The sequence below is a fragment of the Artemia franciscana genome, chromosome 2, assembly GCF_032884065.1.
Source record: "Artemia franciscana chromosome 2, ASM3288406v1, whole genome shotgun sequence".
Taxonomy (NCBI): Eukaryota; Metazoa; Arthropoda; class Branchiopoda; order Anostraca; family Artemiidae; genus Artemia; species Artemia franciscana.
Window position 1 is genome coordinate 55612655 of NC_088864.1, and position 284200 is coordinate 55896854.

Genomic DNA, 284200 nt, shown 5'->3' on the forward strand with positions numbered 1-284200 from the left:
AACTACCGTGCAAGTGAACCACTGTTGAGCTGAACCCTCGTGTAACATAATCTTCGAACAACTGAACTCAGTTTTTCAGTATTCTAACAATTGGAGGAAATATCAGTTAGTAAAACACAAGTTAGGATTTTCACATGTTCAACCTTGTTGGAATTGTTTGCTTCTTAAAGTCATGACATAAATGCCTGTCAAGATCATTCATAAGAAAGATTTGTTTTATATTTGCAGAAAAAAAGAAGATCGAATGTCAGAAACCATTAAAGCTGACTTATTTCTCCTTTTTTATGTCTGTTAATGGTGGTTCCTTTTGCCTTGTCAGTCAACAGATGGCAGCAGTAGGGATTCTAATATGAACCTGTTAATAATTCCCTTCACGACTGAATTTTGATAAATTTCTCACTTTATATGTCTCTACCTCTAAACACTTGAGATGTAGAAAATGTATCGTCACCTATGGCTGAAAATGAATGGATGGCAGTAGTAGGAATGTGACCGTACGAAATATTTGAAAATTCTGTAATTCACGCTTGTGTCAGGCTTTAAAAAAATTTAAAGGAGCAACAGTTCAAAAGATTATTTCTTGATTTTTTCTGCTTGATTCACTTTGAATTGGCTCTCACACTGCTGATTACAAACGAACTAACACACAAAAATAACCTGTTCACCTTTAACAAAGAAGAAAATAATGACCAGCACACATATACCACTTTCATTTTCTCATGCCAAAACAAACAACAAAATACTGTTTGCTAACTTAAAAATCAATTATATTTTGAATAAATGCAGAACAGAAGTTGAACAGTTCTCTTCTTTGAAAAATTCAGAACTGAAGTGTAACTTTTTTTTCTCTTCTTTGGAAGAATCCTGAACAGAAATTGATGGCTGCACTTGGGGTAATAAAAAAAGATTTCCATCTATGACTGTAAATGAATAGATGGTAGCAGTAGAAATTTTAATATGAGCCAGTTAATAATCCCTTCAGGTCTGTATCTTAGTAAATTCCCACTTAATATGTCTCTAACTCTAAACACTTGAGTTAATCAAGACGTGTCATTATCTATGACTAAAAATGAATTGATAACAGCAGTGGGAATGTGACCGAATGAATTATTTGGAAATCCTGTTATTGACGCTCACGTGTCTCTGACTTAAAAAAAAATCTAAAGTAGCTAGACTTCACAAGATTCTTTTATTCACTATGAATTGACTCTCATACTGTTGATTACAGATAAACTAGCACACAAAAAATATTCTCTTCGCCTTTAACGAAAAAAAAAGAAATGACCAGCGTACACATACTACTTCCATTTCTTATTCTAAAAATATCAGTGGAATGTCGTTAAGAAGAAAAATGTGTTCCATTGTCTAAAAAAAAGAAACAACGTGATGTAAAGGAAAATTTTTTATTGCAATAATGATACATAAAATATAACGCCTTATTGATATCTTTGAATAAAATTGTCCTTAGTCTAACGTCCTCTCGTTTAAGAGCAGTACGTTCTTCTTGTGACACTATAGGTTTGGAGGTATATCTTAGTGGTCGCAGACGATAGCTATAGTTTGACTATAGCTTCTTAATCCCATGTATCGGTAACAAACGTCATACCCTAAAGTGAAAGCAGATGGTTTCACTTGAAGGTTTCCCATATCAACTCCTTGAACAAAAGGACACGTTTCGAAATGTGTTCTGCGTTCATCCATAGCCACATCACCCTCTTCGGAGTTTCTAACCACACAAGCACAAGAAGCACATTGAACCTGGTCACTGTGACCAAAGAAAGTATCCTACTTTTGTATCCTTAGTCTAACATCCTCTCGCTTAAGACCAGTACATTTTTCTTGTGACAGTAAGGGTCAGGAGATATATCTTGGTGGTTGCAAAAGAAAATTAATATAGTTTTGACTATAGCTTATTGATCCGATGTATCAGTCACAAATGTAAGAGCTTCCAGTTAAAGCAGAAGGTTTCACTAGAATGTTTCCCACGTGAACTCCTTGAACAAAAGGAGATGTTTCTATTGTCTTCTATGTTCATTTACAGCCTCATTCCTCTCTTCCTAGTTTCCAGCCACACCTGTACAAAAAGCACAATGAACCTGGTCACTGCAACCAACAAAAATGAATCCAACTTTTGCAATTTCTTTCGTATAAATTAAGTCCTTTGACCACCTTCCATTAAACGTCCTTAGTCTAACATCCTCTCTTTTAAGAGCAGTACGTTCTTCTTGTTACAATAAAGGTTGTGAGGCATGTCTTGGCGGTTGCAGAAGAAATTTAATATCGTTTTGACTATAGCTTTTTAACCCCATGTATCCTTCACAAATGTCATAGCCTCCAGTTAAAGCAGGAGTTTTCACTGGAATGTTTTCCCCATAGACTTTTTGAACAAAAGGACATGTTTCAAAGTATCTTATGTGTTCATCTATAGGTACATCACCCTCCTTCCAGTGTCCAACCACACTTGCACAAAAATCACACTGAACCTGGTCACTCTGGCCAACAAAAAAGAATCCACCTCAAGTACACCCCTTGTGAGTCTGGTAGTAGTATCTGTGTCTGAAACTTCCTGCTCTTGCATCTCTGACTTTTGAATAGATATTCTAAATGGTGGAGCGGCTAGTGGGCCCTAAAAATAGAAAATATAAAAAAGTAATTTAATGAAATAGTTTCATTGAAAGAATCGCACGTATAATTTTACATGCTATTAACCTCACCATAAAAAATTAAATATATCCAATCCGCTCCAAATATAATTCATCCTGTTTTATCTTGACTTGGCACTTATTTCATTTCGGGGTCATACACGACTGTTAACCTGATTATACCTAAGAGCTAATCACATATTTCATTTATTGCTATTATTCTGTTCAATGATTGTATCTGTTGGTAAACTACCTATGATACTCTTATGGTCACTAATGCTTTGCTTTTCGTTGAATTGTCTTTAATTTCATTAGCGATAGTATATACTAATGCCATTTTTATTTAACTGGCGATTTCATTGTCTATTACAATACTATTTTTACACGGATAAAAGTTTTGATACGTACACAGGATGTGGCTTATAATATTGGGCGAGCAGTTGACCCTTCTTTTTCTTCTTTTCGGTTGAATGCTAATACCAGAAATATAGCGATAGAATCCATCAACAGATAATGTGTTACCAGAACCATAAGCCAGAGGTTTCCCCTCGTCATCAACTATTAGTTTCCAGCTTGCATTCTTTTTGAGCGCTATCATTTCTAGAAATGTTCCTGTAGCGTATCCATCGTCATAAGTATTGAATTTTCGGTAGTCCAAAGGAATCTAATCTCTCATTGTCATGACAATGCACATACATTTTCAATAGTATTACTACTAGTACTTGTTTCACAGTTCAAACATTTTTCCTTGTCAACATTCAATGCTACGACAACTTTATAATGAACAATCACTTTTCTGGAAATATTTGATCTTCTATTTTTTAAAGTAAGATGCAACTGTTTATCCTTGGGTGTTCGCAAAAAAGGATAAACCAAGTGCTATCGGTAACCAACCACAAAGTACCACGGGGGCAGCCACATAGAAAAAAAATCATGTTAAAGAAAAATTACGTAATGATGTATGTCAAACTTTAATACATTGCGCCAGCGATATCTCAATTGAATAATTTTATAAGACATTCCTGAGGATCAATGTACTCTTGAAATACATGATAAGATTATGAAAATATTTGAAAATAAGTATTTTTTATTTTCAAATTTTTAACTTTTTTTATTTGAAGTTTTTAGTCACCATACCTACGTTGATAGACCTGGTGAAGCTTTGAACACTTTATGTTATTAATATTATCATAAAAAATTTGAATGTTTTGAATCCACTACAAAAAAAAAATTCATCATGTTTTATCTCGACATGGCACCTATTTCATTTCGAGGTCTTACACAACTTTTAGCATGGTTGTACCTACAAGCAAATTACACATATTGTCATTGTTGTTATTCGGTTCAATGATGGTATCTTTTGGTAAACTACCAATGATACTATTAACGGTCACTAATGTTTTGCTTTTCATTGAATCGTCTCTAATTTTCTTTGTGATACTATCAGCCACTGCCCTTTTTATTTTGCCTAGAATTTATTGTCTATTACCACATTATTATTACACTGGTAACAGTTCCAGTGCGTGGACAAGATATGGCATAGGATACTGGTAGAAAAGTGTGCTTCTCTTCTTTTTACCTTCTGTTGAATGACAATACCAGAAAAGTGGCGATATGAGGTTATCAATGGCTAAAGTGTTACAACAAGCACTATCAAGGAGCTGTCCCACGACATCAACTATTATTTTTATGTTTGCATTCTCTTTGAGCGGTTTTCTCTTCTTTGGGAAAATATTATATGTGTGACTTATGAGAAATTCCCCCTCACCTGCCTCCGAAACCTGATAAATTCCCACTTACCTACCTCTGAATCTTGATAAATTCCCGCTTCATATGTCTTTAACACTAAAAAGATCCGATTCATCTCTCTCAGACTATATTAAAAAATCTTTTTCGCCTGTTTCACACTCTAGTACATCACTTGAGAAAGTGGCAGTAGTGTCTGTGTCTGGCTTAATCTTGATAAATCTCCCTCTTCATTTCTTCCAGACTTGCAGGCACTTGGTCAAGCTAATAGTTTTCCAAATGTTCAGTTAAATGACACGGGTCAACGGTTGAAATAAGTATTACTCTCTTATTAGACAAATAATTGTGTTCTAGCTTTTAGAAAGGCTCGTCCACGTAAAAAAACCTTACTCCCTTATTTCAGACTCCTCTATTTCAGTACATTAATATTTCATTACTCGGCTATTTGAGTACACCGCTTGTGAAACTGGTAGTAGTACCTATGTATGACTGAATCTTGGTAAATTTCCCACTTCATGTTTCTAACTCTAAAAAGAGTCCAATTCACCTCTCTCTGACCTTAAAAAAATTCGATGTTCAAAAAAAATTCATCCCAAAAAATTATGTCCCAAAGAAAAGCAAAATATCACTACAAACATTATTTTTCTTATAGAAAAATCACAAGTGACATATTTATATCATATTTATTTTGTGTTTTTAAAATATCCCATGCTTTTTTATAAGTATATTTAGTTTGATTTTAAGAAATGAAAAAAGTTAAAAAATTCGAAAGTTCAAAAAACGAAGTAAAATAACGGCACTGCAGGCATTATTTTTCAACTAGAAAAATCTAGACTGAGATATTTATATCATCTTCATTTTTGTATTTTTAAAATATCACAAGTGAATTTTATAAGTATATGTGATTTAAGACATGGATTAAATGGATTAGATGTGTCCGAAAGAAAAAAATGTCAATGCAAACATTATTTTTCTAATAGAAAAATCGTAAATGAAATGTTTGTATCATCTTCATTTTATATGTTTAAAATACCAAGCGATTTGTTCTAATTATATTTAGTTTTATTTTAAGAAGTGGAAATAATTGAAAAAATTAAAAGTTAAAAAAACTAAGTGAAAAACAGCACTACAACATTATTTTCTACTAGAAAATCTAGACTGACACATTAATATCAACTTCATTTTATATTTTTAAAATACCAGTTGATTTTTTTTAAGTATATTTAGTTTTATTTTAAGACATGAAAATACTTGAAAAAATTTAAAAAGTTCAAAAAAACTAAGTAAAGAAACAGCTCTACAACATTCTTTTTCTACAAAAAAAAAATCTTGACTGACACATTGATATCATCTTCATTTTATGTTTTTAAAATACAACGTGATTTTTTTGAAGTATATTTAGTTTTATTTTAAGACATGAAAATTGTTAAAAATTACACAATTTCAAAAAAGTCAAAAAACAGTAATACAACATTCATTTTCTACTAGAAAAAGTTAAAAAAAGTAAAAAAACAGTACTACAACATTCTTTTTCTACTAGAAAAAGTCTAGACTGACACATTAATATCATATTTATTTTTTTGTTTTTAAAATATCACAAGTGAATTTTATTTTTTTGTAAGTAAATTTAATTTGAATTAGGATTGATAAAAAGTTATAAAATTTCAGTTAAAAAGGTCTGTCCCAAAGAAAAATATGCCACTACAAACATTATTTTTCTAATATAAAAATCACAACTGACATATATATCATCTTCATTTTGTATTTTTGAAATCTCAAGTGATTTTTTGCTATATGTATATTTAGTTTGATTTTGAAACGTGAAACAAAAATGTAAAAATTTGAAAGTTACAAAAACTGATTAAAAAAACGGTACTACAAATATTATTTTTCTAATAGAAAAAATCACCACTGACAAACTTATATCATCTTCATTTTATACTTTTTAAATATCACAGATGAATTTTCTTTTGTTTTAAGTTGATTTAATATGGTTTTAAGCTATAGAAAAAAGTTGACAGAAATTTCAGTTAAAAAAAAATCTAGGTCCAAAAAATGTTCGTAATCAAAAATAATAAAGATTCGCCTTAAGGGCTAAGATCGCAAACTACCCGAAGGCAGTTTTTATGCACTCTATATTTTCATAATGCTCTTTACCGTCCCATGAAGGTGCAAGTTCAAGGCATTTCATGGGTTTAATTCAGAAGTTCAAGAATGGCTAGTAGGGAGGAGCATTTTCTAAACTAAAGTTGATATAGGATATACAAGCACATTCAACATATTTTTAATATAAATTCAATTGGGTGTGGTCTAATAATTTCAATTGTGTGAACGTATTAATAAGATACTACTCATTCACTTAATCGGCCTATAAAAAGGCCGTTGAGCAGGGATGGGGGAACGAGAGAGTTAAAACATCTACTCCATATCACCACTCATTATCCACTTGTTCACTTCATTATCCACCGATCTGGATGATGGAGCTAGACGGCATAATAGTAAAATATTGCACTGACATGCCAATAAATTGAAGGAGAGCAGTCAATCTGGACTTGTCCCGGTTAAAGATAGGTATGGGGGCACAATTATTGATAATGAAAATGTTAAAGAGATAAGGAGAGAGCACTTTGTGAATGCCCTAAGCCGGGATAGAGTTACAAGAAAAGATATAGAGGAAAATGGAAAAGTTTGTGAAACTTTTTTTTGTGAATATTAATAAAATGATTTATGATTGATTGATAAGGTGATATGTGAGAGATTTTTTTGTCAAACACAGAAAAGGCTCATAAAACCCAGATTAAGAAGTGTTTATAGATTTGGTGGCCTATAAAAAGGTCGTTGTGTAGGGATTGGGGAATAAGAGAGTTTAAAAATCTGCTCATTATCACCAATCATTATCCACTTGGTGTGGTCCCGATTTGTACCACTGATTTCGCTCTTCTTCTTCTTCCGGGAATGTCTTATAAACAAGTTCCGAGAAGGAATTTGTCTAGGAACCCATGCGTTAGAAAGTCAGATCTTGTGCTCGGGGTTATTTATTCTATATGGATATGTGGGACAGCTGAAATCTTCCAAATTGAATATGGGAATGTTTGACATGCACTTGTCAATTGAAAGTTTATCAGTGGGTGCATTTCCCTTAGATATAGGGCTACCACTCCAAGAAACTTATTTATTTCTTTGACTTCCTCTTGAACAGTATTTAGCACCTTCCTACCTTAACTGAAGGGGGGAATCACTCGCTTATAAAGCCCCAGTCTGCTCATATGGCGTAAATTTGTACTCCACAAGTCTCTGTTGTAAGCATGCATAATATGTTTGACATACTATTGATAGCAGGACATCTTACTATAGTCCGTATTCAGTAATAAAAATGCACACTCGAAAATTACCCCACACAAGGAATTCTTTAAACCACTGTATTCACAATAAAAAAACAAACATCTTTGAAACTTCTCTTATACCTTGAGTCAACTGATAAATTGTCTGTAGTTACAATCTTATATACGGACTTGAGCTTCATATTAAAACCAAAATCAAAAGTAATTAAATTCTCACCCAATCAGATAAGCAATTACAGAGGGCAACCATTTCCAATCAGAAGCAATCAGCACACTCATTTGAAAGTAATTAGGCCACAAGCAAATCCATGCGACACTGCGAGGGGATACTCACTCTGTTTGAAAGGTGCCTTAGAGGTAGTGGCTATAAGCAGCACGCAAAAGATTAAAATGGCTAGGACGCAGTCTGTGGACGAAGGATGACAAATAGCCGAGGACTGTCCTTTTCGGCCAACCTTCTTGGCCTAAACAGAGAGCAGGCTGTCCTCTGTTGGGGTGGGAGGATGTCGTAAGGAAACAAAAGGGAAATATGAACTTCCTGGGAGGGTGTAAAGAGGGAAGACTTGAATAGACTGGGATCTATGAGGAACGTGCTTAGCTGTGTTGGCTTCAGGTTGCTTGATACCACCGAGAGTTTTTAGTAGTAGTAGTAAATTGATTCCTTTGAAGCTTGATAAAGTTGTACCATGAGGCGCATATAATTGCACCTCAGGTACTATGGATGAGGTTCAATGGACCTTTCTGAAGAGAGGGAGGAGTTTAATCGCAGCTTCAAGAAGAGCGCTTTTATACGCAAATATTCCAACTCTCTATGAGTCCCTAAATAAATATGAGAGAAGATTTAGATAGATGGTGCGGGATGTACAGATCAATCTCTAATCTCCTTTCATTCCTGAAAAGTTTTCCAGCTGTAGCTTCCATATTATTACAGCGATATATGGTAAGGTCAAAGATTACATTCATATGCATACCATTACAAAAGAGGCTTGCACCGACATTTCAATAGAAATATTTGTCTTTTCATCATTTATATAATTTTTTTTTTACCCGGTGGCACAACCTCTGGTCCCCGCACCATCGTCCATATGGTATTTCTATTCAAAAAAGATGTGTTCAAAAAACTCACCTTGAAAAACAGGGGAATGGAACTGATGACCCAGTAGTTCAAATTTTGGATATCTGATATCTTCCTCCTAATATTCGTTAAAAATATAGTAGACTCCCTTTAATTTAATAGATGCTTGAATCAAACAGTTTGTAGTAACAAACTGTAAGTAAAGACGAATTTTTGTCGATAAAAACCCAAACTTTAAAGAACAGAGCTTTAATTACAATATATGGACAAACAAATGTATTCTTTATGCTAATTTGAATAGGTATTGATTTTAATCATATCTCATCATCGCTATTTGTATATTAAAATGTACGTTATTTTAAGGTAAGATTACGTAAAAAAATGTACATATTGTTGTACAAATATATATATATATATGGATAGGCAATAGGGCTTGCTTTTACTGAATGGTCACAAGCTGACCTCTTTTTCATTAAGTTGAAAATGAAATATTTTGGACAATTAGACTATTTCAAAGACCAAATGCACAAAACGAGCTTCTTTTTGGAGCACTGCTCTATAGAGAGAGAGAGAGAGAAGGATTTATTTATTAAACAGATAATAAACAAAAAATGTTTATTACCTCCCCTAAAAAGCAAAGTTCGTCCGAGGGGGAGATAGAGAAAACGAAATACATAAAATAAGAGAACACTAGGCCACCGACAACACTAATACCACCACACTCAACTATAAATATGAAAAAAAAAACATCATTACTTTACTTTTCCTCTGGGAACTACATATCTGGTAGCTACCCCCACAATAAATAAAATAAATGAATCAATCAAAACTAATAAGCTACAAAAAGCAGTTCCTTGATGGTTTTCCAAAATATGACGGGTCCTCCAATACTCTTTACATTACTCGCCAAACTATTTCATTTCCGTGTACCTCAATATAAAATTGAAAAATGTGAACGGGAAGAAATGCCTCTAGGTACACTTAAATCAACACTACCCCTTGTATCGTATGAATGAACAAAATACCTAACACATAATAAATCACTAATACAGCTAAGACTTCACTATAAAATTTAAACTTCAGATAAAGAGGCTTGTTTGCAAGGGCATTATCCTCGTCAGATTTAGGGTAACTCTAGGTGTGGCATTAAAAACGTAGAGAAATAAAGAAAACGTACTGAAATAAACGTGAAAAATGATGTGAAATAAACGCTCAAATGAAAATGAAGAGGAATATTAAACCTTGAACTGAAGAGAAATTATTCTGTATATTAGGGGAACTGCCACCTTCTTAAGACCCTATTCTTCACTCTAAAGTTTTGCTCTTTTTCCCCAACGTTATAAGAACCACTGTTCAAGCACAAGGGCGATTGGAATGGGTTAAAAGTATTTTTCCTATCACTTCAAGGACGGAAAATCCCCTTAATAATGGGCATTTTCTTCAAACAATAAAGTTCTTAGTTCGAAATAAAGTTCAAAATCAATTCAATAAAGTTTTCTCGCAAATGATAATAAATAATTGCTATCACCTGTTAACTATGCGATAAGACCAATTATATTTTAGCTCCAAAAAAGACCATGTACACAAAAAAGCAAAATAATGTTAATAAAATATAATACACCAATTACATCTACATCATCATCATCAATTACATCATCAACTACATTATCGCAACATCAACTATATTAATACAGCATCAACTACATCATCGATTACATCATTACAGGTACATCAATCACCTCTACTCTTCAAAATTCCAATTGCAAAGAAAACACATACATTAATAACATAAATGAAACATTTCAATAAATCAGTAAGCCAAGACTTCCTTTTAATAAACACATTTTTACAAATAAATTTTGGGAAAGTACTTTTTAAGACATCTGGAAGTATCAATACAAATTTCCCAAACATATCTTCCCTTATTGCTCAAAGCATCTGGCACCAAATCCAGCAATACACCAAATCACCATCTTATCTCCGCAAAGTGGGTATTTTGCTTCTTTTGTAAACCTGTTAATTTTCCTCAAATTGAAAGATGGTTAGCCATAAGTAGCATCTAAAAAGTGAGATATCTAAGCGGTGTATGTGCCTTAAGGTAGAACTCATACCCATAAACTATACTAAAATCCTTAAAAAATTTTAATTTTTCGAGTTCTTTACCCTCTTACTCCATTTCTGGATCATTTGAATTTCTCGCACAATCTTAATCTGCTTTTCCAAATTTATATATATATATATATTTGTTGCACTCGTAAATGCTTACAGCCTAGGCTATAGCTTAAAGATCGAGGAGGGGACAGGCCACCCAATATACGGACTGATTTATGTTGGTTTTAAGCTTTAATGTCGTTTTTTACTTTCATTTGTGATAACTTTATTCATTTAATTTAACCGCAGAGGAAAAGCCAACGTCTGTCTGTCATTTTCAATCACAAAGGAATCGTTTTCTTGAGTCAAGTCTTAAGAATGTGCGAAGGTAGATGATCGACCTTCAAAAGTGAATATCAGTTTCCATCTAGGTTTCAAACAAGATTTCCAAAACTCTCCAAGGGTTTCAGATATATTCCTGAAACGAGTTGCGAACCTAGTATCTGAATGCCTGAGTATGTCAAAAGGCCTGTGGCAGAATTTTGAAAAGCAAAATCAGTCATAGCTCGGGAATGGCTTGGGGGATCAAGATGGAACTTTCATGTAATATTAGGGGGAAGTCGAGAAGACTTAATGTTATTTTGGGGGATAGAAGAAGGGCTGAAAAATGGCATTTTTCTTCTTAAAGATTTTGTTTTGTTCTTTGCTAGGATACAGCAGTAAAACAGTTTTTTTTGCTCCTTGCTTAGAAGGTCTTATGTGAATAACAATTCTTTTCAACCATTTTATTTTCATGACTTTTTCTGTAGCTGTCTTTGCTTCGATATGTATATGCTATGCTTTACATTCTTCTCAAACTTAAAGGCTGTCAGAGTCAAAAAACATAATTCAATCAATTTCAGGGAATCGGAAATCGATGCAGCCAACATTCATTTCAACTTGGTTTCTGTATTTGGGTCCACCTGGCTCATGGTGAAGCTCATGGCCCTACCATAGGAAGTCAAAAGTCTTTAGTCTCTGGTTTAACCATTGATAGTAACAAACATTCATAGTCCATTAATTCCTTTTGCTCTAGGCTGATTTACCCTACTGAACCAGGGACTCATGGTAAATATCTACTGTTATAAATTTTAGGCTCCATAAACTGCGCATCAGTCATTTTGTTCGTTTTAAGTTTCATCTGTCCGAAAAAAAACTTTTTTTTTTTCGTTCATAGAAATCATGATAATGGAAGTATTTAATTAAAAAAAAAATAACAAAACATAACAAAAAATAAAAATAACACTTTGTTTTTAAACAAAAAGCAACACGGTCTAAGAAATGATAAAACTGCAAATTGAAAACTTAAAGGTTTAGGGTCCTTTTATGTTGAAGCGAAAAAAAACATTGAATAAGTACGAAAGTAATGATAAAAAGCTAAATATACTGAAGTGCTCACAAGGGCTTCTTAGCGAGATATTTGAAGTGTTTTTTACTTTCAGGAAGTTTTGAAAATAAGCAAGATTTGAAATGTTTTTCCATAATAATAGATGGCACTACTATTCAATTATCTGCCTGCTGCATTAAAATTGTTTCAGTGAGAAAAATTACAAATTAAAAATCGTAAAACGTTGAAGTTTAATGCCTTTATATATTAAAGCAAAAGATTTCAGAACACCTGCAATTACCATTTAACCATTTTATGCCTAATTTCCGTTTATTGAGCTTTGTGGAAAATATAACCCTTTGATCAGCATTCCTAATCTCTTAGTTTCTATAAGAAAATAAACTTCCCCCTGAATATATTTATTTGTTGGAATAGTCCTGAACATCTTTGTCACAAACGAGGAAGTACAAAAGATGTTGGATAAAAGTCAAATGCTCTGGGGCTGTACGGCAAAAGAAAATAATGTCTACAGCATACAATTAATACAACATAATTCGGTTTACCACCATCAAATAAACTACCATTAATGAAACAATTTAAACTTCTAGAGAAAAAGAATAGAAAAAGGAGAAAAAAGACGATTCAGGAAAAAATAATTGAGAAGAATGCTGACAGAGCAGACCAGGAAATAACGACCCAACCTGGCCCTGACTAGGAAACGGGACTCTACAGTGAAAGAAGAACATGGGATGAAAAAAAAAACACTCGGTTAAAAAAAAAATCAAGACTATGTAAAAAAAAATTAAGAAACCAAAAAATAAGGGTTCAACTGACTGAAAATCACCTCGTTACTTGGTTTCTTAATTATTTTTTTCTATTTTTAAAAACATACAATTGCCATTTGTCAGTTTATTTTTTTACATAAGAAATTTAAAAAAATTGAAAATCAACCTCATTTGTAGGCTCCTTAAGTATTTGTATCTTTTCTTCTTTGGATAATTCGAATAGCAGTGAATAATTAGGTGGTGATTTTATTTTTTGTCAGTCACTGCACAGTGCATAACAACCACATATGTTGGCCACATGACAAAAGTTGTACATTTTGAAAAAAATTTGCATGTGCTTTTTATTTTGATTAATTAAAGATACTTTTTGAAAAAATAGTTTTCAAAGAAAATAAAAGAGCTATATTAAGCATAAGAACAGCAGAACCAATTTACTATAATAATTCAAAATCAAAACGACCAAAAATTACTATTAAAGAATAAATGAAACCCAAAACGAACATAATTTAAATAAGCAATCATAGCAAACAAACATACAACAGGTACAAATATAAAAGAATAAATGAATCTTAAAACTTACACCCCACAATAATCCCTATAAATAACAGTTAGGCTACTGCCCCCTCCAGGGGAAACCAGCGATTAACTTCTGAAGATATGCATTGAGGGGCGGTAGTACTGGTTAAAAAAGATAATGGAATATAAGGTACATTCTTTGTTGAGACAACACTGTACATATGTAATTATGAAATAAAATCAAGCCACCTTTGTTACTGTCGGCTAGATTATCCAAAACACCTTCCGCATTGACTGAAACATCCCTGTGCACTTGGGGCACTCCTGGCATAAGATGTTACTCTTCTCAGCGTAGAAAAAGAACGCCTGTGCGTAGCCGAAGTGATGGAAATATGTACCAATCTTTACAAATCGATGTACAATGGGGAAAATTTTATGGGGAATCACATTCTTTTAAGCATATTATGAACTATTTTGGTGCCAGATTTCTTGAATGTATCCATATTCTTCTCCACAGAGCTAACTCAACTTGCAAGCTTCCCCTAGCCGTCAACATCAAGATACCAAACATCAGTCAGAATATCCTATATATCCTTTGTTTTTTCTTCGTCAAGGGAATATAGTGCTGAGGAAGTAAGTATTGCTGTGATTCCAGCAGTTTCCACTGTTGCGTAATTATCCCTATAAGTTTGTTTTGGAGCTCATTTGGGCACTCTAATGCTGATTCTAACATCTTGACACAGTGCAGCTACTTCAGCAAAAAATTGCATGAAACTTAGCTTCACTCGTCTCTCTCATGTCTCTAACTTCGCTCTTGAAATCGTCAGCGTGTTTGAGAAAGTATACGAGACCTATAGCTTCTGATTGCTAAGATGTCAAAAAATTGTGAGACAGACTAAAAACTTACCATAGCTGCAACAAAACTGCATCTCTATAACAGATTGCAAAGAATAAGCTTTGCTCTAAGATTCAGAATCTGAATAAGGACGCTCTTGAATGTCCCTCATAGCCTTACAGATAATAATGAACGTCTCTATAAGCAAAATGTTTCCTTTTAAGTACTCCAATCATCTAGTCTCTCAAAATGTGTTCAATCTTATTCTTTTTGTCCCTATGATAGAATACTTTCTCGAACAATTTGTTTGAAAGTTGCGAAGCGTTAGGTAAAGAGATTAATGATTTCTTTCAAAGATCCTAGACAAGCTCTTGTAACAGATAAGTTTTGCGAATCACACAAGGTTAAATTTAAGGAGTATCTTGCACAGTGAGCATAGGTTGCATGGGGAAAACATTCACGGACTATAGCAGCAAAACCTTGAAACTGGCCGCTCATAGATGAAGCTATATCATAATCTTGCCCCCTTAAGTATTTCAAATTGATTACCATTTCACCAAAGGCTTGTATCAACCAATTAAGACCTGCTATCAACCAACAGTTTCTCTTTGGAAAAGTCTATAACTGTTGATTTCCGTTTTGACGTGATAAGCGATTAACTAACAGACAGGGGCGTAGGGTTCTATTTAAATACTAGCACGAGGTTATATCAGCACCTGGCTTACTTGACGGCAGCCTGGCATCGTTCTCAATTGCATTTTCATGAAGCACAAATTTTCGTGTGGAGAATGTCACACATTACCTACTTTTTTCGCATATATTACTTTATTTCAATTGGCTTAAAACCCACAATGAATTTGATTAGTTTTTAAGACAGTATTGTTTAAGCTTTATTTTATAAAATAAATAAATCATTCATTGTTTTTATCCTCGTTAAAATAAGATTTGTAGCGTACATTATCCTTTCGTATTAGTCAAAATGTATAAGAATGTCGACCCTACGGGAAAAAGTTTCCGAATTTCGGGGGGGGGATGTATTCCCACTACCCCACTCCCCTTGTGTTCTCCCCTGGGCTCTTTTTCTAACTCTAAAAGCCTACAGCCTACTGTGTCATTTGCGTCTTGTTGGAAACTAAATGTATCTTTCAAGACTGTTTAACTCTTTTAATGATTTATCGATTCATTTATGCTAGTACCTATAGTATTTTTTTTGCTATATTTACTTTTCTTTGAAAAAATTCTTTTTTGTAAAGTTTTTAAACGAATTTTATTTTGTTGTGCCTGGTTTCAGTCACACAAGTTTCATTTGGAGCCGCAATAGCAGCAGTAGTTGTAGTGTCCCTGAAATTTACAAGTTAATACCCTTACTTCTTCTTAAGATATTTCAGATAAGACTTTTTAATTACTTGGATTCGTATGGTTTCTTTTGATATCAACCTGCTCCCTAATATTTCCAAAATTTTGCCTCAATATCTTTAGCGTTTTTGGACGCATCCAGGATCGAACATTCCCCCTTTCCTAATGAAAAATCCTGCGTGTAAAAAAATTGACAAATTGCATTGTCTACATTCTTTACCCCGGGGGCTGCGGGGGCATGGTGACCCCAGAGGCTTACCCTTTGGACGTAGTGACTATTTCGAATAAAATTTCTGTTTAAGGTATCTATCAGTGTTAAAAAAAAAAGTTAAAGGGCAAGAATGGTGAGGGACGGCTACCCTTCGTTCCTTTTTCAACATGCCTTTAAAGTTTCAACTTATTACCCTTAGCCGTTCCTTAGATATTCCTGCTGTGTCCTTTTGAAAATCTTCCCGCATATTGTCAGTTTCGATTTTGTTTTACATCACCTTCATTATTTTCTAAAAGTTTTACCTTGACATTCCAATCCTTTTGTGAGTTTGGGGATCAAACTTGCCACAATTCCACAATAACCAACCTAGTGTTTAAATGATGGCCCAATTATATAACTTACAATGCTTTCTCCAGGGGCTGTGGGGGTTAAGTCGTCCTCGGAGGTTAGTTATTTGACGTTTTCAACTAGCCTGAACAAAATGGCCATTCCAAAATTTGGATCAGATGTCTGTGGAGGGAGGGCAGCTAAAAAGAGAATGGGAGGGAGATTGGTTGTACTCAGACAACTTTTTAAAATCTTGTTCAACGCACTCTGAAAGTTCAAACTTAATATCCTCAGCTGTTTCTGTGATATTGTACATACACCATTTTGATGAACAAGATATACATAGTATCTTTTGATTTAGTTTAGCATATCCTTCAATATTCACAATGTTTCACCTTAGTATTCTTAGCCTATTCGACACACCTAGTATAAAAAATTCTTCCTTTTTCATAATGATAAATCTTGCATGTAAGAAAGGGAAAATTGCACGATTTAGAATACTTAAAGGGGCTTTTGGGGGTATTATATCCATGGAGGCATAGTTACTAGATTTTGACAGTTTTGAAAATAGAAATCGCTTTTGCAAAATTGTCATCAATGATGAGGGGAAGTAGCATCTAAAACGGTCAAGGGGGCTGGCTACTTTCCAATAGCTCTTCAACATCCCCTGAAATTTTCAACTTTATACCCTCAGCCGTTTCTTAGATATTGATGATAGGTCCTTCTGACGATCAGCATACGCACAGTGTATCTTACCTATTTGAGCTTTTGACAATTTTGAAAAATATTGGAAATTTTGATCGAATACTTTTTGAGAAATTGCAACTAAAAAGGCAGGGAAGGAAGCTGATGGTCTTCCAGCCACTTTTCAATAGCCTCCCACCTCCCTAGTATGTCCTAAAGGTCTTAAATTTATATCCTCTGCCATTCTTAAAATATTGCATACCTGCTTTTTGATAAACTGGATGCTCATGGTATATTTTGATTTAGTATAACACATGCTTCAATATTCTCCAAGGTGTCACCTAAATGCCCTTAGCCTTTTCAAATACACCCAGAATAATATATTGCTTTTTTTCCTAATTATAAATCCTGAGCGTAAACAATGTGTAAAATCATAATTTACATTCCTTGCAACGGGGCTATTGGGCATGGCATTCCTGGAAGTTCACCTTTTGCCTAGATTAAACAAAATAACAATTCTATAATTTTGACGTGTTGAGCTGAGAGTGCACCTAAAAATAGCAAGGAGGAGGAGGCACTCGTTACCCCAGAATCTCTCTTCAACGTCTCATCAACATATCTTGAAATTTTCAACTTAATACCCTCAGTCGTTCTTTAGATACTGATGATGTTCCCATGCCTCAACCAGTAAGCACATAGAGTGTTTTGATTGTGTTCCGCATCCCTTTCCACATTTTTTAAAATTTCAACTCAATTCCCTGAGACATTTTGAAGACACTCGATCAAACATGCCCTTCTTTTGATAAAAATCCTTTTATGTTAATAATGGGTAAATTGTTTAACTTAAAGCCTTTGTCCGGAGGCTAAGCAGGGGGGGGGGGGTGTTTTAACCATGGAGGCATCGTTAATTGACCTTTGAACTATGTTGGACAAAATTATTGTCTAAAAGTTCTGATTTGAGGGATTTGTGGAAAAATAACGTGGTGAGGGAGGGGAGCTGGATGCCCTTTGATCGATTTTGACTCTTAACAAGGACACTAATTTACGACCAACCCTTCCATAGGAACCTTATATACAAAAAATATGCAACTTGAATACCTTACAGCCACTGCCCCGGGGTGTGAGGGGGCTCAACCCCAGAAGCATACTAATTTGATTCTTAGACTATGTTTAATGAAATAGCTATCTCAGAATTGTGACCGTCTACATTTGATGAAAAAAGGGGGGTTCCCCTTTCATCACTTTTGACTTTTAAAAAGGAACTAGAACTTTCAATTTCTAATTGAATGAGCCTCATCTGAAGTTTAATTGGCCACCCCTTCCACCAAAACATTATATATCAACAATGGGCAATTTGTATAAGTTACAGCCCTTGCCCCGGAGGTTGTGGGGGATTTATTAATTCCTGAGTCATAGATATTTTACTTTTAATCTATTTCGAACAAATTGGCTTTCTCAAAATTGTCAGCAATCTTTTAATATTCAGTTATTGTATATGGGGTTTGTACGAATATCTCCTGTATCACGCAAAGTTTCTAATCATGTGTTTTTAGGCAACTTTAATATCCACAGCAAATGGTTTTACCACAATCTCTTAGGGCGGGAATTAGAATTTAAAAATACATAAAAAGAGACCTTGCTTTAAATAGAGATACTGAAATATTATTAAAAGCCCAATTTACAATAATTTAATATTAAAAGATCAAACAGCAGTTTAAATTAAGAGCATCTGACTGCACTTTTAATAAAAATCGAAATGGTGGGCAAGTTAAGTTAATGGTTAAGCAGAGAATTCTTGCTTAATCTAATTGGAGAATGGTCTTTCATTTATTCTGACTTAGTTTGTTTAATTATGTTTCTTCTTCTCTCTTCGAGTTTACTTAAAAGGTTAGTTTTCTTTCTTTTTAGCACTTAAGACGGCTTGGCGGAGGTCCTTGCCGAAAAATTTGTTTTGTCCTTTCCGCTTCTTGTCTGTCCACTGGCTGATTTTACCTTTCTAGCACCTTCAATATTCAATAGAGTAAAAGCATCCACTACTAGAAAATAATATCCTTGATGTTGACACAGTGAACTCTTTTTCAATACTGAAGCAAATCTAGCAAGTCAGGCACGATTACGTCACCCTCACCTGTAAATATTGGACCAGGATCAATTTTTTTTATAACCGGGGCTTCCCTGCTTGACTAGCTGACTCAAAAAACCCTATTATGTAACACCCAAACCCAGATGATATAACAATCAAGGAACTCATGATTTGGCGGACCCCAAGGGTTTCCCCCTATACCCTTAGGTTTTTAAACGCTCAAAGAAGTATGACATAACAATCAAGGAAATCCCGGTTTAGCAGGGCCCCAGGAGGATTTTCTCTACACCATTATGTTTTTAATCATAATGGTGTTTTCTTAGGGTGTAGAGAAAAGAAGGCTTTTCTCTACACCCTAAGGTTTATTCAACACTTTCTATTATGTAACAATCAAACCCTATGATGTAACATCCAAAGAAATCCTGATTTGTTGGACCCTGAAGGTTTCTGCCTACACCCTTTGGTTTTTTAAACACTCTCTATTAGGTAACAGCCAAAGCCCTATTACATAACAATCAAAAGTAAACAAAATCCATTACGTAACAATGTGGGGGGTATGGGTAAAAAGAATTTTTGATGGGAGGTTTTACAAAAAAATTACTTTAAAAAGGCATTAAAAATTCGTTTTAAATTATTTTTTTTCCTTTTTTTTACGAGTCGCACAACATTTCGGAAGGGGAGGGGATCAAAACTCCCTCCAATGGATACGGACTTGGAGCAACATTAAAACTTGAAATGAACAGAAATTATTCCGTATATGAAGGGGTTGTCTATCCTCAATGCATTGCTCTCGGTGGGGTCTTTTTTTTGGGGGGAGGGAAGCTGGAGTGCAGTTGCCCCCCAATAAATCGGGAAAAATAATCATATAGCTTATGCCCCTTGACTCTCCGGATGGAGACCCCTACGCCCCCCCAGCAATAAAATGCTGGAGCTACGCTCCTGCTTGCTCTTAACATTAAAATTTGACTGTCCCAATTTTGGGAACGACTCCTGAAACACAGGGACCGTTTAATCAGAATAGGAAACTTTTTAAAAGTGCTAAAAACTTCACCAAGGTATTGAGGATGGGGCAATTCCTTCATATACGGAATAATTTCTGTTTGCTTTGAGTTTTAATGTTTCTTCTTACTTTTAGTTGAAAATTTTGTTTTATTTATTCAATTTCTACTAGCAGCTACTTAATTAGACTAGGAAGCTTTTTAAAAATGCTTGAACTTTAGCTTGAAGCGTAACGTATTGAGGAGGGGGACAATCCCTTCGTATGCGGAATAATATCTGTTTGTTTTGAGATTTAGTGTTTCTCCTTACTTTCACTTGAAAAAACTTGTTTTTAAATTTTATTTCTACTAACAGCTACTTAATTAGAATAGGAAGCTTTTTTAAAAGTGCCAAAACCTTTAGCGTGAAAAGCAAAGTATCGAGGAGGAGGTTAATCCCTTCATATACGGAATAATTTCTGTTTGTTTTGAGTTTTAATTTTTCTCCTTACTTTCAGTTGAAAAAACTTGTTTTTTTTTAATTCCTACAAGCAGCTACTTAATTAGAATAGGAATTTTTTTTACAAGTGGTAAAAACTTTAGCGTGAAGATCAAGGTATTAAGGAGGGGGCAATCCCTTCATATGCGAAATAATTTCTTTTTGTTTTGTGTTTTATTGTTTCTTCTTCCTTTCAGTCGAAATAAGTTGTTTTTTCTTATTTAATTTCTACTAGCAGCCACTCAATTAGAATAGGAAGCTTTTTTAGAAGTGCTAAAAACTTTAGCGTGAAGAGGAAGGTATTGAGGAGCGGTTCAATCTCTTCATATACGGAATATTTTCTGTTTTTTTTAGTTTTAATGTTTTTCCTGACTTTCAGTTGAAAAAGCTTATTTTTGATAAATTTAATTTCTAGTAGCAGGTACTTAATTACAATAGGAAGCTTTTTAAAAGTGCTAAAAGCTTTAGCGTGAAAAGCAAATTATTAAGGAGGGAGGCGATCCCTTCATATGCGGAATAATTTCTGTTTGTTTTGAGTTTTAATGTTTCTCCTTACTTTCAGTTAAAAAAACATGTTTTTATTTATTTTTTACTAGCAGCTACTTAATGCGTTTTGGGCTTGGGGAGTTGTTGGATGGAAAGTTAGAGGATATTATAGTTTGCAGTGATTTGGATTGGAATCTAATTTATCACCAAATTCAAGATTAAAGTGAGAATTTCGCAACAGACCTTGCAGAAAAAAAAGTAGTGGTTTCATAATTTTCAAAATTGCCTCAAACTCTGCAAAATCTACTTTTTTTGTGGTCTCAACAAACCTTCCCCTCCCCCTACCAAAATAAGTTCTTAGGCCTACGTACCTTTCAGGCCATGGCAAGATATGCTAATGCGGGTAAAATCAAATAATAACATGTCATCAAATTTAAGCTGAAATAGCCGCTTTTGGAATTTATTAATGATTCTGGTTGCCTTTCGAAAGACAATTATTATTAATTATAGTTAGTTATTAAATTAGCGATACATTATTTTTATATACTCTAGTTATGGATTTCCCGAGTAGTTCTGCTGCAATGCAATTCTGGATACCGGCAGAAGCTCATTGGAATTTTTAACAAATTTAAGATGAAACAATCGCTTTCGCAAGGGACCCTAAAGACTTCAAAAAATTAAAATGACAAAAAAAGCCTATAAAACAGTAAAGGTTAGTAACTTTAGGTTATGACGTAGTAGAGTTATAAAACAAGCTTTTGGGTTCCACCTTTTATCTCAAGGCCGGGAAGGCCTGTTTGGTACGCATGATTGAAGCACCCTGAAGGCAATGGCAGAACAAGCAGCACCAGTTTCAATACAAATGAGAAACTAAAGAAAGAAGTGAATAAGAAATCTTGTGTGAATATTGTGCTTGGATAAAATGAGCCTCGTCGATGCGGTAACAATTGTTTTTATTTGCATAGGCCATTTGTTTTTTTGTGATAATGATATATATGTTTTTTTAGTAAAAAGTATGTTTTTTAGTAAAAAAGTATGTTTTTTTATGCGCTTTACGAATAAAATAATCGCTTCTATTGCAGGGGTAAAATTCTAGTTAATAGACTTCTTTCTATCTCAGAAAGGGTTTAAGTTAGGAAAATGAAACGGCAAAATTCTAGTGAATTGACTTCTTGCTATCTCGGAAAGAGTTTAGGTTAAGAAAATGAAACTTTCATGGATGAATCTACAGACTAAAGTATGTCCCGGGAAGGTATATTAAAGTACCCACCTCCACTCCTTCTCCGTCTAGAGGGCCCTGAAACTTGCCTACATGACAGGTCTATACCTATTGAAATTATGACAAAACAACATTTTACCTTAATTTTCAGTTACTAGTTGCTTTTTCTCTGCCTTTAGTTCTGAAAATGCAATTCCTGTTATTTTAGTAGAATTTTGAGCCATATCAATGCTTTTTTTTTTCAAAATCTAGGAAATGTATTTGCATATCTTTAAAATCTTATGAAATGGAATTGAGCGAAACTTTCAGGGATGAATCTACAGACTAAAGTAGGCTATGTCCTGGGAAGGTATTTTGAGGCAACTACCTCCACTCCTTCTCCCTCTACAGGGCCCTGACCTTTGATGACCTTCAAAAATATGTGTGTTATAAAAGTGAAACCTTTTAAAATAGATCTTCTGCTTAATTGAATTACAACAAAATTGTTTTCAGCTTCATAACTTTGCTAAATTCCACTTTATAAGGTTTTAAAGATATACAAATTCATTTCCTAAATTTTGAAAAAAAAACCATTGGTAGGGCTCAACATTCTACTCGAATAACAGGAATTTCATTTTCAGAACTAAAGGCAGAGAAAAAGCAACTAGTAACTGAAAATTGAGGCAAAATGTTGTTTTGTCAAAATTTCAGTAGATACAGACCTGTCATGTAGGCAAATTTCAGGGCCCTCTAGAGGGAGAAGGAGTAGAGGTGGGTACTTTAATATATCTTCCTGGGACATTTAGCCTGTAGACCCATCCCTGAAAGTTTCATTTTCCTAACCTAAACCCTTTTCAAAAGCAAAAAGTCAATTAACTAGAATCTTACCCAAAATTAATATTTAAACACTTTTGAGCTCTTAAAAATGACAAATTTTTAATTAAAGTATGAGTTATCGGTCGTTTTCTGACAAAATAATAGCCTACTACGTTTTCTCAGCGCCGTTTTCTTCGTCGTCTTCAACATAATAATACTACATTTTCTCAGTGGCAAAATTATTAATACTAAGGTTAGGTTAGGGTAAAATTAAGTTGAAATCGCATAATTTAATTGAAAATTTAGCGTCAAGGAGGAAGAATTTAAGGGTTCAAAAAGTGCTTAAATTTGAATTTGTGAATAGAAGTAATTGTTGTATTCGTAAAGATTATAAAAAAGGCATCGAGTGCTATATTCCAAATTTTGAGGCCAATGTTTTAAGTCTTTTTCATACCCAATATTTTGGTCATTTTTAAAAGCTCAAAAAGCGCTTAAATTCGAATTTGCGATAGAACCGATTATAGTATTCGTAAAGAACATAAAAAAAAGTCATCGAGTGGTATGTTCACTTTATTGGTAAAACAATTATATGAACTGCGAAATATTTACCTTATACTCTTTCTAAATGTAATTGTCGCTTTCTATCAATGCACCTCATCCCACCTCGCCCCAATGAATAAAATGGTACTTTTGTGTTATAGGGACCACACTCAAGAACTGAAGGTAGGTTAACCCTGATGAAACGTACCGAAATATGATGAAAATATAGCCAAATATTTTAGTAGGCCTATCAAAATTTTGGAAGCTACAATAGAGAGTTAATGAAAGTTGAGCGCTCAGAACGCTTTATATTAAATACCTAACCTAATCAACTATATATTATTATCTCTGAATGCAGAGGGAGAAACCAGTTTATTAGTTTAAACCCAGTTTTAGGTCACTAAAAAACAGCCTAATAACCAGTAAACTTTCAGACGCGAATTAATTTTATTTGGATTCGGGATGAAATTCTGATTCTAAATATGTGTTTATTTTTTAGCATCCCTTTAATGAGTCAACCAGAAAACTCACCGTACCGTCTGATTAGGCTAGCATTGATATCCAGATAAATTGAATTTTAATTTTCTATCAAAGTTTGTTTTTTAAGAAAGGATTTCTTTTTAAAGGATTTTTTCGTTTTTTAAGAAATGATTCTTTACAATAGAAATTTGTATGGCAGCTAAATTTAAAAAATCAAACGACAGTAAGGTCCCATTAAAAGGGTCCCAGGCCAAATGTACAATTTAGAAAATGACCAAAATTTGGCCAAGATTAGATTTTATTGTGAATTTTTTATTAATCAAGTTCTAAAAATATTGAAATCACATATAGTATTGTGAAAATCAGCCTAATAGACGTGGTACACATCTTCAAACCCCTGAGGTTATGCAAGGAGGTTTCCAGACGAAGGAGTAGGATTCCTGAAACTTCCTAAAATCGTATTTTTAGTTCCAAATGTGTAAATTTTCCTGTAGGGGTGTTCATTCAACAAATTAAATTGAACGAATCCTCCATTTTCTTCCTTCTTCTCGGTTCAATTGTTTGAAACGGCAGGCCAGGCGAGGCCAGACTAAACTTTCCTATAGGCTGATCTTCTATTGTTGTAAATTATTCATCAAGGTTCAATATTCAAGGTTTTATTATTAATACTATATTTACACCACATATTAAATTCCCGATAGAGAGAAAACTCAAAAACAATTCATTCAAATAACAATGGTACATTTAAACATGTCAAAATTGTTGTGTGTAAATCACACTTGATCAAATCAGCCAAAGTGGCAGAGAGAGGCGAAAAAGCGGCTCAGAAAGCACCAAAATGAGGGGATTATCCGAAGCAAGTATCCTTGTCTGGATAGAAAGAGAAGATGTTCTACGCAGCTCAGGAAAAGATGGGGGGCCACCACCAACAAACATTCTCGATGCACTAGAATTCAAAGGAAGATTAAGAAGCCACCGTAAAGAATCAAACAGTTCGTGGTAACGAACTGTAGTAAGCAGCTCAATAGTAAACGAAACTCTAAAAAACAGAATTTTGATGCTAAAAGATAAATCAAAAGAATCGGATTTTCATGCTGATTTTAAATATATAAGTTTCATCAAATTTAGTCCTTGTCATCAAAAATTATGAGCCTGAGAAAATTTGCCTTATTTTGGAAAATAGGGGGAAACACCCCCTAAAAGTCATAGAATCTTAAAGAAAATCACACCATAGCATTCAACGTATCAGAGAACCCTACAGCGAAAATTTCAAGCACCTATCTACAAAAATGTGGAATTTCGTATTTTTTGCCAGAAGACAGATCACGGGTGCGTGTTTATTTGTTTTTATGGCACTTGGTATTAACCAAGTGACATATAGCAATCGCAAATTCTGACGGTCTGTCGGTCTGTCTGTCGGTCCCAGTTTTGCTACTTTAGGCACTTCCAGGTAAGCTAGGACGATGAAATTTGACAAGCATATCAGGGACCGGACCAGATTAAATTAGAAATAGTCGTTTTCCCGATTTGGCCATCTGGGGGGGGGAGTGGGGGGCCGGTTGATTCGGAAAAAATAGATAAAATGAAGTATTTTTAACTTATGAGCGGGTGATGGGATCTTAATGAAATTTGATGTTCGGAATGATATTGTGTCTCAGAGCTCTTATCTTAAATCCCGACCGGATCTGATGACATTGGAGGGAATTGGAGGGGGGAAACCTAAAATCTTGGAAAACACTTAGAGTGGAGGGTTTGGGATGAAACTTGATGGGAAAAATAAGAACAAGTCTCAGATACATGATTGACATAATCGGAACGGATCCGCTCTCTTTGGGGTAGTTGGGGGGGGGGGGGTAATTCTAAAAAATTTGAAAAAATGAGGTATTTTTAACTTACGAACGGGTGATCGGATCTAATGAAATTTGATATTTAGAAGGATATCGTGTCTTAGAGCTCTTATTTTAAATCCCGACCGGATTTGGTGACATTGGGGGGATTTGGGAGGGGGAAACCTAAAACTTGGAAAACACTTAGAGGGGAGGGATCGGGATGAAACTTGGTGGAAAAAATAAACACAAGTCCTAGATACGTGATTGACGTAACCGGAACGGATCCGCTCTCGTTGGGGTAGTTGGGGGAGGGGTTAATTCTGAAAAATTAGAAATATGAGGTATTTTTAACTTACGAACGGGTGATCGGATCTCAATGAAATTTGATATTTAGAAGGATATCATGTCCCAAAGCTCTTATTTTAAATCCTGACCGGATCTGGTGACATTGGGAGGAGTTTGGAGTGGGGGAACCTAAAATCATGGAAAACGCTTAGATTGGAGGGATCGGGATGAAACTTGGTTGGCAAAATAAGTTGATGTCTTACGTACGTGATTTACATAATTGGAACGGATCTGATCTATTGGGGGAGGGGTTCTTTCTGAAAAATACGAAAAAATTACGTATTTTTAACTTACGAAGGAGTGATCGAATCTTCATGAAACTTCATATTTAGAAGGGCCTCGTAACTCAGATCTCTTATTTTAAATCTCAACCGGATCAAGCGTAATTGGGGGGGCAGTTGGGGGGACCGGAAATCTTAGAAGATACTTAAAGCGGTGAGATCAGGATGAAACTGGATGGGAAGAATAGAAACCTGTCTAAGATACGTGACTGACATAACCGGACCGGATCTGCTCTTTTTGATGGAATTGGGGGGGGGGTAATTTTGAATATTGAGTTATTTGTAATTTACGAAAGGGTGTAACAGTTAAGTGTCTTAGACAGGTTTTTATTCTTCCCATCCAGTTTCATCCTGATATCACCGCTTTAAGTATTTTCTGATTTCCGGTTCCCCTCAACTGCCCCCCCCCCAATTACGCCTGATCCCTTTGATATTTAAAATAAGACATCTGAGTCACTTCTAAATATGAAGTTTCATGAAGATCCGATCACTCCTTCGTATGTTAAAAATACGTCATTTTTTCTAATTTTTCAGAATTAACCTCCCCCCCCAATAGAGCTGATCCGTTCCAATTATGTAAATTACATATCTAAGAATTCTGCTTATTTTTCCCACCAAGTTTCATCCCGATCCCTCCAATCTAAGTGTTTTCCATGATTTTAGGTTCCCCCACTCCAAACTCCTCCCAATGTCACCAGATCCGGTCAGGACTTAAAAAAAGAGCTTTGAGACACGATATCCTTCTAAATATCAAATTTCATTGAGATCCGATCACCCGTTCGTAAGTTAAAAATACCTCATTTTTCCTAATTTTTCAGAATTACCCCCCCCCCCCCAACTACCCTAAAGAGAGCGGATCCGTTCCGGTTATGTCAATCATGTATCTAGGAATTGTGCTTATTTTTCCCACCAAGTTTCATCCCGATCCCTCCACTCTAAGTGTTTACCAAGTTTTAGGTTTCCCCCTTCTAGCTCCCCCCCCCCCCATGTCACCAGATCCTGTCGGGATTTAAAATAAGAGCTCCGAGACAGGATATCCTTCTAAATATGAAATTTCATTGAAATCCGATAACCCGTTCGTAAGTTAAAAATACTTCATTTTTTCTAATTCCTCAGAATTAACCCCCCCCCCCCTACTACCCTAAAGAGAGGGGATCCGTTACGGTTATGTCAACCATGTATCTAGGACTTGTGCTTATTTTTCCCACCAAGTTTCATCCCGATCCCCCCACTCTAAGTGTTTTCCAAGTTTTAGGTTTCCCCCTCCCAGCTCCCCCCACAATGTCACCAGATCTGTTCAGGATTTAAAACAAGAGCTCTGAGACACGATATCTTTCTAAATAGCAAATTTCTTTGAGATCCGATCACCCGTTCGTCAGTTAAAAATAACTCATTTTTTTCTAATTTTTCAGAATTACCCCCCCCCCCCCCAACTACCCCAAAGAGAGCGGATCCGTTCCGGTTATGTCAATCATGTATCTAGGACTTGTGCTTATGTTTCCCACCAAGTTTCATCCCGATCCCTCCACTCTAAGTGTTCTCTAAGATTTTAGGTTTTCCCCTTCCAACTCACTCCCCCCCCCCAATGTCACCAGATCCGGTCGGGATTTAAAATAAGAGCTCTGAGACACGATATACTTCTAAATATCAAATTTCATTGAGATTCGATCACCCGTTCGTAAGTTAAAAATACCTCTTTTTTTCTAATTTTTCCGAATTAACCCCCCCCCCCCAGCTACCCCAAAGAGAGTGGATCCGTTCCGGTTATGTCAATCATATATCTAGGAGTTGTGCTTATTTTTACCACCAAGTTTCATCCCGATCTCTCCACTCTAAGTGTTTTCCAAGTTTTAGGTTTCCCCCTCCCAACTCCCCCCCAATGTCACCAGATCCGGTCGGGATTTCAAATAACAGCTCTGAGACACGATATCCTTCTAAATATCAAATTTCATTGAGATCTGACCACCCGCTCGTAAGTTAAAAATACCTCATTTTTTCTAATTTTTCAGAATAACCCCCCCCCCCCCAACTACCCCAAAGAGAGCAGATCCGTTCCGGTTATGTCAATCATGTATCTAAGGCTTGTGCTTATTTTTCCCACCAAGTTTCATCCCGATCCCTCTTACCTTGAAGTGCCTAAAGTAGCAAAACCGGGACCGACAGACAGACAGACCGACAGACAGACAGACCGACAGAATTTGCGATTGCTATATGTCACTTGGTTAATACCAAGTGCCATAAAACTAGTTTTTTAACTGAAAGTAAGGAGCGACATTAAAACTTAAAACGAAGAGAAATTACTCCGTATGTGAAATGGGTTGACCCCTCCGCAATCCCTCGCTCTTTGCGCTAAAGTTTGACTCTTTGCCACAATTCTACATTTTAAAACAAATAAATTACTCCGTATATAAAAGGAGCTCTTCCTCCTCAACGCCCCGCTCTTTACGCTAAGGTTTCTTACTGTTTTAAAATGTAGAGTTAAGAGAAAGAGTCAAACTTTAGCGTAAAGAGCGAGGGATTGCGGAGGGGACAACCGATTTCACATACGGAGTAATTCCTGTTCGTTTAAGTTTTAATGTCGCTCCTTACTTTCAGTTAAAAAAAACTAGTTTTTTTTATTTAATTATTATAAAGAACCCGAAGAGAATTCTCACACATAACAGGCAGAGATTGTACAAAATCTAGACCGTATAACGGAGTGCAGTAAGCTATGAAAAAAAAAGCATCTTACAGAAGGGTCGCAACTCCCGAACTTACGAATGAGTAAGTTAGCCGTGCAGCACAGCGAACGTGAAAGTGCCTTAACATGAAGCTCGTCACTCAGAGTTGGAGCCACCGTGAATCCAAGATATTTGTAGGATCCAATAAAAGATAATGACACTCCAGAAAGCCAAGCCATAGGGATATGTTTCAAAGGAGTTCCCCGGGGAATAAACACCATACACTGGGTCTTAGCCGTGTTGAGCAAGATATCATTGGCTGACGCAAACTCATTACATATTGAAAGTAAATGGTTAAGTGCAGCCACTGTAGGAGCTAAAATAACCAGGTCATCAGCATAACTCAGGTTATCGAAGCAAAAACCACCAATGAAACAGCCAACCCCAGTTTGTGCCAAATGCAGGTTAAGATCATCCACATAAAGGTTATACAGCAACGGCGAGAGGACCCCACCTTGCCGCATACCATTCAAAACAAGGAAAGACTCACTGAAATAACCACTCCATTTGATTTGAAACGCTGCACTTCAAACCAGTGTTGAAGAATTCCAATGATACGACAGTCAACTCCTTTAGTGACTATTTTGTCAAGGAGCTTCTCAAGGTTCACTCGGTCGAAAGCCACCTTTGCATTAACGAAGCATGCAAACACAGGACTAGAAAAAAAACCAAAAGTACTGCACTACAGATTTAAGGATAAACACACAGAACTCCGTCGAAGATCCTTCTTTGAACCCAAATTGATAATGCGATGAATCAATCTGGGGTGATATCAAAGAGTATAGACATTTTTCAAAAAGTTTTAAGATGGCAGCCGCTAGAGTAATCGTGTAATATGAACTAAGCACTCCGCAGTTTCCGGGATAATCGGCTTCAGCAAATTTGTACTAGATCTATCCGGCCCTTCTGACTTTCCGTTCTTCAGAAGCCTATAAATTACCAATAATTCTGAAGCAAATACAGAAAAAAGAAATATTGTTAGGTCATTCGATAGAGATAAATACTTCTTGAAATCAGTATCTTCAGCTGACTGCAATACAGCTGCTGGTGCAGAATCCTTAAATTAATTAAAAATTGACAGGGATGCCAATTGGAAGGGAAAATTGACAAAAAAAGTTTGAAAATCACATTCCCTTTTGTATCATTGTTTAGAAAACGGATTCTATAAAAAAATACACAAAAGTTTTTCCTGTGTAAATCAGGGTATAGAGGGCGTACATTTCCGGAGGGATGGGGCTGTACTGAATATCGTTTTTACGTCTGTAATTCCCTTCACAAGCAAAGCTCGGTCTTCTAGTACTGTACTATAAAAACAATAGAAAAAGAGAATGGGCTGGTATCGCTTATACGTGCCCACAAAATTTCTAAATTGTGAGAATATTATTTTGTTTAAATTTACTGTATTCTATTCTCATCAGACATTTCGTACAGCATACTTATGCAGAGATAAATGTACCACAAGTAGCAATGGCGTTGTATGAAATGCGACTAATTCCACTCGTAATTCTTAGCACATTTATGGCAATTCTTTTTTAGGAACTGGTTAAAAGAATTATTTCGAAAAGCGTATATAGTTAGATGTCAGCATAGTATTATGCATAGAGGCAAATTTATATATATGGGTTAGAATGTGAATCGGAAATGTAAGGAATAGCAAGTTATCAGCGCTTATTAGGCGTTTCAAGAAACGGTGTTTCAATTAAATACTGGAAGTAAAAGCTAAAACAATTAAATGATTCATAGAGTTGATCTCCCTCTACTAAATCCCATGACCAAACTATAACCAATTTCACCTATCTAGTTATAGTACGAATATCATTGTAAAAAGTTTTATTTTCTTTTTCATGATTTCTTTTTTATTCAGGAAGTGATATTCACTGTATATATACCTTCTTATTCTTCAATAATTCCATTTATATCCTTTTTTCAGATGTAGAGGGTGTATTCATTTCCATTTCTGATGGATATAAAACAAGAGAATGTAATCTTGAACTGATAGGTTTTATGAATTAAAAACACATTAAATATCAGTGCGGGAAACTGACCAGAGTAAATGTGGTGAAACGGAAAGCCTAAAACACATTCCAATTTTGCCAATAATTAGGCTCACATTCTTACTTGGTGATAAGGCTTCAAAGGCTGTATGTTTAGAAAAATATTAATGTGGAATATATTATGAAGTGTAATAAACCCCTATTTTTCTTGTTTTCCTTGTGTTAAAAACAAGCATGGATTAATTAAGTAGAAATTATCTACTCAAAGATCATTCGAGCAACAGTTTTAAAGCTACTTAATAAATTGTAGTTCTTTTCTAAATTGTTGGGGGGGGGGCAACTGCCTTCCTCGCTTAACCCCCCCCCCCCCCACCCTCACCCTCAACATTGCCAATGTTTAACCCATTGATGCAGGTTAATCATCTTAATTGGCCGACTATAGTCAGCAGTTTTTTTAACCTCTGCTTTTAATCTAAAATCTAGACTAGCAATAAACACGAACTAATCAACTAAAAAAGGATACTTAAATTGCTGTTTTCGAGGGAAGCAATCTGTACTTTGAGTCATTTGAGTCAGAATGAGGCGCAGTAATGGACCTCATCTAGTTTTCAAAACGTGCCAGAAAAACCTTCGAAAAGGTTTACTCAAGAAGAATTTTATGGCCAAGGTAGATTACTTGCTCCTCTCCACTTCGTGATGAATTGACAATCCTGTTCCTACGTTATTCTGTTCAATGAGATGAAATTCCCATAGCCCTCATTTAAGATTTCTATTCAGCTTATGTGGGTTTCACATTGTGGAGCTTCTGTATGCAAACGTGATTTTTTTTTTGCTTACAGTAGCTGAGCTGAAAAATATTTAGTTTTAGAAAAAGAATTGGTACTTGTTGGTTATATAATAGACAATCGGTAAGTGAAGTTGGATTAATGCTAATGAAATGAAACAAAATATGACGAATATATAATAGTCTAGAAGCAAATTTGGGCTATATATTTGCACATTAGGAGGAGGGAGGGGGGTAAAGCATAGCATAGCAGATATTAAATACGTAAACTAATCATTGCTGTATTTAATATATGCTATGCTTTACCCCACCCCTCCTAATGTGCAAATATAGCCCAAATTTGTTTGCATAAACCAAACCAAAATACAAACTGAATACTTAAATAAAATATAGCTACAATTTATTTTGCAACCAAACCAAAGCTAATTGTGTGGTATAAATAAGTTGCCTGACCAGTTTCTTGTGTCATGCTCATTCACGATCGATGTCTATTATATGACCGATAAGTACCAAAGAATTTATATTAACAAACAAACGAAACCTAAATTCTTACGGAAAGCTTAAGAAGTAAAAAAAAAAAGATTGTCCGAGGAATGACAGAATACACTAGAACAAGAAGAAAAATAAATAGTTCACAACACACTACTCGGCACCATAAACCTAATAACAGAACAAAATTCACAGCACACTTGCTAATCGGCACCATAAACCTCATAATAAAACCAATTGAATTCTTTTGAATTCGTTTGGTTCAAGTTGGACCACCTCAGTTTTTCATATTTTGTGTATCTCAGATTAGTAAGATAAATACGAATCAACTGAGGTTCAAATCTCAACATTGATCCGTGCAATTTTCCTGTGCTGAGCGGCAATTTCTCTGTTACCAATGTTTTTCTGCATGGAGTTGCCCACTTAATTAGAAGCTTCTGTCCTTCGCACACAGAGCTTTCTAATCACAAAGATTTGCCTCAACCCCCTTCCCAAAGTTAAATTTCAAAGTCACTTGTCCCCCTCCTCCTAAAAACCTAAAATATTCGATTCAATTTCCCAAACCTCTGCTGAGATATTCTAGATACGTATTTTTTACTTACCTTAGTACTCCTGGTTCTGGGTGCACAGTGTACTCAAAGTCTACACTGGGTACACATAGGTACACAGGCTGGGCTAATTCATATTGAGCATGACTTCATATTCGTCTTTTGCATTTTACAGCCAGAAACAGCAAAGCTCTTTCGGAGGCTCAGCCCCTTCAAATCCGTGCTGTTTTCTGTACTAGTAGCAACTTGTATATTGCAACATTTCCCTATACAAAGTGGTCCATTTAATTGTTACGCTTCTTTCCTTAGTGTATGAAGCTTATATAAAAAATTATTTGGCCACTGTCAGGGACATATCCAGGATTTTTTTCTGGGGGGGGGCTTACAAGAAACTTTAAAAACACATCAAAAATTTGTTTATTTTAATTGTTGTTGCGTTTTACGAGTTGGACAAACATTACGGGGGGAGATTCCAACCCCCTTACCCCCTCGATACGGCCTTGTTCACGCTTTATCTTTTCCTTGGGCTCAAAAACAAACAGTTAAAACAAACAATGCCTAATTTTGCTTATTATTATGTTGCCTCTTGTTTTTATGGTTACCGTACTATATTTTGCATGTCGTGTTTTTTTCCTTTTATTTAGCGTTTTCTCTTCTTGTTACACTGCAACAACAAGCTACAGCTTACTGTTTCTGCTTTGATTTAATAAGTTAACAAAAATACTGTCATAATATTTTCTACCGTATATATGAATATAGGCTAATATCCTCATTTTCTACAGTTACTTAATTTTTTATAATTACTATTTTTTATGTGAAATTTATCAGCATATTTTTAGGATTTTTTCTTTTACGTTATTGTCGTTAGTATACTTTGCCGTTAGCAATATAATTTAACTACCATCCTTTTTTTTAGCAATATATAGCAGTTCGTTCAAACAGTTTGTGGTAATGAACTCTGAGTAAGAACCGACTCGGCCCTATAGTAACTGAAATTGTAGAAAAAAGAAATTCTCATGACAATTAATACTTTTTCTTGTTCCAAATATGTTCAATAAGTTTAACGTTGCCAATCAAAAGCTACAGGCCGGAAAAAAATTGCCCGATTTTCAAAAATGGCGGCAACACCCCCACAAAAGTCAAGCGTTCTTAATGAAAATCACACCATCAGATTCAGCATGTAGGATAAACCTGATGTAGATATTTCCAGTTTCTAGCTAAAAAATGAGGAATTTTGTGTTTTTTAAGGAGGAAAGGTCACGCATGCATGTTTTTTTTTGCTTTCTTTCAACAGGGGTGATCATATTGACCCATTGTTCCCAAAAGGTTGGAAGAGGGTTGATTCAAACGAATATTAAAAGTTCTGGTGCCCTTTGTAAATCACCAAAAAGATTGAAGGGAAACTAGTCCCCTTCCCACGTCCCTTTTTCACCAAAAACATTCGAACCAAATTGATATTTGGTTCCGAGATAGCCATTTGGTTCAGCATAGTTGGAAGGTTCAATAACTATGCCTCTGGGGATGACATTGCCTTCCCCCAGCCCATGGGGAGAGGGCTGTAAGCCATGACATTTGCCCACTGTTTACATATAGTCTTTGTTGTTGGGAAATGCACGGAACTCTTTCGCAGCGAATTTTTTCCGGGGGTAATTTTTCACGGAGGGGAGAGGGAGGTTTCCCGGCATGATTTGAAAAACTGTAAGAATTTAAAAAAATACAAGGTTTTTCAGCTGAAAATAAGAAGCAACATTAAGACTTGAATGGACAGAAGTTATTCTGTATATGAGGAAGTTGTTCCTTCCTTAATCCTTTGGTCTTTATAATGAAGTTTGACCTTTTCGTCCGAGTTCTTCCAGAACGACAGCTGAAACGCAAGAGCCGTTGAACAGTAGTTTCAGGGTGTGATATAAGCAACTTTGCAACATAGTACTAGAAAGGAAAGGATGATTTGGAAGACATATAGTGGCGCGGAGCCAATTCTGACTGCAAATTTGGATTCAGCACAAAATTTCGCACAGTATAGACCACTATTCACAGTATAGACCACTAAACTCACTGCGAAAGGATAGTATCAATCGGTGTGTATTTGGAGGTAGGATAGTTTCATTCCAGTGCAGCAAAATATATCCTACGCAGGAAATCCACAACCACTATTTGCAGGATTTGCGTCTCTCCCTAACCCTTTAGTAAGAAGCAACTAGTCAAATTTATTTTTAGTTGTCGAAGATGTTAATTGGTTATTATTGTTCTGCTGTACCCTCCTGTTTAATTATCGATTTTATTATATTTAGATCATCAGTTTCTGCTCTTTGTTTCTTACATCTGTTCTTTTTCGACACATTTTCCGTCGGACGGCCTTTGATTCAAGCCTAGGGTAGGGTTGAAGTTCCGCTATTTGTTGTTTTCAAATTTTTTGTTTGATACAAAACAGAACCCGTCATTTTATACATTTATATATCAGTTCTACAAGTTGACGTTCTAAAATTGCATTTTGTTTGACACGAAACAGAACCTGTCATTTGGGCGCTTTTTTATGTCAAAGTGATACGATAAAATGAGTGATTCGATCAGATCTTTAGGGATTTGATCAAATATGTAAGAGTATATTAAGTAATTTTATCAAACCCGTTCAGATCACTAATTGTGTGATATGTCTGCTACATAGTATATACAATTTGGGCCCCTAACGAAGTACTGAGCCTTGTCACGTGAACATTGAGAGAATTTGTTTTGCTTTGGATTTTTTTTTAACTACTTAGCTCTTACATGAATTTGTTGAATTTACACTATCGCAGACCAACTTAAGCAGCATCCATTGGCTCAAGCGCATTGTGTGATACCTCAGGGGTCTAAATATTATTGACAGTAAGCCAGTTTTTAGTTCGGCTTTTGGTCGATTTTTTGTCTCCAAGCAGGTACGGTATCCAGGCCCTGGATACGGCCCGAGTTGCCTATATGGCTGCCTAAGTTTCCACTTCACCTGTTTAAAGACACTCTATTCCCACTTGAGGAGTGGCGCCCCTCGAAGAAATTATAGCCTAGAAAACGACACAGCATTCGCACAGGATCTTGATTAATGGATATTTCTTCTGCGTTTGGTTTGTTTTGGTGGGCGTTTTCAAGGCTGAAAAACCTTTTCCTAGCTAATTTATCTACTACGGGCTGCCTCCTCGTAGTAGCATAATATTTGTAGGCATTAATATATAACGAGTCAGAGGCAATAACATTGAGGCTGTCAGTGCAGGATTTCGACTCTAGTTGATAGAAGAGCATCGCCAAGTGCTGAAAATCATGTTGTGACCAAGATGGGCCCTGGAATGCACAAAGCCTCTTTTCTACTGGAGGTCCCAGAGACTGTTTGCTGTCCTGTTCTGAGCTGGCTTAAGCGCTTCGGTGTAGATTTGGGAAGATATGTTGGTTCCATCCTGCACTGGTATCCGGGACTATTTTCTATTCCTGAGCCCAAAATAATTTTAATGATTTAAAGAATTAGAAAATTGGAACTTGGAATGTTACAGCGCTAAAAAATTACTATCGTATCGACATTATGACTGACGAATTCTGACGATTCGAGCTGAGCTTATTAGTAGTTTCCGAAACTCATATCCCAGGGGGTAGCTAGCATTAAATTAGGTGATATAGAATTTGTTAACTCAGGCAGGAAGGATGGGTACATAGACATGGAATCTCTTGATGAACAAGGAAGCTTCTAAGTCTTGTTTAGGCTAGGAGGGCATTAATAATGGAATACTCATCGCTCATTTTATGACTAGAGTTTAGGGTATAAGTTATAGTAGTATATGCCCCTGTAAAACCTACTGATAGAGATACTAGTGATTCAGATGAGTTTTACTTACAGTTACAGGAGCAAATATCACCCAGGTAGAAATATGATGTTTTTACTAGGAGATTTTAACGGCCAGGTCGGTAGAAATAGGGATAGGTGGTATCCTAACCTAGGTAAATTTGGCGTAGGAAAATAAAACAGCAATGGCTATAGATTTATGCAATTGTGTAGGTATAACAATCTTGTTGTAACCAATATGCTGTTTGGTCATAAAATGGTCCATAAGTTTAACATGGTATTCATTTGATGGTAAGACAGCAAACCTTATTGATTATGATATTTTAAACCGAAGACTGGCGGGATTAATCCAAGATACTAGGGTATATAGGAGTACTGTTATTGGTGTTAAAAGTGAAGATCACCATTTGATATTGTCTAGGGTAAATTTAAAGCTAAAGTTTCGGAAAGGCAACTACCTTTCAAGGATGAGAATTTGAGATGAACTTTCTAAGAACAGTTGAAAACTAAACTGGAGAGTTTAAAATTTGACAATGTGGAAGATGGATGGAATAACTTTAGGAAAACAATTTTTGAAGTTTCTGATGGTGTCTTGGGGAAAACAGTTAGGACTACAGCTAGGAATATCAGTGAAAAAGCATTATGTTTAATTGAGAGGAGAAGGGGCTTGTACGGGAATTATCTGAGTGATAGATCATATGAAAACAAATGTAATATAAAGAAAGTGGAGAAAGCTTTAAAATGTCAATTACGGAGCTTTAAAGTGGAAGCCGAAGGAGTGGAGCTTTAAAGTGGAGCTTTAAAGTGGATAAAATTGCCGAAGGTAGGAAGATGCAGCGAGACGGCATACTAGTAAAATATTAAACTGGCATTTTAATAAATTGGAAGGGAGCAGTCAATCTGGACTTGTCGTCCCAGTTAAAGATACGAACGGGACCATAATTAGTGATAAAGAAAGGATTAGAGAAATATGGGCAGAATATTTTGAGAATATGCTAAACCGAGATAAAGTTGCAGGAAAAGATGTACAGGAAAATGAAAAAGGTTGTGATACCTTTGATGTGAAGGAAGATTTGTTTTGTGAGGAAGAATTAGCGACATTACTAAAAGAATTAAAGAGTAATAAGGCTCAAGGTACTGATAGTGTGGTAAACAAGTTTCTTAGATACGGCGGCTCTAATGTTAGAAATAAGTTGCTGAAGAAAATGAATATGATTTTTAAAAAAGAGGAAGTACCTAACGATTTTAGGATAAACTTTAATTAAACCACTATATAAGGAAGGTGATAAGAGTGAGTGTGGTAATTATCGAGGCATTAGTCTGGTGTCTATAGTTAGGAAATTACTTAGTAATATGGTACTTTTTAGACTGAGAGATTCTGTAGACTAAGTTTTAAGAGAAGAACAGTGCGGTTTTAGAAAAGGGAGAGGATGTGTCGACCAGATTTTCATTATCAGGGTAATAATTGAGAAGTGCCTGAGTTATCAAACACCTTTGGTCCTCAGTTTTATTGATCATGAGCAAGCGTTCGGTTCTGTTGATAGAAGAGCTTTAGCAAAGTTTTTATCCTTGTATGGTATACCAGATAATGCGGGAATAACATTGCTGCGGTTAAGGTAGCAAATGAGGTCAGCAGCTGGTTTCCTGTTAAACCAGGACTTGATCAGGCTTGTGTTCTATCCCTCTTTCTATGGACCATTTTGATGGACTTTGGCTTAAGAAACGCAAGAAAACCAATGGGAACGAGATCACGGAATCTAATGGGAAGAAAAACTCCCCTGGACTTAGATAATGCTGACGATTTAAGCACTCCAGATGAAAGGGTTATCAAAATGAATGATCTTTTAGAGGTTTTGCGAGTTCAGGGTGCTAGATTAGGTTTGAAAATAAATGCTAAGAAGATTAACTCACTAAGACTAGGAATCAGTGAAGATGAAAAGGTGACGCGACAACGAAATGATTGATCAGGTGGACAGCTTCACTTACCTTGGTAGTATTTTTAGTTAAGACGGTGGGAGCAATGAAGATGTTAAAAGTAGAATAGGCAGGGCTCAGGGTGTTTTCCCACGGTTAAAAAAAAGTTTGGAAGAATAGGAAGATAAGTGTGAAAACTAAGATTAGAATATTGGAAGCTACAGTGATGACAGTAGCGAGTATGGCTCTGAAGCAAGGGCGCTCCGAAAAGCAGATGAAGATTTGCTAGATGTTTTCCAGAGAAATTGCCTACGGATTGTTCTTTGTACCCGGCTAACTGACCCTGTTGACCCTGCTGCTATACAAGTTGACACGGCTGACTGAACCAGTAGGGTGTAAGAAAATGCAGTTAAATCCCGCTTTCTAAGCCTATAATGAGGGAAAGGTTGCGATGGCTAGGGCACGTTTTGTGGATGAAAGATGATGCCTAAGATTGTCCTTATCGGCGAACCGTCTAAGGCTAAACGGGAAGCAGGTCGTCCGCGGTTGGGGTGGGAGAATGTCAAAAAGAAAGATTTGATGGAAATGGGAACTTCCTGGGAGGGTGTGAAGAGGGAGGCTTTGAATAGTGCGGGATGGAGAAGGAGCGTGAGTAGCTGTGTTGGCCTCAGGCGGCTTGGTGCTGTGGTGAGTTATTAGTAGTGGTAGTAGTAGTAGTTGTAGTTTAAAGAATTATATTTCACTTTCGTAGTTCATGGTACTTTGGGATTTTAACTTTCCGATGTTTCCTGGCGATTACGAATTCCTTTCTCCCCCAATTTCAGAATCTAAAATGACAAGTTTAATAAAAGTATAATCAAAATCCTTCGCAGCGTCTCAATTACTGTTGGATGGATATGCTAACCTAGTTTCTTTTCTAAATGATTGGCATCATTGAACTTGTCTAAGTTGTTTCTATACAAGGTGAACTCTGACTTTTGCTGTGTGATTTTTGTTTTTTGGTCTCTTTTCACATTCAGATTTTAGATCTAAGATTTGGATGAAGATGAGTTAAACCAGAGATCAAGGGCCTGAGGAAAACCTGAGATCAAGGCCACATCCAGGATGGAATATAAACAAATTAAGATGATCCGTATAGATCCATATAAACAAATTAAGATGCGTTAAAAATAGTAATCCCCTTCCCGTAAAAAAATTCATGATACGCTCTTGCCAAAGTTTTTAAGCAATTTTATTAGAGAATTAACACTTTAGAAATTTGATGTTTTTTTTTTTATTTAATTATGGTGAAACCAAGAGAATTAGAGTACACAAGGAGAAGAAGAAGAAAACAGATTGCGCATAACAGAACTATAAACGAGGGCAAAAAAGGGTTGCTAAACTAAAAAAAAAATTTCGTTAAAACAAGGCTATTGTTCATAGCGTAAGTTTTAAAGTTATTCCCCAGTTTATGTTAAACCCCAGTTTATGTATTTTTTTTTTGGATTTGAAATTCATCCAAAATGTATTTCTGCCACATTGAAGAAGAAGCCGTGGATTCGTCTTTATCGAAGTCGATAAGTCCAAGTTATCGACTTTAACCAAGCAGAACCCAAACTTTACTGTGTTTTCGTTTTATTGTGAAATAAGTCAACGGCTAATGATCTGAAGTAATATTACTTGGAGTAGCAAGCTACTGCTTCAGTAATCCTCTGGTTGCGTTTACCCCTTCCTAAAAACATCTAAGTGTTTTATTTCGAAAACTGAATTTGTTGATTCAACATGGATTATTATGAAATCTGATCGGCAATTTGGTGTCTTGGATGAGCACCCCTCCCCACCACCCTGTTGTAGATTTTAGCCAAGATCTTGACTCAGAGATGGCTTGCCGAAAGTGATTAATGTAGTAAAGTATGTGACAACATACAATAACGACGAATAACAAAAAGGGTCATTTTATTAAATTTTTCTTTTTCTAGTTGCTGAGTTGTTAATGTAAACTAAATGTATTCTTTTCTTAACATTTAAGGTCCAAACTAATCTTTAATGTTTTCAATTTAATCTTTTAGGTCCACACTGTTCCTTCGCTTTCATCACCAACCAACTATAAAATGAATGACTGCATAACATATTCACCATTTGGGCTGGTGCCCTGCACCACGGACGTCTTCAGCTGGGAAGCCGGCTCTCCATTTTTCCATGGTGAAGTGAAGTGGGAGGTTCAACCAATTTTTGAAGCTGCATCTCCACATTCTCTACATTCGCCATCACCACTGCCAATACCTTTGCCATCGCCAAGCCCAGAAATCAAGGAAAGTAACGAGGGTTTTGATATACTAAAGGAAACAATTGAAGAATTTATTTCGTCCACAAAAAGGTAAGAAGAAGTATTTTGTATATTTCAGTCGCCCAATATCAAAACATTTTGGAAGTTGTATCCAAAGATTAGAATTTTGGAAGCTACAGTGATGAGTGGTTAAATACGGCTCTGAAGCATGGGCTCTCCGAAAAGTGGATGAAGATTTGCTAGATGTTTTCCAGAGAAATTGGCTACGGATTGTTCTGGGTATCCGACTGACTGATCGTATTTTAAACAGTAATAGACGGCTCAGACGGCGTTCGTAAAGTCGTTTGCAAAGTTCGTAAACTTGCTTCATCAACCTTCCGTAAACCTTTACGTGAGCAAGCATTAAAGTTAAACAGTTAACTTTTTTCGTAAAGTTCATAAAGTCGGCCAATAGGGAAAGAGTTCCAGAACAAACTTTTTAAACAGATTTGGAAATATGGAATCAGGAAACTGAAGATATGCTGATTTCAAGTGTAGTAGACATCAGTGGTTTGGAATTTAGTTTCAATATTTTGCACTATATATCTAGGGTGCTATGGGACTGAATTCTTGCCAGGATTTTTGGCACCACTGTCAACTTCACAAGAAAATAGGAAAAACCTGGGAATCTTGATATGCGTGATCCTCAAAACAGAATATGTAACAAGCCTTTATGCCTCATTGAACTATACTCACACCCCAAGCTCCTTATTTCTTCAAGACTTTTTCTCCGAAATATGAAATGCTTCAAAAATTTGAATAGTTTGCTGCTCAAAACGCACATAAAGTACAAGGCTCATATGAGCGGTGAAAACTTTACGGAAACACACTTTGTGAACGCCTTACGAACTTTACGAACGTCGTCTGAGCCGTCCATAAGCTGTATGAAAAGTGTGGTTCAATCCCGCTTTCTAGGGTCATAATGAAAAAAAGGTTGATATGGCTATGACGCGTTTTGCGGATGACAGATTGCCAAAGATTGACCTTTTCGGCCAACCGTCTAGGGTTAAACGGAAAGCAGGTCGTCTGCGGTTGGGTTGGGGCGGGAGGATGTCATAAAGAAAAACTTAAAGGAAATGGCAACTTCCTGGGAATGTGTAAAGAGGGAAGCTTTGAATTGATTAGGACGGAGGAGGAGCGTGCGTAGCTGTGTTGGCCTCAGGTAGCTTGGTGCTGCGGTGAGTTGTTAGTAGTAGTAATAATGTCAAGACACACAGTTTGCATTTGTACCGTTTTTTGTCCATGACTGAGTCGATGTACTTGTTGTAAAGGACGAAGGGGTGCCCACTTTCTGCCACCTGGTGTGGGCACATCTCAAGACTCCACATGTGCCACACATTTCTACCAGGCTTGGCATGCGCCACCTAGTATACGTGATTTCCGCAAGTGAGCGCTCCTCGGTAAAGGCTGTCTGTCAAAGCTGTTATTGAGCCGTCAAGCAAAGCTGTTATATAAAAAAAAAATGCTATTATTGAGCATATTTTATAAATTTTCAATTTCTGAGAAAGCTTTTTGATTTTCCTTCTCGATTCAAAGTCACTGCGTATTAGCATTAGTGCAAACAGGGTACACTCAATGAGGAGGGTTCTGAGGAACTTCTTATGGGTAGGGGTTAAGTTAGCCAAAATAGTCTTTTTAGGTCATAACTTTTCTGCAGTCAAACCGTACAAGAGGATTCCTTTTATCTCCCCTATGCGTAAGCATTTGTTTTATCATTTTTCTTACAACCGAAAAGCTTCACCTAAATACTTCATAGTGTAATTGCCCAAAATTTTTGCATGTGTTTTGATTATAGTCGCTCATAGTACGATGTCACGTTTTGGAATATGCTTAACATACTTTTTTTTTGTTATCATGTGCTAGAGATTTGAACATATTGCTTAACTTACAAGATCGACGCCAATGGTGCTCAAATTGTCTGAGAGTAAAATATTGGTGATATCATTTGGTATATTTTTCGGAAGTACTCCGTCATTTCGAAGCTAATTCATTTAAGTTTACCTTATATATGTAAATTAATATACTTTGGAAGTTAGTATGGTTTTTATTCTCAGGTTAATAGTATTTAAGAATTATAATTTTATTAATCTTATAGTGAACCAGTTTTATTCTTTTCTTATGGACTTGAGATTCAAATGCATTTAAACAAAAGTGAGCATTTATTGGCTTTTTGGAGTTTTTATGGCAATTGGTATTAACCAAGTGACATATAGTAATCGTAAATTCTGTCGGTCTGTCTGTCGGTCCCGTTTTTGCTACTTTAGGCACTTTCAGGTAAGCTAGGACGATAAAATTTGGCAAGCGTATCAGGGACCGGACCAGATTAATTAGAAACAGTCGTTTTCCCGATTTGACCATCTGGGGGGAGTGGGGGCCGGTTAATTCGGAAAAAAATAGAAAAAATGAAGTATTTTTAACTTATTATGAGTGGGTGATGGGATCTTAATGAAATTTGATGTTTGGAATGATATTGTGTCTCAGAGCTCTTATTTTAAATTCCCACCTGATCTGATGACATTGGGGGGAGTTGGAGGGGGGAAACCTAAAATCTTGGAAAACATTTAGAGTGGAGGGATCGGGATGAGACTTGATGGGAAAAATAAGCACAAGTCCCAGATACATGATTGACTTAATCGGAATGGATCCGCTCTCTTTGGGGTCGTTGGGGGGGGGGGGTAATTCTGAAAAATTAGAAAAAATGAGGTATTTTTAACTTACGAATAAAATTTGATGTTTAGAAGGATATCGTGTTTCAGAGCTCTTATTTTAAACCCGACCGGATCTGGTGACATTGAGGGGGACTTGAGAGGGGGAAACCTAAAACTTGGAAAACACTCAGAGTGGAGGGATCGGGATGAAACTTGGTGGGAAAAATAAGCACAAGTCCTAGATACATGATTGACATAACCGGAACGGATCCGCTCTCTTTGGGGTAGTTGGGGGAGGGGTTAATTCTGAAAAATTAGAAAAAAATTGGGTATTTTTAACTTACGAACGGGTGATCGGATCTCAATGAAATTTGATATTTAGAAGGATATCGTGTCTCAAAGCTCTTATTTTAAATCCTGACTGGATCTGGTGACATTGGGGGAAGTTTGGGATGGGGGGACCTAAAATCATGGAAAACGCTTAGATTGGAGGGATCGGGATGAAACTTGGTGGGAAAAATAAGCAGAAGTCTTACATACGTGATTTACATAATTGGAACGGATCCGCTCTATTGGGGGAGGGGGTAATTCTGAAAAATAAGAAAAAATTACGTATTTTTAACTTACGAAGGAGTGATCGGATCTTCATGAAACTTCATATTTAGAAGGACCTCGTAACTCAGATCTTTTATTTTAAATCTCAACCGGATCAAGCGTAATTGGGGGGGGGGCAGTTGGGAGGTACCGGAAATCATTGAAAATACTTAAAGCGGTGAGATCAGGATGAAACTGGATGGGAAGAATAGAAACCGGTCTAAGATACGTAACTGACATAACCGGACCGGATCTGCTCTCTTTGGTGGAATTGGGGGGGGGGGGGGTAATTTTGAAAATTGAAGTATTTTTAACTTACGAAAGGGTGACCAGATCTTAATGAGATTTGATATTTAGAAGGATCTTGTGCTTTAAAGTTCTAATTTTAAATTCCGACCAGGTCCTGTGACATTGGGGGGAGTTGGAGGGGGAAACCGGAATTCTTGTAAAACGTGAAAATTTGGGTATTTTTATCTTACGAATAGATGATCGGATCTTAATGAAATTTGATTTTTAGAAGGAATTCATGTCTCAGAGCTCTTATTTCAAATCCTGACCAAATCTTTTGACATTGGGGGAGTTGGAGGGGGAAATTTTTGAAAAACACTTGGAGTGGAGGAATCGGGATGAAGCTTGGTGGATAGAATAAACAAATGTCCTTGATACGTGATGGACAGAGTCGTACTGGATTCACTCTCTTTTGGGGAGTTGGGGGGAGGGGTTCAGTGATTTGGCTAGTTTGGTGCTTCTGGACGTGCTAGGACGATTAAAATTGGTAGGCGTGTCAGGGAGCTGCACAATTTGACTTGATAAAGTCGTTTTCACAGATTCGACCATCTGGGGGGCTAAAGGGAGAGGAAAAATTAGAAAAAAATAGGTATTTATAACTTGCGAGTGGGTGATCGGATCTTAATGAATTTTGATATTTAGAAGGACATCGTAACTCAGAGCTCTTATTTTAAATCCTGACCGGCATTAAGCCTCTTATTTTCCTTTTTAAATCAATCTATTGATTCATAGAATTTTGTTAGAGCTCATACCATATGATCTCTTGGCTCTTAGCTCTTCTCGCCTCGTCACAAGTGCCATATGAGCTCTTAAGTCTTGTTCAAGCTTAAAATGAGAGACATGAGCCTAGAGCTGTAGAGAAGGGGGAAAAACGGGTGAAACCCCTGGCGCTCAAACCTTGAAGTCCCTAGCGCTCGAACCTCAAAGTCCCTGGCGCTCAAAGCTCAAGCTTGATTTGACCCCCACAGTCCCGGGAGAAGGGCTGCAAGCTATAAACTTTTCCCATTGTTTACATTTAGCATTGCTTATTGGGAAGCATGCAGATATTTTTCGGAGAATTTTTTATAGGGTAAAGGAGTTTTACATGAAAGAGGGGCAGGATTTCCCGGCATTATTTAAAAAATGATAAGAAATTAAATAAGAAAAACAAGCTTTTTCACCTGAGCGTAAGGATCAACGTTAAAACCAAAAACGAACAGAAATTGCTACGAATGTGAGGTTGTTGCCTCCCTCCTCAATACCACGCTCTTTACGCTAAAGTTTTCTTAGAATTTTTAAAATAGCTTAGTGTTCTAATTAAACAACCCTTGTGTTTCAGGAGTCATTCTTAAGTGACTGGAACAAAAAGTCAAACTTGAGTGTAAAGAGCGAAGTACTGGGGAAGGGCTACTCCCTCATATATGTAATAATTTGTATTCGTTTTAATTTTTGATGTTGTTCCTTACTTTCAATTGAAAAAAAACTTGTATTTTTGTTGAATCTACGCTAAAACACAACCCGAATATATAATTGCAGTTGAGGGCTAGTGGAATATTGTGTGCAGTTCTTCACATACAATCCCCATAACTTCTACTAAGAACTGTCAGTTAATTTGTATTGATACCTTGTTGCAAAAATCAGAGGGGATGGGTATCTCCGGGGCTAAGCTTATCTTTCAACAGTCCTGACTGAGCCCTCTAAAATCATTATGAGAGTGGCCCTGAGTGCCCGGAAGCTTAACATATGCCTACGATTGTAATATTACTTCTTTCGAGTATGACAGTGGAAAAAAACTGTTCTAAGGGGATTGTCAAGCTCGCCCCCCCTCCCCGCCATGTATGTGGAAAAAATCATAAAAATGTATATTCTTCGTCTATGAAAATAAAATAGTCTTTAAATCGATTTTTTTTTTAGTCCACACTACTACGTGAGCGTGAGAACTTTTTATTCTTATTTATTGGAACAAATATGATTTATACATTAATAGATGCTTTTAGTACTAAACTAATTCAGTATAGATTCTGTTAAGGAAAAATAGAGATATTGCTTACAAGTTGGTGAAGGTCATTAAAACGATTCTGAATTTCGACAGGTTGACGCTGTTGATCCGGCCATGGATAACGCCAGACCTAGACATTTTAAAAAGATGAATCATTTTGCTTTGTCATCAAGAGGTCAAACTTAATGATAATATTATAATCAGATTTCTTCAATCAGTGAAAATTAAGGCGGAGACCACCAAATTGGTGTAGATTTTACAATCTACACGTTAAGAAGGACATTTGGCTCTTTTTATAACCCACCTTAGGAATTTACTTAGGAGTGAGGCAGGGGAAATATTTATCAAAATGAAAATAGGGCGGGTTTTGCGAAAAAAGCCTATATAGGAAAGTGGGGTAATTAGTTAACATCTAGACATTTCAATGGGAAAAGGGGCTTGGAGGCCCACATGTTTTTGTGGGTGCCTGGGGACATAACTCGAGGAATCAGTTGTCAAACTATGGATTTCAATGTATGCACGTAGCTACGGTTTGATTCGGCAGGCAAGGTGTGATTAGTATTCGTCTTCTTTCCCTTTTCTAAATATAGTCTTTTTTTTATTGATTTAAAGTATTGTATTGGGTTAGTGTGTGGTTTGATTTCTTTTGCCGGGCAAGTGCCACAATTTCAATATTCTTTCTTGATTTTATCAGTTATATCTCTATTTAAGGAATGTTTAGAGGCTTTTAGTTTAATCCGAGTTGAATACAGTTTAATCGACTATAGTATATACGTCTTGGAAATATAGTCGATTCAGAAGAATGAAGGGGAAAGGGGCAAAATATATTTTTCATAATCTAGGGAGGGGGTAATTTGTTTCAATTTCGCAATTAAGATACCTAATTTTTTAATAAAATACAAAAAAGGGTATTTTCTAAGAAAATGCCCCAAAAAGGTGCTATTCAAAATCTAGGGAGCTAAGAACTCCATTTGAGTCTTCTTTTCTTGGACTTCTGGTTTTGGAAGCACAGCTCCATTGATAGGAGCAGTAATTTAAGCCATATTTAGTTGTTTGTTTTTTATGTGTTTTAATTAGTTTGTTAGCCTATCTACTCCTAGCCTAAGGGCAAAGTCATGATTTCTGATGAACAACATATCTGAAATAAAGCCAATATTTCTTTGATTAATTGATAGACCTCATGTAAATAGTGCTATGTAAACAAACTGAATAGTTTTTCTTTACTGAAAGTAAATTTAGAATTTTTTACTGGAAAGTTAATGAAGTTAGAAAGTTTTACTGGATCATTTTACTAGAAATAAAGTTACAATAGTTTTTATTACAGTAGTTAGCTCACACATTGAAATCCAACTACAAGATAACTCTGATCTTTACATATTTTGCAATTCCAAAAAAAGGGTGTAATTAAACCCTAGGCGAAGCATGTAATGCCATTGAATATTTAATCCAAAGCAACTCTATGTTTACCAAATTTTACTTTTGTATTTTTATCTTTCTTGGCGTTTGGTGTATTTAATCTTTAGCTTTGATTTTTATTTTATTTTAAAAGTTAGTACGTTACATCTGGCTAGACTTGAATCTAGCCGAAATAAAACTAAACACACATCCTAGTTTCTCGTAATACATTATCCTCTTAGAGGATGATTAAAGACGATAAAGGAAGCAAGACGTATAAAATCTGTAAATTAAGCATCTCAGATTAAAATTCATCTCAGCCTCATGTAAATAGATTATGATAAGAGTTTTTCCCTGTCTTATAAATTGTTTCAATGGTACATTTCGAAGTTGCGAAATTTTTTATACTTTGTAGAGCTCCATAATTTTTTCGTTTTATTTTTTTATTTTTAATTTATTTTTTCGTTTATTTTCTGCTGATTTCACACATGTTCCTCATTTTCAAACTTGGCTCCCGCCAAGGTTTAGACCAGGCAAATTCTGGGGGTGGATAGAAAAAGTAGGAGCCAATTTTCCAAAATCAAGAGAATGACAGCGAAAAATGAAAAATGAGCCAGGCACACATAAAACTTTGTAGATCTCCATAATTTTTTTGTTTTATTATTTTCATTTTTGATTTATTTTTTCGTTTATTTTCTGCTGATTTTTCACACACGTTCCTCATTTTCAAACTTGGCTCCCGCTAAGGTTTAAAACAGGAAAATTCTGGGGGTGGGTAGAAAAGATAGGAGCCAATTTTCCAAAATCAAGTGAAAATGACAGCGAAAAATGAAAAATGAGCCAGGCAAAAATAAAACTTTGTAGATCTCCATAATTTTTTCGGTTTATTTTTTTATTTTTCGATTTATGTTTTCGTTTATTCTCTGCTGATTTTTCACACACGTTCCCCATTTTCAAACTTGGCTCGCGCTAAGGTTTAAGACAGGCAAATTCTGGGGGTGAGTAGAAAAAGCAGGAGCCAATTTTCCAAAATCAAATGAAAATGACAGCGAAAAATGAAAAATGAGCCAGGAAAAAATAAAACTGTGTAGAGCTCCATAATTTTTTCGATTTATTTTTTATTTTTTTATTTATTTTTTCATTTTGATTTTTCACACACGTTCCTCATTTTCAGACTTGGCTCCCGCTAAGGTTTAAAACAGGCAAGTTCTGGGGGTAGGTAGAAAATTACGAGCCAATTTTCCAAAATCAAGTGGAAATGACAGCGAAAAAAGAAAAATGAGCCAGGCAAAAATAAAACTGTGTAAGAGCTCCATAATTTTTTTGTTTTTTTTTTATTTTTGGATTTATTTTTTCGTTTATTTTCTGCTGATTTTTCACACACGTTCCTCATTTTCAAACTTGGCTCCCGCTAATGTTTAAAACTACATAGGTGCATATACAGTTCTTTTACATCCAAAATTGACTCCTGATTTTCTACGATTTTAAGACGCAACTTGTTATGTAAGTATCCACTTAACCAATATAAAGAATAAGATTTCATTTTTATGGTCTTGGTACTTAAGTAAAAAATACAACGGAGTTTAAAAAAAAATCGGCTGATATCCTTGATATAGAATGAATGGCTTTGACTGGCTTGGGGTCAAGGCTGTATCCTGGGGATTGGGGTTTTGAACCCTCTCCTCCTCCCGAAATGTTTGCCTGACTCGTAAAAGCGTAACAAAACTTAATATAAACGAATTTTTGACGCGTTTTTAAAGATTTTTGTACCCCCCCCCCTCGAACAAAAATTCTCTTGTAACCCCCTCCCCCTCCCGAACACAAATCATGGATACAACCCTGCTTGTTGTAGTGACATCATGCAGCTTCGTGCTGCAATTAGTGGCTAATTCTAGTATTAGGACTGTACAATCTTGTAATGACACATTTTGTAGGTATATATATTTTGGATTTGCGTGGATAATAGTGCTTTGTGTAATTGATGAATGTCCATAACTCATCACCAATCTCGCAAGGCCATACTACAGGTACACCCCGGTGCCGCGCCGATAAAAGAAGGCCAACGGTGGCAGAATGAGACATGAGGTTCTTCTAAATATCATATTCCATTAAGATCTGATCACCCGTTCGTAAGTTGAAAATGCCTGATTTTTCTAATTTTTCCTAATTAGCCCCCCTCCAACTCCCCCAAAGAGAGTGGATCCGGTCCGGTTATTTCAATCACGTATCTAGGACTTGTGCTTATTCTTCCCACCAAGTTTCATCCCGATCTCTCTATTCCGAGCGTTTTCCAAGATTTTTGCCCCCCCCCCCCAAACTCCTCCCCAATGACTTTGGATTCGGTCGGGATTTAAAATAAAAGGTTTGAGTTACGAGGTACTTCTAAATAACAAATTTCATTAAGATCCGATTACTCGTTCGTAAGTTAAAAATACCTCATTTTTTCTAATCTTTCAGAATTAACGACTATTAGAGGAAACGACTATTTCTAATTTAATCTGGTCTGCTCCCTGATACGCCTGCCAAATTTCATCGTCCTAGCTTATCTGGAAATGCCCAAACTAGCAAAATCGGGACAGACAGACAGACCGACAGAATTTGCGATCGTTATATCACTTGGTAAACAGCAAGTGCCATGAAAACAAAACAAACAAGAGTTTAAGGTACTTACGTATTATTGCGACCCCACTCAAGAACTTTGATCTGATCTGTATGTGTAAAACCGGTTTGTTTTGCATTCAGAAACAAATAGCTTAGGTACAGTGAGATAAACTACTATATAGGTACATTTTGGTGAAATATATAGGTACATTTATAATATATAGTATAATAAATAATAAATATAGTATTATAATAAATATATAGGAAATATATAGGTATATAGGTACATTTTGGCCTGCTTTCCATAATTCTTTCTGTAGTTTCCATAATTTTGTTAATAAATTACTATGTTTTCATGATGTTTAGGTTTATTTCATTAGGATTAACCTAACTTCACTTCTTGAGTGTGGTCGCTATAAGACATAATCACCGGATTTAATGTCCTCAAAATTTACAAAATGATTTTTAAAATGAACTTATCATGATTGAAATACAGGAAATCAACGACCCCTCCTTTAGTTGCAAATCTTGTTTTTGAGAGTAAAAGCGAACAATGATTTTTCACCATTAACGGAGGTATCTCTTTAGACACCTCCATTTTTCGAATTTAATGTACTGAGAATTAGTCTTTGTTTTAGAGCTACGCAGAGAACACATCCATATCAGCGACCTTCAAATTATAAATCACCGACCCCTGAAAATTCAATTTTGCTCAGCGTTTTAAGCAATAAATGTTCTCCCAAGCCAAGCTATTCCAATCACGAATCAAATCACCAGGAAGCGGAATTTAAGCTGGACATACAGTCTCTGCCGTCACTGTTGCCGATACAATGTTCTAATACAAGTTTAACTGTTAAAGATGCCATGAGTGATCTTGATACTCTTGTTTGGTCCATGGCGGATGCAGAGATTGAGCAAGTGAGTCAGCGATTAAATATACCCCGAAGTAAGTATTTTGCTTAAAATTTTTCTAAATTTGTGGACCGTGTTTCTTAATCTGTTCACATGTTTATTAGATTCAGGACGAGTTTGGGTAGATAGGACGCATTTGCGCCATTTGCGTATTTTTTGTTTTGTCCAAAAAATCGGCATATTTTTTAAAAAGTGAATTGTCTGGATAATTTTCACATTCGGCATGCTTTTTTAACGTAAATTCTTTTTATTAGATTTTCACACTTTTATTAGATTCAGGACGAGTTTGGGTAGATAGGGCGCATTTGCGCCATTTGGGCATTTTTGTTTTGTCCATAAAATCGGTATATTTTTTTAAAAAGTGAATCGTCTGGATAATTTTCACATTCACATTTTCAAACAACTGTTGTTTGTAGTGCATTTTTACTTTTTTGACTATACTGTTTTATACCGTAACCGTACACCTTGGTAACAATGTTCAGGGTTGCGTATATGAAGTTGGTCGAGAATTAACCTTGTTTCAACGGTTTTTTTCTCATTACGGTCTTATTCGATTCTGAAATACATATTGCTACATCTTTTCGATTTTAATATAGGATCTTGAGGGGTGTATATGTTTTAGGTCTTAGGGTATGGCTTCTCACGATGAAACCATGTAATTGTGTGTATTCTAATTTTCCCTTTTTATTCAGTAAAAAAGGGGGGAATCTGGGAAGCCGATTTTTAAAATGGGAAGAGCCAGCTAGAATTGGTACTTATAATGCTCTCACAATACGTCACAGAACCTTCTTCACTAGCATAAATTTATACCTTGCGTTGCGTTATGTAATCTTCTGGAGCAAATTTTATAAGCTGTACCAAGAAAATTCGTGCACTACGTAGGAGTTTACGTTACGTAAATTTGTGTTACGCTTCGAAAAAGTCAACACCTAACAACAAAATGGAATTTCTGGAAGTGCGATTATGAAATAAATTAGTATACTTTCCCTAGAAAGCTTTTAACGCTTAATCAGAGCTTGAATCCCCATCTCCATTCCACATTTTAATTTTTGAATAATTTGCTTATGATGATTGTGATGTTCATAGACAATGATTAGTATTATTTAAAGGTTTTAAGTGTTAAAGGCTAAACTTAACCACTTAACATAGAAAATTACGTACGTCGTGTGAAAGTCACTTTACTCTTTTCTATGAGCTGCTGCGAAGAGATTTGTTTGTAACGGTTGTTAGAATATTTTATGACAGTGACAGGTCATTATTGACTTATCAGATCAGATGCTCTTAAAAAGAAGTTTGTCTTTATTGCTGCCCCAGTATCCAACGGGCAAAATCGGATTCGTGACTTAGGTATAACTTAAACGGGTTTTTATTGGATTATTGCCACCCACTGCAACTTTTTAAGATGACCATAACTATCTGCCCAACTGTAATCCGTTTGGTAAATTAATCAGCCGAATAAAAAATGAATTACCAGATGACGCCAATGCAGACAGTTGAAGTAGGCCTAAATTGTTGGTGGACCTAGAGAGAAAAAGAAAGTTTAATCTCAGAACATCAGTAAACTCGGTTTTTAAAAGGCTCCCTTTTTTAAAGTAGTATTAAAAATAATATGTAGACAATATTTCCATAAATTAGAAGATTTCCTGCCCTATGCTTGTTTTTTAAATTTAATAAATAGGATTAGTTTTTTTTGTCTGTGTTTTGTTTTGTTTTTTTATAATTTATCCTGGAAAGGTTTTGTGTTTTTTGGAGAAATCGACCCTTGTGCCTCTCATGTACACATTTTCTTTCTTTTTATATTCTTTATTCCCAAAAGTAACCAATTATTAATTATTTTATTCAGAATTGACATATTTTAAAAGGGTAAGGGATTAGAAAACAAACAAACTAGAAGTGATAGAACAACACTGTTAACCTATTCCAGTTCAGCAAAAGAAAATAGGCAATAATAGTTCACATTCTATTCTTTTCCTTTTCTCAACCTTCTTAGTTGATTTATTTTCATCCTCAAGAATACCCAAGTCCAAGGTGAAAGGTAATACTCCACATTTAAGCCTTATTTTCATATGACATTCCAATGAAATCGCGAAGAGACTCTTTCTTAGTACTGCATAATCAAATTGGTATCTCGAACGGGTGGTGACCCTTTGCGTTTCGGCTGAAGTTTTGGCTGTAAAATACTGACAGAAACGGGACTTTACCCATCTCAAAAATTGGATTTGAGCCAGATCACTAGTCTTGTTGTCAGAAACAAACCAACAGATTAATTGTTGATAGTTGATATCATGATAAATAGAAGACCAGATGGACAAGTTTACTGATTTCGCTGAAAATTTGGGCGATGGATACTTATCTATGAAAATATTTGAAAACCGAATTTCGATTTGTTCCAGAAATAAGACTACCACTACTTAGAATATGCCCCAGTATCTTGGGATTCAAGTCCTGATTCCGGGATCTTTTGAAAATTGTATACAACCCACATTATCCAGTAGTATGTAGTGCAAACATTTTAATACTAGGCTATTCAATGTCTTGGAATTTTTTTTTCGAACCTTGAGACTCTTGGAAGGAAACTTGGGATATTGTTGATTTCTCAGTAGCAGGTCTGATTGCCCAATGGGACAAAAGTTAGTAAACCAAGCACATTATTCCTTATTTCCAGTGGCGTAGCCAGAGGGGTCAAGGAGGCAGGCTGTCCGCTGGCGCAGCCTTTGAAGGGACACTAAACTGAGTATTTCTTGATGTAGTAATGGTTGAGAATTGAAATTTTCCCTGGCTGCTGAAAGCTATCTACGCTTCTGCTTACTCCGGGAGGCAATTACACCCACTTTTTCAGCTTAAAGTTTGCCAGGGGCAAAGGCAGTGGCGTCAAACCATGAAAATTTAGGGGATAGTGCAAAACTTTTTTTTTCGAAATCCAATGAGGCAATTTTGCTGTTTTCTTTTAATTTTCAATGAAAATGCCCAAAAAAGGAATTTCAATATGAATACCAAAAAAGTTCTTTTCAAAATCTAAAGTAGGGGACAAACAAATACAGAGGAACAAGAGCGTTGGAAATTGATAATAATAGAGAAGTTGGTTATAAAAAAAGCATTAGCGCCATCCAGTGAAACCCAAAAGCTATCAACGTTTTAAATTTAGTTCTGTACCGATAGCAGCAGTCGGCAGTATGACTGCTGGTTGTTGAGCTTTCATTGCCTGAGTAAACTTGAGGTTTTTGAGCATTACCTGACCGTACTTTATATTTGAGTGATTTATTTTTCTTATCTCTTATTGTACCAAAGGCGCTCTGGTAAATTTTTGAACTTGAACATTTTCATTTTTCTTTCAGCCTTCTTGTTTACATTTGTTTTATTGATTCCACTGTGTAAGGTGTTAGTAGTTTGCATTAAAGTGTGTAGTTCGCTAGCAGTTTCAACGAACAATTTCTATTACGCACTCGTAGAATGGCTATTTTTGTTGTTTTAAAACCGCAGAAATCTGTTTCTATTCAGTTTTGTAGTAGCTTTTGTCTAGGGTGTGAAAACTGGGGTGCCAATTTTTTGCAAGGTGTACTAGAATTTTAAAAGTTTTTTTGCACTTCGATAAGAAAATTATTACAATTTATAGTTCTGAATAATTTTTTGCAAATTTATATACATTCAATAATTTTTTTTATCAAGGTTGTTTTGGCAAATTTCCAATGTGAATATTTGCATTTTTTTTCAGCCTTCTTATGATGTAAATACATATGAAAAAAAAATGTAATTTTGAAATCATAAGGTCAATTTTCTTGGCTGGTGCGGGGAATGGACAGCCCACTAGAGACCATGAATAGTAGTATAGTATATTTGACACAAACAATCCCGCAGGGCCTTGGCAAAAAAACAACATACAAATGCAATTAACAACATACAAATACAATTACAGGATTCAATTTAAACATTTGATCAAAACGATGAAAGCACAGAAAACCATTCAAAAACGCTAATACAAACGAACAAAGACATCATATAACACTCTCACGATGGGTTATACCCCCAAGGAGAAACCGAGCCAGATCCTTGACACAAATAAAACATCCATTTCCAGCAATTTTCCACCCAAGGCTCGTCCCCTTCCTCCACTTTAAAAATTCTCTTTCTCAAGACCCTTAACCCTTCACTATTCCCCAGAAAATCAAAAATAACTCAAGAGTCTTCTTTTGCTGTTAGTGTCTATGAATGACATAGATACTAACTTATATAGTGTCCAGATACTTGTATCGGAAGAAAGGTAGTAATATCGGAAGAAAGGGAGTAAAGAGAGTAAAAAAGAAATGTAGTGAACTAACATATATTGTGCCCCGATACGTGTGTCGGAAGAAAGGGATTAAAATCGGAAGAAAAGGGAGTAAAAGAAAAGGAGTGAACTGACAAATGGTCCCGATACATGTATCGGAAGAAAAAGATTAAAATTGGAAGAAAGGGAGTAAAATTGAAGAAAGAAAGTAAAAGGGAGCGAATAAACATATATAGTGTCCCGATACTTGCATCGGATCAAAGGGAGTCAAATTCGATAAAACTTCAAAACTGACGAATTGGAAAATGCGAGGAATTATAGTAATTAAAAGAAACCTTTAGCTTTGTGGGGAGGGAAAATCCCCCACCCCCTATGCAATTTCCTTTAAGAGCAACTTTTCCATGGAAAAATGACAAATTGTCACTCGGGATGCGCATTTGTTCGCGCATGTATATCAAAGTCTATTGAGATTAAACCGCAATTATACTAGTAATTGCATTCACATCATAGTCAAATAGGGTTCATTACCCATCACGATCAACAAAGGAGGCTGTGACCCTTAGACTTGATTGCTGACTACCGATTTACTAGTGGTATATAGTAATAACCCCAATAAATATTCGACCTGTGATATCTGAGAATTGTATATGAATAAACCTTCATTCGCCTTTAGGTATCTCATATGCCTTTTTGATTATTTTAACTGATAAAATGTCGCTATCGTGACTGCACCTACAGTGATAAAACAAAAATCAGAACTTCATGCCTCGTGACTTTTTTTTATATTTACTACCTTATTATGAAAAAATTACTGACGTAGCTTGTTGGAAAATTTATTTTTGACAAGATCTTTTTCCCCTCGTTACTTTTATTGTTGTTTCTATTTTATGAGTCTTCTTTTGAATATATGAAGCTTATGAAAAACCCATACCTTTTATCCGTTATTTCAAGTTCGTGAGCACAGAACTTAAAAGAAGCCTAGAGTTTAATGACTAAAGACTCATAATAGTAGGAGAAAAATAAGTTTTGACCAGGAAAAAATTGGTACAGAAATGGTTTCTTCACCATCCGGACCGGAAAAAAATGCTTAACAACATATCAAAAATCTAAATCTCTAGCTCGATGCGAAATTGTTTTTTTTTAAATTTTTTTTTATTTATTTTCTCAAAAACCGGGAAAAAAATTAAAAATGTAAACTATAATGTTTTACACATCTTTTTAGATCAGCTTTTGGCTCTGAATTCATTTCTGATACTCATTTCGTTACCTGACCATAAGAAAAATATTTATCAGCAAAAAAAAAAAATGGGGAAAAAAACTCTTACCAGCGTTGTAGTCTATTTCGCTATGTAAACGAAAGGCTTAGAAAAAAAAAAGACTAAACAACAATAAACAGGAATGACGAAACACATCAGCGCCAAACACCATGAGACAAGGTAGGTTCTAACATAATGTGTTCAGAGAAAAGCTTTTATCTTATTTTTCAAATATATAAAAATTGCACATCATCAAAATATAGGAATTAGATTTTTCATCATCACAGTTAACTGTTATTTTTCTTCACTAAGTTCTTCTTCTTGAAACTTCGAATTGTTGCACGAGCTTCCCTTACAGGTACGGCAGGCTATAGTACACTCAAGTCCATTTTTCTTACAGGTACACTTTTCACTATCACAGCCGTCAATACGACACGAGCATTTGATAATTTTTAGCAACTGAGACGGAGCGGCAGGGAGATCTGTTTTTATTGGCGCAAAAACTTCGTTATCCTGCAGTTTCCATCCCAGGCGTAAAGGGTCTACTGGGTTCACGAGCCAGATTCGAACTTGGCAGTAGACACGTAGCGAGTGATACTTCGCTGCTGCCTGAGTCAGTGGCAGTTCTTGTGGATGCACGAAAGTGGTGGCAGTGCTCACTTTTCTGTGAAAGATTAGCTTTCTGCCAGTGTCCAGGTTCGAAACATCAGGACAACCGTACAGTATCAACAATGCTCGCTCTCCTGCTGCCACAATATCGTCAAGCGATGCGAGCTTGTCGCCAAATATAGCAGCGCTGTCCCTGAAACTCTTGTTGGAAAGTAGCAGCTGAACGGCTTTTCCCTTTCCTATTCCGCAAAGGTGAGAGGTTGTGTCACAACCCAGCACGGCATGACAGAACGGTATCAGATTGCTGACATCTGTTCCTAGCTTCTGCTTCATCTCACTAATATTGCAAGCTGAACTAGTACCGCCAAACTTAGCTTCAGGTGAGAAATATAAACGCCCGGAACGCGAATCTGATCGACTGATCAGAAGAACCAAGATGTCAGTATCATCAGCAACCACGATTGTGTCTGTAAGACTAGCAGCTTCTACGGCTTTTTCTACAATCAGAACGTCGGCGTCTCCTTCCAAGTGGAAAATTCGGAAACCAACGGCTTCCAAATGGTTGCCGAGCAGCTTCAGGAAACGTCCTTTGTTTGTCTTACATGAAAGAAACTCTTCTTTCTTCATGCAGAGGGTCACCTCTTCTGTGAAAAAGACTTGGCCGCCAACCATTCTTGCTCGACGTAAATGGGTAGCATCTTTGATTGCTGGACCACCTTCATATCCGTCAAACACAACGATCGCACTAAGGTACCTTGCTTGTACGTAATGGACGTATGAAGCAAAGATGACCTTGAAGGTTGACCCTACCTTCCATGGAACTCGATGTAGACATTCGTCGTGTCGGACTTGAGGATCTTCATAGACTTCCACCAGAGCGGCTGGTCAAATGTGAGAACGGGTGTGAATCCGTAGGTTCTGCCTTGCGAAGCTACAAAGCGCAAGGTTGAGTAAAGGCAGGATTCGTTGCTAGACGGGAGGTCAATCATGGGCAAAAACAAGACGCTTGCCTTGCTGCGAAGGTTTCCCGTTTGATGATGTATTTGGTTAGAGAAAACTGACTGCATGAATCCATTCCAGCTCGGCCTTGGGACATTCAGGAACCCGGTAGCTAACCAGAGCTAATCGAGTGAGGCATACGGGTCGTTGACATTTTTGCCAGGGATCTTCTCATATTGCACCTTTGAAAGCACTGTCTCACTTGAGCGGTAATGGTAGATGGGAATTTTTCCTTTTTGGGCTACTTCATCTAATGAAACTTCAACTCTCGGAATGGGCGATCGGGTGTTAATGAGAGGAGGCGTGACTGTTGCTAGCAGAGCCATCCCATGGAAAGTGTTTCTTCCGTCCATCGTGCAAACATCGTAATCTGCATTATCAGCTACATGCTGCACAGCATGTGCGGAGGTAACTCCTGCAAGGCTAGATTCATCATGGACTGATGCACAGCGTTTAAATTTCTGGACTTCAGCATAGGAGGAGCAGAATCCATGGCTGTGTAGAGTGTCAATAAGAAATCTGGACTTGAAATGGTGATCCAGTTGCACTGCTAAGCCTAGTTGCAGTGGACAAATGAGGGCATGCGGGCGAGCTGCTTGAACGATGGAATTGCCAATGGCAAGCACTTTGAAGGAAATATCGGTTCCAAGGAATATTTCATCTAAGAACACCATTAGGCTATCAGGTAGAGAGCCTTCCAGCTGTTCTCCAGAAGAAATCTGCTTTGCGGTCATATATGATTCCTTCTGTGCTGGCAGTCCTTTGATATCACTTTTGATAATCTTTGCTGCTGCTCTAATAAGCTTGATTTTCTCACTCTATTCGTTATCGGTTTTGTCCAAGTAATAAAAATTCTAGAGTATCGCTGATGCTTTTTCTTTGAATGTCACCACGTCAGCCTTACCGTCTATAGTTGCAAATACTAGCTGGTCACTGAAATATTCCAGAAGCTTGCTCTTTAAGTACTTGTTACATTACGGTTCAAGGTCTGTCCCATTCAAAAGCTCTATCATTTTAACAACAAGTTCACTGACTGTATACTGTTCTTCGTCATTTTCTTCGAAAAAAGTAGCCAGCTTCAAAAACGCCTGATATCTTTCATCGTGACCTGGCCTCCCCCTTTTTGGACGTTTTTTATCTGGCTCAGTATCTTCGAGTATTCCAAAAAGTTCTTGCGTCGCAAATCTGGCTGGAAGGCTCTTATTTAATCGAAACATAGAAGAACAGGCTGCGTGATCAATGGCGTCAACTGCGTGCAGGTCTGACACTGCACATATTCGGCGGAAAACGTTATTTGACCGATCATCATCACGGCTTTTGCACACTGCCTTCACACTCTCTTCAAAGTCTTTAGTCTGAACCTTGTACCACTCGTGTCCTTTTCTGTGGGTAGTGTGGAGATTTATCCTTGTAGTGCAGAAAAAGCAACACTCTTGGAAGTTGAAACTTGGGGTCCGTGATCGGAGTACCACTTTTTTTGCTTCCGTCTTTTCTTGCAAGGTTCGTCGTCTCTCATTCTCAATTTTCGACAGGTATATTTTGTTTGTGAAAGTCTTTCTGCAAGCAAGATGGACTTGGTTCCCTGCCTCGACAGAGATGCTGGTACCTCTCGTTTTGCTAGCTTCATTGATCGCCATAGCTCCTTTTTCTGCAAGTACCGACGATTCTGAGGTGTCTATTGAACGTTCACAAAGGGGACATAAAACTGCGGTCTCAGCCATCTAAAAAAGAGAACTGGGAATAAGTGAGCTGTCGGTGAATGTTACAACGAAAACCCTCATTCTGAACCGAAAAATTCGTGCTCCTCTTCGAAAAATACCCCGTGATCGTGTGTCGCTTGATTTTTTTTTTTTTTTTTTACTTCATACAAAAACAAAAACAAAACATAAAAAAGAATTAAATGATTAAACGTGATGTTTCTGTCTAATAAAAGAGCACAAAAACAATCGTTTCTTAAAAGGCAAACCATCAATAAACTATTTTTCTTTTCACGGTTCCTCATTCTCGGGATTCTGGAAATATCTAAACAATAGGCGCAAAAAACGTGAAAAAAGGGAATTTCGCAACGGGATGGAGATTTAGATTTTTGATATGTTGTAGAGCTCTCTTTTCTGAACACAGTGGTGCAAAAATAATTTCTGTACCAATTTTTTCCTGGTTCGACCATTTTTTTCCGTATCTTTCCCCTACTATAATGCTTGTTCAGCTTCCACAACCTGTATAACATCATAGTAAAATATCTAAGGACAATGTCTAGCACATTCTGAGATGCAATAGGACACTTGGTAATGCTTCATTTAATCGAATAACGTTTTTCGTCCGTATCTATAATTTGAGCCCCCCCCCTCGGGATTTTGGAAATTCTTTTTTGTTGTTTTCATTAACAAAAATAAAAAATGCCCCCACCTATCAAAATTTTGAAAAACAGCTTTTTGTATCTTTATTGAAAAAAATCGATAAAAATTTGATAAGCGAAATATCGATGAAATTGCAACAACTGAATTGTGGGTGGTTTAAGTTTGCCATTTGAGAATAGGTTTGGAAGCCCATTTTAAGAAGACTATGTCACTTATAAAGCCTAAATTTACCTGTGAACATGAAATATGCCATCGTAGTAATCTGCTAAGACAGATGGACCGAGTGAATGGATAGAGGCAGCAAAAAGTCGAGGAAGTGGGCTTTTTGCTAGCCAAAAGACTCCCAAAGCTGAATAATGAGGATTAAGTGATGGGTGACAAAAGATTCACCAAGTGGATAGTTTCTCCGACCTAGCCTACATTTAAAGTAAGGATGGTGGATATAGTGAAGATCTAAAATTTAGAATAGCCAAGGCATTGTGTGTTCTTTCACAGTAAAAAAAGGCCTGAAAAACTTGAAATATAAGTTTACGAACTTAAATTATGACACTGAAGATGATGATAATGAGAGTGATTATGTATGCTTCTGAAATGCTGATGCGCTGAAAGGTTGAGGAAGGTTTTTTTATATGTTTCCCAGAAGAATTGCTGAAGGATGATTTTAGGTATTCGTATAGGATCCCTATATGACTATAACTGCTTTTATATGGTTTTCTAGGGCTATAATGGAAGAAATCTTAACCAGGTTAGGTCACAATTCAAGGATGAAGTATGATGGATTGCCGAAAACTGTGCTACATAATAGCCTTTCTGGAGCCCAAAAAGTAAGACCTCTTTGAAGAGGATTAAAAGAGCTCTTAAGAGGTAGAGGTAAGGGGTAGTAAAGAGTGAAGCTTGGAACAGATTGGGGAAGAGGAGGAGGAGGATGCACGGTTGTGTAGGCCCAATGCGTATTGGTGATGCGTTGAGCTTTAAAACTAGTAGTAGGCTAACTGATTGATTACCCCAGGTAGTCAGAGTTCAAGTAATCACCATCCCCCTTCCATCGAAGGACAAAAGGTTGTAACGTCCTGCAAAATATTGTCTTTATCTTGAGCAAAAAGTTTTACTATCACTTCCATGAATTTTCGCACGTCATTGCAGGTAATTTGTCTGTTATTACAGGTTCGTGAGCGCTGTACTCAAAAGCAACCTCCAGTCTTTTGACTACTCATAATGTTTGTTAGTATTTACCACCAAAATGAGATCATAATGGTTGTTCAGCCTAAAATCCTACATGACATCACAGTAAAATATCTAAAGGCGTTAAGTTTAGCTGGTTCTAGAATGCAATATCATGCTTATGTATCATATATGCCGTTGCTGGTGGAAACTAAATTTGTTTACCAGATTTTTTGGGGGAGTATAAGGGGTTTCTTCAATTTAAAACAAGAGAAACTATTTCCCATTATTTACTTCAACTCAGTTCCTCCTACGTCGAATAGCGCATAAGGCGACAACGCTGCCTTTCCATAACGACCTCTGAAGAACTTGCGGTCACAGGTTTACCAGAGATGCACCCGCCAGTGAAGCTTTCCTCTCTAGTCATCGGTCAAGCGACGCTTTTTACCCTCCGCGCCTTCTAACGCCAGGGAGAACCCACCATCAAACACCATGGGGGAGCCTGCCATCACCCATACGGACCACATTGCCTTCACCGTATCTACTGGTACTTCACATTTTATTAACTACCAATATTTGCTTTGCTTTTTTCGCGTATGAAGGTGTTCGCAATTCTATCAGACCAGTGAATACCCAGAATGCGCCGGAAGCAACTGTTTTTGAAACCCTTTATTTGTTTACATAAGTGCATCCATTCATAAGTACTGAGAGGACATTGTTATTAGGCAGTCGGAGTTTGGGATTTAGAGAGTTTATACAGTTTTTCCATACTTTACTTAGTTTGGTCAAAGCATTGCCTGCCACCCAATTCGTATAGTGATTTCGCGCTCCAGGCCTCCGTCAGAATGTTTGAGGATCCCAAGATTTGAATTCTGCAACCTTCTCTTGCTCATCAGTGGCCTGATGAGCCATCACCAGACGTTGAATTAACGTTCTTACGCATGACTTATGTTTTGGTTATTCCAAACACAACCACAAGGGATGGCAGGGGTAAAGTTGTGGCCATTCCCAAGACCAAAAGTTTACAAAATATCCAATTCAGGAAAGATATGGCACCTTTCTCGTAAGCAAAATTCTTTCTTCTAACTCTTGACCCCGCTTTAAAAGCAATTTTGTAGAATTGCCTACCATTACAAAGGTTTATGAGGGAACCCGTCTACGGGGTCAATGGAAATCATAGAAATCGATGTGGCAGTAATTTTAATAAAGCAGTTGAAACCTTGAAGATGTTTTTTTCCTAGAAATGGTTTTCTAGCCTAGAAATGGGATCCTAAAAAATGGTTTTCTTAGAACCAAATATCAGATTTTATATTCTAGCTCACAAGTATTAAAAAACGTTTTCCGGGGAGGGAGGCGTCTCATCAGAAAGCTATTAGGGAACAAATTCTCTCCCATCCCTCCCTTCCCTGTCTGTAGATATGCCTATTAGCGTTGTAATAAAACTACTAGATTAAAGATATATTATTTAAGTGAGCAGATAGCCAGTAGCGGGGAACCCAGATGACCAATATCTGTTCTGGTTAAGTTAACCACAGGATGATGGCTAGAATTCTTTCATTGTAAAGATTTGAAGTTTGTTTGAAATAATGCTAAACCTGTGTTATAAAAGTGGCTATTCTTCTTAGTAATTAGACAATAAATAAATTCGAAATTAATTTAACATTTAAAGACTTGACCAGAAGTTTGAAAGGTTTTAAACAAGCCCAGGACAAAAATTAAAGATCAGAGAAGGAGGGGCTGAATTCCAGGTGTCACGGGTGTGGTCACTTCGTAAATTTATGTAATTGGCAACTACACGTCGCTGTTTTAAGAAGTCCTGTTTGACCATACTATAACATAGGGTCATTGTCTTTGAAATATATAATTTTTCTGACACGTTGCATAAACCATTAATGCATAGAAAAGGATCCCAAAAAGGCAATATGTTTTTGTATTGATGAATTATAAAAACAGCAAAGGGTTTCGGCCAGTTTTCGTTGGGCTTCTATTTGTTGGAGTGGGGTCTCAGATTTCAGGAATCCGGCCAATTGCAGCAAAATTAAGTGGGTTTAATCATTATTGATTGGTTGAGTAACACATATTTAATCAAAATGATTGATAATCAGAACTTGATTAGTTATTAAAAGAACTGCTATTTTTTGTTTCTAGACTTATTTTTTCGGAAGGGGGATCCTAGACATCGGTTATTCAGTAAGTCGTAGTCAAAATCAAATTCATTAATTACCATTGGCTGAGTGATTCACCAATAATCAAATTAATTAACTATCAAAAGATATATATATATATATATATATATATATATATATATATATATATATATATATATATATATATATGTATATATATATAGGTGTGTGTGTGTGGTGAGTTCATCTGGATCATGAATTTTTTTTTCAAATATGGAAATATAGGCAAGAATATCTTAGAGTAGCCAAATTTCAAAAAAATATTAAAAAGGTTAATTACAAAAAAAGAAGCGATTCTGCGAATCTAGATGTTTTTAGTGGTGTCTGGTCCGATAGTACTTCTCTGTGAATGTTGCCACCCATAACCTTCACCTCGGTGTAGAAAAATACTCATTACTGAACATTTTTTTCTATTGGAAGATCTCGTGTAGAGAGTTTACTGTTTCAACCTCTTCCCCCTAAAGTCTGGCTTGTCGAAGGACTCATCAAAATAATTTATCCAGATTAGATTATGCAACTCTAGGCAGAAAATAAATTCTAGGCAGGAAATTGATTTGATGAATCTACCATTATTTTCTAATATCTATTCATTGTATGATATATAATTAAGATAAGATTCTACTAGTACTACAAAACACCACACGTTCGGAAACAATCATCAAATCCCCTCCCCCCCCCGCATAGGTCTATGGCCGGGAGAAAAATAAAAAACCAGAACAAACCAAAGGCAAATGTTACAAAAGAAAAAAATAAAACATTTTCACACAATTATACACTAAAAATGAAAATAAATCAGTCACTCACCATTGATTACGCGCAGAAAACAAAACCAGAGCAAAGTGCCGTCACGAATAAAATCAAACCTCCATTTTTCAGATCCCTATACTTGGAATCGTACAGACGTGATACGATGGGTAAGTCATGTCCAAGAGGAACTGAAGCTGGATCCTGTTCTCCTCTTATCATTCGATATGACAGGGGAAGAATTGGCCAAAATGAACGAGGAAAATTTCAGATCACGCTTCCCTAAGGTAACGGACTTTAATCATTCTTGGTTCGTCACTGTTAAATATCGTAATTGTCAAACAGTTCGTGGTAACGAACCGTAAGTAAAGAGCGACCCGGCTCCATAGTAACCGAAATTCTAAAAATCGGAATTTTGATACCAATAGGTATATCAAAAGAATCGGCTTTTTTTATGTTGATTTCAAATATATAAATTTCATTAAGTTTAGTCTTACTCATCAAAGGCTACGAGCCTGAGAAAATTTGCCTGATTTTCGAAAAAAGGGGGAAACAACCCCTAAAAGTTTAGTATACTTAATGAAAATCACACCCAATAGATTCAGTGTATCAGAGAATCCTACTATTTAGGTTTTCAGGCTCCTATCTGCAAAAATGTAGAATTTTGTATTTTTGCCAGAAGAAAGATCACGGATGTGTGTTTATTTGTTTTTTGTTCTGTTTAATTTTTTCCAGGGTGTCCATATAGGCCCAGTGGTTCTAGAATATCGGGATAGGGTTCGTTCGAAAAGAAATTAAAAGTTTTAGTGCGCTTTTTAAGTGATCGAAAAAATTGGAGGCAACTAAGCCTCCTCCCACGCCCTTTTTTCAAAATCGTCCGATCAAAATTTTTAGATAGCCATTTTGTTCAGCATAGTTGAAAGGCAGAATACCTGTGCCTTAAGTTTTTTCAACTGAAAGTAAGGAGTAATAATAAAACTTAAAACAAACAGAAATTGTTACGAATATGAGGGGGGGGTGCTCCTCCTCAACAACTTGCTCTATACGCTAAAGTTTGAATCCTGTCCCAATTCTTTGAACGACTCCTGAAACACTCTGTTCGTTTAATTAGAACTATAAGAAGTTTTTTTTTAAAGTTCTAAAATACTTTAGCGTAAAGATTGAGGGGTTTGGGAGAAACAATTCCCTCATATACGTAATGATTTCTGTTGTTTTTAAGCTTGTTGCTCCTTATTTTCAGTTAATAAAACGTGTTTTTTTTTATTTCACGCTTAAAGCTCGTATCTGACTTCATCCTTTGGAGGCAATTGCTAAATGCCTTTGCTAAGCTGTTCTCAAAGGGAGCATCAGCACAGCAATGTATGTTCAGTCCCATTTTGGTTTTCCTGATCAGCATTGTCACCTACCTTATCCAATCCAAAATTCAATACCGATTAAGTTTTTTCAGTGTAGTCAGGGTCTTATCCAGGATTATGATTATTTGGGGGGGGGGGGGTTACAAAAATATTTTTTGACTTTTTTACGGGTTCAAAAGTATTTTACGCATCAAAACTTGTTTATATTCATTTTGTTAAGTTTTTACGAGTCGGACAAACATTTCGGGAGGGGAGGGGTTTAAACCCCCTACCCTGCCCCTGGATACGGCCTTGCCTGTAGTACAAAAATTTACAAAGAATTACATCCTCTATGTAGATTTACAATTGGTATTTACTATCAAATTTAGCTGGAGTTTTAACAAGACCAAATCTACCCTCTCGTATATGTTTTGTGTCTTATATTATGTCTTTTACATAATATTTATATTGCAGTAGGACCTATTATAACATGACTATAAAATATACTGTAAATTTTAAATATTTCTCTTTGAGCTTATTTAAATGTTATATCTTTTTTAAATGATTACCATGATTAAAGATTGAAATTAAGGCAAAAACAATGTGAGAACAGTGGAATCATGTTCTATTTACTAGATAAAACTATGAATATTATTCAAATTGAATTACACAACACTATAAACAGGACTTATACGTACAAACTAAGTACTAGAAAACATTTACTTTCTGCTATTAATCAAAACTAAATTATAATTTGCGGCGCAAAGAGTTTGTTATATGTGCATAAAACTGAAATGCTGTTGTTTGATTCACGTATATTTTCTACCTCAAATATAAGTCTGTTGTTATTAATGTATACAAAAAAAAAAAAAAAAAAAAAAAAAAAAAAAAAAAAAAAAAAAAAAAAAAAAAAAAAAAAAACGCTTATAAATTTGAACACTGTCGTCATGAGTTTTCCTTGTTTTGAAGAAAATTACTACTTATCATGAAATACTAAATAAAAGACAAATAGGAGGGATTAGAGCATTTTCTAACTCTCTACCAAGAGGGCTATAGGACATAGTCAGGTTAACTAGAACCGTGGGGCTGAGGGCGAGGGCCCCCTAAAGTGTCATTATTCCGATGCTGCAAGTATGGAGTAACATTAAAAATCAAAACGGACAGAAATTATTCTCTAGATGAAGGGGTTATCCCCCTCCTCAATACCTTGCTCTTTACGCTAAAGTTTCTAACACTTTTAAAAAAACTTTCTATTCTAATAAACTGCCCTTGTGTTTCAGGATTTGATCTTAAAATATTGGGACCATCAAGCAAACTTTAGCGCAAAGACCAAGGTATTGATGAGGGGGCAACCCCTTCATATACAGAATAATTTCTGTTCGGTTCGAGTTTTAATTTTACTCCTTACTGTCAGTTTCTCCTTACAAGTTAAAAAACTTGTTTTTTTTTAGTTTAATTTCTGATCGTTTAGCAAAGAATGCCGGGAAATATGGCTTGCCCTACTGGCTTACTCTTCCCGTGTAAAATTCACCCCCTTAAAACTTCCTCCTGGACAATTTCGACCTCACTGAAAATCCCCCCCCCCCCCTCTTCGTAAAATTTCTTGTGGACGAATGAGCCTGAAAAATTCTTTTTGGCATACTTTCATTTCAAAAATACTTTTAATTTCTAATCATTTTTACGATCACTCCGGAAATTCCCCGTTCTATGGAATTTTTTTCTGGAAATCCAAACACACTGAAAATTTCCTCTTATACTTCCACCGGAACATCTCTACATGCATAGTTTGATTGGAAAAGAGGGAGTACGAAAAAAAAAATCGTATAGGAATTTTGTCAAATCCCTCCAGTGTCAAATTCCCCCTGGAAATATCCTTCCCCAGAAAAAATTCCCCCATGGCAACCCACCCAAGCACAAAATCCCCCCCGGAAAAGGTCTGTATACTTCCCAATAACAAATACTATACACAAACAATAGATAACTTTCACAACTTACAGGCCGTTCCCCACGAGCTGTGGGGGGGGGTCATGTTGCCCCTAAAGTCATAGCTACTGGATCTTTAAACTATGCTGAACAAAATGGCTATCTCAAAATTTTGATCAGACGACTTTATGGAAGAAGGAGTTTGGAGGGGGGCTAGTTGCCCTCTGATCTTTTTGGTTAAAGGACACTAGAACTTTTAAATTTACGTTCAAATGCAACCCCTCTCGATGTTCTAGGACCATTAGTTTGATACAATCACCCATGAAAAAAAAACAAACAACAAAACAAAAACTAAACCAATAAACACACATCCGTGATCTTTCTTGTGGCAAAAAGAAAATGAAAAATTCCACATTTTTGTACAGTGGAATTGGAAGCTTCTACATTAGGGTTCTCTGATACGAAGAATCTGATAGTGTGATTTTCACCCAGATCCCTCGACTTTTAGGGGATGTCTTCCTCCTTTTTTGGAAATCAGGTAAGTTTTTTTTGGCTTGTAGATTTGATGGGGAACACTAAATTTGATGAGACATATATTTGGAATCAGCATAATAACCCAATTCTTTTGAATTATCTATTGACAACAGAATGCCGTTTTTTAGAGTTTGGGTTACTATTGAGAGTTGCTTCTTACTTACAGTTCGTTACCGCGAATTGTTTGATATTCGTTGGAATTTATTTATAAAGGGTAGGCATTTTGGGAGTTCCGACTCGTCAAAACAGTAAAAAAAAAAAAAAAACAGATAAGAAAAAAAGTTAATTTTCTGAAATATTCGGTAAAGTATGGAGGAATGAAAAAAATTTGGTTTATAAGGGGGGGGAGCTGTCTCAGAAACCTATTCAGATGCATATTTGTTACAGAATATAGGTAACATAATAAGACGTATTCAATTATTTTCTTTTATCACTTAGCGAACAAACTTCAGCTTGTTGAAGTTAGAATTCTGAAAACGGCAAATTTCTTGCGAATGAAACCCAAATGAATCATGGGTTTCTGAGTGAAATGCTTTTAAATATTACAATTAGCAAGTTAAAATCTTTCGAAAATTTTAGAGCCATTTAACGTTAGAAATTATAATGCCTACAGTTTTTTTCTCCTTCAAACTTATTCTTGGCAAACAGCTGGAAAAGATTTGACATTTTAAGTGATATTTAACTAGAAGAAATTGATTAGCAAGTGTGTGCCAACATTTTCGTTCGGAAAGAAAATCACCTATTTTTATGTTCCTATGTTTATCTTTTCGAGCCAAACAGGTGATTCAATTCAAAACATGAAATTGTGAAGAAGAGAGAAAACGAGGACAATAACAACCAGTGAAAAAAAGTAAAATATATTTTGATAAAAAAATATATTTTATTAAAATTTATTTTATATATTTGATATATTAATATTAATATTTAATATATTTTAATAAAAAAATATTTGGGTCAAGACCTCCGCTTGACCATCCTCAGTGCAGAATAAAACTGATAAAAAAAACAAACCTTAAAACAAACCATAAAATTAAAGTAAGATGATCCTTCCAGAGTAACGGTTTAGTTTTGTGTTTTGTTTTAAGGTTTGGTGTTCATATTTTATCAGTTTTATTCTGCACTGAGGACGGTCAAGTAGAGGTCTTGACCCAAATATTTGCATAACTTTTTTATTTTCTTCGCTAGCTGTCATTGTCCCTGTTTTCTCTCTTCCTCGCAAACTTATGTTTTGTCATGATTAGCCAGTGTTGTCTCGGAAATTATTTTTGATTCAATTCGAAAAGTAATGTCTCGCCGAAAAACATTTTCTGTTTACTATGATTATCTATGCATTGACTATAGATGCCGTGGATATAATACCTGAATATAAAAATCAGCCTGGTCGAGATGTTTTTTTTTTTAATAAATATTTTGGTAAACACTTTATTTGTCGCGATAAATGTATTTTATAATGAAAAATCACTTCAGAATGAAGTTTAAAAGACAATATTGGAAGGTAATTGAAAAGGTTTATGAATTTTCCTCTTTTTTTTTTTTGTTCAGAAAAGTTTCACCTTCAGATTTCTTTTTTTTACTGAAATATTAACTTCAAAGCAGTTTTTTTCATCCCCTCCCCTAGCTGGAGTGCAGTTTAGTTGTGTGCAGTTTTTACTAATTTAAGTAAAAACTAAACCCGTCGAACCCATCGACACGACCAACCGTTGACAAAATAATATCTGGGCTGAAGGTGTAGAAACTAACGAGAAAATATTGGTTCTTAACTTACCCAGATACTGCTCCTACATTATAAGTAATAGTATAGTAATAAGTAATAGTATTTCCTCTGTTTTCTATTCAGAAAAGTTTCACCATCAAATCTCTTTTTTTACTGAAATATTAACTTTAAAGCAGTTTTTTTCATCCCCTCATCTAGCTTGAGTGCAGTTTAATTGTATGTAGCATTTACTAATTTAAGTAAAAACTAAACCCGTCGAACCCATCGACATGACCAACCGTTGACGAAATAATATCAGGGCTGAAGGTGTAGAAACTAACAAGAAAATATTGGTCCTTAACTTACCCTCACGCTGATCCTACACTTTAAGTAATTTCTAAGACCACACTGACTAAGCATGACAAGATTAGAGAATGTTCAAGCAGAAGAAAAAACAAGGATATATGCAGCCTGTGAAAATGTAATGCTGATATTTCGGCCGAAACACGTTAGGTTTTTCATATATGCTCTTTACACTAAAGTTTTTTATTGTTTTAAATATTAGATTTGTGAGAAAGAGTCAAACTTTTGCGCAACGAGTGCGGCGTCGAGGAGGGGACAACTCCTTTCATATACGGAATAATTTCTGTTCGTTTTAAGGTTTAATGTCGCTCCTTACTTTCAGTTGAAAAAACTTGTTTTTTTTTATTTAATAAGAAATAGACTTACCTAAGAAATAAGCCTTCAGTTTCCCGGCGTTTTACACTTGAGTTTTAGCAATAATCTTGGTAGTCCAAGCCATGTCCAGGATTTTTTTTTTTTTGGGGGGGGGGGTTGTTTTACACAATAATTTTTTCATGGGCAGGGGTATAAAAGAAGACACTCAAAAAGCGCATAAAAAGATTTTTTCATATCCATTTTTGTTACGTTTTTACGTGTTAGATAAACATTTGTGGGGGGAGGGGGCGGTCAAACCCCCTAACGTCCTTGTTGGCAGCATAGTCATACCTCTCGCTTTCTTTTTTGAGTACCAAGGACATTGAAAATGAAATCTGATCGTTTCAGTGGGTTAAGTGGAACAGGTCCTGCAACCATATATGTCTCAACAATAAAAATGGACAGAATTCAATTTAAAAAAAAAAGACTTCCATATTCATTTTTATAGTTTCTGTTAGTAAAGGGTATAAGTAAAAAAAAGAAACGCTGTTGAAATATCAGCCAAAAAAAGCTAAAAACATGGAGTACTAGGCAGCTTAAAAAAGCGTAGCTTACGTTTGAATGTATAGTTTCGTTTGGAATTTTAAGGCTTGGGCTATTTTTGACTTGAAGTGTCGTTGAAGTTCAGCAATTAATTACGTCAATTCATTTTCACCGTTCTGCGTGGCAACACTGACGAAAATATGGCACCGTCCTAAAAACTTCGTAATTTAGATACAACTAAGATAAATCTTTAGATTGGTGTTTCCAGGTATGAATAGACCCAAGATTGGTTCAGGGGACAAAAATGTTTTCATTTCAATGTCCTTGGTACTGAAGGATAATCCTTAATTTTGTGTACCAAAATTTTGACAAATCACGTTCTGTGATAATGCTGTGAAAGTAAGGATCCTAAAACTGACTAGAATTCTGCGTTAGCATAGCAAAAGCCTTAGGATGACAATCGTGTTATATTAGTAAAAAAAAAAAAAAAAAAAAAAAAAAAAAAATACTGAAATGTGAGTATTAGGTATTTAATCATTATTTCCTTTTTAAGGGAGGATCAACTTTATATGCAAAATTTTACATTTGGCTTATGGCTTGGGAGCAACAGACATTAAAACCTGCCCAAATCCCGGTAATTGATGTAGAGGCAGAAGACACGACAGTACCTGAAAACCCATTTGGACTGGAATCTCCTGATAGCTATTTACCATTATCCGTTACAAGCCCCAGAATATCAAATTCTTATTTATCTCCAGGTTCTGATTTTTCGGTACTCAGTCCCTGTACGAGTACTGTAGGAAGCGAACCAACGCCTTCACCTTCATATTACGGTGAACTAAAAGATGGTAAGTAATTTAGACCTGTCAAAAGTATTCTCTTGTGGACAGAATGACATGCAAAAATCTTTTAAAGAACGCGATAAATACTGGAATTATATTGAAAATATAAATGATTATAGAAAAAACGTTAAACTCTTGTTTTTCTTGGTGGTGGGACCAATTTCTATTGTAGGCTATTCGTAGAGTTCCTACTTAATGGGCTAGGAGCCTAAAAACCCGAGGCTGGAGATAAATACCGCAATGACGACCTAGCAATGACACCCGCTTTTTTTGCAAAGTTATCTTATTGAATGCTGTTTAGGAAATCTTCGCTGGTTTTGCAGGAGTTTTATTTGGGTACCACGGTGCTATCTATATCCCGCTTTCGGATTTTTGGGCTCTCATTCTGTGCACGGGAACTGAAGGAAAGGTATCAACACACCCTCTCCGGTCTATTATGGCCAAATATATTTTTACTAGTTAACAGTTAAGGGGTTTAACATGACCAGTATTTGCAGTATTCCGAATTATGTGTTTTCCACTAATTTTCCCAAAAGAAAATTAGGTTTTCCGCAATCTCCTGAAAATTAATGCGAATTGTTAACTCTTCTTGAAGTTAGTTTTCGTGGATATTTCTAAGAATTCAATTTTCTTATGAAGAAATTTGGGGGAAGCCTGAAAAATTTGGACATAGTGGGAGCACTAAATATGTTGTGACGTTAAATAGTAAAATAATGATGAAATTTTTTTTATCATATCTCTAGTAAAGAACACGCTGATTTTGGCTACAGAAACTAAAAAGGTGTTGTGTTCCATTTCGTGTGAAACGAAATGGAACTGAAATGTTTGAGCTGAAATGTTCTGCTCTACCCAACTCCTTAAAACTACAACCCCAATCGATTCATCAGTATTCTTTTAAATATGTTTTTTTAGGTGTTCAATCTTTTTTTATTTTTGAAAGTGCGAAATTTATCTTCTTATTAAATTATTTTTTAAATTAATTTATTTGCATGCCAAATTTGTCAAAAATTGTTGCTTTTAATATCGAAATTGTCTTGTTCGTGCCAATAAGACCCTAAAAAATTATTTTTTTGAAAAAAACTCTAAACAACAGTTTCCACTTTGGACTGGTAATTATCCTTTATAAAATTTTCTTTTTTTCGTACAGAAGACAATTCCAAATCGGTGGAGCTTAGCGAGTCGTTTTTTCCAAGAAAAATTGCAAAGAAAAACAATAAGAAAAGCTAACGAATGTATAATCAATGAAATTCACAGAAAAAAAATATACTGATAATTTGCCTGTATAATTAACAAGATGACAGGACGTAAATGGAAAAATAGGACAGCCAGAAACGAAAAACAACGCAGAACTCCTAGGAAAAAAATAATCAAAAAATAGACTCCTATAAATTAAAAGCAAGATTAAAATCAACGTAAAAAAAGTAAAAGATAGTAAAGCCAAAAAGCAAAATATAAAATAGATATAATCGTGTAAAATCGAAAAAGTAACCGAAATAAAGGATGTTTTATTCTCAAGATTAATTTTATCACCCGAAGGGGATAAGAAAAAAGATGGACGTTCCAAACAAAGCTGGGTTGACATAGACAAAAACCCAAACATTTTGAAGTTTCGTGGTATATTGTCAAATAACAAATTATCAACAAAAACATTAATGCAGTAGAGGGGCTAGTTGTCACAAGACGTGTCTTAAGAGTAAAAAAAAGTACCTGTTGCAAATATTCAATGAAAAAAAAAACGCTGATATAAAAGACTGACTGTTGAAAATTATCGTGATTATCGCATTGGAACAACAATAGATTTAAAAAGTGACCATGCCTTCATTGTCTTAAATAGTTTGTTAATAAGCTAGAATTGATAATCGAATCATGGTCCCGATTCTTTACAGGGGCGTCATTTTTTCGGGGGGGGGCCTTTCTCCCCTATAATGTGGGAGGAAAATTATTATCTACCCCATGCCCCTTGACTACCCGGATATGGACCCCTCTTGCCCCTCCCCCCATAAAAATGTTAGAGATTTGCCCCTGATTCTACAAGGTTGTCTTAAAAAAAAATCATTTCTTGAAGTTATGAAATTAAAAAAAAACAAGTTTTTTAACTGCAAGTAAGGAGTGACATATGAACTTAAAAGCAACAGAAATTATTCCGTATATGAAAGGGGTTGTCCCCTCCTCAGCGCCTCGCTGTTTACGCTAAAATGACTCTTTCTTACACCTCTACTTTTTAAAACAATAAAAACTTTAGTGTAAAGAGCAAGACGGTGAGGATGGGACAACCCCTTTCATATACAGAATAATTTCTGCTCGTTTTGAGTTTCAATGTCACTCCTTACTTGCAGTTCAAAACTTGTTTTTTTTTATTTACTTTCTGAATGTTTTTTAGTTAATGCATGTTTTGATTTTGGCTCACCGCACATGAATAATCAAAACGAAATTTGTATATTAAATTTTTTTTGGCTAAATGGCTTTCTCATAGTTTTGATCGGACGATTTTTGTAAAAAAAAAGAGGTGGGGGAGGAGGCCTAGTTGTACTCCAATTTTTGGCTACTTAAAAAGGCAACTAGAACTTTTTTTACGAACGGTTTATTAGTAATAAATATACGTAACTTTCGAATTAACTTACGTAACGAAATTCTATATTTGTATATTTTATTATGTATATGAGGGGGTTCTCCCCCTTGTCAATACCTTGCTCTTTACACTAAAGCTTCAATTTGGTCCTAATTCTTTAAGAATGACCCCTGAATCACAAAGACCGTAGAATAAATAGTTGAAATTACTAAAATACTTTAGCGTAAAGAGTGAGGTATTGCGGAGGAGACGAACCCCCTTATGTAATTAATAATTTCTGTTAGGTTTAGGTTCTAATGTTGCTCCTTACTTCCACCTGAAAAAACCCTTTTTTATTTATTTTCTCGTTGTTTTTTTTTAAATATTGCTAGAAAATCCTGGGGCCCCTTCATGGAAATTTTCTTCCCTCGAGATAAACTCCTCCATGGAAAGATCCTCCCACGTAACCCCTTCCCCCGACCCCCCCTTTAACGTGGAAAAGTCCCCCTGAAAGCGTCTGTACACGTCCCAATAACCATTACTATATGTAAACAATGGTCAAAGTTTGTAACTGGCAGCCCCTCCCCCGGGGACTGTGGGGAATTAAGTCGTCCCGAAAGACATAATTATTAGGTTTTTCGACTACTTTGCACAAAACGGCTATCTCAAAATGTTGATCCAGTGTTTTTTGGGAAAAGAGCGTGGGAGGGGGCCTAGGTGCCCTCCAATTTTTTGGTCACTTAAAAAGGGCACTAGAACTTTTAGTTTCCGCTAGAATGAGCCCTCTCGCAACATTCTAGGACCACTGGGTTGATACGATCACCCCTGAAAAAAAACACGCATCCGTAATCTGTCTACAAAATTCAACATTTTTGTAGATAGGAGCTTGACACTTTTACAGTAGGGTCCTCTATTACGCTGAATCTGATGGTGTGATTAACGGTTAAGATTCATTGACTTTTAAAAAGTGTTTCCCACTATTTTCTAAAATAAGGCAAATTTTCTCAGGCTCGTAACTTTTGATGGGTAAAACTAAACTTGATGAAACTGATATATTGAGAATCAGCGTAAAAATGCGATTCTGTTGATCTAACTATAGATATCAAAATTTCGTTTTTTAGAGTTTCGGTTACTATTGAGCCGGGCCACTCCTTACTTACCACGAACTGTTTGGTAAACCAAAGATATTGTATGCCTTTGGCTTGCAATTGTTATTAAATAAATAAAAAACTAGCTTTTTACAACTCAAAGTAAGGAATAACTTTAAAATTTAAAACAAACATAATTTTTTACGTTTATCTTTTAAAGATCTTTTCTATCATTCATTTCAGTCATTTAAAAATTGCTCAACTTGTGAATTTCATTTTCATAAAAATAGTTTTGACCTCTTTGATCGTTTTGTTACTATGCCTTACAAAATTAGTTCCGCAAATATCGCTATTTTAAGTTGCGTAAGTTGCGTTCTTTTGATGTAACTATTGGTATCAAAATTCCATTTTTTAGAGTTTCGGTTACTATTGAGCCGCGTCGCTCCTTACTACAGTTCGTTACCACGAACCGTTTGATTAACTTCTCATTTGCAGAAACATTCATTTCTTGAAGTTATTGGTTTTTCAAATAAAGAAACTACCCAAAATTACAATTTTCAAAACCCTGAGTGTCATATATGTATATATATATATATATATATATTATATATATATATATATATATATATATATATATATATATATATATATATATATATATATATATATATATATATATATATATATATATATATATATATATATATATATATATATATATATATATATATATATATATATATATATATATATATATATATATATATATATATATATATATATATATATATATATATATATATATATATATATATATATATATATATATATATATATATATATATATATATATATATATATATATATATATATATATATATATAAATAAAATATATGACCTTGTTTTTATGGCACTTGGTATTAACCAAGTGACATGTATCAATCGCAAATTCTGTCAGTCTGTCTGTCGGTCCCGGTTTTGCTACTTTAGGCACTTCCATGTAAGCTAGGGCGATGAAATTTGGCATTGGGGGGAGCTGGGAGGGGGAAACCTAAAATCTTGGAAAACACTTAGAGTGGCGGGATTGGGATGAAACGTGATGGGAAAAATAAGCACAAGTCCTAGATACATGATTGACATAACAGGAATGGGTCCACTCTCTTTGGAGTAGTTGGGGGGGGGGGTTAATTCTGAAAAATTAGAAAAAATGAGGTATTTTTAACTTACGAACGGGTGATCGGATCTCTATGAAATTCGATATTTAGAAGTATATCGTGTCTTAGAGCTCTTATTTGAAATCCCGACCGGATCTGGTAACATTGGGGGGGGAGTTGGGAGGGGGAAATCTAAAACTTGGAAAACACATAGAGTGGAGGGATCGGTATGAAATATGGTGGGAAAAATAAACATAAGTCCTAGATACATGATTGACATAACCGGAACGGATCCGCTGTCTTTGGGGTAGTTTGGGGGAGGGGGTTAATTCTGAAAAATTAGAAAAAATGAGGTATTTTTAACTTACGAACAGGTGATCGGATCTCAATGAAATTTGATATTTAGAAGGATATCGTGTATCTGAGCTCTTATTTTAAATCCCGACCGGATCTGGTGACATTGGGGGGGGAGTTAGGAGGGGGAAACCTAATACTTGGAAAACACTTGAGTGGAGGGGTCGGGATGAAACTTGGTGAAAAAATAAGCACAAGTCCTAGATACATGATTGACATAACCGGAACGGATCCGCTCTCTTTGGGATAGTTGGGAGGGGGGGGGGGGGGGTTAATTCTGAAAAATTAGAAGAAATGAGGTATTTTTAACTTACGAACGGGTGATCGGATCTCAATGAAATTTGATATTTAGAAGGATATCGTGTCTCAGAGCTCTTAATTTAAATCCCGACCGGATCTGGTGACATGGGGGTGGGGGAGTTGGGAGGGGGAAACCTAAGCAGAAAAATAAGCAGAAGTCTTACATACGTGATTTACATAATTGGAACGGATCCGCTCTATTGGAGGGGGGGTTAGTTCTGAAAAATAAGAAAAAAATGGCGTATTTTTAGCTTACGAAGGAGTGATCAGATCTTCATAAAACTTCATATTTAGAAGGACCTCGTAACCCAGAGCTCTTATTTTAAATCTCAACCGGATCAAGCGTAATTGGGGGGGGGGGCAGTTGGGGGGGGGGGGACCGGAAATCGTAGAAAATACTTAAAGCGGTGAGATCAGGATGAAACTGGATTGGAAGAATAGAAACCTGTTTAAGATACGTGACTGACATAACCGGAGCGGATCTGCTCTCTTTGGTGGAGTTTTTTTTTTTTGGGGGGGGGGTTAATTTTGAAAATTGAGGTATTTGTAACTTACGAAAGGGTGACCAGATCTTAATAAAATTTGATATTTAGAAGGAGCTTGTGCTTTAAAGCTCTACTTTTAGATTCCGACCAGATCCTGTGACATTAGGGGGAGTTGGAGGGGGAAACCCCCTCCAACTTATCTTACGAATAGGTTTTATCTTACGAATAGGTGATCGGATCTTAATGAAATTTAATATTTAGAATGAATTCATGCCTCAGAGCTCTTATTTCAAATCCCTACCAGATCTTTTGACATTGGGGGAGTTGGCGGGGGAAATCTTGGAAAACACTTGGAGTTGAGGAATCGGGATGAAGCTTGGTGGATAGAATAAGCAAATGTCCTTGATGCGCGATTGACAGAATCGTACTGGATTTGCTCTCTTTGGGGGAGTTGGGGGCAGGGGTTCAGTGATTTGGCGAGTTTGGTGCTTCTGGGCGTGCTAGGACGATGAAAATTGGTAGGCGTGTTAGGGAGCTGCACAATTTGACTTGATAAAGTCGTTTTCCCAGATTCGACTATCTGGGGGGCTAAAGGAAGAAGAAAAATTAGAAAAAGTTAGGTATTTATAACTTACGAGTGGGTGATGGGATCTTAATGAATTTTGATATTTAGAAGGACATCGTGACTCAGAGCTCTTATTTTAAATCCTGACCGGCATTAAGCCTCTTATTTTCCTTTTTAAATCAATCTATTGATTCATAGAATTTTGTTAGAGCTCATACCATATGAGCTCTTGGCTCTTAGCTCTTCTTTCCTCGTCACAAGTGCCATATGAGCTCTTAGCTCTTGTTATTTGTAAGAACATTATATCTGGTTTGACTTTCAATTGAAGTAATAAAAAAAACTATACATACAACCCGTAGTCAACCTGCGTGTGTTCCCCAGCGAGAACCTCCAACAGGTATGACTCTAGTTCGGCATTTGTGAAGGGATGCGCATGCACGGAGAGGTTTAGCATAAATGGGAGACAGTAACAACGGCAATCAAAGGGGTAAAATTAACCTTGACTGGGCTGCCCACTTAATTGAACAATCTGTCTTGGATTTTTTCTACAATTGGCCATGACTTTGACTTTTCCCACAACTATTCCCTTTGTTTAAATTCAATCGGATTTTATTTATCTTGTTTTCGTCGTTATTTTTTTTTCTTCTGCCTTTTAGTATGTTTCAAATCTCCGTTTTGTGGTAGAATAACACCTAATACTAAAGAACCGTGTGATCGGAAAAAAATTCAGATTAGTTTGCGTCATCATTAAAAAAATATATTGAAGATTTGTCTTGGGAAATTGCGCAATTGATGACGTAGTAAAAATAGCTTAAAGGCAATGAGACAAGCTAGATGCGATGGAATGCCGCACTGACCGTCAAAAAATGCCCTTGACAAAAGCTGTAGCGCAAATTTACAAAATAACGGGTGCACGTCACACATATTTTTTCTTGATAAATTATTATGCATTACTCATCATCATTGCTATTGTTAATAATCCGCAATTAAAAGGGGGAAGGAAGGGGGTCTAAAATAAAGGACTCTAGTATCTGCAATTTTTTTTTCAGATAATCGGGAACGCATATTGACTTCAGTTTAAATTTACGGTAGAAATGCCACCAACTTCGCTTTGAACATAGATCTTGTATATGAGGAGGGAAATGGTAGATTTATCATATAATCCTGTTTAGAAAAGGACTTTTAGTGCGTGGAACGAAGTGACGGAGGTGTAGTACACGCTGTCTAAAACAGAACTTGTAAGGCTCATCAGGGGTATTTTGGGTCTTATCAAAGTAAGATGCTATACCATCAGCACCACCAGGAAGTATCCGAGGGGGGGAGTGCTTCCAGGAGCTTTGTTTTATCCAACATGTAAATGGGAATATTTTTGCTTTCCCATTTTCAAACATTATTTTAGCGTCTACTTTTTTTCAGATATGAGGAGGGTTTTCGGAAGATTAGTGTTATATCCGAGAAACATCATAGAAAAAAAAAGCAGTTTTATGAATGATACTTTTTCGCTTGATTTTAATGTCAGACTTGTACCACAAAAGTAAAAATTTGCAGCGGCAAGAAGTTAGTCTAAAAAGCCGGAATTTACATTAATTTGTTCGTGATAAAATTACCTTCTAATATAATATCTTTGTGTCTTGCCGAAGCTATCATACAGAGAGGAAAAGTGCTGTGTCGAGCTTCCATCTTTACCAATTAAAAAAAAAATATACGACAAATATTCATTCCGGTTTGTTAATTATAACCAACTGGAATGAAACTTGAACAGCCCAGCTCTTAAAATTACCTATGGTATTCATTATTGCGGCTATGGTCCTGGCATTAATATAGCGTAATTTATTCCTACCAGTGCATAAAATGGAAACTTTTATTTATTTCAAAAACAGTTTTGCTGGCCGGAAAAAGGGGTTTTTCTACCCTTGTACGAATCAGAAACAAACCGAATTTTGGGTAGAACCTAGCTTAGTGGCAGTAATGACCCGCGACTACAGTGCGGCTAATACTGCCTCCATTTAGTTTATAATGGATAAAAATGTGGTTTTTATCATTGCACATAATAGTTGTGCCTTGAAAGCTGAACAGACTTCAGCCGCTTCACAGACTTCAATCCGATTACGTTTTGATTTTGGTGATGATGAACAAATCAAAGGTGCCGAATTTTAGTAGAAGCTGTTCGTCTGCTGAGAGATGAATTGTCATAGGCGTTTTTTTTATCTTTCTTTGCTGTCCCACCTCCAGATGAATTCTCATAGGCGTTTTTTATCTTTTTTTGCTGTCCCACCTCCACTCCTTAATGGTAACAATTTCAAAAACAAATTTAACTTTAAACGTTAGATGTCACTTATTTTTTTTTATGTTATTAGTTATTTTTTTTTTTTACCAGCAGTCGAAGGAACACACTTTAAACAAGCACATACTACGGAAACCAATTCCATACAAAAAAAAAAAAAAAAAAAAAAAAAAAAAAAAAAAAAAAAAAAAAAAAAAAAAAAAAAAAAAAAAAATTCATAGTAAGAGGCTTCCTACCACAGGAAGCCTTTCTTACGGTGGATGTTCTTACCATATGACACTTTCCAAATTGCGGTCCGTCATGTCTCCCACGCAAAAAGGAGAAATAATTTATTCTCACAAAGGAGAATAGTAACAAAAATAATTATTATTTCTCTAGAACAAACCGGTTTTTTCGTTAGTTTCTTCGTTACTTTAGAAACAAATTTGGACTATAGATTTGCACACTAGGGGGGGGGGGGGGGTAAAGTATAGCCGATCTGCATGCAAAGTGTGTTAGGTACAGTTTTCTATGCAATTTTCGAACTATTGTCTTATTTTTAATTATAGTTTTACAAACTGTGGGAGTTTTAAGGTGACATTGTTGTAGTCCTAAACACGTATGTAGGGGGGTTCTTTCCCTTGGACACATGCCCATCGGAATCTTTAAGGTTTTTACGTGTTTTGTATTTTACCCCCTCCTCGCTGAAATATAACCCTGAATACATCCTTGGGAAGGGGTGTATTGTCTGTGCTCATGAACGCTGTTTTCTATGCAATTTTCGAGCTATTTTGTATTTTTAATTATAGTTCTATAAGACTAGGATGTCTGCCGTTTAAAATAATTAGTAAAACAAACACCAAAAGACAACAACAGAATTGTGGACAAGATAAAGAAGACAAGATAATTCTGGCTGTTCAAATATTTACAGACAATGGACTAGATTAAAATCTTGCCTGAAAAAACTTAGATTCGCAAACTTATCGCAACTGTTTTTAAGTGTATGTTTACATATGGACCAAAGGTTTTGCTAATTGGATGGATATCAGGCTCTATTGTCTAAAACGTATATAGGAGCCTTAGTTATGGAGAGAGAGGCTTGTTGGAGTGTTTGTGAAGTATTTTTTTTCTTATTTCACTATACTTATTATATGCAACTTCATCAAAAATTGTACATTAAAAAAAAAGAATTTGGTTTTTGAATTCCATGGGTAGGGTTCCTTTCGTTTTAAATAGCTAAATTACAAAAGGTTTTCGTGTGCCAAATCTGACTTAAAATTTAGGAAGATAAAATCTTAATTTGCAAAAATTGTGTTGTATTTTATATTTTTAAAATTTGTATAGAATAAAATATGTTTATTTTTACATAAAAATTGTATAGTAAAAATTGTAAATTGTATAGAACAATTTTAACGGGAGAATTTAAAAATACTTCTAAAAATATAACCGGCTATCCTTATAATTTACAGTTTGGCTCATTCATTGCAGTGTTAACCCAAGTCTTAGTTCCCAAGTATGTTAGTTGACAACACTGAATATTGGGTTTTTTCAAACGTATTTCAGTAAAAAAAAAATCCACTTTTTACAAATCTGAGCGACTCAGATTTTCGTGTTAGCTACTCTAAGGTACCAGCACTAGACATTCTGAGGAGGTGCCATTACCATTTTTTAGGACAAGCTGTGTTCCCCGTCGTATGAAGCAATGTTTTCGGGATGATTCTTGTTTCTTTCATTGGCTTGCAACAATGTATTTTGTTTTTATTATTGTGGAACAAAAATTAATGTCAGTAGGGAGCATAATTTTTTCATAGAACTTATTAATGTCATCGAAGCTTATTACAACATTAGTCAAACTGATGTGTCACAAATTTAATAAATGTACAAAATAACGATTAGTAAACTTGCTAAGTTTAATTTGCAGTTTACAAATTAATCTAGGAAAAATGGAGTGAAACTTGGTGAAATTAACAACGATTCGTTTCGTAAATTTATTAAAATTGGGATGTTCGAGTAAATAAGCAAATTGACAACGAACTATTCTGTAAGCACATTTTTAAAGTACATTTTGGTAAATTTTTAACATGTTATTTTATAAATTTGATAACATTTTGTAAAATTATTAAATTTAAAAGATCAGGATAAATTTTTAGTAAAGCTAGATGATATTGGTAAATTACAAACTTTAGTATTTTTGTAAGGTTTATATTACGAAATTCGCAATTTCCAAAAAAAAATTAAATAATAGAATATTATTAACTACACTAAATTTTAGTCATTTCGCAATGATAATTAGTAGGCAACAATTCATTAGTTCACTTCTAATTCCTTTTTGTAAAAGTCCAAATAATTTATAGACCTCAATTCTTACTACTTAAATTGTTCTTTCTTGTTTTGTTTTTCTTTAGCAGTTAGCATTCTACAGGCCTTAGGTTGGGTTGAGGAGTAAACCCTCTGCATTGGCTTGAATTAGCCTGTTCGTTGTTTGAATAGGTCTTTTCCGATGGCTTTTTCTGCCTTACCTTGGAAACCAGAGGAGGGTAACATTTCCCCGTCCTTAAATAGGAAGAAATTCTTTGATTTTTTTAATTCTTTGTTGCAGTTAGCTTAAATTCACCCCTTTTCGTACCAACAACGTAGGTTCAAATCCAGGTTTTTCGGGGTGGGGGGGGTGTTTACAAAAGGATAAAGTATTTTTTTGTGGGTGGGGAGGTTTACAAAAAAAATAATAAAAAACGTATCAAAAGTTTGTTTATATTCATTTTTGTTACGCTTTTGCAAGTCCGATAAACATTTTGGGGTTGGGGGTCAAACTCCCTTGGATGCAGCCTTGCAAGAATGCAAGAACGATCAATGGTAGAGCAGGAATACATCTATCTATGCATTTTATTTACGTAAATGTAAACGTCTTGTCTTTATGGTACGAACAATGAGGATCCGTAAATGTATATAGGTCAGTCAGAACAAGGATTATTCATAAATACTCTATGTCTAAAGTGGCTATATTTACGACTTTATTATTGTCATAAAATTTTGCAATTTTTGGATGCCTTACTTTAGCTGTTTACACAGGGCTCTTTGACCAGGGAGGGGAGCAGCTTCCAAAAAATGTGAAAAAATTGGTAAAACTATTGGAAAATATAAGAAGAATGGTGAATATCTTCGACGGGGGGTTGTGTGTAGACCCTAACTCTATTCTTATCCCTCTCATGTGCATGTCTTGGTTAAATACTGTTAGGGGTCGTTGAAACAAGAGCTAGCTTTCGCACGTACTGTATCCTCTAGCTGGAAATATTTTTTTTTATTTAAATATTATTATGTTTTTAATATGTTTTTTAATTTAATGTTTTATTAATTAATATGTTTTTAATTTAAATATTTTTTTGCAAAAATACTTTTCTATATTTACGTAATTTTTGCGTTAATTAACAATTCTATTTACTTAATTAACAAATTTACCTAATTTTACGTAATTAACAATTTACTTAATTTTATTAATTTAGAAGTGATCAATTAATTTTTTATTTACTTTTATATATTTACATACAGTGTTTTGCATATTTATTAAAAAAAAATAGTTTCAGATCTAGAAGATGTGAAACTATGAATGGCATTTTAGCGGTCTAAACTTGACAATATTATAGGCTGCGTACAGCAAATTCAGACCGGTGGTTTGTATTTCATTTTACCTTATTAAACCGATAAAAATCAAAGATGCTTAAATTCTACCTGTAAGGATATTCCAATTGAAAGAAAAAGCAAGAGCATGTACTTTTTCTCATATGAACAAAGGAAGTTGTTAAACACTGCACCCATTTCGAGTATTCCAACTCCGAAATGGACTAAAAAATAGATTCATTCCATAACCATCTAAACCTAAAAGGAACCACCTAAACAATCCCCTTTCTAAAAGAGCCCCTTAAAAACAATAAGATCTTGGTGAAACTGTAAAAGCAAAAACGAGAAAATTTTCCTGCTATTAAAACACTACAAATGACAGTTATTTCGACAACAATCTCTGCCAATGCGTCATATATGAAAAGATATATATTGAAGAAAGTAAAAAAAACGAAAAAAATGCAAAATATACAATGATAAAAAGACAGCACAAAGTTAAAATCCAAAGCTTAAACAAATAACCGCAAAGCAAAAATTGAACATCAAAAAGATGACAAAGTTTTGTCTTTCGCCGTTTCTTGGTATTCATCATCAAACTAGAACGTATCAAGGATTCTTTTTTGGGGAAAGGAGGGCTAAAAAAAAACTTTAAAAACGTATAAAAATTTGTTTAAATTCATTTTTGTTACACTTTTGCGAATTGGACAAATTTTTTGGTGGTGGGGGGTTAAACCCCCTAGCCTCCCCCTCTCCCCCGGATACAGCCTTGTCATCAAGTCTACCCGGTATGGTCTTATAACCTATCTAGTTTAGGTTTTGTGATTGGATGTTGTTCATGAATGTTTTCTCTAGTGTCTTTGTTTTTATGGCACTTGGTATTAACCAAGTGACATATAGCAATCGCAAATTCTGTCGGTCTGTCGGTCCCGGTTTTGCTACTTTAGGCACTTTCAGGTAAGCTAGGACGATGAAATTTGGCAGGCGCATCAGGGACCGGACGAGATTAAATTAGAAATAGTTGATTTCCCGATTTGACCATCTGGGGGGGGGAGTGGGGGTCCCGTTAATTCGGAAAAATAGAAAAATTGAAGTATTTTTAACTTACGAACGATTGATCAGGTCTCAGTGAAATTTGATGTTTGGAAAGATATCGTGTCTCAGAGCTGTTATTTTATTTCCCGACCGGATCTGGTGACATTGGGGGAGAGTTGGGAGGGGGAAACCTAAAACTTGGAAAACACTTAGAGTGGAGGGATCGGTATGAAACTTGGTGGGAAAAATAAGCACAAGTCCTAGATACATGATTGACATAACCGGAACGAATCCGCTCTCTTTGGGGTATTTGGGGGGGGGTTAATTCTGAAAAATTAGAAAAAATGAGGTATTTTTAACTTACGAACGGGTGATCAGATCTCAAAGAAATTTGATATTTAGAAGGATATCGTATCTCAGAGCTCTTATTTTAAATCCCGAACAGATCTGGTGACATTAGGAGTGGGGAGAGCTGGGAGGGGGAAACTTAAAACTTGGAAAACACTTAGAGTGGAGGGATCGGGATGAAACTTGGTGGTAAAAATAAGTATAAGTCCTAGATACATGATTGACATAACCGGAAGGGATCTGCTCTCTTTGGGGTAGTTGGGGAGGGGGGGTTAATTATGAAACATTAGAAAAAATGACGTATTTTTAACTTACGAACGGGTGATCGGATCTCAATGAAATTTGATATTTAGAAGGATATCGTGTCTCAAAGCTCTTATTTTAAGTCCCGACATGATCTGGTGGTTTTGGGGGGAGTTTGGGGTGGAGGAACCTAAAATCATGGAAAACGCTTAGATTGGAGGGATCGGGATGAAACTTGGTGGAAAAAATAAGCAGAAGTCTAAGATACGTGATTTACATAATTGGAACGGATCCGCTCTATTGGGGAGGGGATTTAATTCTGAAAAATTAGATAAAATTACGTATTTTTAACTTACGAAGGAGTGATCGGATCTTCATGAAACTTCATATTTAGAAGGACCTCGTGACTCAGATCTCTTATTTTAAATCTCAACCGGATCCAGCGTAATTGGGGGGGGGGCACTGGAGGGAAACTGGAAATATTAGAAAATACTTAAAGCGTTGAGATAAGGATGAAAATGGATGGAAAGAATAAAAACCTGTATAAGACACGTGACTGACATAATCGGACCGGATCTGCTCTCTTTGGTGGAGTTGGGGGTAATTTTGAAAATTGTGGTATTTGTAACTTACGAAAGGGTGACCAGATCTTAATGAAATTTGATATTTAGATGGGTCTTCCGCTTTAAAGCTCTAATTTTAAATTCCGACCAGATCCTGTGACATTGGGGGGAGTTGGAGGGGGAAACCGGAATTCTTTGAAAACGTGAAAATTGGGTTTGTTTATTTTACGAATAGGTGATCGGATCTTAATGAAATTTGATTTTTAGAAGGAATTCATGTCTCAGAGCTCTTTTTTCAAATCTCGACCAGATCTTTTGACATTGGGGGGAAATCTTGGAAAACACATGGAGTGGAGGAATCGGGATGAAGCTTGGTGGATAAAATAAGCAAATGTCCTTGATACGTGATTGACTGAATCGTACTAGATTCGCTCTCTTTGGGGGAGTTGGGGGGAGGGGTTCAGTGATTTGGTGAGTTTGGTGCTTCTGGACGTGCTAGGACGATGATAATTGGTTGGCGTGTCAGGGAGCTGCACAAATTGCCTTGATAAAGTCGTTTTCCCAAATTCGACCATCTGGGGGGCTAAAGGGAGAGGAAAAATTAGAAAAATTCGGTATTTATAACATACGAATGGGTGATCGGATCTTAATGAATTTTGATATTTAGAAGGACATCTTGACTCAGAGCTCTTATTTTAAATCCTGACCGGCATTAGGCCTTTTATTTTCCTTTTAAATCAATCTATTGATTCATAGAATTTTGCTAGAGCTCATACCATATGATCTCTTGGCTCTTAGCTCTTCCTGCTTCGTCACAAGTGCCATATGAGCTCTTAGCTCTTGTTTATTTTGCTTTTAAGTTAAAGATTAATCTTCACGGACATTATTGATTATATATAACATATGGGTTGCTAATTATCAAAATGATTTCGTCTCTTTTTAATTCCCTTTCGTGGAATATCCAATTTAAAACTACTGAATTGCTTCGCTTTGGAACCTTGGGTTGGTTTTTGGCACAGATCGTTTATGCAAAAAAGTTTGCATTCACTTTCACCTCATCAGATATGACGGCGCATTTAAACGCGTGGACTCGTATTGTCGCCAAGATAGATTCAAGGGGCTATCTACTGTGAAAAGTCGTTTACACCAAGTTGATTGCGCCATGCAAGGTGTAAGTTTGTCTGACGGTTTGAGGAAATATTTTGTGGCGGAGATGTGTCGCCCACGGTAAAGATAATGGTGCTCTAAGATTTACACATGGTAGCAAATAGTGGGTAACTAAGTGGTGTTTTTTACAGATCGGGGTGTAAATGAGGGTCACCTGATATTAGCATTGGTTAAATATACTCTGCCCTTTTTATTTTATTTCTTTAGCTAAAATTGGATCAAACCATGTAATATCGAAACAGACTCATGAACGCTGGCGTCAATTGGGAGGGGGTTGGGGGCATGTGCCTTCCCCTTCATTTTGAAAAATAATTCCCCCCATCAATTTTTATGAGTTCATGCCACTACCTCAACATTATTTGGGGTTATTCTGGTAGATCCCTAAAAGCTAACGTTCTAAGGTTAAAAGGTATGGCATATATTTTTCAAAGGCAGTTCGTTTTTAAATGTTTATATGTTACTGTGAATGTCCAAAAACTGGTTAATGTCGATATTCACCGGTGAATATCCAAAATTCCTTTTTCTCTGATTGGATTCAATCAACTTTGCCAGTCAGCTTAGTCAGTCTTATGCAAGGTTTGATGGTGAAAGTTAAAGTTAGCTTAGGTTAGATTGTAAATCTCAGAAATGGGTTAGAAACCTAATTTAACCTTTAGGTTAGGTCATAAATCTCGGAAATGGGCTAGATATCTAACCTGACCTAACCTAACATTTCACCATCAATTTTGCGTAAAACTGGCAAACCTGACTAAATGTATGAAAAAAAAAAGGAATTTCGGACATTCTCCAGCGACTGCCGACATTCTTCAATTTCGGACATTCAATAGCATATGCATAAAATGTAAACAGGGAGGAGAGGTAAGTTTTAACCAAAAGGGGCTGTGTCAAATTTTAATTCGATTAAAAAAGCCTCCCGACAATATGTTATCGTTTATTTGGTTAATTCAGCCATATTCTGATAAAATCAAACAGTTTATGGTAACGAACTGTAAGCAAGGAGCGACCCGGCTCAATAGTAACCAAAACTCTAAAAAAACGGAATTTTGATACCAATAGATACATCAAGACTTGGATTTTTACACTGATTTTAAATATATAGGTTTCATCTAGTTTAGTCATACCCATCAAAAGTTATGAGCCTGTGAAACTTTTCCTTATTATTGAAAAAAGGGGGAAACACACTCTAAAATTCATATAATCTTATGATCTTAGATGTAGAGGGTGTATTCATTTCCATTTCCGAAGGATTCAAAACAAGAGAATGTAATCTTGAACTGATAAATTTTCAAACAGTTCGTGGTAACGAACTGAAGTAAGGAGTGACCCTGCTCAATAGTAACCGAAACTCTAAAAAACGGAACTTTGGCACCAACGGTTACATCAAAAGAGTCACATTTTAATGCTGATTTTAATTATATAAGTTTCATCAAGTTTAGTCTTACCCGTCAAAAGTTACGAGCCTGAGAAAATTTGCCTTATTTTAGAAAATAGGGGGAAACACCCCTTATTCATATATGGTGAGCCAAATTCAATACCTGCATGAATTCAAAAACGTTTCGAAATTAAATAAAAAAAAACTATTTTTTTAAACTGAAAGTAAGGAGCGACATTAAAACTTAGAACGAGCAGAAATTATACCATATACGAAAGGGCCTGTCCCCTCCTCATCGCCCCGCTCTTTACGTTAAATTTTTTATTATTTTCAAAAGTAGAGCTGTGAGAAAGAGTCTAACTTTAGCGTAAAGAGCGGGGCGTTGAGAAGGGGAAAGCCCCATTCATGTATAGAATAATTTCAGTTCGTTTTAATTTTTAATGTTGCTTCTTCCTTTTAGTTAAAAAAAACTTATTTTTTGTTTAATTATTTGAGAAACGGGACTCAGCTTGGGAGTTCTTATGTTGATATATTCAAGAGAACCAATAATTAAAGGAAAGGCTACAGAGAACGTTGCAATATCTCCCCCCACCCTTTTGTCTCTTCGAAAATAACTGACTTGCTCAGTGGTCAAACCAGTTTCTGTGAAACTCTGTGCACTCTGAGGTGCTAATATTCTGTATATGCAAGAATTTTTAATTTTTAAAGCAATTTTTGGGTCCAAGTGCCAGGTTTAATGCAAGTTTTGTGTTTAGTTTTGAAATTGTTTTCAATATACGGTGATGTGCTTAAAGTAATACCAAGAGTAACCGTCTTAACAGTGACGAAATATTTCAGATAGGCAATAAACATAGCCAGGGGGAGGGTGTGATTTTTCTTGATTTTCCTTGGTTTTTCATACAGTTTTCCTTGTTGTAGTGTTTTTTCCCAGTTGCTCCCCCTCCCATCTGTTAAAAATCTGATATATACATCTGATGGTAGAAAAGCAGTTCTTGTTGCGTTACATAGCTAATTAAGCCAAAGAGGCTTGGAAGTCCAAAACCTGGAGGGGGGGGTATCAAGTATCTTTTCCATTGGCCATGAGTCTGGACTAGTAAAATTTGATTTTTATTCCATCATTTCTTTGTTTGGTGGGGGAGGGGATCTCCCAGACCGATATTGGGAAGAATTCTTCAACTAGTATTACTTCTTGCGCAGGCTTAAATATGTTTGTTGTTTCGCCATTAGAAACAAATTAGTTAATAAATTTACTTCGCCAGAAAAAGCACAAATGTCAATAACATAGTAAAAACAGGAAGAAATTAAAACACAATGAATAATTAAAACAAGTAGAAGTAATGCCAATAATAATGCTAGGAGCTTAATTACTAAACTAAAATAGAACGATTCATAAGATAGAAGCAAAAAAGATAGAATAAATAGAAGAAAAAAAGAAAAACTGCGTCTGAAATAACAAAAACAAACAATAACACTTTGACCTTTGGGGAAGTCAAAACAATAGGGTGTTCCCCTATCCTACCCAAATGACATCCCTAACACGAATAAAAACTTGATGTGTGAGCCGTACGCAGGTTTTTTATCCCCTTTATTTTTCGACAAAACTAATTTTGTATTATATGTCTACGGATCTGTGGAAATATCATGACACAGTGTTAAAGATTACTTTGTCGGTTATAAAAAAAAAAAAAAAAATACCAGCAAACTTCTGTATATAGCCTCCATCCAGGGCATATTCCCCTCTAGTAGGGGAAGGGGGCTAGGACACACTCACAAGGGTAGTCATTAGCATATTCGAAATGACTTTGTGGTTTCTTTTTTTCAAGATTTGCTTTATTATAATTTTATAATTTGCTTTATATTATAAAATATTATATTATATTATATTATAAATATTGTATTATATAAAGCAAATTATAATATGCTTTATTATAAGTCAACTACTGATAAGAAAATCAGCTCAAAAATAATTAAAAAAAAACGAGCTTTGTATAAATCCAAGGGCTACGTCTGGCTCTGTTAGGGAGGCTGGTTTAGTATATCACGGTTTTTACAATAAAATATCCAACGTGTTAATCAGCTCCGTGTTAATCTGAGGTTCATTTTAGAAAGGCTATTTCATATTCGCAAACGTCGTTTGACAAAACCTCCGAACCATTCCTAAAGACCTCCAAACCTTTTTCTTCCTTGTCTTTCGAAAAATTATATAAGAGACTTGAGGTTTTGACATTCCGAATTAGATGACCTCTGCATTCCAGTTCAGTGCTAGGGAAAATCGTTTTGTAAAACGTGAGAAATTAAACAATAGTTTATTATTTGACAATTTCTGGAACAAAAATGAAGGGAATCTTATAATCAACCAATTTTAAATTGACCAGGAAAAGTAATTAAGGGAGAAGTAAAAATATAGAAAAGTAGAAAAGTAAAGGTAATATTTCTGTATAAAAAATGCTAGAAAAATAAGCATAATCATTATTTCACAATTTCTGAAACAAAAATGAAGGAAATCTTACAATCGCTATAATTTTAAATCGGCTAGGAAAAGTAAAGGGAAAAGGCTAGTATAAAAATGCTGGGAAAAAATAAATATGGTTCATTGTTTTACTATATATGGGATGGAAATGAAAGAAGTCTCATAATCTTTATCATCGAACAATCTTTTTTTTCAGATGAGGATGAAGATGGTGACGCAGGTCAAGGGGGGTCTCACATCCATCTTTGGCAGTTCATAAAAGAGCTTCTTCTCCAGCCCGAGCTGTATGGTTCTGCAATACGATGGGTGAATAGAGAAGAAGGAATTTTTAAAATTGAAGACTCCGTCAAAGTAGCTCGCCTCTGGGGAAAGAGGAAAAACCGACCTGCTATGAACTATGATAAGTTGTCTCGATCCTTGAGGCAATATTATAAAAAAGGAGTTATGAAAAAAACAGAAAGGTCACAACGTCTGGTGTACCAATTTTGTGACCCGTATTTTAAGTAACCCATCCCTGGTACAAGGGAACTGTTTATATTTTGGAGCAATGGAGTCTGTTGCGTAGCAACAGTACTCCATCCCCAGAATTCCAGTGTATTGCCATTATCGGCAAATATATTTAGTTTATTTGTTTTTTATGAGGGGCTGTTGAGGGGTTCTAATTTAGTGCAAGATCCAAAACAATGTAGTCTAATTCTACCTTTCGCTCACTTCTAATTTCCGTGACTGAGTCACTGAATGACCTTGTGCCTTTTACTGACTCATGATTGAGCCATCTCTGTGCCATTTTATCGTCAATATATTTTATTGCCATCTTGTCCGCCCGGTGTGTCTGTATGAACTTTTTCGGAGTTACTTGCTTATTAAAATTTCAGCAACTTAAAGGATGATGAGATATTTAAAAGATGATAATTAAACGTAACGACTTGGGAAATCCTTTAGCTTAAAAGCTTGTAATTTAAGCTTTGTCTGATTTTAATCGATAAATTCTATAATTAAAAATCATTCTTCTATAAGAGCACCGCTCTAGATTGCAGAAGAAAGTAGTTTAAATATCATCAAAATACGTTTTCGTTTTTTTTTAAAACAAAGTGCAAAATGACAATATTAAATGAATTACGTGCTGCTCGTTGCCACCCATAATCACACTACTTTGGCATCTGCTATGCTACTAAATAGGTTACAACCCAAGGCTGGTTGAATCACGTCCTAATATCGTCTTTTAATTCCATTATTAAATATTCGTATAAGAAAGGGTAATTTTTGCGATTGAGCTGAGTTCTGGAAAGAAATGCTGATTGCGAAAATCGATGAACGATGACCGATATGGATTCGCTTTTCTGCGAATTTGATTTCGTTAAAGCTCAGCAAACTTTTACCAAAAGATGAGTTGGTTTTACAGTTTTCGGCTGAGCTTGAAAATGAACTAATTAACTAGGCAGTCCACTAAAGCGGCTTTCTTCTGATCCCAAGCTTCAAATCTTTCTATTCCGTTTGGAAACAGGTGATTTGAACTAGCCAGCCGGCTGAAATGAGTCTGCTGATACATAACCTTTTGACTGATCTTGGAAATGGACAATTTAAAAAACTAAGCTAATATGGATTTCTGCTCATTCACTGTTCCGTTCACTTCCTGTTGAATATAAGGATGGATGATTTAGATAGTCGGCCGGCTGAAGTGGTTTTCACAACTTCAAAGCTTCTTGCTGGGTACAGAAATGGATTACAACAATCGGTGAAGCGGCTCTTTGATTCTTCTCAACTTCATAGTTCCGCAGCTTTCTACTGAACATGAAAATTTGATTCAGCTAGCCAGTCTGCTAAAGTGGCTGTCTGCTGACTCACAGTTTCATAACTCTGAGCTGAGCGTGAAAATGATTTGTTTAACCGAAGTGCGGGAATCGTCCTTCAAGATCTTTCACTTTAAAGCTTGTTAAATAAGATGCTCTCGTTAGACTACTTGTTTTTGTGCAAAATAGGTAGGCTTGCCATACCTTAAAAATAACTCATAGTCAGTTTATGTCTTGGAACAACCATCCACGCCTCGACCTTTTTTTCTCCCGGGAATGCTTATCTGACTATCTGCAATTGGAATTGATGACTATCTGACTATCTGAATTGATATTTTATTGTTTACTTCCCAGGAATCTTCCTGAATTGAATATGTTGTTGGAGTTAACCGCTTTCATTTGAATAAAACGTTACATGTGATAAGTATGGTATTTTGTAGTAAACGTTATTTTCAGTTAAAAATTTTCTTCTGCGTTGGAAATGCCAAGATTTGTTTCTGTATTCGGATTTTTATTTTGCTTTTTGCATAGTGCGACTTGGTATAATTTTTTTTTTTTTTTTTTATAGCTTATCTCTCAAAAAAGCCTTGAAATCTGTTTTTTCTTATGAAAATGTATGGCATAATTTCTTGAATTTAAAATATAAATGGCAACCCTTTAGATACGGCTTTGTTTTGATTATTTATTTATTTATTTATAATTATTGTTGGGCAAAGGAAGGTAATTTCCCGTCCGTTGTGGTATTTTTAAGGTAGTATTTAGATGTTTGAAACGTGACTTAATTGGTATTTATTTTAGAAAACACTAGTTTTTTCATCGTTTGCTTATTGTTTTGTTTATCTTTTTACCATATATCAATGATATATTGTAGGTATGTTCCGTGAACGACCAGTGTATATAGGTACAAATAAGTCTAATCGATACTGCTTTTATAGTTATGCTTGGCTATTGTTTGGGCGGTGATAAGGTATTTGTGAAATCTAAATTAATTGTAATTTAACATAATTATTTATTGAAAAATAAAGAAATATTTATTTGCAAATGGATGTTTATATACTTTAACTTTGAAGATATGTCGACGATGTAATTTGATGAAGCTGGAATGTTTACATTGGTGATGTTAGACTTTATGGTAGCCTGTAACTTTTTAAGAACGAATTAGCGGTTGTCTGAACGCTAAAATTACTTCTTTAGTATTATGTCAACAATAAAGTTTTCCAAAAAACATATTATTAAGAAGAATTACCGTTGTTACACTAAATTATTTTGAGTTCGAGATTTACTCTTTTTTCTCACGATATTTGTATGATTTAATTTTATAGTCTAAAGGTCTATCCGATATTTGACATTAAAATGGTTTCGTATGAAAGATTGTAAAATAATCAATGATTGGTCAGCTACTAAGTCTGAAACGCTGAAACCGCTTAGAAACAAACCAATGAAAGACAAGTTTAGATTCTTATAGACCTTTTTTAAATCAGTAAATTAGGCAAACTTAGCCAACTTGAAACCACTGAAAAGTCTCTGGCAACGGAGTAAAGTCCAGCTGGAGCTGGCAGTCAACGAAGGTTTGCATATGTGGATTTAGCGTAGGGTTTATCAGCTGTTAGATTAGCCTTATAGGTTCAGTTGCCAAAACAAGTTTACATTCTTACAGACCTTTTGAAAACCAGTGTGGTAAGCCAGCTTAGCCAAATTGAAATCACGGAGTAAAATCCCGCGAAACTGTCAGTCAAGGAAGGTTCACACATGTATATTTTGAGCAGGGCTAATCAGCTGTTATTTTAGGCTAGTGGTAAATCTACTTTAAAAGGGATCCTTGTCGCTTTGAGATTAGCTTCGAATGAGTTCTATTATTTCGTCATCATTATCATTAACTTAAAAAATGGTGATTATGGTTCTAAATTTATCAGCCTGTAGTGACAAGAAGAAATCATTTTCTTAAAAAAATAAAAGACTGTGATACGTAGAGCCGCAAAGGATTCAAGAAAAATATATTAAGGGCGTTTGGAGGGGAAAATGAATTGTTCCCTCGTGAGCTATCTAGATTGTCTTTTCACGCCGAAAAAATGTTCGCATGCCAAATCCAGAAGAAAATTATCTTTCCGTCCTTAAGAAACTATGTACACAATTATTGCTCATTTAAAGACTAGCTACTCAAGAATTGAACGAGACCACAAGTGGCTTCATGCATGCCATTTATTGGAAGGACCTCGGACAATGAAATAAAATCTCATTTTCAATCGATAAAAGGAAATTTCAAAGCCAGATGTGTCTTAAAACTTTAGTACTAATCGAGATTTGAAATTTGTGAGAAAAAGACGTCTGTATGCAGTTATGCAGTTTTTGATAGAAGCCGGTGCCAAGTTCACCAATAAGGAATGCCGAAGAAAGAACCCAAAAAAATTGGAAATACAGGAATTAGCAAAAATTGGCTAAAAACAATTGGCACTAAACAACATAAGAAAGCATAACTTTCCTTTAAAGCTGTTGTTGTCTCTGGGAATAAATAGATTGATGAGTTTTTACAGGTAAAAGGCGTTATTAAAATTGACTAAATAGTTTCTGTTTAATATAAATACCGGAAAATTCTCACAAAATGTGATTCTAGCCTTAGAACTTTTAATTTTAAAACAATCAAAAGAAAAATCAGAAAATCACGGTTTCCAGATAAGAATAGACCTAAGATGTTTTATCCTAAGGGGACGAAAAATGTTTTATTTTGATGCCCTGGCAGAAAAGTAATGATTGATGGTGTTGTAATGATTGGTGTTGTGGGAACAAAGTAGTTTTGTTCCCACTGTTCGTAGGATCACTAGAAGTCTTTAACCATGACGATCATCGGCATGTCTGTTGCGTCTTTTGAATGGCTTCAAAAGTCGCGAGACGACCGTCTTTGACGACATTTTTCAGTTTAAAAAAAGGGAAGAAGTCACAGAGACTGAGGTCAGGAAATAAGGGGGTTGGGTAGGGAAGTACGGGAATGTCTTTAGGGGGAAAATTCCGTTATGGAGATGGCATATGGCAGTGTGACATGAGATGTTGTCAAAATGGAGCAATCATTTCTCTGCAATCTCTGACCTCACGAGAAAGACCAATTTTCTAAGTCATTCAATGACGGCTTTATAAAAAAGAAACGTAAATCTGTTAAAATTTAATTGGTCAGTCAACACTTGTAATGTTAAACGACAGTCTGATCTCACAGGAGCTTTCATCCGATCGATGTTTTCGTCCGTTCTCGATGTTAAAGGCCTCCATGAGCGTGATTCATCTTCAACATATTCTCAGCCTTCCATAAATGCTTTGCGCAAGCAAAAAACTTGAGCTCAGGATAAACAATACTCCCCACCGGAATGTTTTAACTTTTCATGCGTCACACTTATTGATTCTCCAACCTTAACACAGAATTTAATGGCACGATATTGCTCCAAATTCTAATATTCAATTTTACATAACGCATAACGAAGACATAACTTCACTAATTGCAGTCTAAAAATTCGTATAGTTAATAGAAGGAGTAGAAGCTCGAAATAAGTTACGGGAGGGTTCTGGTGGAAGCCAGATTGCTTGCAGTATCAGTCTCATCACTTTTCTTTATACCATTGATAGGCTTAACTTTCAATGCATTAAGATCGAATAACATCAACCTTGTTTTCTTGAATTACCTATTAAAGCAAAAAACCGCACATTAATCTAAGAGGAGAAAACATGAAAAATGTCTGTGTAGAAATTATATTCAGTGAAAAAGTAATTGTTTATTCTTTTTCTTCTGGTTACTTTAATTTAGATAATTTTGCTTGTGAGTTCTTTTTCGGTGGCATTTTGAATTTAAACTGAAGGAACATTTCACTTGACAGTGGCACTTATACGTGCAACTCCTACACAAATAGTATAAAAGTAAGAAAATGCTTGGGGACCTATTTCGCCTATCTAAAAAATTTCACGTTGCCATTCACTATCAAATAACATTTAGTGACTTCATTTGACTCCAGTTTGCCCCCCCCTCCTCCAATTGAAATTTAGTTTCTGCAAAAATCTTGTCAAAACTACGATAAGCCTGCACAATTCAAACAACCAGATAAACAGGTCAGTTTTCTTTAGTAAATCTTTGCCTTTATGGTGCCATATGGCTCATTTTTTACTGTCATTTTCACTTGGTCTGGAAAAATTGGCTCCAACCCCCCCCCGCCCCCCCCCCCCCCCATTTTTTGTCCCCAGGACCCATTTTGGATATATTCTTATCCAAAAACTAGATTTTTATTTTAAAAATTTTTAGTTGTTTTAAGATTATACTACAATGGCCTCCTGTGACTCTAGCATGACGTCACTCCAGAGAAAACTACAGATTGTCTTATATAAACGACTATCTGTCCCTTGGTTCCCTTTACCGTCTGTCGTGCTTAGTTTTTGTTTTTAAATTTTTATCCGGTTTACTTCCATCTCCCTTTCTCAATCTGTTTTGGTTGATATCTATTTGGTTGATAGAGTTTGAAAGACGTTTGATTAGAAGTTTAGAGTTTTTAGTATATTTAGGTGAGGTGGTTGTACGTCCGGGGAGGGAGGGAGGAACCCTATGGTTAAGATTATATAAAGAGGAGGCGTGTGATTGTGTCGAAGAGTGAAGTGGGAGCCGTACTGCGTGTTAGTGAAGAATCTTTTATGACTATGGGTCTCAACGGGAGTTCTGTCACAGAGCAGTGTACTTTAAGTTTTATTATTTTTTTTTAAATTAAATCCGATTGAACCTTGAATAAAGCTTTTAAGTTGGTATCGTATTTCCGTCAGTGTTGTCATGTTGAACCACCAAACTAAATAAGCAAGGCTTACTAGAAAAAATTAATAACGGTTTTAGTCCTTAATAATAGTAATTATTGCCGTAAATAATATTTTTAAAATAAATAACGAATAGTATTTATTTTGTAGCCATATTTTATCTTTTTATTGATGTCAAGAACGTATATACCTAATGTAGACTTTAAGGGCAATATTTTGTGATGACAATTAATTGAGTTTTAATCTATGATATATATATGAAAACCTTTAAATGAAGTTTGGTTTGACGGTTTTTAATGGTGACCAATTTTTTTATATGTTTTATGCCAAAAGGGGCTTTTGGAGTTTTTAAAACATAGGAACGGTTTATGTTATCAAAGTCTTCGTTTTCCAAGCATTTCTACAAGCAAAAAAGATGAAATGACTTATTAAAAAATTGAAATACAACCCCATATAAGACCAAATCTGCTTTGATTAAGAGACAATGGTTATGTGATATATCATATTTTATAGTCGATTTATAGCTCTAATTATGCAAGCTCGTCTCGATTGGTGCAACTGCTTTTCTTTACCTTATTTGGTTCACAACATTTTTGAAAGTTTCTGTTTTTTTTTTTCAATATACTATAATTTTTTTTTCATTAAAAATGCAGTCGGAAAGTGATCTTTGATATCAAAATTTATGATGCCGTATCTTAAATGCCAAAATAAACCTTCACTGCACAATTAACTGATTTTAATTAAATTAAAGGAAACCGGAACAAGGTTTTCCCACTATCCTGTAAAATTTGAATTGCGTATATAAAGAAGAACTACCGAAACTTTACAACAGTGAATCAAATTAAAAACTGTTAAGAATCGCCATCTATATTTGTGGATATTTAGTGGTTATCAGGAGTGAAGTATTCAATTTTAGCCTCTTTAATTTTGGAGCCTAGTTCTAAAAAAGAGTGGCACTAATTGGAAGGAAGGGGGTGTTTTTTCCTAGATTTCCCCACCCGATATTGAAAAAACGTTTCTGGGGGGTATTTTCAGTAAAAATAGATTTGTTTTGATATTTCCATTAACAGACTCTAAAAAAACAACAAATTCCCCCTCCCCTCCTTCTAGATATTAAAAAAATATTTAGTCCCCCTCCTCCTATATTTTTCTGAATTTATGCCACTAATCAAAACTACATTTAGATTATTCGATCATTAGATACCAAAATCATTGAATACTTTTGGATCTTTTTCAGCTTTTCAAAGAACGATTCAGTCAATGAAGCCCATCGTTAAGTGATAGATCTGTATTTAAGGGTTTTTAGTTGATTCTCCTTTTTGTAATTAAACATAGCCATTTCTAGCAAAAAAAAATACTCTGGTAGGGTATATTGACCAATGCTTCCTATATTACCCAAAAACCAAAGAAATTATTCTTACAGTTATTTATTTGTACATTTTATTCCCTTTTCTAATTAAACAGCAAATTCGGCTTGCCGAACACATAGTTTATTTGGGGATCCCTATTGGTCGGTCTATGCCTGAAACGCGTCATCTTTTGCAGAGTCATCTGTAGAAACGGATCTTTTTAGCCTATAGCCGTGTTGTAGTTTATAAGCGTCAGTTTGATCGGCGGATTTTGGCCCATCTGTATAATGCAATGGCACTACCCCATTATCTGTATTTAAGTCCCTTTTGGAGTATATTCAAAAAGGAAGATAAGAAAGAATTGCGGTCTATATATTGTAAATATGTGAAGTACCTCTTACGGCTTCCGCCATGGATAAGTACCCGTATTGTGACAAGTCGGTATGGGATTATCGACCCTAATGAAGCGATCATAGCCCAGATCGCCAGATATCTAATATTTTTACTCTAATATTGTTACTCATCCTTGGGCAATTATTTTGAGGCAATAGGTTCTGTTTTTTTGTAGTTAGGTATCCATTTGTTCTCTATTTCTCTTGTGTTTTTGTATTCTTTTGTAGTGTGTTTTTTGCTTTTTTATCTTATACCCCATCTGTTTCTTTTGATGGGAAATAAATATATACATACATACATACATACATTCTCTGTTGTTTTTATTTATTAGTTTTATTATATGTTTTATTTATTAGCCTAAATGGTGTGAACCTTAGCTATTTCCTTCCAGCAAATTGTTACTTGGAAAAGTTTGAATTAGGCAATGCTTCTGATATCATCTAATATTTGCCGTACAAATAAATTAGTCTTACAGTTATAAAGGTTAATAGCTTAGTTGGCTTTTTGTAATTCAACATACCATTTTCGTGTTTTTCTTATTAGCCTTGACTGTACCTTTGCTGTTCTTTTCTAGCAAAAAAAGTATTCTAACGAGTTTTGTGAAAAGTTGCTGGAATTTAAACTTAGTTTTGGTTTGGATTATTTGTTTTATAGTTGTTTTATGAGTTTGTATTTTGTTAACACTGATAACAATTTTACAAGCGAAATACTAATACTTTATTATAAGGTTTTTGAAATTGTCACTCATTAAAGGCATATAATCCCCTTAATGAATTTATATCTATTGAACATATAGTCAAATTTATGTTTATTGGCCAATTTAGAATGAAGAAGATAGGAAATAGTTAATTGCATTAATGATATTGCTTCTTGACTGTTTTTTCCTGAAAATAGTTCTTACCCGTGAAATCTTAAAAGTAGAAGGTTTTATATGAGCTTGAAGCTAATATAATGTTTGAATATCTAACTATTTATTTAATAGATGTCTTATGAATGTATGTCAATTGGGGTGAGGATGCAAGGTGGAGGGGGAATTTCCCCTCCAAAAGACCTTTTTTTGCCACCTCTTCCAGGATTTTGAAAAACACTGTTTTCTTAAGTAATGTTAACTGAAAATGCTGATACAAAGATTATATGAAATAACTGTTGGTATTATTAAGCTATTTGGTGTCAATGTTATTATAGTAAAAAAAAAAAAAAAAAAACTGTAGGCAGGTATCGTGTTTTTTTTTTTTTTAATTTTAGTTAAAATAGTATATGCTGAAATTTTGGACAACATTAGGTACTATTTGTTTTTTTCAAATACTTTTTGGCCTCCAACGACAAGTAGCTTGACCAGCAAATGGCCGGTAGAGGTCACTAATGGTAGCTCTTTGAGCAGGATTTTTCGAGGGCTACTTTAAAAAAAATATTTTTGAAAATAATATTAAAGTCTCAGTTTGGAAATCTATCTGTTTTTGTGCTATGATCCTTTAAATTCTTGTTTAAAGTATAAACAAATTTTTAAACTTTATTGTTTTGTTTCAAATTTTGAGCGTTTGTGAAATTTCTGATAAGTAATTTTCAGCAAAATAAAAAAAACTGCCCTAGGGCTGAATAATTTGAAGCAATTCCGCATTACTGACCATTCCAATTTCAGTTGAAAGATAATAACCTTCTGAATAAAATAGTAGCTTTCGTTTGGAAGTATCTCAAGCTTATAAATCCGATTTCTTCCGCTGATAAACATTCGATTTATTTCAGAAATTTTATTTTTTCTAAGCCCCAGTTTGAAAAATATAATTCTTCACTGTTGGTCAACATCATAGATTACTAAACTAAGGGGAAGCATAACCTTTGTGTTTTCAGTCTAACTAAATGGTAGTGAGGTGTTCACCAACTTCGTGACTCTAGAAAATACCTCCGGGGGGTTCAGGACACCATTATCGGGACTTCAAAACTTGAATCTCTGACTCCCGGACGTAGATTCGTGGCACTTATTGTGTAAATCTGAATGCACTAAGTTGTTAACCCCTTGCCAATACACCTGCCATTAAAATTAAATATAAAACTAAATATAAGTTTATCTATTCAGGGAATGTATTAGTACATAAACCATAGTGATCTAGGAAAAAAGAATGAAGAAAAATCAAGAAAAATTACAAGTTTACTGCGTACAATTTGAACGCTTCTTGTGCAAGGGTTGATACAGCTTTGTTCAAAAGTTTCTGGCGGTCTATAAAAAAAAAAAAAAAAAAAAAAAAAAAAATGTCTGCAGCTCTCCACTAATAGAATCATTTTAATATTTTATTACAGATTCGTGAGAATCTGTCTTTGACGGGGTGTATCTTGGACCAAATTTCCTGTGCTAAGTTAAGTTCTGACAGAATATATTTAATTTATAATTCAGAAGAGGATATTTTGGCAAGTGTTTAAGAATGAACATGAAAATTTTTGAAGTCTGACTTAGAAAATATGTCAGCTCCTCAAAACATCTAAATAAGGAATATTTTCAATAGAATTGCGCCTCCGATGTGCATTTGATTCTAAACTAAGGATAGCAGCCTGCTGATCCTTTCAGCAGCTGGTCGGGATAGCAGCTAGTGATCTTTCAGAACCCATAAATAAGAAATTACTTTGTAAAAGGTAGAAGTGTCACTGATACTTTCTAGCAGCAAACAAAAACGTTTGATTTTTATATAGTTACATTTTTGTTCTTGGGAGGGGATGCATCAGCAGAGGGATTCCCCCTGTTTTCTTCCGTTTGTACTATTGAATTCTATTTTTATAGCATAACAATTTTCGAGAATAATGATGTTACTGATATCCTTGTATAAATGGAGTAACTCATTTGTCACCTATGCTGCTTTTCCTGAGCACCAAAATTAGAAATCGGCATTCCCCTTTAAGCTGTCATTGCTAAGTGGTTGGCGCGCCGGTTTGCGAATTCTTTGCCCAAGGGGAACAGGTTCTATCCCTGGCATAGCCAGTTATTTGGTTTGGAGATGGAGGTCAGTGGCGAGACTCTTTAAGCTCAGTCAGAGTCGACCCGGCTTTAAATGGGTACCTGAGAAATCTGGGGAAGGTAAGCTGGAAGGGTGTGCGAAAGCACAAGATGGCTGGCCCCCAGTCCCCCATTGCACTTCCTGGCTGAAGGGCCACAAAACGGAGGTGAGCACCACAGATTTGGACCTTAAGGGTCTAAGGGTCTTAAGGGTCTTTTTTTTTCACCAGGAAACAGCCGAGCTCAAGTTACTATTTATTAAAAAAGAAAAATATGAAAACTTAATAGGTTCTACTTAATTTGGTCTTTTTCAATTTACTTTATATATTTATTGGTTGTAAATTTGTGTATATGGATTTAATAGGTTGGTTTTGACAAGAGTTAAGCTTTACTTTAACAGTTTGTTTTTATAACGCCCTAAGAAAACAGACGTCTTTGTGTGGACGAATATTTAGTTTGGTTTTGCTTCGAATCTGAACTGAGTTTAAAAAAAAATCTGGCTGATGAAGCTAAGTTTGATTCCAATCACGACCCTTTGTTGTCATTATTTTTCAATGGTATGCACCTAGGCTGATTTAGAATTTATTTTTCAATTCATTAAAGAGCATTTGAGTTAGAAATTAAAGAAAAACATTCAGAAATTTTGGCTTGAAACTTATGAATCTGATATTTTATTTCTTAACATTCAGGTAGTCACTTCAAGAAAATCAAAAAGGAAGGGGGGGATTCTCAAAATCTATCGGAGGGGGAACCTCATTGTTTTTCCTTTTTTTTAAATAAAAAGGCCAAACAAAGATATTTTTCTATGGAAGTACCAAAAAGAGGTATTTTCTAAATGAAAGGCAAGGATTTTTTAAAAGCAAGGAGGGCAATTGCCCTCCTTGTCTCCTCAACCCAATTGAGGTACCTTTTACTATTCGTAAGCCAGCTACTAAATTGATAGATAAAATTCAAATATAACTTTATGTTTAAGTCCAAATAAACTTTTACTTTTTTTAATGTTTCACGCGCCAGTTAAACAAATTCCAGGAAGAAAATAGTCAAGGTACAGTATCATTAATATAATTTACTAATTGTTATCCTACATTAGCCAATAACCACAAATTCAATCTCCCTCATATGCTTGTAATGAACGAAAGGGTCAATATCTTAGTTCCTTCCAGGCTTCTAAAACTAAGAGCTACAAAAAAAAGTCCCTTTTGTCTGGCGTTTTGAACGAAATAGACTAATAAAAGACGAATGAATAAATCTAGAAACTTCAATGATAAAATAATAATAAAAATGATCCTTTTTTGCATATTTGTTTAATAAAACTCACAAACTTTGCAATTACTTATGAAAATTCCGACATTATTTATGTATAAAAATAAATTACAAAATAAAATTTAAACTCTTCTATTCTTTATATCACTCTTCTCTAAAGTTTCATTTTCAACTGGAGAAGATAGCAAACTTTTTCTTCTTTTATAGTCTAATATTTTCTGTTTCAACTTCAATCTGGCATGCGGATCAAGACTTTCTAATAAGGCATCCAAATTTCTAGCAGGCCTAGGAGTTGATCTTGTTCTGCTTATGGATACCAGCGGATTTGCTGTTACAGATTCAACTGATGAACTGACAGAATACTTAATAGGTTGCCAAGGGTTTTTAAAACCTAAAGAAAGTGATTGTTTACTTTCAATATTGTTGTTTTGCTCTATCACCTGTGTATTAGCAAAATTCTGATATCCTCTCTCCTCCTCTTTATCTGCGATTTGTTGCCCTGAGCTCCCACGACTAAGGACGGAAGGTCTAAGGGATGAGTAAAGGGGATGATTCGTTCCCTTAAGATTATTTTCAAGGCTGGGTGAGGCTTGTTCTCCATTGTATGTGTTGAGAATTTTCACTGGTTGTGGTGAATAACTACTTTCTGATGGTATATTTGATACAACAAAAGGCAGACCTTTGTTTGGTAACAATGAAACAGTATACTCCTTAAATTGATCTCTTTCAGAATCCCTGGAGTCGTAGTGGTTAACATCAATATTAGGTGAATTCACTTTATCTTTTTCTCCATTTTTCAGTTGAAGATGATTATCGTTTTTATAATTAGCATCAGACTTAATATCCTCTTCAAGTTTTGTATCGATCTGAGTATCTTTTGAACCTAACGGAGAAGCGTTGTCATGTTGGTCTTTTTGAAAAACGGGAAGCTCCGCTGACTCACTATCTTTATCTATGTTTTCCAAAATTCTCATCAAGTATTGTTCCAAATATTTATCAATACGTTCCTTGTCTATATTTGTAACTAACTGTTCTTCATTCCCTTTTGGAATGCTTTTTCCTACTGGGAGCTCTCCAATATTTAAATTATTCTTTTGGCCAGAATTAGTATTGTGAATATGAGGCAACCTTGAAGAAATCAAAGTGGCTTCAGATGTATATGGGACCACTTCAGTAGCATAATCTTGTCTAAAATAAGCTGTACTCGGTCTCTTTGTGATGGGAAATGAAGTTGAAGTAACCCTTTCGAAGCCACTTAGTTTTGGTGGGGAATAATAATGAATCAAGTCTCCTTTTGTGTCTAACTTTAACTGACTTGAATTAGAATGACGATGAGACTCATCTTGAGAAATTTCTATAGATTCAGAAAGTGTGGAGAATTTCGTTCCAGCTCCTACCAGCTGCTCAGCAGTAGAAGATGACAGTTGCTGAGTGTCATTGGATCGGTTATTTCGGTAGTATGTGTTATGCGGTGAATCCTCTACATTTTTGTTTTTTGTTTCTGAGTTCTTTTCTTCTTTTTTTGAATAGAAAGGGTTGTATGGTGACCCTGAATTCACATTAGGAAGAAGTAAGTAAATTCCAGCAGATATAGGAAGCTGCGAAATCGGAAGGAAAGCAGACTGACTAATGTTGAACTCCTCAAGATTAACATTGACCCAATCTGACTTGCTTGACTCAATCCCCTCTTTACCGAAACTATCTTTACTAAATTTGACTTCGCTATCCACTTCTTTCAAGCCGGTTTTAAATCTCGAGGATAGAGTGGAGCTATGTCCATAATTTTGATTGGTGAGACTAGTAGACGGAGTGTTTACGAAAAGTTCAGTATTTTTATCGGGGGGATACTTTGGATGTATAAGGCCAGATGAAGATGGCTCTGGAGTAGGAAATTCCAATTCACTGGCTGGTTTTGACGTTTCTACAGGTAGAGAAGCACCAACTGAATAGGGCTGGTAGGTATTGTTCTCTATTTGATATTTTAATGTACTTTGTGTAGTGGGTGTGTTGTAGGATCCAACCAACTCTGGGCCTAGGGGACTTTGATGCAAATTCAAGGGATAAGGCCCTGGGAGGTTTTGAAAATACCCTCGATAATAAGGATTATAAGGAGAAAGAGCGTTGTACGGGTTAAAATTGTTAAATAAATGAGGATATAAAGGGTATGGGGGATAACCCTGGTATTGATATGTATTATTATGTATTTGAAAATAATCGCTCTGGTTTAAGTTGGCTGTGCTTGTAAGGGACGCCTTAGAGCTTAAATCAGTATCGTTGCTACTGCTTACCATATTTTCATGCGATTGGTTTCTTTCTCGAACCGTCGAATTATTATTAGAACTTTGCTGAGGAACGTAGGATGGAACCCATGTCGTTTTTATGTTTGCAAAAGGATTTTGGTTAGTTTTATTGTAATCTCCAAAAGAATATCTATCCAAATTAGCTGCTGTTTGTGGCGGATTATGAAGCGAGCCAACGATTTCAGAATGAGTGTTTACACCCAGCTCTAAGTTTGTTTGCAGTAGCTCTCCATTTTGCATTGTTACCAAGGTGTTATCATATAAGCTTTGACCTGGTCTTGCTACGCTTTCATTGAAACTATGACCCAGATTTGCAGTTTTTAAAGAATGCTTACCTTCACGTTGTCCGTTGCTAATATTGGTATCATGCATAGAAGTGTATTTATTTTCTCCAGAATTTATAGAGGGAATATATGAGAAAGTACTTTGATCATCAATGTAAAGTTTTTGAGGTTGATCCAGTGCGCCTGGAACTCTTTTATAATTTGGATTATAAGGTGAAAAAGTGTTTGTTGTGTCCTGATGAAATTTATTAAACGGCACTAAAGGAGTTTCTCTATAATTTTGCACTGGGTAATCTTTATCATTTGCTTTAAAAAAAGGATTATGTGGCGAACCTCTGTAATTCTGGTTATCGGTGTGCCCTTTTGACGGTGAATTACCCGTTCCGTCCTGTAAGGAAATAGGATGCAGAAGTGAGTGCTCTTTGTTAAATTGCTCACTTTGAACCTTGTGAAACCCACTAGGATTTTTACCAGGCACATTTTCAGATACAGGACTTCCAGCTTGGGAGAATATATTATGACTACTAGAATTAGATCCTTTGGTGTCTGCGTAGTTATAGGCTTTATAAAAAGGATTATTCAGTGAGCTTCCGTAATTCTTACTATTTGTATATAGATGACCAATTCCAGCATGAGAGGAGACAGCGTGTGGGAATGAATGCTCTTTGCTCAAATATTCCTGATGAACATGATGAAATTCAGCAGGGTTTCTAACGGGTGTGTTTGCAGATTCAAGCTTTCCAGTTTGTGGTGATTTATTAAAATCACCACTAGAATTAAAACCCTCTTTGTTTCCTATGTAATCATAGGCTTTATAAAAAGGATTATATTCTTGATTCTTTGATTCGTGATCCGTGATTGGTGAATATTCGTGATTCTTATTATTACCCTTTATATGACCGATTCCATCTTGTGAGGAGACAGAGTATGTTGACAAACCCTCTTGGCTGAAGTATTTATAGTGGACTTGCGGGGTTTCGTTGGGGTTTTTAATGGGTTCTGCTTGTGAGTTGGGCCTTCCAGCTTCTGGGAATATATTATGAGGGATATTAGAATTCAGACTTTCTATGTTATCTGCATAGTCATTGGCTTTATAAAAAGGATTATACAGTGAAGCACTGTGCTTCTTGCTATCACCGTGCATATGACCCACGTGCTCCCACGTGCTTTCGTCGTGGGAGGAAAAAGAGTGTGACAGAGAATGCTCTTTGACTGAAGCTTCAAATAGGACCTTATGGTATTCATTAGGATCTTTACTAAGTTCTCTTTCAGGTATAGGACTTCCAGCTAGCGGAAATATATTATGATTACTCTCAGTTTTAAAAGCAGGCCTTGACGGATCAAACGAATGACCTTGTTGAAAGTCGTTTTTCTTCGTGTCATAATTCAACAATTGTTCTTTCCTTGTTTGATGTATGTCATCTAAAACTACACTTGGCCTTATGACTGTTTTAGCAGCGGATAGGGAAGTTGGACTATTATAGTTAGAAGGGATATCTCTAGGTGGTTCAACAATTTTAATAACCATTTCATTTATCTCTTTGTCTTGGTTCTTCTGCAATTGAAAAGTGTCTTTAGTTCTATACAATTCTGCATTAGCTGTCTCAACTCTATTGGCATTCCATACAGTAGGTCTTTTTATGTAGTGAAACGCATTAGTGTCATCTGTATTATCTACTTTGATATTTTGAGCCTGTGTTGATGATCCCTTAGTTCTTAGAACACTATTTCCGGGCTCTTTGTAGTAAGGGTTATAAGGTGAAGCATATGATTTTAATTCACTCTTATTCTCAGATTCATTATCTAGATGACTTACGCTTGGAGATAACTGCGGTTTTATAATTGTCTGTTTCAATCCTGCCACGGTAGATTGCTTGAAACTAGGTTCAAAGCTTTTACTATCTGATGTATGGGTATTGGGCTCATTTAATTGGACACTTCCTTTGTAACCCGATTCATGGTCTATCTTATAACTTTGGAGGTATTGCGATTCCTCATTTGGTACAATACGTATAGACGGCTTAAAGGAATTAGTTATAACACTTTTTGTCCCGGCCTTTAAATTGTAATACTGAATATCTTGCGGCTCCATTGAGTATAATTTTTCAGTTTCTGAATCATTATATTTAGCGTTTGAATAATCGGGATGTGATATGTAGGCAGAGTCGTGATGAGACAGCTCGTCTTTCGGTGAAGGTTTATTCTCTACATTGGCAATAGGAGAGCGATTGTTTTCTCCTTTGAGGGGATAATTTGGTTGACCAGAATTCAAGGAAAAGGGATCGTTTGCTCCAATTACTCCAGCCGATTCCTTGATATATGTCTTCCATGAAACTGTTGGGTTACTGAAAGTTGGTGGGTTTTGAGTAGCTGTTGATATGAAGTAATCATTTACATAATTAAAGGTTGGAGTTTTGGTAGTGAACCGAACGATATTAGCATTGTTTGTTTTAGAATTGTCTTTTATATTTATTGTTTCACTTAACTGTAAACTCTCTCCAAAATTGTTTTTGTGCGTGGGTAGTTTTTGATTCGGCTTATCAAAAGTGTTCGTGTTTTTCTCACCATCATAAAGATATACGTTATCTCGCTCAACATGTTCCAGCACAGCTTTTGTGTTATTAGTCTGTAATTTGTAGCTTGATTCATACAAAGGTATTTGATCTCTGAAAAGAGGCTCGTAAAATTTAGATAAATTTTCATTCTTTTCTTCCTCCTTTGTCAAAGGGGTTTTCGTTGTGAGTAGATCATTCGGATTAAAATAGTTAAAATATACTGTCTTTTCAGTAGGTTTGTGAATTTTGTCCAGTTGAACTGGCAGTCGTGATGCTGGCTTTTTCTCCAGTATTGCAAAAGTAGGGGGGGCTTGTGTAGTATAAACTCTTTCATTAGGCTTTAATTCTTCAACGTGAGAAATTTGGTGGTGAACATTTTCAACGACAGGCTTTTCAGGACGTGGGGCCAGCTGGAAAGAGGGTTTAAATTTCATTGGACGGGTTTTGGTATTGGAAGAATATATTTTTAATGGCCGGTTTCCATAGTCAACGTACTGGGAAATTAAGGAACTAGGCTTAAATTCTGGTGTTTTATCTAAAACAGATATGCTAGAAATAGATTCAAGCTTTGGCTCATTGGCTTTAGAATAGCCAAGGTTTGGCACTGCAAGGGGGGTTTCTCGTGTCAAGGTTTGCTCTTCTTTGAACCTGTTCTTACTATTATCGAAGTAATGTGGCTCATAATTATATTCTGGATAAAAAATTGGAGTAGCAAATAAATCTGAAGGCTCTGTTGTAACTTCACTTTTGGTATCCCCATTAATTGAAGCAGAGTATTTTCCCCTTTCAAAGGGTGTACTACTTAAGTCAATCACATGATGAAAGCTGCCTGCTTGAAGAGGGTGTTCATCCAAAGTCAAATCTTCATTCTCAGCTTTTTGTTTCAGTTCAGCAATTATGTCATCAATGTCCTCTGATTGATATTTTTCTCTTTCAAACTGTGATTCAAAGTTATTAATCTTATAATCTGAGGCATTTTCAGGGTCAGCATTAACTTCCGACTGTGGGATAATATGTGGACGTTTTTCAGCAGATGGTAAATCTGTCTCAAAACCTTCAAAGTCCTCTGGGGAATTTTGATGACCGGGGTGCTTAAACCTAACCGGAATCCTTTGCGGCCGTGAGTGAACCGGTCTTTTTGAATTTAAGCTGATAACTTCATAATTTATATTTCTATATTTTTTCTCCCCTCTCTCATAATGGTCTTGATCTAAAAAACTATTCTTATACTGTTCCTTCCTTTCGTCTTCTTTGTCTCTGTATTTTGCTTCTTTCTCCGGCAATTTACCCTCCAAGTCTGTCTCAGTTATCCCCTCAGGGTTATGGAAACTATACTTTGGTTTTCGTCTTTTATTTTTTGCAACTATTTTGATTTGTTCTTCTAATTCTCTAAGGGGTGGTCTATTATTTTCTGCTCTTTCACCATGATTTATAACTTCAATATGACCAGTCACAGGATCGATGTATGTTATATTGGCTCTGTAGCCAAGATCATCGGCTATGTAGTTAACTACTTGAATTCTTCCATCTGGCAACGTCACCTGGTATTCACCCTTAGTTTTGCCATCTTCTGATGTTTCGTGATGAGCGTGGCTACTCAACTCCCTTGGGTCGTCAACGTTGTATCCAAATTCGTATGTGGCTTGTTGCTAAAAGAAAAATTAACACCGTTAGTTTAGCCTCTTTGACACTAATTAGATTAATTCCCTCGTTGAATTTTTTGGATCGCAAACGCCTATACATTAGATTATTGCAACCTTAAAGTACGAAGGACATTAAATTAAACACATTTTTTTTTGTTTCCCTGACACAGTGGTGGTTCTGGCCTCTCTTGTGCCCGGGGGAAAATCTTAATTAGCACCCTCCCCTGCCTGTCTCCCTCAAAACTCTTAAGCCAAATTTTAACAAAATGTTCATTTATTAACGAAATTATTTTAGATTTATTAATTAGTTAATAATTTATTTTTGATTATTTCTTATTACTTATTTAAATTGTATATTTTAATATTTTTTTTATTTAATTAATTAATTAATTAATAATTTAGTAATTATTTTTATTTATTAACTGCACCTGTAAAATTAAAAAAATTACAAAATGACTATAACCAATACATTATTTATTTGAAATCTTCCGCCCCTAACATTTCTACGCCAGGGACTAATGTCCCGTCTGTTGCCCCCCCTAAAACCTCTACCTGAGCTAGTTTCAGGTCTTTACATACATGAAAATCACGATTTTCTAAGATTTTTCTTCTGTTTTGAGTTTTAGGGTAGTACTATATTTTTGTCACCATTGCCTGGTTGAATCGTGAGAATGAATAGATAATGATAATCAGTCACACTTCACAGCACTTTTTGTCCTTAAAATTTAAACGTTGACATTTCTTTGACTTCGAAAGACTACTGCACGTACAAAAGAAAGCTGCACCTACTTAAACTGTTTGGTGCAGTGTGTCCCTTGTTATCTGATTTTTTTTTTTGTGATCCACGATTATTATTTTTTTTTTTTGGTATCTGCTGCTATGGGGGTTTTCTTCACCAAAAATAGAATTCACGATTTTTTATAATATATGATATATTTATGATGATAAACTAATTTATGATCATACATTCATGACGTGCAAATTTATGATACACTAATTTCATGGCTGTGTAACTTTCCACTTTACCCGTTAAAATGGTCAGAGTCAGGGTTGCCAGTCCTCGCAATTTATCACTATTTCTAGTGATTTTTTTTATACAGTACTGCCTAAAAATAAAAAGTCAATAAATCAGCAAATAATTTACTAGATTATTGAAAAAAATCGTTTAAATCTAGTGATTTTTTTTTCACCGGGTAGTAGCTCTAATCAGAGTTAATTTTCACTGCCTTTGGTACTTCAAGAATATTCATCTATGTTATACTTATTATGTATTAAATATTGAATGCTAAATCTTGTTTTTAAGCTAATTTGAAGGGTAGGGGGTCATAGGATCAGACCATCTTTTCCTTCACATTGGCTTGAATTTATTTTTTTTAAGTTGCTTTCTCTTCACTTGCGTTTAAGTATTTAACGTATTTTGGATTTTTATGTGTATACACAAACCATTTATTTCTTAAAAGTAAACGTTATCCTTAGAAAAATAGTAAAAGAATAAATAATATCAATCAGAATTCCATACATTTAATTAGAGAGAGAGAGAGGGGAGAGAGAGAGAGAGAGAGAGAGAAAGAGAGAGAGAGAGAGAGAGAGAGTCTTTTAAGTTTATCTTATTATTTTTTTTCTTTTTTAGGTTCATACGTATAAATGCAAATAATGACATCTTGCTACCCTTAAATTGAGAAGGTGAAATGTCTTTTTTAATATATAGACCTATCCTAAGGAGTCTCTTTGGAAAAAAGAAAGATTTACGCCAAAATATGCATAAACACGAATAGTTAGACGAAAAATTTATCAAACAGTTCGTGCTAACGAACTGTAGTAAGGATCGACCCGGCTAAATAGAACCCAAAACTCTAAAAAATGGAATTTTGATACCAATAGCTACATAAAAAGAATCGCATTTTAATGCTGATTATGAATATATACGTTTCATCAAGTTTAGTCTTACGAATCAAAAGTTACGAGAATGAGAAAATTTGCATTATTATAGAAAATAGGGGAAAACATCCCCTAAAAGCTATTGAATCTTAACGAAAATTCCACCATCAGATTCAGCGTATCAGAGAACCCTACTGTAGAAGTTTCAAGCTCCTATCTACAAAAATGTGGAATTTTGTATATTTTGCCAGAAGGCAGATCACGGATGCGTGTTTATTTGTTTGTTTGTTTTTTTTTTTATTTTCCCCAGGGGTGATCGTATCGACCCAGTTGTCCCAGAATGTTGCGAGAGGGCTCATTCTAACAGAAATGAAAAGTTCAAGTGCGCTTTTTAAGTGACCATAAAAATTTTAGGGCACCTAGGCCCCCTCCCACGCTAATTATTTTCCCAAAGTCAATGGATCAAAATTCTGAGATAGGCATTTTATTCAGCATAGTCGAAAAGCCTTATAACTATGTCTTTGGGGACGACTTACTCCTCCACAGTCCCCGTGGGAGGGGCTACAAGTTACAAACTTTGACCAGTGCTTACATATAATAATGGTTATTGGGAGGTGTACAGACGCTTTCAGGAGTATTTTTTGGTTGGGGGAGGGGTTGAGAAGAGGGGGATATGCTGGGGGAACTTTCCATCGATGAATTTGTCATTCTTAATGAATTAGGACAAAATTCAATATTTAGTGTAAAGAGAGAGGTACTGACGAGGGGGCAAACCCTCTCATATGTGTAATAAAAACATGAGAATAAAAATTTCTTTACGTAAGCTAATTTATAATTTGCGTATATCTTTTACTAACTAAAAGATTCGTAAAAAATTAAAAGTTCTAGTTGCCTTTTTAATTAACCAAAAAATTTGAGGGCAACTAGGCTTCCTCCCCCGCTCTTTTTTTCTCAAAATCATTCGATCAAAATTATAAGAAAGCCATTTAGCAAAAAAAAAAAAAAAAAAAATGCAAATTTCGTTTTAATTATTCCTCTGCGGAGAGCCAAAGTCAAAACATGCATTGATTCAAAAACGGCCAGAAATTAAATAAAACAAACAAGTTTTTTCAACCGGAGCGACATTAAAACTAAGGAGCGACATTAAAACTTAAAACAAACAGAAATTACTTCGTATATGAAAGGGGCTGCTTCCTCATCAACGCTCGCTCATTACGCTAAAGTTTTTTACTGTTTTAAAAAGAAGAGTTGGGAGAAAGAGTAAAACTTTAGCGCAAAGAGCGGGGCATTGATAAGGAAGCAGTCCCTTTCATATACGAAGTAATTTCTGTTCGTTTTAAGTTTTAATGTCGCTCCTTACTTTCAGTTGAAAAAACTTGTTTTTTTTTTATTTAATATCTTTGAGAGACAAAGCCAACCGTCTTTGTCTTCAAACAATCTCTAACAATAATCTTTGCCTTGATCATCTTTTATAACAGTAGGGTTGTCATCCCCTAGCAATTTTATTTTTGACCTGGTGACGGCCGTGGAGAACATACAACTAAAGAGAAAATTTTCATTCATCGAGTCACGCCTTAATCAGTGAAAACTTGGCTTTAACCACAGCAAGGCGGTAATTAAAAAGTATATTTGCAAAAAAGTGTGAGAAGTTTTTAAAAACATGTTTAATATTCAGATTCTGCAGTTGAACACTTGAGGCTACGTAATAACATCTATATAAGTTTCACTTGTGAGGAAGAAATTGTAACAAATATTGATGTAGTACAAAGACCTATCCCCCCCCGATTATTGACTTAAGAGTCTAAACGTTTGAATCCTGACTCCAGCTTTAATATCCGTGCTATGCGTACACTTTGTAACATTTTCCGATAAGTTACCTAGTACCTTCAATCTGTGTAATGCAAAGAACAATTTTGAATTCTAAAATGCTATGAGCTGATAAAAGGGAGGGAAGATGGGGGAAGGGAGAGAATAGAAGACCACGATCTGGAGGGGTGACAACCAAGAGTAAGTTAGAGTGAAAAGAATTACAACGAGCTCAAGAAAAAATACAATCGCTAATAATAAAAAAATGAGGAAATAAAAATCCATGAGATGGGGGGGGGGATATTATCCTTGACAATATTTCAAAGCTTAGAACTTAAAGATCTAGATTAATTGATGCTAGATCAGTCAATGCCTAAGACAACAATAATTTGTAATACAGTAATATTAAGAAAATTTAAACAAATTTTTCTGTAAGTTCAAATTTTAAATAAATCTTCTGCATCCTAAATCTTATGAAAAAATTATGAAAAAATGGAATATTTAGTTTTTTTCTTACTTACTTTATTCTTAAGCCAAAAGTAGCATAACCAACATTGTGTCGCGTAGCAATTTCTTATAAGAAAATTTCAACTGGCGGAATTTGTACAAACTCTAGATTAGAGTAAAAATGGGCTAAATTCTAGCACCGAATTCTCAGATATATGGTCAGTTCAAGTAATAAAGACCAGATTTTGCCACTTTTTCGGTGAAAAATCAAGCAGGAAAACCTAGCAGTACTTGCCCTACAGATATTCAGAACTAATGATCAAATAGTTCGTGGTAACGAACTGTAGTAAGGAGCGACCCAGCTCAATAGTAACCAAAACTCTAAAAAATGGAATTTTGATACCAATAGTTACATCAAAAGAATTGAATTTAATGCTGATTTTAAATATACAAATTTCATCAAGATCAGTTATAACCATCAAAAGTTACGAGCCTGAGAAAATTTGCTTCATTTTAGAAAATAGGGGGAAACATCCCCTAAAAGTCAAACAATCTTAACGAAAATCACACCATCAGATTCAGCGTGTCAGAGAACCTTATTTTAGAAGTTTCAAGCTCCTATCTGCAAAAATGTGGAATTTCGCATTTTTTGCCAGAAGACAGAACACGGATGCGTGTTTATTTGTTTTCTTGTTTTTTTGTTTTTTTGTTGTTTTTTTTTCCAGGGGTGATTGTATCGACTGAGTGGTCCTAGAATCTTGCGAGAGGTCTCATTCTAACGGAAATTAAAAGCTCTAGAGCCCTTTTTAAGTGACCAAAAAATTGGAGGGCACCTGGGCCCCCTCCCACGCTCATTTTCTCACCAAAGTCACCAGATCAAAATTCTGAGATAGCCATTTTATTCACCATAGTCGAAAAACCTAATAACTATGTCTTTAGGGAGGACTTACTCCCCCGTAGTCCCCGTGGGAGGGGCTGCAAGTTGAAAACTTTGACCTGTGTTTACATATAGTAATGGTAACTGAGAAGTGTACAGACGTTTTCAGGGAGATTTTTTGGTTTAGGGGGGAGATTTGGTGGGGGAGTTAAGTGGGAGGATATTTTCATGGAGAGACTTCTCATGGTAAAAGAAAATTTCAATGAAGGGGCGCAGAATTTTCTAGCATTATTTGAAAAAACAATGAAAAAATAAATATGAAAAATTTTTTCTACTGAAAGTAAGGAGCAGCATTAAAAATTAAAACGAACAAAATTATTACGCATATGAGGGGTTTACCTCCTCGTTATACCTCACTCTTTCTGCTAAAGTATTTTTAGTAATTTCAACTATTTATTCTACGGCCTTTGTGATTCAGAGGTCATTCTTAAGGAATTGGGACACAATCTAAGCTTTAGTGTAAAGAGCAAGGTATTGACGAAGGTTGAACCTCCTCATATACGCAATAAAAACATACGAATATAGAAGTTCGTTACGTAAGTTAATTCGTAAGTTACGTATATTTTTTACCAATGAAAACGTTTGTAAAAAATTATAAGTTCTAGTTGCTTTTTTAAGTAATCAAAAACTTGGAGGGCAACTAGGCCTCCTCCTTCGCTTCTTTTTTCTCAAAATCTTCCGATTAATTGCAATCAATTAATATGCAAATTTCGTTTTAATTGTTTATGTGCGGAGAGCCAAGATCAAAACATGCATTAATTCAAAAACGTCCAGAAATTAAATAAAAAAAAACAAGTTTTTGTAACGGTAAGTAAGGAGCGACATTAAAACTTAAAACGAACAGAAATTGTTCCGTATATGAAAGGGACTTTTCCTCCTCAACGCCCCGCTCTTTACGCTAAGGTTTCTTACTGTTTTAAAAAGTAGAGTTAAGAGAAGGGTCAAACTTTAGTGTAAAGAGCGGGGCATTGAGGAGGAAAAGTCCGTTACATGTACGGAGTAATTTCTGTTCGTTTTAAGTTTTAATGTCGCTCCTTACTTACCGTTACAAAAACCTGTTTTTTTATTTAATAATAAGGTAAAGATAAAGAATACGATACTGGACTTTCCAGTGCCTACCGGTAATGATTATATCCGTTGTCTGGCCCCTCAACTAGGTAGTGAAATAGGGGAGGGGATCAGCCAAAAGGTTTACCTTTCCCAGATTTCTCCAAGTAACCATTTAGAGCTGTGTAGACTCTGGCTGAGCTTACGGAGTCACGCCACTGACCCCCGTCCTAAGCCAAATAACCAGTCGCACCAGAACTCAAACTTCGTCTTTACGGACAAAGGATTTTAATTTTAGCGTGATAATCACTCGACTAGTGATCAAAGCAAAAAATGTGTTATGAATATAAATTTTGCTTGAAACGACTGTGTAGGAAAAATGAATCACTTAATATTAATCTTCCTTTGACCTACCAACTTCCCATAAGACAGTTTCCATGCTGATTACAAATCTGAAAACTCTTCTGCTCTATCACCTTACAAAGACATATTTTTTAATATGCTTTCGTTGCATATTCAGACACCGGGACACAAATGACGTGTTATGTCTGTTATAACGTAATAGAGGCAACAATCTTGACAGGGCCTTTTGAGGGTGAGGCTTTTCTTATTCCACGCATTCTCATGATTCCAATGGATCTGCCTTTTCAACCTAAAAGATTGCAATTCCCAATTTGATTAGCATATTTAGTTTTCAGTCCAGAACCACTAAAGCTATTATGTAAATATCAAAAATATTTATGTTGTCTGAGCAATAATTTTTAGTTTTCATTTCAAAATAGAAAATTAACTGACAATTTTAGAATCATAGCTATCTATATATATAAAAATAAGTTGTCTGTCTGTGGATCAGCTGACGTCATGTTTCTGTGTCGACTGGCGTCATGAAGTTAGTTGTCGTAATTTTTGCTATGACGGTGACGTCATTAAAGATATTTAAGACATATATGTTCACGTAGAAATCTATTAATGTTTAAGTTTAAAATGACTGATGAACTTACAATGGCAAAAGCCGATGAAGATGCTCAAAGAGTCTATGCCAAAAAACTTGCTGCTGATAGAGAAAGTCAGAAAAGAAAGCGTGCCGAGGAATCAAAAGAACAGCAAGGAAACAGGCTTGAGGCTAAAGAACGCAAAACCGCGCAGTTAGATGAAGATTCACCTGGACAGCGAGAGTCAAAACATATCAAAACTGAAAATGATAGCGATGATGATTGGGTTTGGGATCTTGACTTGGATTAGGTCATCAATGCCTACCAGATTCTAGTTAAAAAAACAAAGGTTCGGCGATATGTATTTCATAGTGAAGCTGAAAAATAAAGAAGAAAAAGAAAACTGAAAAAAGAAAAAATGTAAAAAACTAAAAAATACTAAAAAGAAAAAACACTCAAAGAGAAATTACAGACCGGGACACAAATGACGACCGGGACAGAGGGAATATAAATAACGACCGGGACACTCAAGGAGAAATTACAGACTGGGATACCGGGACACAAATGACGACCTGGACACAGGCAATATAAATGACGACCAGGACAACAATGGCAACACCCGAGGAAGCTGCTCAAAACGAATGTATTCACGCCGGAGTAGCTGAGTTGGTAAAGCGTTATGTTTCAGGTTCTAGGTCCGAGAGGCTCCAGGTTTGAACCTTGGCTTTAGCATTAATACAAAAGAAGAAAAAAACTAAAAAAGGTAAAAACTACAAAAAAACTAAAAAGAAAATATATATATATATATTTATATATATCATCTTTTCCACAAAAATAATAATTTAGTGCTTCTGCTTAAAAACAGCAATCGAATTGATGCCTCCTGATACGCAACTATCAACAAAGTGGCAATCGTTGTGGTCGGTGATCAGTTCTTACCTCGAGATAATATTCTTTATAGGCGAAACAATCGGTTGACAAGAATTGCTTAAACTCATCGATGCAACGATGCCCTACAATATCCTGACGAATATAAATGACGCCCGGGACACTCAAATAGAAATCACAGACTGGGACACCGGGACACAAATGACGACGGGGACACAGGGAATATAAATGGCGGCCCGGACACAGGGACACAACTACAACGGGGACGCCGGGGGGCACAGGGGGATATATAAATGACGACGGCAACAAAGGAAATGGTCGATTAGCAATCACCATCAACAAAGCTCAAGGGCAATCAATAGAATCATGAGGTATAGATCTTAATACGGATTGTTTTCCCATGGACCATTATGCGTTGCATGTTCAAGAGTCGGTAAATCTGACAATCTATTTATATGCACAGACGATGGGACAGCAAAGAATGTTGTATATTCGCAAGTTTTACGTAGTTAAAAACACATATATATATATATATATATATATATATATATATATATATATATATATATATATATTCACAGGTGGGACATAGGGACACAACTACAATGGCGCGTAACGACTTACGCGCGCGGGGGGGCTTGGGGGGGGGGGGCGCGAAGCGCCCCCACCAACTAGGTGTTGGGGTGGCGCGAAGCGCCACCCCAACAGCTAGTATATATATATATATATATATATATATATCTATATTCACAGGTGGGAGACAGGGACACAACTACAGTGGCGCGTAACTATGGCGCGTAACGACTTACGCGCGCGGGGGGGCTTGGGGGGCGATATAGATAGATCTAAAAGAGAGTGCAGACATGAGTTACTTACAAGGCAATAATCTGATTGAAGGGCCCCACTGCTCGAAATCACCCAGAAACACATAAACAGTCACTATATCGATTAGAGAAACTCGAGATAGGGTCAAAACAACGATGATGGGGAAGGAGATAGGGACTTTTTGCAAAGACGAGTGAAGATTCGCGATCATTTCACACCAAAAGAGCTCTAGTCTTTTATACCCAGCCTATCCGTTCTGGGTACTTGTCATGCAAATGGACTAATGTACAATACTAATGCAAATGGACTAATGTACAATACTAATGCAAATGGATTTAAAACTGCAAACGAACTGATAGAGAGGAGATCAGTGAATCTTTCTGTGTGAGTGTGTACCTAATTTCCAAATAGGAAATTTTTTGCTCAAACGTATGGATGAAACTGTCCTTGACTCAACAAAGTGACCTCTTGGAGTGGTCGAAATGTTGTTGGTTCTGGCACTATACCTGGCGATGAGTGGTTAGTATTATAAGCAAGAGAGCGAGTATTTTTCCGCAGGCAAAATATATATCCCTCATAAATATATGCATATTGTAAGAAGGGCTCTTTGGATCAGTCATTGGCTATCACCTCTTGGCGTTGCAATGGATCCATATATTTCCTTTTGTTAATAAATCCAGTTACAATTATTTATTATTGCATCATATAATTATCAGCCTGATTACGAAGCTGAATGAAAATAGTGGCATATTAAAATTATTGTCTATTTACAACATAGTTACTTTGAAAGGAACTATTTATCAGATTTTCATTTTTCTGGGACAAATTGAAATCGCATAAGTATTGCAATTTGTCATTGGCTAATTAAGAATATAAAGTTCATCTATATTTGTAGCTTTAATACTCATTTTATTAAGATTATGAAGAACTGTAAATAGTTGAATGTTGATATTCGTAAAGAGCCAATGAAAAATGAAACATGAATAAAATATCAAATAACACATTCAAATTTTTGGGATATGATATTGTATTGCCTTGTTTTTCTCCAATTGTGATCTCCCCAGTAACTCAAAATGAGCTGAAAGCCAAAGTCTGCAAAACAAGCATCGTAGCACATTTAGAAAGTGCTATATCAAAATGTGCCAAAATTCCCAGGAAAAACTTTTGTTTGTTAGACAGCTCAAATAGACAACTCGGGGAAAGCGAAAATATGATAAAAGAGGGATGTCAGATCATCGTATCGCCTTACGATTACAGAATTCGTATCTGTCCAATAATTGGAAATGAGTTGGAAGCAAAAGTATGTAATACAGACACTATAGAACGTCTAGTATCTGCCATATCAAAATATTTGCGAATTTCGAAGGAAGGTTTTAGTTTGCTATTTGAAGATACACCATTAAAAGGAGGTACGCTAAAAGAGAATGGAATTACAGAGGAATGTTGCATTAAATTATTGATTTCCATAGAAGCAGGACGGTCGATATGGAAGCTTGACAACAGCACCCAAGAGCCATTAGAAAACCTAAATGACGAATTTATAAACATATTTCTAAATGGAGGAAAGCCTCTTTATGTAACAGTGGAATCGGAAGAATGTGTAACCTATGTCAAAGTAAAGTTGACTAAAAGTAAATTAGACAACACAGCGTCTTCGCTACATGACGATACGCAACATCAAGGTCTAATAGTTGTCAGTAAAGATCAAAATAATGCACCCTGTGTTGATTCTCGACATAATTCTCGTGACTTTAAAATAAGCAATAAATCTGTTTCACACATATGGAATTTAGTACAAACGTTGAAGCAGCTAAGCATTGAAGACTTCATCAAACGAAAAAATATAGGAATTATTATTAAAAAGAGCATAAGCACAACAAAAGCTGAAATATACGACATTAAATTCTCAAATTCGTTGAGCTCAATACTAAGAAGTATTACCAAGAATCGTCACATTAATGCAAGCCTAATTATCTCTAGTTTAGCACAGCTTTTAATTGCTGAACCAAGAAATACAGAACTACACAGATACAGAAATACAGAGCAAAATAAGTCTACGCGTAAAACATTTGAAAAACTTCGCAAAGCAATTGAAAAACAACGCAAGAAACGAAATAAGAGAATAAATATACGTGAATCACCATACAGTTTCTAGTACAAAGTTATATGGACAGATCGTGCATGTCTTAGGAAAGTCACTGATGATTCTTGCGACCGAGGACTCAGCAAAGCAATTAATCTCTAAATGGATCATATCCTATGTCCGAAGCATCAAACCAGTCATAAAAAGCAAAAACAATTTTTTCCACTTTTAAAGAAAAGATTTACTTTATGTGTGTGCTACCTTGGCTGAACAGATTTTCATCTATTAATTAGTGGTCAAACTACTGAAGTGTCTAACATGAATTTATTAGATTACCACTTGCACAGTTGCACCAACTACAGCACATCCACTGCTGTTTTAATACTTGCTGAACATGGTATAGTTGAAGAACCCAAGCAAAGAGGTGATGCTGGTGGAGGACTCCAAAAACACAAAAACTCACATTTGGAGTCATTAACTGAAAGGCCTACTGTTGATAGTGCGGCTGAATGCCGGTCAAATTTGGTAATCAGACTATGTTTTGTCCGGCTAAGAAGCAGAACATCATCAGCATATGCAATGTGACTAATGCCTAATTATCATTGCAAAAAAATGATGGCTGAAAATGTTAGAGACACGAAGCTAAAACACATTTAAATATGCTCGGGGATAACACGCCACCTTGCCTAACACCTTTTTTGACAGGAATATACTCCCCTACAGTACCATTCCACTTCACCCTAAGTGGAAAATTAGCATACCAATACTTAAGCACGCAAACAATAGAAAGGTTAACACCTGAGGCTGCTAAAGAAAGCAAAGTATTTGAATGAATTACATTGTCGAAAGCACTAGATATGTCAGCAGTCAGACAATACAGGGGACTTTTTTGAAAAACGGCTTGTTTCATTAGCCGACCCACAATATGGTGAGCTTGAACGCCACCCATACCTTTTCTAAAACCAAGCTGGAAGGGCGTAAAATTGCACTCGGAGTTAATGGCCCGTAGCAGTAAATATTCAAATAGTTTACTAACAAGACAGTGATAGGACGGTAATTAGAGCAAGTACTGGGGTCCTTACCCCTCTTAACTATGGGAGATATACAACCAGACAAAAGACTATCTGGCACAACGGACTGTGCCAAACACATCTGAAACAATAACTGCAAATGCTTCAGCAGTTCAGGACAATCATAAGCAAAAACTTGAAGCAAAGACCATCACTATCGAGAGACTCAGACTTATTCACTTGCTTAAGAGCTCGGAGAATAACACATGATTCCACCGACAACACTTGAGATTGGTTGATACGAATTGGGAGGATTGAGTTGACAAGCTTTGTAAAATGATTTTGGAGATTAACATTAAATGAAAGCAAAATATTTTATAATGAGAAACAAAGTCACATAGTCGAAGAGACGAATTAGGCGTTCAGTCTCGCTCTACGCAGGAAATACTTGTACTCTCGTTCGGTTTTCTATTTTATTTGATGTACTGAACCAGAAGGAGGACGATCACAGGCTATCCATATACGGAGCCAGAACTTAGCTTTTTGTTTAGCCATCTTCACTTTAAGATCAACGTTCCAAAAGGGATTGTGAGTACCCGTTCGTACGTGCTCAGAGGGGACAGCTTTTTTAAGTGGCAGACTTGAGACACAACACTATTTGCTGATAATACGAGTTGATATCTATCCGAGTTGAAGTTGTACATACAGATGTTTGCAATAAGTGGAAAGGCACTTTAATAGATGATAATAACTGGGACAATGTCAATACATAAAGTGGAACATTGGTATTTTCCCAATTTAAAATTGGGGAAATTGTTCCCAATTTTCTTCAGATTGTTCTTCTTTTCTTCTATTTTTTCTTATATATACTCGATTTTCAAAGAACAACAAAAGATTAAGATACCGATAAAAAAGGAGGATCAGCAAGGGAAATGACTAAAAAAATGAGTAGGGATCCCCCCCACCCGTCCCTAAGCCATCTAAATGACATAATGTCATTTATGTTTGATTGAAAATTAAATGTATTTTGTATAGTGAGGCTATTTTTTTAACATCTATTCTGAAACGTGAGGCTTTTTAAGGCCGAAGAAGATTTGCAACGATTAAAAATAAGATAAAAGTAAGGTTTATATTAGGATGACTAGAAATAATAATGAAAATGAACTCAATGTTTAGTGTGCAAGAATTTTAATTCCTAGAAGTCTGGGTAATTCAAGATATTATTTTATGATTTTTTTTTCAGTGTTATAATTACACAAGATTTTTTTTTTTTTTTTTTTTTTTTACAAAGTTGGCTTTCATTAAAAAGAAAATGGCGCAGTGTCCATTCGAACTTTTACTGTTCTTTTAGAAGTTTTTGTTCGTTAAGTCTGACTTGATGATTCATTTTAATTTCAACTCAATTTAGCTTTTATTTATGTATTTATATCCATGTCTGCTGTTTTCACTTTTGATATGATAGACTAAAGGTGAATTAGACAACACAGCGTCTTCACTACATGACGATATACAACATCAAGGTCTAATAGTTGTCAGTGAAGATCAAAATAATGCACCCAGTGTTGATTCTAGCCATAACTCTTGTGACTGTAGAACAAGCAATAAATCTTTTTCAACCATATGGTATTTAGTACAAACTTTGAAACAGCTAAGCTTTGACGACTTCATCAAACGAAAAACTTTAGGAATTATTACTGAAAAGCGCATAATCACAACAAAAGCTGAAATATACGACATTAGTTTCTCAAATTCAAGGAGCTCAAGACTAAGATGTATGACCAAGAATCATCACATAAATGCACGCCTAACTTACTCTAGTTTATCACAGCTTTTTTTTTGCTGAACCAAGAAATACAGAACTACAGCAAGAGGAACAAATGCTAAGTGAAGACAATTGTGATGTAGATGAAAAAAAAATGCTAGTACAACAAAATCAGTTTACGCGTAAAACATTTGAAAAACAACGCAAAGCAATGAAAAAAAAGCGCAAGAAACGAAATAAGAGAATAAATATACGTGAATCACCATACAGTTTCTAGTACAAACTTATATGGACACATCGTGCATGTCTTAGGAAAGTCACCGATGATTCTTGCCGCCGAGGACTCGGCAAAACAATTAATTTCTAACTGGATCATCCTGTGTCCGAAGCATAAAACTAGTCATAAAAAGCAAAAACAATTTTCCCCTTTTAAAGAAAAGATTTACTTTATGTGTGCTACCTTGGGTGAACAGATTCTCATCTATTAATTAGTAGTCAAACTACTGAAGTGTCTAACATGAATTTATTAGATTACCACTTGCATCCACTTGCAGCCTTTCTTTTTTTCTTTTTCTCTAGTTTTTCTTTTTGTCTTTTATTTTAGTTGTTCTTTTTTTATTTATTTTTTATTTTTTTGCTTTTACTTTTTCATTTTTTTAACTTTTCCTTTTTTCAGTTTTTTCTTACTTTTTTTGATATTTTTCTTTTTTTTCTTTTTCATTTTTCTTTTTCTTTAGTTTTTTTCTTTTTGTCTTTTATTTTAGTTTAAGTCGTTACGCGCCATATTAGTTACGCGCCATTGTAGTTGTGTCCCTGTGTCCCACCTGTGAATATAGATAGATTTATATATGTGTTTCAAACTACGTAAAACTTGCGAATATACAACATTCTTGGCTTTCCCATTGTCTGTGCACATACAAGGCCTTATGTACTAATAATGACGTCAAAACAAACATGCATACACACAACTCGTTTTTATATAGATAGATAGATAGATAGATACAATACAAATTAACTGCGTAAAACTTGCGAATATACAACATTCTTCGCTGTCCAATTGTCGCTGCATATAAATAGATTGTCAGGTTTACCGACCCTCGAACATGCAACGTACAATTGTCCATGGGAAAAACAATCAGTATTAAGATCTATACCACATTTTTCTAATGATTGAAATTGAGCTTTGTTAATGGTGATTGCAAATGCTAATCGAATTGGGAATTGCAATCTTTTAAATTGAAAAGGCAGATCCGTTGGAATCATGGGAATGCGAGGAATAAGAACAGCCTCACCCTCAAAAGGCCCTGTCAAGATTGTGGCCTCTATTAGGTTTTCCATTGTTTTTTTTTTACGGCAAGTCGCGTGCCATTGCAAAGCTTTGGTGGCTTGATATTTCTTAAAAGTATTATTGGTACGCCTATTTTTAGTTTTAGCACGTGTGGTGGAAACCCTGAAAGATCCACGGAATTTAAAAAATTCAGATGGATAATTAACCGCTTCATTTGGTTCCAAAACAGTGTCGACTGACTTGTAAAGGACTGCCTGGTCTCGAATCTTGGTCAAAACAATATTGTTGATTTCGTGGACGTCTATATTTTTGGGTGGAAGAATCGCTCTTTCAATTAGCCATTTATTATTTTTATAATTGTTTAGAATATTCGGAAATACATTTTCAATCAATTCATTTTTGGACGTCACTAAATTACAGAAATCAGCAGGTAGTTATATACGTCCTGAAATTGAGTCTACTGGGAGCTTTCCGTTTCCAATTGCCAGAAATTGATCTGAAAATGTTTGACCAGAGTCATCGTTTTGCAATCGGACACGCATATTTGTAGTTAATTTTAATGTTTTTACATGTGCCCATAAATTAGAATTTTTCAGGCAAGCATTCATTTCGTCTGCAGGAGTTGATCTAGGTATTATAGGTAATGTTTGCCTGAAATCTCCCGCAAGCAAAATTAATGTGTTGCCAAATGGTTTCGACTTCCCTCGCAAATCTTTGAAGCATTGATCCAGAGCCTCGAGCAATTTTTTGTGTGCCATTGTGCACTCATCTCAAATAATAAGTTTGCATTGCTGCAATACTTTACCCATCCCAGATGATTTGGAAATATTGCACGTGGGAGTTTCTGTAGAATGCAAATTCAGAGGCAATTTCAAAGCGGAATGAGCAGTTCTTCCACCAGGCAGCAATGTTGCGGCTATTTCGGACGACGCAATTGCCAACGCTATATCATTTTTTGATCGAATTGATCAAATTGATCCCCCGGCGTCCCCTTTGTAGTTTTGTCCCTGTGTCCCGGTCGTCATTTATATTCCCTGTGTCCCGGTCGTCATTTGTGTCCCGGTGTCCCAGTCTGTGATTTCTCTTTGAGTGTCCCGGGCGTCATTTATATTCCTTGTGTCCCGGTGTCCCGGTCGTCATTTATATCCCCCTGTGCCCCCCGGCGTCCCCGTTGTAGTTGTGTCCCTGTGTCCCGGTCGTCATTTATATTCCCTGTGTCCCGGTCGTCATTTGTATCCCGGTGTCCCGGTCTGTATATACATTCGGTTTTTAGTTTTGTTTTTCTCCTTTATTTTTCTTTTTTTTTCCTTTTTTCTTTTTTTTCTTTTTTAGTTTTTTAGCTTTTTTAGTTTTTTTTATTAGTTTTTAGTTTTTTTTTTCTTTTTAGTTTTTTTTGTAGTTTTTTAGTTTTTTTAGTTTTTTTTTACTTATGTCCTGGTCGTCATTTATACTCCCTGTGTCCCTGTCGTCATTTGTGTCCCGGTGCTTTGTTGATTGCTAATCGAACATTCCTTTTGTCCCGGTCGCTTTCTCTTTGAGTGTCGTCATTTATATTCCCTATGTGCCGGTGTCCCGGTCGTCATTTGTGTCCCGATGTCCCGGTCTGTAATTTCGTCAGTTGGAAACATGACGTCAGTTGACACACAAACATGACGTCACCCGACAGACAGACCCACACACACACAGACAAATTATTTTTATATATATAGATTTTTCTTGAGTTTTCATCCGTCACGATGTCTAAGATTGAAAAGGATAAAGTTCAACTGGATGCAAAGTCAATTTAGTCCCTTCTTTCGATACTTCTGTGTTGCTGTTAGATTGTCAGGTTTACCGACTCTTGAACATGCAACATATAATTGTCCATGGGAAAAACAATCCATATTCAGATCTATAACTCATGATTCTAATGATTGCCCTTGAGCTTTGTTGATGGTGATTGCTAATCGAACATTGCCTGTGTCCCCGTCGTCATTTATATATCCCCCCTGTGCCCCCGGCGTCACCGTTGTATTTGTGTCCCTGCGTCCCGGTCGTCATTTATATTCCCTGTGTCCCGGTCGCCATCCCGGGGACTCTATTAATGCTAAAGCCAAGGTTCGAACCTGGAATCTCTTGAACCTAGAACCTGGAACATAACGGCTTATCAACTCAGCTACACCGGCTTGAATACATTCGTTTTTGAATTGGTATATGATGAAATAATTCAGACGTCATATTATATGATGAAAAATTTTTTTAGTTTTTTCCTTTTTTTCTTTTTAGTTTTTTTATTGGTTTTTACCTTTTTTTTAGCTTTTTTAGTTTTTTTTCGTTTTTTCTTTTATTTTTTTTGTAGTTTTTATCTTTTTTAGTTTTTTTTTATTTTATTTATATTTTTTAGTTTTCTTTTTCTCTTTTATTTTTCAGTTTTTTCCTTTTTTTAGTTTTTTTCTTTCTTAGTTTTTAGTTTTTTTTAGATTTTTACCTTTTTTTAGTTTTTTTAGTTTTTTTGTAGTTTTTAGTTTTTTTATTAGTTTTTAGTTTTTTTGTAGTTTTTGCCTTTTTTTAGTTTTTTCAGTTTTTTTTTTAGTTTTTATTTTTTTACCTTTTTTAGTTTTTTTTTAGTTTTTTAGCTTTTTTAGTTTTTTTTTCTTTATAGTTTTTTTTTGTAGTTTTTACCTTTTTTAGTTTTTTTTCTTCTTTTGTATTAGTGTGGAAATAATTCAGACGTCATATGCGGACAAACACGACGTCACTCGACAGACAGACATAACCCACAAACAACTTATTTTTATATATATATATAGGTATATATATATATATATATATATATATATATATATCTATCTATCTATATATATAAAAATAAGTTGTCTGTCCGTTACGCCAGATTATATCTTCTATATATAAAAAAGAAAACAAACTAGAATGTAAAAACTGGAAATTGCATAAATATTTCGAAATATTTTGACAATAGATTAAAGTAATTCGAAAAAAGAAAAATGGAATAACTAAAAAAAAAACTAAAAAGAAAAAACTAAAAATTAAAAATTAAAAAAATTAAAAAAGAAAAAACCTAAAAAGAAAAAACCTAAAAAAATAAAAAAGATAAAAACTAAAAAAAAACTAAAAAAGCTAAAAAACTAAAAAAAAAGAAAAAACTAAAAAAAAAAACTGGGAATTGCACAAATATTTCAATATATTTTGACAATAGATTAAAGTAATTCGAAAACCTTAAAACAGATACCCCAAATTTGAGGTTTAATATAAATTGTTGGAGCTTTAGCATGCTTGGCACGTAAAGATTTTTCCAAGTGTCAATGTTAGAATGAACATTGACAAATTGAAGAAAACAAATCAATAAAAAGAAGAAACTAAAAAACGAAAAAACTAAAAAAGAAAAAAAAAACTAAAGAAGAAACTGTATCTATATATATATAAATCTATATATCTTCTATATATATAAAAATAAGTTGTCTGTGTGTGGATCTGTGGATGGATCAGGTGACGTCACCTGAAAAAACTGGATCAGGTGACGTCAAAACTGAAAAAACTAAAAAAAGGCAAAAACTAAAAAAAAAACTAAAAACTAATAAAAAAAATAAAAAAGCTAAAAAACTAAAAAAACTAAAAAAGGCAAAAACTACAAAAAAAACTAAAAACTAATAAAAAAGCTAAAAAACTAAAAAAACTAAAAAAAGGCAAAAACTACAAAAAAAACTAAAAACTAATAAAAAAAATAAAAAAGCTAAAAAACTAAAAAAACTAAAAAAACTAAAAAAAGGTAAAAAACTAAAAAAACTAAAAACTAAAAAAAACTAAAAAAAGGAAAAAACTGAAAAATAAGCTAAAATAAAGGTAAAAACCAATAAAAAACTAAAAAAAAAAACTGAAAAAACTAAAAAAAGGCAAAAACTACAAAAAAAACTAAAAACTAATAAAAAAAGTAAAAAAGCTAAAAAACTAAAAAAACTAAAAAAACTAAAAAAAGGTAAAAAACTAAAAAAAATAAAAAATAAAAAAAAACTAAAAAAAGGAAAAAACTGAAAAATAAGCTAAAATAAAGGTAAAAACCAATAAAAAACTAAAAAGAAAAAAAGGAAAAAACTAAAAAAAATTTTCATCTAAAAAACTAAAAAAAACTAAAAAAGGTAAAAACTAAAAGAACTAAAAAAGAAAAAAATAAATGACGACACTCAAAGAGAAAGCGACCAGGACAAAAGGAATGTTCGATTAGCAATCAACAAAGCACCGGGACACAGGGAGTATAAATGACGACCAGGACATAAGTAAAAAAAAAAACTAACAAAACTAAAAAGAAGGTAAAAACTACAAAAAAACTAAAAAGAAAAAAAAACTAAAAACTAATAAAAGAACTAAAAAATCTAAAAATCTAAATAAACTAAAAAAGAAAAAAAAAGGAAAAAAATAAAGGAGAAAAACAAAACTTAAAAAAAGGCAAAAACTACAAAAAAAACTAAAAACTAATAAAAAAGTAAAAAAGCTAAAAAACTAAAAAAACTAAAAAAAACTAAAAAAAGGTAAAAAACTAAAAAAATAAAAATAAAAAAAAACTAAAAAAAAGGAAAAAACTGAAAAATAAGCTAAAATAAAGGTAAAAACCAATAAAAAACTAAAAAGAAAAAAAGGACAAAAGGAATGTTCGATTAGCAATCAACAAAGCACCGGGACACAGGGAGTATAAATGACGACCAGGACATAAGTAAAAAAAAAACTAACAAAACTAAAAAGAAGGTAAAAACTACAAAAAAACTAAAAAGAAAAAAAAAACTAAAAACTAATAAAAAAACTAAAAAATCTAAAAATCTAAATAAACTAAAAAAGAAAAAAAAGGAAAAAAATAAAGGAGAAAAACAAAACTAAAAAACGAATGTATATACAGACCGGGACACCGGGATACAAATGACGACCGGGACACAGGGAATATAAATGACGACCGGGACACAGGGACACAACTACAACGGGGACACCGGGGGAAACAGGGGGATATAAATGACGACCGGGACACCGGGACAGGGAATGGTCGATTAGCAATCACCAGCAACAAAGCTCAAGGGCAATCATTAGAATCATGAGGTATAGATCTGAATACAGATTGTTTTCCCATGGACCATTATATGTTGCATGTTCAAGAGTCGGTAAACCTGACAATCTATTTATATGCAAAGACAATGGGACAGCAAAGAATGTTGTATATTCGCAAGTTTTACGTAGTTAAAACCATATATATATATATATATATATATATATATATTTATATATATATATATATATATATATATATATATATATATATATAGATATATATATATATCTTTCTATATTCACAGGTGGGACATAGGGACACAACTACAATGGCGCGTAACTATTATGGCGCGTAACGACTTACGCGCGCGGGGGGGCTTGGGGGGGGCGCGAAGCGCCCCCACCAACTAGGTGTTGGGGTGGCGCGAAGCGCCACCCCAACAGCTAGTATATATATATATATATATAGATATAGATATTTGTATCTATATATATATCTATACCTATCTATATAAAAAGAAGTTGTCTGTGTGTGTGTGTGTGTGTGTGTGTGTGTGTGTGTGTGTGTGTGTGTGTGTGTGTGTGTGTGTGTGTGTGTGTGTGTGTGTGTGTGTGTGTGTGTGTGTGTGTGTTTGTCTGTCGAGTGACGTCATGTTTTGTGTCGACTGACGTCATGTTTTCGACTGACAAAATTACAGACCGGGACATCGCGTCACAAATGACGACCGGGACACTGGCACATCTATCTATCTATCTTCTTCTATCTATCTATCTATATATATAAAAATAAGTTGTCTGTGGATGTGTGGGTCTGTCTGTCGGGTGAAGTCATGTTTGTGTGTTGTCTGACGTCATGAAGTTAGTTGTCGTCATTTTTGTCATGACGGTGACGTCATTAAAGATATTTAAGACATGCGTTCACGTAGAAATCTATTAGTGTTTAACTATAAAATGACTGATGAACTTACAATGGCAACAGCCGAGGAAGATGCTCAAAGAGTCTATGCCATTTACATCAGAAATTTATAACTACACTTTAGTTATTATAGAAGATTTGTGCGTACGTATGGCAAACAAACCTCTTCAGGATTTGGGAATGCCTTCACCTAACCGTATCGCTGCTGTTTCGACATGTGTAGAATTGGATCGTGAACAAAGTTACAGTACGAGTGATCTATTGTCGTGTGTAAAAAATAACATTTCCAAGTTAACGTCGGAACAAAAAGACATTTATGATACGATAATGCATTGTGTCGATAACAACGTTGGAGAAATTTTCTTTTTGGATGCGCCAGGAGGTACTGGTAAAACGTTTGTGATAAAACTGATTCTGGCATCAATTCGATCAAAAAATGATATAGCGTTGGCAATTGCGTCGTCCGGAATAGCCGCAACATTGCTGCCTGGTGGAAGAACTGCTCATTCCGCTTTGAAATTGCCTCTGAATTTGAATTCTACAGAAACTCCCACGTGCATGGGATGGGTAAAGTATTGCAGCAATGCAAACTTATTATTTGGGATGAGTGCAAAATGGCACACAAAAAATCGCTCGAGGCTCTGGATCAATGCTTGAAAGATTTGCGAGGGAAGTCGAAACCCTTTGGCAGCACATTAATATTGCTTGCGAGAGATTTCAGGCAAACATTATCTATAATACCTAGATCAACTCCTGCAGACGAAATGCCATTTTCAGATCAATTTCTGGCAATTGGAAACGGAAAGCTCCCAGTAGACTCAATTTCAGGACCTATACAACTACCTGCTGATTTCTGTAATTTAGTGACGTCCAAAAATGAATTGATTGAAAAATTATTTCCGAATATTCTAAAAAATTATAAAAATAATAAATGGCTAATTGAAAGAGCGATTCTCGCACCCAAAAATATAGACGTCCACGAAATCAACAATATTGTTTTGACCAAGATTCGAGACCAGGCAGTCCTTTACAAGTCAGTCGACACAGTTTTGGAACCAAATGAAGCGGTTAATTATCCATCTGAATTTTTAAATTCCATAGATCTTTCAGGGTTTCCACCACACGTGCTACAACTAAAAATAGGCGTACCAATAATACTTTTAAGAAATATCAACCCACCAAAGCTTTGCAATGGCACGCGACTTGCCGTAAAAAAAAACAATGGAAAACCTAATAGAGGCCACAATCTTGACAGGGCCTTTTGAGGGTGAGGCTGTTCTTATTCCTCGCATTCCCATGATTCCAACGGATCTGCCTTTTCAATTTAAAAGATTGCAATTCCCAATTCGATTAGCATTTGCAATCACCATTAACAAAGCTCAACATCAATCATTAGAAAAATGTGGTATAGATCTTAATACTGATTGTTTTTCCCATGGACAATTGTACGTTGCATGTTCGGGGGCTGGTAAACCTGACTATCTATTTATATGCAGTGACAATTGGACCGTGAAGAATGTTGTATATTCGCAAATTTTACGCAGTTAATTTGTATTGTATCTATCTATCTATCTATCTATATAAAAACGAGTTGTGTGTATGCATGTTTGTTTGTTTGTAAAAAGAGCGTTTGCATAAGACGTCATTATTAGTACATACGGCTTTGTATATGCACAGACAATGGGAAAGCCAAGAATGTTGTATATTCGCAATTTTTACGTAGTTTGAAACACATATATAAATCTATCTATATTCACAGGTGGAACACAGGGACACAACTACAATGGCGCGTAACTAATATGGCGCGTAACGACTTACGCGTGCGGGGGGGAGCTTGGGGGGGCACGAAGCACCCCACCAACTAGGTGTTGGGGTGGCTCGAAGCACCACCCCAACAGCTAGTATATATATATATATATATATATATATATATATATATATATATATATATATATATATATATATATATATATATATATATATATAGTTGTATGTGTGTTATGTCTGTCGAGTGACGTCATGTCATCATGTCGTCATGTCGTAATGAAGTTAGTTGTCGTCATGTTTGTTATGAGAATGACGTCATTAAAGGTATTTAAGGAATTCGTTCAAAGACAAATTTTTAATTGTAAGAAGATCGTGGACGGAAAAATGTTTAATTGTAAAATGACTGAAGAACCTACAATGGCAACAGCCGAGGAAGCTGCTCAAAGAGTCTATGCCAAAAAACTTGCTGCTGATAGAGAAAGTAAGAAAAGAAAGCGTGCCGAGGAATCTGATTCTTTCTCTGATAGAGAAAGTAATAACAGAAAGCGTGCCGAGGAATCACAAGAGCAATGTGAAAACAGGCTTGTGGCTTCAAGACATAATGCCAGATTAGGAATATGCACTTTCCGTCAACGAAGGAGTGTCGAAGAACTACCAGAAAAACGCGAAACCAGACTTGCTGCTAAAAGAGAAAGTGAAAAAAGAAGGCGTGCTGAGGAATCACAAGAGCAACGTGAAAACAGACTTACGGCTTCAAGAGATAATGCCAAAAGAAAGCATGCCGAGGAATCACAAGAGCAACGTGAAAATTATCGCATGGCATTCACGTACAGCCCAGTCGATGATTATAGTAGATGTGTTCAAATCGGGACTATGTCTAAAATTTGTCCCTACTGCAAGGCCTTGAAATTTGATGGTGAAACAATGGGAATGTGTTGCGCCTCAGGAAAAGTTAAACTTCCTCAACTGGCTGCACCTCCAGAGCCATTGAAGACTTTGCTTACTGGAACTACGTCAGAATCTAAGTGGGTTTTTATCAAAGATCAGAAAATATAACTCATGTTAACAAATGACTTCGTTTGGTGCCCAGATCAAAAATCCAGATCAATTTATGCCTACTTTCAAAGTAAAAGGGCAAATTTATCGTAGAGCAGGGTACCATTCCCAGAGCAGGGTACCCTTCTACCATTCTCAGGCGAGAATCATAAATTTTTACAATTGTACTTCATCAGTGATAGAAATTCTGAATTGAATGCACGTTGCAAAATTTTTCCCGACGTTGGAAGGACAATCGTATCCCAATTGCAACATCTTTTCCACGAAAATAATAATTTTGTGCGTCTGTTCAAAACAGCCATCGATTTGATGCCTAATGATACGCATAAAGTTGTTATTTCCGCTGACAAAACGCCTCCTGGCCAACATGTGCGTAGATACAATGCTCCAACTGTTGACGAAGTGGCAATCGTTATGGTCCGTGATCAGTTTTTACCTCTAGATATTATTCTTCATAAGCGAAACGCTCAGTTGGTAAGAAACTCATCGATGTTACGATGCCCTACAATATCCTATCATTTTTTGGGATGGAGCCGACGGCTATCACTTAAATATTAGATTGATAAATCCAGCCACGAACAAAGAAATGAATAAGAAATGCAGTGCAATGCATTATTATTTCTATAGACTAATGATTCGGCAGGATGAAGAAAATTATATTTTAAAATGCCGTGAATTGTTTCACCAATACATCGTTGCTATGTATGCAAAAATTGAATCATATTGTTTGCTATTTATCCGTCTGAATCAGACCAAGCTCCGCTCTGAACAATACATTCATTTGCGAGATGCAGTTGTAAATGACGGTAATACCACAAACGTTGGAAGATTAACTATTTTACCTTCGTCGTATGCTGGCAGTCACCGTCATATGCATGAATATGCTCAAGATGTTATTGCGTATGTTCGTCTCTATGGTCGTCCAGATTTATTTATTACATTTACATGTAATCAATCTTGGGACGAGATACAGCAGCTTTTACTTCAAGGACAATCGCCGATTCATAGACATGACATTATGGCCCGTGTCTTCCGGCAAAAGTTGAAATCACTAATAAACTACATATTAAAACTTGAAGTGTTCGGGTCAGTGCGATGCTGGATGTACTCAGTGGAATGGCAAAAACGAGGATTGCCACACGCACATATACTAATCTGGCCACATTATAAAATTACTTCTAATGAAATTGATTATGTGATTTCCGCTGAAATACATGATGAAAATGTCGATAAGAGGTTACATGTTATTGTTGTAAAAAAATATGATACATGGACCTTGCGGTGCACTAAACGAAAATTCACCATGCATGGCCAAAGGAAGGTGGACAAAGCAATATCCTCGACTTTTAGTACCCAAAACAATTACTGGCTATAATGGTTACCCATAATATAGAAGAAGATCTAGTGAAGATGGCGGTAAAACAGCAATAATAAAGAAGCGTAACGGTACCACCATCGAAATAGATAACCAGTGGGTTGTTCCATATTCCCCATTATTATCAAAAAAATTTAATGCACACATAAACGTTGAATACTGTAACTCCGTAAAGGCAATTAAATACATATGTAAATACGTCAACAAAGGCAGTGTCATGGCAGTTTTTGGCTTGCAGTCCGAAATCAAAGATATCGACGCATGCCAAGCTCTGAATTTATTGGAGAATGACCAACACTGGGATAACTGCATCAATGACGCGTGCAAAACGTCAACTCCATGTCAAATTCGTGCATTGTTTGGAATCATACTAACAACTTGCTCTCTTTCAGCTCCTACAGAGTTATGGACAAATATAAATCGAAAGTGACCAAAGATATACTCCATCGAAAACGGTTAGAGACGTCAGATATGACTTTTGATTTTACGTCAGAAATTTGTAACTACACTTTAGTTATTATAGAAGATTTGTGCGTATGTATGGCAAACAAACCTCTTCAGGATTTGGGAATGCCTTCACCTAATCGTACCGCAGCTGTTTTGACATGTCTAGAATTGGATCGTGAACAAAGATACAGTACGAGTGATCTATTGTCGTATGTTCAAAATAACATTTCCAAGTTAACGTCGGAACAAAAAGACATTTATGATACGATAATGCATTGTGTCGATAACAACGTTAGAAAAATTTTCTTTTTGGATGCGCCAGGAGGTACTGGTAAAATGTTTGTGATAAAACTGATTCTGGCATCAATTCGATCAAAAAATTATATAGCGTTGGCAATTGTGTCGTCCGGAATAGCCGCAACGTTGCTGCCTGGTGGAAGAACTGCTCATTCCGCTTTGAAATTGCCTCTGAATTTGCATTCTACAGAAATTCCCAAATGCAATATTTCCGAATCATCTGGGATGGGTAAAGTATTGCAGCAATGCAAACTTATTATTTGGGACGAGTGCACAATGGCACACAAAAAATCGCTCAATGCTCTGGACCAATGTTTGAAAGATTTGCGAGGGAATTCGAAACCCTTTGGCAGCACATTAATATTGCTTGCGGGAGATTTCAGGCTAATATCACCTATAATACCTGGATCAACCCCTGCAGACGAAATGAATGCTTGCCTGAAAAATTCTAATTTATGGGCACACGTAAAGACATTAAAATTAACTACAATTATGCGTATCAGATCAACATTTTCAGATCAATTGCTGGCAATTGGAAACGGAAAGCTCCCACTAGACTCAATTTCAGGACGTATACAACTACCTGCTGAATTCTGTAATTTAGTGACGTCCAAAAATGAATTGATTGAAAAATTATTTCTGAATATTCTAAACAATTATAAAAATAATAAATGGCTAAGTGAAAGAGCAATTTTCGCACCCAAAAGTATTGACGTCCACAAAATCAACAATATTGTTTTGACCAAGATTCGAGACCAGGCAGTCCTTTACAAGTCAGTCGACACAGTTTTGGAACCAAATGAGGCGGTTAATTATCCATCTGAATTTTTAAATTCCGTGGATCTTTCAGGGTTTCCACCACAAGTGCTACAACTAAAAATAGGCGTACCAATAATATTGTTACGTAACATAAACCCACCAAAGCTTTGCAATGGCACGCGACTTGCCGTACCAAAAAACAATGAAAAACGTAATAGAGGCCACAATCTTGACAGGGCCTTTTGAGGGTGAGGCTGTACTTATTCCTCGTATTCCCATGATTCCAACGGATCTGCCTTTTCAATTTAAAAGATTGCAATTCCCAAATCGACTAGCATTTGCAATCACCATCAACAAAGCTCAAGGTCAATCATTAGAAAAATGTGGTATAGATCTTAATACTGATTGTTTTTTCCATGGACAATTGTACGTTGCATGTTCGAGGGTCGGTAAACCTGACAATCTATTTATATGCAGCGACAATTGGACAGCGAAGAATGTTGAATATTCGCAAGTTTTACGCAGTTAATTTGTATTGTATCTATTTATCTATCTATCTATATAAAAACGAGTTGTGTGTATGCATCTTTGTTTGTTTGTAAAAAGGAGCGTTTGCACATGACGTCATTATAAGTAGATAAGGCTTTGTATATGCACAGACAATGGGAAAGCCAAGAATGTTGTATATTCGCAAGTTTTACGTAGTTTCAAAACACATATATAAATCTATCTATATTCATAGGTGGTACACAGGGACACAACTACAATGGCAAGTAACTAATATGGCGCGTAACGACTTACGCGCGCGGGGGGGCTTAGGGGGGGACGCAAAGTGTCCCCACCAACTAGGTGTTGGGATGGCGCGAAGTGCCACCCCAACAGCTAGTATCTATATATATATATGAAAATAAGTTGTTTGTGTGTTATGTCTGTCTGTCTGTCTGTCGAGTGACGTCATGTTTGTGTGTCGACTGACGTCATTTTTGTCGACTGACAAACACACACACACACACACACACATATATATCTATCTATATAAAAATAAGTTGTCTGTGGATCTGTGGATGGATCAGGTGACGTCATGTTTGTCCGCATATGACGTCTGAATTATTTCACACTAATACAAAAGAAGAAAAAAACTAAAAAAGGTAAAAACTACAAAAAACACTAAAAAGAAAAAAAACTAAAAAAGCTAAAAAACTAAAAAAAGCTAAAAAAAGGTAAAAATCTAATAACTAAAAAAAACTAAAAAAATAAAAAAAGGCAAAAACTACAAAAAAAATAAAAACTAATAAAAAAACTAAATAAGCTAAAAAACTAAAAAAACTAAAAAAACTAAAAAAAGGTAAAAAACTAAAAAAAAACTAAAAACTAAAAAAGAAAAAAACTAAAAAAAAGGAAAAAACTGAAAAATAAAAGAGAAAAAGAAAACTAAAAAAATATGAATAAATATATATAAAAATAAGTTGTTTGTGGGTTATGTCTGTCTGTCTGTCTGTCGAGTGACGTCGTGTTTGTCCGCATATGACGTCTGAATTATTTCACACTAATACAAAAGAAGAAAAAAAACTAAAAGAGGTAAAAACTACAAAAAAAAACTAAAAAGAAAAAAAACTAGAAAAGCTAAAAAACTAAAAAAAACTAAAAAAGGTAAAAAACTAAAAACTAAAAAAAACTGAAAAAACTAAAAAAAGGCAAAAACTAAAAAAAACTAAAAACTAATAAAAAAACTAAAAAAGCTAAAAAACTAAAAAAACTAAAAAACTAAAAAAAGGTAAAAAACAAAAAAAAACTAAAAACTAAAAAAGAAAAAACTAAAAAAAGGAAAAAACTGAAAAATAAGAGAAAAAGAAAACTAAAAAAATATTAATAAATATAAAAAATATAAATATAATATAAATTAGCAATCAACAAAGCACCGAGACACAAATGACGACCGGGACACAGGGAGCATAAATGACGACCAGGACATAAGTAAAAAAAAAACTAAAAAAACTAAAAAAAAGGTAAAAACTACAAAAAAACTAAAAACTAACAAAAAAACTAAAAAATCTAAAAATCTAAATAAACTAAAAAAGAAAAAAAAGAAAAAAGGAAAAAAATAAAGGAGAAAAACAAAACTAAAAAACGAATGTATATACAGACCGGGACACCGGGATACGAATGAAGACCGGGACACAGGGAATATAAATGACGACCGGGACACAGGGACACAACTACAATGGGGACGCCGGGGGGCACAGGGGGATATAAATGACGACCGGGACACCGGGACACAAGGAATATAAATGACGCTCGGGACACTCAAAGAGAAATCACAGACTGGAACACCGGGACACAAATGACGACCGGGACACAGGGAATATAAATGACGACCGGGACACAGGGACATAACTACAAAGGGGACGCCGGGGTGCACAGGGGGATATATAAATGACGATGGCGACTCAGGGAATGGTCGATTAGCAATCACCATCAACAAAGCTCAAGGGCAATCATTAGAATCATGAGGTATAGATCTGAATACGGATTGTTTTCCCATGGACCATTATATGTTGCATGTTCAAGAGTCGGTAAACCTGAAAATCTATTTATATGCACAGACAATGGGACAGCAAAGAATGTTGTATATTCGCAAGTTTTACGTAGTTAAAAACATATATATATATATATATATATATATATATATATATATATATATATATATATATATATATATATATATATATATATATATATATATATATATATATATATATATATATATATATATATACAATATATATATATATATATATATATATATATATATATATATATATATATATATATATATATATATATATATATATATATATATATATATATATATATATATATATATATATATATATATATATATATATACTTATATGCACAGACAATGGGACAGCAAAGAATGTTGTATATTCGCAAGTTTTACGTAGTTAAAAACATATATATATATATATATATATATATATATATATATATATATATATATATATATATATATATATTCACAGGTGGGACATAGGGACACAACTACAATGGCACGTAACTAATATGGCGCGTAACGACTTACGCGCGCGGGGGGGCCACACCAACACCAACTAGGTGTTGGTGTGGCGCGAAGCGCCACCCCAACAGCTAGTATATATATATATATATATATATATATATATATATATATATATATATATATATATATATATATATATATATATATATATATATATATATATATATATATATATATATATATATTACTAGGTGTTGGTGTGGCGCGAAGCGCCACCCCAACAGCTAGTATATATATATATATATATATATATATATATATATATATATATATATATATATATATATATATATATATATATATATATATATATATATATATATATATATATATTTCTATATTTTAAAAATAAGTTGTATGTGTGTTATGTCTGTCTGTCTGTCTGTCGGCATATGACGTCTAAATTATGAATTATTTCATTACTAGCTGTTGGGGTGGCGAAAGGGACTGCCATCATACTCTGCTCCTTGATCTCCTCTATCTTCATAATAGTATCATTTGCAGTCTACATCTTATTTGTTGCGTCCAAATTTGTCATAACTGACATTCTAGTCACTGCTATTGTCTTCGTTTGCCATAGAAGTCTGTGTCAACAGCGGCATAATTAACATCGTTTTTGCTGTCATAGCCAATGTCATTGTCATTGCCAATTTTACACCATTATTTTTGTCTGATATTTTGGGAACTTGGTCAGCATCACTACCATTGCCGCACAACCTCTTCAAAAATACGGCTACAAATGCTAGCCCGTTTACATTCCCTGCTCCAACACAATCTGTGGTTGACTTCTATGTCAAATGTTAGTAAAATATTCCGTATTTTCTGAAAAATCTTCCAAAGTACGTATTTGGATCTTTACCTTGTAGCCTCGAAGTTCTAGGCCTTAGCTTACTTAGCCTCGAAGTTCTTTGGAGTTTACCAGTAATGGATAGGGATTTGGGGATAAATCATTGCAAGATTAAATGCCGAAGAAATTACGTAGTATATGCCAGGAAGGGTTAAGTTCATAGGGCTTAAAGAAAGAAGGAACTATTTTGGGAGGCTAAGGTTGCCGGATGGTTCTTGCTTAGGACAAATGTACGAAGAAGCTGGTCAGGATCTGCTTCAGTTTTTGGACCTTTTTTTTTTCAAATCACAAGATTTGTGAAAAGTAAATAATTTTTTAGTAATGTGGAGTCAAATGGGTGGTTCATTCCAGTAATAGGGTCCAAAGATCAAGATCAATAAAAAAGCAAAGCATATTGTATCGAGAATTTTATCGAGAATGCACAAGTTTTTTTCTATTTATTTGTTTCATAGAGATTGTTAAAATAAGTATTTCTTACTGATAGTTTGGCTCACATATCAGCTTCGAATAATTTAGCTACAACATATCTTCAAAGTTCAATCCAGTACTTTACTCCTCGCGGTCACTGGAACTTCATATCCCCCCCTCCAAAAAAAGAAAAATGAAACAGATCAACAATAAGGGTTTCAAACTGCAAATACTTGTTAAGAATGGGTCAAAAATGTTTCATTGCAACTAGGGGTAAGTGATAGTGTAATGAACTTACTAACCTTATTGCTATCCAATTTCAAATCGATGCTTTGGCTTTCTTCTGCATGCAGATCCTCAATAGCCTTAGAGTCCACTTGGAGGATAATAAATAATGCGAAAAATGTCAGGGCCTGTAAAAGTGTAAATTCAACGTAGATAATGTAATTTATTTTCTCAAAATAAGATGATTAAGAAACTTTTTACAGAATAATAAATAAAAATGTGACCATAAACAATAGAGAATAACATACTGAATGCTCCAAAAGAGAGAACAAAACTGAAACCTAAAGATAAAAAATGAAACAAAGAAAAATTGTACAGTTGGATGTCAGAAGAATCTATCTAAGGAAACAGAATAAAAAAAAAATTCGAAGCTAAATATAACAATTAATTTCAATTATTTTTGGTTGCCTTATTCTTGAATGTAAGGGGGATTGTGTTGGAGACTATATTTGAGAGGCTAACAGTAAAAGAGAATAATGCACAGGTCGGTAAGAAAAGTGAACTGTGTAATTCGAAGGACATTAATGTGGAAGCTACCCAGATGCTACATAACTCACATAATTCCTCGTAAAAACACTGTTTACCACTTAGTAGACTAAAAAATGGGACCATGGGAAAACTAGTTATCAGTACGCCACTGAAGAAAAAGCTTGCTTGTATATTAATTTTTTGCTTTCTGCTTTTTCAGTTATACGCTCAGCGAAACTGAGGACTATGTTCTATTGTAACTTCACCAAATGTTTTCAGGTATAGGTGTGAAAGAGTGGATTGGTCTGCTCCATAGATTTTTGTTCCAATTAGAGCAATGTTGTCTTTATAAAAATTAAATCTTTTGAAAGTTTTATTTCACATGGCAGTTAAAAGCGGCATTAAAACTTAGAAACGAAGAGAAATTATTTTTTACACGAAGGGTCCGCCTATCCTCATCCCCCGCCCTTTACGCCAAAATTTTTCTATAATGATTTGCTTGCCGCCTAGTCTCATGGCCAGCTTTCACTATGATTTATCCTATTTGACACAATTGATACGATTTGACAAAATAGCAACAATTGACCAAAATCAGCCACTTTTTTCTTCGTTTTGCACAAGAAAATTCGCTGGATTCTGGTCTGGAATTTCTTAGATTGCAATTCCTTATTCTTTGAACTTCAGAGACACAAGAAATTCAAACTATTTGAAGCTTCCACTTGCCACATCAACCCAGAAATATGTGAATTTTCTTGACAAAAATAGAAAAAGTTGAGAGTTTAGGGAAAAAAATACGAAATTAAAAAAAAAAAAAATCGGATGACCAAAATCGGACGATCTTCTCAAAAGAAAGCTAGCTACTGAAAATATACGTTTACATACATTTATTTTGAAAAAAAAACAGCCGAATGGTATTGGTCACCCGATAAACGTTGAGTGACTAAATTTAAACACCACCTCAGTCAGAGAGCACAAACTGTCCTGGCCTTGTTGATTTATTACTAAAGAGACTTTCAAAAACTAAAAAAAGCTGTTGGAAAAAATTGAAGTGAAAGAGAGACACTAAAACATACAATGAGTTCCGTTACAAATTAACAGATATAATCAAACAGTTCGTGGTAACGAACTGTGGTAAGGAGCGACCCGGCTCAATAGTAACCGAAACTCTAAAAAACGGAATTTTGATACCAATAGTTACACCAAAAGAATTGAATTTTAATGATGATTTCAAATATATAAGTGTAATCAAGTTTAGTCTTACCCATCAAAAAATTACGAGCCTGAGAAAATTTGCCTTATTTTAGAAAATAAAGGAGAAATACCCCCTAAAGTCATGGAATCTTAACGAAAACCACACCATCAGATTCAGTGTATGAGAAAACCCTACCGTAGAAGTTTCAAGCTCCTGTCTACAAAAATGTGGAATTTTGTATTTCCTCAACGCCTCACTCTTTACGCTAAAGTTTGACTCTTTGTCACAACTCTACTTTTTAAAACAATAAAAACTTTAGTGAAAAGAACAAGGCGTTGAGGAGGGGACAGCCCTTTTCATATACTGAACAATTTCTATTCGTTTTAAGTTTTAATGTTGCTCCTTACTTACAGTTAAAAAACTTGTTTTTTATTTAATTTCTGAACGTTTTCGAATTAATATATGTTTTGATTTGGCTCACCGCACATGGATAATTAAAATGAAATTTGCACATCAATTTTTTCCTAAATAGCTTTTTCATGGTTTTGATCGGACGATTTTCATAAACAAAGGTGTAGAGGAGGAGGCCTAGTTGCCCTCTGATTTTTTGGCTATTTAAAAATGCAACTAGATTTTTTTTACGAACGTTTTTGTTAGTAATAAATATGCGCAACTTACGAATTAACCTACGTAATGAACTTCTATATTTATGTATTTTTATTACGTATATGAGGGGGTTCGCCTCCTCGCCAATGCCTCGCTCTTTACACTAAAGCTTGAATTTTGTCCCAACTCTTTAAGAATAAACCCTGAATCAGAAAGGCAGTAGAATAAATAGTTGAAAGTACTAAGAATACTTTAGCGTAAAGAGAAAGGTATTGTGGAGGAGAAGAACCCCCTTATATGCGGAATATTTTCTGTTCGTCTTAAGTTTTAATGCTGCTCATTACTTCCATTTGTAAAAAAAATGTTTATTTTCTCATTGTTTTTTTTTTAATAATGCTAGAAATTCCTGTGCCCCCTTCACGGAAATTCTCTTCCCTCATGATAAATCTCTCCATGGAAAGATCCTCCCACGTAAGCCCCTCCCCACGACCCACCCCCACCCCAACGTGAAAAAATCTCCTTGAAAACGTATGTACTCTTCATAATAACCATTACTGTATGTAAACAGTGGTCAAAGTTGGTAACTTGTAGCCCATCCCCCAGGGACTGTGGGGGATGAAGTCATCGCCAAAGACATATTTATTAGGTTTTCGACTAAGCTAACTAGAATGGCTATCTGAAAATTTTGATGCGGTGACTTTCGGTAAAAATGTGCATGGGAGGGGGCCTAGGTGCTCTCCAATATTTTTAGTCAGTTAAAAAGGGCACCAGAACGTTTCATTTCTGCTAGAATGAGCCCTCTTGCGACATTCTAGGACCACTGGGTCGATACGATCACCCCTGGAAAAAAAAGGAAGAAGGAAACAAACAAACAAATAAACACGCATTCGTGATCTGTCTTCTGGCAAAAAATACAAAATTTCACATTTTTGTAGATAGGAGCTTGAAACTTCTACAGTAGGGTTTTCTAATACGATGGATCTGATGGTGTGATTTTTCTTAAGATTCAGTGAATTTTATGGGGCGTTTCTCCCTATTTTCTAAAACAAGGCAAATTTTCTCAGGCTCGTAACTTTCGATGGGTAAGACTAAACTTGATGAAACCCATCTATTTAAAATCAGTATTAAAACGCGATTCTTTTGATGTAACTATTGGTATAAAAATTCCGTTTTTTAGAGATTCGGTTGCTATTGCCTTTCTACAATTTGTTACCATGAAATTTTTGATGAAATTAATGAACATCCATGGTGTTTCCTTCTAAAACAACAAATGTATCACATTTATTGTTTCTGTGTTTGTTATGTATACCGTGAGATTATTTGGTTAATTTTGTGCTTGAGTCCTTATTCTATGAATTTTGACTTTGTTTTATTTGTGCATGTCTATGTGCTAGTTATATTTGTGCTTGTGCTATGTCTTTTTGTGCTTGTTATGTATACTGTGTAATTATTTGGTTAATTACTGTGCTTGTTTGTTTATTCTATGAGTTTTTATTTTGTTTTATTCGTCATTTTCTGTCTTTTTCTTTTGTATTTATTTTTCTTCTCTTGTACTCCGTTCGTTATTGGATTTACAATTGGTTATAACTAAATTCAATTCAACATATGGAATCTCCTATACCTTGAAGGGATGATACTCTGACAGTGGGGGATGGCGTGACAACTCGCAAGAAAATGGGGGAGATGTGAAATGCAAAGCATACCCGTCTAAGGTAGGAAACACATGCGACTTCAGTGACATGGAAGGCAGGTGTGGCAACGTATAGGTGAATTGCGGACCCATAACTACCTGTCTAAAAATGAAGCTCTTGACATTCCACTTTGGAATACAAATAATTGTGCAGAACGTGGTCATCCTTTTCACCTTAAGTTAGAAATAATAGAGCTCAAACCTCACGTTGCATAAACAACAAGACCATAATGAGGCACTGAAAAAGGAGCCTATTGTGCCAGGAGAGGTTGAAAACGAGTTTAAAGTAAGTGATTTTCTTCAAACAGTGCGAGAACAGAGTTCAATATAGGAAATCAAATGTTGGAATCCAATTCCTATTCGAAGGCGATTTGTATAGCTTAACCAAACTTTTGAGATAAAGTATTAGAGAAAAAAGAAATTGAAAAAAGACATATAATTTTTGCCAGTCCGCGATTGCGAGCTTAAGGAAAAGGAAGAGCTTTTCGTCTTCTTAACAGAAAATAGAGATAATCAGGAGATAAAATAGGAAGAATCATGCCAGAAATTGGAGAATTTAGACGGTATTTTTAGTATTAAACGTATTGATGGAGTGAGTGAGCCTGGCTGTCTATCCTATCAATATTTGAAGGCACTTGCCCCTACATAGTTGTTGGAGAAGTCTCTTCTGGAGGTCAGAGATGACAGCCAGTCCCTTCCAACAGCAGCTGATTGTGGCCTTATATGGCTAGTTGCACCATTATCTTGCCAAGGTTTAGCTTTATCTGACTTTGGTCCCTGCGGGATATTGCCTCCCATTATCAGTCACAATTTATCCCTCCCCCCAAACTTTGTCCAATAATCTGATACCTCATCCTTACCCTGTGTTGTTATTGACACTTATTCCCTACATGACTGTCCCCAGGGTGAGGACTGAAATTTCTTTCATTTTTACTCGAGATTTTTACCCTATACCCTGATCATTTCCGCGAACCTGGTACATCTTTTGCTATGAGTAATTCTGAACTATTGCAAGGGGAAGGTTTTTTTTTTTTTTATTCGGATGTGGATTTGTTTCCATCGGTGCAGGTTAAGAGGCTAGTTGAGCCAGTCTCTCTTGACGCCTGGTATCAATCCACGTGGCAGAACCCTATTTATTATATCCCTCATATGAAAGTTCGAGAGGACGAGAAATACTTCTTCTTTAACCGCACTATAAGTCCCTCATAAGGGATGACGACGAACCCATACGATTTTTGTCCCTTTTTTGGTTTTTACATTTTTATTGGTGGTTAATTTGGACATTTCCCCTTGGGAACACAAGGTAAAGCTTGAACACCCAGTCCTTCGTCCCTGCACCCATATTCTCCTTACTCTTTGTTTTTATTTTGACTATGTTGGCACGATTATTTGTCGCTTATTTAACGGATTTTCATCTCCAAAACTCAAATCTTTTTGCGATTATTGTGCGGGCTATTATTCCAAGGGGTCAGTGCTGGAGATACGTTGATAACAGTGGAACTTCCGACAAGCTATGCCAAATTGAATTGATAACCGCGACTTTCAACACTGATCATAGAGGAGAAGAAGACTAGAAATTGAAAGTTTTATATTCTGAAGTATAGTTTTCTTTTTTTGACTAGGAGGGATGCGGTCATGGCCGTTTATCTTAGGGGGTGTCCTGGATAACATAATACGACATCTATTTTATTACCATATAAATTTTCTTTTCTTCTTTTTATGTAGATTCACTCTCAGATGACTTTTCAAAGATTAAGTCCTACAAAAAAAAAATGCCTTATGGCATTTTCTATATGTGATATCATGTTAGCTGACTTAATCCTATCCCACCGATCTTATCCTACTTATCCTTGATTGTTCAGCACACCTTGCCCGTGAAAGGCGGCGAATATACATTGTTTTCACTCAAATACTTTGAATTCAGTTTATGTTAAGTTCCTGTTCAGTTGACGTTAAAAATTTACTTGACCGGAATACACAAGTTATCAAACAGTTCGTGGTAACGAACTGTAGTAAGGAGCGACCCGGCTCAATAGTAAACGAAACTCTAAATAACGGAATTTTGATGCAAAATTATACATCAAAAGAATCGGATTTTCATGCTGATTTTAAATATATAAGTTTCATCAAATTTTGTCTTTGTCATCAAAAGTTACGAGCCTGAGAAAATTTGTCTTATTTTAGAAAATAGGGGAAAACACCCCCTAAAAGTCACACAATCTTAACGAAAATCACACCATCGCATTCGGCGTATCAGAGAACCCTACAGCAAAATTCAAGCTCCTATCTACAAAAATGTAGAATTTCGTATTTTTTGCCAGAAGACAAATCACGGGTGCGTGTTTATTTGTTTTTTTTTTGTTTTTTTTTCTTTTCCCCAGGGGTCATCGTGTCGACAAAGTGGTCCTAGAATGTTGCGAGAGGGCTCATTCTAACGAAAATGAAACGTTCTAGTGCCCTTTTTAAGTGACCCAAAAAATTGGAGGGCACCTAGGCCCCCTCCCACGCTCATTTTTTCTCCAAAGTCAACAGATCAAAATTTTGAGATAGCCATTTTGTTCCGCATAGTCAAAAACCATAATAACTATGTCTTTGGGAATGGCTTACTCCCACAGAGTCCCTGGGGGAGGGGCTGCAAATTACAAACTTCGACCAGTGTTTACATATAATAATGGCTATTGGGAAGTGTACAGTCGTTTTCAGGGGATTTTTTTTTGGTTTTGGGGGTGGGGTTGAGGGGAGGGGGCTATGTGGGAGGATCTTTCCCTGGTGAAATATGTCATGGGGGAACATAAATTCAATGAAAAGGGCGCAGGATTTTCTAAAATTACTATAAAAAAAACAATGAAAAAATAAACATGGAAAAGTTTTTTCAATTGAAAGCAAGGAGTAGCATTGAAACTTAAAACGAACAGAAATTATTACGCATATAAGGGGTTCTAAAAATACTTTAGCATAAAGAGCGAGGTATTTAGGAGGAGATAAATACCTCGCTCTTTATGCTATAGTATTTTTTAGTAATTTCAACTATTTATTCTACGGCCTTTCTGATTCAGGGGTCATTCTTAAAGAATCAGCACAAAACTTACGATTTAGTGTAAAGAGCGAGGTATTAACGAGGGTACAAACCCCCTCATATACATAATAAAAATTTAAGAATATAAAAGTTTGTTACGTAAGTTAATTCTTAAGTTACGTATATTTTTTACTAATAAAAAAATCGTTAAAAATTAAAATTTATAGTTGCCTTTTTGTGTAACCGAAAAATTCCGTCTGATCAGAACTAAGAGACAGCCATTTAGCCAAAAAAGGAATTAAAATGTAAATTTCATTTTAATAATTTATGTGTGGAGAGCCAAAATCAAACATGCATTAATTCAAAAACATTCAGAAATTACATAAAAAAACTAGTTTTTCTAACTGAAAGTAAGGAGCGACATTAAAACTTAAAACGAACAGAAATTACTCCTTATATGAAATGTGTTGTCCCTTCCGCAATCCTTCGCTCTTTACGCTAAAGTTTGACTCTTTACCACAATTCTGCTTTTTAAAACAATTAAAAGCTTTAGCATAAAGAGCGAGGGATTGCGGAGAGGACAACCCATTTCATATACGGAGTAATTTCTGTTCGTTTTAAGTTTTAATGTCGCTCCTTACTTTCAGTTAGAAAAACTAGTTTTTTTTTATGTAATAATAATTAAAAATGACTCTGTTTTCTACATACTGCGATTGATTATTTTGTTAACCCGAGTAAGATTGGGGGAAAACTTTAAGAGCTGCAGGAGTCACCTTTGCATACATCCCCAAACGAGAGGAGGAATATCGTACGAGTGGTTTTCTTTTGCCGATATATGGCTCGGCTAATATAGGCTTAAGGTGCTCTAGCTTATAAGAGGACATAGATTTTAGACAAGTTCTTGATTATATTGAGCTGTGGGACCCACATTTACTGATCTTGGTAGCCAGTGGCACCTCATATATTAATAGAGAGCAAAGGGACATGTTCGATCAAAGGTGGAAATAAGTACATTTTTAGGGTAAACACGAGAAAATATGGGAACAATCATATAAGTCCTGGAATTTTAGAGAGAGGCTGGGATGCCTGCTTATTGACCTTCTCTGTGTGTTCCATCTCCGTTTTCAAGGCTCAAAAACGCAACTACTACTACTACTGCTAACGACTCCCAAATGCACAAAGCCACTTGAGGTCAACACATTGTCTTAAAATCCTCCTTCGCCCCAATTTCTCCGAAACTTAAATTTTTACCCCCTCCTACAAAAAGTTACACTTTCCTTTAAATCGGTCCTTATGACCTATTTCCAACCGATTTGGGGCTGACATACTGGTGGTGAATATCACAACTTAGCTCAGATAAAATAAACATTTTAAAGGGAGTTTTAATAGAAAATATCACAGCAGCAAATAAAAGCCAGAATTAATTATAAAATCTGGTACTAAATAGCTAAAGGAGAAAAATTCAAGAAAGAAAGTCAAAAGAATTCAAAGAGTCATTTCTATGTTGACGTCACAAGTATGGAGATCATTAAAAATGTCATTATTTTGACAACTACGTTTAGTTCCAGTCTATTTGGTTGACTGCTACGAACCTGCCATAAAAAAAACATTTATTGCCTGAATGATCTTAATGTTTTTCAAATGAAACATGTGAAAATTTAACAAGTTTTCTATTACATTAATATCGGCTGAAGGAAAGAAGCTAAAATTTCTTTCGGAATTGAACACCTTTTTTTTAAAGAGGAGCCTTTACTTGAAAATCTGGCTTTGTACTATCGATGGAATGATGTTGTTGCAATTCGATCACCACCGAGAAATGATAGTTCACACTTTAAGATTTTGATATGACGAAGACGCAGAGCCCCCCCCCCCCAAAAAAAATATCCAAATCGATTCATGGCAAAAGTAAAGGTAGCTTATTTGTTTTACCAATTTTAGTACCACAAGATTTTTTGCTAGAACTTCCCCCAATGGAGATGATAAGAAAACTCGAAAAGAAACGATCCGGGCAGGAGTCCATTTGTGACCAAAACTCTAAAAAAAATAGAATTTTGATACCAATAGATACATCGCAAGAATCAGATTTTCAAGCTGATTGGAAATATATAGTTTTCATCAAGTTTCCCATTCAAAAGCTACGAGCCTGAGAATATTTGCCTTATTTTCGAGAAAAGAGGGAAACACCCCCTAAAAGTCAAAGAATCCTCCCAGCGTATCAGGGAGCCCTACCAGGGAGGTAGCAAAATTGTGGAATTTGGTATTTTTTGACAGAAGAAAGATCAAGAATGGGTCTATGTTTTTATCTTTCCAGGGGTGATCGTATCAACCCAGTAGTCCTAGAATATCATGAGGGGGGTTCATTCAAACGGAAATTAAAAATTTTAGTGCCAATTTTAGTGACCAAAAACTGGAGGGCAACTAGGCCCCCTCCCGCGCTCATTTTTCCCCAAAGTCACCCGGTAAAAATTTTGAGATATCCATTTTGTTCAGTATAGACGAAAAATCTAATAACTATGTCTTTAGATGTAAAATGACCCCTAACACTCCCCGATGTAAGGGCTGCAAGTTGTGGACTTTGCCCATTGTTTACCTATGGTATTTGTATATTATAAAAATATGCTGCCATTTTTTTTTGGGGGGGGGGTGTGCTTGGGTTGGATTTCTCTAGGGAGAATCTTCCTTGGGGAGGGAAATTTCTGAGGAGTGAAAATTCCAGGGGCAATGTTACACTTGGGGGTTTTGACAAAATTGCTATACGAAATTCTTTTTAATTGTCTCACATTCTCTTTGCCAAATTTTCTATACAGAGATGTTCCGGGGTAATTATCCAGAGGCCTTTTTTCCGCGTGTTTTGTTTTCTGGGAAATATTTTCCACGAAAGGGGCCATTTCTGGAGTGATCGAGAAACTGCTTAGAGATTAAAGTCTTATTCAAATGAAAAAATGCTAAGGAGAATTTTTCAGGGTGAATCGTTCACAAGCAACTTTACAGGGAGGGGGATTCTCAGCAAGGATGGGACTGTCTGTTGGGAATTTGACGTGGGGGGACTTTAGGTTGGATAAAATTTCTACGGAGGAGGTTTCCGTGAGGGGGAGGGGTAAATTTCATAAAGAGTGAGCCAGATTTACCGGCGTTATTTGAAAAACGAACAGAAATTATGCCATATTTTCATATACTGACAATTGATAATATTCAATCGAAGAATCAGGTTTTTAAAATGATCCTAAATATTTATTTGTTTATTAGTAATGAGTGAAGTAATTAGTGCATAAGAAAGTTCGTATAATTAAGGAAATTTTGGTAATTATAGAAATAAGGGGCAATTTCGGTAAAAATATGCCTTCAACTTTTGCTTGCATTGCAAGAGTAGCCATGAGCTGATATATGAAGCCACTATAATCAGAAATGTTTCCTCTGAACGGTATGCTGGAAATTTCTGTATTTTCCCCCTGAAAGGATACGGTTTTTGTGTTTTATTATCATTTTTTTTTTTTCAGGAGTGATTGTATTTATCTAGTTGTTACTTTGAAAAAGATTTAATCTTTTAGAGTTATGAAGTATAAAGGTGTCAAAAATGTTGGTTTTTGGCATTCAAAATTAAATTAAAAATATTGAATCAAAACTCTTTATTTGATTTTCTTAATCTAAGTTTTATTGTTTTACTTTGACCAAACTACTTTGATAATGTGTTACTTTTTATAAAGATTGAGTCTAAGGGCATTAAATATTTTGGTGTTTGATAACCAAGCTCAAAACTGTCGATATTGTTAAAAAATATCCGTCCAACGCTTCAGCATGGCTCAACAAAACTAAATGTTGGGAGTTTATATCTTAGTTTCTGTAAGCAGAAACTTTTTTTTTCCTTTCAGTTCCTTTTTTCATTTTTATATGCTTTTACTTTAATTGACATACTTTTCCATTGCCTTTAGAAAAAATGTTTGTCTCTAAGCTTCCTTCAATAAAAAAAAAAAAAAAAAAAACAATTTTTTTCAACTTAAAGTAAGGAGCCACATAAAAACTTAAAACTAGCAGAAATTATTACGCATACGAAACGGGTCGCCCTCTCCTCAACACTTCGCTCTTCAGGCTACAGTATTTCAGCACTTAAAAAAAAGTCCCTAGTTGTTCTAATTAAACAACCCTTGTGTTTCAGAAGTCATTTTTAAACAATTGTGACAAAATTTAAACTTTAGAGTTATGAGCGAAGCGTTGAGGAGGGGGCGACCCCCCTAATATACTTACTAATTTCTGTTCCTTTAAATTTTTAATATTGCTCCTTACTTTCGGTTGAAAAAACTTGTTATTTTATTTAATTTTTGATCTTTTTTAAACAACGCCAGAACACCTGGCTCCACCTCCACGGAAAAATCCCCCTCCCCACAGAAATATCCTTTGTACAATTCAACCCTGGCGAAAATTTACCCTGGACAACTGCACTTAGCATCTCCACGCGTAAAATTGAATCGGCAAAGAGGAAGCAAGACATATAAAGAAAATTCGTGTTGGAGTTCAGGCAAATTCACCCAGCGTAATTCCCCTGAAATGTTCACCCCCTGTAAATTCCCTTTCAAGGGAAAACTCTGCCCGTGGAGAATCCTTCCAGCAGGAAATTCGTCCTCTCCACCCCACCTGAAAAATGAATGCTTACTTCCCAATAACAAACAAAGCAATGGGCAAATTTTATAGCTTAAAAACCTTTCCTCAGGGGCTGTAGGGGGTCATTTATCTCCAAATGTATAGTTATTAGGCCTTTCAACTCTACTGAACACAAAATCTATCTCAAAATTTTGATTGAACGATTTTGGGTAAAAGTGGTGCAAGAAAGGGCCTAGCTGCTCTCCATTTTTTCGGGTCTCTTAAAAAAGATCACTAGAGCTTTTCATTTCCGTTAGAATGAGCCCTCTCCCGATGCTCTAGGGTCACTGGGTCGATACTAATACCCCTGGAAAACAACAAATAAACACACATTCATCGTGGTAATCAGACAAATTTTCTCGTAGGTTTTCATGGGTAAAACTAAACTTAACGAAACTTATACATTCGGAAATAGAATCAGAATAATAAGCTAATTCTCTTGATATATCTATTGGTATCAAAATGGCGTTTTTTAGAGTCTTGGTTACTATTGAGCCAGGTCGCTCCTTACTTGATTACCCATCAAAATCCAAACAGAGATTCTTGAAATATTGATCGTATTCCTACGCTACGAAAAGTATTGCATTCATAAAACTTTGCAGTTTCATGAAATGTAATTAGACGAATAGAAAAGGCTTTTAACTAAAATAAGATGCATGTTTAAAACTTAAAACATATATAAATTATTCTGTTTGTAAGGGGGACTGCCCCTTTCTCAATACCTTGCTCATTAAACAAAAGTTTTTTAGTGCTTTGAAAAATCTTTTTTTTAGAATCACACTGTAATTCTGACCAACAATAAAATAACTCATAATTATAAGAAATAACTCATAATATTAAGATTATTATTATTAATTATTATAATTATTATTAATTATATAATTATTAATTATATATTTATAATTATATTATAAATTTTATAATTATATAAATTATACAAAATTTGTATAATTATATAATATTAATGATATATTATTATTATTAATTATATAATTATTAAATATTAAGATTATTATAAGATCATAATAATAAGATTATAATATAAAAAATTATGTTATAACTCACAATAATAAGAAACTCATAATTAATTGAATTGGCATTAAAAAAAAGCAATCATCTGAATTTTTGAAAGAGATTTCAAAAGATTACTTAAGGAGAGTTTGGAGCCAACTTTTCAAAACTAGAATTATATTTCAAACGAGAAAACACCCGTGAATCGGTCAAAAATCCCTGCACGCAAGGAAGTTCAGGAATGTGCAGAAAAGCATAGTTTATTAGTTGTGAATACAATGTTGCAAAGGATTCAGTTAAAATAATTATTGTTTTCTTGATTAAAAAATAAAGGTTGATTAAAAAAATTAGGTTGATTAAAAAATAAACTGTATTCATCAGCAATTTATAAACATAAGAGCGACATGGGCACAATTTATTATTATTATTGTTTTTAGAACAGGGCACTTCGTATCAAAGGAGTTGTCGTATAAACTTTAAAAGAGGTTCATTTGACTGGAAATTGGAAGAGATAGGGCCCTTTTTAACAGTGGAAAGGGATTTAAGGGCAACCCCCCTCCCAGGCCCACCACTTCCCCAAGCACATCCAATCAAAATTTTGAAATAGCCATTTTCTACAGCATAGTTAGAGGGTCTGGAAATTATGTCATGAAGATGACAACCCCCCTCTTCCAGTGTTCAGGGCAAGGATTGTAAGTTGTGCCCTGGGGGCATATAAGGTTTTAATAGAAAGGGTGGCCGTATAAGCTTCTGAGGGGCTCAATGGACTGGTAGGCGGAAGTTCTAGTGTCCTTTTTGAGATTCAAAGTGATCAGAGGACGGATACCCCCTCCCATACCTCGTATTTTCCCGAAATGCTTCTGATGGAAATTCTGACATGGTCATTTTTTGTCGTAGAAGCTGCGAAAAAGGATCATTCGACTGAAAAATGAAAGGTATAGTGCCCTTTTCAACGGTGAAAAGTGGCTTTAGGGCAACAAACCCTTACTTACGCCTATCAATTCCCAAAACACACCTAATCAAAATTTTTGAGAGAGCCATTTTGTTCCGCGTAGTTGAAAGGTCTGGAAATTATGTGTTTGAGGACGAAATCCCCTAACAGCCCTTACCGCAATAGATGTAAGTTATTCCCCGGGAGCATATGAAGTTTTTATGTTCATTCGATTGTAAATGGAAAGGGCTAGTGGTATTTTTGATTTGTCGAAAGTGATTGGAGGGCAAATAGCTGCCCCAAGCCCATCATTTCCTCAAGCACTTTCGATCAGAATTTCGAGATATCCATTTTGTTCAGCCTATTTGAAAGGCCCAAAAATTATGTTTTTAAAGAAACCCCCCCCCCCACAGTCCTCAAGGTAAGGGTTGTAAGTTATGCCCTTGGGGCAAATAAGGTTTGGGGCAAACTTCGAAGAGGGCTCACTAAATTGGTAATCAGAATTTCTATTGCCCTTTATGAGAGTCAAAGTGATTGGAGGGACGCCCCCCCCAACACACACACATCGTATTTACCCACAATGCATCTAATAGAGGTTTTAAAGTAAAACAGTTCAAAATAGGGATGATACCTTTTTATTGACACTGAATAGATATAAAATTATTTAACTGGATATTTCGAACACATATACAGTGTTCATCATCAGCAGTAAAACTCAGCAGGAGTTTTACTGCTGATGATGAACACTGTATATGTGTTCGAAATATCCAGTTAAATAATTTTATATCTATTCACTGTCAATAAAAAGGTATCATCCCTATTATGAACTGTTTTATTTTCGTCATGGAAAGGCAGTGTGGTCTTCGAAGTTATCTAAATAGAGGTTTTTAGATGGCCATTTTATTGAAAATAGTTCAATATCATATAACAAGGCTTTTGGGGTTGAAACAAACCCCCAAGCCTGGGGGCAAGGGTTGTAAGTTATACCCCGGAAGTATTAATGGTTTTTATGGAAGGGATGGTTGTTTAACTTTAGAAGAGGCTCATTTGGTTGAAAATTAGCAGTTCTACTTTGCTTTTAAGAGTCAAAAGTGATAGAGGGAAGCTAGTTCCCCCCCCCTGTCTACCCTTCTTTCGCCAAACATATCTGATTGACAATGTGAGATAGCAATTTTGTTCAAAATAATCAAAACTACATGTAACAATGCCTCTAGAGTTGATACAGCACCCCAGTGCCCTGGGGATAGGATTATAAGTTATGCCTTGGGGCATGTAAGGTTCTTATGAAATGAATGGTCGTATAAACTTCAGATGTGCTCATTTGATTTGAAATTGGAAGTTATAATACCCTTTTTAAAAGCAAAAATTGATTTGATATCAACCAGCCCCTTTTCCACGCCCATCATTTCCCCAAGCACCTCCAACCAATATAAACCTTGGAGAGAACTCACTGGGTTGACAGTCAGAAGTTGTAGTGCCCTTTTTAAGAATAAAAGTGATCAGAGTGCAGCTACCACTCCCCACACGTCGTGTTTTCCCAAAATACATCCAATATAAATTTTTGTACACTCCTTTTATTTAAGATAGTCATATAACAAGGTTTTTTGGGTTGATATAAACCACTGAAGCCTGGGAGTGAGTGTTGTAAGCTATGCACATGGGGCATTTAAGATTCAATTAGAATAGATGGCTATACGAACTTTAGAGGTGGCTCATTTGATTGAAACTGGAAGTTTTAGTTCCCTTTCGAGAGTCAAAAGTGATGGGAGGTCAACTAGCCCGCTTCCCCTCTTTTTACTAAACGCAAATATGACAATAACGCCTTACATTATAAAGTTAGACCTTATGAAGACACTATAGAAGACCTTATAGAAGACACTAGTGTATAATTTTAATAGTACTTCTACGGTTACTAAGCCCCCAGAGTCTGGGAGCGAGGGTTGTTAGTTATGCCCCTGGGACATTTAAGGTTCTTATGGAAGGTATGGTTGTATACACCTTAGAGGAAGCTGATTTGGTTGAAATTGGACGTTCTATTTCCCTTTTAAAAGTCAAAAGTGATTGAGGTCAACTAGCCCCCCATAACTACTTCTCTTTTCAATAAACTCAAATATCACAATAATGGCTTGCATTATTAAGTTAGACCACTCAGGGTTAGTTGTGGCACATCTTGATCTAGCCAGAAGACACAATGTATATATTTTTAATACTACTTCTACGGTTTTTGTACCTAATGACACTAAGGGTATTAAGTTGAAACTTATGGGAAGTTGCAGCGATGCTCTATCATACCTAGTAATATCTTTTATATTTTAAAAGACTTAATTTGATTGACAATGCTAAGTTCTAGTATCCTTTTTAAAAGTCAAAAGGGTTTGGAGTGCAATCGGTTCCTCCTCTTTAGCTCATAATTTTCCAAACACTTTCAATCAAAATTTTAAGACAGTCATTTTGTTAAGCATAGCTGAGCGGTCTTGTAACTATATCTCTAGGACTATTGTGTAGGTCAGCCCCCCACCCACATTTATATAATTTGCTCATTCAAAAACCAAATTTTGCTTTAAGATTGAATCAAAACGCTGTGTGTATGCTTGATGCAACTAAGACATCTCAGAAATGTCCCAAGAAAAACTGAGGGTATCAAGTTGAAACTTTAGAAGCCACTTCTATTGCTTCTATCCACGCTGTCAAAGAGGATAGATATATTTTTTTATTTTTCAGGTCAACTAGAGGAGATATAAAACTAGATTAAACACTACTATTTGTTTACGGATTTTCAAAGGGGTTTATGTTGTTAAAAATAGTTGGAAAAGTTTCTCCAGCATACATATAGCAGGCCAAACTGTGAATTCTTATTTGAAATAATCAAAAGGATTTAAACTATTATTTTCGTTTTTCCTGAAAAAGACAATGTCGATATAAAACGAACATAAATTAATTAAAAGACTTTTTCCACAAAATAAGTTTTTCAAAGAAAAGCTAAGAACTCTATTAAACTAAAAATAAGCAAAACTAGGATCAAATAATCTACCAAGCGTAAACCACCGCAAAAAGCATCAATAAATAAATGAAACACAAAACAAACAGAAATTGAAATACCGAGTCAAAATCAAAACGAGCAGAAATTAACATGAGTAGGTCTCGAAACCATATGGCTTCCCAAGGCCAGAATATAATTTGCACTTTATTTGAAAAATTTAAACGTTTTCACTTTTATAACTTTAATAAATCGAATATTATTAAGATTTTATAGAATAAATATCAGCATATGTATATTAAACTGACAATGCATATTCACATGTATGCTTTTTCAGAAAAGTGAAAATTATGTTCTGGTCTTTGGAAGGCACAGGGGGTTTTGATTCCTACTCATGTTAATTTCTGTTCGTTTTGGGTTTAACTAGGTTATTTATTGTAGTAATTTCTGTTTATTTGGGTTTCATAGAAAAGAATAGGATATATTTGCGCTAAAACCCCATAAGCCGTGGCAAAAAAGATAAAGAAATAACAATTACAAAGTGATTCATCGCGATATAGAAACATTATATATATATATATATATATATATATATATATATATATATATATATATATATATATATATATATATATATATATATATATATATATATATATATATATATATATATAGAAACTAAATGAAACCCAAAGTGCACAGAAGTCTTTTCTACAAAAATGGATTTGTGGCTGTTTCTAAGCCGCAAATCCACCATACTTATGGTGTGTTAATTCCTCTTTGTCCCTTTCCTTAGGGCTTTTCAACAAAACGAAAAGAAAACCCAACTCACATAAAATTCTGAAATTTGGAAAATCTAATTTTCCGCGGGGGAGTATTTTTCGGGAGGTATTTTCCACGGGGAGGGGGATATTTTCCTTGGGACAGGTTTTTTTAGGGGGGGGGGGTAATTCGTGCAGGGGAAATTTTTTGGGGGGTATTTTCAGGAGGGATATTTTATGTGGAGGAGTAGTTTTTACAGGGGAGGTGTTTTCGAGGGGGGATTTTTTCCTGGGATATTTTCCGAGTAGGGGGTATTTTCCGGGGGATATTTCCCGGTGGTATTTTAGAGGAGTATTTTCGTACATAGTGCTACTAACTTCAGAACCCCCCTCCCCATTCCCTGAAAATCTCAACTTAATACCCTAAACTGTTCTTCAGATATTGAGGGCAAAACATTTTTGACTATTTGGATACATATAGTGTCTTTTGATTTAGGTTACCATCGCTCTTAGCGTTCCCTTAAAGTCTTAACTTAATACCCATAGCCATTCCTGAGACCAATATGGACCAAGCCTTTGGACAACCTGGATGCATCTAGTGACTTTTTTTAGCGCAACATCTCTCTCAACATTGTCTTTAAGTTTCAGCTCCATACCCTCAGCAGTTTCTGGTATATTGCAGATATTCTCTTTTGAGAACGTGAATGCAAATGGAGTCCTTTGATTTAGTTCAACACCCCCTCAACATTCCCTGAAATATTAATTAATTTTAATTTGGTTCAGTAGTAGTAGTAGCAGTGATAGTATTACTCGTAGTTGCAGCAGAAAAAGTAGTGATTCCGACCCATAGGTATAGTTATTACGTCTTTTGAATCTTCTGAACAAAATGGTTTCACAGTTTAAACTTGATGTTACGGTAGAAGGTAGGCCATGATTGCAGGTAGAAGAAAAGGGCACATGAGGGAGGCTAGCTTCTCTCTCATCACTTTCGACTCTTAAGAAAGGCACTAAGACTTTAAATTACTTATCGAATGAGCCACCTTCCAAGTTTATACGACCACCTCTTCCATGCGAAATGGGTGGGGGAAAAGTTTTTTTGCCCTTTTCTGGTGATTTGTAGGGCCAAGCCTTGGGTATAAGTTATATGTCTTCTATTTTTCCTTCTAAAGATTTTCCTTTGCCGAATGACATATGGATATAAGCTTCGAACCAACCAAGAAAAATGTTTCGTGGCCCTTTTTTGGGCCCCATTTCTTAGGGGAGGGGACCATACCGCAAAACAATTTTTTTCAATGCAATTCTTCTTGGCCCAAGATGCGACGGCTTAAATTTTTAAACAGGTCGATTACAAGTTTTTCAATTCGTTACCAGGCACCCTTCCCCCCCCCAGCTTGATGTGTTATCATTTTGACCAAGAGGATGTTCTTTAAAATTGCGGTCCACTGGACACCCAAGATCAAATATACCCTCCTTTTATCAATACAAGGCCTTTCCGTAACATACTGGTAATTTGCAGATTCGCTTGCCTCAGGGATAGTGAGGGTCATATTCGCCGGGAGGCCTATTTACTCGATCTTTTAACTAGTCTATATAAAACGGCTATATTAAAATTTTGATTGAACATCTTGGAGGATACAGGAGGACGATTGTCCAGAAAGGACCCTGGAGGGGGATAGTTGCCTCCAGTCACTTTCAACTATTTAAAAAGACACTAGAACTTTCAATTTCCAATCTAATGAGCTCATTCTTAAGTTTCTATGATCACCTCTTCCATCCTTAGTGTCAGGGGATGGAAAAAAACCACCTACATAGACAATCCGTGGGTGGGATATGGCTCGTTACTCAACATTAGTGAGCTGTCAATGAATTTCCAGATTCAATATGGGCTATAATCTAAAGGAAGCCAAAGGGGACTTGGCAAAAAGAAAAGAAATGTTGTCTATCCTATATTTCGGCATGATAAGGCACACAGTTTCAAAATTGAATTATTCAAACTAAATAATTAGATATAATTTAATCAATTGTAATATAAACACGTAGGTACAAACTCTGTTCTAATTATCTAGAGAATTTAACGCCCTGATAAGAGGATATAAAAAAACTAATTTGTTCGATTCTAAGGATTCATACCAAAACGACTTTTTGGGAGTGCTTTTTCCTCAAAACTACCAGCGTGTTGTTTCGCGGGAAAGTTCAACATAAACATGAAACTTAGTGATGGAGGTGTAATGAAACATGAAAACTACGTAAAGGACTAGTGGCAGTTCGGATAATCATCATGTGCGAGGTGCCATACACGATACACTATGCAAATGAGATATTTTTCTTTTGGTTTTAAATAGAAATAAGATAAAATAAACTAGAAAAAATAATAGGCACACTCACGAACACTCACAATTACGCTAATTGAACAAATCGGCAACAGTGGTGTTGGCCCCATTAGGAGAAGGGAGTGTCTGGACGCAGCTATCTGGGTAGCAACAATTATGTTTGGAAGGAAAATTAGGAAAGAGTGTTTCCTTCAGGAAACAAGCCTTGTTCCAAAATTTCCGTAATAAACAGTTTTTTTGAATTTACATCACCTGCTTTAAAACAATCATTTCTGTGTTATCCAATTCATGTCTCAACGTTTACATCACAACCGCTAACACCTATCTGCTACAATTTTACTTTCACAGTAAATTGTAAACAACCGAAAAAGCGATTAAGTGTGCGGTTTTTTGTCTCATCCTGTAATTAGTTCACCGACCATGAACAAAACTAGGCCTTTGGAAGGTTAATAATTTTTTTTAGCCAATTAAAACTTATTACCCAACAAAGCTTGGTATTGACAAGCATCATAAATCTTTTCTTCAATTATGACTTATCAGACAGACGTGATTCCAGTCTGGGCTAAAATGTGGGGAACGTGTTTTCAAATATAAGGGGGAGACAGTTTTCTTATTTAAATTTTTTTTCACCAAAAAAAGATATTTTTCAATGAAAATACAAAAAAAGGGTTTTTCAAAATCTACGGGAAAGGAAAAAAGTGGCGGCAACACCCATCAATTGGAACCTTTTGAGGGAGAGTAGTATTCCAGCCATAAAATGCCATAAAAATCTCTTTTTTTTTTGCCCCTTAATACTAAAAATCTGGATTTTAATCGAAAATCTTTGTTTTTGATCTCTTTTAGATGAGCAGTCGCTCGCAGTGTTTTGAATTCTGATGTTTAATATAGACCTGGGAGTGAGACTTGTATCAAATTAATTATATTTTAGATTAGAATTAATTGTGTTGTATGGTTTCGATAAAGTTACTATGTTTTACTTTTTACTAATTATATTGAGCTTAGCACATATTTTTATACTGGGTCATATTGTGGACTTGCTATAATAATTTGATTATTTTTTCTTTGTTTAAGTTTTCTTGTATGTGTAACGATAAGAACAAATGCTGCCTGATAATGAAGAGTAATTTGAAAAAGAAAAGCAGATGTTACCTCACATAAATGTTGGAAATAATTTGAATGATTAGATTTGTAACCTGGAATCAAAAAAAAGGTAAAGGATACGGCATTAGACTTTACAGTCCCTACCGGCGGTGCTGATCTCCGTTTCTTGGCCCTTCAGCCAGGAAGTGCAATGGGGGGTTGGGGGCCAACCATCCTGTGCTTTCGCACACCCTTCCTGATTACCTTCCCCAGATTTCTCCAGGAACCCATTCAGAGCTGGGTCGACTCTGGCTAAGCCTAAACAGACACGCCACAGACCCCGTCCGAAACTAAACGATTGGGTATACTGGGATTCGAACCCGTGTCCTCTCAGACAAAGGATCCTGAATACAGCGCACCAATCCGCTCGGCCAGGACGGCTTAGATTTGCAACCTGGAATCCTCAGGAATAATTCAAAATAACAAATTATAAATGTGAATTAGCTGCTTTTCAGGATTAGAATTAATGGTGTTCCATTTTTCCTTTTGAACTCGCTCAACTTCATCTTCAGATCGATACTTTATGGTGCTAAAATAGATTTGATAATTGGGAAAGTTGTGAGATTCTTTGATCATGTTATCGTTTTACTTGTGCAAAAAAGATAATTTATTCGACATGTGTGATCAGGCGGCAAAGGACAATCTGTCTATTCCTGCTTTTGTGATCTTCTCGCTGCCCTGAAACATCAAGAATTGAAGAAACAGTTGTAGCTACTGTAGCTGTAGCTGTAGTCAAAAAAGTGAATGAACTTCCTCGAAAAAAGGACGACTTCGCATAGGGATGAGGGCACAATTGGGCTGTGGAGAAATGACACCAACTTAACAAATACTTCAGTCTCAACTCCTACCCAAGACCATAGGTGAAATTACCAAGCTTAGAACATCGACCTCTGGATTGACATTTGTCGTTAAGATGAAATGTGTAGCGAATGATGTCAGGAACGGTAAGAACAACAATTCTATCATTTCAACGAAGTCCCAACTCTTTAGATGTTTCGCTATGAGCGTTCCTAGTGACTACGATGAATACAGAAAATTTGTGCCAAAATTTGTAAAGTTTCTCAGTGTGGAAAGTCTTAAGTATTCAAGATCTATTCAATACCGGAAAAAGTTCAAGACCACTTCATGAAAGCGTCACTGAAGGTTGCGCACAAAAAGCTTTCTATCAAAATCTGCATAGTTGCACATGGAGAGCTTTTTCATTAAAAATCAAATTCCTAATTTTCTTAATATATACATTGATGTGCAAGATTTTACATAACAAGTTCAAAATCTGATTCGTTTTCATGGTCCTTCACACGTTAAACTCCTTCTATAAAACCAAACAATTAGGACCACAAAACGATTAATTTATCAATTTATCTGATTAAAGACTTGCATGAAATAAATTCAAATAGTAGCTTACCATAGAAAATTTCCATCACTTTGTTAAGTAAAAATTTTCGTTTGAAGCACCAAGGGCAGTGAAAATGAAATGGGATTGTTTGAACTAGTTAAGCAAAATTTTTACCTGAAAGGAAACCGTAACACTAGTTTTTTACTAGCCCAACAATGACAAATCGGAACGATGACAATCGGATATAGGAAATTTGATTAAAACTCAAGTTGTAGTAAAACTGAAGTTGACGCAAAAATCAAATGGCAAAATTTACGAAAAACCAGTTTAAAAGGATAAACTGGAAAATTAATCACATGGAGATAGTTTTTCTTGCGGTTCCATTGATTTTCTTTCCAGTTTGCGTAAAACACCAAACGGACACCCAGCTCAACATGTGTTTTGGTCGTATCTTGATCTACTTGATTTTCTTATATCCAGAAGCAAAATTTTTACCTAAAACAGGTACACTGGTAGCGAATTGGTATGCTGGATATTCCTGGGTATAGAATTGGATATGGGTATATTGGGTAGCGGGCTAGACAGAGCTACTCAACAGAAGAAGATGTAGAGGAAGTATATAAAACGTTATATACTACCTGCGAAGCATGGAACAGAGGCCATGATTGAGCATCAGAGTTTTCAATATTTCTAAGTTGACATTATGAAATATAATCTTATGTAATTTATTCCTATATTTTGATTTCAGTGCAATCCGTATTTTTTTCATTTGAATGAAAAAAATGCAAGATATTTCTATCGATGATTAATTAGTTTTAGGTATATCCTTCACCGAGAAAAACTTGTGATTTGTCCCAAAATTTTGTGTTTCAGAGGTAACATAAACTTGAAGTTCCAATATCTATATCCAGGACAAGCCGAGTCAACAAACATTCGACCAACAGGCGCATCTAACAGTCTTTTATTGGCTTTTAATACTACTGCGAACACTAAAACTCGACTCCGGTGCATGAGTCGAACGCCGCCGACGAGAGGCCCGGTTGAGCGCCGCCGAAGTGTCACAACGGTAGAGGCGATGTTCGGCTGACTTTGAATTAATTTGCGAAAATTCTTTATTACGTCAACTACAAAGTTGGAGCTTTTCTTTTCTCGTATGGTTAACGATTTCGATTTTCGTGCTTAGAAATCAAGGATCGTGCCTATCCCCGAATTTCCGGCGATTTGTCGAAAATCTATGTGTTACCCCGGAAAAAAAATTGACTCCCCGAAATTCACCCAATCACGGTGCCACCCCTAGTGATTTATCACTAGTGACTATCCCTGGCAAATATTACTTTACATAACACAATTTTTTATTACTCTCCTAGTAATTAATTTTCGTCTCTCTTGTTACTTTGAATAAAAACCAGACAGATACAAGTGCAAAAAATACAGTTCTTCAGATGTTGACAAAAGTGTGATCTTTATGAAACGGGATTAATTCATTTGGAATGCAGTTTCCCGATTCCTATAAGATTCTTACATTATTCGTAGTCAAGAATTGTATTTCTAAGTTAAACGGAACGTACACAGGTTCAGCTGGATTTTGAAATTGATAGTCAACAGATTGTTTCGAAAGCTGAATCGTAAGTTGCAGAATTTTGTTTTCTTTTGCTATTTTTAGGCATATTTTCTTAATATTTAATGCACAATTATTTGACGCCTGAAAAATCAAAGAAAATACCATCTTCTTTTTGAAAAAATTCTCATCTTCTCCTCCCCCCCGAAAAAAGAAAACCCTCCTATTGAGACAAAATGTAGATATAAACTATGTACAAGGTTGGACAATTGAAGATTAAAACAGAAGTGACCCCAAAAATATGGTTCATAAGAAATTGAATATTATAGTCTATAGGGGGGGGGGGAATATCATTTTCAAATGATAATACCTCGAATTTTGTTTTTTAATTGTAAGCAGGGATGCCAAAAAGTTAATTATTTGGCCCCCATTGGGATTTATTATTTGTCTTTGGTATTTTTGGATTTCTCATACTGGCCTAATTTGGTTTTTATGTGTGCTCCCTATTTATTAGATTCCTTTGATCTTATTGAATGCCACAACAAATCTATGACTCAGTTGTCCCATAATTTGAGGTATATTTGAATAATTTTTACGTTTTTTTTTGGTTGTTATTGTGCCCCTTTACTCATACCCTCAATGTTTTCCCCAAGGAACACTAAGCTATTTAACGTTATTTCACGTGTTTGTTTGAAACATTTTTTAATGATAATACCCAATTTTTTTTTATTGAAATTAGGGGTGCCAAAAAGTTAATTATTTGGCCCCCATTGGGACTTGTTATTTGACTTTGGTATTTTTGGATTTCTCATACTGGCCTAATTTGGTTTTTATGTGTGCTCCCTATTTACTAGATTCCTTTGATCTTATTGAATGCCACAACAAATCTATGACTCAGTTGTCCCATAATTTGAGGTATATTTGAATAATTTTTACGTTTGTTGTTGTTGTTATTGTGCCCCTTTACTCATACCCTCAATGTTTTCCCCCAAGGAACACTAAGGTATTTAACGTTATTTCACGTGTTTGTTTGAAACATTTTTTAATGATAATACCCATTTTTTTTTGTATTGAAATTAGGGGTGCCAAAAAGTTAATTATTTGGCCCCCATTGGGACTTGTTAATTTTCTTGGGTATTTTTGGATTTGATTTCTCATACTGGCCTAATTTGGCTTTTATGTGTGCTCCCTATTTATTAGATTTCTTTGATCTTATTGAATGCCACAACAAATCTATGACTCAGTTGTCCCATAATTTGAGGTATATTTGAATATTTTTTACGTTTTTGTTGTTGTTATTGTGCCCCTTTACTCATATCCTCAATTTTGTATTGAAATCAGGGGTACCAAAAAGTTAATTATTTGGCCCCCATTGGGACATGTTAATTGTCTTGGGTATTTTTGGATTTCTCATACTGGCCTAATTTGGCTTTTATGCGTGCTCCCTATTTATTAGATTGCTTGGATCGTTTTGATTGCCACGACAAATCTATGAAACAGTTGTCCCATAATTTGAGATATATTTGAATAGTTTTTACATTTTGTTGTTGTTGTTATTGTACCCCTTTACTCATACCCTCAGTGCTTTCCCAAAGGAACACTAAGTTGTTTAAAGTTATTTCTCGTGTTTGTTTGAACCCTGTTTTAATGATAATACCTAAAAAATTTTCGAATTGAAATCAGGGGTAGCAAAAAGTCAATTATTTTGCTTAATTTAAAGTAGAGACAGTATCCTATCAATGTGGTATCCAGAGAGGGGGGTAGGGTTAATACATTTAAATGATAATACCTCGAATTTTTTTATTGAAAGCAGAGATGCCCAAAAGTCAATTTTTTTTATACTAGTGATAAAATGTAATGAATTAATACGATTTAATATTTAGTGGATATTTCGATATCAACCATATCATATCATTTAATAATGAATTATTAAATGATAATACCTTGAATATTTTTATCGAAAGCAAGGATGCCTAAAAGTTAAGGTTTTCTTGAGTTTAAAGCAGAGACGGTATCCTATCAAGGCTGATGGGAAAAGGGTAGGGGGTTATCATTTTAAAATGATAATACCTCGATTTTTTTTAATTGGAGACAGGGATGCCAAAAAAGTTAACTATTTTCTGAATTTTTTCTTTAATTTAAAGCTGAGACGGTATCCTATCAAGATGGTATCCAGAAAGGGGGTGGCGGCTGTCATTTTTGAATGATGACACCTCGATTTTGTTTTAATTGAAGGCAGGGATGCCAAAAAAGTTAATTATTTTCTTAATTTAAAGCTGAGAGGGTATCCCATCAAGGCAGTATCCAGAGGGGGGGGGGCTATCATTTTTGAATGTTAATACCTTGCTTTTTTTTAATTGAAAGCAAGGATGCTAAAAAGTTGATTTTTTAATTTAAAGCAGATACGGATCTTATAGAACAGTATCTGTTTAAAAAAAAGATACTATAGGGAGTGTGGCGGGAGACGAGAGACTTTTAAAAGGATATGATAGTTTGGCTGTTACCAGTAGCTACTAGGTGGAGTATCCTATGAAAGCGTACTGTCAATGAATGGGCAAAGTTTTCTTTCAAGTTAGCCAAAGCCAACAATACTTGTGTATTCCTGTTTATTCTTTTTTTGTCTCGTTTATAGACCCTCTGTCTTCTATTCTAACAGCATTCAACTACCCTAAAATTTCTTACTCCAAGAGCAAAGTATGTAGATTAAAATCTAGAGTAATCATGTCTTACTTCAGAAATATGATCAGCAGTTAGGGTGCTTTTCTTCTTTGTGCTTATTCTAGATGGCTCCTTAGGGAGAAATGCGTTGTGTCTGCTTATTATCTATCTTCCAGCTCCAGACTACCGGAATCATGTCGTTCTTGAAGACCTATGGTGATACTCTGTGCGAGGAGCTAGCTGTGGATACTAAACGACGATTGAAGAAGTCAAGCACAGTGTGGAGGTTTTTGGTACCCTATCAAAAGGATCATTAGTACTTGACACAGAAAATAAGTACTGCAAGCTCTGCCTTGCACTACCAGACAAAAAAAAACTCAGCAGTGTGTTTTCTTCAATGAAGTAAAACTCGTCGTCTAGCACTAAAAATCTGAGGATACGTTCGACTACATATCATGATGGAAATGATGAAATCGAGTCTCTATTCTTGCCCAAAAACTTTGAGAAAAGGGTCCAGTAAGAGCAGGTGGTTGCTAGCCTTTTCTCCACGTCAGCAGCCGGGAGAAGAAATATTTCTCTCCCGGCTGCTGAATAACATTACTTTGTCAGAGACGTAGCCCTTTTGTGTGCCAGAGACCGTCTGCCATTTCCTTCGTTGAAGGACCAGGTTTTGGGAGCTTTGTAGTCAAGTATGATTTGGTCACTGACAGAAAAGACCTCCCTAATTCTCGAAATATCGTCAAGAGTTGTATCGATGTTGTGTACGCGTCATTGCATTGTGTTGTCCTTAAAGATGTAAAAACACCAAGAGGAGGCATGGTAATCTGACGTTTGACACTTGGACAAATCTGTACTGAAAGTTGCCATATCAAGGACATAAACTACTGTCTTTGACACCTGAGTTTGAGATGAAAATCTACACTCTTTCAACTAGATGTTGTGGAACTGACAGGCATACAGCTGAAACATGAGGGAAAAATACAGGCTGTTAATAAAGACATTCAACCTTTCAGGACTGTTTAGGTCATGGCTTTCCCAACCTACTGATGGTTGATGGCTCTCCAAATGTACAGGAGATTGATTATTTGATTACAAGATGCCGTCAGATTACAAGTGCCTAAGATATAGAGGACCGGAACTAGCAAGGGAGTTTTAACTCGAGAAAGAAAGATCAGAAGAACAAGACTCTCTGAATGAAATGACACATGTGGCCACTGAAGTCGATGAGTATCTCAGGGTGGATTCCGAGCTACCAATCCTAGAAAGCTCAGACGATATGTGGTTTGTAGCAATAATGGCCCCGTTACTACAAAAAGATATGCTTACCCACTGGAGCACGACTAAAATTCTCCTGGATACTTTTATTACCAACAAATTTGGAATATGCAGGGTTCTGAAAAGAATGGATAAAAGACAGTTGGCTCTAGATGACTAGGAATTGAAGTTGCTACGTGAACTTGCCAAATTTCTAAGCGTTTTCAAAGAGACCGTAGAAGTTATGGAGGGGGACCTGTACCTTACACTTGAAGTAGCTCTGCTTAGTAGAGCAGAAATTGAACAGCATCTTGTAGACGATCTTTTCGTTTTTCCTGAAAACTGCGCATAAAGTGCTGCATGCTCGCCACATGTCTCGTTCGATTTCTGCCGGTATTGATTGCACACAAAATGTCACAAGAATGCCAGTCCGAAATAAAAATGTCGCGAAAACGGCAGAACTAATTCCGCAGTTTCTGAAGAGCAGTTGAATTCAGACACGCTCTTGCTGATGATGCTAAGGTTCCTAATTTTTATTTTTCCAGGGAATAACCATTTTAATTTTTCTAGGTTGAAGAAACATTGCCAAAAAAAGAAGGCTGAAAGAGAGGGCAAGGAGGCTGTCTAAAAAAGAAGAAGGGAGTCGAGAAGAGCTGGAAACAATCAGAAATCAAATTGCACTATACTTCACTCTTTTAAAAAACATGGAAAGAAACCGATGACTATGGTGACGGCAACGCTCTTTAGTATTGTGAGACAAAATCGCGATAAAATTCCGTACGTCACCGCACTTGCCAGAAAGTTATTGTCTATTTCTGCGACTAGTGCGACCGCAGAAAGACTATTTTTGGTGGGAGGCCTAGTAGTTGTGCAGAAGAGAAGCAGCCTCAGTCCTCACAGAGTGGATAATTCACGATAACGATAACCACATCCCGCAAATCTAATACTTCCGAAGTTTGCTCGAAGGAGTTTTTTTCGACTTGCACTGATATTCAAAGTTTTTACTCAGATAAATGATGAATTTTGTGATACGTTATTTGAAATTTAGTATGCAGTAATGCTCGATGAAAAAAACAGCAACAAAAAAACCTACTAATTTTGATAATTATTTTTGTTAGGAATGCATAGCTATTAGATACTTGAGCTATTATGCAAGGGTTCTGAAACGCCACAGCCATTTCGTTTCTACCAGATTTCTACTTCTCTTGATGAATTACGAAGAAGACCAGCGTCCAGCCAGCGACTCGGGAAGTCTTTATCTCATGAATAAACCCGAATTAAAACTAGGATTTGAGAAAGACTGATGACAAAATTAATGTTTGCGGTCAACACTGATCGCACCGGCGGCACGCCACCGACATCTCACCAGCAGCGCGCCACTACTTCTGTTTTGGGCCCCGCCACCGTCAGCCTTCCCTTATCAGCACGGCGCCAGGGTCTAGTTACAACCATACACAGAAGAAAAAAACATACCAAAAACTTCCACAAGGAATAAAGCGATTAAGTTAACCTTAACTTACAGGTGCAGTAAAGGTCAAGCTACAATCAAATTCATGTGATAACATATACTTTAGTTATATCTTGATCCCTTTATCCAAATCTCTACGGGCGTCGGAGTTGAACCCAAGGATATATCTCTGCTTGGTGAAAGGATAAGGAGAGAAAGAGAGGGAGACGGAGTGAGAGAAAGAGAGAGAGAAAGAGAGAGAGAGAGAGAGAGAGAGAGAGAGAAAGAGAGAGAAAAACTTACACACGCTGGGCCTTTTCCAAATGAATTGTTTTACTGATGGAAAAGGTATCATTTTTTATTATATTGAATGACTTTAAGAGGAACACGAATATTTGCAAAGCATTTATTATGAATTTTCTCTAAATTCGAACATAAAAAAACGCAGCGAATCAGTAATTTTCTTAGAATCAAGTCAAAATAAAAGAAAAGGAAAAAGGAACAATTCAGGGGTGTAAAAGAGTGTTGCTAATAATTTCATACATCATCCTTCTCCTAAAGTATGGCATATCCGCTTGAGTAAAGGTTAATTTGGATCGACGCGATAGGTACTCTGCAAATTTGAGGGCAAACATACCACAGTCAACAGCATTCATTTGCTGTGGAATACCCTGAAAAGAAAAATGAATATGAATCAGATATTTGAAGATAAGACAAAAAAAAGGAAAAAGGCGCAGAAAGAGAACGAGACAGGAAAAGAGAGCGAATGTCTAAAAAGCAGTGATTTAGGTCAATGAAATCCAAATGAGCAAAATATGGAATCGAAAATCCTTCTGAATAACCAACAAGACCATCTCGAGGCAAAAACAAGAGAAACTCAAGAAACTAAAAACAACACAAACACAAGGAAAGGAAATAAAAGGAAGAAGACCGAAAAATCAACGAAAATTTCAAAAAGAATGATAAAAATACTATTGGAAAATATTCGTTGATTGCTTAAACTAGAGGGAAATAATCCTTGATCATCGAAAATAGCTTCTCGTTTATTTTTTTTTTTTTTATTTTCTTTTTTTTTATTACCAGACAATTCTTTTGTAGCCAAAATACTTTTTTTAAGTTCTTTTTATCACAATTTTATCAAAATAGCAGCATTAAACAACAATAAAACAATATTACAGAGAAACCGTTAATAAACGAAACAAAACAGAAAAACTAAGAATGATTTCAAAATAACAGTAGAATAAAAAAAAAAAATAAACAACAGATTCCTGTCCAATCCATAAACTAATTAGAATGAAAACAAAAAACGAAAGACTTCTTATCAAATGACAGCAAAGAGCAAAGTTGAAACTTAAAATGAATAGAAATCCTTACATATAAGAGGGGGTCTGCCCTTCGTCTCAATTACCCCTTCTTTAACCGGAAGTTTTACTAGCAGCCTGCTTTACTGAAAACAATCTTGAGTGCGAGAAATATAATTAGTGGATAATTATGAATGTTTTATTTGCCGATTGCTTTTCAAAACATTTGAACAGAGAATTCAATTGTTAAAAGATAATACGCATCAAAAGCCTCACCATTCTTGAGCCATTACGAAAAATAACTTATTATCCCATTCCATTCATCCTTGTGTTTGAAAGTTTCTTGATGCATAGGCAAAAAATTCAAATTTTACCACTAAGAGCAGAGATTGAGGAGGGAACAGTCTCCCTCATATAGAGAATAATTTCCGCCGTTCCTTTTAAGCTTCAATGCCGTTCTTAACTTTCATTAAATGAAAAAAAGACAAGTTTTTTCAACTGAAAGTAAGGAACAACATTAAAACTCAAAACGAACAGAAATTATTTCGTATTTGAGTTGGGCTGCTCCTCCTTAACACCTCGCTCTTTACGCTAAGGTTTTTTAGTACTTTCAAAAAAGCTTCTTATCGTTCTAAAGATCCAACCCGAAAATTTTATGCTCACTTTCCAATAACAAATACTATACATAACAATGGACAAATTTTGTAACTTATAGACCTTTCCTTAGGGGGATGTGGGGGGCAATGATATCTCCAAAGGCATAGTTAAAGGGCCTTTCACCTATGCTGAACAAAATGGCTATCTCAAAATTTTGATCGGACGATATCTCCAAAGGCATAGTTCTACGGCCTTTTAACTTTGCTGAACAAAAGGACTATCTTAAGATTTGGATCGGACGATTTTGAGACCAGTTGGCCTCCAATCTTTTTCATCACTTAAAAAGGGCACTAGAACTTTAACACCGTTTGAATGAGCCCTTTCCCGATATTCTACGACCACTGTTTCGATATGATTACCTTTGAAAAAAACACATCCGTGATCTTTATTGTGAAAAAAAAAATATACTACATTTTTGCAGATAAGAGCTTGAAACATGAGAAAGTTGAATTTAAGGGGTTTCTCACTCAAAATTACGATTAGGCGCAGGTTATCTTTAGCAATTTTTCTTGTAATCATTTATAAAATATATTATATATATATATATATTTATTAACCAGCAGTTTGGTGTCTGCACGCTATTTATCCTCCAGACTCTTTTTAAACCGGTCACAACAAACTAATATTTCACTGAATCATTCAGGAACAATCCGAGTGGTTAGTCGCTTGGTCTAATTTATGCATTCTCACGCGCTCCGATTACAGCTGCATCTAGTCTCTTGAGGGGAATTTTTGACTTCGGAAAACAAATATGTAAAGTATTTGAAGGGACTGCAGCCAGCAAGTATATATTTTAGAAATAAGTTTCTGATTGTTGAATAGATTTTTTTTGCTCTACTTTTTTTTTTTATACCTCACAACAACAGTGTCAAGTGTAGCAATCTAGAATGCAAACTCGAAACAGGTTTTATAATTATTTTGGAATAAAAAAAAATTTGTCGGCTTTAAGATTTGATTAGATCAAAATATTCACCAGATTTATTATATTTGTTCAAATAAAAACCGCCGAAATAACTAATTCAGGAACGTCAGGCAAACTCCAAATGTTTAACATGGGAGGTATAGGAAGAATCCTCGGGAGCCCGTCTTGCCTTAAGAAGAAATTGGGGGGATTTTCCCCATCTCCTTCTATATCTATCTGAGCCCACATAAAATTAGAAAACTCGGGTTCAAATGCATTTTTGAGGCTTCAGATCCTCAGCACACTCCCACTAAAAGATTCACTGATCCTCCTCCATAGTAGCCGATACGGATTTATTCACCATTGCAAATCATTTCATGGACCCAAAAATGAATCAATACAAATTGAATTTATTAAATGTTTATTTTGTATCGACTGTGTGCGTCTTTAGGAATCAATACGCTAGAGCTTGGCATTATAGCCTTCAAAACTGAGAAGCTCAATACATAGTTTTGAGACTAAATTGACAGGTTATCTTAGAATTTTCATTCGACAGTATTTTGACTTCTGAGTCAAAATCGTTGCTTCGCTGCATAAAATGGCTGAAAACACCATTTTGCTGCGGCGAAATCTATTTTGCTATCTAAACAAGGTACTAATAACTCAGCTTCTGCTCGGTTGAGTCCTCTTTCATATATTATAACCATTGGTTGGATGTGTCAACAATAAAAAAAAAAAAAAAAAAAAAAAAAAAAAAAAAAAAAAAAAAAAAAAAAAAAAAAAAAAAAAAAAACCGCATCCCTTACCATCCTTCTCGGAACAAATTTAAGATTATTTCGCATTCCTTTTTTATCGACGCTTGAAATCTCTGCAGTGGGGATACCTGATATAATAATACGCCTTCGAAAAGTAAACAAATTTTAATAGGCTTATAGCTTCTGATAGTTAGCTTTAAACTTAGCGAGTTTTAAATAATTGGAATGACTGTAAATTACGATTTTTTTCAGACTTAAATAAATAATTAATGAAAAAAGGTAAAAGCAACATAAACGATACGGCACTGTGCTTGGGCTTTACAGTCCCTACCCACAGTACTGATCTCCTTTTCCAGACCCTTCATCCAAGAAGCACAATGGGGGTTGGGGGGCCAGCCATCCTGTGCTTTTACAAACCCTCCATGTTTACCTTCCACAAATTTCTTCAGGTACCCATTTGGAGCTGGGTCGACTTCAGCTAAGCTTACAGAATCATATCACTGACTCTTCTTCCAAACTGATTGGGACAGGAATATATGAGTGATTGGAAAGGAAATTGGAGCAATCGGGCCAACTCAATCACTTCATAGTTGCAGAGCAGAGAAAATTGGAAACTTGTAAGATTAAATTCTTAGGGTATGCCTAAGAATTTAAGTATTTAACTTAAGATAACTTTAAGATAATTTCCTAGTTATTTTAATTTTAAGAGAATTACAAAATAAAACACCTTGACACTATCTAGGGTCCACTCATCTTCAACTACAAATAGTAGATAATTTACTAGTTATATTAATTTTAAAAGAATTACAAAAATAGAATACCTTGACACTATCTAGGGTCCATTAATCTTCAACTATAAATAGTTGATAATTTACTTGATGTATTAAATTCGAGGAGAATTTAAAATATAGATTACGTTGACACTATCTAGGGTCCATTAATCTTCAACTATAAACAGTTGATAATTTACTAGTTATGTTAATTTGAAGAGAATTACAAAAAAAAGACCACCTTGACACTATCTAGAGTCCATTCATCTTCAACTATAAACAGTTGATAATTTACAAGTTATATTAATTTGAAGAGAATTACAAAAATAGAGTACCTTGACACTACCAAGGGTCCATTAATCTTCAACTATAAATAGTTGATAATTTACTAGTTATATTAATTCGAAGAGAATTACAAAAATAGAGTACCTTGACACTACCAAGGGTCCATTAATCTTCAACTATAAACAGTTGATAATTTACAAGTTATATTAATTTGAAGAGAATTACAAAAATAGAGTACCTTGACACTACCAAGGGTCCATTAATCTTCAACTATAAACAGTTGATAATTTACAAGTTATATTAATTTGAAGAGAATTACAAAAATAGAGTACCTTGACACTATCTAGGGTCCATTAATCTTCAACTATAAACAGTTGATAATTTACAAGTTATATTAATTTGAAGAGAATTACAAAAATAGAGTACATTGACACTATCTAGGGTCCATTAATCTTCAACTATAAATAGTTGATAATTTACTAGTTATATTAATCTGAAGAGAATTTAAAAAATAGAATACCTTGACACTATCTGGGGTCCATTAATCTTCAACTATAAATAGTTGATAATTTACTAGTTATATTAATTTGAAGAGAATTTAAAAAATAGAATATTTTGACGCTATCTAAGGTTCATTCATCTTCAACTATAAAATAGTTGATAATTTACAAGTTATATTAATTTGAAGAGAATTACAAAGATAGAGTACCTTGACACTATCAAGGGTCCATTCATTTTCAACTATGGCTGACTTCTTCTTTTCCACGGCCTCGGCTTTCAGGTATTTAAGTAAAGCTTTACAGATATCTGGACGTGGAGTACCCATGCTATCGTAATAGCGGATACTTTTGTCACTAAAGTCTATAACGGCCATACACCAATGAACAGCTAGATGCACAGGGACGAGAAGTATCTCGTTCTCAAATATATCTATCTTTCTCGTCCATCTCTTTAGTCCTGCGTGACCACTTTCAAGGAGTTTCGTTAGAAAAAATGTGTTGAAAGTATAACACTTGTGAAAACGTTCCTTGCTTCTTTCAACAATCATGTTTAGATAGAAGTTAATAACCTGGAATAAGAAGAGCACGTTAAAAATAGAAGAAGTAGTTCAAAATAAGTAGTGATTTAAATAGAAGTTGATAGCCTAGAATGAGAAAAGCAGATCAAAATGATAAGAAGTTTTGATTATAAGTTAATAAGTTAATAATTAGTTGTGAGTTAAATAGAAGTTGATAGCCTATAATGAGAAAAGCAGGTCAAACACAGAAGAAGTAGTTAATAACAAGCTGTGACTTCAATAGAAGTTGATAGACTATAATGAGAAAAGCAGGTCAAAAATAGAAGACAAAGTTAATAAGAAGTTTTGATTTAGATATAAGTCAATAGCCTAAAATGAGAAAAGCAGGTTAAAAATAGAAGAAGTAGTTAATAAAAAGTTGTGATTTAAATAGAAGTTGATAGCCTAGAATGAGAAAAGCAGGTCAATAATGGAACAAAAGTTAATAAGAAGTTTTGATATAGATAAAAGTTAATAAACTAAAATGAGAAAGCAGGTTAAAAATAGAAGAAATAGTTAATAATAAGTTGTTATTTAAATAGAAGTTGAGAGCCTAGAATGCGAAAAGCAGGTCAAAAATAGAAGAGAAAGTTATGCAGAAGTTAATAACCAAGAATGAGAAGAGCAGGTTAAAAATAAAAGAAGTAGTTAGTAATAATTTGTGATTTAAATAGAAGTTGATAGCCTAGAATGAGAAAAGCAGGTCAATAATAGAAGAAAAGTTAATAAGAAGTTTTGATATAGATATAAGTTAAAATAAGAGAGCAGGTTAAAAATAGAAGAAATAGTTAATATTAAGTTGTTACTTAAATAGAAGTTGATACCCTAGAATGAGAAAAGCATGTCAAAAACAGAAGAGACAGTTATGTAGAAGTTTTGACTTAGATATAAATTAATAACCAAGAATGAGAAAAGCAGGTTAAAAATAGAAAAAGTAGTTAATAAAAAGTTGTGATTTAAATAGAAGTTGATAGCCTATAGTGAGAAAAACAGGTCAAAAATAGAAGACAAAGTTAATAAGAAGCTTTGATTCAGATATAAGTTAATAGCCAAGAATGAGAAAAGCAGGTTAAAAATAGAAGAAGTAGTTAACAAAAAGTTATGATTTAAATAGAAGAAAAAGTTAATAAGAAGTTTTCGATTTAGATGAGAAAAGCAATAATGAGAATGAGAAAAGCTGGTTAAAAATGAAACAACAAGGACAGTGAAAAGAAATCTGAATGCCTGGATTGGTTAAATGGAAATTTCACAACTAAGTATGTCTTTGAAATTTTAAAGTTTTTGGTAGTAGCGAGCACAAAATTAAAAAGAAATAAAAGTGCGTGAAAGTCAGCAAAAAACAAGCTGAAAATCTATGGTACCCTCTTAAGAAGGTGTAGTTGTCTTTGGGAATCACCATACTTTATTAATTGAATTTCTAAAGACAAAAATGATGTCAAATAAAACCAATCAATTTTTCTTATCTATTTTTAAAGTCTAATATGGCAACAGTGGCAAAAATATGGTACTGTCTTAAAAACTTCATAATTTTGAAAAAACGGAAAGAATTTTTTTTAGAAAATTGCGATTTTCAAGTATGAATAGGCCTAATATGATTCTAGAAGGTTAAAATATTTTCATTTTGATGTCTTTGGTACTCTAAGATTTTACTTAAATTATAATGAAACACTGTAACATGGAGAAAAACCAGTACCTCGGTGACCATCAAGATTATGCTAGCCCCACGCCCCTCCCAGCCCTAATACCAATAATAACAACAGAAAAAATAAGACTAGTGGTTAGAATAGTACGGTAATGGTTTGACAAGAAAGTAACAACCCATCTCTGTAAGAATTCGACATAGAAAAGATAAAAAGGATTTGGGAAATCTTGAGTCAGAATAGTAAGAAAAAAATACTTTAAGTTACTGTAATTACCCCCCACCCCCCAAAAAAAAAAAAACTCCAGATGAAACAACGTAAGTATACCAAATCCTAACCCCCTTCTCTTTCACAAACATAAAATCAAACGAAAACAAGCTGAATGGGTTGGAAAAAAAGAGAAAAAAAAGAGATGGTGAACCACAAGTCATTTCATGTTTATTGTCATTTCAACATTAAATCAAATTTGTGTATGCAAGTCAAAGTGTTTTACCAAGTCAGCTAAATTCATATGTTGGAAACTCATGTATTACAGACAATTGTCTTGATAGACGTGTTTATCTTAATTATATCTTTACGTTTTATTACGTTTATCACCGTTCCTGTATTGAATATAATTAAAACACGGTTCGAGAAAAGCAAAGAAAATGTTAATTTACCTTGAGATTTGAGGGGGGGATAACTATGAAGGACGTATCCATAATTTCCGTTCGGAGGGGGGAGGTAGAAAAAACTTAAAAATTACATCAAAATTTCATTTTATGGATTTCGTTACATTTTTGCGAGTCGAAAAGAACTTTCTGGGGGGATGACAAAGTAGCCCCCCCCCCTGGATACGGCCTTGGTGACTGGGATCAGCTACTTTCCTACTCCATTGCGGGTTATTGGTTGAACTATTTTAGAAACTAAGATAAAAGCCAATTTTTTAAAGTTAATGGTGAACCCAGCCTTTATTGATTTCAGCTCTTTGAATCCTTTATTTTTAGTTGGCGTTTATATGTGTAATGAAATTAATTTCACTTTATTATTTTTGTAAAACGGCAAAAAATATAAATCCGGAAGATAAACAAGAACAACACTATCAGTAACAATTAGAATCACACTAATCCAAGAAGAGGGTTCAAACCTTAAAGCAGCAAAAGCAACAGTAAATTGGAATTAAAATCCGTATCTTAATGCAGTTGTTTTGTCAATAATATGGTCTAATTTCATGGCTGATAAATAAGTAAATATTACCAAAGAGAAAATAAGCTAAAAATAAGAAAATAAGCTAAAAACACGTGACATCAAAACTTAATAACTACAGTTGTCTTTGGGAATCAACATGTTGTTAATGTTTGAGATTTAACGGACAAAAATATTGTGAAATTTAACCAATTAGTTTTGCCTATTTATTTTTACAGTCTAATGCGGCAACACTGGCTAAAACACGATTATGTCCGAAAAACCAAAGAGGAAAAGACTGATTATTATCCTACCCTTCCAGGTTAAAAAGTGTACTTTAAAACAATTGGTCTTACTTCTGGAAAAAATAAAGCCACACCATCAACTAAGGCTATAACTAATACTGAGACTAATAAACCTAAACAAGGTATGAAACAAGGATCTCTCGTTAGCCCAGCTCTCTTCAATAATGCCATCAAACGGTCACTGAAAATATTTCTCTACATCTGATAAAAACCTAACGTTGATACTGGTCACCAAAGTTGCGCAGACGACATTCTTCTAATATTAAGTGATCTCTAAAATCTCCAAAATGTCGTCTCAGCAGTCTTCTGTGATTACCATCCCAAATCGTTAAGCGCTTACAAAGTTTTTTCGGTACTTATATGTTATACCATCTATGTTAAGTTCTTCATCCATTGATGCACTGTAGAACCGGTTTCTTCGTTAGTTTTTTCAGCTTAGTGTGAAACAAGACAAATGACAAAATAGATGGGAACTGTATAATTCGGGCTATATATTTGCACATTAGCGAGAGGGAGTTTTCAGTAAAGTATTTGGACAGTGTCAAGTTAGAAAACAATTCCTACTTCATAATATGTAGAATAATTGTACCTAATACATTCTACATGCAGACCCACTATACTTTACCTCCACCCCCGCTAATGTGCAAATACATAACCAAAAGTTGTTTCTAAAGTATTATATTTTCATCATATTTTGGTATATTTCATAAGGATTAGTCAGAGAAACAGGTCCTCTTTAGATGAAGAACAACATAGACGCTGTAACATATAAGCACCGTTTTTTTCTTTTACTTCACATATCCCATTGGGATATGTTCTGGTCCCATTGGGGACCAGATTTATTTCTGGTCCCACTAGGGAGTTTCCATTCACTACCTACAGCAATACAAATTTCTATCAGTATTCTTCTGCTTTTGCAAATATTTTCTAGCAGCCACTTTAGACTTGTAACCTTTCCAACAGATGTGTTGGAAAGGTTCCGTAAATGTCAAGAAAGTATTGTCAACTTTTCCGTTAACAATGTAGTCTAAATATGTCTACGTTTTGATTTGTTACTTTTTTTTTTTGTGAATTTTCGGATAGTTCTTTCTTACTTTTCTTTAAATATACATTTATGTTTTACACAAAGCGATGCATTACTATTGTAGAAAACAGCCAAAAGAAAAACCTCAGAAAAATCGCTGTTTTCAGCAATGAACAGACCTAAGTCAGGTCCAGGGAAATTATTTTTTTTAAATGTCCTTTGTCCTTGCATTAAAAAAAAAAAAAAAAACGGGGCCTCGATACGCACCTGATCATTGAGCCAGACGCCAGGCCCTAGTGTACGAATATCTCGTTTTATAATTTTCTGATTAAAGGCTTCAATTAACACATCATCGTCAGATTTCTTCTTGAAGGCTTCCTGTATTATACTCTAAAAAGAAAGAAAATAAACTCTTTTGTTGCAGATACAGCTACAAACTATTTATAAAAAAAGTCCAACAGGAGTTACTTGCAAAACCTGGGTAGAAAAAAGAAAAAGAAGAAGAAAATAAAAATTTAGTAAGTATAAGTCTTAATCTGTAAATTCATACAACTGTCAAATGGAAACGTCGAAAACTTTCGGATGAACCCAAAGGTCACAGTAGCTTTAGCGGTACGTGTAACGTCACGGTAACAAAGACAATCTGTGCTAAACCGAGATACAGTTGCAGGAAAAGATATAGATGAAAATGAAAAAGTTTGTGATACCTTGGATGTGAAGGAAGATTTGTTTAGTGAGGAAGAATTAGCGACAGTACTAGAAGGATTAAAAAATAATAAGGCCCCAGGTGCTGATAGTATGATTAATGAGTTCCTTAAATATGGTGGCTCTGAGGTTAGGAATAAGCTACTGAAGATTATGAACATGATTTTTGAAAAAGGGGAAGTACCCAATGATTTTAGGAAAACCTTAATTAAACCACTGTATAAGAAAGGTGACAAGAGTGAATGTCGGAATTATCGAGGCATTAGTCTGGTCCCTGTAGGTAGCAAATTACTGAGTAATATGATACTTTTTAGACTGAGACATGCTGTAGACAAAGTTTTAAGGGAAGAACAATGCGGTTTTAGAAAAGGTAGAGGATGTGTCGACCATGTTTTCACTCTTAGGTTAATAATTGAGAAGTCCCTTCGTTGTCAAACACCTTTGGTCCTTAGTTTTATCGATTATGAGCAAGCTTTCGATTCTGTTGATAGAACAGCGTTAACAAAGGTCTTATCGTTATATGGTATACCAGAAAAATACATTAAAGTGATTTGCGCTATGTACGAGAATAATACTGCTGCGGTTAAGGTAGGAAATGAGGTTAGCAACTGGTTTTGTATTAAATCAGGAGTTAAGCAGGGTTGTGTTCTATCCCCCTTTATATGGATCATTTTGATGGACTTCGTCTTAAGGAGCTCAGGAAAGGCAATTGGAGACCATGGAATCAAATGGGGAGGAAGAACGCTCCTGGACTTAGATTATGCTGATGATTTAAGCATATTAGATGAAAGTGTGAGCAAAATGAATGAATTTTTAGAGGTTTTACGAGTTCAGGGTGCTAAAATAGGCTTGAAAATTAATGTTAAGAAGACTAAGTCACTAAGGTTAGGAATAAGTGAAGATGAACAGGTGACCTTAGGTAACGAAAAGATTGATCAGGTTGGGAGCTTCAGTTACCTTGGTAGTATTATTAGTAAAGATGGTGGGAGCAGTGAAGATGTTAAAAGTAGAATAGCTAAAGCTCAGGGTGTTTTTTCACAGTTAAAAAAAGTTTGGAAGAATAGAAAGATAAGCCTACAAACCAAGATTAGAATATTGGAAGCTACAGTGATGACAGTGGTCAAATATGGCTCTGAAGCATGGACACTCCGAAAAGCAGATGAAAATTTACTAGATGTTTTCCAGAGAAATTGCCTACGGATTGTTCTGGGTACCCGGCTGACTGACCGTATTTCAAACAGTAGGTTGTACGAAAAGTGTGGTTCAATCCCGCTTTCTGGGGCTATAATGAAAGAAAGGTTGAGATGGCTAGGCCACGTTCTACGGATGAAGGATGACAGATTACCGAAGATTGTCCTTTTTGGCCAACCGTCTGGGGCTACACGGAAAGCAGGTCGTCCTTGTCTGGGTTGGGAGGATGTCATAAATAAGGATTTAAAGGAAATGGGAACTTCCTGGGAGGGTGTAAAGAGGGAGGCTTTAAATAGATTAGGTTGGAGGAGGAGCGTGCGTAGCTGTGTTGGCCTCAGACGGCTTGGTGCTGCAGTGAGTTATTATTAGTAGTAGTAGTAGTAGTAGTAGTAGTAGTATATATATATATATATATATATATATATATATATATATATATATATATATATATATATATATATATATATATATATATATATATATATATATATAGATATATTTAAACTAGCAATATATAATGAGCAAAATCTGTTCAGAAAAAATAATAGAATAGGAACAGAATTAATCGTTCGTGCTTTTCGCTCCATAGAAAAGGAAACCCTTCTTGTCCTGTGTCAATTTTTATCAAAGTTAGTAAAAAAATACTACCCAATCGTTCTTCACTGAGTCAGTGACCTGACAACAAATTGTCCTTTTTGGCCAACCGTCTGGGGCTACACGGAAAGCAGGTCGTCCTTGTCTGGGTTGGGAGGATGTCATAAATAAGGATTTAAAGGAAATGGGAACTTCCTGGGAGGGTGTAAAGAGGGAGGCTTTAAATAGATTAGGTTGGAGGAGGAGCGTGCGTAGCTGTGTTGGCCTCAGACGGCTTGGTGCTGCAGTGAGTTATTATTAGTAGTAGTAGTAGTAGTAGTAGTAGTAGTATATATATATATATATATATATATATATATATATATATATATATATATATATATATATATATATATATATATATATATATATATATATATATATATATTTAAACTAGCAATATATAATGAGCAAAATCTGTTCAGAAAAAATAATAGAATAGGAACAGAATTAATCGTTCGTGCTTTTCGCTCCATAGAAAAGGAAACCCTTCTTGTCCTGTGTCAATTTTTATCAAAGTTAGTAAAAAAAATACTACCCAATCGTTCTTCACTGAGTCAGTGACCTGACAACAAATTCACCAAGATATTTTCTATAGGATTTATCAGACACACCCACATCTTTCTCCTTTTTCTCCTTAAGGTATGAGGTCAATGAACTCCAAGTTCAGAATCTTTCACTTCTTTATTGAACTGGTTCCAGCACACGGACGTCATTAGATATATCATAATTCTATGACATAGCATGATTATAATCATACTATGATTAGGACATAAGGATATCATACAAGTAAGGTGCCACAAAACTCAAACAGAAGGAAGAAGGAAACCTAGTAGATTAGTTTATTCTTTATACTTTAAAAACCTTTTTTTTTCGTGATTTGGAGCGTAAAACGTATTCTCAACTTGAGGCTCCAAATAGGGAATCTTGGTACATTGAAAATAATATGAACTATCTCCAGGCGGGTGGGCGATAAACTCATTGAAGAGACGCATATTTTCGAAGGAGAGGGGAGAAAGAGATAGGTGAAATATAAAAATAAACAAGTTACGAGAAAACCACAAGATCTCTGAGACTATGAGACTAGTCCTTCCATGGGAATCATCGGACAACACTATTTTAAATTGAATCAGCTTTAATTAGTTTCCTTCCCTTTTTCTCTCATTGTCTCAGCTAGATAGTTTTGATTATACTTATTAAGTTTAAATATAATTTTATTGTACTATTAACTATACTATTAAAGTAAAAAGTTGTTAAATCATACTATTAATATCAAATTAATTTACAGTTTAAAGTCAAAAAATGAAACAAATTAGCTTTGCAACAGCTTAAACTGGCAATAGAGAATAAAAGAAATGAATTATAAAAAACTTGAACCTCAGTTTCCTTTTTTCATTTTTAGTAATGATAAAAACGCTATCTATCTTGATGACATTCGTAATAATTTCTGTTCGTGTTCGTTTTAATGTTGCTCCTTACTTTCAGTTGAATTTCTTTTTATTCAATTTCTGATCGTTTTTATATAATGCTGGGAGAACCAGCACCCCCTCCACGGAAAATTCTCTTCCCCCATAAAAAATCCCTCCGTGGAAAGATTGTCCCAACGTAATATCCTTCCCGAACCCCACCCCCACCAGAAAAATTCCCCTGAAAAAGTCTGTAAACTTACTAAAAACCAATAATATATTTAAACAAAGGACAAGTTGATAACTTGCAGCCCTTCCCCCGTGGACTGTTGGGGACTAAGTCGTCTTCAGAGACATCGTTATTAGATTTTTTGACTATGCTGAACAAAATGAATATCTCAAAATTTTGATCCGGTGACTTTGGGAAAAATGAGCGTGGGAGAGGGCTTAGCTGCCCTTCAATTTTTTTTGGTCACATAAAAACGACACTAGAACTTTTAATTTCCGTTCGAATGAGCCCTCTCGCGATATTCTAGGACCACTGGGTTAACATGATCACCCCTGGGAAAAAAACAAACAAACAAATAAACACGTATCCGTAATCTTTTTTCTTGCAAAAAAATCTACATTTTTGCAAATAGGAGCTTGAAACCTCTAAAGTAGGGTTCTTTGATACGCTCAATCTGATGGTGTGATTTTCATTAAGATTCTATGACTTTTAGGGGATCTTTCCCCCTTTTTAAATATGACAAATTTTCTCAGGCTCTGAACTTTTGATAGGTAAGGCTAAATTTGATGAAACTATATTTATATTTAAAATCAGCATAAAATTTCGATTCTTTTGATATATCTATTGGTATCAACATTCCGTTTTTTAGAGTTTCAGTTACTATTGAGCCGGGTCATTCTTTGCTTATAATTCGTTACCATGAACTATATGTTTTTTTTCTTAGCTTAATTAGGCAAAAATTTTCCCTGTGAAGTTACCGCGGTAAACGAATAGTACATGCAATTCAAGAACACTGGATGGAATACTAAGAATGTTATCCTACTCCACTTCCCTGAGACTGTTTCTACTGCAACAACAAAGGAAAGGGGGGGGGGGCACAAAACAAAATTTGAAAAATCAACGAAAATGTCTTTACATGTATTTTTGTTGCTTTTGTACGAGTCACATAAAATTTCTGGGGGTGTACCTACCAGATACCCCATCCCTGGTGGTGAGTTATTATGTCCACCAAAGGTACCGCTAATGCTATAACGAAGACACGTCGTGTCGCAGAGACAAAAGTGAAAAGGTCTCGCTGGCAGCTACATCGAAAGTTTTCAAATTTTATACGACCAAATCTTTTCATATGAAATTTAAAACAAGGGAACATCTGCAAAGGGCAATTGATCTTCAAAAGTTTACTGCAATTGAAAAGCCGTTTCTGAACACATAAGTAAAGATCCTTATATCTTTGAAGATTAACTGTAATTGTTACATTAATGCAAAGTTGTATTCTTCCCTTTTTGTGCCTCAACTTGTCCTTTCTCCATTTGTCCTCGAATTCCCTTTTTTTCCTTTCCCCTTTTTGACCTTTATTATCAGATAAAAGCACAAAGTTTTTGTTATCTCTGCCCCATTGGAGAAGAAATTCTTTAATAAGTAAAGAGTATTGTGTTCCAGATTCACGTGGCTATGCAAAAAAGGATTCAGACCTTTTGGCATAATCTGGTAAAGAAAACACCTTCAGATACTCAGAAAACACTTTCGTTATTAATGTCTTTCTTTAGGATTTGTCTTTTTTTTATTCTTTTTTGCCCTTTGTATAACTCAGCTTATGATTCTTTAAAGTGGGCAATAAAACATTCATTCATTTATACATAATTTTTCAAAATATCAAAAAAAACAAACAAAAAACACGCAACTGCCATGTACAAAAATTTGGTGTCAGATTCTACGTTCTGCGTCAATATTTACGTTGCCGATATCTAAATTGTCTATTTTTTCGTCGTCCTGAGTCAATTTTTACCCATGATTATTTAAACAATAAAAATATTTGCTACATACAATATATGGTATTACATGGTAATTTCTCCCTAAGAATATTTAAAGAAAACATATAATTGTTAATATTTATTATGGCATTTATTATGCTATTATGGTGTTAAATTGCTATCTAATGTTATGCTGAAGAGAAAATTCTTCACCAGAGCAAAGAAAAAGCGACATAATCTAATTTCAAGCAGCATCGAAAAGGCTTGGGAGCAGCTCGTCTTTGATTAAATTTTCCTTATAAGTAAAAGCAAAGTAATAACTGCATTGTACTGACTCTCAGCGAAAGTAGCAATTTCAACCTCAGTTTGAAGCGAATTCTTTGTGGCATCCAGCAAACCAAAGCGACTACCAGGTAAGGCCATTTCCGACTTGAAGGAGGAGGGGTAAGTTTACAAACCTGTTTGGCCGTCAAATGTTACATAAATTACGCACTGTTTGGATATTTCTAATCTTCTAAGTGGAAGAAGGAAATCCGCAAAATTATTCCCTCTCCTCCTCTGTACACCTCTGTTGAAAGTAGCAAAGAGCTTTAAGTTAACTCCATTGTTTATTATGAGTTCTAAGTGACAAAACCTGGTTTGAATTGGCTTTTTACAAATTCATTAATTCAATCAGATCTGGACCAAGCATTTTTTAATACAAGACCGGTGTCTTTTCCGATTACATAAGTATCTACATCCCCTGCCTCCGTGGTACAGGAACTCACAAAACAGTATCTGAGATCGAAGTAGCAAAACACAAAGTCAAAGCTACTAGACAAATTGCAAAACATAATAGCAAAATTTCATTTTGTCAATATGCTACATTAAATGTCAAATTTGTCAATATCGATTTTGTCAAATGTAAAATGCTTGTCAAAATAGTTACGAATTTTAAAGCAGTAGTTTCATTCATCTCCGTATTTTTTTTGTCTTTTGTTGCTTTTTACAGCGAGTTCACAAATAATAAATACATAAATTTTTGGGTGGCACACGAATGGGCCTCGTGTTAGCTTTGGGCAAGGTTTCTACCCAAATCTCAAGGTTGTTTCGAGGCAATTTAAGCCCCAATAGAGTTTAGGGCCAAGTCATTGTGGTACATTCAGGATAATTTATCGACCAAAATTACTAAACCTAAAAAAGAATACTATTAGATTTCACACAAGAGCTACCGAAGTCTCCACGAAAAAAGAAGGCATGAAAATGTTTAAAAATAAACGAGCAAATATCATACCTCCATTTCGTCTGTTATTTCGGGGAGTGCCTCCTCTTCTTCAATGATCTCTACTTCTTCAGGCAGGAAAATGTCACGGATACCAATTTTCTCAGTTCGCAAAGCAATAGCTTTCTCAGCAAAGCCTTCATTATCCTCCTTCAACGATCGAAAGCCCGACTCCAGTTCTAGCTCATTTGTTTTTCGATGAATCCGAATTGATCTTACAGAGGACTCTCTAAAAAAGAAAAAGCGGATTGTTGAATATACCACTTTATTAGAATGACACTACTAAATGCCACACACACTTTGTTTTCAGAAAAGGTAATGAATGTTTTTGAGATATTTTATCACCTTTCAAACTGCTGTTTTCCAAAGAAAAAAAAAATATATACAGTACCATCAGAGGCTCAAATCTGGCTCTAAATCCTGTTTCACACCAGAGATGTGAGCCACAGCTTTTGTCAATTTCAGCTTTGGATAGGTTCATTCCAGCGCAGCCATATACTGCTCTTGCTAGGCCAATACGCATGGTAGGCTCACACCCGTGTCAACCCCCCCCCCACAATAGTAAGTATTTAAGATTTTTACAATATTTTCTAAATTCTATCGAAATTAAGTTCTTTCAAGCATGCCTGACTGTGCACTTATTCGAAAACGGTCACTATAAATCCATTGTTAAAACCCTACAAAAAAGAACAACAAAAAAGAAGATTAAACCCTAAGAACAGGTGAGTACAACAAAAGCATAACTAATTCCAACAAGTTATAATACACTTTCAAATACGGTTCATTTCCAACACTAAACACGATTGCCTCATCTCTTTCTGTTGTTTTAAAAGCAATTCCTTATTATTATTGTGTCCTGAACCATTAGGAGGACTCTCACAAGGAAACAAGTGATTGTTATACACAATGCTGTGGTATTGTCAAGTTTTTTAATTTTTTTCTTAATTTCTGTATTTAAGTAAAGAAAAGCGAGTGAATTAATTTCAAGCACTGTAGGCTCCGGATGGGAGGGGGGCTTGGTACTGCTCCTTCCTTGGGGACAGTTTTCATTTATACGAAACTCTTGTGAAAAAAAGTTTATCAAATTTTATATTCCACTATATTTTTTTTTGTATTGGCTTAACACAGATCGGCAAGTAATTAATTGGTCAAGTCATCCATGGTTGTATAGGGTCAGTCAAAACATTATCTATAGATAAGGGATTTAAATTGTAAGATTTTTAGAATTCGCAGAATTAAAGCTGTTAAGAATCTGGGAGTGTGTGTAGAAGAAGTTCAGAATTTTAAAAAGTATATAGGGATAACAACTGCCATAGTCGGAGCAATTTTTCAAAAATGTTTCCAATCTGCAAACATTTTTGCAGATTGTAAAACGTTTGTCCTGTCTCTATTCTTTGTAAAATTTATTCTTCACCATTGTATCCCTATATACTCCATTATTGATCGATTTTGATTCATGTGTTTGATGTCCACCTCCAGTCTCTTCGTGTCCTGCCCAATAAAGTAACACGGATTTATGTATATAAATAAACTTATGCTTTATATTTATAAACATATAAAATATATGAAATATTTATATAAAAACACCCTTAGCACGCTTGTCATTCTTTTTGCACATCCAGGGCTCCAAAAATTGACCCGAGGTTTTAAAGACTGCTCAAAGTAATGTCAACCCTCATACTTTTAAAAATAACAAATGAAGTACATTATTCAAGTTTGGTAGATCCAAATTGTTCAAAGAACGTTCCGAATAGGGTACAAAGAATTACCGATCCTAGGACTTTTAAATATATTATTAAAAAAATGGATTATGTCATGTATGGTTTGGATAGTTTTAGGCAAATTTACATCTTTTGATAGTTTTTCAAATCCTCTTGTCAATGTAGTTTGTGTTTTCATATATGGGTTTGTGTTTCAATGTAGTGGGATTTCAATAAACATAGAACTTTCTTTTTATTAAGTCCCACCTCCTCTCCTCTCAGTGGCAGGAATACCTTTAAATTCAAAAACTAATAGCTATGTTTATGCACCACCTACACTTAAAAACAAACAAATTTGAAATCTTTACTTAAAAGTTTTGACACAATGAGATAGATGTTAAACCTCTTAACTTCAAATGCCATATTCCTATACTAATTCACTCTGACTTTGTCTCGATACCATACTGTTTATACCTTACCAGCATAAAAAAGAATATTCAGGAATTTTATTCATAAGGGGTGGGGGTTAAACTGTTAAAATACTTGAAATAAGCAAAAAGACTGGGATTGTGTATCATCTTATACGCCCTAAGCTCTTTTTATATTCCAGTGAAAAACAAAAACAAAATTTGAAAATAAGTTGTTGTTTTCTGAACCAATTAGTAGCCTAATGTTTTTTTCCTAATACTGCACATTTTTACCAATTATATGCATATATTTGTATTTCTTTCTCTGAGGCGGAAGGGGGGAGGGCATTCCCCTCCAGGAGAATGTCAAAAACTCGGCCTTTCAAGTAATATGACTATTTAAGTGAAAAAATAAAATAAAAAATCAACATATAAAAAGAAACCTATTTATTTACACAAAAGAGACATGTAGAGGCAAAGATATCCTTAAAAAACGGAGTTGATGAAATCAGCTTCTTTAAATTCTATTAATTTATTTCTCGTCAGAGCATTTTTTCTTTGTTATATTAATCTTTATTTTTTCTGGGGCTTCCTTGTATAATCTGGATAAATATCTGAATTATAATAAACTCAGAGATTCCTAACATACTTATACAGGAATGGACACTTCATTCTCATTTAAAAATTTGCCTGAAGGACACCTACACCTAAAAAAAGGGCGTCCTAAAACAGTTATTTCATATTTTTGATCCCTCTCCTCCTAGAATATTTCCTCTGATAACCCTAAGTATAATAATAATAATTTATCGTTACCCTCTGCATACAACACAAATGCACTAAAGATGAGTATAAAAAATGAAAAGAAATACAAAAAGGGCACAGAAAAAGAAAAAAAGAACACGCACAATTCTTGCCAACCTCAGACACTTTAGAACGCTTTTTTATTAAAAATAAAATATAGTATAGTAAAAATAAAGTAATAAATATATTAGAACCAACGGGTTCTCCTTATGAGATTACGTAATTCTAATGAAGTGTTGTGGTAAGTACGGTTACTTGAGCTGCCTGAGCCCCCAGTAGTTTAAGGCCTATAGGCCCAGTGGTACCAATACGGCTCTTTAAACTCAGCCCCGCTCCCTTCTGCACATTACATAGATATAACTGAATCAACCCTTTATCTATTGTCTTTTTCATGCTCTAGTACGTGGATTAAACATCCACATATTAAGGACCTCAATTTTACAGGACCTAAATCAGAAAGGACCATAGCAAGCCACGGTAATGAGAAATGATGAAGGCTTTCTTTCAGACTTTTGACTGTCTTTCTAATTATCTATAAGAAAGAATAAGAAAGAAGTCTATGAAAAAATTGACAGACGCTGGTAACATATATAAGCTCATGGAGCAAAATTACATTTTTGAAAAAAAAATATTCCTTCTTTGTATCGAGATTTGTTAAGATTATCCTTTCTTTTCAAATTGTGTCCCCGTGAAGAGGAATAATTCAGAAGAAAATATATATAATAATAATCACAATTGGTATTTTTTTCATTATATGGCAATTAGTCATGAAAAATAGTCACAATTGGTAATTGGCATTGAAAGCGTATTTTAAGTTTATAATCCCTTCAGTCTTTTAAACTGACGTCAATATTCTGTAGTTGAAATTAAGATGGGTTCTTTTCCTTTAAATAAGATGTCAATTTTGGTTTCTTAAACCGACCAAATTAACTTAATGGCATAGCAACAAAAAATATCGGTCAGGGCAATAGTCAGTAATTTTTTCCCAATAACACTGCCATGACACCCTCTGCGCAGACAAGTGCATTTTTAACAAGTGTGTCGCTTAAAAAATGTTCTTACAAATCTTCCATCCAATTATCCTCCAGTTGGCTTGAAAACTCATTGGCAAACGAATTTCGCCGAGGTACCAAAGCATACTTATCAGCTATAGGAGTTGCTGGGGATTTGGAGTCGTCGGTCAAGTCAACAAGCTCAATCTAGAAAAAAATATATAAAATATTTGAACTCGGAAAAAAGCGCTAATCTATCCCTGTTCCATATGGAGCCTTTAAAATAACAAAAACTGTAAACACTTGAAATGCAAAATTCAAACTTTTGTACAGTAACCCACATCGTATTTCACCGATATCTTTCAACTCCCTTTAAAACCTCTTATGTTTATTCTAAACCCCTATAAATGTAAGAGAGTACCATATTCATTTCTGAAACGTTGGCACTTGGGAAGACGGAAGAGGATTTGTTAGACATTTTCCAAAGAAATCGTCTACTAATGTTTTCGTACCCATTTAACTGATTGCATTTTAAACAGTAAGCCACACAAAATGCATGATTTTATGCCACTTTCTTGGGCTAAAATGAGAGAAAGGTTGAAATGGCTAGGACCATTTTCCGGATGAAAGGTGACAGATTACCAAAGATCGTCCCTTTCAGTCATCCATCTAGGGTCAAACGAGAAGCAAATCGTCCCAAAATGGGATGGGAAGCAGAGTTGCCACCTGTAGCACCAAAGTGCTATCTTAGCACTATTACAGTCAATTTTGCGATCGCAGCACCGAAAATTGCTGTGTAGCACGCAAATTAGGGTAATTGTTGCACTTTAGGGCCTGACCGTGGTGGCAACCCTGGTGGGTAGAGGTCGTAAGAAAGGATTTAAAGGAAACTTGAACTTTGCGTGGGTGCAAAGAGAGAATCTTTCAGTACATTTAGATGAGTGGGCGTGGCTGTGTTGGCCTCAGGCGGTTTGGTGCTGCACTGAGTTGTTGGTGGTTGTAGTATAAAGGCAGTATACTTTTTTTGTGCAATTTGAGGCAGCTATTAATTGATCCAAGACAAGATCAATACTTTAAAGAGATAATTAGGATCAACACTAGAGCAGGAGATGGCAGATATTGAATGAAAAAGATTAAGCGATGGCATTTTACAGAATTCGGCTAGTGGTTATGGTTGAAAGCAGAATTTTATCACATCTTATGAAGACAATTCCCTTACCTAAAAGAAAAATCTCTTAAACTGTAATTTAAATAAGTACCCCAACACATAATTTTTTGTCAGTACATTAACAGAAAGCTGTGTTGTATGTTAAAACAATTTTACCGGCTGCAGAGAGGAATTTTTCCATTCTGTTTGGAAACAAAAGCAAACCCAATATTTCAAAACGAGGATAAGCTAGAGATTCAACTATGCCCCCCCAAGGGGTTAAAACGGTGTCCACCTACTGGTATGCATTTAAATCTTGCTTTTTTGTTGTTGTCATAGTGCCTATAACAGTTTGCCTCAGAATATTGTACATGAACTAAACCCGACCGACTTCCGAAGGTTGCTGAAAGATCATTGTTCTACGGATTATGAAAACGATGGGTGTTCTTTCTCTAGTTTCTTTATTTATTAAATTATTCAACTCGTTTTTTTTTTGTTTTTTTATTTTTTGGTTTGATGGATTGATGATGGGAGGTATCTAATTGGTTTTATATTTTAATTTTTGTCGTTTCTTGTTTTGTTTTCTGGTGGGTGATTGTCATCACCTTTCATAAATTATAAAACAGTTCGTGGTAACGAGCTGTAAGTGAGGAGCGACCCAGTTCAATAATAATAACTGAAACTCTAAAAAACAGAATTTTGATACCAGTAAATACCTCAAAAGAATTGAATTTTTACGCTGATTTCAAATATATAAGCTTCATCATTTTCAAAAAAAGGGGAGAACACCCCCTAAAGGTCATACTTTTAAGTAGCGATTTCAAATTGGTTTGTTTTTAAGTGGAGAGGATTACGTTTGAGGATCTTTCCAGGGAGGAATTTTCCATGGAGGGATTTTCATGGGGGAGGAGAATTTTCCATGAAGGGAGAGCCGGATTTCCCAACATTATTTAAAAGCGATCAGAAATTAAATAAAAATAAAACAAGTTTTTCAACTCAAAGTAAGGAGCAACATTAAAACTTAAAACGAACAGAAAAAATTACGTATATAAGGGGGTTCGCCCCCTCGTCAATACCTCGCTCTTCACGCTAAAGTTTTAAACAACCTTTTGTGATTCAGGGGTTATTCTTAAAGAATTGGAGGCACTGAAAAGGGGGTGAACCCCCTCATATACGTAATAATTTCTGTTGATTTTAAGTTTTAACGTTGCTCCTTACTTTCAGTTAAAAAAACTTGTTTTTTTTATTTAATTTATATTTAGGCCTAATGGGGTGATTTATTACCTCACAAACTTTGCTTCTGGTTTTGTTATATTTTTTGGCTGAATAATAAACGCTTTCTTCTTTAAAAAAAATTGCTTCATTATATTCTTTTATCCGTCATGCCGTAGCTTCTCAACCATAGCGGTGGTTACGTCTTGTTTTATACCTTTGTCCATGTTAGGGTTCGAATGCGAGTTATTTGGCTGTTCGTTTGGGCTCTAGGATACAGTAATTCAATCTAAGATTTATTTCATTTTCGTTTTCAAAGAAAACGTTAAGTCTAAGTGATAATTTAATGAAATAGTTTTGATGGCCGACTTCAGGCTGATTAGTGTAAAAAGTAAATAGACTAGTTGGCAAGGTTAGGTATTATGAGAAACTAACATAGAAGGTGGGCCACTAAAGGCAGCATGCAAAGAACGCTTGAAAGATACGAGAAAGGATTCTTGGGCCATCCAAGTAGGATATATTTTAGAGAATTGAGGAATCTAGGCTATGGAATAACGGGAAAGGTCTTAGGTTTGAAATGGGGGTGGTAGCCAAACAAGTAAGGATCATTTTAGTGAACCAGGAAATCCAGAAATGGTAATTTGAATATCAGTGTGCCCGTCTCTCTCCCTCTGTATGATAAAATTAAGGATGCATGGGGCGAGGTGCTTTATTTTAAGGCAAGGTTTAATAAGGAGAAGTTAAAGTGGATAATATTGACAAGAGGAAACTTTTACCATTATGAGATAAGAGAAATTATTTGAGATGAGTGAGGTCGAATATCAAATCCTCTTTTTTGTCCAGTGTGTGGAGATGGCAAGGATGATTTAATTCATTATTTGGGATTTTGTAAGGAATTAAATGAACTGAGGGAGGATGTATTTCCAGGATGGTGTAAAGTGAGGAAGGGTTGGATTTTATATCAAGTGATGGAAGTTTTATGGGCTTAAAGAAGATGGGGAAGATATTGAGTACAGGCAAGACACATACAAACCATTTCTTTAGTGTATTTATTTACTACCTTGGATTTGACGGTGTGTTTTGCTAATAAATTTTATGTCGTTATGTATTTTTGTATTAATCATGGCTCAAAAGGGCTTTTAGTGTTAATAAGTATCGGATGAACGGGTAAACGAGGTTTCTAAGTAAGAGTTTAGCCGTCTATGATCAGATTTTATTTTATTAGCACATAAAAAATAAGCAGATGAAAGCATCTAAAAGCACCAATAGAGAAGCAAGCTGGAAGCGAAGGCCACCTATCCTCAAATAAATTTCATCATAGACCAAAACACACAAATAAAAAGCTAACAAGAAAATAGATATTTGTGACACTTGGACGTTCTTGCTCATCTTCTTCAAGATGGCCATACAAATTCAAAGACTGTTACAAAAAAAAGATTGATTATTTCGTCCCTTAAAAATGCTCAAAATTTAGATACATCAAGAGCTTGAGCATTCAAAAAAAAGGGTTTAGTGAAGGTGAATATGATATCTGGATGACCTTTGTCGTTTTCAGCGTCGCAAAACAATTAAATAATTATCATCATTTCCGACCCCACACTTCAATAAATGACACACAGACAGACAAATACAGGGCGACTAGAAAGAAAGAAAAGGCCAAGAATCAAAGACAACGGGCCTTTGCGGCCTGAACAAGGACCCAGTTTTGTGCCCACACATAGTGTGACAATGAAAAAGAACCAACTAAAATTGGTTTGAATCTGGTTTACGAGATCATCATTTCTCATCCAATTTTCTTAACATCATTAGAAGCAAATATTTATTAATTCAATATCATTAGAAGCATTGCAAAATACTTCGTATATGGTATTGTAATCTTCTGTAATCCAGAAAACTCAATTAGTTGAATTCAAATTCGAAAGTGGATTCAAATTCGAAATCGAAAGTGGATTCAAATTTGAATTAGTCGAAATCGAGACATGTTTTGATAAACAGGCCCGTCAGCTAAAAAAAGCTACAGATTGTGAACCTACCATATAAGGTCAGCTAATAGTAGTGATAAGCTCAGAGATCAACCGTCAATGAAGGTGCGGCAAGTAGATCCACATATTTTTATGTCTTTTTATATATATATATATATATATATATATATATATATATATATATATATATATATATATATATATATATATATATATATATATATATATATATATATATATATATATATATATATATATATATATATATATATATATATATATATATATATATATATATATATATATATATATATATATATATATATATATATATATATATATATATATATATATATATATATATATATATATATATATATATATATATATATATATATATATATATATATATATATATATATATATTACATTTTTATGTATATTTTATATGTACATATTTTTATATATTTTATATGTGGTCGTAAATCCCAGCGAGTATGAGAAATGATAGAGTTCTTCAAAGTGCAAATAAGTGTATTTGCAAGGGGTAAAGGATAAGTATAAGTGACCTATTCCGTTTCACAAGTACTTCCGCCAGTTTAAGTATATCATGCACCAGGGCCTTGATTCTATCTCAGATCAGAACAATAGTTGAATTTTCTTCAAATCTTATACAATTTTCCTACACAAGTTAAGTAGTTTAGAAATATAACAGAGGAGAAGTGTTTTAGGAAATCATATACTTGATTTATTGTTTTATTGCTTGAAAAGGATATATTGTGTTTCCAAAGAAAGTTCAGGAAAAGCTTTATGTAGATATCCTATCAACACTTAAAGCTAAAATTATTTTGAGATTTTATTAAAAAAATCGTTTGATCTCAAGTGGACCCCTTCCCACATAGAAAGATTTGTCTTCGGACGCCCATACCGCAAATCCTGTAAATAAAGTCTAATCGTTATATTTATATCCTATTTTTTTCATATTAATAGCAAAGACTAGATGAACAAACTAGTCACAGAATGGAATAGACCACAAAGCAAATTAAAAAGAAAGTAAATACCTTCGATGGGAGTGGTTCTTCCTCCCTGGAAAATTCAATTGCCTTCCTCTCCCTGAAGGTAGCATCAGTGGATAATATACTTTTGTTTATGGCTGGGGATTGTGACCTGAAACGAAAAATGAGTTATTTATTTACATTCTTAAGAAAACACTGAAACTAGGAAGTATTACATGACTAGAATTTATTACTGGATCTTACTGGATCCAAACCATATTACTGGTTTGTATATAGAACAGATTTTAATTTCCCAAAACACGTGCTGCTTTCACTGGACAATCTAAAACTATTATCTCAAAGGGAAAATAAAAACTCCTTCCATTACTACTAACTACTAACATACAGGCTGCTCAGAAGAATAATAACAGCTAACAACTCATCACAATACTAAAAACTCAGAAAAATTACCCTATTACTAAGAACTCATCATAGCCCTAATTCACATAAAGCAAAAACATTCGTGCACGCTTCCCTCAAAGTTTCCCTTTCCTTCAAACTTTTTCCTTGAAACTCTTCCTACCCCATACGATGAGTTCTGCCCCTGCCCCTGTTTGGCCCCTGCTAGAATGGCAGCAAGTACAATTTTTGGCAAGCTATCATCCATAGAACGTGCCCTAGTCACAGTAGCCTTTATTTTGTTAGACATAAAGTGATGTCGAACGACATGTTTCTTAAAAACTTCTTATCAGATATAAAGACGCTCAAATCAAGAACTCAAAGACAAATTCACACTGTCGCAAGTTATTTTCCTTTGAAAAATAGAAAATTATAATTCTAAAATTGTTTTTTTAGATACTGATTGTTCCAGCTTCACGTAGAGGTTCTTTTGCTCTTTAATATTTTGAAAGCGGAGACATTCATAGAAAGCTTAGCTGTAATGAAATAATGAAACAGAACGGAATCGAACCTTGCAAAATTCATTTTGACCAGGCGTTCTTTTGAAATTTATTAGGATTTAGAACCAGAGTACATTTATAATTGTAGGCGAAATGCTAGAAAAATATCGTCGGCATGGGAGTTGAACCAGCAGGGGTTGAGACGAATCCTTTACCCGTAGAAGAAAATGGCACACCAGGAAACTTTCACAATGTTTGATCAGTACCGTTCAAGACATTATGAAAAATAGACTAAAACAAAAATTAACCAAAGGACTTTAACAGGTAAGACGAAGATTGACAATCATGTGGCTCTCTAGTGAAAAAAAATCGCTTATCAGGATGGCTTTAGGTACCCGTTGTGTTACGTCAAATGGTTGTTTTCAGAGCTGACCGCTACGGACATAAGTCAATTACGATATGTGATTGGAACGTTTTGGCACGGGTGGCACTGCTTTTAATTAGAAGTGGATAGATCTCCCAATTAGCATGGAAGTGATGGCTTGGTGTGTCCTTGATACATTTTTGTTCAATACAGCAGCCAATTGAATGTAAAATGGATGAAAAACTGGAACAATGAATTTGTCTCAATTTTGTTCTATCAGCGGCAAATCTGCTTGAACGACTCATGAACTCTTTAAAACAACATTGGGAGATAAATGACTGGGTTGGTCAAATACTTTTAGTCAAATCTATATATATAAAAATAAGTTGTCTGTGTGTGTGTGTTGAGTGACGTCATGTTTGTGTGTCGACTGACGTCATGTTTGTCAACTGATGAAATTACATACCGGGACACCGGGACACAAATGACGACCGGGACACAGGGAATATAAATGACGACCAGGAACCTCAAAGAGAAATTGCAGACTGGGACACCCGGACACAAATCACGACCGGGACACAGGGAATACAAATGACGACCGGGACCGGGACAGAGGGATTGTTCGAATAGAAACTGCAGACCGGGACACCGGGACACAAATGACGACCGGGACACAGGGAATATAAATGACGACCGGGACACTCAAAGAGAAATTACAAACTGGGACACCGGGACACAAATGACGACCGGGACACAGGGACACATCATTAGAATAATGAGGTATAGATCTGAATACGGATTGTTTTTCCCATGGACAATTATATGTTGCATGTTCAAGAGTCAGTAAACCTGACAATCTATTTATATGCAGAGACAATGGGACAGCGAAGAATGTTGTATATTCGCATGTTTTAAGTAGTTAAAAACATATATATATATATATATATATATATATATATATATATATATATATATATATATATATATATATATATATATATATATATATATATATATCACAGGTGGGACACAGGGACATAACTACAATGGCGCGTAACTAATATGGCGCGCAACGACTTACACGCGCGGTGGGGCTTGGGGTGAAACAGCTAGTATCAAATAAATTTTAAGATGGCCAAGAGTCAGTTGAGTATGATCACCGGTGCGGCAAGCCTTTCACACAAAAGCCGACAAAAACATCGTAAAAGCTTACGATTCAGCGCACTCGGACTATAAACTTGCAATTAAGGAGATGAACGAAGATCCGGATTTAAGTTCCAGGTCCTGAATTCAGTTTCCTGAATTGAACCAAAGTTTCTGTACACTTAGAAAATAATTTGAAAACATAGAATTAGTGGCAATTGTATAAGGGTTGCCCTATGATGGAAGTGCAAAGAGATAAGAAGCTAAGACTAAGAAGTATTAGTGGTAACATTACTTGGACTTGGTCTGGCACTGACCAGAGGCGTCACTAGCCGAAATGCTTGGGGGAGAAGGCAATGGATTTTACGGGGTGGTTGGCCATTTTTACTAAATGATTTGGGCGATGCTGCAATTAAAATAACCATATTTTTGTTTTTTTAATCAACACAGACTGATCGTAGTTCATGATTTTGCGTTAAGTATTTCTATCAATATTGATAGAAATCAATATTAATATTTCTATTAATATCAATTTTATCCTAATAAAAAAAGTTGAAAGTAAAAAAAAATAAATAATAAAAGAAAGTCGAGAATGCGCCTAATAGGCGTACATCAAGGTTTTCCTGTCTGAGATGCCTTTAAGAGGCACATCATTTTTTTTTTGATTTAATACAAATACATGAAGTCAAACTCTAAGCTAGAACCAAGCAAGTCTAAACTGACAGATCTCCTTATTCCAAATAAGTAAGCAACAGTTTAAGCAAAGAAAGTTTTCAAAAGTCATATCCCCATATACAGCATGATTTCCGACTGTCAGTTGATTTATTTTTTTTTTTTTAAACAATTCCATTTCTGACCGTTTTGCAAATAATGCCTCGGCCTAGCAAAGATACGATGTGGGCTACTGGCCCCGTAAACCGCCGGTTTCTTGCTGTTAAATTTTATATATTTATAATTGTGAAACGACTGTAGACGTCTCGCTTTCAGAGGTTTTTTCTGGTTAAGAATTGAAATATTGAATTACAATTAAAATTTTGGGAAAAATTTGAATATTTAGTCAAAATTTTTGATGAACAGTTTTTTAATGAATACATTTTTATTAGTATTTTTACTACAGAATTCTGGGTGGACGGCGACCGGAATTATTATTCATATAAATGGAAATTCTTCGCCACTTTTGATCTTCGTCGCGGCTGAAGCCATCGCAACCTCCACTATAGGGTTTTCTGATGTTTCAATACACTGTATACAAATATTTTAATGCATTGATCCTTTCTATATAAATAGAAAAGAGAAATACTAACATGCAAGATCACTGAAAACAAAACTCCTGGTAGCACTTTCCCCCTCCTTCCAAAAAATGTCCTGGTGAGGCTAATGATGCTCGCCTCACATTTTCCGACTCACCTTTGTACCACTAGGCATGCGAATGTAATATTTTACACAGCATAGAAAAATATTGTCGCAATAGGAGAGGCGCTATTACCGACCCCCGCCCCATCCCCCAGCAACAATAAAAAGGCGAAAACCACAATATGTCCAGAATCAAGAGGGATTACACATCAATTTATACCTTCCTTATTCCTAAAATCATTCTAATATTGATCTCAAGGCCAAATGAGAGTTAGGTTATTCGGGCATTAAAATGCACGCTTCGAAACGTCTGCCCAACCCACTGGAAAATGACCCATCACCCCTTCTTCATTACCCCCCTTCATTATATCTGACGTACAATTGCAAGTCATTGTATAATTTTATGAAATATGATGCAAATCAATTGAATTGAAGGAACATTTCAAATAAATGTAGGAAACATTTTTCAAACAGTTCTTCGTAATGAGCTGTTAATAAAAAGCAATTCGACTCAATAGTAACCAAAACTCTAAAATGCGGTATTTTTGGTATCAATAGATACACTAAAAGATTCGACTTATTATGTTAACTCCAAATATAGAAGATTCATTAAGTTTAGTGTAACCCGTCAAAATCTCCAAGCCTGAGAGAATTTTACCCGATTTTCAAAAAAGGGGGAAACAACCCCTAAAAGTCGTGTGATCTTATTGAAAATCGCATCATCAGATTCAGCGTATTCAATGAACGTAGAGGTTTCAAGCTCATATTGCGAAAATGTGTAATTTTGTATTTTTGCCAGAAGAAAGATAACGAATGCGTGATAATTCGTCTTTTTTGTTTGCTTTGCTTTCTCAGGGATGATTGATCGAACCTATAGTCCTAGAATATCAATAGAGGGATCCTTCAGACGGAAATTAAAAGTTCAGGGGAGGAGGCAACTAGCCTCCTGCCACGCCCATTTTTCCTCAAAGTCGCCCAATTTTGTTAAAAATTTCAAGATAGCTATTTTGTTCAACATAGTCGAAACGGCCTTTAACTATGCCTTCGGGGATAACATGATCCCCCAGAGCCCCTGGGGAAAGGTCAGTAAGTCATGGAATTTATCCATTGTTTACGTACAGTATTTTCTATTGAAAAGTATACAGATTTTTCACGGGAAAAATTTTTGTGGAAAGGGATGTTTCCGGGGGTGGACTTTTCAGGGGAAATCTTATAGTCGGGGAATTCGCCAGAATTCCTGTAAAAGAATTCTTTTTATTTGTCTTATTTTCTCTTTGCCGAATCAATCTTACATGGTGCGATTTTAAGTGGAATTATCCAAGGGAAAATTTTCCCCGGATTGGAATTGTCTAGAGGATCTTTCCGTAGAGGGGGATTTCGCACGGGAGAAATTCTACATGGGGGAGTTTTTCACAGGACAAATTAAATAATAAGAAAAAAGTTTTTTTTTAACAAAAAGTAAGGAGGAATACCGATACTTAAAACGAACAGATATTATTCAGTATATGAGAGGGTTTGCCCCTTCTCAATACCTCGCTCCTCACGCTTGTTTGACTTTTTGTCCCTATTATTTATGAACGACCCCTGAAACACAAGGGCCGTTGAATTAGAACAATAAAAAGCTTTTTTTTTAAATGCTAAAAAAAATTAGCGTGAAAAACAAGGTGTTAAGGAGGGGGCAACACCCTTTCATATACGTAATAATTTCTCTTCGTTTGAAGTTTTGATGTTGCTCCTTACTTTCAGTTGAAAAAACTTTTATCTACAATAAAAAAGAAGTATCACTCTGTAAGACCCTTATTCAGGTGCTCATTTAGGCATCTGGTACCCCCGCCCCGCCCACCACGACTACCCACCACCCCCTCTTTCAAAATGACTGATGTACAATTATACGTCATTGAGCATAATTTCATGAAAAATCAAATGAACTAAATTAGTTAAATAAAGCATTAAGAAAAATGTCCATAATAACCATTTCTCTTGTATGGAGATCGTGACTCTTCAGGAACGAACATGCAACCATGCGGCATTACTTCCTCCACAGCTGAGATGTCCAATACATATTTTTTTTTTCAAGTTTTTAAATTAATTGACAATCTCAGAATTTTAATCGATAGCAACTCGGCCGGCAAAATTATAGTTCAATGAAATGTTTTAATTATCATTTAGATCGTTTGCCTTTTTGGGGGTGTTTTCGCCCTTTTCCAGAAATCGGGAAAAATTTTCTCAGGCTCGTAGCCTTTGATGTGTAACATTAAAGTTAATAAACTTTACGTATTTGCAATAAGCATAAAAAAGCGATTATTTCGACTTATAAATTGTTATCAATTTTTTTTTATTTTGATTACTACTCCTTACTTACAGTTTGTTACCACGAACTGTTTGGCTCTACAGCTCATATCTTACATTAGGTTTGGAATATATGTATAATACTCCAGAATACCCTTTTTTCAACATTCTTTTTATTTGTCTTAATTTGCCTTTGGCTGCTCAATTTTACATATGAAGATTTTTCAGGGGGGACCGTTGGAGGAGGAATTTTCCACAGAGAGGGGGGAGATCCCTCTATACAATATTCACTCTACTGCTGTTTTCAAAAGACTACTCAAATGAAATGAAATGAACCCAGACCTCTTGAATAAACATGAGCCGAATCATGAGCTTTTGGGCATGACCCAACAACAAATGACAAATCTTCTCAATGAAAGAGAAGATATTCACAAAAGAAAGCATGACAAAGTCGATCAAAAGTGATGGCAATTTTGGAGCATTTTCAGAATTTTATGGGCATTGCAGATAAAGAAATTTCCCCTAGGGAGCAATCAATCAACCAGGAACACTGCAAGAACCCTTTACCGTTTGCACAAAAATATTTGGCGGAAAAGCCATGCCCCCAAGAGGAACATTACTTCCTTCGTTACAACAATGCACCTGCACATTGTGCGTTCTTACTCCGGGAATTTGGGACTAGAATTCAACATTCCTGTAGAAACGCTTCCATAGATGGATTTACCACTGGAGTTGGTGCGTTATTCAAACAGTTCGTGATAACGAACTGTAAGTAAGGAGTGACCCGGCTAAATAACAGCCAAAACTCTACAAAACGAAATTTTGACACCAATAGTTATATCAAAAGAACTGAATTTTTATGCTGAATTAGAATATATAAGTTTAAATATTATTAAGTTTAGTCTTACTCATCAAAAGTAACGAGCCTGAGAAAATTTGCTTTATATTCAAAAAAAGGGAAAATACCCCCTAAAATTCATAGAATCTTAATGAAAATCACACCATCAGATTCAGCGTATCAGAAAACCCTACTGTGGAGAGAACCCTCAACCTCCTATCTACAAAATATGAAATTTGTATTTTTTGCCAGAAGAAAGATCACGGATTCGTGTTTATTTGTTTTTATTTTCCCAGTGGTGATCGTACCGACCCATTAGTCCTAAAACATCACAAGAGGACTCATTCGAACGGAAACTAAAAGTTCTACAGCCCTTTTTAAGTCAGTTAAAAACTAGAGGGCAAGTTGGCCCCCTCCCACGCTCATTTTTCTCGGTTACCCAATCAAAATTTGAGATAGTCATTTTGTTCAGCATGGTCGAAGATACTAATAGCTTTGTCTTTGAGGATGACTTAATCCCCAAAGTCCTCAGGGGAAGGGTTGCAAGTTTTGAACTTTCCCCATTGTTTACATATTAATTAAAAAAAAAATTAGAAAAAGAAGTCTTTCAAAGAAAAGTAAAGCCCATATTAAGCATAAGATCAGCAGATACAAATACTTGGTAAAATTTAAACACAAAACGACCAGAATATACTATTAAAGAATAAATGAAACCCAAGAATAACAGAAATTAATTTAACAACCATAGCAAAAAACACAACAAGTAATAATATAAATGAATAAATAAATATTAACCGAGTAATGCTTAAATTGAATTCTAAGTTCTTTTTAATCTTATAGTCACTACTTATCCAAATTATCAAATAAATTGGATTTTCTTTGTTATCCCCCCCCCCACCTGGAAAAACACGATAACAGTCATTTCCCTGATTCGACCATCTGAGGAGAAGGGGTTGGAGGGAGGGGAAATCATGAAAATTGAGGTAGAATTATGTTACGAATGGGTGATCGGATCTTAATGAAACTTCATATATAGAAAGATCTAAAGAAAGATGATAAAGAAAGAATTATACAGACAGATTTGGTAAAAATAGATATATACAAAAACAAATACGTGCATAAATGCAAATACAGATACAACTGCTACATACGACCGCCTAGTACAATTTCAAAAACCAAGATAAAGAAAGAAATTACTAAACATCTTCTATCTTTCCCCTTTTTTCCTCACGACAAAATTTAAATGAATTAGAAACCAACTTGCACTATCCCAAATGATTTAAATCAAATTTTAATTAACTGTGTTAAATTTATTTATTTTTACATAAAATTTATTTTTTTATTTGATTAAATTTTATCTATTAGATTAAATTAATCAAATTTATTTACTGAATTTCTAATTTATTTTAATTTACTAAATTTATTAAATTTAAATCACATGCTTCTATCCAATTAAAAAACATTGGATTTCTGATGTCAATTGACACTGGATGTTCTGGAATCAGATCAAAAGGAGAGCATACGAAAAATTGCAAATTTCGCTGGTTTTAAGAAATCTATCATAAAAAAAGGACTTCTAGCATCTGTTTCACAAGGACCTCTAGCGTCACATTTAAGCATCCATTTCTCTAGATATTCCAAAAAAGCATTTTTTTGGGGGGGAGCGGGGTTCATTTGTATACAGGTACATTAGATAGGGCAAAAAAACGTTTCGGTCTCATTACAAGTTCATGTTTACATTTATGAAAACGGTGTTTAATGTTTATTAATTTTATACTAGTAAGTTATATAGAAAATAAAGGGAAAAATACATTGGTTTTTAGGGGTGCTGGTCAGACTCTCCCCCCCCCCCCTCCTGCATAATTGTCAGTCAAAGAGCATTATTCTTGAGTGCTTCTATAATGTATAAAAAATTTCTGACCACGTTGATTCAGGCTTCTCCCCATTTTCTAAATCCCTAGGCAAGGTTCTTTACATATCGATATCTGTATTTTTTCTTTCTTGTTTTTTTTTTACTGATTAAAAGGAGAGAAAAAGATCCCGAAGCAATACTAACGCACTAACAATACTGAGGTGTATTTTAAAGCTAAATGTAAACTCGGTCAGGTTAACAAAACAATTCTTACTTTGCCCCTCCTCTGGTGTTCAAGGGTGTGCAATATTGTTTAAGCAGCTCTGAATACCGTTTCTTTTCTTCGGGTCGAAACGCCTGCAAAAGAATTTATCGTAACGAACAAAAGGGGGAAGTTAAAAAAGGGATTTTTGGTTTCCCTTTCATAAAAAATAATTATAAGTTACTAAAAAAGTAAAAAAAAATCACGCAAACGGGGATGCTCACATTGTGATTCTTCTTTTTTCACTCAGGGAAAAATAGCACATACTTGCCAATTGAAAGCAATGATTAAAAACAAAGATTTTCGAAAACTCGCTACATTAATTTTATTTTAAAGAGCCCAAAACATTTCTGAACTTATCTTTTTGTCCTCGGTGCTGCTACGGAAAACCGTTAGACATAGGATCAAAAAGCTGAGTGTAGTTTTTAATTTTGAAATGACTACTTTTCAGACCGTTTTTATATTCAAATTATGACAAACCAGCATGATCTAGAAATTACCTATATAAACATGTTACCATAGATAGATAACCAGCCAAAAATTTTTGTTCTAACAATAAATCGTTTGATCAGGCGATTTAATAAATAATATTGACAAAAATTAACTTTTTCGGGCTCAGGGACTACGGCTTTTAGTCCTAAAGTAACAGTAAATATTTCTAAAAATAAGGGAATTAGGACTTTAAAGGTACCTTCAAAAATGTAATCAGAAATTTCCTTACCAATGGCTTGTGCACAATTATTTTTTTAAACATCTGTCTTTAGAAATTGTGAGGTCATTTTTTATGAAGAATTTGTTTTCATAAGATTGAGGAAACTTTAACAGCCTCTTTTTTGCAATTTAGGATAGTGCTAAATACTCCAAAAATTCCAAATTTTACTGATTTTTTTTTTAGGTACTCTGTTTAAGGGACAATTAAAGAAGCAATTTAGAGGCGGCTTTTGAGACCCCTTTTAAGAGCACATCCAAAATTTCACGCGGCAAGCCCTAGGAACTCTAATGTAATATTTTTGAATTCTACATGAAACGTGAAGCATTTGTATCTGAAATATCAGAGGCAACGCCATAGCTCTGCCTATAGTAAAGGCCATAAGGTTTCAACTTTTTTTCCCGGTTTAAACTTCGAAGAAGGCTCATTCAGTTGGAAATCGGTTGTTCTAGTGCCCTCCTTTAGAGTCAAAAGTGATCGGAGGTTAAACTAACCCCCCCACCAATGCCTTTCTTCTCAAATGCATCCAATAAAAAGCTTGAGATTACCATTTTGTTAAAAATAGTTCAAAGATCAGACAACAATAACTCCGGGGTCAACATAGCCTCCCAGAGTCCGAGGGCAGGCGTTGTAAGTTATGTCCTGGGGGCATATATTGTTCTTATGGAAGGGGAACTAGCCCCCCCCCCACGTCCTTTGATCCCCAAACACATCCGATAAAAATTTTGTGATACCCGTTTTGTTAAAAATAGTTCAAACATCAGATAAAAAAACTCCAAAAACGCTTGGGGGATTGTTGAAACAACTCCCCAGAGCCCGGGGACAAGTTTTAAGTTATGCCCCGGGGGCATACAAGGTTTTTATGTAAGGGGTAGTCGTATAAACTTCAGAGGAGGCTCATTTGATTGGAAATTGAAAGTTCTAGTTGCCTTTTCATGAGTCAAAAGTGATGTGAGGGCATTTACCCCTCCCCTCACACACACACACACACACCCTCTTTCCCTCAAATGCATCCGATGTGATTATTGAGATAGCCAGTTTGCTTGAGATTGTCCAATGGTCAGATAACGAAAACTTCAGGGTCAACATGCCCCACCTCAGAGCCCGGGGAAGGGTTGTAACTTAAGTCCTGGGGCATATATGGTTTTTATGGATGAGTGGTCGTATAAAACTAGAGAGGGAATCAATTATTTAGAAATTGACAGTTCTAATTCCCTTTTTAAGGGACAAAAGTGATCCGATGGCAACTAGTCTTCCCTTTTCAACTCTCTTTTCCCCAAAGGCGTCCAATCAAAGCTTCTTTTATAGCCATTTTGTCCAAAATACCCCAAAGATCATATAACAAAAACTCCAGGGACAACTTAGCCCTCCAGAACCCGGGTGCTAGTTTGTAAATTGTGCCCCCTGGGCCAATATAAGATTTTATGGGAGGGATGATCGCATAAACTTCGGAGGGAGTTCCTTCGATTGTAAATAGGAATTTCTAGTGCTTTTCTAAAGCGCTTTTCTAGCGGAATTTCTAAATATTATCCAATTACTCGTGGAGTTCCGCAGGGTTCAGTCTTGGTTCCGCTATTATACCTTATATATTGTGATAGTATGCGGTTTTACATACCACGAGCCAAAATTACTTCATTTGCAGACGATACTGCACTTACAGTTACAGGAAAGACTCTCAATGAACTTACTGATAATGCTAATGAAGCATTAAAAGGACTGCATACATTCGTCTCTCTAAGTCGGCTTACAATAAATACAACCAAAACAAATTTCATGACATTCACTAGAATAGGAACAGCGTCTACCACTTCTCCAGGAGCTATTATATATAATGGAACTACTCTAGCAGAAGTTCAAGAAACTCGATATCTGGGATTTATAGTGGACAATAAACTCAGCTGGAAAAAACATAGTGACGTGATTTCATGTAAAGTTTCAAGAGGTGTTGGGATGCTGCGTAAACTTAATTTTTTTTTTCCAACTAAAGTAATGCTTTCATTGTACCATTCGTTAGCATCGACTTATATTAATTATGGATGTATGATATGGGGAAGTGATTTTTACACAAATTATAAAAGAGTACAAGTACAGCAAAATAAAGCTGTTCGTATTATTGAAAATTATGTCCAAGCAACTGATAGTACGTTAAGTATATTTAAAAAGTTGAATTTACTAAATGTAGGTCAAATTAGAGATATGCAGATAGGGATTTTTGTTTTTCAATGCTTGAATAATTTAGGACCTGAAGTTTTTAGAAGTTATTTTAAACATAATTCGTTTTACCATCAGTATTTTACCCGACATGGAAATGATCTGATTAATGAGGTAAGGAATACAACGCGAACGGGGCATGTGACAAGACACATAGGCTCGACAATTTGGAATGCATTCCCAGAGTATATAAGGGAGTCTGAGAGTCTCCCACAGCTTAAGCACCGGTTAAAAATGCATTTTTTGAATGATAAATGATCAGGATGGTAAAGGGAAGCGTATTGAATGAGAATGGGCTATCCAGAATTTTTCAAATCTGAGTAATTATTTGGAGTGGTGTATGTATATTTGTATGTGTATGTGTATGTACATGTATATGTGTATGTATTTATGTATATATATATATATATATATATATATATATATATATATATATATATATATATATATATATATATATATATATATATATATATCACCAATAACAAATCATCGAGCAATATATGTATATTCGTATGTGTATGTGTATGTATTTATGTATGTAAATGTATATATATTTATTATATGTGTATGTGTGTGTGTATGTGTGTATATGTTTATATATACACTTTTTTTTCTTTTCTTTTTTTTCTTTTTCTTCTCCTTCTTTTTTTTGTGTATTTAATGAGTTAGTATTATTGATGATTAAATTAACATGAATGTAGTCGCTATTACAGGCCAGAACGGCCTTTTTGTGACTAATTGATATGTCATATGAGAACAAAGAAAGGGAACAAAAAATGAAAAGAGAAAAAACAAATAGGTGAAAAAACGAGGATTTTATCAGCCAGTAGCTAAATATTGAAAAACAAGCAAATATTTCGACAAGGACCTCCGCCAAGTCGTCCTCAGTGCTCAAAGAAAACAAAGAAAAAAAAAACAAAACAAAAAAAAACAGCAAAATCTAACCTTTATAAGTGACCTGCACGAGAGGAAGACAGATACTGACTCAACCAACAAAAAACCAAGTTTAAATCAATGAAAGAGAAGTTACCAATTAGATTGAATAAGTATCCTTTGCCTTGCAACAGATTTCGCCTGTCTACAATTTCGGTTTTCATTAGAAATGCGGACATGTTGTCTTAAATTAGATTGAGCGGAAATATTCATAGATTCTTTTAATATTAAATTATTATAAATTTGGCTTAAGGAAATATCTCCCGTGTCTCTATTTATAGCCAAATTTCTATTTATATGTTTTTTTTATCTCAATAGCCTCTTTAAAAGATTGCGGTAGACCATTTACAGTAGATATTAAAGTTGCCTCTTCAAAAAGAACTAAATGGGCAGGATTTTCGTATATATGCTGGGCCAGAGCTGAATCAAAGTTGTCATTTTTATTTTCCAATCTCAGGGACTTGTCTATTGAAATTTTGTGTTCTTGCAATCGTTCCCCTAGTTGTTGATTGGTCCTTCCAATGTAAAATCTTCCACATGAACAAGGGACTCTGTAGACACCACTACCTAGTATAGGGTCCTTTTTATCCTTTCCCGAGTTGAAAAAATGTTCAACTTTTTGTTCAGTTTTAAAAGAAACAGAGAGATTATGTCTTTTTAAAATTTTTCCAAGTTTGTCGCTGAGTTTTGATACGTATGGTAATGTAGTGAAAGTTTTTTTCTCAATTGCCAGTGTACCTGAATCAAGGGGGACGGGCTTCCTGTTTTCCTGTTTAATCTTTTTTAATCGTCTATCTATTATATTTTCAATGAGGTTGATTGGGTAGCCATTGCAGAATAGAATGTCCTTAACATAGTCTAACTCGGATTTTACATGATTACGTGAACATATTTTTAGAACCCTGTCGACTAAAGAAATTACTACCCCTCTTTTTACACAAGGAGGGTGATTTGACGAGAAATGTAGATACCGATCATTATGGGTTGGCTTTCTATATATAGAAAAATCCAGGCTGGGAATATTTTTTATAATTAAAACATCCAAGAAAGGGAGCTATCCTGAATCTTCCAGTTCTATTTAGCTACTGGCTGATAAAATCCTCGTTTTTTCACCTATTTGTTTTTTCTCTTTTCATTTTTTGTTCCCTTTCTTTGTTCTCATATGTCATGCATAGCCAGTATGGTCTCAGAACGTATTTAATTGATATGTATATGATATAAAGGTTTTAAATAAAAATTTACCTACCTTTAGGAGTCAAAAGTGATCAGAGGGCAACTAACCCCCCTCCCCACAAATGCCCCTTTTCCCCCAAATACATCCAATCAAATTTTTGAGATAGGCGTTTCGTTCAAAATAGTTTAAGCATCATATAACAAAAACCCCTATTTTTTAACCCCCCCCCCCCACAAATGCCCCTTTTCCCCCAAATACATCCAATCAAATTTTTGAGATAGGCGTTTCGTTCAAAATAGTTTAAACATCATATAACAAAAACCCCTATTTTTTTTAAGAATCATCAGTGATTGTAGGGCATCTACCCCCACTCCACCTCCTTTTCCTCAAACGCAGGGAGGAAACAGCCCAAGGGAAGGGTTGTAACTTATACCCCGGGGTATTCAAGGTTTAGGAAGAAGTGGTCGAAGAAACTTCGGAGGGGGCTCAAAAGACTAGAAATTGGAAGTTCTAGGTCACCTTTTAACAGTAAAAAAAAATTCGATGGCAACCAGCCTCCCCGACCAGCCCTAAGGCCATAAGGCTCCAATCCTTTTTTTCCCTAGAGGCACTTCATATGGAAGAGATGGTCATATAAACTTTGGAGGGGGCTCATTCGATTGGACATCGGAAGTTATAGTTACCTTTTTAAGATTCAAAAGTGATTAGAGGGCATCTACCCCCTCCCCACACGCCCTCTTTTACCCAAATGCATGCAATCAAAATTTTGAGATGTCTATTTAATTCAAAATAGTTTATAGATTAAATAAAAAAAAAAACCTTGGGTCGACACAACCCTGGAGGCAGGTTTTGTAAGTTATGCCTCGGGGGTATATTAGGCTTTTAAGTAAAAAAAGCGCCAACTTACGCAGTAGGTTTTAGACTTTTACTGTAAGAGAAGGAGGCAAAGCCAAAAATCTTGTCTGTGCTAATTTTTGTTCGTTTTAAGCTTGATTTGCATATTCGATTTAAGATTTGCTCGTTTTAAAATCTATTTATTCGTTTATTTTAGTACCTGTTGTATTTTTTTTTCTATGATTGCTTATCTAATTTCTGTTCGTTTTGGGTTTAATTTATCCTTTAATAGTAATGTATGGTTGTTTTGACTTTGAGTCATTGTAAGTTTCTATTTCTTCTGATCTCAAGTTTAATATGACCTTTACTTTTCTTTGAAAAAACTTCTTTTTCGGAAAGTTTTTTTTTTTTAATTAATACCATAAAAAATGCTTCAGTCAAAAGTTAAAAGTATTTGAAAGACCTTAAAAACAAGCCTAGCTTAGGTGCTCTAACTTTAAATCCTTTAATACTTTCGTCCTTTACACTGAAAAAAATAATAATTGTAAAGGATACCAACAACTTACCTCTCCATCGCTATTTATAACATTTTCTTTTTTATACCCCTTGTTCGGTTTTTATTAACCGGTTTAATTCGTTGTAAATCCTGCTAATTTTAATAGTTTTAAACTTTTTGATGCATCGACCTATGTTTTTTCTTCTTATTTTTATCAATCTTATCCCATTTACTTATTGCTATGATTGTTTTTAAGCTCGACTCTAAAATGCAAATTCGACCCAGCTTGGTTTCTGATAGTCATTTTTTGAAAGTAAAACTTGTCTTTTATGGAGCAATATAGGCTAATTCAACAAAAACGAGTGACACACACTTTCATTTTCACCACTCGCGTATTTCATTCATTTTTGGGTAGCAGGAAGAAATCATTTTATTTTTTTTAATACATTAGGAGATGTAGAATTTGTCGACGGATCATCCTGGAGAAGGGGGAGATTTTAAGTGGAAGGTGTTACTTATACGAAAGATCATAAACAGAATGAATAAATGAACAAATGACAGTGTAAGACAGGTTTGCCCTCTTTCATGTATTGGTTAACCTCCATTGAAACATACCAGAGTTTGGTTTGGAAACATATAATCTGGTATGAAATTTGAAACCAGAATCCTCAAGTTTAAAAAAGAAAATAAATTAGTGTATGAATTTCTAACACATGTATAAAAATAACACGTTAACTACAACGTACTCCAGAGTCATTTTGAAAAGGTTCAAAAAAGTCTGAATGTCTATCCCGTCAAGGTAAGCTTGAAGGTAAATAAATACAGCGCCATCTACTCAAACAACTGTTTGCGTATAGAATTGTTCAAATACTATATTCGGATGTTTCTAAGAACATAGCACTTAAAAGTTTATTTTTTTAATACAGGAGATGAAAGCAGTTTTATAAAAAGTAAAAGAGAAAATATTTTATAGTTTTAAGTCAGTCTCCAGCAGTGTCCCTTCATTCATGCTTAGTTAACAAGATTTAATTAGTTTTTTCTTCCTAGAACAGGCCTATTCACTAACAGCGTTAGTCTTCGCTTGTTAAATTTATCTTGGGTTTAAATTGGCAAACTAATTTCAGTCATAATTGAAGGGTCGCATAAGGTAACAGTGAACTCTTCTTAGTGGAACTTGTCACATTAGTTTTTTGCTAACATTTTTACATGTTAACATTTCTTAAATAATTTTCATCGTGAAACTTTTTTAATTTTGGTCAGCGATGAATGTAGAGAGCATCTAAAAAAGATATAGGGACTAGTTTCCCTCCAATAGCTCCGCAATATTTCCCTCAACATCCACTGAAACTTTTAACTTAATACCCTCAGCCGCACAATGGCGCAGCTTTGCAATTTGATGTCATTTCAATTATGTAGAAAACAAGCCTAGTTTATACAGATCAGTGTAGGCTAATCCAATATCTACCTTTAGAATGTCTGCATTTTTGACTAGAGCATGTTTGATGCACAGTTTACGGCGAAACAGGCTCAGCTTTTCATAATAGAATCCAACAATAACCAAATATTCAACCTTTTCTAGGGGGTGTCATTTGAAATTTTGAAAGCACTCGTATTCTACCAAGAGAACCCCTTGGACACCCCTTCGTGGTTACAACTCTGAAACTGCAAATGTCAGCTCCAGTACGCGCACACAAGAGACCATCAGAATATTATCTAGATCATATTTTGACTGTCCCCAAAGCCCCTTACCTCAAAATTAAGTTTTGAGTAAGTTTCAATTGAAACTAGATTCGAATCAACTGCTAAAATCTTTTGCTGTCAGAAAAGACGAAATATAGTCAAATGAATTTAGCCCCAATTGGTTCAATATAGGCTATATAGTTATCATTTCTGGGCTAGCGTTTCATTACTGATTCTTTGAAACTGATAACTAAAAAAGAAAGGAAAGGAAGGAAAGAAAAAGAAAAAAAAGGATGACAGGGATTGTGAATCACCAGGAATAAAGTTATAAAACAACATCCCAATAATAAGGCTCTTATTGGTTAAATATTCCAGGTAATTTCCTTACCTAGAGATTAAGCGAGGACATAATAATAAATGGTTGGACTTACATTCACAGTAAAAGCAGAGCGCAGTTTGGCAGGATATTTGCGAATCATACTAGCAAAATATTTCTGACGCAAGCTTTGATCCTTGAAAAACTTTTTCTCTGCAAAAAACAAAAAAAAAATGTCACATAAATAATAAAAAATAGTGTGAATAAGTAATGTAAATACAATGATACAAATAAGATAATATAAAAATAATGTATTATAAACAAACAATAAATAAACGAAAAATATATAATGTTAAAAATAAAAACCCAAAATCATTGATCATTGCACAAAATCGGTAACTTAAAATATTGACAAATACAGTTTAAAAATTTTCAGACAAAGACAGAACAATAACGATAAAATAAAAAGAAATTACGAGGCACGCATGTGTAAAAATATCTTAGGTGAGGGGGTAAAAGTGAGAATTTCTTGGGGGAAGGCAAATCAGCAACAAAAAAGGAGAGACAGGACATTTCATATATTGGAAAACAAAACTATTGTTAGCGTAGCATGGGAGGGGGAAAGGGCAGTTGGCCCACTAATATAAGTGCCTATTTGGATATAATATCCTGTAATTTGTTCAAGATATGTGTATTCGATTTGGCCTTGGTTTTAAACTAGTATCTATCTGATAAGCTCGATACTTACGATAGAAAGGATACCTATATAGTCTGTTCTAGAATATGTACAACATGTCCGGGCATTCATCTTATACATGGAACTCTCTTTAGATCTGGAAGGGGTTATTCCCCTTCCACTCCAATCACTAGTTCTCCAAGGGGGAAATAAGGCCTGATAAGCTAGAGTGCTCCAAGCTAAGGTCGGGACATTGTAGTTATGATTCACACTCCTATCCCTAGTGAGGCTAGAAGAGACCCCTAAGTTGCAACTCATCACGGTGGAGTGGTGAGACGTTCTGTCGGTTGCCTAGCCCGACCGGCAGAACGCCTAACAAAAAGGGGCGCCAGACGTTTGGGGAGCTGCTGGTCAAGAAATTTCCCATGAAACACCAATGGATACAGATTCAGGTATAACGATTAATATTATGGCGTCCGCGGTAGCCGACGCGGATCAGATTCGGATGATGGCTGATTCGAGAAGTGGGCTAATCATCCCACAAGAAACTTGAGTTAGTTGGAATGTAAGAAGCTGCAAGGCCGAGTCAATTCAGATGCTCCTTGCTTTTGATACTATGACAATAGATACCACGTATCAGTAATGACCCACATGCATTTCTAATTTTTTCTTGTTAATTAATTTGTTAATTTGTTCAGGTTTTTAATTAGTCTAATTCGATCCTAATTTAAAATTAGGATCGACTATGAATCTAGAGCAGAAGTATAATAAGTTAAGCCCACATAAACAATAGTGCCAAACCGGAAATGAAATACCTTTGTCGCAAATTAGTTCAGTTTATATCAAACAGAATTTCTTAGAGATGTATTAAAGTATATTTCACAAAAACAATAAACAAACAATTCTATTTTTTTTGGCTATGATGAATCGACATTTTAAGTAATAGTATAGTTAGTAACACTTAAAATATTATCCTTTGGTTAGGATTCACAAAACTCATTTTTGCAGTACCTAATTTCTACCAGTGTTGTCATGTTGAACCGAGGAAATAAACAAGTCAAACTAATTAGTTAAATTTCCAATACTTTTTGTTCGTAAAAATGTAAATATTAAAAAGATAGAGATCCTCCAGAGCCACTGATGGCCCATCGGGCGTCAAATCAGCGTTTCAGTTTCTGAGTCTTGCGGCACCTTGTGTCACCCAATCTTACGGCACCAGTATTCGGCACCAAATCAAAAAAAGGAAACATGGGTAAAAACCGGACTTTCAGATAATACTTCCATCCTCACTGCAGAGCTGTTGACCATAAAAGAGGCTTTAAAGGTCGTCAGTATTAACCCATCGGCTTCCAAAAGAGTAGTACCGCTTTCAGATTCCAAATATACAAATATCCATAATATCCATTGGAGTGCCATGGCTAAAGACCTGAGGACAATCAGAAATCAATTAATCAGTCTCCAAAATTATTAATATCAAGTTCCAGCATATTCCCAGCCACCAAGGCATCAAATATAATGAGATAGCATACCAGCTAGCTAGTAACTCCTTGTATCATCTAATAAATCCCAGTTTGAAGGCCCATACCTTCTGAGACATACTCAGAGTTCCTTCAAAAACACAAATGCCCATTCAATCGTTATTTTCAGCAAGGGCAGATACAATTCTTTACTATAGAATCAAAAGAAACTGTTCGATCCTCAGAAAAGAAGAGTTTACTTGGCATAAACGAGCCGATCCATATTGCGGACTCTGCAACTCTATCCAACAGTCCCTGAAACCACTGATTTTCGAATGTCAATGCATCCAGCAGGTAGTAATCAATATTAGGAGAATCTTCAGTGAGGCAAACCTCACGCCTGACATCAACATATTGCTTCTCTCAAGCCTACCAGCGAAAAGACATCTATAAAAAGTATTTTCGATTTTCTAAAACATAATAATATCTGCGAGTACATCACATAAATTGTAGCAAGACTTATTCCTGACCCATCATCACCTACAGATTGAAAATAGTTGTGATGCCAAAAGGAGACCGAAGTGATGACTCTAAACGGCTTAAGAAGGTTCAGCTTCTTTTGAATAATATAAATAGATTTAAATATAGAAAACCGTAAACTAATGAGTTTACGACTTGGCAAAACTGTAAAAAGTACGGCATTACCCTATAAATTTTTGAGACAACTAAAAGATAAATTTTGAGAAATCGTAGGGAAAATGTTTTCTGGTACGAATAGATCTAAATATCGATATACTTACTTTTTTGGGGCAACAGTTCAGTATTGGCAGAAGTGGAAGTTCTAAGAGACGGTCTCTGAAGCCCGGGGCAGCTCAAATCATTGAAACTTGAATCTCTATCCCCACCATAGAACCGACGGGGGCTGATAGAATCACTTGGCTTACGACTATTATTAGTTGGAGTGAAATCTAGGCTCCTTTTAATTGTCAGTCTCTCATCATCGTTGCTACTTTTCTGTGAAGCTGCAGAACTAGGGTTTTTTTTTCTCAATGTTACTGTAGACAGTCCTGTATATGACGAAGGTAATTCTTCCAATACAATTATGTCATCCTGCAAACAGAGGGGTGAATTTGAACAAATGATCTAATAGGCAAAATTACAATGACATGGATCACTTTGTACATTTTAGGAGAATTACTGCCAAATTTCCTATCTCTAAACTTACGAAGACATAGCTCTAGTATATTTCTAACCACTAAGGGTAACCCTCGTGCAGACGAAATAAATTTCAAATATTGACCAGCCTCATGGGACACTGACCTCGTCCATTCTAAATGTTAGTGCTTCTATTTTCCCAGAATTTTCCCAAATTTATCTGTAAGAAAACTTGCTTTTTCAAATGAGTTCAAAAACTGATGTTAATACAAACGACGATTTGGATTTGGCGTTAGCATTCGTGCATTTACGAACGATAATTTGAGGAGATTTAAGAGGGCCGTATTTTCACTTGGGGAGACATCTATAAACTTGGGAATAGAGAAAGCACCTACAGCAGTCCCACACAACATTGGGCCAGTAGTCCTGGCCTAATGATTGAAATTAAATCAAGAAATTATATTAAATAAATTAATAAATAAAATTAAATAAATAAATAAATAAAATAAATGATTTAAAAAAAATAAATATAGAATAGAATTAAAGATATTTAATATTAAATATATAATATTAGATAATTTTAATAATATTAAATAAAATGATATTTAATACTTTAATTAAATATTAAATAGATTTAAAATAGATTAAACAAAAATTAAATAAACAAAAAATAGATTGAAATAAAAAAAAAAGAAAACGTAAATAAACATAAAAACAAAGACTCTTGCAAATAAAGATAAATCGGCGTATAGCCTAATCTAATTAATAGGGATCCTTGTCTATTTCCAACATTTAAAAAAACTTTCTTTATATTCCATACCCATCATCAGACATATTTCAACCAGGAAAGGCTTTCGCAAAAAGTGATGATAATAATAAAAAAGAATTGTTCTTTTTAGCTTTACAATTTTGTCAGAGTATAAAAGAAGCAAATAAATATTACATTATTCTGATGGGAATAAGCACAGACATAAATGAACCGGGTCATGTTAATTCCCATAGTAATTTTTTTTCCACAAAAAAAAAAAAAAAAAAACAGACACAAGACACTGAGCCCAACCAAGGCTCCATGTTCTGTGAATGAGATTGAAGATACGCATACTATTTAGCAGAAAATATTTCAGTACTTTGCATGAATTTGTTCTGAATGAATTTGATCATTCAACATAATAAAACAGTTTATTTTTTTATGTTCCTTTCATATTAATTTTGTGTCTATACTCATTAGTTAAGAGCAACGCAGGATGGTCTTTGCATGTACAATCAACAATATTCGTAAAAATAACACTGGTATAAAACAAGCACCCACTTTTTCTCCAATATTTTTTTTCTTACAACCCATAAACGCCTTTTCTTGCGACCTGGCCGGTATAAAATCTTCAATCGAGCAAAATTGTATATTGATGGAATAGGTACATAAATTCATATCTTTGTAAGGTATTTCGTAAATGAAATAGGCAAGAACCATACTTGATCCATGAAATGTAGCATCTACTCTTGGGCAGACACCCGTATACCAAATATACTTACAATTTGAAACTATAAAACATATACAAAAAAAAATATCTTTTGATACTAATCTATATTAATAAGAATTAATTAATAAAATAACTATCAATTCAATCCCTTGACTGAATTAGTTAAGTAAATTAACTAAGTAATATAAATCGCAAAATATAAGAATTTAGAGCAATAGATAAATTTCTTTATAAGGTTTTTCTTGACTAAAAAGCGCTACGTACTATATGCTAACCATGGGCTGTAGTATTTACTCATGGGTAGATAGCCATACACTAAAGATACTTTAAACCGAAACAGCATAAACATCTAAAAATAAGCTACCATACTTACGTTTTCTTCGGTTTCCTTTTTATAGCTTGCCAGAAATTCAATTGAAGGGACTGAAAATACAAAAATGACACAACTATAAAACAAATTAGGAAATCTAGTAAAAATAAAACAAAAATTCACAGTGGATAGACATGAGCAGAAAGCAATTTGTACAAATTTAGACCTTCAAATAGGTCAATACTTTTATGACTTTCCTGCATTTTATCTGTACTTCACCTCTTTTGTTTTCACTCCTCTCCCTCTACTCAAATTCCTTTATATATTCCAAGGTCTAACTATATATACTCACTAATAAAGGGGGTGTGTCTCTATGTTTACGGTTTAAATACCAGGAGAAGGTTCCTTGAAGAATTTATAATGTGATTCTACCAGAGAAAGCATTTTATTTCCCATAAATGGCAAAAAAAAGGGACTGCCTACTTCCAAGTAGGCAATGCGCTGGCTTCGCTATTCTAGAATCATATAGAGCTCTTCCCATCAAAAACACCTATAATTGACATCAAGGGCGTCAAAAAATGGATATGTTGGGGGGAGGGGGAAGGAGCCAAAATTTATTTTCCAAATCTGGGGAAGGGGGCACTTTTTTTCAATGGAAATACTAAAAAAGGTACTCTTTCATGAAAACACTAAAGACAAGTACTTTCCAGAAGCCTAGGGCCTCCCCTCAAGCTGACATCCAAGCCTGGCATAAGTGATCAGAATCAGTAACTTACCTTAAAGTTGAATGGATAAATATAAACATACTTTTCCGAAATTTGCTGAAATATCAGCTACTGACTAGATGCTACTGACTTTATATATATGTGTATATATATACTAGCTGTTGGGGTGGCACTTCGCGCCACCCCAACACCTAGTTGGTGGGGGCACTTCGCGCCCCCCCCAAGCCCCCCCGCGCGCGTAAGTCGTTACGCGCCATATTAGTTACGCGCCATTGTAGTTGTGTCCCTATGTCCCACCTGTGAATATAGATATATATATATATATATATATATATATATATATATATATATATATATATATATATATATATATATATATATATATATATGTTTTTAATTACGTAAAACTTGCGAATATACAACATTCTTTGCTGTCCCATTGTCTGTGCATATAAATAGATTTTCAGGTTTACCGACTCTTGAACATGCAACATATAATGGTCCATGGGAAAACAATCCGTATTCAGATCTATACCTCATGATTCTAATGATTGCCCTTGAGCTTTGTTGATGGTGATTGCTAATCGACCATTCCCTGAGTCGCCATCGTCATTTATATATCCCCCTGTGCACCCCGGCGTCCCCTTTGTAGTTATGTCCCTGTGTCCCGGTCGTCATTTATATTCCCTGTGTCCCGGTCGTCATTTGTGTCCCGGTGTTCCAGTCTGTGATTTCTCTTTGAGTGTCCCGGGCGTCATTTATATTCCTTGTGTCCCGGTGTCCCGGTCGTCATTTATATCCCCCTGTGCCCCCCGGCGTCCCCATTGTAGTTGTGTCCCTGTGTCCAAACTACGTAAAAATTGCGAATATACAACATTCTTGGCTTTCCCATTGTCTGTCCATATACAAAGCCGTATGTACTAATAATGACGTCATATGCAAACGCTCTTTTTACAAACAAACAAACATGCATACACACAACTCGTTTTTATATAGATAGATAGATAGATAGATACAATACAAATTAACTGCGTAAAACTTGCGAATATACAACATTCTTCGCTGTCCAATTGTCGCTGCATATAAATAAATTGTCAGGTTTACCGACCCTCGAACATGCAACGTACAATTGTCCATGGGAAAAACAATCAGTATTGAGATCTATACCACATTTTTCTAATGATTGACCTTGAGCTTTGTTAATGGTGATTGCAAATGCTAATCGAATTGGGAATTGCAATCTTTTAAATTAAAAAGGCAGATCTGTTGGAATCATGGGAATGCGAGGAATAAGAACAGCCTCACCCTCAAAAGGCCCTGTCAAGATTGTGGCCTCTATTAGGTTTTCCCTTGTTTTTTTTACGGCAAGTCGCGTACCATTGCAAAGCTTTGGTGGGTTGATATTTCTTAAAAGTATTATTGGTACGCCTATTTTTAGTTGTAGCACGTGTGGTGGAAACCCTGAAAGATCCACAGAATTTAAAAATTCAGATGGATAATTAACCGCTTCATTTGGTTCCAAAACTGTGTCGACTGACTTGTAAAGGACTGCCTGGTCTCGAATCTTGGTCAAAACAATATTGTTGATTTCGTGGATGTCTATATTTTTGGGTGCGAGAATCGCTCTTTCGCTTAGCCATTTATTATTTTTATAATTTTTTAGAATATTCGGAAATACTTTTTCAATCAATTCATTTTTGGACGTCACTAAATTACAGAAATCAGCAGGTAGTTGTATACGTCCTGAAATTGAGTCTACTGGGAGCTTTCCGTTTCCCATTGCCAGCAATTTGTCTGAAAATGTTTGACCAGAGTCATCGTTTTGCAATCGGACACGCATATTTGTAGTTAATTTTAATGTTTTTACGTGTGCCCATAAATTAGAATTTTTCAGGCAAGCATTCATTTCGTCTGCAGGAGTTGATCTAGGTATTATAGGTAATGTTTGCCTGAAATCTCCCGCAAGCAATATTAATGTGCTGCCAAAGGGTTTTGACTTCCCTCGCAAATCTTTCAAGCATTGATCCAGAGCCTCGAGCGATTTTTTGTGTGCCATTGTGCACTCATCCCAAATAATAAGTTTGCATTGCTGCAATACTTTACCCATCCCAGATGATTTGGAAATATTGCACGTGGGAGTTTCTGTAGAATGCAAGTTCAGAGGCAATTTCAAAGCGGAATGAGCAGTTCTTCCACCAGGCAGCAATGTTGCGGCTATTCCGGACGACGCAATTGCCAACGCTATATCATTTTTTGATCGAATTGATGCCAGAATCAGTTTTATCACAAACGTTTTACCAGTACCTCCTGGCGCATCCAAAAAGAAAATTTCTCCAACGTTGTTATCGACACAATGCATTATCGTATCATAAATGTCTTTTTGTTCCGACGTTAACTTGGAAATGTTATTTTGTACATACGACAATAGATCACTCGTACTGTAATTTTGTTCACGATCCAATTCTACACATGTCGAAACAGCAGCGATACGGTTAGGTGAAGGCATTCCCAAATCCTGAAGAGGTTTGTTTGCCATACGTACGCACAAATCTTCTATAACAACTAAAGTGTAGTTATAAATTTCTGATGTATAATCAAAAGTCATATCTGACGTCTCTAATTGTTTTCGATGGAGTATATCTTCGGACATTTTTGACTTATATTTTTCCCATAACTCTGTAGGAGCTGATGGAGAGCAAGTTGTTAAAATGATGCCAAACAATGCACGAATTTGACTTGGGGTTGACGTTTCGCACGCGTCATTGATGCAGTTATCCCAGTGTTGGTCATTCTCCAATAAATTCAGAGCTTGGCATGCACTACGGTAAGTGTCATGTATAGTACCATTTACAGTCCTCAAATACTCAAAGGATGTCGGACCGGGCACATTCACCAAAAGCAGGCGTAGAAAGAAGCATTCATGTTGATTGGGGTGAACGGTGTAGAGTCTTCCTATCGTGGTATCTTTGAAGATGGTAGGTTGGCCGTCGACTGACTTACCCTGTTTTCGACGTTCAAATACTTTATTTTTAGTATTCCACGTGTAATACGAAGGCACTTCAGTATACAGCAGTTTTTTTGCAAAAGAATCATTTTTGCGAAGCGAAAAGAAAGCGGTTAACTTTGTATCCGGTGGATTCAGGGCTCTTTGTTGCACGTTGGTTTCCGAGAAATAAACGCGTTGACCATTCTGTAAATGTACCGCTAAGTGAACAACAGCTGGACTACGTTCATGTATCGGAAATGAAAGAATTCGCCAAACAGCTTCATTACTGCTTATGTATCTTCCAGCCTGATATTGTACGATTTCGTCGATATCTTTGATTTCGGGCTGCAAGCCAAAAACTGCCATGTCACTGCCTTTGTTGACGTATTTATATATGTATTTGATTGCCTTTACGGAGTTACAGTATTCAACGCTTATGTGTGCATTGTTTTTCAGTTTTTAGTTTTTTTTTATGTTGCATGTTCAAGAGTCGGTAAACCTGACAATCTATTTATATGTCCCCCAACGGTAGTTTTTATATATATAGATAGATTCGGTCGTTTTTTTTGTCCCGGTGTCCCTGTCTGTAATTTCTCTTTGAGTGTCCCGGTCGTCATTTATATTCCCTGTTTCCTGGTGTCCTGGTCGTCATTTGTGTCCCGGTGTTCCGGTCTGTAATTTCATCAGTTGACAAACATGACGTCGTCATAACAAACATGACGACAACTAACTTCATGACGACATACAGCTCAATCCTAATGACGTCAGTCGACAGACGGACAAACAACTTATTTTTATATAGATAGATAGATATATATACTAGCTGTTGGGGTGGTGTATCGCGCCACCCCAATACCTAGTTGGTGGGGGCGCTTCGCGCCTCCCGACGACCGGGACACAGGGACATAACTACAAAGGGGACGCCGGGGTGCACAGGGGGATATATAAATGACGATGGCGACTCAGGGAATGGTCGATTAGCAATCACCATCAACAAAGCTCAAGGGCAATCATTAGAATCATGAGGTATAGATCTGAATACGGATTGTTTTCCCATTGACCATTATATGTTGCATGTTCAAGAGTCGGTAAACCTGACAATCTATTTATATGCACAGACAATGGGACAGCAAAGAATGTTGTATATTCGCAAGTTTTACGTAGTTAAAAACATATATATATATACTAGCTGTTGGAGTGGCGCTTCGCGCCACCCCAACACCTAGTTGGTGGGGGCGCTTCGCGCCCCCCCCCCCAAGCCCCCCCGCGCGCGTAAGTCGTTACGCGCCATTGTAGTTGTGTCCCTATGTCCCACCTGTGAATATAGATATATATATATATATATATATATATATATATATATATATGTTTTTAACTACGTAAAACTTGCGAATATACAACATTCTTTGCTGTCCCATTGTCTGTGCATATAAATAGATTGTCAGGTTTACCGACTCTTGAACATGCAACATATAATGGTCCATGGGAAAACAATCCGTATTCAGATCTATACCTCATGATTCTAATGATTGCCCTTGAGCTTTGTTGATGGTGATTGCTAATCGACCATTCCCTGAGTCGCCATCGTCATTTATATATCCCCCTGTGCACCCCGGCGTCCCCTTTGTAGTTATGTCCCTGTGTCCCGGTCGTCATTTATATTCCCTGTGTCCCGGTCGTCATTTGTGTCCCGGTGTTCCAGTCTGTGATTTCTCTTTGAGTGTCCCGGGCGTCATTTATATTCCTTGTGTCCCGGTGTCCCGGTCGTCATTTATATCCCCCTGTGCCCCCCGGCGTCCCCATTGTAGTTGTGTCCCTGTGTCCCGGTCGTCATTTATATTCCCTGTGTCCCGGTCGTCATTTGTATCCCGGTGTCCCGGTCTGTATATACATTCGTTTTTTAGTTTTGTTTTTCTCCTTTATTTTTTTCCTTTTTTCTTTTTTTTCTTTTTTAGTTTATTTAGATTTTTAGATTTTTTAGTTTTTTTATTAGTTTTTAGTTTTTTTGTAGTTTTTACCATTTTTTTAGTTTTTTTAGTTTTTTTTTTTTACTTATGTCCTGGTCGTCATTTATACTCCCTGTGTCCCGGTCGTCATTTGTGTCTCGGTGCTTTGTTGATTGCTAATTTATATTATATTTATATTTATATTTTTTATATTTATTAATATTTTTTTAGTTTTCTTTTTCTCTTATTTTTCAGTTTTTTCCTTTTTTTTAGTTTTTTCTTTTTTAGTTTTTAGTTTTTTTTTGTTTTTTACCTTTTTTTAGTTTTTTTAGTTTTTTTTAGTTTTTTAGCTTTTTTAGTTTTTTTATTAGTTTTTAGTTTTTTTTTAGTTTTTGCCTTTTTTTAGTTTTTTCAGTTTTTTTTAGTTTTTAGTTTTTTACCTTTTTTTTAGTTTTTTTTAGTTTTTTAGCTTTTTTATTTTTTTTTTTCTTTTTAGTTTTTTTTGTAGTTTTTACCTTTTTTAGTTTTTTTCTTCTTTTGTATTAGTGTGAAATAATTCAGACGTCATATGCGGACAAACACGACGTCACTCGACAGACAGACAGACAGACATAACCCACAAACAACTTATTTTTATATATATTTATTCATATTTTTTTAGTTTTCTTTTTCTCTTTTATTTTTCAGTTTTTTCCTTTTTTTTAGTTTTTTTCTTTTTTAGTTTTTAGTTTTTTTTAGTTTTTTACCTTTTTTTAGTTTTTTTTAGTTTTTTAGCTTTTTTAGTTTTTTTTATTAGTTTTTATTTTTTTTGTAGTTTTTGCCTTTTTTTATTTTTTTCAGTTTTTTTTTAGTTATTAGATTTTTACCTTTTTTTAGTTTTTTTTTAGTTTTTTAGGTTTTTTAGTTTTTTTTTCTTTTTAGTTTTTTTTGTAGTTTTTACCTTTTTTAGTTTTTTTCTTCTTTTGTATTAGTGTGAAATAATTCAGACGTCATATGCGGACAAACATGACGTCACCTGATCCACACACAGACAACTTATTTTTATATATATAGATATATATATATATATATATATATATATATATATATATATATATATATATATATATATATATATATATATATATACTTGTATATATTTAAGTAAGGTTATATGATTTTATGGGGTGTTTCGCCCTTTTTTTTTAAAATAAGGCAAATTTCCTCAGGCTCATAACTTTGGACGGGTAGGACTAAACTTGATGAAACTTATATATTTAAAATCAGCATAAAAATCCGATCTTTTGGCGTATGTATTTACAACTGAAAGTAAGGAATAACATTAAAACTTAAAACAAACACAATTTATTACGTTTATCTTTTAAAGATCTTTTCTATCATTCATTTAGTCATTTAAAAATTGCTCAAATTGCGACTTTCATTTTCATGAAAATAGTTTCGACCTCTTTGGCCGTTTCGTTACTATGCCTTATAAAATTTGTTCCGCAAGCATCGCTAAATTAAGTTGCGTAGGAGAATCTTTCCATGGTGAAATTTCTCGTGGGGGAAGGGAGTTTTCCGTCGAGGGGGAACTGAATTTCGCGACATTATTTAAAAAACGATCAGCAATTAAATAAAAACCATTTTCTTCACCTGAAAGTAATAAGCAACATTAAAACTTAAAACGAACAGAAAATATTTTTTATATGAGATTAAATAAAATAAATTAATTAAATAAAAACAATTTTCTTCACCTGAAATTAATAAGCAACATTAAAACTTAAAACGGACAGAAAATATTTCGTATATGTCACCTCTCCTCAATAGCTCACTCTTACGCTAAAGTTTCGTTTTTAACTTTTAAAAGAGGTTATTATTCTAATTAAACAGCCTTTGTGATTCAGGTGTCATTCTTAAACAACTAGAACAAAAATCAATCTTAGGTTATTACAAGGTTTTTATTAGTTTAAAAAAAGTAGAATTAATATGCAAAATTTGCACATTAATTTTAATTAATAATTGCATTTTAATTATTCATATCGGTGAGCCAAATTCAAAACCTGCATTAATTCAATAACGTTCAGAAAACCAAATAAAAAAACAAGTTTTTTTAACTAAAAATAAGGAGCAACATTAAAACTTAAAATGAACACAAATTATTCCATATAAGAAAAGGGATGCCCCCTCCTCAACGCCCCGCTCTTTACGCTGAAGTTTTTTTTATTGTTTTATAAAGTAGAGTTGTGAGAAATAATCAAACTTTAGCGTAAAGAGCGGGGCATTGAGGGGGAGACAGTCCCTTTCATATACAAAATAATTTCTGTTCGTTTTAAGTTTTAATGTCGTTCCTTACTTTCAGTTAAAAAAAAAACTTTTTTTATTTAATTGATCTACTAGGGTACATGTAAAATGTTTAAATGAAAAGATTACATTATAACATTTCACTAGATTCTCATATCATCAATAACTTTAGCTTGTTAGATGCGAAAATCTCCTGTTTTTTTCTCTTTTTTGGCGTTTTGTCATCAATTTATGCAGTTTTCCATTATACATTAGCTGTTTAACATTTTTTTTGCTGTTGGTAAAGAGTTCTGGATGTGAAACCAAAGTTTTCATACTTTGTTAGTGGATGCATATATTGTTTATTAATTTCTTTGTGTATTAATTAAAAGATCTACTGTCTATTATTTTTTCATTCCATTTTAATTATCAACAATTAGCTATGTGGGCAATTTAAGGGTTTGGTTATGACTTATTTTAAAATTTAAGCAAAAAACAAAAAAACAATGGGAATGGGAGGCAGGGAGTTATGGAAAATTAGGAGGCTTGATACATTCCTGGGATTTCAAGGTTTTGCTTTGGTGAGATTATTTACTCAGTCGATCGTTATAGACTGTAGATCATTTGATTGTTCTTTTACAAAACTGAATTTTCACACAATAGATTCGAGAAATGCAGTCTTGTTAGATCATTACTCTTCCATTCATGCAATATATCTAACAAGAATAACAGGTGAATTATTTAACAAACTTTTTGTAAATTCAAGATTTACAAACCTCTTTTGTGACTAAATATGCCATCCATTGTAGAGTTTTCTACTAGGACATCAATAGGTATCTTTGTATATATTCCAGATATCTATAAGAAAAAAAAATAATTTTTACATTAAACATCCCAGCACTGTTCTCAATAGTAGATATGCCTATAGCACCAATCCCCTGATAAATATAACATTTAGAAGCCTTTCGACTATGTAAAAACAATTAATATATTTTCTGAGGCCAACCTGACGCTTATGCATACTAATGGTAGATGGTAATAAGCTTACTTAAGCTATGGATGTCAGGTGATTGATTTTCTTCAAACGATAATTTCGATAAGACCTGTGCCTACCATCATCTGTGCATGTCATGTGCCCGTGAACAGGTCCTGTCGAGATTACAGTTTGAAGAAAATCGACCACTTGACATCCATAGCATAGGTAAGCTTATTACCATCTACACTTGTTATAAAACTTTAAAGAGTCTTCCCCAGTTCTACTAGCTATTATCATTTGAAGAAAATTAATGATCTGACCATAGCTTAGGTAAAATTGTTACCTTCTGCCATTACTATAAAACTTCAAAGAATCTTCCCCAGTTCTACTAGCTATTATCATTTGAAGAAAATCAATCACCTGACATCCATAGCACAGGTAAAATTGTTACCTTCTACCATTATTATAAAACTTCAAAGAGTCTTCCCCAGTTCTACTAATTATTATCATTTGAAGAAAATCAATCACCTGACATCCATAGCATTGGTAAAATTGTTACCTTCTACCATTACTATAAAACTTTAAAGAGTCTTCCCCAATTCTACTAGCTATTATCGTTTGAAGAAAATCAATCACCTGACATCCATAGCCCAGGTAAAATTGTTACCTTCTATCATTATTATAAAAATTCAAAGAGTCTTTCCCAGTTCTACTAGCTATTACCATTTGAAGAGAATTATCATTTGAAGAAAATTATTGTTTGAAGAAAATCAATCACCTGATATCCATAGCTTAGGTAAGATTATTACCATCTACCACTATTATAAAACTTCAAACAGTCTTCCCCAGTTCTACTAGCTTTTTATCGTTTGAAGAAAATCAATCACATGATATCCATAGCTTAGGTAAGCTTATTTCCATTTACCATTATTATAAAACTTCAAAGATTCTTCCCCAGTTCTACTAGCAATTATCGTTTGAAGAAAATTATCATTTGAAGAAAATCATTCACCTGATATTTATATCTTAGTTAAGCTTATTATCATCTACCATTATTATAAAACTAATATTGTAAAAATTCAGAGTCTTCCCCAGTTCTACTAGCAATTATCGCTTGAAAAAAAATTATCACATGAAGAAAATCATTCACCTGACATCCATAGCTTAGGTAAGCTTATTACCATCTACCATTATTATAAAACTTCAAAGAGTCTTCCCAAGTTTTACTAGCTATTATTGTTTGAAGAAAATTAATCACCTGACACCCATAGCTTAGGTAAGATTATTACCATCTACCATTAATAGAAAACTTCAAAGAGTCTTCCCCAATTCTACTACAGCTAGGCTAACTCAAAATCTAAAAAAATCTTCGCCATATAAGCAGGGTTTTTTCAACAAGGCCTCTCTTGGCAATGAAAAATTGCCAGTCAAGAAGAACCAATGGAAAGTAAAGCTGGCTTATAAGACATGCTAATGAAATCATACAAGCTAGTTGCAAATAGCAAGAGAAAAAGCAAGTTATTTAAAAACAGACCATGCTTCCATTGTTGTGCCCAATTTTATATGTAAACGAATGTTATTAATTGTTTTTTTTAATTATCTTCAAAAATGCTATCAATTTCTTGAAAAAGTTGGTAGTAATAAGATGAAGACAAGTCAAAATTGGACGGTTATTGTATTCATGAGCATAATTATTTGGATTTAGCACCAAAAACTACTAACAAGAAATAACAGTCGATAGCTTTTTTGAAGTCACAAATAATGAAAAAAATAAAACAATTATGAAAGATAAGCCAGTTTCACTGTCCAGATTGCAAAAAAGGCTTCTGAACTGACACATTAAATGGCTATTGATATGTCGTTACAAAGAAGCTGGTCAAACCCCTGCAACTCCACTTCCCCACCCATCATATGTGTATGATTCAAGATAAGATGTTGAGCATCTGCATACTCAAAATAATACAGTGCTCATTACTTAGACTCAGCTCCTCTGACATGTGGCACATAGTATATAAGGCAGCAACAGTTATTCTGCATTGAATAATACTGAGTCAAAGACTATAGCTTGTTCAGGGATGCATGTAGGACTCTTGCCTCATCTTCTACGGAGTAACCAACTGTTACCTGTTGTCTACCACCCTTATGAAGGCCCAGAGAGGTCCAGGATTATATGTTGTATAGAAGTCACTGTATGGAACTATAAGACTTACTGTATAGTTCCATACAGTTATATGGAAGCATAGCTTGTTCAGAGATGAACATAGGACTCTTGCCTCATCTTCTAGGGAATAACCAACTGTTAGCTGTTATCTACCACTTTTATCAAGGCCCAGCATTATATGTTGTACAGAAGTCACCCTTGTCTGATTCAAATCATGTGGCCCCAGTATTACCATCTTTTTCTGAATTTCATCAACTATTTGTAGTAGCTTTGTGAGACTCCTAATGTGTGAGTCAGGTACCTACCAGCCCAGCTAATTGCAAGTATTCTTTGCAGACAATTGTTCTCAAATCCAAACAACCTTTTCTCCACAGCATTAGATCAATCCCAGGTACAACACCCATATGCCAACATGGAAATTACATTGCTGCTGAACAAGTGCAGCTTTAGAGAGTACTTGCTCCATTTCTAAACATTATTTGATCAAGAAAATGCTGTACCTCCATATAAAACTTGAACCATGATCTTTCTGTCACAACTACTATCTTGAGTTCTACACTGGGGTGTTCTACCCATGTACTTGAATTCGCTAACTTCTCTTACTCATCTTTCCCTGAGTTTTACAACTGCTGCAAGTAAAGTGATAACTGCTCATCAGTCTTTTTTCTATCATGGATATTTATATCCACAATGCTATTTGAAGTGCAGAAAAAAAAATATTTTATGTTTTTTATGGTATTTTCCCATGAGCCTATCAACCTATCATGATTTTTGTCCATTGGTCTAGCTTTTGCTAGTTTGGGCACTTCCGAATAAGCTAGGACAATGAAAGTTGGCAGGCATATCAGGGACTAGACCAGATTAGAAACAGTCCCTTCCCAGATTCTACCATCCGGGGGGGGGGAGTGGAGGGACGGTTAATTCGGAAAAATTAGAAAAGTATTAAAAAATGTATCCTTGCAAGCCTCCGTGGATATGGTGTTGGTATTCATCTCCTGAAGGTTTAAGATTCAATTTCTGACAGAGACAATTTCTTTATAATTTTTTTTCTTGCTCTGCCATTTTTAGCATTGATTCCAAAACTTTTTTTAAAATGTCTGGCCTTGACTAATACTTTTACCAAAAACATCAGACTGGATTATGTTTTATGGTGATTAAATCTGGAATTCGCTATAGTAAGGGCCAGCAAGCGTAGGAGGAGCTAAATCAAGCAATGGATTGAAAGCAATAAAAAATTATGGAAAAAGCTATTCAGCTTCAGAGGCAGAAATTCTGCATATAGTGGTGCTTATCATGGTAGCCTCCAAAAAAAAACATCACCACAATAACATTGCAAAATGTTGGCTCTTCTGACCTTGTCTTAAGTGCCATATGAGCTCCTGGCTTTTTTATATGGAGGGATAAATAAATAATATTATAACCACTTAATTCCTGAAAATTAACAGAGGGATCACTTTAATTTTTTTGGGTAGAACTTTAGTCATAGCAATTAAATGGAGTTTTCTGGGTTAAGCAAATGCAAAAACTCATCAAATTTTGATGATAAAAATCTGCATTTGTATATATAACAAAAAGCTAGTCCCTCTGACACCTCAGATCTGTTTTGGGGACAATAAATTAATTATTGGAAAAGTATACATAAATGACTTATAAATAAAGTGAACATACCAATCAATGGCTTTCTTTATGCTCTTTCCAAATGTTCATGGTGCAAATTCAATTTTAGGCCCTTTACGGACCCTCAAAGATGATACCTTTTCTCTTGTTTTAGACATGGTCAATATACCTCTGTTAGAATCACTCTTGTTAAAACTAGTTTAACCATAAATTGAATCAGCACTGGCAAATTCAAGAATCAATACATGCAAAGAAAATATATAATATTCACTATATTTTTGGGTAAGGTTAGAAAGGTTAGACTAATATCCAATTTGTACCCAGGCCCATATTTACCAACAGGCCAAGGTCTAAGAATGTACAATGCCAGGGAATACAATAAATTATCACTGAGTGTTTTTTTTTTCTTAACAAAAACTAAACTGGTGTTATTTATTGTCAAAATACCAGGTGTACTCCACCACCACACTACCTATTGACAGAAGTGTTTTTTAAATACTACAGGAATTCCATTGCTACTTATATACTGTAGGATGTGTCCCAAGAATAGCAGCTGAGAGTTCAATATCTCTCTTCTCTTTCACTCTATTTTTGGCTCATCAGTTGCATTTTCTTCAGTGCTGCCACTACCCCTGACATCTTGGGGATTTACCCCAGAATATCACTAAAAATGGAGCAGCAAAAACACTTGGGACTAGAAGCATTGAAGCTTTAAATCAAGCCTTAAGAATATTACAGAGAAGTATTTAGGGGAAACATTGATCAGTTTACATATAAATGACCTACAAATAAAGGGAGCATACCTCTCAATGCCTTTTATATGCTCTTACTGAATTTTTATAATTGCTTTATGGCACTTGTATAATATGGCTCCTACCTAATATTCTTCGAATATGTTTCTCTGATGCTCAACCTTAATGAAATACACCTAAGTATGATAAAAGTATAATAATTTAGAAACAAACTTGGGCTATATATTTGCAGATTAGGGGGTGGAGAAGGGGAAGTATAGCAGGTCTGCATGCCTAATGTGTTAGGTAAAATTATTCTACACAATATGAAGTAAGAATTGTTTTCTAGTTTCACACTGTCCAAATTCTTTATCACCACCCCAATATTACTGATAATTTTCCTAACTGCCTTCTTTTGTCCGAGAGTACCCAGACCTTTCAGCACTCCAGGACATCTTGAGGATACTTTAGGACAAAGAGCTTTTTTTTACTAAACATAATTCATTAACATGAAATAAGAGCTCATATGGCACTTGTGGCAAGGCTGGAAGAGCCAAGAGTTTGTATGGTATGAGCTCTAGCAAAATTCTAAGAATCAATAGATTGATTTAAAAGGAAAATCAGAGGCTTAATACTGGTCAGAATTTAAAATAAGAGCTCTGAGTCATGATGTCCTTCTAAATATCAAAATTCATTAAGATCCAATCACCCACTCATAAGTTAAAATACTTAATTTTTTCTAACTTTTCCTCTCCCTTCAGCCCCCCAGATGGTCGAATCAGGGAAAACGACTTAATCAAGTCAATTTGTTCAGCTCCCTGACACACTACCAATTTTCATCGTCCTAGCACCAAACTCGCCAAAGCACTGAACCCCACACCCTAGCTCCCCCAAAGAGAGCAAATCCAGTACGGGTATGTCAATCACGTATCTACAACATTTGCTTATTCTACCCACCAAGTTTCATCCCAATTCCTCCACTCTAAGCATTTTCCCAAATTTCTGATTTCTCCCTTCAACTCCTCCCAATATCAACAGATCTGGTCGGGATTTGAAACAAGAGCTCTGAGACATGAGTTCCTTCTAAATATCAAATTTGATTAAAATCTGGTCACCTGTTCTTAAGTTAAAGATACCTCAACTTTTCTAATTTTTCCAAATTAACACCCCCTGCTCCCCTCCCCAACTCCACCAAAGAGAGCGGATCCGGTCCAATTATGTCAGTCATGTATCTTGGACTTGTTTTTATTCTTCCCACCCAGTTTCATCCTAATCTCTCTGCTTTAAGTATTTTCCAAGATTTCCAGTTCCCCCCACGCAACTGCCCCCCCCCCCCTAATAATGCTGGATCCAGTCGGAATTTAAAATAAGAGATCTGAGTTACGAGGCCCTTCTAAATATGAAGTTTCATTAAGATCTGATCACTCCTTTCTAAGTTAAAAATACATCATTTTTCAGAATCAACCCCCCACCCCCCACAAATAGGGCAGATTCGTTCCAATTATGTCCTAAACCATGTATAAAATAAACTTCTGCTTATTTTCCCACCAAGTTTCATCCCAATCCCTCCACTCTAAGCATGCCCCCCAAAATCACCAGATCCGGTTGGGAATTAAAATAAGAGCTCTGAGACATGAACTCCTTCCAAACTTCAAATTTCGGGATTTGAAATAAGAGCTCTGAGACATGGTATCCTTCCAAACTTCAAATTTCATGAAGATCCAATCACTCCTTTGTAAGTTAAAAATACCTAATTTTTTCTAATTTTTCAGAATTAACCCTCCCTCCTACTCCCTCAAATAGAGCAGATCTGTTCCAGTTATGTCAATCATGTATCCATGACTTCTGCCTATTTTTCTCACGAAGTTTCATCCAAATCCCTCCACTCTAAGCGTTTTCCAAGATTTTAGGTCCCCCCCCCTCCAATGTCACCGGATCTGGTTGGGATTTAAAGTAAGAGCTTTGAGACACGATATCTTTCCAAACCTCAAATTTCATTAAGATCCCATCACCCATACGTAAGTTAAAAATACTTCATTTTTTCTATTTCTTCCAGATTAACTGGCCCCCAACTCCCCCCCCCCAGATGGTCAAATCGTGAAAATGACTATTTCTAATTTAATATGGTCCAGTCCCTGATATTCCTGCCAAAATTCATTGTCCTAGCTTACCTGGAAGTGAACATAAATCTACTTTGATTATGATAAACATATAAAACAGAAGCTTGTAACATTATTCACTCAACAGCATATGATGAAAGGTCATGGCTTTTGCTGGATGTTCTGTGCCACCACTCATATTAAGTTTTGGTAGCTGTAAGGCAATTTTGCTTATCAAACAGTTCGTGGTAATGAACTGTAGTAAGGAGCGACCCAGCTCAATAGAAACCAAAACTCTAAAAAATGGAATTTTGATACCAATAGCTACATCAAAAGAATCGCATTTTAATGCTGATTTTAAATATATAAGTTTCATCAAGTTTAGTCTTACGCACCAAAAGTTACGAGCCTGAGAAAATTTGTGTTATTTTAGAAAATAGGCGGAAACACCCCCTAAAAGTCATAGAATCTTAACGAAAATTACACCATCAGATTCAGCGTATCAGAGAACCTACTGTAGAAGTTTCAAGCTCCTATCTACAAAAATGTGGAATTTTGTATTTTTTGCCAGAAGGCAGATCACGGATGCGTGTTTATTTATTTGTTTTTTTTTCTTTTTCCCAGGGGTGATCGTATCGACCCAGTTGTCCTAGAATGTTGCGAGAGGGCTCATTCTAACGGAAATGAAAAGTTCTAGTGCCCTTTTTAAGTGACTAAAAAATTGGAGGGCACCTAGGCCCCCTCCCACGCTAATTATTTTCCCAAATTCAACGGATCAAAATTCTGAGATAGCCATTTTATTCAGCGTAGTCGAAAAACCTAATAACTATGTCTTTGGGGACGACTTACTCCTCCAAAGTCCCCATGGGAGGGGCTACAAGTTACAAACTTTGACCAGTGCTTACATATAGTAATGGTTATTGGGAAGTGTACAGGTGTTTTCAGGAGGATTTTTTGGTTGGGAGGGGGAGGGGTTGAAAAGAGGGGGATAAACTGGGGGAACTTTCCATCGAGGAATTTGTCACGGGGGAAGAAAATTTCCTTGAAGGGAGCACAGGATTTACTAGCATTATTTAAAAAAAAAAACAATGAAAAAATAAATATGAAAAAGTTTTTTTCAGCTGGAAGTAAGGAGCAGCATTAAAACTTAAAACGAACAGAAATTATTACCCATATGAGGGGCTCACCTCCTCTTAATACCTCGCTCTTTACGCTAAAGTATTTTTAGTAATGTCAACTATTTATTCTATGGCTTTTGTGATTCAGAGGTCATTCTTAATGGATTGGGCCAAAATTTAAGATTTAGTGTAAAGAGAGAGGTACTGACGAGGGGGCGAACCCTCTCATATGTGTAATAAAAACATGAGAATAAACGTAAGCTAGTTTATAAGTTATGTATATCTTTTACTAATTAAAAGATTCGTAAAAAATTAAAAGTTCTAGTTGCCTAAGTAGTTGCCTAGTAGTTCTAGTTTTTATTAATCAAAAAATTGGAGGGCAACTAGGCTTCCTCCCCCGCTCTTTTTTTCTCAAAATCATTTGATCAAAATTATGAGAAAGCCATTTAGCCAAAAAAAAATATGCAAATTTCGTTTTAATTATTTCTCTGCGGAGAGCCAAAATCAAAACATGCATTGATTCAAAAACGTTCAGAAATTAAATAAAAAAAACAAGTTTTTTCAATTGAAAGTAAGGAGCGACATTAAAACTTAAAACGAACAGAAATTACTTCATTTATGAAAGGGGCTGCTTCCTCATCAACGCCCTGCTCTTTACGCTAAAGTTTTTTACTGTTTTAAAAAGAAGAGTTGAGAGAAAGAGTCAAACTTTAGCGTAAAGAGCGGGGCGCTGATGAGGAAGCAGCCCCTTTCATAAACAAAGTAACTTCTGTTCGTTTTAAGTTTTAATGTTGCTCCTTACTTTCAGTTGAAAAAACTTGTTTTTTTTATTTAATCATCACAAAGGACTCATCCTTTGTCTTTGGAAATATGAACTTCCAATTAGGGAACTTTCATTTCATGAAGTTCACATTATATCCTTCTGTTTCTAACTACAAGACCTAGCCAGCGTAATACCTTGAACTTTTAATAGTAGCATACAGAACTAGCACAAAATCACCAGGCTTTATCTCCTTTGTAGGTTCTCTTATAGCCTCTTCTAGGTCACTCAGGTGTAATAAATCATTGGTGTCAGAAGAGAGATCAACAGAAGCAGCATCACTACTACTGTCAATAAAATGTGATGTCACCTTAGCTAGCTCCTTTTTCTGTGTTTATTTTATGGTCTTTTGCTTTTATTTTCCTTTGCTTTGTTTTTTTCATGGGATCTCTTTTTCTTTTTGCATCAAAAATGATATATTTAACAGGGGTTTACAGTCAAAATTTTTGATTGGCCAGGCTTTCTTCCTCTCTTTTTCTTCTGAATCCACTTGACATTCAATGAGTGGAAGTATCTGCCTTGGGAGAACAAAACAGAATTATCAGTTTTCAAAACAGAATTATCAGTTTTCTAAGTCCTAGGCACTGGCTGCCTGCCTGATGAGCTGCTCTCCTCACCTGCATAACTCTGCTGTTCACATTTGCCCTCTAATGAAGACATTGGACAACTGGGATTGAAAACATCTGGATTGAATCCCTGCTTCAAGAAGCCACTAATAATGTTCAATGGTGTGAAAGCTTTTGGGAAAGCAACCCCAAGAAGTTCAGAGATCTTGTATTCCATGACCAGTCTGTCAGGATGGTTTCTAAGCCAATTTTAAGCAGCTTCATGAGAAGAAATTTTTAATGGTGAATAGATGGTTACATTAAGGAGCTGTAGCTTATTTGATGTGTGTGAAGGGAGTGAAAGAATTGCAAACCCACTTTCTTTTCAGCAGAAATAAAGTCATAGCTTGTGTGACTATTATGATTATTAATGAGCAGAAGTGTTGGTTGCTTAGGAGATGGCATATACCTTTTAAAATGGTTGAAATAGCCAAGAAATAGTTCTGTGATCATCCATGCATTTCTAGGCTTTCTACTACCAGCAGTGTTTGCTCCCGGTGGAGTACCATACAAGAGCCTTTCTGCAAAGCAAGTCTTTCAAAAAATAAGGTACAGAGGAATGAAACTCCTCACTGCATTGATAGTTCTTACCATTGTGACTAGATTCTCTCTATCCTGTGACATAGTTGTTCCTAACTGCTTGGCCCCTTTAGGACTCAGATTCTTTGTGCATTTCTGTTGAAAATTCAATAAGCCTACTTCATCCATGTTATAATTGCAGTCAGCTGGGAAAAAATATTTTGAGCATAATTATTCTATCTAATTGTAGAATGTGGCAGCTGTATCATGGCTTAAACCACAATTGCAATGAAGGCTTGTGCTTTCTGATATACACACGGAAATTCTAGCATGTCTCTTCATGAATTTGTATACCAGTCTTCTACTGCTTCATTATGATACCATGATTAGGGTTATTTCACTTTATTTGCCTTGCCAAATTCCCAGGCTATTTTTTTTTAAGTCCATAGTTCATTCACAATGGTAACAGAAGATAAGACTCAAAGAAACCTTTCTTTTTATCTAATGATACAGCAAATGGCTTAGAGTGCTAACAAAGTGTTGACTTGATATCATTATCCAGTGTAGCTGCCAATCTGAGTGGGATACCATCTTTCAAGTGAACCATTCCAGCAACCTTCATATTTTCTTCATCCAGAGAGATTGGTCAACCTTCCTCTTCTTTGACATTCAGCTAAAATTGAGAATGTTAAACAATTAAAGTAATAAGGTAACTACAGATACCATTTGCATATCATCTAATTATATCTCTCAGCTTGACCTTTCGCTGGTGTTGCCAGACATAGATATATGAAGGTACCTTGGGACACAATGAACAAACAATGTCCCAGGAATATGTGTCCTAGAGTACCCAAGCAGGGAACTTATCACAAAAGTTCAAATTTGTTATCACTAGACAGCAACATAAATCAATCACTGAACAGTTTTCTGGAGCCAAAAGAACACAACTTCTGAAAAAAAAAACACACTCATTATCATACCACAAATCATTCAGAAAATTATATTGTGAAAACCAGATATGCTTTCTTATTCAAAGAAGAATTTCTTACTTAAAATCTCAGATAAAATTATTTTCTGATGTCTACAGGAAAACACATGCATAGGGCCTACTCCCAGATAGATGGCACAATGGCTGTAGGCTAATTAAGGCAGACTTTTTGAATAAAATTTTCTTCACAAAGATACCATGTCCAGTCTCCCCTAAGGTCAGAAAGGTTAGGTTAAAAATTGAATTTACAAGCTAAGTCTTTATTACATTTGGAAAGAACCTAAAAAAGGCATTAAGTGTGTTTCACTTTATTTGTAGGTCATTTATGTGACCTGCTCTATATTTATCTATTTACATTGTAAACATTGGTAAAATTCTAGTTAATTGACTTCTTGCTATCTTGGAAAGGGTTTAGATTAGGAAAATGAAACTTTCAGGGATGGGTCTACATGCTAAAGTATGGGTAAAATTCTAGTTAATTGACTTCTTGCTATCTCAAAAAGGGTTTAGGTTAGGAAAATGAAACTTTCAGGGATGAATCTACAGACTAAAGTATGTCCTGGGAAGGTGCTTTGAACTACCTCACTCCTTTGGCAATTTGGCACCTTAATTTGGTTACCTTAATTTTCAGTTACTAGTTGCTTTTTCTCTGCCTTTAGTTCTTAAAATGCAATTCTTGTTATTTGAGTAGAACTTTGAGCCATATCAATGTTTTCTTTTCAAAATTTAGTAAATGTATTTGTGTATCTTTAAAACCTTATAAAATGGAATTGAGCAAAGTTATGAAGCTGAAAACAATTTTGATGTACTTCCATTAAACAGAAGATCTATTTTGCAAGGTTTCACTTTTATAACACACATATTTTTAAAGGTCATCAAAGGTCAGGGCCTCTAGAGGGAGAAGGAGTAGAGGTAGTTGCTTCAGAATACCTTCCCAAGACATACTTTAGTCTGTAGATTCATCCCTGAAAGTTTCATTTTCCTAAACTAAACCCTTTCTGAGATAGCATGAAGTCAATTAACTATTTTACTGTAAACATTTACTAACTAGGCCCAATTTACAAGTGAATTGATTGGTAGCCTAGATTTAAATTTGGAAAGAGCATAAACAGAAATTGGGGAGTATGTTCATGTTGTTCCCATTGAATTTATATAATGTTGTATACATTGACCAGGCCTGCTGCTAATGCAATCTTCAAAGCCCCAGATATAAGAAAAGGGCATATGCCTATAGGCCTAGGCCTATATCAGATTGACAACACTTTCATGGGATATATTTTAGGCCTGGACTTAAAGAGCTAAATCAACTAATTTCCAAGATTTCAATAGAGCCCTCTAGAATTTTATCTTTAAATATTTAAGATCCTAACTGCATAGGCTATCAGTGTAAAATTAAGGTAGCCTAGTTTGGGGTAGGCTAAAACCTAATAAAAACATCATAACCCTAAGGGGGAAAATGCTGAAATACCTTAAGACTACATGAAGGGTATGCCGTGATTTCACTGAGTTGTACGGAATTGCACAAGCTTCAAGCTGTATTCCAATTTGACTTGCCTACTTGTAGTCCCTAATATTTTTAATTATTCAATTTCTCTTAGCACCTTAAACACGGTTGCCAGATTTTTGGCAAAACATGTAGCCCAGACCGGCGTAATCACTAGCTCAAAAATAGCGAACGCTATTATAACCTTATTATGCCTTTATTATAGCGCTATTATGGTCGAAACGAGGAATCGAAATATCAGATAACATTCACATAAGTGTATGTCAAAACTAAATTAAGAGCCCTCTAAACGAACAAAAATACCACCCCTCCAAATATGCCGTCGCAAAATTGACTAGTGCTATACTGAAAGCAAATTATATAAAAGCAAAATGGCGAATTGTCCTTTACTCACTCAGTTTACTGCATGCATGCCATGATCTTATTGAAAAACCTTGTTACATAAATTTAAAACAATGCCCAGTAACAAACAGAAAATCCACCTCTGAACTATTTTGTTTCAAGCTTATAGCATATTACTGGTAAAATTAATAGATAAATATGCTCCATAGGCTCAGGAGCGATAATTGATAATAGGTACTGCCCACTCAGGGGCGGTTTTTTTTCTGACAGTGAGAGAAAAACCTTTATTCATTTTTTGGCTTTCATTAAAGCATAAGTCAATTTATGACTGCCCAAGTGGAGGAGTGATAATCTTGTTTCTATCCAGTTTCAACTTTATTTTTTCAGTATGTTCAGAACGTAGAGTAAAAGATAATCAAACTGAAACCACAATTGCAAAAAGGTTTATTGTTAAGGAGGGTTAAAATAAGTGTAAACTTAAGACATGTCAAAGGTTTCATCCAAGAATTCCAAATCTCCAGCTCCTCCGATCTCATTTGATTCGTCGCTTTCTTTAGACTAATTAAATAAAAAAAAACTAATTTTTTAGCTGAAAGTAAGGAGCGACATTAAAACTTAAAACGAACAGAAATTACTCCGTATATGAAATGGGTTGTCCCCTCCGCAATCCCTCGCTCTTTACGCTAAAGCTTTTAATTGTTTTAAAAAGTAGAATTGTGGCAAAAAGTCAAACTTTAGCGTAAAGAGCGAGGGATTGTGGAGGGGACAACCCATTTCATATACGGAGTAATTTCTGTTCGTTTTAAGTTTTAATGTCGCTCCTTACTTTCAGCTAAAAAAATAGTTTTTTTTTATTTAATTTCTGAACGTTTTTGAATTAATGCATGTTTGGTTTTGGCTCTCCGCACATAAATTATTAAAATGAAATTTGCATATTAATTCCTTTTTTGGCTAAATGGCTTTCTCTTAGTTTTGATCAGACGATTTTGAGAAATAAGGGGTGAGGAAGGAGGCCTAGTTGCCCTGTAATTTTTCGGTTACTTAAAAAGGCAACTAGAACTTTTAATTTTAACGAACGTTTTTATTAGTAAAAAATATGCGTAACTTAAGAATTAACTTACGTAATAAACTTTCGTAACCTTATATTTTTATTATGTATACGAGGGGGTTTGTACCCTCGTTAATACCTCGCTCTTTACACTAAATCGTAAGTTTTGTCCCAATTCTTTAAGAATGACCCCTGAATCAGAAAGGCCGTAGAGTAAATAGTTGAAATTACTAAAAATACTTTAGCATAAAGAGCAAGGTATTTATCTCCTCCTAAATACCTCGCTCTTTATGCTAAAGTATTTTTAGAACCCCTCATATGCGTAATAATCTCTGTTCGTTTTAAGTTTCAATGCTACTTCTTCCTTTCATTTGAAAAAACGTTTTCATGTTTATTTTTCATTCTTTTCTTATAGTAATGCTAGAGAATCCTGCGCCCTTTTCATTGAATTTTTCTTCCCCCATGACAGATTGCTCCAAGGAAAGATCCTCCAACATAGCCCCCTCTCCTCAGCCCCACCCCCAAACAAAATAAAATCCCCCGGAAAACGTCTGTACACTTCCCAATAACCATTACTATATGTAAACACTGGTCAAAGTTTGCAACTTGCAGCCCCTCCCCCAGGGATTGTGGGAGAGTAAGTCATCCCCAAAGACATAGTTATTATGGTTTTCGACTATGTTGAACAAAATGGCTATCTCAAAATTTTGATCCGTTGACTTTGGGAAAAAAATGAGCGTGGGAGGGGGCCTAGACGCCCTCCAATTTTTTTGGTCACTTAAAAAGGGCACTAGAACTTTTCATTTCCGTTAGAATGAGTCCTCTTGCGACATTCTAGGACCACTTGGTCGATACGATGACCCCTGGGGAAAAAAAAACAGAACAAATAAACATGCACCCGTGATTTGTCTTCTGGCAAAAAATACAAAATTCCACATTTTTGTAGATAGGAGCTTGAAACTTCTACAGTAGGGTTCTCGGATACGCTGAATCTGATGGTGGAATTTTCGTTAAGATCCTACGACTTTTAGGGGGTGTTTCTCCCTATTTTCCTAAATAAGGCAAATTTTCTCAGGCTCGTAACTTTTGATGGGTAAGACTAAACTTGATGAAACTTATATATTTAAAATCAGCATTAAAATGCGATTCTTTTGATGTAGCTATTGATATCAAAATTTAATTTTTTAGAGTTTTGGTTACTATTGAGCCGGGTCGCTCCTTACTACAGTTCGTTACCACGAACTGTTTGATACATCAAATTATTAAACCTCTGAAACATGAATTTGATGGAATTAAATGAAAAAATAAGTTTTCCAACTGAAATTAAGGAGCAATATTAAAACTTAAAACGGACAGAAATTGTTGTGTATGTGAGGGGGTGACCCTTCCCTAGCACCTTGCTCTCTACGCTAAAGTTTTGTGGCCCTTAAGCGACCCTTGTGTTTCAAGAGCTGTTTTTAAGGATCAACTTTTAAGGATTAACACTTTGCAAAGAGCAAAGTGTTAAGGAGGGGGCACCTTCCATACACCTAATAATGTATGTTCTTTTAAGGTTTCAGTGTTGCTCCTAGCTTTCGGTTAAAAAAAATTGTCTTTTTATTTAATTTCTGATTGAAGGTTCCATGATGGAGTTTTCAAAATGCGTAGGTTTCATGATGGAGTCTTCAAAATGCGTTTGATCCTTAAAACTTCGTTTTGGCCATCAAAATCACCTGTATCTTCATCACAGATAAAACATGTGTAATATATACGTTCAACTAAAATAATTCTAAGGTACAAATCTATTTGGTGCTCTGCTTGTTCATCCTCAGTTTCTTAGGATTCTATAATGCTTAGTACACATAGCCTAAGGGCACCGAGATACTCATCTCTTTTTTTTAGTATTTTAAGATGTGGCAAATAAACATCTGTATAACATACTTTTTTTTGTGATCTTTATATTCCAACACGTTTCACTATAAATTTCTGACAAGAACTCGGTGTCCTTTTGAAGTGCCTACTTTTCTATTTTGCTTGAAATATTTCTATCAATACTTAAACTACTTATGTTGGTTTTGAGATGAAATCTTCTAATAGAAGAAATAAATTGTTTGTTTGTTTTTACGGAAACAATCCAACACTATATATTGAAGACAATTTTTTGGGACGTGACAAAATCTACAGGACGATTTATTAGATCTTACCATAGGATAAAGTTCTCTTTTCAGGACTGCTGGGTGGCATATTGTTGTATAGTGCATCATATCAGATACCTTTCATTAAATTGCTTCCTGACAGTCAGCTTCCTTAAAAGAGAAATAAGATGCTAATAGAACCATAGATTATATTTGTAGTTTTCACAATTTTGTTGTGCATGTTGGAGCAGAGATTTAGCTTCTTATTTCAGTCCCTCAAACATCAGTGTTAAAAGGTATCTGCTGAAAATTTACTTAAATGTTCTTTGCTTGTAGTTTTGATAAAGTGACCTGTATCCTGTTGAGGTTTGTGACAGACATAGTTTATCTTATTTGTTTGAACGGTTGGAAGGAGAATTTCGAGTCTGCAAAATAGCAAACTACTCAAAATGAAGAGGTTTTCATAGTTGAGGGCTTGTGGATGGCTAAGACTACCTCAATTGCCTTTGACTCTGCTGATAGAATATAAGATCTATGAGAAAGTTTCCGCATTATCTTGAGAGACCATTTTGGCATATGTACTATTGCACTTCTTTCATAAGGTCATTTTAAACTGTCGATGAAAAATACAAATATCCGAGGTGTGGCTCAAGAATGTAGAATAAAAAAACTGAATAGTAAGGCATGGGGAATTTCGTCTTTCTTTCTTGTTATTTGGCAATATTGAATAGTTGTGTGCATAAATAACCAAAATGGGTCGTCGGGGAAAATTTTATTTCTAGGATAGGATAATTTAAAATATAACTTATAGCTTGATTTGGCATCATGTTTTATAACGAAAACCAAGTGATTTTTGAGGCTCAGCGTTTTCGGCGATGATTGTGTGTTTTTCATTAAAATTCTTGATTCTCAAGAATTACTTCAAGTTACAGGTTTTAATTGTTTTTTCAATTGTTTTAAAATATATTTTTCTTAAAATCTCATATTGTATGTGAGGGGGCGTGGCAAGAGCAATCTTTATTGCTGGGAACCCCGTCATCCCCAAGATTTTTTTCGGGGGTAATCATTTATCTTTTTCTTATGTTTTCTAGTCTTTTTTTATTTTTTAAATAGATTTGCCAATTTGGTCAATTATTGGCGCCCTTGTCATATTAGCCCCTCCCAAGCTTTTGTTTATTGGCGCCCTTGTCACAATGGCTCCACTAAGATTTTCCTCTAGATCTGCCCCTATGATAGGCCAGGCATTTTTTTCATGATGTTCAGTCTTTACATAGCAGTTGTTTTTATCCCTTGTATATGAGATTTCCGGGTCATCTTTTGATCAACAATACTCAATAGGATTATAGCCAAATTTCTTAGTTTTAGTTCTGTTCCATCTACGAATAAATTAACAAGGATAAGACCCCTTTTTCTGTGGAAGACTACAACTTGAATCTTCTCAACAGCAAGTGGAATTCCACAATCTTAGGGAATATTTTTTTACTTTGTGGATGGGTAGCTCTGACTTGAAAATTTGCGAAGTATTTAATGGGACTTCCAGCTTGGACAAGTAACTCTTTTCTGAAAAGAAAGTATCAATTAGCAAGCCCAGCTGGGGCTATTGAGAAGCAAATTTGTGATTTCTCTACCGAATGCCAGAAGTCTTTTCATTTTTGGTCATTTCTGTTTGTCCCTTGTTTGTAAATATCAAATTGTCCTTTTATTTCTGTTGTCTCTTATTTGTTTTTTCTTGATTTTTACTCCGTCTTTTTCTGGGCTATATGCCCAGTTTTTTCTGATGGGTTATAAATAAAATGATGAGGATTATGGTTAGCTTACCAGTAGTACTTTGGGTAGTACCTCGAGGAGGATGACTGGACGGGATGGACTGGAGGACTGGGTAGCAGGAGGACTTGATGAAATGACCAGCTCTATTTCCACAACGTGACACTTCTCCTTTTGATAAGTAACTTCTTAATAATTGGCAGAAAGTTACATAAGAACCATTGCTTCAATCATCACAGGCAACGTTATAACGTTGCCTATAGTTAAGGCATACAGATCCAATGTTTTATTATTTAATTTTCCCAGACGCACTTCACATGAAAGGGGTGTTCATATAGACTTCGGAGGGGACTCGTTTAATTGGAAATCGGAAGTTCTATTGCCCTTTTTAAAAGTAAAAAATGATCAGTGGGCAAAACTATGCCCCAAGCCTTTTTTTTTACCAAATGCATCCGACAAAAATTTTGAGATTGCCATTTTGTTAAAAATAGTTCCAAGATCATATAGCAGAAACTCCAGCCTTGACAAAACCCCCAGGGCCCGAGGGCATGCGCTGTAGATTATGCCCTGGGGCCATATATGGCTCTGGTGGAAGGGACGCTTTTATAAGCTTCAGATAGGGACCATTTCATTGAAAATTGAACGGTCTAGCTTACTTTGTGAGAGTCAAAAGGGATCAAAGGGAATCTACCCTGACCCCACACACCCCCTTTTTTCCTTGAATGCATCCGATCAATTTGATATAGTCATCTTCTTTGAAACAGTCTAACAATCAGATAATAAAAATTTCGGGACCAAAATCCTCCCTTCCTCCCAAAATTGGGGGGGGGGAATAAGGGTTGTAACTTATTCCCCGGGGGCATATAAGGTTTTATGGAAGAGGTGGTCGTATATTTATAAGACCGTATTCGTACAATAAGAATTTCTGGTTGTTTTGAGTTTGAGCTATTGTAAGTTTCTATTTCTTCTAATCTTTCTTTTTAAAACTTCTAAACTTCTCTTCTAAAACTTCTTTTTCGGAATTTTTTTTTTTATAATAAATAACAATCAAAAGGTCTTGTGCAATATCGTTATAGGCACACTCAAAATCAAACATGAAGGCGAGCGTTATTTTTTATTTGAAAGACTGTTTTATTTGATTTCCCAATTGAACAAGCCTGTTGGTAGTAAAACACACTTTTCCAAAGTCGTATTATTGAGACACTAGAAGGAGGTTTGATTCAAGGAGCCATTCGACCCAACGAAAGATGGGTTTTTCAAAAAATTTACCAAAGCGTGGAAGTGTTAAAGTTGATCTGCATAAAAGGGGGTCCTTATTTTTTTTATCCGGTTTTCGATAAAAATTTGATTACAGCTGTATTCCCCCAGTCAGGGAAATGATTCTTCTACCAAACAAGGTTAAAACATACAATAGGCCATTTTTTTTTAATATTAAGGGGAAAATCTTAATCCATGTCTAACTGGGATAACGTAGTGACAGATGACTCTTACAAGCTAGTCATCCGAAGCGATGTTCCAGGTCAAAATCATGTATTAATAAGAAAAGCAATAAAACATTAACCTGATTATTACAGATGAAGCATGAACAGAAATGATTATTTTGCTCCTAGGGTGTCACCTAAAACAATTGAGGATGAAATAATACATCGCCGTCTTTATGATATCCTCGGATGTCTACTAAAAGGGCTTATGGAGTTAAAAGTGCTTTACATTGTCATTTCATAACGTAAAAGTGCAGAAAGGTCTGAGCCAATAATCTTTGGGTTCGAATTGATGTACTAAAACAATCCACCAATTAGGATTATATTTCCGTTTTCTGGATTGTAAGCGAGGTAGTATTACAGCCTGGGTTTAACTTACTAATTAATGATTTATTTTTTTTAGCTTTGATTGACCATGCCTAAATAAAATGAATGTGACTCCTATAATTTTATTTTGAATTTAATATATCAACTGTATATTTGAAACAAATATTAGAATATATATGAACCTCCAAAGAAGCTCAGGTTTGTTTTCCCCCTCCTCCAATAAGTATTTTAACAAACAAAGAATTTCAAATGGAAATTTAGAGGTTGTGAATAAAATCATGTCTGATGAAATGTCTCCTCTAAAAGACTCTGATAGATTACAACACGAGATAAATTTTTTGTATTTAATACCCTTAGCAGTGCCATGACGTAGGTCTTAATGCTCCCAAAGCAATGAATCCAAGAGAAGTCATGCCGAAATTGCCTATTGTTCCTTTTACTTCACTGCTAACCCAAAATAACTAATAACCAGCTCAAGTAGATCAGATAGCAACCGTGTAAGCTAGGCAACATAACCACCAACCATAGTAAGCACAACCCAGAAAGAGTAAGTTGTGATGCATTCTCATAATGACGATCTCATCCTGTTTACAGAGGTGTGTCCTAAATTCAGAAGTAGCTGGCTCAAAGACTCGGTTGTTAAAATTCCAGGACATGGTATCATAACTAATCTACGCTATTTATGAGATCTTGCAGTTCACGGTCCTTATGTTTTTCCAGTAATTAACACTTTGTTGAATCTATACAATTTAACCTGTGCGATGATAGCAATGTGGAAAAAGCCGCAGTAGACAGTATTTACAAAGGCTTATCTGCTCCAGATAGCCAAGAAACCGAACAGATTATAGTAGCAATGTTACATAAAGCAACAATGAATTATACAGGGAACCTACTCATCTTTGGTTATTTTAACTTCCCAGACCTCAAATGAAAAAAGAGATGTCTGTATAGTACTAGTACTTACTAGCATTAGCACTTACAAACAGAAGTAGAAGTACAAATCTGCTTTCAGAGTGCTTTTACACTCCGAATCTTCACCAGATTGTTAAACAACCCACTAGGTGCAAACTTTTTTAGGCACTTTCACTGCTCTACCTTTAATTCCTTGGAAAAAAAAAATACCAGGTTAAGAGTATAAATTACTTACACCCTTAAGGAAAGAGCGACATTTAATCCTAAAAATTAACCCATCTTTCCATAAAATAAAAATGACGGAATAAAAAAAAAATATATGATAAATATGAATAATATTTTAAATAAAATATGATAAAATAAAAAAATAAAGAAAATTCATGTTGATTAGCTTTCAATCAGAAATGAACTGGATTGCATAGTTTTGTCACCATTATTTTAAAGGAACGCTGACCAATAATTACTTACCTTAAGAGGAAAGCTTCTTACTCTTAAAAAATAGCAAATATCAGTTAAACTCATGAGAAAGCTCAAAACGCTGCCTTCCATGATACCTTAAATAGGTAAGGATTGAAACAGGGAAGGACGTTACATGAGGGATTAAATAAAAAAAAACAAGCTTTTTTTAACTGAAAGTAAGGAGCGACATTAAAACTTAAAACGAACAGAAATTACTCCGTATATGAAATGGATTGTCCCCTCCGCAATCCCTCGCTCTTTACGCTAAAGTTTGACTCTTTGCCACAATTCTACTTTTTAAAACAATTAAAAACTTTAGCGTAAAGAGCGAGGGATTGCGGAGGGGACAATCCATTTCATATACGGAGTAATTTCTGTTCGTTTTAAGTTTTAATGTTGCTCTTTACTTTCAGTTGAAAAAAGCTTGTTTTTTTTTTAATTAATTTCTGAACGTTTTTTGAATTAATGCATGTTTGATTTTGGCTCGCCGCACATAAATTATTAAAATGAAATTTGTATATTAATTCTTTTTTGACTAAATGGCTTTCTTTTAGTTTTGATCAGACGATTTTGAGAAATAGGGGGTGATGAAGGAGGCCTAGCTGCCCTTCAATTTTTCGGTTACTTAAAAAGGCAACTAGAACTTTTAATTTTTAACGAACGTTTTTATTAGTAGAAAATATACGTAACTTAAGAATTAACTTGCGTGACAAACTTTTATATTCCTATATTTTATTATGTATATGAGGGGGTTTGTCCCCTCGTCAATACCTCGCGCTTTACACTAAATCTTAAGTTTTGTCCCAATTCCTTAAGAATGACCCGGAATCAGAAAGGCCGTAGAATAAATAGTTGAAATTACTAAAAATACTTTAGCATAGAGAGCGAAGTATTTATCTCCCCCTAAATACCTCGCTCTTCATGATAAACTATTTTTAGAACCCCTCATATGCGTAATAATCTCTGTTCCTTTTAAGTTTTAATGCTACTCCTTACTTTCAATTGAAAAAACTTCATGTTTATTTTTTCATTGTTTTTTTTATAGTAATGCTAGAAAATCCTGCGCCCTTTTCATTGAATTTCTTTTCCCCCATGACATATTCCTCCAAGGAAAGATCCTCCCACACAGCCCCTTCCCCTGAACCCCACCGCAAAGACTAAAAAAATCACCCTGAAAACGTCTTTACACTTCCCAATAACCATTACTGTATGTAAACACTGGTCAAAGTTTGTAACTTGCAGCCCCTCCTCCAGGGACTGTGGGGGAGTAAGTCATCCCCAAAGACATAGTTATTATGGCTTTTGACTATTCGGAACGAAATGGCTATCTCAAAATTTTGATCCGTTGACTTTGGGAAAAACGAGCGTGGGAGGGGGCCTAGGTGCCCTCCAATTTTTTTGGTCACTTAAAAAGGGCACTAGAACTTTTCATTTCCTTTAGAATGATCCCTCTTGCGACATTCTAGGACCACTTGGTCGATACGATCACCCTGGGGAAAAGAAAAGAAAAAAAAAAAAAAAAAAAAAAAAAAAAAAAAAAAAAACACGCACCCGTGATCTGTCTTCTGGCAAAAAATACGAAATTCCACATTTTTGTAGATTGTAGATAACCTGAAATTTTTCCTATAGGGTTCTCTGATACGCTAAATGCGATGGTGTGATTTTCGTTAAGATCCTATAGCTTTTAGGGGGTGTTTCCCGCTGTTTTCCAAAATAAGGCTAATTTTCTCAGGATCTTAACTTTTGATGACAAACTTTAAATTTGATGAAACTTATATATTTAAAATCAGCATGGAAATCCGATTCTTTTGATGTATCTTTTAGCATAAAAATTCCGTTTTTGAGAGTTTCGTTTACTATTGAGCCGGGTCTCTCCTTACTACAGTTCGTTACCACGAACTATTTGATATCTTATTTGTTAACAAACAATGGATTAACTTAAGAGAAAAACTAATTACACTTTCAAGAAGCACCTATCAGCCAAACTCACGCTGCTGCCCAAAAGACTGACTGACGTAGGAAAGGACGATATTGGAGGGAACAAGAAACATTATTAAATGTTTGAAAAATCGCAGAACTGAATAAAGAACATAAACAAGCAAGTCTACGTAAATTCCAAGTCCAAGCTAGATAATAATAATAATAAAAAAAGAAAAACCCAAAGAAGTTTGGGTTTAACATGTTCAGTAAAAAGTTAGCAAATGGTCAGTAAAAGCACATCATACATAAAGTGGAAAAGTATATACTCAGTCGAAGGACATTGCTTAAATCCTCAATAGGCGAATTTCATCGGTTTTTACGAATGAACAAGATGGTCCTCTTCCTCATAGCCCATCTAGTAATATCCCAAACTCAGTGCCACCTATTCAACTTTCTTCTCATGTTGTCCAAAGATAACTTAGAACGATATACCTCAACAAGTCTACCGATCCTTCTAACTTACACTCAAGACTACTGAAGGAACTTTCCAAATAAATTGCACTACCACAGCATAATATATTTCAACTGTTGCTTAAATCAAATAAAGTACTCATAGACGAAACGCTAACCCCTACATTCAAGAAAGGTGACCATAGCAGAAAGGAAAACTAAAGACCCATCAGTATGAACGCAAAGATAGCAAAGATCATTGAGCAGACTGTGAAGAGATGGTCATGTGACGAGATAGCAGATTGGGGACAGCTTGGTCATAGATTCCTGACTGGTCACATTCAGTAGGTCCGATTCTTTACAGCTAATAGCAATTAAGAATCTCTGAAACTTGTGGTGTTTTGGTTCGAGTCCCCAAGGCAGTGTTTTGGATACTGCTCTATTCCTCGTACATACCGGAGGGCTGATATGGCTAATAGAACATAAAACAGCATTACTGTATACATTGATAAATCAAGCTGTTCTTGCCTGAAAATCAACAATTCTGCAGTGTGACCTTTGTAAATTAGACCATGGGCACAAGATTGTTTACTTGAACTAGGAGTGTCCTTCATTTCGGTAGCAACAATCCCTATCACCAGTACACCATATTTGATCTTGTTTCAATGTCAAATTCAGTACTAAAGACAAGTTCCGAAGAGAGATATCCAGGATTGCTTCTAGATGAACAACTGAATGCCACTTTTGAGAAGTGATTTCAAGAGCAAAGTCAAACTACAGTCTTCTGAGCCGTGCCTATAATGAAACCTGTTTTGAATTTTGGTTCATGTCACACATTCCCGTCGTGTAAGAATGATATCAATCTGATTGAAAGGGTTTAGACCCGTGTCACAAACTACACAGCGGGTCTGAAAGATCGGCCATACACCAAGAGATTGGAATAGTTACAGCTACCAGCACTTGTCCTCATACGCCACATGATGATCACCTACGAGTATAACTAACTGTCAAATAGCCCCCACGTCACAAAACACCAGCAAGTTTTCAGTGGAATTAAAAAAAAAAGGTAAAATTTTTCTGTAGGTAGTCTTGGATGAATTTCAAGAACCAAGTAAATTGCTGTTATTATCGGCTTTCATTTAGCATAGTACTCTTCTAAGTTTTATTTTTGTATTTTTGTACCCCTGTTGAAGCTCATAAATAGGATTTTTCTCCAAAGCACATCAACGGTTATATTAAAGCCTCGACTTTTATCGTAGCAAGGGCAGTTGCATGCTTTTCTTTTTTAATGGGTAGTAGAGAGAAGTGTTACAGAGAAGTAGGATGAATGGATGCACATATTTAGTATTTGAATTATTTGTATCCCCTCGTGAACCCTTGAATCCCTGGCACAACCCACAAAAGCAACATCGCTGCAAAAAGAAAATTAAATAATTTGATTAAAAATTGAGGGATTCAAAAATTAAGGTTTCATTTATTTGTTCACTAGCAGCAGAGTTAACAAACAAAAAGTGAATACGCGTCAGAAACTGAAATTTACTAAGCCTTTTGTGAAGCGCTACTGAAATTTCTGTGCAAAGTAAAGTTTTAAAATATATTATATTTTTCTCGGTGTGTCTGATAACTTTTGTCTCCATGCTGGGAAGACAACCCATACCCCTTTTGCCCAGCATTTCTTCATTTCTTAGTTTTTATGTAGTTTTTTGTACCGTTTTCGATATTGATAACTTCGAAGACCACACTGCCTTTCCATGACGAAAGTAAAACAGTTCAAAATAGGAATGAAACCTTTTTATTGACAGTGAATAGATATAAAATTATTTAACTGGATATTTCGAACACATATACAGTGTTCATCATCAGCAGTACCTTTCTTACCAAGAGGTTCTTTGTGCCCTAAATTATATGGACTTCCAAAGATACATAAGCCAAATCTGCCATTACGACCAATTGTTGCAAGTACAAAGTCACCAACAAGTGCTCTGAGTAAGTAGCTAGTGTTATTGTGTAAACCACTCATGTCTACACAAATTTCTTACATTAAGAATTCGTCAGAACTTGTAAAAAAACTAAAAGAAGTGGAGATTTCTTCAAATTCTATAATTTCAAGTTTCGACATAGTGTCAATGTATACGAGTATTGATGTAAAAGCCGCAGAAATTCTTCTTGAAAGAAAGATACTAAGAAATTTGGACTTAATTAGTGGTGAAACAGTTTTGGAAGTCGGTGTAATTATGAATTTAGTTAGGTTGTGCAACATGTTCTCATATTTTTTTCAACTCAGAGGGTTTTTTTTCGAACAAGTAAATGGTTTACCCATGGGGGCCCCTTTAAGTCCTTTATTAGCAAATTGTTTTGTAGAAAATATTGAAACAATAGCGTTAGATTCATACTTTTTAAAATATGAATTTTGGGGAAGATGTATGGATGACATAATTTCAGTATGGAATTATGGGGTGGAGGAATTAAAAAGTTTTTTAGAACATCTTAATTTTTGGGGAGGTGATTTAAAATTTACAATAGAATTAGAAGAGGACAATAAACTTCCTTTTCTGGATGTCCTTCTTTTAAAAAATGAAAATAGTCTGGATTTTAAGATTTACAGAAAACCTACTAACAATAACAGATTTTTGTCGTTTTTCTCCGGTCATGCTCGCCAAGTAAAAATTGGTTTAATCATATCCTTAAATGACCGCATTTTTAGAATTTGTTCTCCAAAATTTGTTGTGGAGGAATTATTGTTGTTAAAAGAGATTTTAATAAGTAATCATTATCCGGGTTGGTTAATTGACCAGACTTTTTCGAAAAGAAGGAAAAAATTTCTAGAATTTTCTGACGATATTCTGGAAACAACAGAAAAGAAAGATATTTTTCGTTCTCTACCATATGTTCCAGGTTTGAGTGAAAAACTTAAAAGAATTTTACAAAATAATGGCTTAAAGGTAGCTTTAAGAGGTAGTAATACTTTGGCTAGTTTTTTAAATTCTGGAAAGGATCGGACTTCCGTAGAGCAACAAAGTGGGGTTTATAAAATCCCATGTACTTGTGGAAGCTCTAATGATTGCTACAACATCATAATTCTATTTCATCGTCTTTAAAGCAAAATACCAAACCTGAAGATTTCACGTCGGCCCTCTCAGAACACATCTTTAATTTTCCGAATCATTTTATTTTGTTTGAAAATGTTTCTTTGATTTTTAGGGACCAAGGTTTAAAGCAAATTTTCAGGGAAACAATCGAAATTAAAAAAAAAAAATATTCAAGAATAATTCCATAAACAGAGATACAGGTGAATTTGGATTGAACTCAATTTATTATAATTTACTGAGGTCAAATAAAGTAAATATCACCTCACCTAAGAGCTATGACCTCTGTCCACTTAATATGTCAGATAATTCTAATGAACCGGAACCGAAAAGGTCAAATAGATTTACCTCCGCTGTTGCATTGAAAAAAATAAGAGCAATAAACTATATGTAATTAGTTTATTAGGTATAAATTTTATTTATTTTTATTCATGTCTTTTAGCTTTACTGCTGATGATGAACACTGTATATGTATTCGAAATATCCAGTTAAATAATTTTATATCTATTCACGGTCAATAAAAAGGTTTCATCCCTATTTTGAACTGTTTTACTTTCGTTTTCGATATTATTATGACGAGATGTATTATTTCTTTTATATCTTGTTTTAGGTGTATACCCCAACCTTACGAGCTCTGCTCTCCATTAGGGGATAATGTTTTTTTTTGTGCCTTTAAACGAATTAAATAAAGCAGTTATACAAGATGATTTAAAACAATGAACCAATGTAAATAAACAATATAAATAAATAAAGTAATTGTCTTAACATCGTTGGCCAAAATTTGCTTGGAATTGACAATAGCCGGAGCATCGATATTTACCAGTAGATCTTAAAATCCAATATGTACCACAGCACTCTAGTTTTATACCGACGATTTTTTTTTAAAATGGTGACCCTAACCCTCCAACAAAGAAGATGCCCGACCTCTAACAATTTATTATTACACGTACTTCCTTCTCCGCAACGGATATGGAACCAAATATTTCGTACCCCCCAATGCATCGGAAGCACGTGATATGCACAACAGAACTTTCAACTCGAAAGCAGAAACATGGCTTGATGGAAAGAAAGCTCGGCTTTGCAATTTCAGATAGTCTTCACCTATATAGACTCATGCATACTGCAGGCTCTGGCTTAATTCTCAGCGAAAACAATACTTTTTGGCCCTAGGCAAGAATTATGCGTTGCTTTCTAAAATATCATGTCATATTCATCCATCCGGCCTGTGGTCCACACTTTCCGTAAAAATCATGGAGATTAGACTCTAAGCACTTTCTACACATAAGCTGAAATCAGAAGACTTAAAAAAAGACAACATCAATTTGTCGTTCTTAAGCCATAAATAGGTAAATTTTCCTATTTTCTAATATTTCTGCCATTTTCAGCGTGTTTTCAATGTAAAAAAGAAAAAAAAATTGAAAAGAAAAAATTGAAAATCTAATTTAGTAGATGTTTACTTTCTCTGCATGCTCTATACCTCAGGAGACCAGGTCAAGTTAAATATTGAATCTTAAAACCTTAAGGACGGCGTTCGTAAAGTTCGTAAATTCGTTCGCAAAGTTTGTAAAGTTGCTTCGTTACCCTTCCGTAAACCTTTACGTGAGCAAGCATTAAAGTTAAACTTTAGTTAACTTTTTTTGTTAAGTTCATAAAGTTGACCAATAGGGAAAGAGTTCCAGAGCAAAACTTTTAAACAGATTTGGAAATGTGGAATCAGGAAACTGAAGATATGCTGATTTCTCAAATCTTCTAAAATATGAAAATATGAACTTTATAACTAACTTCCTTTTTATAAAATCTTAATAAGGGGGGAAATTGATGCCAGGTTTGCTTCTCACTCAATTGGACTATCTATCTTGGCTTTTTCTACAATTAGCCATGACTTGAGGCCCACAACTATTCCATTTTAGTTCATATTTTCACATAATTATTTATAATTCAGATTTTTCATATTTTCATATATTGTTTCATATTTTCTCCAAAATATGAAAGGCTTCAGATATTTGAATAGTTTGCAACTCAAAACGCACGTAAAGTACAAGGCTCATATGAGTGGTGAAAACTTTACTACGGAAACACAGTTGGTGAACGCCGTCTGAGCCGTCCTTTATTAGGCTTAATATCTGTAAAATCGTCGGAAAGTTCGTATTTGACGTTTCCAAACTTCTCAGATAATTGCAAAAAATTCTTTTCGGCAGAAGAAACAGAAAATGACCAAAACGACCTAGACTTCTCTCAACGAAATGATCAGCAGGACAATGTATAATCAGTCTAGACTTTAGTTCTTCTGATATATACTATCCTTCCGAACCTCTCTTTGAGAGTAGCGTAGTATACGGTTTGTGGCAATTACCACTGATATGTAAAAATGTCAGATACGATCTTTCGGCGGACATCAACAAAATGACACCTTTAAAACGCAAAAAGGCATTTACAGAACTTTTTCTTTGCATCCTTAGTACGAGTGGGCAAAAACAGCTAAAATTCGTAGAAGACGTAAGTCCTGTTTGAATAGGTGTTCATAATGTTACGAAATGTATAGTTTTATTACGTATTTTTGTCTCTAGCAAATAAACAAAAACAGAATGAGATCAATGTACGCTTGAATACCGAGTGTCTCAAAAGTAGCCGTACCCTAGTGAGAAGCTACGAATACATTTTTTTTTTCAAGCCGATTCCAATCATTATCGCTAAAACTGATTTACCCACTTCTTACTATAATCCTTGTGAGCCTGTCTAAGTACTCAAAGCTACTTTAGGTCAAAATCTGATAGCTCTCACTTATCATGATTGAAGACAAGAAAAAAAATGACAAGAAAATTAAGTGAAATTGATTAAACATAATTTAGCAGAAGCATAATTTAATTCAATTAAATTTAGCTCTGCAGTGATCAAGTTTGCTCAAATATGGATTAGCTAATTAAATTTAGTTTATATTAGTAGTATTATTACAGAATTAATTGGGCAAAAGGGTGGGGAATCAATGAACCTAGTTTGGAATTTAAAAACTTGGTGAATTTAGCAAAAATTATGGAAATAATACAAGTATGATGAGAAGAGCGGAGTAATTGTTGGGCACCTTGAAAGCAAAGGTATAAAAAAAAAACAAGTGAATTTACATCTAATTATAAGGTTAAATATAAATTAGCTCAGTTTCGGTTTATTTCAGTTTTAGTTTTTAACGTGTTGGAATTTTAGCGTTTAATGTTTTGATTTAACGTTATTGTTGTCTATCATGTTGATAAAGCTTTAAACTTTTTAGTTCCTTTCTTCTTTTCTTTCTCCAGTCATGAAGACAGACCACGAGTGTCTGTTAGAAATAATAGACAACCTTTTTTGTTGGCATTAACTCGTTTTTGGAGATTTAGAAAAGTTAAATTTTTCGTGGCATAGAGATATCAAACGAGTTTTAATACTAATTAACAATTTTAACAATTTCATTTATCATAGCTGGAGAAAGATTTGATAATGATTATTAATATAAACATTTACCTTATCTAATAGCTAAGATACTTAGTACGGACCCTTCCAGCCAAAAATTTACCAAATGAAAGGGCCCTAGGAGAAAAAAAAAATTAAAGCCTGAAACTAGGGTATAGCCACTTCTGAGATATACCCTGTTATAAAATTAAATCGAAGCTTCTTCGATGACATCTATTTCTCGTCTTTGATTATATGGATGTGTCATTTTCAAGGACCCATTTCTGACGGAACTGTGCCTGTATAATCTGTGGTCAGTTTTCTGGCCAAGTTTGAATATAGACCAGCGTCGCCCTCTTTTTTCGTTGGTAATCTGTGCAGTCTCCTTGTGCTTTTTGAGGTTGTTTTCATATTCACTTAAGACCAAGCAGTTTTCTACCTGAAAATGAAGGTATTGTTATTGGCCAATCTGCAAGAATTTCTTCAAGAATATTTAAAGAGTAGGAAGACGGTTCAAATAAAGCCTCGGTAGCCGTGGGTGTGACCAGGAGGAAGGCCCTTTCCCGAGAAGCAAGTAGACATTAAAAGGTGTATAAAAATGGGATAATGAGAAATATTCCCACTTAAATCTTGGTAAAAACGCAGCTTCTGGTAGCATTTACACTCCCCCGCCCCTTGTGAAATTTAATGGCGGCTCTTATGTTTGTAGGTCTGTAGTATAAATTAATATTCCCTAAAATTTCTATCCAGATTAACTTAGAAGAATTCAAAATGTATTTACTAAAAAGAAAGAAAATATGCAGCGCAATTATATGCCTCAAAACGTTTTAAAGGTAACACACATGTTATATAAATTTTTAGTTGCGTTAATTAGCAACTTCTAATCCAAGCACTTCTACCTTAATATTGGATGTACCTTATTTCTCTTATTGACTCAATGACCTTCAAAAACCATTTAACTTTGTTAACTACAATATATTACAAAAGAAAATTGTTACTGAGTACAATAGTAATTCCTTCCTTGTGAAAATGGTTTCCTCCTTTTTATCAAGTAGATAACAGGTAGTCAAATATCAGAATTATTATTCCAGTTCCCTCTTTATCTACAATGGAGAACCCAATGCACTCTCCTAGGTCTCCTCCTTTTTTTAGTTATGACTAACAGCCCCACTAAGGAATTTCCTCCCCAGTTTTAACACTATTTATTGATTGTAAGTCGTTTCCCAAATAACGGGCGATTGAGGCCTTTGGAATGTTGTTTTTATTATTGCCATCTTATGGAAATAAACGGAATTTGAACTTGAGATGAAAATTTGTGGATGACCTAGCTTTTGCTGAAACCTGCTATAGAAATTTAATAAGCAGTCCTATCAGCACCCTCAGTGGCATTGAAGACGATGCCTCGAACATAGATATGAGAGTAAACTCCCCTTAACCAATGATAATTCCAATGTTTCCTTAAAACACCACACTGTTTTATTAATTTTTATCCCCCCGTGATTTATATGTCCTCCTATAGATTAATTGGTGTCACAATCTTTTCTAATTTAAAGTGGGATATCTACTTCCATCTAAAGCTTCTAAATATATTTAGTGTTTCCCCTTCCCATTTTTTAAAGATTTATATTTCCTTTGTCCGCCTGCTTTTTGAAAAAGCTTGTTTAGTTTGGCACCATGGCATCACTAGCGAAGAAAATATTTAATCCATCCAAATATCAGCCTTGGCAATAATTTTCAAAGAAGCTACTCTAAAAAAAAAAAAAACCTGACACGGAAAATATTTTCCCAAAAGACACTCTCCACTCAGATTCTGCCCGCCTCGCACTGTTTCTGAGCCCGTTCCTATCTTGTTCCCCATTCTTCGCTTCACCTCTGTATATGAAAAAATGTTTGTCTCCTTCATTAAAGAAAAAATTATCAAAACATCCTGCTAGTTTTCCTCTCTTATTATTTGGTACTGGTGTTGCTCGTTCACTTGTTTTGCCCCCCCCCCCCGCTTTCTTCTTGTAGGTCCGTTTAATATTTTTATATTATTAGCTAATGATTTTTTTAAATCTTTAACGTTTTTTATCTTTCAAACTGAATTTAATCACTTTGTATTTTAATTACTTTGGCTAAGGAATTTATATTAATTTTGATGTTGTTGTTTTGCCATTGTTGGCCAGTTTTTTTTGGTTTTCTTGTTTTTTTTTTCATTATCTTGCTTGTTTTCTTATCTTATGACTCCAAAATTTACTTTCGGCCCTTCGGGGCTTGTAACAGAATTTTTTCGAAACAAATATCCCATCTTATCTTAATAGGTCTTTCAGACATCCCTTCAACCAAATCTATAAGCCCTCATAATCCTAGAACTAAGATAATGATGTCAGAAGCTACAGCAATGACAGCTGTCAAGTATGGTTCCAAAATGTGAATGCTTCCAAAAGTTGAATGCTAGATTTTTACAGAGAAATGTTCTAAAGACAATTCTAGGAACTATTTTGAGCGTCAGTAAATCAAAGAATTAAATTCTTTGAAAAATGTGGTTCAATACTATTGTCTGTAGTTGTAATGAATTTTCCGGAGAAACGGTAAAAAGATAGTTGCCTTTTGAGTGACAGTTTATCAGGTAATTAAATTCTACCAAAAATATTGCTTAGTCCCATCGTCTAGGGCTATGATGAAGTTTTCAGAGGATCCATGGAAAATTTTTATTACCCTTTTGAGTGACAATAAATAAAAATTATTATATTCTCTGAGGCCAACCTGACTCTTATGCATAGTAATCGTAGATGGTAATAAGCTTACCTAAACTATGGATGTCAGGTAATTAATTTTTTCAAACGATACTTTCGACAGGACCTGTGTATTATTATTTAAGAATTAACGACGCTTCTTGACTACTAAGGTCCCTGCGTCGGCCCTGCAGTGCATTCCTGCAGCGTGTTTCGATCTCTGGGTCCCGTATTACCAAGCTAAGGTCAAATCCACTGCGCCACCACAGGACGACAGGACCTGTGCTTATCATTTAGGTTCAAATTCAACTCTCTTGCCGGACAAGAGCTAAAATTGCCGGGCAGGACCTACTAGAGCTAAAATTAATGTTTCAAAGGATAAGTCTAAGGACAGTTTTAGGTATCTTTGTGAGAGAGAGCAAATACAAAAATAAATTCTATAAGAAACGTGGCCCGTTCCCAAGTTCTAGAGCTATAAGGAAAATGAGGTTAAAGGTGGTCAGGTTACGTTTTCTGGATTAAATTACTAATTATTAAACATCGCACTTTTGGCGCTAAATCTGAGGCTTATAAACCCAAGACTTTCCTCAAATAGGGTGGCCAGAGGCTAAGAGAGAAGATTAGCAGCTCACTGGAACTTCATGACAAAGAATTTAAGAGATTAATATTATAATTTCATAGTCAGTCCTGTCCGTCAGTTTCTAAAACAGAAACATGACAAAGAATTTAAGAGTGGAGCTGTGAACTGAGTGAATTGGAGGAAAAGCGTGCATTTGTGTCTTGCCACATCCTCAGCTATCTTGTTGCTATGTTAATTGGCTAGCACAAAGAAAATGGACAACTTAAAAATCACCAGCATTATTTGGCGTTCAGTGTTTCGAGACGTTTTTTTTAGCGTAGTAATAAAGCAAAGTTAGTGTAATCAGTTTAGTTGGCAACATAAGTTTGGCATTGGATCTAGCTTTCTAAGATGATGAGACAGATTTCGGACCCCTCTTGATTTCATAGTCAGTCCTGTCCGTCAGTTTCTAAAACAGAAACAATATGGAGTTTGAAAAAAATGCCAAGAAACAAAAATACTAGATGACGCTGGTGTTTGTTTTATGTCAACACCAGCACCAGTTTCAACCCTTGTAAGTTACCATACTCATTGGATTCATAGTAATAACTGAAGGAATGATACACAAAAGGAGTTTTACAAGTCTGGGAAAGAACTGGAAAATATGTTTAGAGTTTTTAACAATTTGCAACTATTATAACGACAAATTGTTTATACGAGGAAGGTTCTCATAGGCATCAACGATACTATAAAAAAAATACTTGATATAAAGAGATACATTTACCATCTGCTTCTATGTTGAGAAAAGGGGATAATGTATTCTATGAAACTTCTAATTATATTTTGAACCAAAGAAGATTTAAAAAATAGAATTGTTCTTTTTTTTAAATAAAAAAGATATAATGAGAGAGAATATAGATTTATTGATGGATTTATAGATTTATAGATTTAGATTTATAGATTTATTGATATATTGATAGATTTATTGATAGATAGCTTGTTAGATTTATTGATATTTGGTTGGAAGTCAAATGGCTGCAGTCATCTTTTTTCAGGCACTTTGTTATTGTGATTGTTGTGAATGGTGGTTGTTATGAGTGGTGGAGTATGAATGGTGGTATGTTAATTTTGTATATAGTTTGTTTTTCAGTTGTTCATGTGTCGGTTCATTCAGGTCAGTCTGAATTATTGTAGCTGTTCTGTTCTCAATCATTTTTTCGTAATTATGACAGAAACATAACAGATATACGAAAAATGCAAAAGAAAAAGATGAGTTTAGATACGATATTTGAAAAATGTATATTTTTCACCTAAAAAGGGTACCTAGGTAAAATACTAGGTAAAATAATCACGTATAATTTAGGATCTCTGGTTAGACTCTTCTGAACTACCAGAATTCAAAGGCGGTTAAAATCTGGAAGGAACAAATTTTGAAGCACACTGAACAACAGAAAAAACAGAAATTCTTTTTAGAAATTCTGCAAAAATAGAAAAAATAATTTACGTTACCATAATTATTTCTTAGGCAAATAGATATTTATCCGGACTCTATAATATGTCGAACAATATTAACCTATTTTTATGACCTTTTCTCAATTTTCCGACTTTACAGCCTAATTTTTAAAATGACCAAATACCAAGTGGCAAGGTGCTTAAGAAATTACGCTCTATTTGCCAATTGACTTAAGAAATAAAGATTTTCTCGCGGAAGTGAAGAACGAGCTTGAAACTTAAAGCGAAAAAAGGTCAATACTGTGCAGATTACAAAATATACATCTACAAAACTAACTTAAATATAATGAACCGTGATGTTTCGCAGTATCTGTAGAATTCTAAAAACGAACTACTGCTACTAGTAAAAACTCACTGAATCCCCCAGTCACCTGAGGTCAACACAACTACGCACTTTCCTTCTCCCTTACAACCTGTTCAAAGCTTCCCTCTTTACGCCCTTCCAGGAAGATTACATTTCCCTTAAATATTTTTTATGACATTCTCCCACCCAAACCGGGGACGGCCTGCTTTTTATTTATTTACCTGAGGACAACACAACTACGCACTTTTTTCGTTCCTCGCAACCTGTTCAAAGCTTCCCTGTTTACGCCCTTCCAGGAAGTTTTCATTTCTCTTAAATATTTCTTTATGACATTTTCCCACCCCAACCGGGAATGACCTGCTTTTTATTTGGCCCTAGACGGTTGTTCAACAAGGACAACCAAACTTTCTCTGATTTTAGCCTTAGAAAGCGGGAAGAACAACAGTTTTCGTACAGGCTACTGTTTGAGATACTTTCAGTCAGTCTGGTATCCAAACAATTTGTAGGCAATTTCTAAGGAAAACATCTAACAAATATTCCTCCTTTTTTTTGGAGTGCCTACGATTCAGAAGCATATTTGACCACTGTTGTCACTGTAGCTTTCAATATTCTATTTTGGGTTTGCAGGCTTATCTTCCTTTTCTTCCAAACATTTTTCAACTGCGAAAAAAACACTCTGAGCCCTGGCTATTCCACTTCTAACATCTTTACTGCATCCACTGTCTTTACTAGTAATTATAATTAGGTAAGTAATGCTGTCCACTTGATCGATTTTCCTATTATCCAACATCACATTTTCACCTTCACTTATTCCTAGTCTTAGCGACTTAGTCTTCTTAACAGTAATTTTCAAAGCTATTCTAGCACCCTGAACTCGCAAAACCTCTAAAAGTTCATTCATTTTACTAACAGTTTTACTTAGGATGCTTAAATCATCAGCATAATTTTAGTCAAAAAGAATTTTGCTTCCGTATTTGCTTCCACGTTCACCCATTGCCTTTGCTGTGCTTCTTAAGACCAAGTCCATCAAAATGATCAATATAAATAGGGATAGAAAGTAACCCTCTTTAACTACTGACTTAATACGAAACTAGCTAATAACCTCATTTCCTACTTTCATACTCTGTATTTTGATACTTACATCATACTTATGATAATGCCTCTATCATTCTTATCACCTTTCTTATAGAGCGGTTTAGTTAGGGTTTTCCTAAAGTCGGTAGGTACTTATTATCATATTCCCTGTCTTCAGGAACTTATTTCTAGCCTTATAACATCCACATTTAAGAAACTTATTCGCCACGCTATCAGCACCTAGGGCCTTATTATTTTTTAATCCTTTAAGAATAATTTTTCCCCATAAAATAAATCTTCCTTCACATCCAAAGTACATCCAATTTATTAACATGCCAGTAAACGGTTTTAATACTATGCTGTCTGGCTGCATCTTCCAGATCTTTGCCAATTTTTATTAATGACCTCCTTTTTGCATTTCCTTCGTTCATATTTTAATGCTTTTTCCACTTCCTTCACATTCCACTTATTTACATAATGCTCAGATCATATGATACATGAATTGTATGGTACTTATACATAATAATGTAATAGATTGATACATAATTGTAATAGATTCTATTGCCCAAACAATTCGCGTACAAGCTCCCCCTCCTCTCTTTTAAAAATAAAGCATTTTCACTAATATTCCTAGCTCGGTTCCTAACTTTTTTCCCCTAAGACACAGTCAGCGACTTCACAAAATATTATCCTAAATTGTTCCATTCATCTTCAACATTGTCAAATTTTAAACTCCTGAGTTTAGTATTCAACTGTTCCAGGAGAGTTTCTCCCGAATTCTAAGCCTGGAATCTACCAACGTCAAATCTTCCCGGAAGGTAGTTACACTTTCTAAATTTCATTTTTAAATTAACCCTAGACACTACTAAAGGGTGATCGTTAACCGCACTCCCATATACCCTAGTATCTTGTTTTCATCCTGCCAGTCTTTGGTGTACATAACATAGTCAGTAAGATTACCTGTCTTAGCATCATATTAATTCATGCCCAAATACTGCACTGGTTATAACTTGATTGTTTTACCTAAAAAATTGCAGCAGTCTGTAGCCATTACTATTTTCTTTTCCTACATCAAATTTGTCTAGGCTAGGATACAATCTATCAGGAGCTGATCTAGAGCAAAATATTGAGGGGAAGGGCAATGAGACAAGGGTGCCAATGATCAAATCTTGGGGCGGGGGGCAATAGTGACAAAAGTGCTAATAATTGACCAAATTGACATATTTATTTTAAGAAAAGAGTGAAAAAAAACACGGAAAGAGGGCGCCGGAAAAAATATTTGGGGGCCCAGGGTCCACCCCGGCCCCCTGGATTCACCAGTGCCATTCATTCCTATTGTTACCGAAATGGGCATTAAAATATCCCAAGAAAAACAACACCATACCTCTACTTGGGCGCCTGTCTATTTTGACCTACAGCTGGAAGTAAAGTTCGTATGAGTTACAACTATGTCGGCCAGTCGGTTCTGCAAAGACATCTAATACTATGACTGATACTCTCCAATTTTGGTCATAAAATGAACAACTAGTATTCTATTATCAATTCCTTCCCAATCTAAACGAGACCTAGCACATTCCTTATTCCTGTTGAGCCCTGCTCCCTGTCTATGAACCCCATCCTTACTATCTAATTGAATAAAGTCTATATCCCCTAATTTCATATTTTTTTACCACTGGATATGAGTTTCTAAAACTTCTAATAAGTCCTGTTAAAAGTGTCTGAATTCATCAGTCAGAATGTCGATACGATAGTAATTTTCAAAGTTATAACATTCCAAGCTGCTATTTTCATATTCTTTAAATCATTGAAATTATTTTGGCCTCAGGAAAAGCAATGGTCCCAGAACCAGTGCAGGACTGGGACTAAAACGTCTTCTCAACTCTACACGAAGCGCTTAAGCAACCTTGGACAGACAACCTTAAGCCTATTACTTTCATTTCAGTAGGCATTCAGGGCTACAAATATTGTGCTACAGAAAGGTAACCCGTAATAGATAAGCTAACTAGGAATATATTTTTCAGCTCAAAAAGCACACCGAAACAAACCAAACCCAGAAGAACTATTTATTAATCATAATCCAGTGCAAATGTTTTGTCGTTTACTAGGCTATAATTTTATCGAGGGGTGCCACTCATTAAGGTTACCCTGTAGCGCTGATTTGGTTAAAAAAAGTAGTGAAAGGTCCACCTTGATGCCACTATGAGGTCACGGAAGCAAGGAATTTTCTATCGGAGATAGGGATGGAGAAAGGAACCTATGACAGAGAGGAGACCCCAAACCGTCTCATAGTACCAACAGCTCCAAATAAAAAACTTACGCTTTAATGAAAAAAATGACCTAAAAAATAGAATATTCTCTTAGGATAAGAAAATTCTATGAACAGCGTCCACATAAAACAAAAACTATCTAATAAGTCTCTGAATAGCCTCTTACTGACCATATTATTAACAATTTCTATTCTCCAATTATTTTTCTCCAAAAAACTCTAGCAAGCTCATTTTCAATAAACTATAGTTTCCCGAATTCTACACATAACTGAAAATACTAAACTGACAAATATTCACATGGAGAATGTCATATTGACAAGCCCAAAGCAGGAATGCCAAACCACTACATGGAAAAAAGTTACCTAACTTTTTTTTAATGAATTATAAAATCGAGAATAATCCTCAATTTTATAATGAATCCAATGGCTAGATCTGCATGGTACATTTTCTTCATAAGATGTCGGGGAGACAGGACCAAAAATATTCTAGAGCCTCTAGCTCAAAGACTACAATTAAAAAGGGCATTATATACCCAAATGAAAATAAATTTTCTTATATCACACGGCAGCTTTGCTGGTTATATTCCTATTTCTTACTTCCGCCTATTCTTGGAGACTCTAACTGGAATATTCAAATCTTTAAACATGGACTATTCTCACAAAAAAAATTCAAAATTTTATTTTTTATTTCCCTTGTAAGAGGAAAATGTTGCAAACGGTCAATTGCTTTAAATCACGGCACCTATTTAGGTCATAATCCTATTCTTTACATTCACTTCTTTTTGGAGCCTCTAACACGAATATTCTTAGCGTCATAATTAATCCAAAATGGCTTTTCCATAAATTTAATTTATATTAAGGTTTATATCAAATCAGGCTGTTCCCACGAAAAAATCAAAACCTTATTTTTAGCTCCCTTATAAAGGTAAAAATGTTGAAAACGGTCAATTGCTTTAAATCACGGCACCTATTAAGGTGAAATTCCTATTCAATACCTCCGCCTCTTCTTGGAGCCTCTAACTTGAATATTATCAGTGTGGATTAATGCGCTGGATTTAGGATTTCTTGTCCGAGAGGGCGAGGGTTTGAATCCTAATGCGCCCAATTATTTGGTTTGAGACACGGGTCAGTGGCGTAACTCTGCAAGCTCAGCCAGAATCGACCCAGCTCTAAATTGGTACCTGAAGAAATCTGGGGAAGGTAAACAGGAATGGTGTACGAAAGCACACGATAGTTGGCCTCAACCCCCCGTTAAACTTCCTGGCTGAAGAGCCAAGAAATGAAGATCGACACCGCCGGTAGGGACTGTAGAGTCCAATGCCGTATTCTTTACCTTTCATTATTAATTAAAACTGTCTTTTCCAAAAACCTAACTTATATCAAACTTCACATCAAATCTTTAACCATGGGATGTTACGAAAAGATTCAAAACCTTATTTTTAGCTCCTTTATAAAGGGAAAATGTTGAAAACGATCAATTGCATTAAATCCCGGCACCTATTTAGGTGATATTCCAATTCAATACCGCCATCTCTTCCAGGAACCACTAACTCGAATATTCTCAGCGTCATTATCAATCTAAACTGTCTTTTCCAAAAATCTAATCGGACAATATGTGGTAACGAACTGTAAGTAAGGAGCGACCCGGCTCAATAGTAACCAAAACTCTAAAAAAGGGAATTTTGATACCAATAGACACATCAAAACAATCGGAGTTTTGTTCTGATTCAAAATAAATAAGCTTTATCAAGTTTAATCATACCCATAAAATTTACGAGCCTGAGAAAATTCGCCTTATTTTCAAAAAAGAGGAGAAAACACCCCCCCCCCCGCATAAAATTCCAAGAATCTTAATGAAAATCAAATTATCAGATTCAACGTATTAGAGAACCCCACTGCAGAAGTTTCAAGTTCTATCTGAAAAAAACGTGGAATTTTGTATTTTTTGTCAGAAGAAAGATCATGGATGCGTGCTTATTTGTTTGTTTTTTACCCAAGGAGGATCGTATAGACCTAGTGGTCCTAGAATATGGTGAGAGCGAAATTAAAAACGAAAGAAAATTAAAAGTTCTACCGCCCTTTTAAGTGACCAAAAAAAATTGGAGGGTAACTAGGCCCCCTCCCACGGTTATTTTTCCTTAAAGTCACCAGGTCAAAATTTTGAGAAAGCTATTTTGTTCAGCATAGTCGAAAAATCTAGTAACTATGTCTTTAAGGATGACTTAGCCCCCCACAGTCCCCGACGGAAGGGCTGTAAGTTGTGAACTTGGCCGATTGTTTACGTGTAGTATAGGTTATTGCGAAGTATACAGACGTTTTCCGAGGGATTTTTCTATGGGGGGTGGGGGTTATTTTGGGGGAACTTTCCACGGAGCGGGGTATTGACAAGAGGGCGAACACCCTCACATATGCAATAATGTCTGTCCGTTTTAAGTTTTTATGTTGCTCCTTACTTTCAGTTTAAAATACTAGTTTTAAAAAAAATTAATTTATATTAAACTTCACACCAAATGTTTAAATATGTGCTGTTCCCCACGAAAAATTCAAAATCTTATTTTTAGCTCCACTATAAAAGTGAAAATGTTGGAAACGCTAAATTGCTTTGAATCACGTCACCTACGCAGGTCATATTCTTATTCTTTACCTCCACCTGTTCTTGGAGCCCTTAACTCAAGTATTCTAAGCGTCATTTTTAATCTAAAATTCTTTTCCTGAATTATGACTTAAATTGAATTTCACGTAAAGCTTGAGGCAACAGAAGCACCCAATTGTGGGGTATATGGCAGATTGACACGGCCCTCAAAAAACAAAAACAAAAAACAGATGTTCCATCGTTGCCTAATCATAAGGCTTTTTTGTCATTGGTTTCGGTGCAACAATAATTATTACCATATTTTGCAGTTGCAATTCATCTTGGTCTTCAGAATGATCTCGTTCTTACTTGTACTTGTGGCGGGAATCAGGACTTCCATGTTGCCCTGCATCAAGGATCTTAAAGACCTGTTTGAACCTTGTCCTGCAGTCAGTTTTTTTTGCAAGCAGAAGCCATTGGGTGGTCCATCTGTGACCAAAATTTCTGAGCCCCTCCCCCCCAATAGGTTTATAATCTGATTTAATCTTTAATGATTTATGACCTTGGAAGATCTACTAGTTCAGAGGTATGGGAATAAAAAAAAACAAAAAAAAAACTAAGAATTTGGGGCAATTACAGTTTGGGCACTTACTGGAAACTTTAGGGGTTAAGATATAGATTCTAAGATATAGATGATAAGATTTTAGGGGGGAAGAATTTAGGGGTTAAGAAATTTTAGGGGTTAAGGAATAGTTTAGCAATAATATATAGCTTAGTAATTAATTGAGATTTTTGAGTTTTTCTTTTAGAAGTGTCAGGTTACCAAATATGGCAAGGCGTTAGAAAGAATGGTAGTATCATGCTTTCTGGATTTTACAATGTAATTTTATTCCCGCCAAAATACGGATGTAGTCTTTTATGTCACATACAAAAAGATTGCCAGCACAAAGATGGGCGCTGTCATTCACCCGAATCCATATTATAAGCAGTAAATAAATATATTCTTGGGAAGAAAGGGGGTTTAAGAGTGACCTTTACCCCCCCCCCCTCATACTTCCTTTTATATTTATTTGCTGGAAAATTAAGAGCTATTATATTTGGGTGTAAGATTACACTTTTTGAGGTTCAGGGGCACTCCCCCTAACTAAACAAAAATTCAAATTTCCTAAAAGCTGTTAGAATTCTTCCGATAAAGCACTTCTGATGTCAAATTCGTTGTTTTTGACTTTGGGGAGGGGGTTATAGTGTGTTGCATCGGGGACACATGAACTTATTACTCCTTGGCCAGTTTTTGGCTATTCTATGGTAATTATCTTGGCCTAATGCAAATTTTCACAGAAAACTATCGTGTCATTTTCGAGAAAAGTTTAAAAAAAAAAATACATATTTGCAATTATGGTTTGTTTAATAAGATAAGATACTAATGTTGTTGCATAATTACGTGGTTCCACACCAACTAATAAGGGGAGGGTCCTTCAATTTATTTCTGGCGGAAGAGTAGTCCTAAATAGAGACATCAATTGGGGGGGGGGTCGTTGACAGGCAGTTGCCCCATATATTTACCCCTCCCTCTAAATTTGATTTTTTTGTATTAAAATATTGGCCTTTTTGAACAGTCATTGGCACTACCCCCTGGATTGTGAAAAATACATTTTCGTCCGTTTCGCCCCTTGTCCAAAGCTTCAAAAACTACAGTTCCAAGTCAAAATCTTCAATTTTCCATGGAAGGTACGCCAATTCGATGTGAGGGAAAAAATTATCAAGCCTCCCTTACCTTCATTTGGAAGAACTTGGACTTTATATGCATTAAGCGGGCAATATGGGTATTGAGGCGAAGGAAAAGGAAGCTGACGATCTTTCTTTTATTGCATAAGCTTCATCTTTTTACTGAAAACGATTTTTTGAAATCAAATTATTGTGATGAAAAAATTCAAATTTAGCGAAAAAGGGTAAGGTTTATGAGAGCCTTTCAAATACTTTTTCAAAAGTAAAAGACATTTTTCAACTGATAGCCACTAAGAATACCAGTTAAAATAAAAACTATTTTAAAATTAAAAGCAGGATTCCTGGAGGTTTAAAATAAGTCAGAAATAAAATAATTTTAAGGCTTGTATGGGCCTCATTTCCAGGTGAACCAATTTATTTTTCCATTTTTTCTGGATTCGAGTTGCTATCTAAAAGATTTCATTTTCTAGCAATTCGAAACAAAACACTATTCGGCCCAATTTCAGCCAAAGCAAGTGTTTCTTTGATTTTTTTTTTGGGCGTATTTTGGTCTCTTTAACCGAAGGATTTACGGAAACAAGTTTTAAACGGTTCTGAGAAAACTACCCTAAATGAGGCCCTATTTTTGGACAAAAATGCTTGAATTCTTTTTTTTTGGATTCAGTTATGTTTTTTACCTTGTCACAGGATGAGATTTCGTCATCTGGATCAATATTCATTTCAAAGTCAAATTCATCAAAAAGGTGCTCTGGAATATCCATATCGGCAATACCCTCTTCAGAAATGCATGTAAGCTCAGGTACTAGAGGGTCCCCAAACTGTCCACCAAGAGCTAAAAAAGAATGAAAATTTTAACACGACAGATTTATTTACAAGTACCTTGAGAATACATCGCTATTACTATTTTTTCAGGATTTTCAACTTATCAAAATAAAACATGTGCATACTACTACTACTACTATTACTACTACTACTACTACTACTACTACTACTACTACTACTACTACTACTACTACTACTACTACTACAACTACAACTACTACTACTACTACTACTACTACTACTACTACTACTACTACTACTACTACTATTGAACTAAACAGAGCAGTATTCTGTGAACTTTCTAGTTCTACTCGCGTCGTCTTTCAAAGTAGAACACTAAAGAAGTTAGGGCGTGAGGAGTTTTCTTTCCCATACTTTGTGATCTGGTATTTTCAGGGATGTCGGTTATCCTTGGGGATAAAAATTAGAGCAATAACTATAGGATAAAAGGACTCTTCTTTCACACGGAAGCAGTATTCAACTTCTAGATTGCATATGATAACGCATCCTTTCATTTTTGAATTTCAAATCTGAGAGGTGCTAAGACCCCTCTTTTCTGTAGAAGCAGTAAGCAGCTTCCAGATTTCCTAGGGTAGCAGCAGTTGTCATTTTTAATTTTTAGACAAAATAAACCATGTTCTGGCCGTAAATTTTTTTCCCAAAACCTAGGGCCAAATATTAAAAGCATTTTGAAAGCTTAAAATTGATTAAAAAGCATTTTAACTACTTCTAAAATTTTAATTAGAACTTTTAAGTATTTTTTGACGTGTCCAACCCCCTTTCAAATTTTAGAAGCCACAGAAGTTTTATTAGAATATTTTGAAAAACAATTAAAATATGCTTCATCCTTGAAGCTAAATGAAAATATACAGATTTGTATGGGCTAGTGCTTGGACACCACCCCCTTGAAATCGCCAAGGGAGCCTTACGGATCAAGAAAAACTTGATAGAAGTTTCATAAGCCAAATCTTATGTAATATAGGATTACTCTGACCGAATTTCTGCCGTTGATACATTTTTGGCTTTGGGCGTATTTTTTTTCGGACAAAGCTTTCAATTTTCGATGAAAACACTCATTGAAAGAAAATTCACAAAACTTTATTTGGACTGACGTCATGATTTTCTTCAAAAACTTCCTTTCAACAGCTATCAGTAGCATCAATTTGAAAAAATATTAGGGGTGGGGCAAACTTTTTTTCAAAAACTAGGAGGGTGATTTTATTTTTTCAACTTTTTCAATGAAAACACTGAAAATAAGTATTTACCAATGAAAATTGCAAAAAAGATGTTTTTGAAATCTAAAGGGAAAGGGGGGGGGGGGTGAGTGGGCAAAAGCTTTAGGGGGTGAATCCTCCCCTGACAGTGGCAACAATGGGCTGGAAGGGTTAATTTTCCTCCTAGATTATTTTGCCCCCACCCCTATATTTTGTAAAACACCTCTTACTGGTATTTTCTTTGAAAATTACCCTTATTTGGCATTTTCGTTGAAATATACGTTTTTCGGTATTTCCATAAAAAACCCTGTTTGATATTTCCATTGAAATAAAAGCAAAGTGCTTTTTTTAAATACGAAAATTAAATTAATTTGTCAAATTGTAATCATTTAAATATTCTTAAAATACGAAAAAACATTTTTCGATGAAAACATCCAAAATAAAAGGTTTCCAAAATCTGGGGGAGGGGAATGGGAATCTAGAGGGGATAGTTTCCACCTGACCTCCCAATTAATGCTCCTAAACCCCTGGAAGTGGAATGTTCTTCTCATCTGGATAAAAAATAGCTAAAATACATAATGTCCCGCAACTCATGGCAACCGTAATTTTGATTACAAACAACTCAATTTAGTATTCAAATATTCTTCAAGTATGAAGATTTAGAATCTAACAATATGATTATACAATATTTAAAATCCAGATTACATGCCGTGAATATTAATGATTATATTTGGATTTAATATTTGTATTGCAGTTAATTCACATATTAAATACTTAGTTGAGAACAGTTACCGTCAAAGAATAATAGCCAAGACCACAAAAATTATTCAAGTATAAATAGAAGCAGTTAGATACCAGTTTTTTTTACTGTTATCTTAAGCTATAAAAGTCTATAAGCTTACCAGCTAGAGATGTTTGATTGATGATCGCCAAGGGAGCCATTAGATCGTCTTCATCAGCAAAAGAGTCTCGGCGAATAGATTCCTAAAAATAAAAAAAATGAGAGAATTTTAAAAGAAAGTAACACCATTTAAATTAATCACTTAAAAAAATCAGAAGGAAAACTTTTTAAAATAAAGTAATGTGCCATTTCAAACATATAACCAGCAGAAATAAAGATCTATAATGATTCAAACTCATTATGACTAGAAACTACTATTAAAGAATAAATTAAACCCAAAATAAACAGAAATTAGAATAAATGACTATGTCAAACATACAAATAACAGATACTGATGAATAAATAAATCTTAAAAGTCAAACTAAAAACCCACAAAATTTGCTTCAAGCAGATTTGTCTACAGTCCCTTTCCCCTCCCCTAACCGTAAAAGTTCAAAGTCTATGTCGTCAGTTGCATTTATTGAAAAAATTCGTATTTTGAACGTCGTGGTATGTTTTTAAGACATAGACGACAAATAAAAATAAAACTGTAAAAATCAAGGCGATTGGAAAGAACTAATGAAAATAAACTCAATATTTAATATATAATAATATTAATCTCTAAAAACTCAGCAACTTGGGATGTTTTTTGCTTCGAATTATTTTCATTTTTCAAAGTTATTTATAAAAACAATTGTGCATAATGTAATTCGTTTCACAAATTCTAGCATTTTTCTATGCATTTTCTTGCTCATCGTCCGTCTGAAAACAGCTTAGAAAGCGGTTTCGGCGATTACCTCAGAAGTATGGCTACGTCAGATAATCATGGGCAGCGCAAAAACAATGCTTAAGCAAAAATCGCAATGAGCTGAAAACCTCTTCCTAGCTGATTTATCTACTATGGGCTGCCTCCCCGTAGTAGCATAATATTTGTGGGCATGAATATGTGATGAATCGGAGGTATTACGCTTGAAATTGTCTGTGCAGGATTTTGATTCTTGTTGATAGAGAAGCATGGTCAAGTGCTAAGAGCAATGTTGTGACCAAGATGGGCACAGGATTGCACGAAGCCTCCATTCAAACTGGACGTCCCAGGGACTTCTAATGAGCCCCCTCCGAAGGTCATACGATCATCCTTTCTATGTATACCTTATACACCCTCAGGGCACAACTTACAACACTTGCCCTAAGGGTTGTGGGGGGGGGGGTTGTCATCCTCAGGGACATAATATCCGGGCATTTCAATTAAGCTGAACAAAATTGTTTTTTTAAAATTTCGTTTGGATGTGTTTGGGGAAATGGTGGGTGTGGGAGGGGGGTTAGTTGCCCTCCAATTACTTTCGAATAGTGAAAAAAGCACTGGCTCTTTCAATTTCCAATCGAATGAGCCACTTTTGAAGTTTGTACGACAAAAAATGGCGATCTAAAAATGTCTATCAGATGCATTTTGGGAAAAAACGAGGTGTAGGGAAGGGTGGTATCCAGCCTCCAATCACTCTGAGTTTTAAAAAATACACAAAAGCTTCTGATAACCAATTAAATGAACTCCCTCCGAAATTTAAACGATCATCCTTTCTATATGTATCTTATATGCCCCCAGGACATAATTTACAACCCTTGCTCTGAGGGCTCTGGAGGTTTTCATCCTCAAAGACATAATTTCCTGACCTTTCAATTATGTTGAACAAAATGGCTATCTCAAATATTGATTGGATGCGTTTGGAGAAATGGTGGGCGTGGGAGGGGGGTTAATTGCACTCCAATCACTTTGAACTATTAAAAAGAGCATTGGCCTTTTCAATTTCCAATTGAATGAGCCTTTTTTGAATTTTCTGCGACAACAAATGGCCATCTCAAAATTTTTATTAGGTGTATTTCGGGAAAATACGAGGTTTGGGAGGGGTATCCACCCTCCGATCACTCTGAGTCTTAAAAAGGGCACTAGAACACCTTGCCCTGAGGGCTATGGGGGATTGTCTTTCTCAAAGACATAGTTTCCGGGTCTTTTAACTACGTTGACCAAAATAGTTCTCCCTGGATATGTGCTTAGTATGCTATGTGATAGAACTAGGCCAATCAATACCTGTTTAGCCCACGAATTGCTGATCCTATAATTTCTATTATAGATAAAGTTTGTTCATAATGCACTTTGAACAAACACTTTGGCTCCAATTTTGCTCAAGTAGCTGTATTTTTTTTAATATTATATATCTTCAGTAGTATTTTTGTCTTTATTGGTGGTTATTACTGTTAGTCATATACAGTTTTCTCCTTTGTTTTTATTTCTTGATCTATCTACTTTTTTCTTTTTTTAGCAACAGTTAATAAATAAATAATAATCCAACAATAATATGAGAAAATTGAAAACTGAATAATACCAATGATCTTTTCGTCTACTTAAAGAGCATATTTGAAACATAAAGGTTAGGCGGACAAATCACTTCTGGTATCATCCAAGTGTTTACTTTATTCTTTCTTCTACGAATTTCCAAGAAAATGTCTTAAAATCCAGAAAAATATGCATGAGTAGACTACAAATTTGAGGAATGTATTCGTGTTTACAATCCTTAACGAACAGATATTTGCCAGTCATGGAAATATCGAAAATTCGGCTTGAAGAGTATATCTGTAACATAGGGGCTTGGGGAGACATCCCTTCTTGGACATTCTTGTTTCTTTTAAGACACAGGGAAAATATCTGGGAATGCATTAAATTTTCAACCTTGAAATAAAAATTTTGTGAAGCAACACATGCATTCCATAAGAAAACCAACTGTCCCTAAAATTTTAAGTGTTTCCCACCGTTTATCCAAAAGAGAAAAGTTCCATTCATCTTCATTTGTTGATATTAACCCTTTCAGTCACGAATTATTTTGCTTCGATGGAAAATTCTAAAAACCAGACTGCGTGACACCTTGGGGTACCTAATCATCGTCAATTTTTTTTAGATTTTTTGGAGGAACCTTTCTATGTTTTCTAGCGTGTACTCAGTTGAGGACAGTGTGATCAACTTTGTAGTTTTTCATCAGATATAGTGAGTTTATTGAGAAGTTATAAAAAAATACTAAGCACAGACAAATTTCACTTTTTAATGTGGAACTCCTTGAAGCAGTTCCTGTCCTCTTCTAGACACAATGGAACATTGCATTTCAAACACATAGTGCGAGTTTTCAACACGCATGGCGATTTTTTACACCTACTCTGGCCCTTTACTTTTTGAGGCCAATGAGAGAATGCATCATTTTTCACTGCTGAGCACGGACGCTGAAACTTCATCTTTCTTTTGCGTGATGCTGATTCGTCTACATTTTCATGTTCGTCCTCCTCACTAGAGGTGAGAGACCTTTGGCGACCCCTTCTTCTGGGGGTCATGCCTTCAGCAGACGTAAGCTTCTCTGCTATTTCCATGCGGAAGGAGAGCAAGTCCATCGAGCGTTCTGCTTTGGCCTTCCGATCAGCTACATATTCTAGCCATGAATTGCAGATGGATAGGTCGACCATGTGGAAGATCAGTCTCATGGTCCATTTCTTAGATCTAATGAATGTTCGGTAATATGATAGCATTTGATCCATCTTGTCCACTCCACCCATATACTGGTTATACAGGGATACAACTTGGGGCTGGTCAACCTGCAAGTAGGCTTTTGTTTGTTTACACCATCTGCGTACCTTGTTCACTGCTCCACTTCCAATCATATTCGATGCAAGGATAACTGATCTGTTGTCCATCCATTTCACCAAGCAGGTATCTCCACTACTAGCCACTACTTCACAGAATGATCCCCTTCCTCTCTTTTTCATGTCAGAATCAGTTTCCAGCCTAGCTCCCTGAAGCCTGTTGCTTCGTATAGTGCCTGTTCCGTAGAGGCCCATCTCACTTAGTCTTTCCAGCAAAGCCAAAGACGTAAAGAAATTGTCGAAATAAAGTTTAGTAAATTCCACAAGCTGAAGTCGTCCAGCAAGATTCAAAACCATACCTGCTCCGAGGCCAAAGCTTTTGTACTCTTCAGCCATGTTCGTCTTCTTGCCCTGATAAATTTCAAAAGAGAGTACTCTTCCATCCGCATTACACAGCACGAAGATTTTGATGCCCCATGGGCAAGGTTTTCCCCGAATATACTGTTTGATATCAAGGTTTCCAGTAAAAGGGACCATCTGCTCGTCACAGGAGAGGTGCTCAGACGGAGAAATAGTCTGCGTTTTCTTCTGCACAATATCAATAATAGGTCGCACTTTCCAAAGACGATCCAAGTTATCAGGGTCTTTGGAAGTATTATCAACCAAGTGAACGAAGGACCGAAGGCGGGAAAATCTGTTGAAGTTCATCGTATCAGCGATGAGTGGGATGCGCGTTCGTGTACCCCAGTACATCCGGTATCGTGGAAGATTGAAAACCCCCATGGCAACGTGAATCCCAAAAAAACTTCTTCATTTCGACTGCGTTAGTATCAATGGATTTTCCAGTCTTCTGGACGGAGTACAGGTTGGTTTGGTTCGCAGTGATTTCAAAAAAATCTTCTGTTAGATATTCCGCAAAATAGTTTATAGGCTCATCATGACCTGGTACAGGTAGACTTGGGGCTGTGCTTTTATAAGCTTTATGAAATTTTTTCTTCTTCCAAACCTTGGTTCTGCCCTTCATCGGTGGAGGCCTTACATCAACTTCCTCGCCTTCAGTTGATGCACTTTCACTGGAACTCACTGCTGCCGTTCCTGCATTGGGTCGAGGGTCGTAATCGTCCTGCTCCTCGTCGCTATCCAGAAGGTCTGTATCGGAGATGTCACTGTCAATTTGATCAAAAATGTTCAAAATTTGCTGCTGGTTGACGCGCAAACGCCTTGGACGCTGCGAAGGACCTGAAAAAAATAGTTGTAAAACTGCACTCATTGCCCTGTTCGTCATTATTAGGATAAAGAAAACGGTGTTGAAGTGATAATAAAATATTTCTAGATACGACTTTCTTTAGCTGTTTATTTTATCTTTATTATCTTTAGCTGTTTCTTACACTATACAGATGCATCCTTTTGACCATATAGATGCACATCGTGACTATTTATTTAATTAATTTATTTTTAACCCATATCGTTTACAAAAATGACACTTCGAAAGCTTCGATAATACACTTAGTAGTTCCTAAGATATACAGTAAGTTCCTAAGTGTATTTCGGAAAACATAGATGTAAATAGTGTATTTTGATCTAGTTTAACATACTGCTGAACATTCCTTGGAAATTTCAAACTAACAACCCACCCTTAGCCATTCCTGGGATATTGCAGATGCACCTTTTGGTAAACCTGGATGAACATCTAAATTAACCTCATCCATAGCATGCCCTAAAAGTTTTACCTTAATGCTCTCAGCCTTTTCATACTTTCAGGTTCAAACAGGCCCTTTGTCCCACTAATGACACCTTAAATGTAAACAATGGTCGACTTGCACAATTAATATCCCTTGTCAGAGGGGCATGACACCCCTAGGTCCATAGTTACTGGGCTTTTCAACTATGCTAAGAAAAAATGGCTTGGGAGTGGCTGGTTGTCCTCTAATAGCTCTCAATTCCTAATCAGGATACTTGAAATTCCAATCAAATGGGTCCCCTCTTAAGTATTTAAGACCACTCGTACCATTCGAATTGGTCTGGGGAAAACAAAAAAGAAGCAAATGCGCTGCCTATGAATTATATTTTTCATATTTTGAAGTATATATTTCAAATTGTGTGTGTTTAACAACCAAAATTAAAATATTTTTTCATCAGCCTGGTGAAAGTTTAAAAAGAATTTTAACAGAAAAATAACTGAATCTCAGGACCAAACGAGTCTTATAGTTCTATGAACAACAATCAAAGTTCATCTTAAGGAAACAACCTAGGAAAATCATCTAGAACCCAACTTCAAATTTACAACCCAACTTAGCATTTACAACCCCAACAAATTACAACCCTTATTTACAACCCAACAACCCAACTTAGTCAAAGAAATGTACAAATTACAGCTTTTACGTTTTCCCTCTCCTTCCGAGAATTTTTCAAATAGATTTACCACGTGTAAATTCACCGTACATAGAATATTATATTTGAAAGAAACAACAAAAAAAGCAATGTAAAAATTACACGCCGCTTGCTCAGTTTGCTATGCGTTGATCACACTGTACTCGGTTGAGGACACGTAGTTTCAGAAAAATCGCCTGCCCTCCAGTGTTCACGCAGTTAGTCTATTTTTGGCCACTAGATGTCTTTACTTATCTTGTCTAAGTATTAGTTGTTAGATATGGCCTTAGATTCATCCATATTCTTACACATAGACTGGAGTCTTACCTGGTTCTGCACTATTTTGAGATCCATCCATTCCTCAACTTCAAACTTTTGTATAAAATGGAGTTTTGAAGTTAGAACTTTCAAACTTTTTTCAGATTATTTCTTGATGAATGAAGCTTATGGCACGCTAATTTGAATGCATATTTACCTGTAACATAAGACACTAGGTGGCAGATAATGGTATGTTCTCAACTGAGAACAAAATGACTGAAAGGGTTAAGTTTATATACGACTGATACGCCTAAATACCAATAAAGTGACATGAACAGTTTTGGCATTTTAAAGAACCACTTGAGAGCGAAGAGGTTAATTGAATTCATTTTTAAAAGCGCAGAAGTGACCTATTATGATATTTTATGCATTAAAATCCTTAAGCAGGGTACCATCAATGTTTAATAAACTAATAGCCCTTTCAATAACCTAGAAACGAAATGTCATGAGTGACAGATTAGAAGTAATATCTGGGTAAGCTGTCACTGTAGACTGCTTTTCCATCATAATTAAGGAACGGACAACAATGGATCATTCAGAAAAAAGACTTACATTGTCTTGTAAAAATAGATCGTGTTTCTGCAAAAGCAGTCATGCACGTAATCTATCTGAAGTTCTTGAGGAGTTATTCATAACATCAGGCATTGGAGATCTGACGTTTTCCTTATTGAGCTTATCTGTATCATTTTATATTTAAATAAAAGTTCAATTTACTTCTCAAACCAATATTTATCAACAGCTATATGATGAATCACACGTAGACAATCGGCAATAGCTGCCCAGATGCCGTAAAACTTGAGCTTTTTAGGAGAGGAAACTTGTCTTTTGTTTTAGACATATCTGTCAGGTAGAAGCAGAAAGAAATTAAATTGTATATTCTATTCAAATTGTAGCCTTTAGTTCTGTAAGAACACAGATATATCCCCTCCCCCCACAATGATATATATATATATATATATATATATATATATATATATATATATATATATATATATATATATATATATATATATATATATATATATATATGTATATATATATATATATATATATATATATATATATATAATATATATATATATATATATATATATATATATATATGTATATATATATATATATATATATATATATATATGTATATACATATATATATATATATTATATATATATATATATATATATATATAATATATATATATTATATATATATATATATATATATATATATATATATATATATATATATATATATTTCTTTACATATTTGGTTTATCAAGATAGATTTACCAGCTATATAGGAACAACATACAGGGGTGGCTGAGTGCCGAACACCTGCAAAACACCAAAACCCTTTAGACCTCAGTTTTATGGATTAGGAGAAACCGTTTAATTCAGCTGATAGAAGAGCGCAGAGCATACATATTATATGATATTTATGCTGTGGAAAAGCCTTAGCGAAGGTCTTTTCGTTGTATGGTATATTAAACAAATACATTAAAGTAATGATGTACATCGTACATAGTAATCTCGTATATTAAAGTAATGAATACTATGTACGAGAATAACACCGCTGCAGTTAAGGCAGGAAATGAGTTTAGTAGCTGATTTCGCATTAAATCAGGAGTTACGCAGGGTTGGGCTATATCCCCATTTATACGGATCATTTTGATGAACTTTGTCTTAAGGAGCACAGGAAAGGCAATGGGAGAACACAGAATCAAACAGGGAAATAAAACTTCCCTGGAATTAGATTATGCTGACGATTTAAGCATCCTAGATGAAAGTTTGAGCAAAATGAATGAACTTTAGAAGTATGGCGAGTTCAGGGTACTAGAATAGGTTTGAAAATTAATGTTAAGAAGACTAAGTCGCTAAGGCTATGAATAAGCGAAGATGAAAAGGTGACGTCGGGTAACAAAAAAGAGCGATCAAGTGGATAGCTTCACTTAGCTTAATAGTATTATTAGTAAAGACGTTGGGTGCAGTGAAGATGTTAAAAGTAGAATACTGGAGGCCCAGGGTGTTTTTTCACAATTGAAAAAAGTTCGGAAGAATCTGAAGATTAGTTTACGAACTAAGATTATAATATCGGAATCTAATGGTCCGCTTTTTTTTTCAGGGAAATTGCGTACAGATTGTTTTGGGTACACGACTAATTGACCGTATTTCAAAAAGTAGACTGTACAAATAGTGTGGTCCAATCTCGGTTTCTAGGCTATAAAGAGAAAAAGGTTGAGATGGTTGGGGCACGTTCTGCAGATGAATGAAGACAGCTTGTCCTTTTCGGCTAACAGTCTATTAGTAAGTGGAAAGCATGTGGTCCTCGGTTGGGGTTGGAGGATACTATACGGAAAAATTTAAGGGACATCAAAATTTCCTGAGAGGGCCTAAAGAGACAGGTTTTTAATGTATTGGAATGGAGGAGCGAGCGTCGCTATACTGACCTCGGGCAGTTTGGTGCTGCGGTGAGTTTTTGTTAGTAGTAGTAGCAGTAGTTAAGCTAGTCTAATAAACTAGATTTTCTTCCAATTAATATTTGCAACTTCTTTTGTTGCTAAGACATGGCTAGTCATAAATATTCCCTCAAACATATCTTGAGCTGAATCTAGTATAATCGTTAATTTAAATAATCAATGTTTAAGGAGTTCAAGGTGTACCCGCAGAACAAAGAGACCTTTGCGCCATATCGACAGTATGACTACTTGGAACGACATGAAAATAACTTACTTTACAAGAGGGAGTGCATCTACCATCTTCAAACCCTTCCTCGCCACCAGTTTGCGTCTCAGAGTCTGTCCCCGCAAATTTCAGCCTTGAATGAGTGCTTTCAGAGCCCTTTATATGATGATGCTTATGTCTATGAATTTTTTTATTTTTCTTTCTTATTAAATATTTTCTGACGTCAATAAAAAACATACACATGCTACCAATGCAGACAGCACTGCCGCTGACATAGAACCCAGAGAGTGGTGAACAATATTCGTTAAGGAAACCTGAAAATATTTTAAAATAAAAAAAACATGCAAAAATCGATTAAAAGTACTTCTTAAACTGGAAAAATTATAAAACCAAAGAAAAGCCGTCAACCTGCTACACTTTACAGTTTCTCATATGTTTAAATCGTGTCAGTACCGAGGGGCACAAAGTAAGAGATTCCCCATCCAGAAATAATGAAAACAACCAAAAATATACAATGCTTTTCAAACATATAATGACTAAAAAGACCTTATATTCTTGGAAACCTCTTCCCTAAAAGGCTTTGAAAATTTTCAAAATTTTGGCTTTAGATTTTAAGCAATATATGAATCTTAAATTTCAGAACACAGTAATTGTATCTCTACCTATTAAAAGTCTGAGAACTCGCTTTAATGTACTTGACCTTTTGGTCAACCAGGCTCCAGTCTATTGGGCATTACTTTATCAGTATTCTACATGCCTGTGTCTTTTTGGCTGATTTCCAAAAGTAGATTCTATCAGTTTTTGG

General features: G+C 35.1%; 4 protein-coding genes across 4 annotated transcripts in view; 1 reads left to right on the plus strand and 3 right to left on the minus strand.

The window, feature by feature from the left end:
- The first annotated feature begins 21829 nt into the window (after window positions 1-21829).
- Window positions 21830-94986, plus strand: LOC136043796 (DNA-binding protein D-ETS-4-like). Its single transcript, XM_065728714.1, has 6 exons — window positions 21830-21960; window positions 40812-41119; window positions 51211-51518; window positions 65193-65347; window positions 72298-72592; window positions 92351-94986. Exons 1-6 carry the CDS (start codon window positions 21943-21945, stop codon window positions 92659-92661), a joined length of 1395 nt encoding a protein of 464 aa, XP_065584786.1. The 5' UTR covers window positions 21830-21942; the 3' UTR covers window positions 92662-94986.
- A 9789-nt stretch (window positions 94987-104775) lies between these two features.
- Window positions 104776-162691, minus strand: LOC136043797 (uncharacterized). Its single transcript, XM_065728715.1, has 3 exons — window positions 162545-162691; window positions 142693-142803; window positions 104776-111493 (listed from the first exon to the last, which is right to left on the minus strand). The coding sequence occupies exons 1-3, from the start codon at window positions 162560-162562 to the stop codon at window positions 104828-104830; spliced, it is 6795 nt and encodes a 2264-aa protein (XP_065584787.1). The 5' UTR covers window positions 162563-162691; the 3' UTR covers window positions 104776-104827.
- Window positions 162692-172077: 9386 nt separating this feature from the next.
- Window positions 172078-241546, minus strand: LOC136043798 (sentrin-specific protease-like). The gene is made up of 12 exons (XM_065728716.1): window positions 241407-241546; window positions 229081-229162; window positions 220452-220501; window positions 218246-218555; window positions 215428-215525; window positions 206969-207051; window positions 198023-198128; window positions 192691-192827; window positions 188733-188949; window positions 181812-181934; window positions 177064-177423; window positions 172078-172356 (listed from the first exon to the last, which is right to left on the minus strand). The coding sequence occupies exons 2-12, from the start codon at window positions 229106-229108 to the stop codon at window positions 172192-172194; spliced, it is 1677 nt and encodes a 558-aa protein (XP_065584788.1). The 5' UTR covers window positions 229109-229162; window positions 241407-241546; the 3' UTR covers window positions 172078-172191.
- Window positions 241547-257872: 16326 nt separating this feature from the next.
- Window positions 257873-284200, minus strand: part of LOC136043799 (uncharacterized) — a 28532-nt gene continuing 2204 nt past the window's right edge. The window contains exons 2-5 of the mRNA XM_065728717.1: window positions 283444-283709; window positions 274430-274511; window positions 272169-272323; window positions 257873-259204 (exon numbers count right to left, since the gene is read on the minus strand). Of these exons, the coding sequence (XP_065584789.1) occupies window positions 258974-259204; window positions 272169-272323; window positions 274430-274511; window positions 283444-283709 (734 nt within the window). The 3' untranslated portion in view covers window positions 257873-258973. The remainder of the gene's footprint in view (window positions 259205-272168; window positions 272324-274429; window positions 274512-283443; window positions 283710-284200) is intronic.

What these genes read in the sequence shown, in the direction of transcription:
- LOC136043797 (XM_065728715.1), bottom strand. An exon ending in TGAAATTGGATAGCAATAAG is followed by an intron (nt 111,494 to 142,692) that starts GTTAGTAAGTTC and finishes TTTTTCTTTTAG; the next exon opens with CAACAAGCCACATACGAATT.
- LOC136043796 (XM_065728714.1), top strand. An exon ending in GCGATTAAATATACCCCGAA is followed by an intron (nt 51,519 to 65,192) that starts GTAAGTATTTTG and finishes TCCATTTTTCAG; the next exon opens with ATCCCTATACTTGGAATCGT. An exon ending in TCAGATCACGCTTCCCTAAG is followed by an intron (nt 65,348 to 72,297) that starts GTAACGGACTTT and finishes TTCCTTTTTAAG; the next exon opens with GGAGGATCAACTTTATATGC.
- LOC136043798 (XM_065728716.1), bottom strand. Translation starts at nt 229,108, where the DNA reads ATGGATGGCATATTTAGTCACAAAAGAG. An exon ending in GCGTCTGGCTCAATGATCAG is followed by an intron (nt 177,424 to 181,811) that starts GTGCGTATCGAG and finishes TTCTTATTCCAG; the next exon opens with GTTATTAACTTCTATCTAAA. An exon ending in GGACCCTTGATAGTGTCAAG is followed by an intron (nt 172,357 to 177,063) that starts GTACTCTATCTT and finishes TTTTCTTTTCAG; the next exon opens with GGTATTCCACAGCAAATGAA.